Raw genomic sequence first — 266,864 nt, forward strand, 5'->3', positions numbered from 1 at the left:
TTCAGATTCATGCTGATTTCATGTGTCTTAGCCTTTTAAAAACAGCCTCATTAAGCTTTATATAAAAACAACACCAGCAGAATCTCTTGAGTTGATCTCTGTTCTCATGACTTTCATTAATTTACAATTTATTATATTGTCTTCACATACTGGCAGGAAAAAGAATGTAATTTCAAGAATTCTAGCTGATCCAGTGGTATTCTCCAGCTTCCCCAAAGTGCCAATGGGTTCTCATTGTACCACTGGCAGAGAGGCAGTCCGTCAGAAGTGCTGTTTTGCAAAGCTGTGAGGAAGAAGAGGGTGCAAGGAACCTTCCCTTCCTGAGAAATATTCTGCATAATGCTGACTAATTAAAAGGAAGAAAAATCTGGGAAATGGGCACAAGATCCAGCTCCAAGCTTTGGTTGACTTCCATAATTTCTTTGCTCTGTAGGTGTTTCTTTGTGCTGCCTGGCTTTGGCTCCTGATCCTCACCACACCCCTGATTCAGTGACCATGGCACTGCTTACAGTGATGTACATGCCCTGCCTGTGTCCATAATGCCACATGGACTTTATTATATTGAAATGCAGTTATGTTCAATCCCTGCATGGCCTCAGGCTCCAGTCCTTGGTCCCAGACTGCTGCAGGGAGTGCTCTGATCTGAAATATTCCAACATAAGTGCTTTGTTAGCAAAACAGACAGCAGTAAACCTCCACCCAGTCATTGACCAGCCAGGGAACAGCACAGTCAATAGGCTAAGCTGAAAACCATGGACTCTGGAATAATGTGAGGTTTTAGATTTTCTTTCAGGATTATACAGACTGTTCAGTTGAAGGTTGAACTTGAAAGTCATGATTTTGAGTAGGTTATAGTGCAAACATGGATTTAATAAGAATGGCTAAGGGACTTTAAAATTCCTTAGATGTAAGGAATGCTTGTAGACTTGACTAGATGTAAGGTCTGCTTGTGTTTCCTCAACCTCCACATTCCCCACGCATGTGAAGATCACCTCTGCTTTTGTAATGGAGCTCAGTCATCCCCAGAGATTATGTTTAGGCTGTGTAGTTTTTTGGCTGCAATTTCCTTGCTGTCTCTACAAAATTCAGAGCCTTGGTTGTTTGTTTTTCCATGTCAGGTGTCTTCACTCTTCCCCATTTATTTGGTTTTTGCAGAGCTCAGATGCATCAAATTCAAATCAGTCATGTGTAGCATTTTAGTATTATAAAGTTACCTAATTAAGTTAAGAGAGATGCTAGAATCCAAAAATGCATATTTTGGCAAGGGTTAAAACTTAATCTTAAAAGCTACATGCCAATTCAAAGTGTATTTGTGTGCAGATTTATCTGAGAGTGGCTTGGCACTAAAGGATTTTCCATTGGCGCTAAAAGAGCCACTGCATGCCAAGAAAGTAAATATCAAACAGAAATGTGCCAGTATTTCCTGCCAGTCTCACATTTTTGAAACTTTTTCCATCCTCCATGCCATTGATTTTTGATATGCTCCCAGGCTTCCTAGGGAAAGGCTTTTGAGTTTCACCCCAGGATGCTGAAAGTCTTCTAATTTGAATACTAAAAATGTTAAATGAAAAAGGACCCCTCCCTCTTCAGACACCCCCAGGAAAAATCCCAGAATCTTTTCCTGTGAAATGCTGGAAGACTTCAAGGAGTTTTTCAACCATCCAAAATACACAGCAAATAGAATGTGACATTTTATCCAACATGTGCACAAACAAGTTGGTAAAGCCTCTCCGCCTCTTTTTGGGATCTCTCAACCATGCACTTCTGATTGTATTGCATTACTGATTCCTGTGTCTCAGTTTCCCACATTTGGCATTCTAATTTTTTTTTTTTTTTTTTGTTACTCACACCTACTCTTGGAGCTTTCTTGCTGGAACTTCTGCATGCCAAGTTCCACCTTTGAAACTCTGTCCTTTGAAGACTCTTTCACAAGTTGTCCTTACACCATTGACCACTCAGTCCTGGGGCTGGACTGCATTTCTTTGTGCTTGTGTTGCATTCTCAGACCAGGAGTTCTCCCGTTCTGGAAGCAGATGGCATTGATCAACCACCCAATCATTAGATTTGTTGCAGGACACCCTTCAGTCACAATGGGATCATGTTTAACAACATGTCCTGTACCAAAACAGCAGTAATAAAAGTGTCCAGACTTTCCTTGGCCAATTCATTGGATGAAAAGAGGAAATGTCATAACCCACAATTTAACATATTTTATAAAGCCTAGACTATTTTGTTTCTGTTTCTAGTTTGTTTGCTAGCCATAATAATATTTTTCTCACTATTGTTTATAATACTGTATACAAAACTCCTATATTTCTTAGTAACCTACTTGGCTTGCCTAACTGCAGTGTTCAAGCATCTGTCAGGTAGATTTTCTAGATTCTGGACATGGCACAACATGGAAAAATGCAGTGAAAATAAAAAATACTTTTGTCTTATTAATAAGGAACTTTAAAAGGAATATTGCTTGAATTTGATGCTAGTATCAAATGGTTTTGCCTCTTAAAATTTATTTGGTTCATTACAATTTTTTAAGTTCTCTGGTAACCATTACAGCCTAAAGATGGGATGAGTTTCTTGAAGTTGTGTGATGGAGGCCGAAGTAATAACTGCTGTCATCATCCCTGGAGGCCCTTTTCACACGACATTCCTATTGCCACAGGAAACATAATTGGAAATAATTCTCATATGAGGCAGGAAATTATTTTTATTTAGAAGCAACTTACACATTGAGAGAGAGAGAGCAGCATCTCCAGAGATGCTGGAGCTGGGCAATAGGAAATGTTCAGCTTGGAAACCTCAATGAAGCACAGGATTGAATGGAGGCTCTGTGTGTGCACATTTATCTGCACAACCACATGTACACATTTGAATTTACTGAGAGAAAGAAAGAGACAGAAAGGGTGTTGTGCAGTAGAAGCTGAAAAGAATTTTTAAAATTTAGAAACCCAACCGAAACAAATGAAATTATATGCACAAGTCTATGTTGATACTAGGAAAATAGTATATGCACAAACAATACAAATCAGATTGAGGGTTCACTTTGTGTATATGCTTTATAAATTAAAGACAGCATTCTGCTCCCGGGTCTGAACTGTAGATCCTGATTGCACATTCTTTTCTGGAGTGAACTTACACCACACAGGGGAAGAGGGCTGCACAGTGGGCTGGTGGCAGGGAAATGCCCTGCTAAATCCGGGGTGCTGCAGAGTTCTCCTCAGGTCATGGCACTGCATGGCCCAAGGTGGGGCTGGGCATGGTCCATGTGTTCCTGGTGCTGAAAGTGTTTCTCACATCAGGCCTTGCCTCTCAGAGGGTGCATGGCCAGATGCCATGGCTTGGGGCTGTTTGGGAATGCCAAAGTGCATCACTGCGACTCCTAAAGGGCCGCAGTCATTGGCCTCTTTCAGTGACCACTTACTGCTGGAATACTTGAAGGCTCTGCGATCAGCAAAGTCTGTGAAAATATGGCAATAAATGAAATGAAATGAAATGAAATGAAATGAAATGAAATGAAATGAAATGAAATGAAATGAAATGAAGTAAAATAAAATATACCCCAGACTACTATTTTTACAAGCTTCTGGAGTGAGAAATGAGTAAAGTCTTTCTACTAGAACAGTCATATCTTTTTAATCTGTGCCCCTGGAAGAGAACAAATTGAAAGACTGAAAGACTCATTTTACCCTTGTGTTCCTTGTTGACTTTTATTTAAAATTTCACCCCAAATATTATCAGAGTACAAATCAGTGTTGGTGAATTAAGTTTTTTTTCTTAACTGTCCCTGCTGGGGACCTCCATCATTAGAAATCAACATAAAGCTACTTTGGTTCAAATCCTTACTGTAAAAAGTCAAAACTGCTGTAAGCTATGTTTTATATGTAGTGATTCCTTAGCCCAAAATTGGAGCAAAGAGCATCACTGAAAGGCCAGGTCTCAGTGATGAATTTAATGTTTTTAAAAGCTATGTAATATAGAATAACAGCATGGAAAGAACCCTACCAACCATAAAAAAGAAAACAACCTGCATTCACTCACGGAAGGAACTGTGCAGCCAAACCCTTGACACAGACACAAGGCGGTGTCATTGCATCTTGCCTGTGTGAGGAAATTCTGCAGCTGTGCTCTCAGGGAGCCCTTTCTTCTCCTGTGACTTGCTGTGTTTTTGCTATGGGTTATAGACTATAGGTGAGCAAAAAGACGACAGCCAGTCTGAGCTGCATCACCTCAGGGTTTGTAGCAACCTACCCACACTGAAAGTTAATGCTGCTGACAGTGTCCATGAGAAAGCCCTTGGGCAGGTTTCTTTCCTAAAGGTAGATCAGAGGAGAAAATCTGTGAGGAAACAGGCAGCTTAATCCACATATAAGCAATGTGTTCTCTCTTTTCCAATGGGTACAACAAACTGGTCAGACATAGATTAAGCTTCTCCTCAACAGAAGACTATAGTAAAGGAAAGAAGAAATGTATTTTTTTAAAAGAAGTGATATTTGATATAAAAAAAATGCAGGAAAACAATTATGCTGGTTTATATTCTGTTGGAATCATTCACTTGTTGCTACCCAGCTTGTTAGCATAATTGAGCACACTGTAACTTATGGTAGGTCTCTGCTGCCAACCTCTGTTCTGTAATACTTTAGTTTCAAGTTGCTGCCACAACATATTACTCATTAAAACTAGAGCTCTTCCTAATTTTAATGGAGAAAAAGTACCCAAGCTTATGAACTGTATAAGTTTTGACACCTTTGTTCAAAATGGACTGAGACAAAGAGAAGCCATGATGCAAGAGATGGAAAGCAAAACACTGTCTTGCCTCATTAATGGACATGGTCGTTGTGTGAGTGACAACATTTTGGTCCCAGACAGCATTTTGGTTCCAGAAATAGTGAACTCAGGCTTTCATGCTCAAAGAGCCTCAAATAGTCATTAACCACTCTGCTCTTGGGTGTAAAAGATTTTCACATGTAAAAAAGTTTCTGTGATTCAAACAGATATAGGTAGCCCCTGCCATGGTTTTGAATGTTTATATAAGAATCAGATGAGTTAATGCTCTATTTTCAGTCAAATGTTAAGGGGCAGTCTCTGTCTGGGCACTAGATTGTATGTTAGGATGGACTTCTGAATAGCATCATAGAAAGGTATTTTATTCATGCAGGTGCTCAGGAAAAGATATAGTGCATGGCTGGAGCTGAGGAACGTGTCTCCAATGGCGCCTTTGAGCATGGGACCCCTGGCAGCCCTGCTGGCCCCAGCCTTCTAAATCCATCATCCTGTATCAGTTGCTGCTCATTAGCAGATTCTGGACTACTCTGTTCCCAGGGGAAATGGGGGAGACAGTGCACTGTATGGATAGATCCCTAACCACGGGTCCTCAGGGAGAAGCCAGCGGGGTAAGTCCCACGCTCAGCATGCAAGAATTCACAGCTCTGATTATAGACTCTGTCTCTAAGAGAGACTGCTCTGGTTAAACACAGCTTTCCTCTTGGGCCTTGTAAATCTAGAATTGGTGTTTCTGTTAAGAAATATTGAAGTCAGACACCTTCTCACCAGGACTGACTTGCTGGGAAAATTGCAGCTTGAGTTAGAAGGAAAGATCTTTTGTCAAAACCTGGAAGAAAATGAGAGGGAAGCTGGCAGAATGGAGCTGGTAACTAGCAAAAAAAGCTATTAAGTGTCAGAGTTGGAGACCATGGGCAGCTGTTCTCTGCTAACACTTTCTAGCTATGTCCTTGCTATGGAGTTCAAAGGGGTAATTTTAAAAGGTTCCTTAACAGTTTCTAGTTAAATAAAAGCTAAGCTAAGGCACATTGCTTGTCCTTGGTCTCATTAGGTTACCATGCAAGGGTGATGATTTGGGATGTTGGTATCAATTGCCACTGTGCACTCTCATCTCTCTGTCCATGGTGAGTTAATTTCCTAATATCAACCCAGGAGGAAAAAAAAAAGCTCATTTCACCCACTGCTCACTTATATGAGCATGTCAGGAGGCAGGAGCCTTTGCTGTTGGTTTTTCCTGCAGTAGACTTTTGGAGGGCTATGGGGACTCCTGGGCAGCTGAAGCCCTGCTCAGTACAAAGCTCTTCAATAGGACATCAAAATACACTTACCAGTATCATAGAAGAAGAAAAAAATCCACTCACAAATCACTTCAACACAAAGTCTAGCAATCATGGAACTAGTTTATCCCACTAGATTTCCCTCCAATGCCCACAGGTACCTTTATGCTTGATTCCTCTGATAGTTACAGTGGTGGTAAGAAACAGCTGGGAAGATGGTAATACATCAATCTGACTGGTCTTGCTCCAAAATTTTCATGAGGAAGTAGGGAAAGATTCAAGTCTCTACTAATTTGCTTGTATAAGCAATTTTATGGGGGTGCAGCTGCTAAAGTGAGATACTTCACAAGTCTGAAACCTCAGAAGACTTAGAGATCAGACATTTCATTTGGAATCAAGCATCTATGGAGGCAGAAATCCATATTCAAAGGCTTTAAAGCACTTTCTCCATGTTGTAGTAATGAGCAGGAGAGCAAGTGGAGGGAAAATCAATCTGAGACCATGCCTGTGTTAAGCCAGGTATTGATAGGAAACCATATAAATTTCCCCTCATATTTCCATAGCTTAAATACAGCATTATTTGAAAAATTGTGTATTAAATTACACTACCTTGTGTGGTCATATGGATTATTATTATTAATGTGTCTGTTATGGTGTGGGATTGCTTCTGTTTAGTTATATTTGTTTACAGAGTAGGTAAGAAATTTGTCCCAGAATTAGGGTGCCACTGAACAGGATAATGTATCAGCAAGAAAAAAAAACGCTGGCTGGATATAGCTTGTTAGCTGAGACAGCACTTGGCACATTATGAGCTAACACCACTACAGTCATGTTATCTACTCTTACTTTAAGTCAATCAGTGAGGTCAGAACAGTTGAAGTCTGTGGACATGGAATCACAGTTCAATGTGATACAGGAAAAATGGGTTAACAAATGGGAATTCATCTGGGAGCTGCTGTAGCTCAGGGGTGTTCAGACATGTGCTGTACCTTACTATGTACTGTCTACATTTTTTCTTTGACTGTATTGCCTAACACCTTCCTACAGCACATACTGAAATTCAAGACTGTCCAAGGCAAACTCAGAGGAGTTGATACCTAAAAGCAAAGCAGCATAATTCAAAACAAAAAGAAACTACACATCTTTAGCTGAATGGGAAATATGTGGAACAACAGTGGCTTGAACTCTTAGGAAGCAGAAAAAAAGAAGTCTGATTGATCTGGAAAAAAAAAAAAGAAATAAACTATCTGGCACTTCTTTCACATTACACACACAAGTAAGTCAAAAAACTTGAAAAAACTTCAAAATAAGTGAACTTTTATTGTGGAAAATACAGCACCTACTTCGATGTTTCAGGAACTTTGTTTGGTCTTCTCTTTAGTAAAACATTGTTAGCTTTGCCCTGTAGAAAATTAGGAACCCAGTCTGTCTCTGCATAATGTTCTGTTATAGAGGATTGCAGAATGCCAGAGTGCTTCTATTTTAGTACTTAATGCAAAGACTTCTCTCCCCAGCTAGAAAAGACCTTTGATTTTCTAACGAATGATGACCTGCGAAGTAGTGGGTGTGTTAGCAATCACTTGAGTTTTTACAAGTGGAACAATTCTTTTAGCCAAACTGGATGAGGGATGAAGGGGGAGGTGAAAAACCTTCTTAAACTCCTCAATTTATTCCCACCAATGAAAGAGAGGGAAAATCTAATTTCCTAATTTCCCCCACCCCAGCCCCGTGGAAGAAAGACAGAGATAAACAGGAACAGAAAGATCAAAAGTCTTTGATAAAGTATTCAGCAGTGATGGTGACAGTTTTTAGATATTTGGTTATTTGAGTCACACCAGGAAGACATGAGCAGCCAGGTAAGTGACCGCTGGATTTCAGGTACCCTCAAAAGTCATAGCTCATTTTTTATTCTTCATCTCACACTATGGGGCAACCCCTCCTTGGCATTTCCATTCTGGCTTTGCCTTCCACATGTTCTGCCTTACGCAGTGCAGGAAATTCCACACACCAAGAAGTTTTACCATGAAACAGAGTCTCATAAGGACTCTGTCATGAGAGATTTCTGCAGGAGCAACTGTCATTAACAGCAGCCGTGTTGAGGACCCAAGGCAGCCTTTCTGTAGCAAACGAGATTTAAAAAAAAAAAAAAAAATCTACATTTGAAAATGTTGTGCTGTATCTGGAAATAGTGAGATGTGGCTGCTACCAAGGCTGAAAATCCAGACACTGCTGTTAACATACTTGCAAGATTAGAAGTCCAAGAAGAGCACACACAAGATTAGGCAACAGTGAAATATAGATCTATTTTTTACTTTTCAGATAGTAAAAGCAATTGTAAAAATGTTATTTTACAAGGAAAGGATGATCATTAATCACTTTGGCATTATCCAGACAGTAATTATACCCTAGCTATGCAAGGTAATTATAATTACACCAGGGGAAAGGTCTCTGTCAAAGCCATAATAACTGACTCTCTGTTACACAGCTGCCCATCTCCATAAAACATAGTAGAAAGTACAAACACTGTTGTCCAGTTGACTTCTCTCTGTGGGGAAAGGAACAGCAAGAGGCAAGTCCTCACTGAGAAGGGGACAGAAAAAAAAACCCATGCGATGTCTGCCCGGAGCAAAGCAGTCACTTTGACGCCCAGACTGCTGAGTTTTAAAACATAATAGGAAACAACAGATTCTGAGGCTGCAGTCATGGCTCAGGAGCACTTCTCTAGCTCAGATGTTTCCAAGCTTTTTCTCAGACAAAAAGCAGACCCACACACATTTTTAAGGTAGGAAAGCTGAAACTGAAGAACACATTTTTATGAAAAAAGGTGTTACATGTCAAATCCCCAGGCCCTCAGAGCACAGGGTGGCCTGCATCTGTGTTTTAAAATACTTCCCTAGAGTGGCTCTGGTGCAATGTGTCCTCTATGAGATCTGGACTGGTCTTCCAGGAAGCCTGGCTGCAGCACCCCTGTGACACTGCAGAAATTATTGGCACACTCCTGCATGCCACAAACCTCTCTCTGCAAGGTGGCTCATCAGTTTTCTGGTTGCCTAAAAGCAACTCACTAAATCTCACTAAAATCTCACTAAAAGCTGAGATTCTTTTCTGAACTTACAAGGTGAGTCTTGTGCCGCCTTACAGTCACTAAAAAGGACATCACTGGCTAAAGGTAAATAAATACCCTGTATCTTGGAGAAAACACAGTTCTTAGTGGTTTCTCTGGAGTTGACTTTTTCTTCCCCCCTTGGGAACCCTCCTCTGCCTCTTCTTGTGTTGAAGTCTGTTTTGGGGTGTGCCCTAAAACTATGTAATAAAAACGTCTATTATTACTGGCAAATTCCCTGTGAACAATAACAGTGGATGATTTTAGACCTTCACTAGCAATGTCAGCTACTAGAAGAATTCAGTAACTGTTAAACCTTTCAAGCTTCAATATTTGCTGACCTGAATACATTTCTTTCTAGGCAATTAAAATTCTGCTGTAGAAATGCTTTCAAGTACCCCACTTCACTGTGATTTTAATTTGAATGGTCATGTTTGCAAAATACAAATGAAACCAGAAATATAGATATCATATATAATATATAGCCTTTGTAAAGCCATTCAGAAAAAGTACGATACAACAAAGTACGATACAAGTGTCAGGCATTTTTAGTTGAGGAATATTATCAAATCCACAGCTGAGTGAAATCTTCCAGAGAAGCTGCAATTATTTGGATTTGTGATGACACATTGGCTTAGCTTGTTCTGTTGCATCTTGCTATTTGTTTTTCACTTATCTTAAGAATTTTGCTTTACAGCAATACTGGCAGAAGTAAAGAAAAACTTTAAAATTCCTATACGAATGGATGTTTCCAACAAGATCTGCAGCAGACACATTTCTGTGGCCATGATGAAATTTCTCTGCCTTCTTTGCTCTTGTGTATGGGTGTTAACACATCTGATTCAGGAGGGGTAATTTTGCCAAATTACTTGAGCAGTGTTTCTAAAGCTGATGTTATTGAGTATTTTTTCTAAGTTCATAAAACTGAAGAAATATTACAGAAGATTTGCAGTTTCTTTAAACTCATGGTCCTATTGTTCACCAAGATAAACCTAAAAATGCGTTTCTTGACATTACAGAAATCCAAGGACCAGCTCAAAACCTCTAAGTGTATTAATCTTTAAATCACAGCTTAATCTACTTTTTCTTTATGTAAGAATATTTGAGTACTTGAGGCTGACAGTATAACCTAAGTTACCACAGGGAATGAAGAGGGAGTAGCTGGGAGTACAAATTAAGCTAGTTTGGAGACAAACCACAATTTAAGATATATTTGCACCAAGGGTTCTGCATATAGCAGCTGTTGAGCTTGGGAGACATCTGTTTCTCCCCGAGGAAGACCATTTTGCAGGGTTTCCAGAGGCAATGTGGCTCTGCGAGCCCTTGAAGATGGGGGTGGAGAGCTGGGGACAGCAGCACTGACCACCTGCCGGTCCTGTGTGATTTGAACTTGGTCAGTGTCTTAAGCGTTTCTCAGTTCTCCATAATAACAGTAACAGCAGTGACAGAGATTACCCCTTCAGCAATTTCTGGAGAAGGAAAGACATTTCCCTCTTTTGCTTCTGCACAGTGATAATCCTTTTTCATTTCTAATATATTCCTCTTTGTGTACTAAATTGAATAATGAGTGACAAACGGTGGTAGACACATCTACTATGGAGATTAATAATATCATTAATAGTTTTTAGAATGACACCTTTGCATTCAAAACAGTTTATTATGTTAACGTGCCATGTCATGTTCCTTTCACTATTGTGCTCAGCTTTTCTTTCTCTTTATCTCTCAGTGTTTTTCACAATGTCTGAATTGCCCTAAGTAAGGCTTTGATCTTGCAAATATGTGCAGACTATTTACCTAAAACGAGCCATCCTCTTACATCCAATTAGACGATTCCTTGTAGAAATTCTTGCCTAAGTATTTGCTGATCAACGTTTTAAATTTGCATCGGAGGAAGGACAACGTCTCACTATGTGTTTGCAAACCGAGTTGGATCCAGTTTCTGATTCTGTGTTCTAGTGGCATAAACACAAGGTTGAACCCATAATAGTATATACTAACGATAAAGTATTTACCCATCCAATTGGCAGATATTCTAAAGTACAATTTTTAAAATAAAGGTTTTATGTAATTGCAGAACATGCCTGATGTTTGCATGAACAATATTAAGCATTAGCATATATCAAATAAATAGTTACATTGGTCATAAAATCAAAGGTATGGATTCTTCTGAGGGGCCCTACATAGGCTGATTCACTGTGAGTAAGCATCCACAACTGATTTTCACCACAGCTTTCCTTTGCTGGCAAATATACAAGATTTCCTTCTCATTGTTTCAAAGTTCACCACTTCCACTACTTATTGCTCACCCCTGACATACTGTCCCTCAATTCTAGTACACAAGGTCCCTTATCTTTTTTCCCTCTTTCCATTGCAGCTAGTGACACCCCCCAGGGGTAAACCATTACAGGTAGAAGTCTGAGAAATATGTGTATTTGCTGGGTGCCTTTATGTGGGCTAAAAGTGTAGCTGGAATTAAGTGCACCCTTTGATGCTTACCTTTAGTACCCTTACTGGATGTTTCCTGGCACAGCAAAAGCAGCTGATGGGGACACAATTAATTCGTATTTGGAAGACTATAACTAATAACAACAAAACTTTGGTTCACATATCTGTCTTCAATTTGTAACTAAGTGGAAAGCAAGCACTCATGGAAGTGCTTATCAGTACATCTAAATTTACTTAGAAGCAATATTTTCCAGTGTTGCTGTCCTGTGTTGCTGTCCTGTGTTGTGTGAGGGAGGGATAAGAATGATCCTAGACAAAATTTCCTCATCTTTACTTTAAATGGTTGTGACTCACAGGATGAGCACAGGTAATGCTGTTGTGCCTGCTCAGTCAGCTTTGGAAATAACCATTATTATTTATTGAATGATGGACGTGCCCTCCTTCCCCTGTCATGGCTCAGCACTCTGCTGTGCTGGCTGCTACACAAATACCCAACAAAGACTTGTTCCTTGCCTCAGGAGTTTCTTCCACCAATAATAACAAATAGATGTGAGTTATCTCCCTTTCTATTGAAAACAATTTCACCTTCCACCAGCTCTCTCCTGTCACACATGTTTGCTGGGGCCTCCATGGACCTACAAGCACTCGATTTTTGGAAAATACTCTAAGCATGCCCAGTACCTAAATAACGATTTCTTAACAGACAGCTAATTTCAACTGTAGAAAGCCTTTGGAAAATATTCAGCAAGGCTGCAGACCAGGTGCTGTGTGCAGACACCGTTCATCCTTTCTGGGAGCTGTGGGTGTGAGCTGCAGCTCATGGCACTTCCTGAAGAATTTCAAGGGGGAATATAACAAACAGTCCAAGTATTCATACCAAGAGCTTTGTTTTCAGTTTCACTGCAATAACAATTAGCAACTAGTTGGCTTTTGGCCACTGAAAATTATATAGCCAACTGGCAAAAAGTAAAATTTTTTTCCTGGCTTTATGCTTGCAAGCTGGGTGGCATAGGAGGATTTTGGGAGTATATATAACACCAACCTCTGCAGAATAATGCAAGATCTAGTCAAAAGTGCTTTCTTCACACAGCCAAAGGCTAATTGCCAACCAGCTTCATTGACCTTCATCAAAACTGAGCTTTGTTGAACAGTGACATTTGCCACAGTCTTTCTCTTTTTGCATGTTTTTCTCACGTTGTCTTACTTTCTCTCTTGCTGAATATTGGTTTTATTTTGTTTTGTTCCATGTGTATGCACAAAACTCTTCCTGCTCTAAGAAAATTTGCTGTGTGTCCCCAGCACCAGGACACATTTTAACAGCTGTGCAGGATATGTTCTTGATGCCCATGACCGGTGCTGTGGGACATACAGAGGGAATTCCCTGGGCCCTGCAGCTGCCCTGTACTGACTACACAGAGCTGAGAAGTGCTCACAGCTGGGCACTTCCACCCCCAGGACTACAGGTCCTCAGAGAAGATGCTTTGATTGCGGCTGTCTCCTTTTGCAGTTGTACCTGTTTACCCAGATTTCCCCCTCCCCGAGGCGAGGCTGCCTCATTAGCAAGCTGGCAGGTTTCAATCCATCATCCTCAGTTCCAGGCTGAGAGCTGAAAACATGTAACAAGCAAATAGAAGTTTACGACATTATAATTGCAAATATTTCTGCTTTGTTTTCATCTTAAGAAGGAGAATTTTGGAATGAAAGGAGATCAGAGGCTTGCCAATGCGTGAAGTTTTATGGGCTTATGTCCCAAAATTATAGCACCAGTCAGTTAGGAGCTTCATCAGTGCTTTGAATGCTGCTTAAAACCAAAGCAAATTCCAAATAGAAATAATCTGTTTATTTAGTAAATAGCTAGTACTAGAATAGACCATATCAGAATTGCCATAATTAACATCCTTGTAAAATGAAGAAGTGACAGAAATGAAAACTCTATGGAATCTATACTTCAGTAGAAAAGTGAGTATTCACATATGTGCCTAAAAGAACAGTCAAAAATTTGTTAAGTCAAACACTCAAAAATTAAGAATGTCAGGTTGCCCATGACCTTCTAAGTATTCTGTAACTTTTTCTATTCACTTAAATGAAAATATAATAGCTCAGAATAGTTTCAGCAACGCCTGAAGCAGACTGAGTTGCAAGCTACCCTGCATTTGTCACAACCTTCTGTTTTTCCTTTGAACTCCACAGCTCACATATTCAAGGACTGTGTGAGAACTTCAGCTGTCTTTTTTCTTCTCCTATTGAATATGGATAAAATTTTTGCAATTTGAACCCAAAAGTCTTAAAAAAAAATTAAAATGCACAGGTTCATTACTTCAAACCACTTTCTTAATTATAAGCCAGCTATTTGAGGCACACTTGCACCTTTTAAAGATGAATATCACCTTAAGCACTGTGAAAATTAGATAGTAAATCCAGCAGGCACTATGTAGGCACCAGAATAGAAGTGCTGGTTTTTCACACCAGTTTTTCAGTGTGGTGAGAATTTGTAACTTCCATTAACTCGGTAAGCTTATAAAGGAAGCCTGAAGCTATGTTTTTGTTTTAATGGAATACAGGTTGGTATCTTTATGTGGCACGGCATGTTAAATCTATTTAATACCGAGACTTTCTTAACACTGAGATATCAAGACAGTTAACTGGAGAGTGGTAACCTTGTGAAAATACAACAATATTTGCAGCAAGGGCATATACAGTAAGGTCAAGTTGGGAACTCAAATATCCTGAGGCAGTAAACAAGGCTGCTTGATATCAATTCAAGCTAAAACTTCTATGTTTTTGTCACTAGTCCATGAGATGAAACTTTGCAAACTGCCAAGTCAAATATTTTCAAAGAAGCAACAGGTTAAGTTCAGAGGAACCCAAATGATGTTTTAAATGTCTGATAGCTTCAGTAACCTCAGAATAACTTAGCTTGCATTCTGGGATCACTTTTCTGCAAGGGGGCAAAGTTGCAAACAGTATAAATTAAAAGTGGTAAAAATATTTATTGGCAACCTAAGTTTTTAGGAGCACAGTTTTATATGTCTCTGTTTGCATAGCTTCAGCATAAATGGGGCAATATTAATACCACAAGAAGGTCTGTTTGCATGCTGCTCCAAGAATTTTCATGCAGAGGAAAAAATGCTTGCCTTTGCTATTATTCTTTATGACCCGAAATCCTGGTTAGCTTAAAAAAATAAAGATTTTTTGAAGATGTTTATGTGATTTTTTTTTTTTTTGTGATCTTAGAAAGGAAAGATAATTACTTGGAACATCTGCTAAAGCTTCATATTAGGATTCATATTAATCCTACTTTTGTACATAAAGGACATCTTACTTGAACTCATTCTTTTTGTAAGACAGCACTTACCAAGTGTTACTATACTCACAGTGCAGCTGTGGGGCTCCTCTGGGCAGAAGAGGGATGGAGGTGTCTCCTGTTTGGACACAAAACTTGCATTTGTCCTTGACCAGCTAGAAACAGCCTATTCACCTCAGATAGTCCCTGTCTTGCATATTTCTCCCAGATCCATTTTTCCTCGACAGTGTTCACCTCTTCAGCCAAACCCAGCTGGCAGAAAGGGGCACCCACCAGGTCACTGCCACCTTGTACCAAGCTGGCCACAGAGGCTGCTTGCACTGAGCCAGTTTCCAATTCCAACTCTTAAGCAACACGTAAGTTCAGACAAGTGTGAAAGCAGACAGAGATATCTGCAAATTTTGGTGAGAGTTCTTCTTCCTGTGCAGTACCAGTACAAAGAAATGTACAACAAAACAGGGCTGCTGGGTCAGGAAATTAATTTTTTTTGTCCTTCCACATCAGCATCTGTTCAGAATTTGAAAGGATGGAAGAAGACTTTCTAGCACGGTATTATCCACTCCCACAAGAGCTACCCGGTTTCCTGACATAAGGCTGTCACTGCTTAGACAGAAAACAAACATAGTTTGACTTTGCTAAGTGCTGAGAACACGTTTCTCACTGATGCATCCAGGTGAGCCTATTGCAGCACTGACAATGGCACACAGGTCTGCTGCACTGGCTGCTTTCAAACTTTCACCTTGCCCATTTCACTGGCACTAGAAAAAAATCTTTCTTCAGAATACACAATCAGAAAATAAAACTGTTGAGTTAAATAGGGTAAAAGGTTGTGACACACCTGAGAGAGAGAAGGCAGAAAGAACAGCTGATGACAGGAAGAAAAAATTGGGGTGAATGCAGAAAGGAAGAACAGAAGCTGGAGAAGTTCTGGAGCAAAGATGATACAATACCAGTGGCTGAGAAACATAAGCTGGAAAAGTCTTTGGAGCAAATGTCTTTGAGATCAGCCTTGCTTTGAGTTCATTCAGTGTGTACAGTGGGCTGAGAGCCACAGCTAGGTTGTGGTATTGCCACTGGACTCAGAAAAGGAAAATATTAGGAACTGGGGCTGTATTGTCAGAGTAGATCTGCCATGAAGTCCCAGCAACCACAAATCCATCACTCCTTGTCCCCTATATCTCATGGTGAGCCAGGGAAGAAACACAAATGGCCTAGATATTTTCTTGGCTTTTGGAGACCCTGTGTCTGAAATAAGGACAGGGAAAGGGGTGTTAATTAAGAAATTGAAAAAAAAAAATGTGTCTGGAAGATTGTCTGCTTTTTGGACTAGATAAGATGTATAAAAGGCCAAGGTTTCAGAGCAATTTGGCCTGTAGGTGGAGGGCTGATGCTTTGCTTGTTGCCCTCTTTACTATGTTATGGCCAAGAAGTGAGATGATTGATTTTCCTGAGCAGTGGAGACTGTGAAAGACTGGGCTAGTAACGATTAACGACTCATTTACCCACTTTTTGGAGGTTCCAAGGTGCTTAACTGAGGCGAGGTTTGCATCCCTCGAAGGAGGAGGTGACTTTTGGGGGGTGAAATGGCTGGTCTGCATAAGGCAGAGGGGTGAACTAACACTGCCTGAGGCTACAAACCTCTCTGGGCCTTGAGGCCGATAAGGGGCGAGGTGGGAAGGTGCTTTTGTCACGCCAATTGCTCTGCCTTGCACCACTCGCTCGCTGCACACACCCCGGGAAATCTCCCGCTGGAGACTTGGGGCACTGGGAGATGGAGATGGGGCATGAGTGGCTCAGCTGTGCTGCAGTGAGGGGCAGCTGAGAAGGTGCCATAAAGCATCAAAGAGCCCCCAAGCACCCCCTGACTCATTTCTGGAGCCTTCCACCACAGGACTGAAAGCTCCTCCACCAGGGGAGGCACCTGGGGATTCCCAGCCAGCCTGAGACATATTTTAACCCCTCGGATTTTGTGTTTTGGGGGCTTCTTCTTTTAATTCCAACAAATTAAGATGGATCAAGACACTTTGACCAATGGACATCTAAACTGCAACAGTCAAGTCTCATCGAAGATGCACTGGTGGTGATAATGTGTCTTTCTACTCTTATCCTTTCTTTTTCTTTCTTTTCCTTATCTTAAGTAATATTTTAATGCTTTCATATTCCTATATTACTACAGATAATGCTAACTAAAACAGCTACACTCCTGTTTTCCATTGCAACCAAATTGTTCTAAATGAAACCCTAAATATACATATTTACAAAAACCCATCATTGGGTGTTTCTCCTCTCTAATCCACCCCAAGGGATCTATTAACAAGAATTTGGGTTACTCTTGCCTCTGTGGGGGCGGGTGGTCACAAGGACAACACTGTCCAGGGCTGGGCTGATGGATACAGGGCAGTGCCATTATCCTCCCACTGTGGTGGGAGGTGGTAGGAAACTGGAGCCTTTGATGCACAGGATGATGAAAAGCCTTAAAGCTTCCTGTGCCCTGGCTGCCAGGACCTTTGCTGGAGAAAACAGAGCTCAGATGTTCAAGAAATCATTTTGTGTGTCTATCCAGCTGTTTCTGTGTTAGAACAGCCATTTAATTCACTTCAGTTTTAAGGTTTTTAGGAGTGAAATTGCACAGCAAAAAATGGCATGAAAGATTATAGTTCTGACCAGTGAAGTTAACCTGTCATTACTCATACCCAAATAAATCAGATTGTTTTTCTATTGGCCACAAAGAGATGTATCTATGATGCAGTTACTTTAGTTGTCTTAATACGATCTGTGTGGATTTTTCTTAGAATTTAGGCAAAAAAAAAAAAGTCACCCTGTTTTACTTTGGTCAAGATAAATCAATAGCCTTGAAATTTGGAAACAATATATATTCGACCACACAAACTAATAAGGCACCAGTGTTTTAGCAGACATTATAAAACATAAAATTAGATGGAAAATTGCCTTAAGCCCCTGTAAATTAAAATTGCTCTTTTTATAGCAAAAATGAGCCTTATATAGCAACAAACAATTTTGTGATCTTCATTTTACTAGCCAATTTCATATGGCAAAGAGTATTTATTCATCCTGCTCCAGTGACCTAACCAGCAATTTACAACGTGATGCCTTGCATATTTTCACAGCATTGTAAAAAAATGGGGTTCTGTAGATTTATTTGATCCCTGTTGAAAAATTATTTTTTTACCTCCTCCTAACCAGTGTAAACTGGAAATTGTTCTTAATGTAATTCTCTTGCTTACTATGCACTCATTAATCAGGAAACTAATTAGAGCCAGTTTGCTTACTCTAATTTGAAAAAGTGAAAGTAACATATGTTGACAGTTAATTTGGATTTTTTTTTTGTTAACAAGCACACAAGTTTTTATAATGAAATAATATTTGATACTGATACAGAAGAACATGGGCTAATAAATTGCAACAGGCTGGGAAAATGCAGTATGATAATCACTATGGGAATAATAACATAGATCATTTAGTGCTCTAGTTTTTCTGTTGACGATTTTCCATTTTAGCTATTTTTATACGGTATTACAGTGACTTGATTTGGAACTTCTCAAACACACGTCAGTACTAGTTTTCAGCATTTTGCAAGTTTGTACAGGCCCAGTGCAATTTCTGAGACCGATTTACAAGAAAAATATTATGCATCTAGGCTCCATTTCAAAAACTTCTGTTGTCTTGGCTTTTTAAGAATGTCAATATGAATAAAAGGGTGCCAGCGACAGCCTGCTATGGTCTCAGTTAAAAGTTCAGTTGAAGCCCACCCAGGTCATTTGCAGGCTTTGTCCTGAGCTGCTTTGTCACCAGGGCAGGTGACTGCCAGCAGGAGCATGAGAGCACCCCCATCTGAGCCACCTGCGAGCCAGACACTGACCTTGACCCAGCTGTGTGGGAGTTTGGTTTAAGGTCAGACGTCCCAGCATGTGCAATCTTCAGCCTAGTGACAGCAGCATTGGAGAGAAATTGAGAGAAACCAGCCACCCCTCTGGAGGTCTCAAGGAATTATATACTTTATTCACAGCTCCCTGCCAATGCCAGAAAACATAAACCAAGTAGGGGAAAGTATGCTACAATGGCAACTGGCAGAGCTGGAAGAAGCAGAGACACTCTTGAGTGCAGCAGCTTCTCAGCTGCTTGAATAACAGCAATTACCTCTTCCCAAAGGACATTGCTTCTATCCTTAGACCATCAGAGCCACGCCACTGTGCTGACTGTTGGTCCAGCTGGGTATCAAAGCAGGCTGAACACAGGTAGGACCTGTGGTTTGAAGTGCTTCTCCAAGCTGAGCTAGCCTTTGGTCTCCTGCCCACAGCACACTGGATAATGTGCGTGTGCACGGGCTCCTCTCTTGCGCCCCACGCTCGCACTCATGGCTCTGACACGCTGCAGAAGGGATGGGAGCCATGGGCCCCGCTGAAGTACAAATGACCAAAAGCTCTCCACACAAGTATTGTCCAAAGAACAAAGGAGGTTTTTATGAAGAAAGCCATCTCATCTGCAGGAAGAATAAAACCCACAAAATCTTCAAGCACTTGAGACATCCTTACACCAAATGTTGGATGGATGATGCGTTCATGGAAATCTTTGCTGCCTGTGATATTGTTAAAAACGGGACCACACTCTTGGTACTAAAAGTGATTTCAGCATTTATTATAATAAAAAGAAAAGCCTAAAGCAAGGGGGCCTGCAGGCTGAGCAGGAGCGCTGGGCTGGGTCTTCTGAGCAGCGATATCCCCGATGTTCCAGGTGGAGTGGCACAAATTCAGTGAGTCAGATGCCCCTTTTTATCCTGTTTTTTGTCCCTTTGGATTGGTTTCTTTTTGGATCCTTCATTTGCATGAAGGTTTAAGGCTCTTGATTGTCCCATTACAGTTCTGTCCAGGTTGGCTCGTTTCACTTGGGGGTGGTGCACTTAGGTGTAATATGGTACGTTGAGTACCGTATTTCTTATAACTTCCCCTTTTACCATAACCAAAGTAACAGTACATACTTAACAATTATCAACAATTTTACAACAGTTTCCAATCTATTTTTAACAATGTGATGGGTAAGAGGAATAAGGCCATGGAGGAGGGATCCCAGAGGCTCTCACACTGTGGGCATCACACCAAGCAGGCAGGTTGGGGGAAGCAAGAAAGGAGGAAGTACAAGAGCCTCACTTGGGTAAGAGATGAAGCTGTTCCCAAGGCAGTAAGGGAATTGGGGTTCCTCCTTAAGCAAAGCTGCTGTGAGTTGCTGTTCACACCATGCCCTTCCAGCCCTGTCCAGGACACATCTATGGACTTAACCGCTGGGCCTTGGGATGGCTGCTTAGAAATGCATGGCTCCATTTCATTGTATGCTAAAAAAATGGAGCTGTACCTACCTGATCCAATAGGGCCAGGATAACACATGAGGCAGAGGTATAAATGTACTACCAAATTAATAAATTATTCAGCACAGGTACTTTTAAAAGTACATTTTTCAAAAAAATATTTAAAACTGGAAAAATGGAAATGAAACTTGCAGTTAAAATTTGCTTAAAAGGAACAAACATTTGAGTTTATCTTTTTAATCTTTCTTTCAAAACTCTAAAATGCTATCTGGAGAAGGCCTGGGTTTTGCAAAGAAGTGCATCAGGAAAATTTATACTTCCTAGAGAAATAGAGGAAAAAAGAATCTTTGAATCCATAATGAAGACTTAATGAGAAAAATGTGCTGATTTTTTTCCTCTTGGAGTATTTCAGCAACTTTAATTTTGACAAGCGGCCACTAGAGGTCAGTTGTGCTTTTATTTTAACAAAATTATTTCCATGTTCCATTCTGTTTTATTCTATATTGGTGTCTTTTTCTTCTTCTTTTTTTTTTTTTTTTGGTCAAAGTTAAACTCACAAACAAAATAATTACTGGCCTTTGCTTTTGTAAATAAATCCAAAGTCTACCATGTGAAGGAAATGATAGCAGGAGAATGTTGTAGTCAAATTAGTTACTTTTACAGAAGTACTTTTCAACATGATGGTGGAAAATCTTCACAGCTGTATGGTACACTGATGTAACTGTTGATCAACTGGCAGATATTAGCACAGATCCATTCACTTCAAATATATGGCAGTAGCTGAAACTTTAACATGCAACACTAGTTTACTCTCTGCCAAGGATTTTGGTCTCTTTGAAAGTGGCCTGGTTTTGCGACAAATCTTCAAATTTCAGATCTTTATGTTCTTCCTTTAATTTTGTTATTTGATATTTTGAGTGGCCAGGTTTGGGCATTTTAGGGCTTTCAGTTCAAACAAGATAAATTAATCGCCTTGCCTGCATTTCAAAGTCCAAGTGATTTCTCAGCTGTTCCACATGAATCCACAAACTGCCCATGCTTCTTCCCCCTTCCACAAAGTTTCCCTTGCATTCAAAGAGACATGCAAAATTCCTTTCTTACTGTGTGGGAAATCGTGCAGAATTGGGATGCTGGAGTGCTATCTATGTGATTCTCTCCATTATTGCTAGTAACAATTTATCTTTTTAACTGTCCACTATGAAATCTTTTTTGAGTGTGTGCATAGCAGGGAAGCAAGTCAGGAGTTTCTAATGAGCTGGCATATTTTTCAAAGGATGAAAATACTGCTTCCTCTCTAGCTGTGAAATGTGTATTTTTACTTCAGAGCAGCATCAGAATGACCACACACTGCACGATGCAGCACTACTGTAGCTGACAATAGAATTTTGACTAAACTCTGTAAAATAAATTTTTACTATAGTGTATTTTAATCCTGAGCTCTTTAGTCTTAACCACAGCAAGGCAATGACTCAGCAAGGATTTAATGACTGCCCCCCTGGGAAGGGCAAGCAGGCAAGGCTGTTACTGATTCATTTCTCTTGGACATTGCTGTGTAACATCTTGCAGACAAAACTTGGATGAATTACTGTACTTAAGAAGGTTTATGTAATTTATTCATTGCTCAGATGCATTACTCTGAATCTGTTCCCTGGCAGTTTTCCCAGTGAATTGGGCATGGTAGTAATTAGGATAACAACACGTGCTCTCCTGCCTTCTTAGGCCAGAGAATTACCTGCCATTGCTGCCTTAATCCTCTGCTTTCCTACACTGGATGACAGATCCATGTTTCACAATGTACACATGTAATTTAGAGGCCCCAAAGGATAAGTGTTCAGCAGGACAAATATCTGTAACATGCCAGCAAATGGAGCAATGGCACCATATGCACTTTCCATTTTGAATAATTCAGCTGAGGTGAAGGTTTTGATTCCCTCAGGTTGTGCTACTCCGTATGTGGGGCCAGAGTTGATTAATTTGTTCATGAATGGGTCAAATAACAAAATAATTTGTTGATGAAGGGTCAAATGCCTCCTCAGAAAGGTCACTGATGACACAAAGCTCAGAGGAGCTTTGGGCTGATTGCCCTGAGTGCTGTGCAGCCCTTCAGAAGGATCTGGGCAGGTTGGAAAAGTAGGCAGATGTGAACCACCTGAAATCCAACAAAGGCAAGTGCAGGGTCCTCCACCTGGGGAAGAATAACCCCAGGCACAAGCTGGGGGGCAACCTGAGGGAGAGCATCTCTGGCAAGAAGGACCTGGGGAACCTGGTGGACAGCAAGCTGTGCCAGTGTTTTGAGCAAAAGATTCAACTGAATAAGGGCAATTAACAGCACTATTTATTTATTTGTTCATTCATTCATTTATTTATTTACTTATTTACTTATTGTTTCAAAATCCTGAAGGGAGAACATGAAAGTCCTGGGAAAGCAGAAGAAAGCAAATGAATCATTCAGTTTTCTGCCTCCTCTGTGCTTCTTTGTGCAATGCTGCATCCAAAGACAAGACACTAAACTAGATCCAAGCTGTTTTAATGCTTTTATGAAATTATTTTGTGACAAAAATTCAGGCCCAAGACTGGTGGTGTTTCAAGTGTGTGTGTTTTCCACATCCCTGGGATTCATATTGAGTCTTAAGAAGAAATGGGGCTCTGTTCACTCCAGATATACTGTAAGTACTGTGGTAAAATCATATGACATGGAGTGTATTATTGTGGTGTGGTCAGCAGCAGTTTCACCAGATAAAAGCTCAGGGACTAAGTTGTCTCCAGTTAAAGAGTTTCTGATCAAAGGGATCCTGTCATAATCATGCAATGCCACTGCAGAAGGGGTTGGAAAAGTGTGAGTTGGAGGAAGAAGTAAGATATAGGTGGTCTTTTACCAGATAAGTTTGGTAAGACCTACAGTATCATCCATGATGTCAAATGTGTTTTCATCAACTCCTGTCTAAGCTTTTCTGGCAACTTTTTTCAAACTTCAAGGAGCTGAGCTTTCCCAGCCAGAGCTGCTTTCCACTCATACTGTCCCCTTCAATCTTAGCTTTGCTCAGGCCTCCTTTCCCATTTCCATTGGATATGGCTGTGATGTAAGGTGAAAGGGTTGTAATTTTTTTGCCTCCAGAACAATCACTCTGCTGCTCATTATCTCAACAGATGTTCATCCCAGACCTCAAATGTTTTTATTCTGCTTAATCATATCTCATGGCAGATCTAGTATTACAGAGCAGCTCATCAGATTAAGACATACTAAATTTCCGAACTATTTTCCTACCCAAGCATTGAAGCATGCAAATGAAAGCAGCTTCTTTAATTTCCCAGTGAAGCTACCAGGGACAGCTTGGGCTACTCTCAGTTCACATCTCCCCTCTTCTTTTGTCATTCATTAAACTTTTTGTTTCATTTTGTGTTGAAGAGACGGTGGTGGGTGCACTACAGATACCTGGCACTCAGAAAATGGAGGGAGTTTTGTGGAGTAGTTCAGAGGAACTGAGGATATTGAGAGAAAATAGTTGATCAAACAGGATTGGGCTCCACAAATTCAATTGCTTCATGAAACTATTTCCAAGCCATAATTACATCCTCATCATTTACTACTACAGAGCAAGAGAAAGAAGAGCTTGTACAGACTGATGGCTCATGCAGTATATTTAATACCCAAGAAAAAAGCAGAAGTCTGGCAGGTTGTAGAATAATGTCTCACTGGAGATTAGTGGCTGTTACAGTAATACAGATCAGAAGTCTGAAACCATGTTTGAGAAATAACAGTGATCCAAATTTATGACAGATAATTCAATTTAAGAAGTTCTCATCTCTAAGACCTGACTACTAGTCAATTAGTTCAATTAATGTCTGGTGCTTTTCAGATTATGTATGTGGGATGACTTGTCCACAGGCAACACGATTGTTCTTGTCAGTGCAATAAAGATGAGAACCTCAAACTGTATCACTTCCTGATTATAAGCCATTTTTTTCTCCCTCTCTGAACTAGAGCCCAGAGGTGTTGTTCAGACACTCTTGCTGCTGGCAGTGGTTAGGCCCTGCAGTCACAGAGCAGAAACCATCTCCTCTGACACCAATTTTTCTACTCTGAAGGTGACCGTGGACTGGCACAGGTTGCCTAGAGTTGCTGTAGAATTCCTGTCCTTATTCAAAAGCCAGGACCTGGTCCTCAACAATCGATTCTAGGTGGCCCTGCTTGACCAGAGAGCTTGAATGTGGTGATTTCCAGAGGTTCCTTCTAAACTCAGCCACTCTTCTATGCTTATCCTCCAACACAGGTACTCCTTCAGGGAGCAATAACTAAGGAAGAGAGGTCTGTAATTTCTCTTCTACCATATAACCTCTCTTCCTAAGGAAGGTAACTTATCTTTTCAAATAACCCTTTTGTTTCACCTTCCATAATCATATGGGGCTAGACTCACACATTGGTCCCAAAGAAAATAATTCCTTTACAAAGAGTGAAATGTAGAGTATATGAAGTACACTTTAGAATGGGTCTATTTCAAGAAGTACATGCTTTTCATGTGTGCTGGCTATTTAAGGGGAATGAATATTTATAGGTTCACAGATTCTCTTGTCATAACAGAGGTGTTAAGAGTACAAAAGCAGTGGCACCTGGGATGAGATCTGCTAGCCCTTCCTTCCCCCACGACCATCTGCAGTTGTACCACTAGATAGCAGTGTGCAGCAATGAATGCTGGTTCCAAAGGGGCCTTGAAGTACTGGCTAACCAAACACAGCCCTTGTTCCCAAGCTGAGAGCAGACATGAGAAAAATGGCATAAGGAGAAAGCAGAGAAAAGAATTCCCTATTATTTTTAGGCCTCAGACACTTCTCTCCTGTTTCAGTTTTTGGTTCATAAATGTTCCCTTGCACTTGCTGAAAACCAAAATGCTCTCAAAATCAGCCCACAAGATAAAGGTAAAACAAAGTGTCTTTTGTTCTTTGCTTTTTTTTTTGGTATAGAAAAGCTGTTCAGGTACATCAGTACTTGTCCCAAAGGACACATGAGAGTTAACACTGGATGCTGAATCCTACAATAGTTTAGTGAAAGAAGGTGTTGATGCTGGAGATGGCAGAAACTTCAAAGGCTGCTGCTGGTGGTGCTGGCCCCGCAGTCTGTGGCCATTGCCAACATTGCTGCTGTGTCCTGACATCTGCTGTGGCCCTGCTTCACTGTTTCCTCTATGATCTCTTAAAGCTTGGTCCCCAGTGGAGAGAGTAGAGCTGGGTTTTTTTAGATAAATATGGTGACTTGCATCAGATGTGCATCTATCTTAATTTACATGTGACTAATTCATCTCACCTTGGCTAGGGACCAGGTTAGATTGATTGGTGAAATTTATTAGTGTAGTGAAAATTGAGTGAGGATTTGAATTCAAAATGAAGTCAGTCTGGCAAAAGCTGCCAGACAGGGCAGCAGCAAGTAAACAGCAGGACTGGTGAGTTGAAAAGCATGTCTTAAATCTAAGGAGGGAGAGAAAGTGTGGTGCATGTAAGCTGATTATGTCTCTTTGCAGAGGAACAGCTTGCAGGAAATAATTCGGAACTGTACATGTATTTCAAGTGCTCTTCCTGAGGGTAACCTCATACAATACCTGGTATCTACTGCCTTGCTGTCATCTTAAAACCAAAAAAATGTGGTTCACATATTTTCTCTTAAATGCTCTCTTTCTTTTCAGAAATTGTGTATTTCTGCAGAGCTCTCTGCCCTATAGATGATGTGTTTAGAGAGGTGTTGAAATTAGGAAGGACAAAAAAACCCATGTAAGATGTGGGAATAAGTTGACATATGGCACTGCTTTGGATGTGTAGTGACATTGCAATGATGTCCAAATTTCCTGGGAGGTCTTCCTTTCCCCCTACTCCCTCCCCTGTGTGCCTCCCATGTCCTTTCAGACATCCCAGAGACTGCAGCACGTTCCTGTTCCTGTTCCACCCTGTCGTTGTGGCTGATCCTGGCAGCCCATGGAGCGGCAGGGCTGGATGGGACACAGATCCTGCGTTACAGTTTTACATCTTTTGCTTGTCTGTCAGTGTGTCTTGAGGTATTTACCTCTGTAAGGTGCCAGAGTGGATAACCCTGCTTGCTCACAGCACATGCGGGCACTGCTGGAGATTTTCCCTTGCACAGTGATGAGAACGTCCATCATACTGACGCTGGGTGGATACTGTAGTCCTTTGCTAACAAATGCATTACTCTATTTTTTTCATAAGATTTTAGATCATGGTTATGATGCCAAACTGATTTTTGCCTTTTTCCTTTATATATTCTTCATATATATATATATATGTGTGTGTGTGTGTATGTGTGTGTGTGTATTTGTAGCTCTGTAACCCATTATTGCATGACTATATAGATTCATAGCATTTCACCTACTCTCTTGGACAGAAAGACAAAATACATTCCCTAGAGGCTCCAAGCCCCTGGGTTAAGTTTTCTGAGAATGAAGGTTAAAATCAGCTTCTTGAGACAAAGCAAAGTTTAGTTACTATCTAAAGGGGCAGTTTCAGAAAAGGGTCAAACCAGGGGGGATTACCCCCTATGGATATTAATCACCCATGTCTCTGATTGGTGGTCCTTGTCACTTAGGCTAATTTGCTAAACATAAAATGGTGCCCACTTTATATGTGCATCTTCATTGCTTCTTCAGCGTGTATTCCAGAATGTTGTGTACCATAAGGATCCTTATAAAGGTAACTGCATTTTATAACCAAACTGTGTCTGGTTCATGATTTTTAGGACCAGGAAAAAAGGCATCTGTTATAAGAAATATTTCTCTCTTTTATCTCCTCTCTGGAAGAAAAAACTTTGGTGGAAAATATGTGGGGTTTTAGCATTTCTAGCATGTGTTACAGAATATGTAGATCCCACATGGATTATACTGTTAATTTCACTAAGTAGCTGGAAATTTGGAAGTGAGTTTAATAACTTTGTTAATGGAGATTTTGTAGACTTTTTGGAGGAAGGGACCACCAGGCTGCCCCAAGCTGGACTTAGACCCACATCACACAGTTCACACTTTTTATCTCTGTATGAACATGTCCAAGCTGTTGCTAGATGCTGTTTCAAAAGATGACAATCAGTGTCCTGGCCCTGAAGAGATTTTGGCAGTCATCATGTAAGAGTCTTCCTTGTTGCTTGCTGTTTGCAGGGCGAGGAAGAACAACGAAGCTGCTCCCCAGAAGGCACACTAAGGGTGACTGGTGAGGGCTCCAGGTTCCAGCAGGTGCTGCTCAGGAGTGGACAATGTAAAATCCTCCTTGACCAAGGGACACCAAAATTTATGCCTTGCACAAGAGTGCCTCCTTCTATTCCAAGGAGGAGGGTGGTAGGAGCTGGAGGGTGAGGATATTACTCTCCATAGATAGGCCAGGTTTTCTCTCTTTTTGTGACAGATAGAATCCTTCCCACAGTGGGGAAGTCTTGATTAATCCTTCTTTTCTTGCATAGTTCTGAGTTTACCATCACAGGGAAGCAGGTGGAGCTTCCAGTTCCTAAAGATATCATCTCATATTATCTGCAAACTCAAGGAGATACCTTGGTACTGCTTAGCCTTTTACATTTTTACTGGGTACTAAGATCTGGGATCTTGAGCCCATGTCTGTATTGCTTATGGTTTAACCTCTGTATGAGTTGCTGTATGACCATGTTTTCAATCTGGTCATAGTAATTTGACCTATTTCTAGCTAAGCAAGGATGAAGATGGGTCATCTTTCCATATTTTAAGAAGTTGAATTAAGGGGAAAAATATATAGGAACACTCCAAATTCCCACAATGCCCTCAGATCTATGGCTGTTGAACATCCTGCTCTTGCTTTGGCTTGTTGGAGATCCTGGCTAGCATGAGGAAAAGATAGCAGTTGATGACAGGCAAAGCAGAAGTCAGATGAGGTTTGATGTTATGTCTCTGGTGGATTTTTAAAAAACAAGGGTTTAATCTCTGTGCAGCCAGGAAAAATTGAACCCTTATGGAAAAAAGTTCTTGCACTCACACGGAAAAATATCAGGCTGCCTTTCTGTTTTCTGCATTAAAGTATGACTTGTAAAACAGAGTACATCTCACTGGTGGGATTGCTGTGAATTAAAGCGGTTGCTTGTTTCTGAAAAAGGCAGGAGAGGGATTGCAGGTCTGAATGAAGAGGCTTTGAGAAGAAATATTTCTCATGATATTTCTGTGAGATGGATTTCTCTCCCACCCCACAGAGAAAGGACACCTGGGTGCTGCAGGATGCACTAACTGCACTGACTCAGTCACATTAAAAACTGGGGATGGAGGTAGAGTCTCACTCTGTTGTTACTTGTGGTCACCCTCCTGCCTGGGAGGAGGGTGACCTTCTGTTTAGCATGTTCTTAGTAAGAGCAGCTTATTTGTTTCACTTTAAGTTCCTTTTAGCCTCATGTAGCTTATGCCTGTCAGTTACTGTCAATTTGGGACAAATCTGAAGTGCTGTTTCAAAGGTCATTTAATACCAAAGACATAAGATATACTTGTGTTTGGACAGCATAGAACAACTTAGTGAATTCAGGTCGACTCTTCTCAGCAGCATCTGTCTTCTTAGATTGCTGCTGCCCCAATGCATCAAGGAAGAGGAATTTCCTTAATAACTGAAGCAAAACTGTGTCACTGCTTTGTGGAGAACACTCGCTGCTCTCAGCCCCACTATGGGCCGCTGATAGCTCTGGGGACAGGGAAGTGTGTAGTTATATGACATAGAAGCGCCAGAAAAATCCTGCCGTTTTTAATTTATATCTTTCATCTTTTTCCTCCTTCTCATTCCTGAATCATCCCTATGGATGACAAGGGATTTGCTGTAGTACTGATCCTAGAGCCTGACAGAAGTACAAGGTGTTAATGATCCCTGCTACCTCTGGACAGGGCCAGGTTATCCAGCCCCTCCAGCCATGTCCTGGGGGTGCAGGCAGTCCCATCAACACTGCCCAGCAGGGGAAGAAGGAGGGAATTCCCTGCTTCCATAACTTTTTAGTAATGGAGTTCAATTCTACTGTGCTTGTATAGACAGTTGTGATGTTTAAACTGAGCTCTGAATATTTGAACAAAAGTATAAAGTGAAAGCCCCTTGGGCCAGACCTTTTCTTCTATAGTCAAAGGAATGGACTTTGTCTCCAGCTGCTTTCATAAGTCCTGACATCTGGCACATAAGATAAGACCTGATTCCTAAGATGGGAACGGTTTGTATTATCAAATGCAATGCCATTAATGCCAAAAGAAATAAAGAATGATAGATACTGGCCCTAAGACAACAAAAGGCATTTTACGTCTAAGCATCTGCCACACTAAAATCAACAGACTTGGAAGTGTCAAAGGGAAAAATACCAGACTGTTTGAGCATTAAGTGATTGTTTCTGTGTCTCAAATATCTGGAGATCTCTTCTATTTACAGCATTGTAGATGGCAGTTCCTCTAAAGTGCAGGATGAGAATTACCACCAAATGTAAGAGACTAGATCAGATGGACTAAAAGTTAAATCAGGGTTTTAAATGTTTTGGTTGAGGTTTCCTGGGGTTGCTAATAAACAGTAACTGTAACAGTGACTCTGTTACTTAAGAACTGTACACTGATGTTTAATTTGGGCCTCAAATACGTATCTGCTTTTCTACTGACATATTATCCTCAAACAAATTCATAAACTTTTTTTGATGAGGTGAATTCCACTTTTCATAACTGGCAGTCTGCATGTAGTATACATGGTAGCAAAGCCAATATGCTGGCTGAACTACTATTTTAAGTAGTTCTGTGGGTTTTTTTCTTGCTTGGCGTGATGAATGAGCTATTGAGGAGAAAGGAAGTGACAAACATGGGCAGACAAAACAGAAATTTGTTTGACAGTTTATTAGCTTTCTGTAGTGAGTTCATCACAGTACAAGTGATATGGAAGGGAGGACATCCTTGGGGGAAAATATAGTCTTAGCTATCAGGAATTTAGGTGGGATTCATGCAGATGAGGCATATCTTCTGCCTCAGGGGTTGCACAACTGCAAAAGTATCTAAATTCATACCTTCCTGGCCTGGTTAATTTAGCTACCTTCTGGAAATTCTCTTCCATGGAAAAAAACAGTCTCAAAACAAAACCAAACCCTGTTATGGGATGAGAAGGCCAAGACTAAGAATTCTTCCTAAACAAGAGGTATCAAACACCTACAATGTTGAGCAGTTAATGACTCAGTGACTTAAATTACAGATACTATTTTTTAGGCATTGGGCCCATTTCAAAGAAGAAGAAATGGCGTTCTGAATGCAGAATTACTTCAAAATTTGCCACAAAAATATTGGTTGATTTGTTTCTTAAGGGAGTTTCCAGTTATTATCTAATGCTTTTAAAGTCTTCATGTCAAGAAGTTCTGAAAAGCTGAACTATGTTTGTTTCATGTACCAGAAAGAATAACTCCCACCCTTTTGGAAAATGCTTTCTGTTCCTGCAGAGGCAGGAGGAAGATGAGTGGTCTGGTACTTATCCCTCCATCTCATGGATTTCTCTGTACAACCCTGGTGGGGTCTGTCCTTAGGTCTTGTTTTACTCAGGAGTGCTGGACCCTCAGGATCAGTCTGGGCAGGATGGAGGCATGACAATGGCTTGTCTGTCCGAATGACCTGCTGAGTGGGTGTAGTTTGGACACATAAAGCTGAGACATGAAAGTGCTTGAAGAGCAGGAGATGTGCTGTAAAAGGAAGGTACACGATGGGTCTGTGTGCAGCGCTTTGGCAAACAGCCCGAGGGTGCTCTGCCAGCGTGGGCACAATTGCCCTGGCTGCACTACTCATCCCCATTTGCTCAGCCTCAGTCAAGTCCCAATCTATTTTACCTTTCACTGGGGTTTGCTGCTGCCTCCTAAGTGCAGCTCCACATTTCCTGGGTTGAGGCAGCTTGTTGCAGAGGCAACATCATGATTCCCCAGCAGCTCATCCCAGTCTAAGGTGGACTCTTCTGCTGTGACTGAGTGGACTTACACAGCTGTGTGATTCTGCCTCCTACCCTGCCACCAGGACACAGGCAATTGTGGGGTAAGGCAGTGCAGTAAAAGAGTTGTCTGAAAATCGACATCTTTTGCAAAGGATGGGGTGGGTATGTGGGTGTGTCCTAGAGGAAAGCAGGAGTGTAACAGCCCTGCTAGATCTGCTGAGATGGTTTTGAAACCTCTCATTTGTCTGAAATGGATGGAAAACATGGCTGCAGGGTATTTCTGCCTGCTCTGGCACAGATGCAGGAGGAGTTGTGTACACCAATGTCTGACAACGGGGGGTGAAGAAAGTAAGGATCATGTCTGTAGGACAGATATGTAAGGTGAGACAGATGACTTAGCTTAAAGATTGCTTTTTCAATGCTTAATTTACTGCATCAGTCTCTAAAGCATACGATAAAGAGGGGGAAATGACCTAGGGAGCCTTGCAGCTAGCTGCTAGCCAGGAGAGTAGCCCCCGAATTAATAAAATATGTTTCACCTTCTTGTTAAACACTGACCAGATGGTTCTAAGTGCTGGTCTATAAATCCTTTCCCACAACAAAATCCATTGCAAGTGGAAATACATGTTTATAATACATGGAAATACATGAAAGGGGAGAATTTACAAGTGTGTGGTGCTCAGCTCCTGAACTGATGGGAAACATAGGAGGCAGGGGATTAACACGTGGCTGTGTCAGCACCCACAGTGCTGCTGTCAATGAACCATGGGTGAAATGGTGTGCTCCACCTAGTACCAGCAAGTAACCAGCCACTACTCATATTCACCTCATATTCACTTTGTTTTTAATTGCCCAGCATCTGTGCTGTCACCTTATCCCCATGGCCTGACAAGGAGTTAAATTAGTACACATTGTAAAATGAGGCAAGGCATCACGTCTGAAGTTAATATAGCATTCTTGCTTTAAGGTCCCAGAGCGGACTCATGTTTCTGTGGGGAATGTACTCCATAAAGGCTTCTGAAAAGCTTTTCTTAGCTGTGAGGCTGTGAATCAGTCTGTGCTTCCTCTGTGTAAGGAAGCAGCTTCTCTCGGGTTGTTACCTTGCACTTCTGCAGAGGATTTTAGGAGTGTGATTTGCCACACTTCACAAAGTGGGGCAGTGTGGACTCGAACAGTACTTTCCTCTATCCCATCTAGGAAATCCTCATTCCTGAATTGCTTTATCAAACAGATCAGATACCTCAGCTTTCCAAAACTGAAAAGCCAGCTGCCCACGTGAGCACCAAGGAGATATTAAATCCTGCCACAAAGCTGAGAGTCTTGCACCTGAAATGAGGTATCCATCCTTTGTGACTGCATTTAATCTCCTTTTGTCCCCCACAGAAGGAAGAATAAAGAAATTTTCATCTGCTAAAGCTGTAATGAGCAGATATATTGAGAAAAGAGGACAATATTAGAGTCACCACATAAACACTCCCATTGCCTGCCCTAATATTCTTGCTGGGGCAAAACAGTCAAGATCCTTGAGGGAGGGAAAGGAAACAGCAGAAAGCCAAAAATAGATGCTTCACTTGTGTATGGCTGCCTGTGCTGCCGCAAGATGGAACAGGTCACTGGGTTTGAAGGAAAATGAAAGGCTGGAGCTTTTAAAAATATCAAGTTTTCAATGGTGTATGCTACTGGCTGAAGATCTGAAATCCTAATTCCAAGGGAGCAGGAATAAGTGACCTCTTTTACTTCACTAAGGCTATCACTCCAACATTCTACTATCACCCCAACATTCACAAATATTGGAGAACTGCACTCTTTCCATACATTTCAAATAGAACGGCTGAGGGTTTTTCCTTGATGCTAAAGGTCTGCATAACACTGATTTCTCTTGAATTCTGATACTGAAATCAGCCAGAAAGAAACTTTCTAACACAATTTTGAGTATTAGAAAGTAGGAATTGTTTATTGCAGCATGCTTGTCACTCAGAGGATCCTTCCTCTAATCGAGAGCCCCAAGCATCAGGTAAATAGAGTTTTGATCATACACACTGATTACATGTTAATTGTCTATGCCCACTTACTTGATGGTTATGTATTACTTTATTTTACACAGTTTATTACTTTATTTTTACACAGTACCCCTTATTGGAAGTCCTTATTTCATTCTTTGGGGTCTGTCTTCAAAGTCTGGTGTTCTTTTTAGATGGCTGTTCCTCGACCTCAACTTTTGAGTAAGCACAATAGGGTTGTTTTGCATAACTTCTGCTTTGTCAGCCTGGCAGAGCTGAACTGGCATCCTGCTTGCGTTTTGCATGACTCCTCTTTGCCTAAGTTACATCCCTTATCTACTGCTCCAAGGCTGTGCTGTTCAGCTCTACTGTCCTTATCACAGAAAATTGCTGTTCTGTTCTACTGTCCTTATCATCCTGCTCCAAACAAAGAAGTTCAGGGAAAGCTCAAATCCTTGCAATTTCAAAGAACTTTCCTCATCGATTCAAAAGTTAAGCTGTAAGAGGTGTGGGGCAAGCACTGAGAACAGAGAACTCTGAGCATCTTCAAAGATCAATTCAATAATATGTATTCATCAAATTGAAAAAATAAACACTCTTATGACTGAGAATGGAGTAGAATTTGCCTTTCATTTTTTTTTTAATAATCTGGAGCTATTTTATGAATTGTATAGTGCAGAAAGAACTGGGTGTTCTTTGCAAGAGCTGGGTAAAACCTCAAAACCAGACTGGCTTGTGAATACAGCTAAAACAACTATTTCAGGTTTAATAGGATTCATTGCATGTTTCCACATTTCTTTCTGGCCTGAATCCATTTTGAGAAAATGCAGTCTGAACCTAGTGATAACAGAAGGAAATAAATCTATTTTAATTAAAAATAGAATCACAATCCCCTAAAGCAAGATAATAAGCTATTCTCTTGCACTGAAAATAAGCTGACCAGATTTCTGAATGATAAATCTAGGGTATTGTGAAGCAGGTGCTATGATGTCTTATCAGAAATTGGAGAAAGAATGTTACGCTGACGAGAGAAAAATAATTTTTATGGTTTTACATACAAGTAAGCACTAACTGAACACAGCATGGCTGTATGGTAAATGATTACATGTTCCTCTGATTGTAAAATCTAGGGGGAATAATAAGAAATTTCAATTTCCACAGAAGTCTATCTGAACAGCAATAGAAGCATAGCTTATTTAGAGATCTACTATTATTAATGTGCTTGATATAATATGCCAAATAAAAATCACCATGAAAGCCACCCATGGTGTTAAGTAATTTGGTGTGGTGGCAGTGTTGACAATGTATCCCAAGACAGAATCCCTCCACTCTTAAAACTCCATTAACCAGGAAGGGATATGGCTATTGCCAAGAGTGACTGTGTCCAAATCTGATTTATTCATATGGGTATTTTGTAAATTATCCTACTTTTAGCTCAAATGTCTTTGTGTCTGCACAGGATATTTCTGTGGGGAATAATATTTTCAGAAAACTGTGGTGTGTGCTGATTTTGGCTGGGATAGATTTAATTTTCTTCACAGCAGCTAGCGTGTGGCTGTGTTTTGGATTTGTGATGGAACACAAATGTGTTGTCCTGTGTTGGTAACACAGGGGTGTTCTAGCTACTGCTGGGCAGTGCTTACACAGAGCCAAAGCCTTTCCCACCCCACCGGTGAGGAGGCTGGGGGTGCACAGGGGGCTGGGAGGGGACACAGCCAGGACAGCTGACCCCAACTGACTGCATGGATATTCCAGACCATTTAGTTATCAATAAACTGTGGGATGAAGTGGGAAGGGGAAATGTTCAGGGTGGTGACTTTTGTCTTCCTAAGTCATTGTTACGTGTGATGCAGCCCTACTTTCCTGGGCATGGCTGAACACCTGCCTGCCCTTGGGATCAGAGAATGAACTCATTGTTTTGCTTTGCTTGCATGCAAAACTTTTGCTTTCCTATTAAACTGCTTTTAGGTCAACCCACCAGTTTTCTCACTTTTACTCAGTTGGTTCTCTCCTCCATCCTAGTGGTGGGAAGTGAGCGAGTGGCTGTGTGTGCTTTTGTTGCTGGTTGGGGTTAAATCATGACAATGTATATGAAAAATGACAGGGAAATCTTACCAGCTCGCATTTTGAATAGGCATGTATGCGTAGGGAGAACTGTTCAACAACCTTCCTGCCTACCTATTGCTGCTGTTGCCACAACAGAACAAAGCCACCACGTGGTTTTGCCCTTTCCACCCTCAAACTCTGCCAACTTGTATTACAGCCAGAGCTGCTCCTTGGCTGTCTTCAGCAGCTGGTGGAAGTGGGAGTTCAGCTGTGTCAGGGTTGTTTGTGCTTGCTCTGGATCCAGTGGGCATTTGCACATGTACAGAAGTATGACTGGTGGGAAATCCCAATAAAATCAGTTGGATGCACATGGTTAAAATCCATCACAAGCACAAATTCTCTTCCTTGGGACGGATAAATGGCTGATAAATGAAATGCATCAGTTCCATTACTACTAAATATCAGCATACAGAAGTTCTCCTTCTGGCATTTGTGGAGAGCTGGATAGTGCCTCTGTATTTATTATCATTGTTCCTTGAACATGATTTCTCCTGCAGCAGCCTGCATGAGTTGTGCTCTGCAGGGTGACGGTGCAAAGAGGAGAAGCATAGGGGGGTGGGATGGGGAGGTACAGGACAGTTTGCACAGGATGCTCTTCCCTCCCTTCTTGGAAGGAGAGATAAAATAGCTTCAGGCCCTACAAGACCTGAGTGACAGCTGAGCATCCCAAACACTTATAAATATGTGTGTCCTGCCTCTCCTCTCTGCAGGGGTAGTGGGAAATTTTGGTTCTCTCTATCAGTAGCATCCTTTGGCAGAAAAGGGATGACTAGAAAGTCAGGGAACAGATGGAGGATTTCTCCCCACCATCCCTGATGGCTGTGAACTAGCAGGAGTTTGTGGCTGGATCTAATATTAGCTCCAAGCAAGCCTGGAAGGGAAATACTGTTGAGAGTTGTATTTTTTATATGAATGGGTTTTTTAAAGATTTCATTCATAAAACATGAGGCAAAAGACAATGCTTTATGGGACCATGGAACTGGAGTCATCACATTCTAAGTGATTAAAGAACAGAAATTTTTGTATCTCTTACTGTAAAGCATGTGGTTTTGCCTACATCCAAGCGAGGTGCTTGAGGTAAGGAAGAAGTATTTTAAGAGTCTTCACAACAACAGGGAGCAAAGATGGTATAGTGTGTGAAGAGGCAGGGCGAGGGAATAGGGTGGCATTTGGAGGCAGGAGGACAGTTTTGCCCAGTTCAAGCAAAGGCTATTCAGAATCTGGCTGATGTCCACAAGAGTTTCTCCACAGTTCTTGCTGGCCTGAGTCAGTGTCAGGCACAGGAGGAGGGCAATGCTGATCCATATGTGCCCATAAATGCCAGTAAGAGCACCTTCTGCTTTCTCTACAAACCAGGCAAAGAAGATTTGCAGAGCCATTCCATGAAAGCCTGTCAGTTTTCTGAGTTTAAGCCTGTCTTGCTGGACAGATGATTGTTGGAATTGGTTTCTATCCCTCCTAATTTTTCTTTTTAGAAAAGCCTTCCCTCTTGTCAATCTCAAGTTTTATCTCTATCATCCATTGTTTAGCATCCATTGTCTAACACAACCTGTACTTCTTTGCTTTGTCCAGTGTCCCAGATTGAGAAGCAGGATGTTTTCTATTGCCATCTGTGTAGCAGTTGTCTTCTGGGCAGTTCTCCTTATCTCCTGTTAGTGGGCCCATCAATGTGTTGCCACAGGACTCAGAGATAACTCCCTCCAGGAGCCATTTCTGTTTAACAGGTGATCGAGGACCCACCCGTGACTCAGAATGACCCATTGTGCATCAGCCCATTGTGAGATGCTCCGCCCAGGGGGGAGGAGCTAAGCATTCCCACTCAGATATATTCTGAGATTTTTCACAGGCAGGCAGCCTTCCCACAGGTTTCCAAGAGGACACAGCTGGGGTTTCCACTGGATGACTACACCTTTTTTACAGGACCACTGGTCTAACAGAAACCACATTTGCCACTCCAAGAGGACTGCAGCCACTCCAATTTGGACTGCTACCAACACACTGGCCAAAGGGGTGTCAGATTGTATTCTGACTTTGTCAGTGGTCTTCCTTTTGTATTATTGCATGTATTTTGGTTCTTTTCCCTTTTCCCAATAAATTGTATTTCTGACTTGGAATCTCTCACTGTTTTTGCTTTCAAACCAGAACATCCAGCATTTGTCACTCTGAGCTATCCATAAATTACACGTATTTTCCTTTTTCTGTCAGATCAGTGTGTGTAAAAAAGTTTCACAAATGCAGCAAGTGAAGTCCTTAACCAGTGTCTGATTTCACAATATCAGTAATTGGAATAGGATAGTTTCAAGTCACATATTTGCATAAGAAAAAAAGGAAGCTTTAAGTGGCAGAACTACAGTTATTCAATAATCACTCTCTTTCCTAGAGTAGGATTCTCTATCTTGTCACTAATGTGCTGCCTCCAAAGCAGAATAAATTTCATCTTTATCTCAAGCCAAAACCAGTTAGTGGAGGCAAGAGTAATAGTTTAACAGAGGACTTGTGTGGTTCACAGGATTCTGTGAACTGTTCTCACTTCAGTTGTTGCAACTTAAATTTTGCAAAGTTTATCCTTAATAATTAGGTTTGAACAGAACTTCAAGTTACTTAGTGTTACATGGATCAATTTGCTTGATTATAGGTCAAAGATTTTTTTTTCTTTTTTTTTGGTTGGAGTTTGCTTGCTTAGTTTTGCTTCATTTTGCTTTGTTTTGTTTTGTTTTAATGGAACTTCTAATTCTCTCCATCTAAGTCATGATATTGCCAGGCTCATTTAGACTTTGACCTGGTCTTACTGTGGAGCTTTGAACATTGAATACCAGACTCAAAGCAAACAGGAACACTCCAGGTTTTGTGGGTATAAACATGATGACCACAGAATGACAGCTCTGAAACAAACTAAACAAGGTGGGGTTGCCCCCCGGCTGTGACTTCTTTGTTTGGCCTGTGCAGGTCTTGCCTCCTGTGACACTGAATAAAGTGCATTTGTTTTCTGTTTTCTCTGCTGTGATCAGGCTTTATTTTCCTCTGTGGTCTCTACCACAGAAGAAAACCTCTGTGAGATCCTGGCTTATTGAGGTGATTGGATGTTGTGTTTGTGGTTAAAGTAAAAAACAGTATATTTTGCAGGAAAAAAAAATGTACATATATGTAAGTATGTACATGTGTTCCTTACAAAAGTAGGGCATTTATCAGCATCAATTAACTGAAACAAGTATTGGAGTGGGAGAAAGTTGAAGAGGGAGCAAAAGCTGTTGCCCTTGTTCTGTAACAGCATTGAATTACCCTGCTCTTCTGGATGTGACCATACAAAGCTAGAATTTCTACTTTTCAGAAATCAAAGCTGTCTCAGAAATCTCTAAAATTGAAGCAAATACATCTGTTAGCTTTTTTCTATGTATGTTGTTTAGACCACAAGTAAATTTGATAGGCATTGTGGGACTCATCTTTGTTGGTGATTGCAGAAACTGTTTTATTTACTAATAGTTGTGCAAATGCCTTATTTCTTGTCTACACTTTTTTCCTCAATGGCAGGACACATAATAGTCTCTAAATATTTTTAAGATTTATCCAGTCTTTCACAGTGGGTATCAATTTTATTCACACTTTCCTGACAGCTTCCAATACTATGACACAATTATTGAGATGCTTGTACCCAATCTTATTCAAGGTATTTGTGTGTTTAACCTTTGGAAAGTTTAGTGTTGGGGTACTGGGTAACTTTTCTCTTCAGAATAATCTCTTGAATTCAAAGGGATTACTAAAATGATGTTTTTCATGCCCACATATCTGCAAAGAATGCACAATTCCTCCAATTTATTGGTCTACAAGGTACTTCTAGAATTCATAAATGTTGACTTATTAATAGCTCCCTGGATGATCTCAACATTTATGCACTTGGAGAAAAGAGACTTTGATTTCCCTAGATACAAAAAGATTCATATCATTCAGGAGAACATCTTATGTAATCTTGCTGCTGTTATTCTCTTACTGGAACAGCATAAACCATTAGTTTTAATAAGGGGATTAAGTAAAATAGGCCCACCTTACTTTGGTACATTGCCGAGAACACATTTTCCTACAAAACTCTTCTGTAATATCCAGTTAGAAGCTCATTCTATGCTGTGTTGTAAAATACATTCCAAATCAGCACAACATTTAAATATAGATTTAATGAATAGCTATCTATCTAATTTGTTGAGCTGAGCCCACAGTCATTAAATAAGGTAGTAACAGGTGATAACTGGTGACAAGTTTTTTTGGTGGGCCATCCAGCCCTTGTGTTCACTGTGGAACCACATCAATGCACTGTTCCCTTTATTGAGGGAAAGATACAATGTGAGCTTTAGGGCCATCAGAATCATCCTATGCTGTTAAGAGGTGGTGATGGTTCTGCCTTTGATATCTTAAGTCTCTTCTTTGTTGGACTTGATTAGGAATTTAATTAAAAAAGGAGAGAAAAGGAAATAGAGTGTCTTCCCTAGAGGAATATTTCTAACACTGAGTATACAGTCACAGAACAGAAGAGAAAGGGAAGTGATAGAGCATGGGAAGGCAGCAACTCATGGAATGAGCCCTGTCAAGTGCTACTCACCTCTGTGCTCTTGAAGAGTAATTGTGGGCTTTTTCAGTTTGTTTTTCTGTTCTCAAGGAAGATGTCTCTCCTCCAAATAAAGACAACATTCAGGTCTCCCCACCCTCCTCTCTTCTATGACAGAAGCAACTGTTTCTGCTATTCCAAGCTGGACTAAACAGAAAGCTATTTGCAAGTGTAAAAATTAGGAAAGAGCTCTTGTAAATGGAAAATCCCACATGAGCTGTTTAAATAGATTGGACTACTGCAACTGTTCTTCTGACCAAGTCTATATTTAGTCCTTCTGTCAGAGAAACAAATAGTTTGGAGGAAAAGGTTTTAAGAAGAAAAACTGCACTGGTGGAGTCTGTTATATAAACTATATAATGGAGTCCTTTCTTTGCTGAGAACCGAATAAACCTTTCAGATGGCTTTGGTAAAGCTGCACGAACCTTAGAGATTCTCATCAGGAGCATGTGCCTGCAAAAACACCTGGATGTCATTGCAGAATCACAGAAAAGTTTGGATTTGGAGAAAGTCTAATTCACCTCACTTGCTCAAAGCAGAATCAGCTAGAAAAGGTTTCTGAGGACCCTGCCCAGTTACACTTCAAATATCCACAAAGATGGAAACTCTTCAATCTCTCTGGTCAGTCTGTCCCAGTGTCTGACCACCCTCACAGTAGGAGTGAGTAGGAGAAGCAGAGGGGAAGGATCACTTCGATCAAGCTGTTGGCAGCACTCTTTCCATTGCAGCCACAGTTGGGAATTGTTGGTGTGTGTTTAATCTGGTGTCCACCAGCATTTCCAGGTCCTTTTCTACAAAGCTTCTTTCTGGACTCTTGGTCTATACTCTTGTGCCTGCAGTTGCTCCTCTCCAGGTGTGGACCTTGTACAACAGACCAAAACTCTTGGCCCCAGCGTCAACTCTTGAGGTATGTCACTAGTGGCCAGCCTCTAACTGGACTTAATTCTGCTAGTAATAGCCCTTTGAACCTGGCAATTTATCCAGTTTTCAATCCATCTTGTTTATTTTTCTAGGCTGTGTGCCAGTTTGTCTTTGATATTATGGGAAAGCCTTTTTGATTTTGAGGTAAACAGAATCCTCTGTTTTCCTCTCACCCACTGTTCTCATCAGCTGGTTGTAGAAGTCCATCAGGCTGGTTAAACTTGATTTTCCCCTTCATGAATCCCAACCAAGCATAGCACCTACTTTCCTATTATATGTTTGGAAATAGTTTTCAGGAGCACTTTCTCAGGGATGGAGGTTACGTCAACCAACCTACAATTTCACAAATTCTTTTTACCTACTCAAAGATAGTAATAACTTTTGCTTTCTTCTGGTCCTTGGAAACCTCCCACAAACACCACAACTTTTCAAAGATAATGGACAGTGGCCTTGCAATGACACTAGCCCTCAGCACTCACAAGTGAAACCCATCATGCTGCACAGACTTAAGTAAGTCCAGATCATCTAAATATTCCTCACATAACTCTTGTCCCCTCAGAGTAACTTTTCTTTGCTCCAGATGTTCCTACTGGTCTCTGAGGCCTGAGATTTCTGAAGTCTGATCTTACCAGTAAGATGAAAAAAGCAGTGAGTACCTTTGCCTCCAGCTTTGCCTCCTGCCCTTCCAGCAGTGACTCCATGCTGCTGTAGAAGGAAGGTTCATGGACCTGTAGAACCCCTTACAATCCCTTGCCAGATTCAGGACGAACTTTGTCTTGCCTAACCCTGTCTCAGATTGCTCAGACAGTGCCTGTATATTCCTCCTGGGTCTTCTGACCCCAGTGTCGCTTCATGTGAGCTTTATTTTTATATTTGAGTATTGACAGGATCTCCTTGATCACCTATGCAGGCCTTTAGGTGCTCTTGCTTTAGCATGGCTGAAGATACCCTCTTTGAAAAGTGTGGAGCACAGGGAATGTAATTTTAAGGGGAATAGATTTACAGTCTGCAACTTTCATTATATAATAGGATACTAGTAAATCACATTTTTGGGAGTTTATTTATGGGAATTGACTGAAAGGATAAGTGAACTCAGTTTTTATGAGATGCACTGTTTTCTGCACATTTGGGACAAATTTATCTCTTGGAGTTCATGTGTCTTCCAGCAAAGAGAAATGAAATATGGCAATAAACTTTCCATACTCCAGACTTACAAAGTTGATCTTTGTGCTTTCTTGTATTGCAGCAATCTTCCTCCAATTTATCCAAAGCTATCTTCAGCATCAAGTAGCATCAGAATCTGTCTGGCTATTGTTAATAATAAACCCTGAGTCAGCTGAGAGGCAGATTTCAAAATCAATGCTGCTAAGTGGAATGAAGAAGACAAAAACAGTCCATGCAGCAGCTATCTGACTTTGCAATATGACTTGGTGAATTGAGTCATAAATTAACAGATGAAAAGCAAAAATGGTGAAACGCCAAAATCCTGATTGTAAAACCTGTTTGAACCAACCAGCGTACTGTCTTTTAAGGGGGAGCTTAAGCTTAGGAAAAAAATAGAGCTGAAAGGTGTGAGTTATTACTGCCAACTTCACTGTTGTCACTGCAAATGTGCTGTTAAAACTTATGTAGCATTCAGTTTCAAAATTTGATAGGAGTGTTTCTGCTGTGTTTTTTTCTTTTGAGTCCAGCTCAATGACTCAGATGGTGAGACACAGCATCCATTTTCCAGATTGAACAGGCAATGAACAAGGGTTGCTTACAACTTAACAGATCAACTTGCTTCAAGTAGCAGTAATAGAAGCTGAAAAGATTTTTTAACAAATCTATGATCAGTGCAGACCTTTTGTGCTCATTGCATAAGTTTTAGCACAGTGCCAAGTCATGCAAGGGTTTGGAGAAAGGACAGGATGTTTATGGGTACATCCCCTCCTGAGGGTCTTCTTTTAGGTCCCATGGCGATTGCAGTATGGCAGAACATCCCTTTAACTACACTGCACATTTGTGTAAGATCCTGGTATTGATTAGTCTGCATAGTTGCATAAAAGGAAATATTGCTGCCTGCTAGAGCTTCCTGTTTACTAGGATCCATTACTTGATCTCTACCCTAAATTTTCAATAACCTGTCATTACAGTCAGTACAAATCACACTTACAATACTAGTGTTAACTTACAGTAACATAGTTGACATCTCTTATATGTGTTGATTTCTTTCCCTCATTTTTTAATTAGATTTGTCAGTCCTGATCCTGGCTGGACTCGTGACTTTCATCAGCTGTACAGTGGCATTGTATGAAATTGCATTTGATTGCCCAGGTAAAAGAGAGTAGAAGTGTGGGGCCTATCTTGATGTCTGACTCCTCTAAACATGCCATGTGTATGGAGACACATCATATGGTCACAGTGGTGGGGGCTGCAGAACTGGCTTTTGAAGACATTAATAATGAATTACTGTGCTTTTAGTGATCCAGCTTAAACAGTTTGTTATTGTTCTTCAGGATTTCAACATTTTTTAAGGAATCCATGGCTGTTCTGAAGTTATTGTTTGCTGCTGAATTCTGGATTTTGTTCTTTCCAAAAACCAATTTGTAAAGTATATTTTGGTGTGACCACCATGTCTTTGTTTTTGAATATCATGAGTCCCATGCAAGTCACTGTGAGAGTATTGCAGAGAATAAATAGGCTGACCTTTCTTTGGCTTGAAAATACTTTTAACATGGAGGAGATTTTTTTTCACACTGGTTCTGGCACATATAATAATACATTTTAAATTTGGACTACAAACCCAGCTTTAGTCAAAAGCTTGCCAAGAGCAATAAAATAGCAATTTATTTGATTGCCATGTAAAATGCTGGTTGTGAGCAGTGTAAGGATGTGTAAGGATGTATAAGGATGTGTAAGGATGTGCTGGAGTTACTGCTCAGAGTGCTGGAGGAGAAATCTCAAAAGGCATCTTTTTTATTTTTGTCACTGTCATCAGTTTGCTGTCTGATTCTAGGCTAGCTGTTTGTGCTACAGTGTTCATATACACATCCTCAAAACCACATTTAAATAACAAAATAAGCAGTCTGTTTAGACACCTCAACTTAATAATCTCTTTCTGAGTTGTCAGAGGTATTATGAAGTGTAATTAATGTAGATAAAACACTTCATGATCTTTTCTTCACCTGTCTACACCTCCATCCTGATTTTTATGCCATGCTGATAAAAATTCTAAGTTGAAAGTAATTACTGTATGAATGAAGAGATGACTGAGAAAGCCTAATAGTATAATTATCCTTATCAATAGATTTTTTTGAAAGCAACTTTTTGTTGTCCTCCTTTGAAGACAGTGATGATTAGAAATTATTTATTTGCATAAGTTCTCTTCTGCATAAGTCTGCTTTATGAGGACATAAGTGATAAAATGCTATTACAGAAGACTGGAGCAAGACTGATGAATTTGCCCTGATTGAAGAAAACAGTTTTGTGGAAATTTAAGTATCTTTCTTTGAATAAACCAAGGAGGCAGGATATTCTTACCTAGTTTTTCTTCATTCCCATCCCCATTGTCTGCTCTCTGTCCAGCCAAAATGACCAAATGACCTTCAGGATCAACTGAAAATTTTTGACTCTGTAAGCCATGGCAAAATGACAAGGTTTATGTCAAGTTTATCTCAGGCAGTTGGATAAGCCCATTTGTTCTCACAAGTGCTGAGCAGCAGGTTGGGGTGTTGGAGAGGAGGAAGATGTGGCTCTGACCTTCTGTGTGCTCTTTGTGGCCACAGTGGAAGTTTGCCCAGGCGTCCTTCTCCTGCAAACAGTGACATCATTCTTTCTTTCTCTTGTATCACTTCATGGCATTTTTTACCTTTAATGCAGAGGATTTCAGGGACGATGTATGCTCCAAGTAATTTGGCCACAGACTTTCTCCTAGTATCTGTACAAGCTTGGCCAAGCTCAGAACACAGAGCTGGGTGCTCTAGGGCTAGGACAGACTCCTAGGACTTCTTCATCATGACACACTCAGATACTTAATGCAAACAAGACAGTAGTGTTTGAAGGGAATAAAAGAAGGAAGTGAAGAAAGGTATGGCTTTACCAGCTCTGACCTGCACCAGCTGGATGTGGGTCAGGCTCAGGCTGTACAATCTGGTGAGAGTAAAGGCTGAACAAAAGGTACTCATGACATGTTTTTAGTCAAGGACTAAGTTTGCAGGTCTTCTAAAAAAACTTAAAAATCAATTATGGCTCATTATTAAAATTTCAGAGGACACTAAGACAAGCAGTATACTTCACAGCAATTAAGAGACAGACTGTTCTGCTTTGGGACATCAAATGCAAAAAATTCCTGGATGTATGGCTAGTGACCTATTCACTGGAAGAGGGAGGCTATAGAACAGCCTGAGTGTGTTTCTCTTCTTCCTTGACCTGACGTCTGTGTCCTGATCAAGGAAAAATTTTTGATAAACAACATGCTTTCCAAGCCGACATCTCCTGACTGTCTAGCTGTCATAAGAAGACAGGAACAGCCAAGCACTTATGGACCTCAGAGAACTCACAGTGGGAAAAAAAAATTTAATTCTGAAACTGCAGAAAAAGATCCCTCTGTATTAAACAATGAAAAAGAAACAAACGAAAAAAGGTTGTGATGTTCAAATAACTTTTTTTTTCCTTTCTAAGTCATTAGTGTTCTGTCTGACCTTGGTTTGCTAAAAATTATGTTCTTGCTTCCCTTTTTCTCTCAGTAGGAGCAACACCTTTCTAACTCATTTATCTGGTACTTATCCAATGAGAAAGTCATCAGGAGGCTGGGAAGATCTGGGGTCTCTTCCCTTCTACTACTTCAGGGTTTGTGTTTGAACTCAATAATAATATGAAATGCATTAACAATTTGAAAAGCACAGCTCTTCCCAGGAGAACTGAAACACTGTGCTCCAAAATCAGTTATTTATTTGCCCAGTGTTAGGAACATTCCAGGTATTGAAGCATGTTTGGCTATACTTGGGAATTGTTATAACAGTTCTGGTCACAGTTTTGACCTGGGGCAGATGTCATTATTCCAAACAAGTTTTGGATGTGTTCTAGGGATAGCATGAAGCAGGGACCATTGCCAAGGAGTGACTTGACTGCAGCCACTCTGATTAGGAAGGCAAGTGTTTACTAATTAGGACAGGACAGCAAAAGGAGCAGCTATTGTATTTCATTACCCATTGCTTTTGTTTGTCTGTTTTCCCCCAAACATTTTTTTTTTTATGGAGCAGTGAGGACAACTTGTACTCTTTCTATATTTGTTTTAAAATTTAAATTAAAAAAGTGAAACATTGTCTCCAAATACTTGGAGATAATTTTTCCTTTGTAATATACTGTTTTCATGGCAATACCAATAAATCTTTCTTCCTACACTACTTGACATTGATAAAACCCCAGCTGGATGTCTATATTTAATGTCAGGCACTGTGCTTCAAAGAAGAGGGGAAACAAGTGAATAGAGATAAAAGAAAGGCAACAAGAAGTATTTCCTAGACCTCTGATCAATGAAGAAAGATTGAAAGAATTTGATTTGTAGAATAGGGAGAGAGAGACTGAAGTCTTTCAACTAGCATCTGTTGCAAAGACAAGAAGTAACAATCCAATCCCCATTTCTGTGATGAATAAGTCTGAAAGCAAAGGGTTTAAACTTTGAGAGGGTAAATTGGGTTCCTGGTAAAACTTTGTAAGAAAAGGGGCATCTGGAATGGATTGATTTGAACTTCTGTGGGCTTTCTAGATCAACAGTATTATAAAGTCTTTCAGGCCAACTGCTACCAGAAAAGACCTGTGATAGCCAGGCTAGTCTTGGGCTTAAGGGATGCAGTAGGAGATTTTGAGCTTCTTTCTTGTTCTATGACTTTGGTTTTTTCTTCTGTAAGATTTAAATATTAATGAAGTAATGTCAATATAGTCCAATCTATTGCAAAACATCTTTGGAGAAATTTTTCTTTCCCCCACATCTGTTTGGCTTCAAAATCCTCTTATCTGTCTGAGCACATCCTCTTTACAGATCTGCAAATATGACACAAGATTTCAGGGTATCTATCTATATAGTTATTTGTATTAGAAAAATAAATATTTTTATTTGTTTTCTGTTTATTGCTATATTATTCACCTCAGGATATACATTTACCCTATGCTGAGGTAACTTAGACTATGAAATATCCCTTGATAATAAGATCATGACCCTTCTTTGGACACTGCCTCTGAATTTTGACTTAGTTACCAAGAGCTCCCTTGCAGACAGGTTTGTTTACTCTGGATGGCACAGGGTTCCTGCCCATAGCAAAAGAAAATTGTGAATGCAAAAGATTACACAAATAAAGTTGCTGGAGCTTGTCCATTGTAATTTTCACTTGCACTGCCATACCCTCCAAAAATCAGAAGATTTTAATGTAGATAAAAGTACTGGTCCGAGTAGAGAAGTTAAATGTTTGTAAGGTAACATTATTTACCCAATTTTAGCATTGTAGCAAATTTTTGGAAAATCTAGGTCAGAATCTTATTAAGGTAACCTGCAAACACCACAAGCATTGGAAATTATGCAATGGACAAATGGGCACTTCCAAATGTGATGTTTGGACAAAGCAATGCTCTGCTCAAAGTGTACAGCCTAAAAGATCAGATTCCTTCTCAATGCTGCATTAATGCTTTCCCTTTTCATAACAAAAATCCCAAACAAACAAAACCACCATAATATTTGTACCACTTTAGTTACTAGCAAATCACATCCTACCCAGTGGAACCTCGTCACCCTGAATGACCTAATTATTTGTTTGAAGTCTGCCATCCTTCCTGATTTCACAAAACCCAGTGTATGAGGAATTAAGTGATCAGAGTCCCTTCTTACGGAAAGCCAATTTGACTGGAAAAGAAAGAGAAGGGAATGAGCTGGTTCCAGTAAAATTGATCTATGAATTTTTGGCAAGATTGGAAATTGATATTTTTAATAGCTTTACAAACACAGCACCCAAGATCTTGGGATTCCAGATAAGATAGGGGAGAGTTTAGCAGTCCTAGGGCAGATCTTCAGTGAGGTTTCTTGCAGAGCCAGAGAAGTCTCCAAAAGAAAACCTATTCCTAGGATTGACTGCTCCTTCCAACAAACCTCCTTCAACAGGCAAGAAAATGGAACAGATGCTTTGTCTTTCTACAATTCTTCCCTAAACACTGTACAAACTGAGTGCAGTTTCTTAATGATGTGCTTATAGTAATATTCTGCAATAACTAGGCAAGATGCCAGTTGGCACATTACAACAAATATGTCCTTTTTAATCCCTTCACAGTCTCCCTTGTTGGCCAGAGCCCTAATGAGTCTGGACTGCTGTGTTGCAGGAACAAATGCTCAGCTGCATGAATGGCTCCACTGCTCCTTATATACCTGGTGACTTAAAAAGTTGGTAAACTTAATGTTGTACTGAAAGGGAAAGGTGGATGTTTTCTTGCCAAATTACAAGTGGATTATATCTCTTTATCAAAGGATTTTTTTTTGCCTCTGGACTGTGAAAACCTGGAAAAAATTGTTCATAAAAACATTTCATCTAATCACAAATCTTATTAAGACAGTCTGAATGACAGGAGGTTGCTGTGATCTGAAAGAGCATAGCTTTGCTCTCAGCACACTTTCCATTCAAAATGTCATATGAGACATAGAGAGAGTCACAGGATAAGCCATAAGGAATATACTTGTAAAAACCCACCAACGACCAGAAAAACCTGATTCTGGGAATAAAATATACAACACCTGCAAATGGGGATAGGCTTTTAAAGTCCATTCAAGTATGCACAATCCTCAAAGCACCAACTTGCATTTTGCAGCTTCTGCAGAACTAGGATGTACCAGTGCAGAACAGAGCTGTTGGTAAGCAGCCATGCTGAGTGTACTGCAAAGCGTGGCCCTGTCAGTCATGAAAAAGCTAAAGTTACGAACAAAAACATTGCAAATAAAACAACACTTTCTATTCTGTTTCCAATTCCAAAGACTTCTTGCACGATATTTAGTACTAAATAAATCAGGTTGTATTTTCTTCACAGAAGTAACCAGCTTGAAAGAGGTGAAAATATATTTGGAAGATGGTTGAAAGAATAGGAACATCACAGGAGAAATCTGGAGTTAGGATCACACTTTTCATCAAAATGTCTAGGGAAGGCTTATTAGCCTCAATAAAGAAAAGTAGGAGTTTTGAGAATTCCATGAGAAAATCTTCATCAAATACTCAATTTCAGAGAGTGTGTGTCCCTGGGGAGGAAAGCAGCAGGGGCAAAAGTGCCACAGTTACCAGCACGTTTACCCAAGGTCTGGCTCTAGGCACTGTGTTATGGGCTTCTGCAGGAGAGGAAACGCATCTTGCTCTGCAGTTGGCTTGCCAAGTGCCAATACAAGCTTTACAACAGGCCAGTCTTTAAAACCTGTGATATCTGGAGGTGGAAAAACCACCCAAAAATGAACAGCTTCTGCTGCCAGTTTCCAAGCATGTATACTGTCCAGTCCCTGGGTTGGCTTTGTAAGGACCATGGCCTGTGGTGTCTGTATCACACTTTCTTGCAGGGTTCATCCATGGCTGGCTTTGTATAAAGATATGAAAAACAGAGGCTGTGATGTGGTTTTGGTACTTTTATGGAAGTGGATGGAACTTGATGTTATCCCAGTGCTGCTTGCTTCCCCAGGAGGGGTCTCAGTCCCTGGTTAGAGGGGGCAAAAATTTGAACGTGGAGTCTGACAGCAAATTGTCCAACTCTACCTGTGTTTCTCCTTGATCCAGGGACCTGCCAGTGCTTACACACCTTCTGTGGGTACCAGGCTGCCTGCCAGCATGCTAAGAGGTGCCTGTATTGCAGAATATGGCTGTTATGGAAGGAGTTTTCCTTGGGCATGTCCAGGTGATGCAGAAAAATAGGTATTGGTATCTCTAGAGTGTATTGGGTCTTGTACAGAAGCTGTTGGCTTGGAAAGAAGGGTTCTGAAAGGCAAACTAAGCAATGATTTTCCTGATAGTAGGACCATCTGAGCTGTTGCACCTTTTTGAGTTCAGCCTGGTACAAGATTAGATTGCTGAATTTCTACTGTCTCTACCAGATGCTTGTAGAAATACTTGAGTGAAACCACTGCAGGCAGAATGGCTCATCTGAAGGAGTGTTAGGGTTAGCATATGAGGACTTAATCTTCAAGAGGGAATTACAAAGTCTGATAGGCACTTTCCTTGAATGTACACTTAGAATTGAAACAAACTGGAAAGAAAAGCACTCGTTTATTTCTTTCCCCTGGGGTCAGATTTTCCACCCTTATTCTGTTCAAAGGCACAGTCAAATTTTCTATTCCTAAAATCAGACTAGGAGTTTCAACAAAACAAAGTGATTCCATAATGAAGAAGAAATGCTTTCCTGCCCATCCCCAACACTCTTTTTGTTTTGAATTAATCTTATTATTCACTTATTTACATAACAGTTGTCAAACATGTTGATTTGTACCATGAGGATTGTCGTGTAAACACCCAGTTATGGAAGATGGGGCTTTTATAAAACATGGTGAGATCACTGACCAAGCCACCAGCGTTGGCAGTGCTGTAGGTGAACGGTCAACAAATTCTGTTCTGGAGAGAGAGGAATTACTTGCCCTGGGGGAAGGAAGGGATTCTCTTAGGTAACAGCAGCTACTTCCAAGATTATGGGGAAGATACTTTCTATTCTTGGCACCAAAGGTTGTGAAGGTCTCATACGCTGCACATTCTGAAGACACCCATGACTTTGGAATTACTGTCTGGAAGTTTTATTAATCCCACTGGCTCAACTATATGGGCTATGTCTCAAAAAACTGTCTGAAATTTTAATAGACTTTCTGAGCCTCTGGCTCAGAATTTATCACGCAACCCAGAAATACTATTAAAAACAAATCATTAATTTCATCAAACAAGTTGTTTGTAGTATAGAAAAATTCCACTAGTAGAAACTTACACACTGTCAAAGCATGCAGACACAACACAGTGTGCATTGCTATGGAAACAAAGGTTATGCTGGGAAAAACAACTTGCAAGTGACTGTGAAAAGTAAGTTTATAAGTGTGACACCTTTCAGCTTGATCTTGAAAGACATATTGCAACACAAGCATCTTGGATTAGAAGATTGTTTTTATTTAGTTTTCCACAGAGACATGTTTCTTTCACCTCTCTTCTCACAAATCTGACATCAAAAACTATCAAGATATATATATGTATGAGCTGCACAGGCAGAAAAATCTGTCAGTACAGCATCACTATTCTTCTATCAAACATTCTAAGAAAAACAAATTTGGTCCCTTCCATGCCCATCTAATACAAGAAAAACAGCTAAGTCAAGAGAGAATATATATATGAGTCTAGTTATTCATAAAAGAGTAAAAATAAAAAAAAATCTAGTTTCTGATGTTTAAACAAAACATACTTTATACATTTGGCTAAGCTGAAATATTGTACCTTGCCAAATGAAAAACTGCTCCCTAATGGTAGGTTCCCTAGCAGCTCAGTAGGTATGCAAGGCATGCAATTCATTTCCTGCCAAGGCAGAGAAAAATGGGTAGGTCTGAGATTATATTGCTAGTGTGCCTGAAAAATATCTTAGTTTATAGACTGCATATACATATTTTGACTTTTGGTCTCCTTGAAACTTTCCCAGGTATAACTTTTGGGTTAACTGTCTTTTAGCTCTCAGTGATGGAGTGTTCAATGGGAGGTGAAATAGGAATTTCCAGAGCATTACAGTCATCAGTGAGGAACACCAGGTCCTGGAGAAACAAACAACAAACAAAAAAAAAAAAAAAAAAAAAAAAAAAAAAAAAAAAAAAAAAAAAAAAAGGTAAGGTTTATAAGGAGGAAGACAGAAGATAGCACAGTGAGAAGCTTGGGCCTGATCCAGTTTTGGTGGTCAGTGGAGACAGGCAGGGCTAAAAGCAGGGACTCTGTCCCTCTTGATGCATCTTGACCTACCCTTCTGCAGTAGGAGATCAAGATGGTGTACAGGCTCCGGGCTTTTTCCTTCAGCTCGTTCACTTCAGCCACTCTGTCACAGCCAGGGTAGGCCACAAAGTCACGGAGTTTTGCCAGCACACAGTAATTCTGCAAAGCATGCAAAAGAGGTCTGTGTAACCCTGCACAAGTACAGATTTATGTTCCTCATCCACCACTTCAAAATTCTTACTGCTTTGTGGGAACCTTGAATTCCTCCCACTGTGTACATGTAATCTATGCAACCTTTAGTCAGGCAAATTAATCATCAGTATTTTATAACAAAGATGTTTGGTCCAAATAAGTCCTTGAAAAATTGCATATATACAGTCTTAGTCTGCCAGCTAATTTCTCACATGCTTTCGGAGGCAGCAGCACCAATACAATCAAATCTGCTCCCATAGTAGGTGAAGTATTCTACAGAGTAGGTGCACTGTCTCACTTTTTAGAGAGCACTTGATTTAGCAGATGAAGAGATTATCAAGATCTCACAGACTTGATTCCTCTATTCCTGTACAATAGGATAAACCGCGACCAGTCCTGATTTTTTCGAAGTAATTTTTACCTCAGACTTTGTTTTATCAAAATAAAACACAGGCATCTCCTTGTGAAGCAGGTAAATAAATATCCCAACTTTTGCTTTAAAGTCAGCGAAACTGAGGCACTGGAATCATATTTCTTCGTCTTTGTCATGATGTGAAACACTGGCAGCTCTGGAATTGGTATCTAGAATGTCCTGAATTACAAGACTTGGTGTAGCTGCTTATGGAAAAATGTGTCAGAAATTTGTTTTGTCTGGTATTTTCTATTTTTTATCTACTCTGTTGAACACTGGAAAAAGAAGCAAAACATATCAAATACCCCACTGCAGAACACTAGGACACTAACTGTGTGTGCAGGTTTTTTTTTCTTAGCTGGGAGACAGCTATTGCTTTTTTTTTTCAGGAGCACACTTCCATATCCTCAGGCACATTTTTTCTTTCTGTATTCAATAAGTAGCTCTTTAAAAGACAAAAAGCCAGCAAGGTATTCCTGCATTGCTTTTTATTAAAACTAAATGCCAAAAACCACTCAGGATATAAAATGAAGTAGATTTATTAAGTGAAGAAAGTTAATTCTACATTTCTTCTTCTACACTATTATTCAACGTTTTGTTGTACTTATTTAACTTCTGAAAAGGCTCTGTCACAGTAAATTAATTGTGTGCATATGGTACTAACTTAAAAACATTGATTTCCTAATTTTAATTTTTTTAATGAAGTAAAATCTCAGAGAGTCCATTGGGATTTTAATAAGGTTCAAATGGACTTATTTTTTTGTCACTCATCTATCTAGTTAATTACATTTTTAAAAATCCTTTTAAATCACTCCTCTGGGGTATAATATTGAGTTATTCTCACTTTTCATTGACTACTTTTACTGCACAACAGTAAGAAAGAAGTGTGCAAACTTACGTGTATGTCCAAGTACAGCCTGGGCAGTGTCTCCACGCACGAGTCCTGCGGGAAGGAGGAAAGACTCATTGCAATTTTGTTTTGAGAGAAATCTGTGTCAGAAGTGGCAACCTGCAGTGTTTGTGCAGGAGCAGTTTTTAGGTGGACTCACCACAGTCTTGGAGGTCTGCAACTCCTTAAAGGACTCAGTGATTTCCCTGCTCAGAGACAACACCCTCGAGTAGCAAGTTGGAGGGGCTGCGCTGGCTAGCAGGGCAGCAGAGAGCACAGCAATCAGGAGCAGCAGCATCTTCATTGTGGGGACTTTGTCCAAAAGAGGAGGAAGGGAGAGAAAAAATCACTCCCACTGGTTAGGTAGGTACTGCTGAGCATCAACGAGTAAGCTGGACAAATCAGGTCTCAGTTAAATAGTCTCCTGCATGAACAGGAGGAAAAGTCTGGGGGTGGTCCGAGCAGCAGCTTACTGCCGTCTTAAATTTCCTGCCAGCCTATGAGGCAGAGCTGCAAGCACTTTCCTGCCCAGAGCAGGGAAAGAGGGAATGAGGGTAGCAAAAACAAACACCACTGGCTCTTTTCATTCCAGAAAGAAAACAAGCTAGTGAGCATCTCAAACAAGAGAAATAGGTGTAAGAAAAAGCACAGGGCTCTCAAAGTGTCATAGGCCCTAATCCTCTATGTGCTTTGGCACACGCGTCTCTTCTCTGAGCTGTGGGACTACATAAGCTGCAGATAGAAATCCTTCCAAATAGCAAACTTCCCCATTGCAAGAAGGACATGGACCTGTTGCAGTGAATCCAGAGGAAGCCATCACATTGATTAAAGGGGTGGAGCAGCTCTCCTATGAGGAAAGGCTAACAGAATTGGGATTGTTCTGCCTGGAGAAGAGAAGATGTCAGGGTGACCTAATTACAGCCTTCCAGGACTTGAAGGAAGCCTACAAGAAAGATAGAAAGGAACTTTTTACAAGGGCAGGTAGTGACATGACAAGGGGGAATGGCTTCAAACTGAAAAAGAGTAGGTTTAGACTAGATATTAAGAAGAAATTTTTTCCTGTGAGGTTGGTGAGGCACTGGAACAGGTTGCCTCTAGAATTTGTGGATGCCCCGTCTGGAAGTGTTGAAGGCTGGGTTGGATTGCATTCTGAGCAAGCAACCTGGTCTAGTGGAAGGTGTCCCCATCCATGACAGTGTGGTTGGAACGAGATGATTTTTAAAGTTGCTTCCAAAACAAGCCATCCTATGATTCTATTATTCACAATTTGTCAATCAAAACAGTAGTGCTTGTGATGGCTGCTGGGGAAGACCCATGTATTTACATATTCATAGTCTCAAGCAAAGTGAATACATCTCTATATGGCTGTGATAAAAGTATAAAAGTTATTTTGCTTTCTGGGTTGAATTTATGAGGCTTTGCCCTTTTATTAGATTCCAGACGGAGCTGAGAAATCCAGATGCTGGAATATAGGCCTGAAGCTGAACATATGTTATTTTATATGTTAATTGTCCTGTAAAATGGAGGTACCCTTGAATGAAGAACTGGTTATTTTGAAAGTTATGCCACCCACAAAATTTTAATAAGGTATTAACTAAAACAAAAAAGTATCTGATGAAGTACTACAGTCCCCTGGCATTGGAGTACACCAGGAAGATTCCTCTGAAGATGGGAAAATGAGTTTTGGAGAAAAAGACATACTCTGTATGTTGCAGAGAACTCTGAGTTAAATGCACCAAAACACCTGGGGGAAACAGGAGAACAGGGCTGTATACTACTGTCTCATTATGCACTTCTTTGCCTTCATAAAGAAAAGTTGGTTTAGTAACAGCTTGTGCTCCTGAATGTTAAAGTGGTACATCCTTGGAGAGGAAAGAAAAGTTGGGAGTCCTGGTTGTGGGAATTTTAGGACTGCTGGATCCTATTTTTGGGAAGAGTTGCCTGGACAAGTCATTGCAGAGGCCAGAGGGAGACAGGAAGCCTTTTGAGAGGGCTCCAAGCAGCCAGATCATAGATCTAAACACAGCTACCTGGTGCACATCTAAGGAAAGGATCCCACTGACTGTGAGTCTTGCTGTAAAGAAACAGACTCTTAATCACCATCTCATTGCTATAAAGAATATTATCCTTCTATCACATTCATTTTTGGCAAGCTGCTAAAATGTAGTTGCTCTGCCAGAACAGCATAAATGGTCTCCCAGTACTACAAGTCAGCAACCCAGCTGCTGCCAAGGATAACTTAGGAAAGAAAAGGCTGGATCCAGGCTTCACCAAAACACTTAATCAAATTTTAAAAACAAAAAAAACCCCAACCAACCAACCAAAAAAAAAAAAACCAAACAAACAAACAAAAAACAAAAACAAAAAAAAAACACCCCAAAAAACTAAACAAAAAAAAAAAAAACCACCAAAAAAAACCCACAAACCTCCCCCCCAAAACCCAACCAAACCAAAAACACCAACAAAACAAAACAAACAAGTAAACAAACAAAAAGCCAAACCAACCAGCCAACAAAAAACAACAACAACAAAAAAAAAAAAAACCACAACAAACCCCACCCCAAATAGCTGTTTTGTGAAGGGGAAAAGTTGCTGAGATAATTTGCTGTGAGGTTTTTGCTCAGCTACCGTCAGAAAGAGTAGAGGGGGTTTTTTTTCTGAAAAAACATGAAGTACTGGAGTTTAATTTCCTCACCCACATCTTTTCCCTGGGCCAGATTTACTTGCATAGTTAACTCTGACCGAAATGAGTATTTTCCAATATCCAGTATCTCATCAGCACTACTGTCTATCTCAGCATGCAGAATCTGCAATTCAGTTAAACAAAGACAAATACTTTCTTCTCAGTTATTTCTATTTGTAGCTAATCAGCAAGATTATCCTTCATCTCTGAGTACATTCAATTTATGGTCCAGGTATGAGTAAATAATTTCTTTTTTCTCTAAGAAGCTCAGTGGTAAACTTGCAAGTGACACCAGGCACTGGGAGTCCTTTCAGTCTGAGGCACCTGGCTCAACTCTGAACCAGATGCACAGCTACCAAAGCCCTTGAAACTCCAGAATCTTTTCAGTGTTTTTATCCAGTCACTCATACAAAGCCACTTATTAATTCTGGTGCATTCCCTGCCTTGGGCAGAGAAGGTCTTTAACAGGGAAACACAAGCTGTTCTTCACAAAGGCTAATAGTCTCTTGGAGGCAATATTCAAAATGGACATGGAAATAGAATTTAGAGCTACAGGAGGGGAAGAGAGAAAGGATCAAAATGTATTATAGTCAAAATTTGCCTAAGGATTGCCTCTATGGAGAAGCAGCTATTTACAGCCCTTCCAGTCTGTGGCACAATGCTCAGGCTGGCATTAGGAGGGAGCACAGCAGGAGTCAGTCAGTGTCCCCATATTTGTTATAACCATCACTCTGTGGATATCTCCAGCATACACATCTTTATCATGCTCTTCCTTTCAGTGAGCATGGGGCTTCAAGGGCTCGGGACCACTCTCAGAATTTTGCATTAACTCTTGAGGCTGATGATGTCACTATCTCTCTGAGTGCTCTTCACAGTGCATTTATTTACTCTTATAAAGACTCCATAGCAAAAGCAGACACATGGGCAGAGAAGGAACTTAGAAGCCTGCAATGACATAACTGTAATTTTTATTAAAAATGATATATTTTTATTAAAAGAAAAATTTGACTATGTTGTCTTTTTTGCTTCCAATTTACTGAAAACTCAAACAATAATATTTTTCTAAAAGTCTAGGGACTCACTATGCAGCCAGAAATTCCTCCCATGTTTGAACAGTCTACCGGGGTGTCCACCAACTTTTGATAAAAGCCCTTACAAGCTGCTGATTTCTTAATACCAAAATCCACCTGCTTAATGAAAATGTTGATTTTAAAATAGTTAGGGGCTGTCATGAGACACCTCATGAAAGGAATTTCTGATTATATTGAAAAATAGGAAAGGTAAAACATAAAAACAGTAAAACAGAGAAAGTCCTGTGTATTTAAGCAAGGCCTCAAAGCCTAAAGTGACTCAGCTGTTTGCTGTGGTGAAGGTACCACTTCTTGCTCCAGAGCAACTGCTCTGCAAGCTTCCAGCTCAAGATAAGACTTTTTGGAAATTCTGGCCTCTTGGTTACCTCATCTGTTTGTCATGTTTTTCCTTGCTGTGCAGCAGTACACTTGGCTGAGTCTTTCTATAAACATCAGCTGAAATTCGGAGCAGAGTTTATGCAGCCTCACACATTACCCTGGGTCTGGGGGTGCTGGTGCACAATGCTGACAGTTTCCTGGCACAGAGGGAAGCCTGATGTGGCAGGACTGTGTGCCTGCATTTGAAGCTGGGGTTAATCTCATGTGTTTTGTTTCATTTTCTCTTGATAGCAGTAAGATTATGCTGGTGATCTGAGTGGTTTGGCCAAACTATGAGCAATGGACAAGGCAGGCAGGATCTCAAAGCTGTCTCTGGGCTGGTGCTGCAAATCTGTTTCCCCATGATAATTAAGGCAAAAGTCCTTTTGCTTACTTAGTGGTGCAGGCTTCATTTTTCTTTCCTGTTGTTGTTATTTTTAAAAATTTACATATATATTGAGGAAACTAATGCTACTGCTCAATAGCCTGTTCTTACATAAAATAGTTATAGAAGCAGGTAAAGCCATCTGGGTCAGAAAAAGAAATTAGATGTTCTGAAATCTGTTGGTCTTGCTAGCACGAATCTGGCACTGGGTACTTTCCCTGAAGAAAAACATATGGAAATGGGGAGTCCTGTGGTCCAGGACAGAGAAAGGACAGCCCAGCAGAGCTGGGGAACAGGAATAATTTCCCTGTGCTGCCTCAGACCAGTTACCAAATCATTTGCACTGTCTATGCTGACCAGCCCCCTCTGCAGGCAGTGTCCAACCTGCCTTTGGAGCAGAGCAGGGGCTCAGGCAGCAGCAGCAGTGTCCTGCACCCAGAGGGCACACGGTGCTCTGGATGATGGCAGAGCCCAGGACAGTGCAGAGATGTCCACACGAGTGTCTGTCACTGCAGTGCAGGCATAGCCTGGCTTGTCTCTGTCTTGGCTGCTGTCTCCATAATGGGGATAATGGTATTTCCCACAGACACTGTGGGAACTCGGCCATCAGCACCAGGGAGACGGGAGATTATGCGGTTTAGCCTTGTCAGGGATACTCTTTTCAGTGACTGCAAGGCGTATTGATTCAAGTAATGCAGGATTTAGAGGCTTAAGCCTTCACTGCCTTGCTAAGAAAAAGTCAATTTTAGCTTGGAGTAACTTGCAGACTTCTTCAGTGAAATGACAGTGGTGCTTTCAGCCTGGCTTCCTCCTGGCCATGGGCACAGGCAGAGCTGCCTTGTCCCAGTAACACACAAGTGCCTTGTCTGGACACTGCCTGGGCTTTGAGACCACTCCTGTGTGTGAGTTCTCCCAAGGTAATACCATTCTTTATTAACACTGCAGTCAGGGTTACAATAGCAGAGTTTCAAGGAGGGAGCCTTGCTCATGTTTACAGCAGTATTTCAAGTTATTCACGCTTTCCTGCTGTGCCTTGCCTTCCATCCTCCCCTCTCTCTCTCTCTCTCTCTCTCTCTCTCTCTCTCTCTCATGCAAATGTGGCAGATAGCTCCAGGTCTTATCATTGCTGGTCAGCTTCCCACAGTCCCTGATTGCCCTCATGATGAAAAATTATGTCAGCCACCAAGGAGTGTACTGGAGGTGATATAAATAAATGTATTCATCTACCAAATCTGTCCCTGATACAAGCCCCCTGGGGAATTCAAATGTTGAAAAATGCAGGGTCTAAGTTCTCTGCTGTCCCTCCAAGGAGCTCTTGTCTACACTGTGGTTAACATGCAAGGAGATGTGGGAGTCTATTTCTTAGGACTGTTATTCCAGCACCTTTCAGAACAATTATGTCACTGAGAAAAAAATTGACGAGACTGAAAGTGCAGCTCTGTATAACAATCCAAACCAAGCCAAACAAGAATCCAAAGAGACTTTGCTGAACTACTGCCTACACAAGAACTTTTTACTAGCTGCTTAGCATGCTACCAGGCACAGTTTTCTACTTATTCTTGCCTAGAAAACTGCAAATGTCATAGCTTGTGTTGTGTGTATTTCTGGATACAAACAATAGTGCTTCCAGCAATTGCAAGGTAACATAACTTCTCATCACATCTGGCTGAGAAGGTAAGGTACAAGTCCACACAATACATCATGTCTTCCTAGTTCTGCTTTCTTCCTGTACACAGCTTTTTGAGTTTTATTAACTTAGCATAGTGGAAGAAATCCTGCCATCTCTGAAATCAGTAACACAAGTCACAGACTCCTGTGGATCCACATTCTCACTTTAGATTAAAACTTGTGCTCAGTTCACTGGCCTTAGTAGCACAAAAGCCCTGAAGCCAAAGTAAGAGTAAATCAGTCACATTATTTCTTGTTTCTGACAGAGTATTACCTTTGGAGTCCTGTGAGTTCGTGACACAACACAGATTCAGAGCTTTGTCAGTCCCTTGAAGCCAAATGATGTGACAAATACCTTGTACAGCTAAAATACTCTTCTAAGGAGTACAACTGTATAAAATAGAGGGGGATAGCTGAGGATCTACTCTACTTGCTAATATCCAGAAGTGATGAAAATGAAAGTAGGTTCATTTTATTTAAAAAAAATCCATAGACTTAGTAATTGTATTTTTGTTCTATCAGCTTGCCTTGAAACAAAGAAAAAATAAATACCAGAAAATGTCAGAAACTGGTGTTAACAACAGACTGTGTTTCAGATGTAATTGCCACCTAAACCTGAACAACTTTTCTGTTTTAAATTCTTTTGATAAAAATAAAACAGAAAAAGGATCTCCTTCTGCTTCTGAATCACATATTACATGTGTTCCCAGATGACTAAGTGTCCCTACAAATGTGGTTTTGGTTTGTTTTTGTTTAAGTCAGATGACTAAGGAAAGAATGAGTTGAAGATACACGGAGTGTAGCTGCATGCATACATGGTATGGTCAATAGCTCCCCATGAGAATAAGACTGTAGCTTGTGGTGGGTCTTGCCTACACCTGGAGATGGCCCTGTCATTCTCACAGGTAGTTTTGAGAACATTTGCAAGGAAGAGGTGCTGGACAGGCCCCTCCTGCCTGCAGGGCTGTTCTCAGGCAGCTTCCCAGAGAGGGGCCAGCACTGGGCTAACCCAGCACTGGGATAAGCAGTGGCATGGGGAGCCCAGGGCAGCAGGTGCCAGGCCAGGGATGTGTGTTCATGGTCACCACCTGGGTGACGGCAGAGCCAAGGCTGCCTTGAGGACCTTCCTCAGCAGAAGAGTGTCTGCTTACTCTCACAGTTTTATAAAGTTTCGGTTTATAGTTATTCCCAAAAGAAACAAGAAACAGTGACACAAAAGTGAGACAACATTACAGCTGGGTAATGTAGTGAGGAAAGCACTGAAGGATGGCACAAAGAAAAATATTTTGAGTGAAGAATCACTCTAGTTGGAGTGTTATATCTTTCATGTGTAGAACCAGCCGAGGTCTTAAACATCTATACTTTTAATTTTGGACCATTACTCTAATTTCCATTGGAAGGCTAATCAAATTAACATTTATTTCTCTTCTTTCTATTTGGCTGCAGCTTTTCTTGTTTTGTTTTGTTTTGTTTGTTTGTATGATGTTTTCGAAGGGTTGTGGCTGGGGAAGAGAGAACTTGGCTTGATTTAAGATGTAAATGCAATTCTATCAATCTTCCCCTCTGCTAATGGTCTGCCTGGGCATTTTAAGGGCATATAGTGAAAAGGAAACTGTGACTGCTAAAGAAAAGCTACCCCCTGCTGTTCCTGTTCATATTTATTTCACAATCAGCCCATTGAAATGGTGTGATTCACACTCTGATGCTGTCTTGTCTAGCTGGCAAAGTCACTAGAGAATTTAAAGAAGTTTCCCAAGCTGAAAATTAGGCAAACTGCATTTGGGCAAAAAGCAATCTTATCAGCAATGAGAGTTAGTTATAACACTGCAGTGATCTCTCTTGTTGAGAGCTGAGGCTACCCTTGCAAATGAGAAGCTCTCTTGAAATGAGCAGCTGTCTTCAAAAATCTGAGAACTGTTCCTTTTGAAATGTAAAGTGTCCTTCTGATATACATATATATAGAATATACAAGAGTGAAGTCAGCTAAAGTCTGCAGGGACAATTTAAATATTCTTTGTTTCTCAGATAAATAGCCCAAAAAGGGTAAAAGCATGTGTGAGTGCACAAGAGGGAAAGAGGATTCCCAATTCCCCAGTAATCTTGAGGAAATACTAAAGGAAAACCATGTCTGTTTATCTTAAATTATGCAGACTTAATGTACTCATCACCTTGTAACCAAGCAGCTTGTGTGAAATAATGACTTTCTGGTAGCACAAAGACACCCAGCTGAAGTTTTAAAGTTACTATATTAATCACAATCTATTTTTGTTGCAAGTATTACCACATACCATTCCACTTTCCTAATGTAAAGATTTAGGAGTCTGTATTAACATAAATGATCAGAAATAAAAAGCAGATAGCTAGAGACTGGATTAATGGAAAGAATCAAATCCAATAACACTATGTGTTTGTCTATGAGATATCACATAACATTTCTACTGTAGTGCAAGAACTCATTATATATTGACTGTGGAGGATGAAAAAAAAGAAAGGTGCTAAGTTAATTACTACATACTTGCTCATTAATCATGGGATAAATATTAGCCACTAGTTAGAATTGCCATGAAATAGGTGAATTTAATCTAAGGATGTGTCAGAGGAGTTACAGCCAGCAGGGACAAGGAGATATTGGTGCATTTATTGGAGATAAATGCAGGGATCTGCTCATCTGGCATATTGGCCACTTTTGGCCACCCACAGCTGTGGAGTATGAATTCAGACTGCATGAGGTGCAGAAAGAAACAATGAGAATACTCAGTGTATGGGGAAGTTAGGACAACATGTCCATATTTCCCTCCTTCCTCTCTTTCCTTGTCACCGCAGTTCTTTTCCACAAGCTGGGTCCTTGCCCTGCTCTCCTGCCAAAGCCAGCTCTCAGCTGTGCTGCTCAGGACACTCCAGACCCATCGCAGCCTGCCTTGCTCACAATCCACTTTGCCCTGGCTGCTGCTGGGAAATTCTGTAGTAGGGGATAGAAAGGGAGGTGCTCCTGTAGCCCACTATGCACATACATCCCAGTCTCTCAAGATCAGGCACACTGAGACTGTAGAGCCCAGGCAAAGTAGGAACTCTGTTTCTGTGCCCAACCCTTTGTGTCGGGCTCTGCCTTGGTGGCTGATCAGTAGCGATCACTTTGTCTGAGGTGAGAATTGAAGCTGCAGAGGCACAGGACAATGGTCCATGGCTTTCTTGGAAAGAGCTCACAGCTGCCTGAAATAGAGACTGGAGGCCTTGGAGTCCAGCCCAGAGAAGGACGTGACAATGCACTGGCCAGAGAAGGACAGTTGTCCCACCTGGTCTGAATGGAGCATTTAAGCTGCTGTGCCAGCAGCACTGTGCAGCTACACAGTGCTCTCAGAAAGGCTGGTTTTGCTCCTGGGGAACATGAAAAGCACATGTACAGGCAGCAAAGCAGCTGCTACACACAGAACATCAACCTGTTTTATTCATTAAATATATGCTAACAGAAAAGATTGGCATCAACTTTGTTCACATCAAAAAGATACAGTTCCAATTCTTCCTACTGCATAATTTAGGTACATGAGCTTCTGTAATAATGCGCCGGGCAGAGAATGATGGCATTGTCCACACCATTGTCTCTCTGACACAAAGAGAAATGAAGCAAATGGAGTCAAAGAACCCAAACACATTCAGGAAAGTATCAAAGTGATCAAAGCAGACTCTTTGATTCTGCTTTACACATACTTTTCAAAGAAGTGTTACATTTCCAAACACACTCTGTCCATTCTTGATGCCAATAAACCAGTTCTGTTTAGCTTTATGCTTTGATAGGAGTAGGAACAAAAAAAAATTCTTTAGTGAGTCTCATTTTCTAAGCCTTTCTGTCAAATTTTGAACTTGCTAGGAAAAGGCTAAATGTATTTGTTGTTCTTTGAGGAAGCTGAACCTTCATTGAGGGAGACCTGATGTCAGGCCTGAGTAGCCCTATAGGCAAATCAGCATTTGCAAGCTCAAGGAAAAACTCTGAGCAGATTTTTTGTTCATCTGTATTTAATACACCTCTTTGTTAGCAGACCAAGCCTCAGGGAAAAAAAGAAAAGCAACTTACAAGGCATCTAAGAGCATTTTGGAAAAGGTGTCTTACCATAGTCCTTTTATAGCTGGAAAATATTGATTATTTTAATGTATCTTTCTCCCATTATTTTCCCAAAGACAAAGGTACCTGATCTAAATGCACTGAAGGAAAATATTATTTTTTTATATTATCATTTGACCATTAATGATGTCAAGCATGACGTTTTCACATACCCTGGCAGGATGTACTCCATTTTTGTCTTTGTAAAATCAAATTTTCTCTCTCTGCTGCAGTGATCGTGAAGCCCAAGCTGCCCCCAGGGAGGTATTTTGTTTAGCTGTGTGGACACATTCCTCCAGGAAATATTGAAGCCAAACCACACACACACACACACACACTCACACACACACACTCACACACACACACTCACACAGACCCTCTATTAGAAGAATTCAAGGCTTGAGGAGAAAACAAACCAGTACTGGGTCTGGAATTGGAACTTCAGTGCATGTTGAATTGTGTTTTCACATTCTTTATTTTTACCAGTTGGGCTGTGGACCAATATAGGCATTTTCTGAACACAGGGAGCACTGTCCAAGGACAGCCCTATAGCCTCTGGCCGTGTCAGAGTGGGAAAAAACACCAACATGGAAAAAATGTTTGCATATCCAGCACTTACTTGTTTCTGCCATGTATGAGACAGACATGGAGAGTGGCAATAGTTGTCATGACTCAGAGTTTGCTGCACAGTATGTGGTTCTGGAGGAGAATCATTCAAGTCACGAGGTAAGAGAAGATATATAGGTAATGATTACTCTTTCATGCAATTTTTTCACTCACTCAAGGCAGAGCTATGAGAAAAATCAAGTTCTGTTTTATTCTTGGGCGGAGCCAGATGAGGGCATCCACTTCGGCAGTTGGTGCCAGGAACAGGGGAACTGATACAGTGACTTGATTAAAACTATCAGAGTCTGACCCTCGCTTAGGACTTGGCTTCAGCCCTGAAACAGAGCTGCTATTAGGCCAAAGCCTCTCTGAAATTGCATTATATTCTGCTTTATTTTTTTTGTTTATTTAACACATTCCTCTCTCTCTCTCTCTCTCTGTTTATCAAACTTTTATTTATCAAGATTTTTATTTATTTAACTTTTTTTTTTTTGTAGGCCTGGATCACAAGAACTAAAGACACCAGGGATTTGTGGGCTGCTTGCCCATGGTTCAGATGACCAAACATGAGGACAAACCATGAAATATACTTGTCCTGCCAGACCCAATGACAGGCGTCCCTCCTCTGCTGCCCAAGCAAAGATCCTGAGGACCACAGCCCCTCACGGCAGTGAGCTCAAGGAATCCCTTTCTTGGGGCTCCCTCCATTACCAGCTTCCCCAAGTGGAGCAGGGGAAGAGCCAGAAGGTGGATGTTCCTGTCTTTGGTGAGCAAAGGCCAAGGGGTGCCACTGTTTGATGCTGCAGTGACACAGAAAAATTACTCCACTCATGGTGAAAACATCACAAACTCAGGAATGGATGTTGCAGCTTGTTTTACTAAAAATCACTGCTAGGTAGGGATAAAGATTTTGTAAGTGTTTTGGGTAGTGCTGAACACACCATCATTTATTAGCAAATGAGTTTATTAGAATTCTATTAGTAATTAGAAAGCAGATACTTGAAAACTAGGATATGACTAAAGTAAATGAGGGTGTTTCTTTCCCCTTCGGATTATTTTGGTGCTTAAGCTAACATTAAACAGTAGATGTGACAACTATATTCTTAGAAGAAATACAAAATTATTTTGGGTTAGACTGATGATGTTGAGAGATTCTTGCTACAGAATTGGTGTATAAATTACTTGAATTCCCACTGCAATCCCTGAAAAACCTTCAGCTGTGTTAGAGACCAGCATCAGATGCTGACCTTTTTTTACAAAGAGAGCACTGATTAAAAGGTGATGGTGTTCTTCTTGAGGTAAAACTCAAGGTTCACAGCCTGCTGGTGAATTCAGTAAGGGCACCCTTTGACTTGAAACTGTGTGCTTGTGTGTGCATAAAAAACACCCAGAAAAAGTTGTGGAGAAATACTTGGGTACAACTACCTACTCAAGCAGGGTATGTTTGGGTGGTCTCTGTGCTGGAGTTTTTAATGCATAATGCAGAATCTTCTTTAATAAATCATGTGGCCATTGGTCCTTCTGAAGCATAAATGCCTTAGGAACCATAATGATTTCTCACTTTTTTTTTTTTTGTTGCTGCATGCTGTTTTAATTCCTTTTGTCTTTTGGCTCACAACCTCCAGTGAGGGCATGAAATCTACTGTTAGTGTAACTAGAGGATATCTGAAGCACAGAATAAGAAGACACTATATGGCATTATCTACTACACTGCTGAGGGTTGGAGACTAATTTCCAGATGACATATGTTGTTAGCACTACTGTATGGATTACAGCTTAGGGGGCAAAGCCATAGATCAAGACTCCCACTGAGCTAGAAGCTGTGTAAACATGTGGTGAAAAGATGATCTCCGGGTCACAGAACTTTGCTGTAACCTCTGCACACTTCTCTGTTTAACCTACTGCCGTTTTTCTCCACAGGTTGTTTCCTTACAGGCCATTAATAATGATGTATTTTCTTGTCTGGCAATTGCATGCCTGCTTAGCATTTGTTTCATGAAATCAATACATGAAAAATGTCTTTGTTAATATGGTGGATTTCTCACTGTTGTGTCTACTGGCATCAGTGAATCATTCCTTCTTGAGATAGCACACTGAGAAGGTACTACAATTTCTCTCCCTTCCAAGAGCACATACGTACATCTGAAAAAGTCTGTAACTGATTTGGGGGTTTTATGTACATGGGATTTTCAGATTGGCCAGCTCTTCCTCCAACAGTTCTCACTAGAAGAAGAAATGTTGCTTTTGGAGTTTATTTCATCTGGCAATATTTAGGATGAATAGCACATTGACTGTCTCAATCTTTGTAAACAGTTTCTTCTGTTTGGGTTTAAATCCCAAAAGCAAACTCTTCTTTGGACTAACACATCCTGAGGTCATGGAGAAGTGGGAGAGCACAGAATGAACCATGGACAAGCAGACATGGTGGTAAATGACCAGCAAGTTCTGCACTGAATAAAGCAAGCAAACAAACACAAGTTATGTGTTCAAGCAAGCATGAGCTGTATGTTCAGCGCTGCCTAAAGAGAATTTCTGGTCTTCTAATTTCTGGCAAGAAAGTAGATATTTGCACAAAATACAGGAAGAAAACACCCATTCAGATGTGTTTCAAGCATACACAATGCCACTGGCTTGGAATGTATCTATTCACTAGCTGAATGTACCACCCCTCTTTAGGTACAGGTAGCATGTAAATCAAAACCAAAAATAAATTCACTGATTGTTTCAGCATATTTCACTCTGATTTTTACAATTTTGCCTCCTTTTCTTTCCTAAAAGTGGCTTTTAATAATTGGGTTACTGAGTGCTTCAGTAACTACACACACCTAGAGTCCACACACTAGAATGGATATTGCTGGAGACTCATTTTTCCCTTGGTCAGTGCAGAATAGGAGGTGTATTCTGACTCCTCTAAACAGTCCTGTAGTATTCTTCTTAAGAAAATGGGATGCTTTCTGGTCTATTGATTTTCAGTGATCAACTGAAACCAAATTGCTTTAAAACCAGCAAGAGCACATATTTGCTCCCAAATTACTGCCATGCCCATGGGCCATAGTAGATCAGCATGAGCTGGGATGTTTGGCCCCTCACACTCTTGCCCTTTCTTGTGAGATGACTCACAGGAAACTGCCTGGATTTCTGGAAAAGCCTCATTAGTGAGCACACTCTCAAATACTTTCTCCTGGAACAAGTTCCAGCGCCCTGTGTGAGAAAAGGTCACTTTTGGGCTCATAGCAGGAACAGTTAATATCAACAAACTTTACCACCAGCATAATTTTATATCAACATTTTCCTTTCTGTGTTTTTTATCCCCCTCCAAGGGCTGTTGGTCGGTCTATTGAAGACTCCTGTAATTTTAGCAGTAAGGCACAGCAGGCTCCTTTCAATCAACAGCAGCAGTGTCACAGCAAGAAACAGTAACACAATTTCCCTCCAAGCAAGCACACTCTGACTTCATTCAGGCACACAAATGTGCTCTAAATCACAAATTGCCATCTCCCAGCCCAGCAAGACAAAGGCTACAAATAGAGTTGAAACAAAACAGATAAGCAAGATAAAACATTTTCCTTCTGCAGAAAAAGAACCCAAATACTTGTGCTTTGCCTACCTGCAGGATCTTCTGTTCCGTCCCATGGTCTTGCTGCAGTTTCTCCTCTCCAGGCTGAGAGGTAAAGCCCTTTGCAGGGTAAACATTACACTTCTTTGACTTGAAAACTTCTCGTGCTTTGGAGTCCTACTTTTGGGAACTACGATACCAAATAAAACAATTTTCACAAGCTGCCTTCAGGGATGCCAATCAGATTTGGGCTTCAGAGTAATGGAAGCAGGAGCCATGTTTTCTTCCGCTTTAATTTCCAGTTCACCATTTGCATCACTACTTTAGGCTCCTTTTCTATCTTGGAGATGCAATGGGGCTTTCCTTATGGAAAATGCACACAAAGGCAGAAGAATGGACGGGGCAGGTGGCAGTCGCTGCTGAGCATCGACGTTTGTAACTCTCTACTCATGAATATTTGTTCAGAAGCAGAAGAGACAAACACCTTTATATGCTCATAAGAAATGATCCTCCTGGAAGCTAGATCCATTTTTAAGGTTCTAACAGGAATGATAATTCTCTATAAATGTCATGATTCCCACAAATGTACTCTAAAGCTATATTTAAACATCCTTAAAGGGAGGGAAAATCATAAAACTCATATAAAAATCACATATTACATTGTGTCACCAACAGTAGAAAATTTTATGTATTTGTTACTGTACTACTTACTCTCTCCATTCCCTTTCATGAAAGAGTCCAGGAAGATAAAAAAGAATTCAGGAAAGATATAAAATAAACAGGCTTGAAGGGTGAAGAGTGCTGAAGGTTACAGTAGGTCTGAAAAGCCTTAAAATCTAGACCAAATTGTCATAAGTCTCATTTCTGTATCAGGACAGGAGAAATTGGATCCCCATTCAGCATTGGTTGTCTTTTTTTCTCTTCTTTCCTAAGTGATTGTGTCCAGAAAAGTCAGAAAAATATCAGACATATAAAATGACCCTGTAATAGATCTATACTTATTGAAAAGTTTAATTACTTTTTAATTATAAAATTATTTTTGAAGGTATAAAAAAGGCTAACATTAAGATGTTTTAAAAGCATAATTTTACTGTAAATTTAAGCTTTGACAGAAGTTTCTTTCCTGAATTTAACTATGCCATCAGACAGATTTTTTCAGAGAAAAACAGTGTTGTAATATCTGAATAAAATAGACATGCAGAATAATAAGGAACTTCTTTACACTATAAGGACTCACAACTGCATCAAATCAATGGCATCTACAGAGCTGCATATACTTGGAATCTTAGAAGACCCCAGAGAGCATGAGCAGAGCAAATTTTCCCCTTCTGCTCTGACTAATCCATGTAGAAAGAACTCCTTCCCCTTCCTAACCAAGCATGACTGAACCAAACTGGGTGTCCAATTGCACTTTAAGAAGAAAAAAATTGCTGTTGTGAATGTGTGTTATCCTGCAGGATTTCCCCCAGGAGCCAAACTCCTTTCTCACAGCTGACTGGCTCCCAGGGACAGCTGATGCATCTGGCTGTAGTCTGCTCATCACCTGCACCCATGCACAGTACTGAGGACTTTAAATAGGCTGCCTCTCCTGCTACTTTTACACATTTTTGTGTTTGGATCATTGTTTGAATGTAAAGTGAGATCAGCTGGAGTGTAACATGGAACTAAATGCTGTTGTGACTGTACATAACAAGAGAGTTTTATTCACCTCTCCTTTTCCATAAGATGCATTTTCACATTATTTTATTTTTTTAGAGAAGGAATGAAGAAAGAAAGAACAGGTAAACTCTGCTATTGGCCTGGTGATGTGTTGCTTCATGTTCATGATAATGACAGAAACATTGCTGGTGGGGGTTGGGAAGGGAGGAGGGAGGCAAAAAAATCATGAAACAGGCTGTAACATTTAGAGGCCAGGAAATGTCTTCTCTATCTATATTAGCAGTCAGTTCAGTGCTGTTGGACCAGATCTGGAGTGGGAAAGAGTTGGTGCTGAGGCTGTAATAGCCACACTGTGTGTGTGTTTTGGGGGTTCACTTGGATGACTTCTCTTCTGGTGCCGTGGGCTGAATGCCCAGTACCATCAGGCTGCACGGGGTGCACTCCTGCAAGGCACCACCCTTTGCTGGTGCCCAGCAAAGGAATCCAGACTTGGACTGACTCAGCTGCGAGGTTTGCTTGAAAAGTGCATTCCTGTGTCAAACCAATCCAGTAATGTCAATGTAGCCAGTGCTGGGGGACAAAAATGCATGTGGTCACAGTCCTAGGGACATGTTTGTCCAGGACATCTGCAGTAGTTTCATTTGAGGGAAACCCTAGGGCTGAGAAGAAAAACATACCTCCATTAAAGCTTTATTAGTCTTATTTTTTCATTGAACTGATGCATGACTAGGGGATAAAGGAGCTTAGTGGCTTCATGGAAGTATATTTTAGAGAAATTGGAGATGACTTTGGCTCTGTAAGACGGTTCTGACAGATAGCTGGGCTCTTGTGTTAATTGGATATGATTCCAGTAAATGTAATAGCAATGAGCAGTAAAATGCTTTCCCATGCTTATGCATGACCAAAGGTACATGACAAGGTGTCAGATACATAATTCCTGCTAATTTTCATTAGGTGCAATTACATACCTCTAACTTTCCAAACCTATGTAGTTCTCAAGCACCACTGAGCCTCATTTGCACAGCACACTTAAGCCTATCCCTCCTACTTGTCTCTTCCACCATCCTATTGCACAGATTACAGGCTCGTATGCGTATACTGAAAGTACCTGCAGCAAATCTCTTTATGAGACAAGGGCAAAGAGAGATGTGATTAAATCTGAAGCAGAGCAAAGCAAACAAAACAGAGGAAAATATAGATATCTTTCTAAGGACTGCTGTGATGTTCTTCAGCTTTTTGTCCTGAAAATTATCAGCAAGTATTTATTTTCTACCCTCTAAGCAATTAAGGTAGTGCAAAATAATAAAATTACTGATTTCAAGAACACTTATTTTTTTTCAGCAGACACGTGACAGCCTTTACATTTTGTTCACTTGCTCTGTAAATTAGAATGTGAATTTTTCCCCCTCTGCTGCAAACTTGGACAACTAATGAGTGTATCTATCTAGGCTTTACTCCGTCCGACACATTTTAGCAAATGGAATGGGTTATTCAGCAAGTAATGTTTTCCTTTATTTTATACATCCAATTATTGTTGATAACAGTTCATCCAGGTGGCACTTTTGTGAACAATTGGCTTTTTTTTCTTTGTGAACAATTTTCTTTTCTTTCTCAGCTACCTGTGTTCAAAACCATCATGGTTCCTCAACTTGCATGGTTTTATCTTGTGAATTCAGCAGGGGACTTCAGTTTTCAAATAACAATCTTATATTTTCTTATCTCTGAGATGAGAATACACGTCTTGAGCAGCTTTGGATTTTTATGTCCAAATTAAAAAAAAAAAGCAACACAAAACCAAAATGAGAAGGTGTAGATACACTCCTGAGAAGAAACAAGAGAGGTGTAAGTCATCCTGGCACACCTATTTAAGTGTTTTGCCTTAATAGGCCAAATGTAATAGCTCTAAAAGAGCAGCCTCTTAACTATTCTTCTAAGTAGGGCTCTTCATCACTTGAGCTACTTTATGAGTTCTTGAAAGACACACTGCAGGCTAGGAAAGATTGGGAAGTCTATAATTTTACATCAATCAATGCCGCTGATAAATTACTAGTCACAAGAAAGGACATGACAAAACACAATAGGACACGTTATTAATGGAGAATCCCTAGTGCTCCCAATACAGCTACATTACATGAAGAGAGGAAGGAAAAAATCGTTAAGCAATAAAGCTTATTAAACAGCTAAGATTGAAGGGAACATAAGCCACACAGGGCTGGTACAGGCTGTGAAGGAGAACAACTGAGCTATTACAGGGCAGGGTAATGGCAGCACTGCTGAGCAGCAGAGCAGGCTGCCCTGGGAAGCACAGATCCAGTATGACCTCCTTTGGAATATCTAGCTGTAGGGAGGGGCAGGAGGTATGTTAGGTGCTGGAACCAGTTTGTCTATCTAAAGGAAGGAAAGGAACTCCAGATGTTTTAATTTGCCCCTTCCTTAGGCTGCAAGAAGTCTACTTTGAAGAATATACTTTATACATGAAAACACCTTGTGAAACAACAAAGAAGAGTGTAGTGTCACAGACCATGAGCAGCAGGACTGGAACATGGGGATCCCAAGTCACAGTTTCATGCCCAAGCTGAATATGCTCAAAGTGCATGGTGTTGCAGTAAGCTGATCAGAACAATGTCCCGTGGTATCCCAAGTCTTTTGTCCTATACCTGTTTGGACAACCTCAGAAGGCACAGAAGAATTCCTTTTTAACATCCCAAACACAAAACCAAAGGCAATGACCAAAACCTGTACCGGCCAAAGGTATTTTGTCCATGCTTCCTGTTCATGTTTCTGCATGTAGTAAAGACCAATCTCTTGACTTTTTGTTATACTTTTTTTGGCCCTACATCACTTTGTTCCACCACAGCTGTTTCAGACCAGAGTATTGCCAGGGATCTTAAGAGGACAGCTACACATAATTCTGCAGAGAGATGACAACAAGTTTCTCACATTCCAGCAGTACCACTGGGGTTTGCTTTCTCACATCCTGGACTTCAAAGCTTCAGTCATATCAAGGAAAGTACTTAGGAAAATCTTTCACAAGTTTTCCATGCTATTTCTGTGCTGAGGGAAATAAATAGTGCATACCATATCAAATTCCACAGAAAATAGGTAAAAGCTGCAAAGGAACAAAATGGTCTCTATTTTAAAGTGATTTCTGCTATATACTGCAGTGAAAATTGCTTAGGATTTGTCAATCTGAGATTCAGTGTAACAGTGTCAAATCACAAGATGGGCATAATGGACCTGATCAGGCAGTGACTGAAGCCAATTGCAAAAACACAACTCAATAGTAATATGTCCAAACTGGGGCCAGCAATCCTGGACCTGTAATTACTTTTGATCTTAGATTCCAGCAACCATTTTCTTTTCACTCCTTGAATAGGCATAGGAAGCAGACTACATTTCTATAGACAATCAGCTTCAGATGAACTCCAGTGGGCTGGGGACTCTTAAAAGAGAGCCAGTGCTGGAATGGTGTTTGCTGTGCAAGTAGGTAATTTAATCTCATTTGATTACTTGGCAAGCATCCCAGTATTGTACAGATAAAGTATATGGGATAAGTAAGACTAGATCTTAACTAGAAGCCCAGCCCTAAACCTACTGTTATTAGGACCCCAGTGCATTTGATGTAGTACAGAACTGACCTCCCCCCTTTATCTGTTTAGGGTCTGTACAAACAAATGTTTCCAGTTTTGCTCTAATATATAACTTACTCAGGTGTCCTTGTTCTTCTTGCCCTTTATGTCCTTTTAAAGGTGGTAAAAGTTTTTTATGATTTCCTGATATTAACTGTGACCAACCACTTTCTTTTTCTCCTGAAAGAAGGCTGAAGATACAGCAGGTCTGAGTAAACGGTCACTGTTGTGGTGTTGTGTTGTTGTTGTGTTGTGTTCACACAGATGCAATGCAAATGAAGGATCTGGCTGGCAGCCTTTTATAAATAACCCTTAGTGAAATCTGTCAGCCTTCCTGTAAAATGGATGGTGGGAAAAGCAACACTCACATTCTAACCATGAGATTTGATTGTGCATGACTTGTCCATGAATTTATTCCATACTCCATTATCTTGGCTATAGATGCTTGCATGCTCACACAAACACATGCCTGGTGACCCATACTGGGATTTGTCCAAAACTCTGTTATGCTTTAAACTGGTGTCTTGGGGAATAGAGATGGGACTGCTGGGGAAGGACCATTTGGGAGCGTAGGCTGTGAAGCCAAACTAAGCTGCTGTCTTCCTGCATTGTCTTAACCTTGGAAAAGTAAAGGAAACTTTGGTCTGTGCTTGGACCCTTTGTTGGAAACTTTGATCTATGCTTGAACTTTTACTCTCACATGGATATAGCAGATAATGCCAATAAGACTCACTGCTTTTCACAGTAAATCTCAATAAAACTCCAGGGTTTTAACACCATTTTGACAGAGTCTTAGGAGAAAGAGTTTTCTCAAAGATCATCTGGAGTGAAATAGGAGTCAGTCAATTTGCACAGTCTCTGGCCTTTCTTGGGAACAGCAAGCACTTATGCCTGAAGAGGGAATAGAAGACTGTCAGATTGTATTTCAGGTCCTTGTCTCTTGCTTGGTTCTTTAGCAAATACTCCCAATGCATAAGTTCTCTGAAACAAATATAAATATGAGCAGAGGCTATGTTCTGAGAGCAAACTACGGAAAGACAAATTTTTTCTTCAGATTTCAGCATGTTCTGCCTTTTGTCACATCCTACTGATCTGAAAGGAGTCAGAGGAGATTATATGTGGTTTGGAAACAGGGTTTGAGCAGATTTACCACTGCTTCACCTGACATAGTGAACAGCCAAAGTGAGCTTATTGCAGTTCTGGGCAAGTTAAAGAATAGAATAGAATAGAATAGAATAGAATAGAATAGAATAGAATAGAATAGAATAGAATAGAATAGAATAGAACAAGTGGTGACCCTACTGGTTTCCAAGGAGGGGACTTTTTTAACCCATCATCTTTCCTTTTAAAATAGTCAAAATCATAAAGACAAAATATGCTATTTTAATATCTTCTTTGTTAACTCCAGGATAGTATTCAAACACAAAAATGTCAGTGTAAACAGTCTGCAATTTAAAAATATTAGCATATCAACAAGGTATGCTGTGAAATCAAGAACTGTAAGTCTCACCCCGTAAGTCTCATCAGAAGCATTTTAATACAAAAGCTGTAATCATGGAAATACTGCCTTTAAACCACTGAATTCCCCGAGAGAAGTTTTATAATGCAAAGGAGTGTAATCATATTTGATTTTCTTTATTGCTAATGCTGCATGGAGATCTGAAAAAAAAATCACTATTAATCTAAGCCAGACAACATAGGCCTTAAATGAAAATGTAAAACAATATCTCAAAATTATGTTCATGCTGATTGCAGGAGGAAGGGGGAAAGAAAAGAGGGGGAAGAAAAGAGCTCTATTTGACTGTCCTTTTTCCTTACTGTGTTTTCTGCATAGGCTATGCAGCAGTTACCTGCTAAAAATAAAATGTGTTTTTAAGTTTAGAACTTCGTTTATCTCAAGCAAAACCTGACTGTCTTTTCAGAGAAAAGATAAGCATGAGAAGTTTGGTTTGATTTTGGTCTTGCAAGACTTAGAAACTGCTTGTAGCTTAGAAATCTCTGTCCCAGAAGAGTAAACATTTAATTGTTCTGAGAATTCTCAGGCTTCAGAGAGCTGTACTGATATGCATGATGTTATGATAAAGAATTTCAGACTTATTTCTGGTTTACAAAAGCAATTGGAAAAACATATGAGTAATTGTTCTTGAAGAATTGTTGCTAAATTTGAAGTAGATGCAATGGAATTCAGATTGTTCTGAGTATTTTTAAGAAAAAAGATGCTGGATTTATGCATGTCTTCAGAGTTTAGCATGCATTCAGTATTGCAAAGGACAAAGGGGAACCCAGGACCACATGAACAAACAGCCCATGTGTCCAAGGCTTGATATCACTCATGTCAAAGGTACTGGAAAACTGCCACTGGTTTCCTTGAGTCTTGGCTGGGCTCTGAGCACACATCTAAGCTTAACTGGACACCATTATATAAAGAACTTCTGATTTAGTTGCAGAAACACTGATCCTCCCAGGAAGATGATGAGTATCAAACAAACACATCTTAGCTCAGAGCACAGACACTGATGCAAAGAACACATTACAATGCTTTCAGAACTGCAAACCCAACAATTCTTGTCAGACCATCTTTTTTTTTTGGTCTGTTTCTATAGAAAATGACTGTGAAGGATAATGTCTGGCACTACTCAAGTACAAGAGTTATAGAGGAATATAATGTTATCAATTAGTAAAAAATAATGTCTCATCAATACTTTATTACTAAATGTTAATTTTTCACATTTCACATTAAAATAGTATGCCATTTGTCTTAACCTCCTAGCTATGCTGAGCTTCAAACATAAACCTGAATTTTGCACAAATCAAGGGAAAATTTATTGCAAAGCTGCCAAAAAGGAGTCAAAACGACACACCAGTCTATTTGGAGTAACTAATTAATGGATCGATACAACTCATTCTTCTGTAAATGTTAGAACTCTTTTGGTTCATGATTGGCCTTGTCATATGAAATCAAGAAAGTACTCTCAGAAAACTTGTTAGACTTCTGGTCTATGTGAAGGAAGTCAGGCACAAAAAATAAATGGAACAACTCTTGGAGGCAGTATTAAGTTGTTTTCAACAAATTTGTATTTTCTGCATGCAATGGGATACCAAACTGTTCCTGCTCATCTCTCATATCTATATTCTATGGATGGGTTTCTCATGTGTAAAATGATCAGCCTGGGGGCTTACTGGCAAACTAGTTCCTCACATTACTTGGAAGGCCACTTTGAAACACTTCCAGGTGAATTGAAGCAGTTAGAGTGACTGGATGTAAGCCCTTACCTCAGGCAGAAGATAACTCTTATCAGCTGAAACCTAAGTGCAGTCCTCCTTGCTCCTGCTAAAGAAAATGGATTAACATCAAGCAGCATGTTGGTTAGTTAACCCAAAAGAGAGCTGAAGCTCTGTGATATCTAAGTATTATTTCTGTCTTCTGGCTGAAAGAACACAAACTCAGTAACATTACATTATTTCTGCTTCTGACTGGGTGACTAAATCTTTGAATGGGTGAGTAATAAACAAAAGAATAACAAAGAGTAAGTCATGCTTTCCAGACTCCATTTTAGAAAAATAATCATGGGTCAAAGTTTTGAAAGCTTCCCTATTTTGCAATTTTTTTCATATGGAAATAATGGTAACCCAAATAATTTAAGTAAAGAACATCAGCAGGTGATACAATCTGTCCATGTCTACTTATGGAAAAAATATCACCATGTCTGAATTTATCAATTTTCTGGGTTTGTAGAGGCAGTAAGCTCTAAGTTCTCAATCACACAGTGCAGGATCTTACCCACTTCATTTAAGTCTAATCAGCCTTTCCCAGAGAGGTTACAGCAGCATTATATAGGGTTCAAAGACAGGTCATGAGAGTAACTAAGACAGGTAAAAATCATATGCAAAGAGACAAAGTTTTTCTGCTTTGTAGTATTTGCTCTTGGGCTTTTCTAAACAGCTATACTGAAAGAAGGGTGGTAAATATTACAGGAGAATTGCGGCGGGGGTTTTCGCTCTCCCCAGCTGCACGCAGCTCTTGGGAGCCCGGCTGTGGCGTAGCTTCCACGTGCTGCCGGGGTTTGCTGACGCGGGTTCCCGGACACGGCTCCGTGTCTCGGGCGCGTGGGCCGGCCAGTCTCTGTTACCGTGCGCTAGGGACCCGGCAAAGAGGTAAGGAATTTGTCCATTTACTCCGTGCTTGGCAGGAACGGTTTATTGGTCACGTGGCGCGGATCGATGGAAAGACGCGACCGCTCCCGGCACTCGCATGGGAGCAAATGGCGTCTGACTGCCGGCGGGATAGGGCTTTATAGAGGGGCGGGGCGAGAGGATCCACGGCCTGCCGGCCAATAGGGGTGGCTGCCGTGGCGGTGACGTCAGCAACCGCGACCAACCAGAGAACCCCGCAGGGGCGGGCACCGAGCCAGAGCGGGCTGAGCGGGACCGTGTGGCTCGGGGCGGCCAGCACGGGGTTTCCCGGGGCCGGACGGCAGGGTGGCTACAGGAGCGGCACAGGGGTAAGAGCCGGCAGCGGGCAGCGTGGGGCCAGAAACCGCGGGGGGGAACAACGCGGGGGAAACGCGGGATTACAGAACTTGACTTATTTTAACATAAATTAAAAACCCTCATCTAAACCCAAACTCCGGGATGCAACAGAGAATGGTAAGACTTTCTGCCTCTATATATGGAAACATATATACCCTAGTTTCTGGCTTCTATTCCTTCTCCCTCTTCTCCCCATGTAACAGTGAAGAAGCCAAAATTGCAACTTCCATTTGATTTTTTTTTTTTTTGTCTGCAAGTTTCCCCTGGAGGAACTGCAAAGGCTTTGACCTGGATACAGTATTAATATAGATATTTAATTTTTTTACCTTTTTCCCTTTGGAAGAAGTGCCAAACACAATTGTTTCTACTTCACCTCAAAGGTTGCTAACGGTAGAATTTTTGTAAGGGAGTGATACAGCTATTTCTGTCTATAAATATCAACAGCAAGCCTAGAAAGCTCTCATTGTTTGCTACATGGCAGGTGATCCGTGTAATCCCTTACCAGTGCTGGCAGTTTTCCCTAATGCACTTTTAGAGGGGAGTGATTTCCAGACACACACGTGTATGCATGTACATGGACACACATTTACCCTGTCCATCTTCACACACACACACGTGTATACATGTACACATATTTATTTACCTGTGTCCATCTCTGTACACACACTCACACACACGTGTATGCCTGTACACGCACACATCTACCTGTCCATCTCCACACTCACACACTCACACTCACACTCACACTCACATTTCCCTGTCCATCTCCACACTCGCACCCCCCCAGCCCTGCCGGAGCCGCCCCGGCGGCGGGGCTGCCCCGTGCGGGCGGCAGGTGGCGCTGCGGGGCCGGGCTGCCCGCGCCGCGCCGCCCGCTCCTGCCGAGCTCCCGGGGCCGCCCCGCCCGGGGAGCGGGAGGGAGCGGGAGGGAACGGCTCCCTTTGATTCTTTTTGCCACTTTGTAAACTCAGCGAACTTCGGTCAGCCGGCCGCGTCCCTCCGGGCTGCCGGCGATGAACGCCCTCTCCCAGTCGGGAGACAAAACAAAAAGCATCTGGACCCAGGGCAGGGTTCACCCTCCCGCCTCTCCCGCGCCTCGGGAGCGATGGGCGCCCGGTGCTGCCAGCGCGGCCGGGCGGCAGGAGCGGCTCTGCACCCGCTCCCCATCAGACATCGCCGCCGGGGGGGCGGGCAGGGCAGGGCAGGGCGCGGGCCGGCCTCGCTGCCGGGGCAGGAGCGGGGACTCCGCGCTCCCCAGTGGAGGTCTGGGAGGAGGGAAAGCGGAGGAGGGAGGATCCGCGAGGATCCAGGTAGATCCAGCTTTTACCGCTTACCAAAAGCCACCGGCAGCAGGACCTCCGCCTCCTCCATCCCTCCCCCCTCCATCCCTCCCTCCCCCTCTAACTCCCTCCCTCCCTCCCCTGCCCCTCCGCGATGAGAGAAGGGCCAAGTCGGTGCGCGCCAGCCAGCAGCGCTCTCTGCCAGGGGCAGACGGATCGCTTTCATGTCGCAGGGTGACTGCTAGCCCTGCGGAGGCTCCCCCGGCCGGGCCGGGCCGGGCAGGCGGCGGGCGGGCAGCTGCCCCGTTGCCGCGGTGCCGCCGGCGCGCCCCGCGGGATGCTGGCGGCGGGGGATGCGGAGCCGGCCGCGGACTAACATGGGGGGCGGCCACTCCCACAGGGCGCCCGTCTTCGACGAGAACGAGGACGGTGAGTGCGGAGCTGTCCGCGGTACCGAACCGCGCCCCGCCCGCGCTGCGCCGGGGCCGCGGCACCTCCGGCCGGGCGGGGTCCGGCCCCGCTCCGTGCGGAGCCGCGGGCGCGGATCCTCCCGCGGGCTGCCAGCTGCGGGTGCGCTGCCCGGGAAGCAGCGGGAGAGCCCGCCTTTGTCCAGCCATCCTCACCGAGAGAGTGGGTGGCTGATTTTAGGCACAGGCTCAAGTCTAGCACATCGTCAGCTGGGCTTTAAGCACATGGCAGGTAACTTCAAACCTGCCTTTATGAATGGGCATGGTTTTTGGGATGGATGCCCACGCTTTTAGTTTTGTTTATAGTCGTCTCTTTGCCCGCCTGCCTGTTTTAAATGGTGATGTCTCTCTTACTCTATACTTATTCCATCACCTTTACTTTCTGAAACTTTTCTTTAGCATGTTCTATTACTCTGAGTTTCTACTCCCTATCTAGATAATATGTCATAAGAAAGCGTATCTTGAAAAGTTGGTGGAAGGCAATGGAAAAGTTTGCCTAAAATGTGGTGTTTCTTTGCTCTTTATGCATTTCAATGTAACTTTCCAATGTAGACTGTATATAATTAGAATTATGTGAATGCATTTCAATTAAAATAATTTTGGGTCTTGAAGCAGAGAGAAAACAGCACTCTTAGAGAACAGATATTTGTATATTAACGTAGAAATGTTTTTAATGTCACTTATGGCATAGATGTTGCTGCCTATCTAGACAATGGGTGCTTAATTTTGAGGAACTTTCCCAGAAGTTACCAATATATTTTATTAGGAAGTGATTGTGCCTTAATATACTCACATTGTTTTGGCTTCCTGGGTTTCCTAACAAGTCAAAAACATGTATGTTCTGCCCGATATGTTCAGGGCACATGGAGATATTTGTATTGTTTTGCTAGTAGGGAGGAAACGTCTAAATGCATGTAAAATGCTTGAAAGGGTAAGTACATCTTGCATTTAAGATGAGATTACCATTTCCTATTCCTTGGCAAAGCATGATGAGGTGTGGTTTACAACATTCCATTATTTGTGTGGGGAATGGGACAGATTGTTTACCAGTTGTGTGTTGTGGAGCCATAGCTGCCATTTTCTGGTACTGATAGAAAATTTCAGACCTTTACCATCGGTCATGCTGTGTAAACATACAAGTGAAAAAGAGCCCCCCTCACCTTCCTCCAGGTAAGGTCTCAACCATGCACAACTGGAATTGTAAACCTTGAGGTAACTCACTGAGAAATACTCTAGAGTGAAAGCATGCTGTTAATCTTGTCCAGACACCCTAAGGTAAAAAGATACCCATCCTCCTGCCTTTGAAGGCTTCTAATTGGGCTCTCTTGAGTTAGTAGTTTCCATGAGTTATTACCACCTTTATTTTTTTTTCCCATGGTACAAAACTGTGGTCAGTTTTTGAACAAGATGAACAAAGTTCAATAGTAAATTATTGCAGAAATGCCTTCATGGCACTTAGTTCTCTTTCTATCCAGAACACATTTCTGCAATGCAACCATTATTAACAGCAAATAAAAAAAAAGCACATGAAGTATTTATGGATTTAAATTAGGTCATTATTTATTCTTTGCATGTTTGTTTTTTTTTTTTCCTGAGGTGTTTTTCCCCATTACAAATGTTGCTAACATAATCTTTTATTCCTGTCAAGATATTTTGCTTGGCACAACTATCTAGTTCAGAAGAGTCCATTGCTTTTGAAACAATACTCAATTTCCAATAGTACTTATAAAATATTATTCAGGATGGCATTTTCCCAAGTACCTAAACAATATGGGGAAATATCTCCTCTTTGAAAATGTATCTAACAGAATTTAATACACAATGAAGCTGTTTTTTCATATTCCCACTAGTAGCTATAAAAGTCACCATTTCCCACAATATTGGACTCAATATGTAATTAAAAAAAAAAGAAGCCAGTGAAAAAGTATAACAAGAGAAAGTGGATTTGTTTTTTGAGATGGTATAATTGCTCAAGAATAGCAATCAATTCATAGAGAACTGGAATAGGTAAGTTGTGTATGAAGATGTAGGAATATTAGGAATTAATCTATTTAGTGTATTGTGTATAATGTCGCAGCTGCCTCTTAAAATTATAAAAATGAGCAGAAAAAAAAGTATTGCCCTTTTATATCCATGCATATTTATAATGGATGTAGAATAAAACATGAATTTTGGAAGTAAAGGTTTAAAGCCATTTTTCATCACTCTGGAAATCATAGAAAAAAGTTGCTCAGTGTATTAGTTAATAAATAAATATATGGAAATAGTGTATGAAGAGCACCCAGGTGCTGTCTGACAAGCCTACAGGGTGTCTGATCCAGAGTTACAACTCCTGCTTTCTGATGAGAAGAGGTGTTGATCCATTGAGTAGATCTAAAAACTGTGAGCTGTATGTAGACTCCCCTCCATGCTCAGGATAATAGAAAGAATATTCTAGAGAACCAGAAGCCTGAACTACATGCTGTTAGTTCCCAGTTATTACAGCCAGTACAACACATCATTATCATACATTAATCTTTTTAAAGGCAGTAATGCTTACCACTTTTACCAGCTACATTAGTTCTCTGTGTTCCATTTTTATTAGAAGGATCTTCCAGAACTTCACTCTTTGAATGGCCAGAAACATCTGTTTTTGTGACTAGGTTTCTCAACCTACTTACAAGATTTGTGTTTAATTCAAGTTTTTGTTAGTTTAAAATGCTCTCCCCCTCCAGGATTATTCTGGAGCTCTGATAGACAGCAAAAATGTCCCCTCTCACTCTTTGATTTGTATGGAAACATTTTCTATTTTTCTATTATTCCTACTGCTTTCTCATTTCCTGTGCCCTGCATCTGTCTGCATTTGAACCTGTCTTGATTTCACACAGATAACCCAAATTAAACACAGAATTGTAGGTGAGTTTTCCCCAGGACCATGTGTTGGAAAGAATACATCCCCTTCTCTACTGGAAATAAGTTCTAGTACAGCCTATAATTACATATGCCCTTTTCATGGACATATCCTTTTGGATAGTTCTGTCACCCTGTGGTCAGTGCCCTGCTCAGTAATTTCCACTGATGAACTCCAATCCACATTAGAAATTTTTGATGTTCCTATGTACAGGGCCTTTTGCAGGACTGAATTTTGGTCCACTTCTTTTAGTCATAGTCTCAAAGATGATCACTGACTTCTTTCCTTGCAACACTGATTCTTCTTTATACAATGTTTTAAATTATGGCCGCTCTGATCATACCAGTTATCAAGACCAGTGAACACTTTGTGTAAGTATTCAGCTGGATCATATCCAGACTTAATCTTCTTTGCTTTTAACCCCTGCCAGCCTCGCATTTCCCATTTCTAAATAATACTTTTTCCTGTGTTACTGCCATGGTTTAACCCCAAGCAGCAACTCACTCAGCCCCACACAGCCACTTGCTTGCTCCCCCCAGAAGGGATGTGGGAGAGAATCAGAAGAATAAAAGTTATGTGGGTTGAGGTAAAGACAGTTTAATGGGGAAAGCAAAAGCTGTGCACACAAACAGTGCAAAACATGGAATTTATTTACTGCTTCCCAGGGGCAGGCAGTGTTCAGCCATAGCCAGGAGAGTAGGACCCATCATATGTGATGGTGACATGGTGACAAATGCTATCACACTGAATGTTTCCCCCTTCCTTCTTCACCTAGTTTTATATACTGAGCACGAAGCCATAGGGTGTGAGATATGGTGTGCAATGTCCCTGGGTCAGTTGGGGTCAGCTGTCCTGGCTGTGTCCCCTCCCAGCTCCTCACTGTGGGGTGGGATGATGGACAGAAAAGACCTTGGCTCTGTGGAAGTGCTGCTCAGCAATAGCTAAAATATCCCTGAGCTACCAGCACTGTTTCCAGCACAAATCCAGCACAGCCCCACACTAGCTGCTCTGAAGAAATTTAGCTCAATTCCAGCCAAAACCAGCATAGCTGCCCACTTTGCCTTTTGTCAGTTTATCCTCACCTTATTCAGCTTTGCTATATACTTTCTTACATTTCATTCCACTTAAACTGAGAAAAATTAAATTTAAGCCAGCTCTATCATCTACAAAATAAGTTTGTCATCAAGGAAAAATGTCTGTTTACTCATGTGCAAAAAACTTCTGGTAAAACCATGATGTACTTATCTCATTTTCTCTTCTTAGTCTAGGTTAAGGCACAACAACAGCTAGGAATAATCCAGGGAACAGAGACCTTTGTTTGCCTAGACCTTGTACTCTGGCTAAAGATATAGAAAAATATGTCTCATTTCTTAATTTTTGTTGCTGTATAGGCTGGATAGAGAACTATGTCTGGTATTGTACAGCATCACTACCCCTTACCAAAGCTAGACCCTTATATGGTGTGGAACTATAACATTTTTCAGACATTTAAAAGGTGTTTTAAGTAAGGTACTACACAAATTGTGTAGTCAATTCAGGTAAAATGAAAACAGTTCTATTTTGGTTAATACTACTGAAGCAAAGGAACCTGACACTCTTCACCTTGAATATTTCCTATTCTCATAACATCTACCCTCTCCTGAATATGTATATCCAGTGGTGCTACTATCAGGAGAGCAAAGAAGTACATTTTTCCTCATGTTCAACTCTTCAGAAACAGCAACATGTTCACAAGAATGGCAATAGAAGTGTAAGGCTAATATTCACCATTGGTAAATTCTCCTTGCAAATTCTCAGTAAATATCACAAGTAATGAATATATTTGCAATAACCTAGTGACTGTAAAGAGTGTCTTTCGTGCTGGATTTGCTTGACTGTGTTCGGTTAAAATTTCAATCATGTTCAAAATGTGAAAATGAAATAGTTGAAAAGAGTAATTTAGAAAAGAGCTGACTCAGGAGAGATATTGCTGCTGTCAAACAGGAATAACGTATTTGCCTACATTGTGGTGGAAGATACAGAGGAAAGGATAAGAAACAAAGTGTTAGAAGTTAGAAGCTGGTCCTGCCAAGTGATATGGCAGTTGTATTTGCTTATTTGGGGCTTAAAAAGTCAGCTTTGCTACAGTTACTTTTAGAAATAAGTATACTGAACTTCTAAAGAGCTTGTTTTTGTTTTTGGCGTACATGACTTTACATTTAAGGTGAATATGTATTTCCAGAGAACCTTCCACTGAGCATCTTGAAGCTGCAGAGCTCGAAAACCCTCTGTGGAGGTCATTGTGACAGGCTGTGCCTCAGTAGTGTAGTCTTGTCTGTGGAGAATGAGGCATAGCAACACGCCTTGGCTTATTCTTCATAGCCAGAACCTGATTCACTGTAGTCCTTATTTATCTACTGCAAGGAAGTGCTGAAGTCCCATTTCCTTGCCTGAGCCGCAAGGCTTTATTCTGCTGCAGTGTCATAACTGCAGAGCTCAATGGAAATCTTATGTACTAGAGAATATAGCATCCATCCTCTGGAGTTAAACTTCCAATTTGAAGTTGTAATTTGAAATTGATTTCTGACTCTCCTCTGTAGAAAAGCCTTCAGCTTAAATGAAGGATTTAAAACTGTTGGCGAGTGTCAGAAAACATCATTATTAAATGGCCAGCTGCTGAAAAGACTTGTACTAAAAGCCTAAAACCCAGATAAAGAGCCTAAGAAAAATGCCTGAAATTGGTATGGATTCAGGTAGCTAAATTCTGAACATAATGGCTGTTTATGTATAAGTGCAGTGAAAGCTGAAGAACTGTAAGGTGACATAGGGAAAAATGACAGAGTTTTGCTTGGAACCAATTTAAAGCAATGGTTAAATGTCAAAGTGAGATTGAGAACAGAGTATGCAGTGTCCAGTTATAGTCAGTGATCTGATGGTGCTCATCATCCTGCTGCCACACAGCTGTAATGGGCAATGTCTGATGCAGTCACAGAGATGCTGCATGCCACTTGGATCACGAGGATAATAACACACTCTTTTCAAATGACTTGTTTCATAAGATACAGCCCTAAAGAACAGTTAAAGGGTTGGAACCTAAATACCTTCTGTTAGAGTGAGTAGCAAATATCATGTGGGATCAATATTTCTGCTGGATTTTTAGTTTGTTCATGAAAGTTCTGTGGTGTGTTATATTGCATTTTATTTTTTTCCTTGCAAAGATGAATATTTCAGTTCCCTTTAGAACTGAATTGGATAAGAATACCAAAATGTGATTTAAAAACTGCTCAAAGGCAGTTCTGCTGAAAACCACAGCTGTCAAAGGCATTATTTTATGCTGAATATCAATATTTTAGATAGATTAGATACAGACCACTGGCTTTTTTTATACTTTGTCTTATGACCATGTTGAATTTTATACAATTTTGCATTAGTGAATAATTTTACATTTAGTGAACTTTAGACAGGAAGTCATCATTGTGTGAGTGCAAAACGCTTCAGAAACCCTAATACCAGTGTCTGTACAATCACAGAGCAAAATAGATCAGTGTTGAGCTTACACTTACAGCACGATATGAGACAGTGGGAGAATATAGACAGAAAGGAGAGCACAGAACAATACAATAATTTCAGGCAGCCACAGAGGTACCAAATGCCAAAGTGCTGTTGACAGTTTCCATGGTCTGTGTCCAAGGAGATTCAGAAGGAATATTGTGATATTGCAACCACCATCAGCCCTTATCTTCCTGACTCGGGCTTTGGGACAATGCACACAAATAATATGGACCTGTTCAGACACTAAATGATAATTGCAGGTGAAGTTTAATACCATATCAGCTTTCCCTTTTTTTACAGGGAACTCTAAAGGAGATGAATCTGGCACTTTCATCTTAGCTTCTTGCTATCTCAAAGGAGCTGCATCTCTGTTCCACCATTTGAATATCCTAAAAATGTTGTGCAAGATCAGATTTACCTCACACTGTCAGGATTAAAACAAAGATCCTTTCCAGAGATGGCTAAAGTATTTGTCACTTGTGCTTAACTTTACATTATCCAGATTCAACAAAATCTCTGCCAGCAATATCTTAGAGATGGTCCAGATAAATTTTCAAGATTCTTCCTAACAATATTTACTACAATTCCAAGATTTAATTATTTGATGGAAGCATCCTTGTCAGGACCTCCATCTTAAACAAAGGCACCATGGAAGTCATTGCTGCTGCTTTTGTAGACTTCCAAAATTTGCAGAAGTGGTTGGCATGACACCTAACTCTAAGAGTGTGAAGGAATTTCTTGTTGGCTTGTTATCGAGGAGGTGCTCAGGAGAGGTAACATTTTCCCCATGGTGCAATGTGTTATGTAGTGTGCCTGGATATCAAGACAGGCTTTCTGTGAATAAGTATAAATAATTCAAAGTTAACCAAGCATTGAGCAAGGTAAGCTTATAGACTCCTATTCAAGATCAAGGAAACTTTTGATTGTGAAATAAACTCAGAAAACAAGATTATTGTCTCAATCTCAACACCATTGCTTTTACAATTCCTCCTTCACAAATTCAGACATTATCTTCCATCCCTGCCCGCAGCTGTTGCTTGAAGTGAAAAGGCTTTGCTCTTTCAAGTGTGCTGCTGTTGTTTTCTGTGCCAAAGAGCAGGCTTTCAGAGAGCTGGGCTCGGAAGGACTGGAAAAGCTGAATGGTGGAAAGGGTGGCAATTTGAGAACTAAATGTTTGGTTTTATCCCAGGACAAATGGTTTTCAAATGTACAGAGATATTAAACCGACTCTACTGCTCAATATTGGCTTCACTTCCAGTAGAGTTCAAACGATCTGACAGCTTCCCATAGAACAAGGGGGAACAGATCTACCTCACCCCACCTGGCTGCAGTGTGACAGACACTGAGTCGTGGACAGCACTTGGCATGAAAGAGTTCCTTGATGTGGATGTGTGAATGCGGGTTACAAGGCCAGCAGTAGCTACTAGGGAGCTTTTTATGAACCTTGGGTACCATACTGTCCAATGGATAAAGTTCAGCCTGGAATCAAATGTTGTACCTGACTGAATTAGAAAATGGCCAAGAAAATCTTTGGGAAATAAACATGGTAAGGAATTATGGTCTTGTTCATAGATCCTCAGAGAACTGAGGATCTCACCTGAGCTGTCTTTGTACAGTATTTTCTGAATGTGGTCATAAAACCAAAGAAGGCAGGGTTTTGTTGGCCAAGCACAAGACTCACTCTTTTCTACATTTCTCATTTAAAAAAAAAGCTTGAGAAGGCAGAAGGTGAAATCATCCTGAAGCAAAACCTGGTGGGCAGTGACACCTGTGACTAAGCACTGAAGGGTGGGATAGAGGAAAGAATGTCAAGTTATTTTGGTGGTTTCACAACATTTTGACTTAGCCAGAGTGAGCTAATGCTGAGATGATGGGAAAGGTGTGGAAGAGAAAAAGTTGCTACTGAGATCAATCAATACAGAGGAAAAATTCTTAGACAATATTAAATTAAAAAGGAAAACTTCTAGTTCAGTCTGGTAGAGGTGCTCCACAGCATCCTATCAGGGTAAAACATATGAGGGGAAGGAACAAAATGTACAGGACACCCACCAAACTCAGCAGGAAAAGCCTGGACTCTTTGGAGGGGGAAAAGCAGCACTAGTAGGCAGTGTGCACATCAGAGGGTGTAATCACTCTTGACCACAGTTCCACTTAGTTTCATGAACTAGTTAAATTGATTACCTTGAATGACATGACTTATGGCCTAATGTAGGCCTACGCTGAACTGTTGCCTAATTTACTGTTGTACTTTTGAACACTGTGTGTGTATATGTAAGCTTCCCTGCAACAGGAAAAAGTAAAAGATTATTATTATGCAAACTTGAAAAGCTGAAGAGATCAATAAAAGTTGTTTTCTTAACTAAATCATACTCTGAGTTTCCTTGGACTCAATCAAAATCAGGCATGAATAGCAAATACGGAGTCTTCGAAAAAAAGAACAGGCAAATGTCTTGTTTTTTTCCCCCTATGGTTAAAGAAGAACAAAGTTAGTTTACTTTCTAGGGTTCAGTGTCTAATACATAAATGTTTTGAAGAATAACACTGGTTTTTATTTGGCTGGACTTGATCCCAGAAAACTAATTTCTTTATCAGAAATGTATGTTCAAACCACACTGTATCTGCGGATGAGCACTGATGGGGCCCAAGATGCTTCCACCTTATCAGTACAAGAAGATGTTGAGCATAAATATGTTCATCAGGACCTAGAACCGATTCTCTTAATATAGTATTTGATGGAACATCCTTGTATTTAATTTTAAGGTCTTTGAAATTAACATTATACTGTTTAAATTCTACATTACATGTATACAGTACAGTTTTATAGTTAGGCCACTATTTATATACTACACTATAGCACTATACCTTTATAAACACACACTTCTGGAGGAAAGAGGAAAGAAAGAAGGCATCTGTTCACTGGTGAGTACTACCAGGCTTTTCCTTTCAGATTTCTCACTTACTGAAATCTGACAAATAGAATGAAAACATCACATGTGACGTGTATTCAGCTTTTCCTCAAGAAAACCTGAATGTTATACATTGGTCTGTTCCCTCAGGCAGTCAGCATTCACCTCAAATACCCATCAGCAAGGGTATGAGTAGGGTTGTACTTCTGTATCACAGAAATGAGGCCTTCCTTCCTTTGATTCCTAAATAAATTATTTTCCACTTCAATAATTTGAAGACTTATTTACATGCAGCTGTCTCTCACATTCTCAGTTTGACCTTATCTTTAACTCCTTAACTTCCACTTTGATGCTCACCAACACATGTATTTTAATTAGGAAATGAAACAGTATGAATGGAAAGGCTAGGATTTGCGAGGTCACTGGACAAGTCTGGTTTTAATCACTGGAAATTCGAACTCTGCAAAAAGGTGTTTGTAAAAATCTTCTTAGTTCACCACCTCTCTTCTAAAGACTATCAGCTTTCTGTATTTTCCAACCTGACAAGGAAAGCTTACTGGAGATTGAACCCTTATGGACATGGTTTAGTGGTGGACTTCGCAGTGTTAGGTTTATGATTGGGCTTAAAGGTCTTAAAGCCCTTTTCCAACATAAAATAAATTGTATGATTCTTTGATTTCAGTTTATTTTACTGGTAGTCAGTATATCAAGGTTCTTCGCCCAGTATTGCATATGATTTATTTCTGCTACAACTAATGGAAGATTCTTTATAATCAGTTTTTTTCCTACACCCTTTTTCTATGATTGCTGTTACAGGTCTTGACACAAAAGTATCAAACTCTGTAATGTTTTTGTTCTTATAAATGTTGTATTGTATTTTCTGATATGGGTATTAAGTACAATGTAGACATCTAAGTTTCATTCATCCTGTAATTAAGACACAGATATTTTCCTTTTAAATTGAAGGATGCTTCTTAGAATGCTTTACTAGGGTTGGTTGCAGCTTATTTAAACAGGTTTTTGAGGCTCTAATGATAACTGAACATGGTGGATGAATCTGAAATTTATTTTCCAAATTTTATATTCCCATAAATATTTTCTTTATAATATCACAATATAATATGAAATTTTCTGTTTTATACTTCATTAAGCTTTTTCTATTTTGGTCTATTTTGAAAAAAGCTGGTTTAGATATATTCATGAAATCTACCCTACAGTTTGTTTATCTGACTCAACATATGAATTAAATCAGTACTTTTAACTTCTATCTGGTAGTATTTTATTGATCTTGTGTTTATTCTCACTTTCTTTCTCATTTTCTTTCTTTTTTTCTTTTTCTTTAAGATATAAATATCAATTCCAGTTCTTTGAAATTTGGAAACATTTAGATAAATTCTACACCTGATGTACTTTTCTGCCCTGTCATTTTTTTGCTTGGTATGATCCTGAATAAAATAGAGCACTGACTTCATAATTATATTATTAACACTGTTCAGTGTAAGAAGGACTGTTGTATTTAGTAAGATAAATATACTACAAGGCAATCTGCTGCAGTGGACAAAAAATACTTTCCTTCTTTTTCCTATTTTTGCTGTGATAAGAGAACACCTTCTGTTCCTTATTTAAGATATAAAAATGCAAACTGAGTTAATTCTTCCAGTAATTATTATTTCCTTTTGAGATTGTTCCATCTCCCTGGCTGAGCAATGAGAACTGTTCTTAGCTACCTTGTTAAAACAAAGATGCAATATAATCACAAAACCACTGTAAGCCTCCTGAGTGTCCTTCACACCTTTCTGAAACTATCTTCCACTTCCTTCTGGCCTGCTTTCACATTATGTTATGAAGATTGATTTTGTGCCTTTTGGGGTAAGGTTTAGATAAATCTTTTTCCAAGCTGTAAAGCCTGCAAATGCTTTTGGGGCAATACCACATCTTAAGGACTGTGAACTGCTACACCGAGCTTGAAGTCAAACAACAAGAGATCATCAAAAGATCACTTTGAGAAGCAGGAAAAGTCATTCTCTTAAGCCCAGATCATATTTGACTCTTTTAGCATACAGAAATACAATCTTATGTGTGGGGAATTGCTGTAAAACCAAGTTAACTTTTATTGAGATTTGTTTGGACATAACATGAGGAACAGATTAGCCAGAACTTTTATGCAGATTCATGAAATTCTTCTCTGCCCAGCCTTTTCATTGATTTTTCAGTAACTGCATGCCAATTATGCTCTTATTGCCACATCTTTTCCTGCCCAGTGACATATCTTTGAGATCTCTTGCTCAAGTTTTTAAGCTAAGTTATTAAACTAGAGGTTTTTTAATGGTGCAAATAATAATAGCAGACGAAAAGTACTTTAGAAAGAGAAATATACTTTTAGTGTGAAATTCTCCATAAAAATCTCAGTATTGAAAGACTTTCTGGAAGGATTTATTAATCTTTATTGAACAAAATTGTCAGCACTAAGTGCTGTGCGATTTTGCTGGGAAGGAGTCATAGTGTAGTTAACACTTGCTGTCAATCCAAATATTCAGTAGGGCAATAATTTTTCTTTTTCTTTTGGATTTAGTGAGCTCTCTCTTGATAACAGGGGAAGAGAGCAGCTAGAGTAAAGTTGCCTGGGCAGCTTCAAAATAGCAAAAAAAATTATTTACAATCACCCAGTCTATCTTGTCCTTTTTTTCCTTTATTTTTTTAAGTATAGTTTGGGAAAAAGACTGGGCATCAGGTTCACAGGTGTTGGCTGTGGCTGTGGGAAGCAGGACATCTAAGTGGAGCTTGTCTGGTGGCTAGGCAAATTCCAGCTGTTGCTGGGATAGCATCTGCTCTCTGAATGGCTTTCACAAGGCTTTTCTGACAGTGAGGAGAGGTTATGTCTGCTGTTTAGAAAAGATTGAGTAGTGTGTGGCAGTGAGGAGACACCATGTTTTCAGTGGTTTCAAGCACTTAGGCTGAGTGCTGCCTTGACTTCAGGTCGTTGATGCTCCCAAGCCAGGAGCCATCAGTCTGTCTCAGTGGTGTCGGGTGAAGCACAGTCATGGATTTTAAAATGCCTTAACAGAAGGTGCCCCTTTCACTGTTGTAGCTGTCCATTACAGAGAAAAGATTGTGGCATTCAGGTTTCTCACTTGGGAGATGCAGAGAATTTTAAATGCTTCTCTGGACATACAAATACTTGAGAGTAACTACAGACTGCTGTCAGCCCTCTAACCTTCCTCTGCTAGGCAGCTCATATACATCTTGTGATCCACAGACATATGTGGACCGATGACATCCTGAATTTTTGAATGACAGGATGTCCTGAATATTGCAAAAGGTCTTCCTGAAGCATTATATTCCAATTTGGAAAAGAAGAATGCACCCTAGCAGATCACCCAAGAAAGATTGCTGGCAACTGTTGTATACAACATGTTTCTTCTAGTCTTTAGTGATATGAAGTTGATTTCCAATCCTTTTCACAACTTGTACATTAAAAAAAAAAAAAAAAAGCCACAATATTTTTTTGCTATATTGAAAGCTTTCCATTCTGTACTGTGAAGAAGCCAAGGTTGTTTAATATTATTTTTATAGATAGCCAGAACAAGCTCTGATACACTGATTTGCCATTTTATTCTAGTTAAGAAAGTATAATATAAATACACATATATTTTTAGAGACTCTCTCTCCCTCTTTTTCTCTCTATATACACAGATTTTTTTTTTATATACTTTACTCTCATCAAAACAAATCCAGTGTATGCAGTAGGGAACTCTAGAACTGAGTCACCAATATTCATTATTTTCATCTAACATCTATAATTAAACTTATTTGAGGTTCTATTTCTGTGATTATAGAGAACTGGTATAGCACATTTAGTGCCACTGAATGTTTCAGGCACTAACAAGCCTTCTGCTACATTGAGCAATTTTATCCTCTGCAGCTCACTATTTGTTTGTGCTTTGCACCTAATAACTTTTGTGGTTAAAATTAGAACTTGTGTTCTTTACGTTAATATCTATCAGCTCCCAACCCTGCTCACCAAGTGAATATTTTTATTTTTTTCCTGTTGTGTGATGATATGAGGTAAATCTAAGTTGTTGCTTTGAGTCTACTGACCTTCTGCTGTTAATGCCAACACCCAGCCATAATCTGGGAATTGTGGCTGGTCAGAAGTCCTCGTCCTCTCCTCAGTCACCTCTGTACCAGCTGACCTGATGAGGTGGATTTGGTTCGTTTCATAAGTGTATCTGTGTTTGCTTTGCTTGAAGTCTTTAATATTTCACTTCAGTTGTGGTTTTAATCTCAGATGGCAACAAAGCACCACAACCTCCTTGCTCACTCTGCCCCCCTTCCCAGCTGGATAGAGAGGAGAATCAGAATAAGGTAAAACATGTGGGTTGAGATAAGAATATAATTGAAATAAAGTAAATAATAATAATAATAATAATAATAATAATAATAATAATAATAATAATAATAATAATAATATAAAAAAACACTCTAATAGATACAAAGAAGAAAATTAACTTTATTCCAGCTGAAACAAGGACAACTCCTAATCTTAGCAGTGGGTAGATAAGATGCTTTCTTTATTCATATTTACTGTTTTCTGCAGTGAACAGTCCTATCAGTTTTGGTGTAATTGCTTGTGGAGTGTAAATAAGCATACTTATAAATAACTTGTAAATAAGTGTACAAGGATTTCCCAGAGGTAAGAAGCACAATGATGAGAGAATAAATCATCAGCACCAAGTAAAAAAAACTTCTATAGTTAGATGATCATTTTATGTACAGCAGTCAGCCCATTTTTTCAGTCTCCTTAGAAAAACTACCCATTCCATCATCAAATATTTATCTGTAAACACTGAGATGAAGAAATATGCCTTGCGTTGAAATTATGGAAGTTTTTTATAAATTAAATATAGCTGTTATAATCAGTTTTTTCCTCTACCCTTTCTATACCACTGTGAATAGAAACAACCACAAAAAGTGATGTATGCAAAGGTGTTAATGATAATTAATAGGTCAGGATATCACTTCATCTGAAGTTGGAAAAAACTGATCATGTTTGATCTACAATAGCTAAGTCTAGAGCATGTAGGTAAAAAAAAACCCCAACATTTTGAGACCTGCTTTCCTCCAAAATGGCAGAGAAAATGGAGTGATTCTTGTGCAAGTAGATAATTCACACAGTGAAACATTTTGAACCCTAGCTGGAATCAAAAAGAAGCCTCTTCCTGGTGCCAGATAATTCTAAAAATCAGAACTGTCAAGATGAGTTTAGGTCAGTGCCTTTACAACCTCAGAGGCTGGGATTTGAGGTTCCATCTCTAAAATGGATTTTGTTATTTTTCCAAGAAATACAGCTTAGCTTAAAACATTTCCAAGGCCTACGAATAGAATGCAGCTCGAGCACTGAAGTACAGAGTGAAAGTCATTTAACTGCAGAGGGTGGATAACTATGGGTAGGCTAACAGATAGAATTAATGGAGGAGGTCAGCCCTCTTAAAAGTATGTTGTGTCCTTTATTTAAACAGTCAATAGAAATCTGGCCAGTTTAAGAGATATCTAGTGTCTGTTGGACTCTGAGGTGCTACTTTGTGGTCAGGCAGTAATGGAATACTTGAAATTTTCTTTAGTTCTCCTGTACTGGAGATCTGGCCCTTAAATGTACTCACTAGGTGTGCTGTGTATTTAATGAAATCCTGCATTTTTCCATGATGAGGAGCAGCTTTTCCAGTTTAGATGGGGATTTCTGTTTAGAATCCCCATTCTATCCACAGCTACTGCTGTGCAACCCCAGTGCCTGCAGCTGGATCCCACAGCCAGGCTCAGGCTGTGCCTGGGATGTGCCACTCTGCAGCTGGAGCTGGCAGGGACACTCCAGGCATACTTCTGCTGCTAGTTAGAACTGGTAGCATTTGTTTGAAGCCCATGGTGATGGTTTGGTTTTAAAATCACTAAATGGGAGGTAATCCCAATTGAAATGGGAATAATTCTGATCTTTAGTGTGCTTACTCATCCCAAGTATTTAATTTGTAGTTGTAGTTAAGAATGGAAGAGATAATTCTTCAAGATTCAGTTCTGAAGAGAGATTCCTCACATCTTGGGTTCTGAATTCATAAGAAAAAGAGAACAACTCATACTGTCTCCACGTGTTTGCGTAAAATCTTCTTCACGTGGGTTCCCAACCTCCCATTAACATAGCACCAGGACTCATTTTGATCTGCAAGAACAATGCTTTCAGAGCCACTGCCCTGAGGAGCCGAGAGCAAAGAGGATTATTCGCTTCCTCTGGCATGTTTGGAATTACAGAGACCTTTGCATGGATAAGACTGATGGATGTCTCACTGAGGATTTTGTTGTTAACTTAATTTAAAGAATTTTCCTTCACCTGGGGATCACTCTGATAAATTTTATTGCAGGAGAAAACAGTTTGGTACACTGATATTTGACATTTTATTCCCATAGCAACTTCCCTCAGAGAGCCTTCCAGTTCAGTTATTAATGAGGTTATTTTCATAGAAACTCTGAGGGAGGTGAATATTCCCACTTTCCAGCTGAAAAAGATGCTTCATAGTCTATTATGTGAATCCTGATCTCACAGGGAAGTCTATTACAGTAAAGTGAAATTTAGATTTTCTATATTGTAGCAATACATTTTCTCAAGGAGTATCTTTTCTGCTGCTTATCCCTGTCAACCTATTTCTCCTTGCAATGATTTCAGAGATTGTTTTTGTCAGCTCATCCATAAGAGAACAACATGGTCAGTCAGAATCTCTCTTTTCTCAACAAAGGCTGCTACGTTTTTTCACTTAACAGAAGTCTTACATTTTATGCTGGAGCAGGTCCTGAAACTTTTCTCTTTAGTTTCAATGTCAATGTCTTTTGAAAGAGCTATGAAAAATATGGAGACTCTCAGAGGCTTCCCTTCTATTCCCTGGCTGTGATAAGGGCCAGTACATAAATCCAGCTGTTCCTTGATGACTTCTGATGTTCCCAGTGGTGCTACTAAGTTAACAGCTTTTCTGAACCAATCCTCTGTCCTGTCACAAAACAGGGCTGTTTTCATGGCAACAAAAGGGGATCTTTAATTGACATTTCCACTGATCTTAAAAATAATTCACTGACTTGTGGTTTTATAATAATAAAATTTTGTAAATTGCTGGTTATAATAGGATACATGGATGAGAAGTTCCAATTACTTTCCACTGAGCCAAATGAGTCAATGAAAAGAAACCTTTTTTGCTGGAAAATAGGTTACCTGAATGCTATTTGCTAACAGAACATAGAAGCAGCCAAAAGAGCTCTGTTATGATAAACTAACCCCTGGCTATATTGGAGATTTGACACTGCCTGAGCAAATCCTGCTCATTTCTGTGTGACAGTGAGGTCAGGGCTATGGACTCAACACAGTTTCACTGTTAGCCAATGCATCAAACCTTATTATAACCTAATAATTCCAGTTATTCATGTCACTTAGCTTCAGTACCAGTCTAAATAGAGAGAGAATCATGTTCTTTCATAGAATCATAGAATAGTGAGGCCATTTTCACATGGCCAGCCTCATGTGACCAGTCACACTGAATCCTGTGCCCAAGAAAAGAACATATCTACCACTCTGTGTGCTGCTTTCAACTACTAGCAAATCTTTTCTGACTTCAGGATTGTGTTAACCAGGCTCTGGTCATTTCCAGACATCAATATCAGTTATTGATGAGGATTGTTACCATATTTCAGTCCATCCAGAGGAACATCTGGCCTCTCATGACATTTTTCATAGCACTGAGTTATACACCAATATATAAAATCCTTGATCAGCTGCTACAGGCTTTTCACAACAATCTATTGCTATTTGCTCTTTGTTGGAAAAGAGTCATCGATTTAACACTCCAAATTCCTTTTGCTTTTCTGTTAAATCTAATAGTAAAAGCCTACGTATTTGAAGCCCAATTGTTTTGGGTTTTTGTAGCTCAATTGTTGGATGTTTAATGAGACATCATAAAAAAAAGATAATGAGATGTTGAAAAGGTCTGCTTTAAAATGATGCTGCTGAAGGATTACACTAAACTGACCCACACAATCAAGACCATCTGAGCTGACAGCCTATCATAAACATTCAAATTCTCATTCTCAGTCCATGGTATCACATTGTCAGACTCATCAGATCAGTCACCCTCCACCTCCACGGGCATGGAAGTAGTATTAAAAGAGTGTTATTTGTGGTTGCCCTGCAAAGGGTCAGCTCTGCACAGATCTCTCTTCTTAGTCACAGTCTGAATCTTTCCTACTTTGTGCCTTCACTATGTGCTAGTTCTACCCCTTTCTGAACTTGCCTTTCAATTGATGATATCCTGGGACAGGAGTTATTATAAATTTAATTGACTTTTTGCAGTGTTATCCTCCATTCATGCATGCCACTGTTGTATTTTGTCTCTTTTTCCTTTTAGGTTGTCTCAGCTGCTGCTGTTTTAAATCTTAAGTGTTTGTCAAGGGAGCTTCACGTTGGTAATTGCCTGTACCATTAGTCATCATCAGGATTTCAGAAGATCTTGTATTATCCCAAAAAAAAAGGACAACTAAGACATATAATTATCTGTGCTAATTTTTTTTTTTGCAGCTGACATCATCCGTGGTGACGTTAGATAGATAATCATTCTGTCCTGTTTTGTACTGCACTGCCAATGAGGACATGCTATGAATTTGGTCTTGATCCTTACTAGACTGTCCAGATGACTTTTTGCAATGATTACACATATTTCATGTTCCTTATGTCTTCTGCCAAGCTCTGATAGCAATATTAGACCTTCTTTTTTGTTGTTGTTTATTTATAAGAAACAAGTAAAAATTCATTAATTTTAATGATTAACTTTGCCTTCAAATAATAGTAATTGAACTTTATATTAGCTTAAATTTTTCTGACATAGGATATTTACTGTTATTCTTACCTATTTTCAGAAAGTTAATTGGTTGCCTTCCTGGAATTGCCATCAAAGTCAAAAGACATGCTTAGCAGATAGTTTTAAATTTGTCTTTATTGCCTGCGCTCACTTACATGTGAGGGAGAATGCAAATATTGGTGTCAGTGTATTTTAACATGGCAGGGATCAGAGTTTGATCTCTACTTTGTCATAAAGCAATTCCTGTTAAAGTAAAATACACAAATTCTGTACTAATAAGCACTTCCCTGTGGAGGTGACCATCTCATTTCACCACCCGTGCAACCAGACTTCTAACCAAAGCAGCATCACAGGTGTATCATAGGGTATCACAATCAGCTTTATCTGGTCTAAACACCCATACAGCCATCGAAAGGGATGTTCTTGTACTCACCTCTGTTCCTGCTCTCTGCAGTGTGCCAGACATGGTGTCTCTCTGATTACCTCATTTTCTTGTCAGTTTTTCAAAGAACAAGTTTTTTCCTGGATGACCACGTGCTGTCTTCATAACATCACATGAAAATGTTCATAAAGGGCTAAAATAGAGTCAGTGAGGTGGACTGTGAGAAATATTTGATGTGGTGTAGGGCCCAAAGCATGTATTTCTGATGTTTGTAAATAGAAATATTTTCTACTTCCTCTCATTATTAGGCTGTATGAAAATAGAAATCTTTCCTGTGAAAAGCCAAAAGCAAATTGAAGAGGAGACTTTCTTGAAATGTTCTAATTTCAGAAAAAAATATCAAAAATACACTCACTCTAAATGGACACAGACAGCAATAATAGTGAAACAGAACTCGTCATGAATCAATACTCAGAAATTTTTCATTTCAGCTGAGATCAGTGAAGACCTTTTGATTTTGTAGTTGCTTTTCTTCCTTCTCCAATAAAGAAGATGAAAAATGGAAACAAGGCACAAAGCAAAATGATGAGAAAGACTCCAAAACTAGGTAACTTTCTGTTTGCTTTCATTGGAGCTGAAATCACATCCTTACTCATGAGAACTGAACTTTCATATTGCTTTGTATCCTTCAGACTGAGATTATTTATTGATAAGAATAGTTTTTTCTCTCACCTCCTCCTGGATTTGCTCACACAAACCATCATAGGCAAGAACTGGCTTTTCAGTTACTCTATTTTTCCCCCCAGCCACCTGAGAGTACTGCTGTATGCCCCTGAAACAGAGTAACCTGTCTGAAGATGGAGGCAGCACACTAAAATCTCCAGTGAGGAATTGTTATGGTAAAAATTTGGACTACTTTTAAAGAGGCATAAAGATAAAAAAAAACCCGTTATTTTTTAATATAATGCTCCCAAGAGACACTGTGGGAGAGAGATGCAGCCACAAGAGCTTTTCTGCTCAGTACAACTAATCTTTGCCAGTAAACCCCTATTTGTGCTCAGTCCTTCAGAAAGAATAGCTAATTTCATCCTATCTGTGCTAAAATTCTTGTGGAGCAAAGCAGCAGCTAAACATCCCCACACCTTCCAAAGAACAAGAAACTTTTGTTTTTCCACAGGATAATGATAACAGCAACCCCTGGAATCACTGGTGCTTCTGGTGAAGCCTTTACTGGGCTACCACAGGGCAGCTTCTCAGTAGACTTTAGGCAAAACCTGATTATTGTGTTCTTCTGTCAGATGTCTTTTCTTGATTTTTGCTTTGGTGATAGACCTCCAGTTTCCCAGGCGAGGTCTGGAGATTGTGGGATGGCACCCAGGAGTTTCAGTTTAAACTTCCTTCAGAGAAAAGCTGTAACAATTTGCAGTTTGTTCTACTCACCCAAGGAGCAAACTTTGTTTTACAGGCTTCACGTAGCTGCCTGATACATTTTTCAAAATAGATGCATTTAATGGCAGTATCATTTTAATTTGGCTTATTGGCTTATTTAATAAGCAGCTCTGGAAAGAAATTTTCATTTGATGCTGTGTTCAAATAGATTCTTGTTTACCAAGGAGTCACAGTTTCCTTGTGAATGCAAAATCTCATCTTATCTTTTTTTTTTTTTTTTGCAGCTTTTATAGAATAGCATTAGAAATACAATTATGTTCTTTTACAGAATTAAAAAGGAAGAAGAGTTTTGAGAAACAGCCCTTAGATCTTTTTTACTTAGCAGCTTGGTTACTTTCAAATGCTAATTTTCTTTAGAATTTCAATCTTACTTCTGGTTGTGGCAACACATGCCTGTTCTGTAAAAGTGTAAATTATTAGCTGATTCACCAAATTCTTCTAGTCTGTTTTTATAGCATTTTGAAAAATGGTAGGCTGTTTTAGTTCTTTCCAGTATTCATTTTAACTAACACATTCAGAAAATTCCCCAGCCATTTAGGGAAAACCCCACTCATTTTAATGATGTGATGTGAGGTGGATTTCACTAATTACAGTGTAGGACCCCATGATGCTGGCACTGCTTTGGATGAACAAACCATGCATGGTCTAAATATTCTGTGAATGTCATCAAATGTGTAGCTAAATTGTATGTGAAGTACTGCCTTGTAGGAGGATTGACATAAGGAAATCAGAATGTCTGAAATGCATCACAGCAGATGTTCTTTAGCCCACTCTTTTATCTATGGTATCAGCTATCTATTTATTATATTTATTTATAGCTATTTATTTATATCAGCTATTTATTTATAAGAGAGGTATAAATAAAATTACATGGCTGGTTTTCCAACACCCTGGTACTGAGATTTTCTCCCCATTTTAATAAGGGAAAAGACTGCTTCCCCTATGTCTTGTTTGAAATGTTACATAGATGGAAGATAACAAGAACTCTGTCACCCTGTTTTTTTTTTTTTTTCTTTTGAAACTGACTTTTCCTCTGAAAACAATTTTAATGGATAATTGAACTTGTTGCCAAATTAAAATGCTGTTATTTTCCTAGACAAAAATTAAGCCTTATACTTGGGAAAAAAAGCTGGTTTTGAAAGTTTGAATGGAATTCAGACTTTTCAGATTTCCTTCTGGCGCAGTTCAAAGCTGGATTACATTTCTGTGGTGTGACACTTCTTCAAAGGTACTGGAATCTGATCCTTGTATCCCCTTGTGTAGACCCAGACCTTGTACCTGTTTACAAGTCCCACAGCCCAGCACGGGAGGGCCACCAGCTGAGGGGGAGCAAAGCACAGGCCATGCAGGTGCTGTGAGGACACCTCTGAAAGGGAAATGCAGTCCAGCCAAAGATCCCAGCAAAATACAGAAATGAACTGTTGAGAAAAAGCCACTTTGGATCAGTCAAGAGCTCTGAAATGAAAGTCTTTTGACAGCACAGAAATGTTTCACTTTGACTGAAGAAAGTGAAGTATGCAAACATGATCAGACTAAAATGCATTGTAAAGTTCAAAACAAAATTAGCTGAATTTTAAATAAAATTTGTTTTGCATACAAAGATCGTATATTGTATTTCCAATTGCAAATAAAATCTGAATAATTACAAAAACATATTAATAGAATTAGTTTATATTGAGACTAAAACACTCATTAATCATGAAGAATTGAGACATTGTAGTGCAATTTAAATACAAAGGCCCTAAATATGATCAGAAACATCATGCTTCATCATTAGTGAGATAAAACCACTCTGAAACTTCTTTTTGGTTATGTATCTCTATCTAACTAGTAAGTTTCCCAGTCAAATAATGTATAGCAATGTTCCATTTTACTCAGAAACCTGTGGAGCTGGGTAGAATTATGCTCTTCATTCACTTCAAAGGCATGCCTGGCTCTATCATTTTGTCAGCAGAAATTAATTTCTTCCTTAATTTAAGCAGAGTCTTTCTTCACTAATGCACTTACCATGAACAGAGAATGATGGAATGTGACTCCTTATGACTACTCAAACCATTTAATGACCCTTAATTTAATTTTTAGGCACTGTTCATGTTTGTCCTATCTGTGTCCATTCAAGCAGGAGATTTTATTATTAGTATTGAATATATATGACTGTGTATACTTGGTTACTCATCCTATTTGTTTTGTGTGGAAGGACAGCAACAATTTTAACAAGATCTGATATCTACTAAGATCTACTGAGGTTCTGTCAGCACAGCCTGTGACTCTCCCTGGAAAAGGCTGGAGCATCTGAAAAGTAGACAGACATAGAAAGAAAACTGCAGAGCTAGTTTGAAATCCAAATAGCAGTGCTATCCAATGAGTCTCAGGTCAAACCATACAGGCCAAATCTAGAAGGAAATTTGGCTTAGTTATTATTCTGTTTTCCTGATTCACAGAAACAGGAAGCATTAAACCACCCCAAAACAGACCTGCAAGACAGGAGCCAGACTTAAATAAAAATCTATTTTCTTGGCTAATGGCCACATCTTATATCCTTGTTTCTGTTTTCTCTTCAGATCAGTGAGAATGAATCTCAATGTGTTGAAAAGCTCATTGTGTTAAAAATATGGCTTTGCTGTACACCTCCTAATGCCTTAGTGCTCATGTCCTGGTTTTGGCTACTCCCAGGCAGTCCAAATAAATCAGTGGGACTCATCCAGGAAAGGAGAGTCCGAATTTAACTTATCAAGTTCTTCCAGAAAAGCCTCTACTTTATTTTTCATTCTACAAAGCACATGAATGCCTGTGCTTTGGCCACATTCAATTAGATATTTTCTCTAGGAGAAACAAAGTTCTTTCAGGTAATGGTTATTGAGTGTATTTGGACTAATCACACACACATACAATTAATATTCCTCAGCTGCAGTGAGAAAACAGATGTCAGCTCTACCTAGAATCCACCCAATATTCATATTGCCTCTTTAGTAATTTACACTTGAAAAAATGTTGTGCAACATAAGAATATTTTGAACAGTAAAACTGCAAGTGAAAGGGTAAAAATATTATATTCCTTTGTAAGATCATAAATCAAACACATAATACTTAATGGTGTGTTGCTGGTGTAACTTCTTTGGGTTTTTTTGGTTCAAATAAACATAGTATTTGTGAATAATGCAGCAGAGGTGAATGCATATACTTCATTGTTTTGACATATATCATTGTGTATATAGTGCTGATTAAAAAAAGAATAGGCATTTCCACTAAAACTATGCAGTGTTCTTGCAGTGTGGTTGTAAAAACACAAGTCTGTGGACGTGAATATTTTCTCCAAAGTATACTTTATCCTCAGGGAGCAGTGGAGAATGAAATAAGTATTTTATCTTTCACTAGAAAGTTTGACACCAAATATCTGTTCCATCAGGGCTTGTGCAGTTTGGAAGACATGCATGACAAGGTGTGGTGTGAAGTGGAAGCTGTGTTCTGTTCTCAGCTCTGCCTCAACCTGATGTGTGGGGGTTGAATCAATCTACTGATTTCTGTACCTCTGCTTCCACAGTGGTGTAGACTCCTCACACTTTAAAAATGGCTTTCACTCTTCATGGTGTTTTTATAAAGCACTATTACCTAAATTGGCTTTTACTACTCTCCCAATTACTTGTGTGTCTGAGCTCTAAGGTTCTTCCTATACCTAATTTTACAGCTGCCTGGAGATGTAATGCTTCATTTCTCTACAGATAATGGCAGACGATATTGGAGCACTCACCTAAGGTCACATGAGAAGACTGTGGCAGTAGAGATGCTCCTGTGTATAACTCAGTCACCAACAACAGCATCATCCTTCTAGATGCTACTGGAGTTTTTGAGTACACTAATATATTTGACCAACTATCTAAAATGGTTAGGAACACATTTTTTTTGCTCATCCTGGCAAGCAGGATGAAAACTTTAATTCAGTTGTGAATCCCGTTGCCATCATCTGGCTCTTACTTGTTCAAGATCAAGCTACTGGAAAATGCTCTACATGGGGCTAATTTGAAAATATCTAATATTCTAATCCAAGTAAGCGTACTTGCACTAAAAGCTCTTAATAAAGAGTTGAATCTGTGCAATGAAAGGTTTATTTGAGTATGACTAAACGGAAAGAAACAAAATAAAGTATTGATATGTATATATACAGCACATTGCTGAAATTAACAGGCATCCATTGCTCTAATACTGTTACATGAAATAGGTGTCATAAATGCTGATCTATTTTGTCTCTTAGTTAGCAAAATATCTGATTTATTCCATATTCCTTCTTAGTTTTGAATTAATGGCGACGTTTTAAGGGATGAAGGTAGGAGACAAGGGAGGGGAAATTATAATACTTGATTTTTCCAAACTGATGGAAATCAAAGAAACTGGAAATAAACTTTCTCATAGTGTTGTTAATAAGTTTCATTCTGTGGTTTTACTTGCATGAAAAATTACCTGAAGACAATACAAAGAAATTTTATTTTCTGAAAATAGTTCATATTCTTATACTCAAATTCCAAGACAATGTGTAAGACCTCCAAAGTATGATGTGGTAATAAAATGAAAGAAGTGCTCAAAGAGTTAGAAAATATTTTTTCTCTGTAAAAAAAAGTATTCTCTTGAGAACTGAAGTATTTTCTCTTGAGTAAAGAAAGCTATTTTCAAAAGAATAATAGTTGTATTACTGACACTGAAGAAAATATCCTTCTGCCAGCCATACCATTTTCTCAGTGGGGTTTTGCACTAGAAAAACATCATTAGCTACAACACCAGGCACCACAAGAACAAGACATGCCATGTTTTGGAGGACAAGAATCTAATAGTCCTGATGTTCTCCCTTGCACAGAAGAAATGGCAGTGTTTGAACTTGATGATATTTTCAACATTGGAAAATGACAGAGGTCATGATGAGCTGTAATTCTTCTTAGAGTAAATGGTGATATTTTGGCATTGGATTTTCACCAGAAAAGACCAAAAAAAGCACTTACAGAATGTGAAAAAAAAAAATTTGAGATGAACAAAATTAGCTCAAAATTTTGAGAGTGTGAGATTAAAAACATCTGAGGAAAACACCTGGGGTGTATGGCTAATGTAGTTCCAAGGTGGCAGTGAACTTAGCTCAACCCTCCACTGTTATCAGGGAGGTGCTGCTTTGTTCTAGATGGGACTGTTGCTTGAAGCACCTTAGTTTTACTCAGTGAATTTGGTATTAGTCTCAGCTGCAAGGTAGCCCACTTTTTATTCTGTCCTGATATCCCAAAGGAGGAACTTCCTCAGTTTGTGAATCTGCAATGTTGGGAGTATGTTTGAATGATCAAAAGAGGCTGAATTGTCTCACTTTAGTGAATTATCCCTTTCCAGAGAACCACAGTGGCTGCAAGCCTTGCTCATTTTAGATACAGACTCTGGCATGTTTGCATATTTCCTCAGCCATTTAAAATTGGCTTTATTTTCTCTTGCAAAAAATGCATTACAATCATTGTACCTTAATTTAAATAAGACATATGGGACTGTTAGCTATAGAAAAAAAAAAGTTTTTTTTCTTAATAAAGATATGAAAATGCAACATCTCACTTCCTATTCAAGTTAAACATAGAAATTAAGAAAATTTGATCAATTGTTGTGGCTATGATTTTTAACCATTTATTTAGTTTACTAGTGATCCATCTTCAACTCCATGGTCTAGTGCCTCATTTAATAATTTTATTCTTACGGAAGTCCAAGTACAGAGAAATAGAAGTTATATGGACAATAAAAATGCCCTTAACATAGCTACAAATAAATGCTTAATCTTAGTTTTACAAAAACAAAATCATTCTTCAAACAGATGTATTTCAAAACATGTCAGATTTCAGAATATAATACAGTTGAGTATTACTGAAATGTGACTTGACTCAAATTGAGATAATTACAGACTGTTTCAACAATTTCTCACTTGTTTTGGCAACTGGACTCAGCTGAATGACTGCAAGGTAGAGAACATATTCAAAATAAACTTTTCTTAAGGAACGTGCATGTTAAATCTTTAGCAAAATAAGCAGAAACATGAGAAAGTTTGCAAACAGAGAAGTGACACAAAAACCAACAGCATGCTGTGATTCAGCGTGCTGAATTTTTGGATTATTTTTTACTATCAAAGAAATTAATGAGATTGACACGTTGTTTAGGATATTTTTTATACTGTGTTGAATTCCTACCTAAATTAAGGGTCATCTTAGACAGCCCAGTCATGCACTTGGGAGGGATGACTGGTGGGAACAAGATTTAGGTGGATGTAAGTTTATGTGGAAGGGAGTTTTGCTAAACTGACTATCTTGTTCATCAGACCAGTACTGGCCAGCAAGAACTACAAGAACTACTACTGGTAAGATCTCTCAGCAGAGAGCCCAGCTGCCGGTTGCTGACAGACAATCCTGCTCCTCAGACATCTGGGCATCTTACAGGATTCAGCTCAAAATTTTTTCCCAATTTTCAGTTTCCAAGCAGGTTATAAATCCTTTCCGAGGTTATGCATTTTTCTTTCAGTATCCAAATTCTAAAGCTGCTATATTCACCATCTTTGTTTCCTGTAGAACAGAGTCTGCTGCTCTCAGCTCTGTCAGCTCTGGGCTTGATTTGTCTCCAGCAATTACCAGGAAGGTGGTTGCTATGCTGCACTAATGAAAGGAGCAACCATGTTTCCTTGAAGGCAGTATAAGCAAGCATAAATAAACAAACTCTTTGTGGTGTTAATAGTGTAAATGAGATATTATTGCAACAGAGAAAGTAAGGTATTAACCCTTGTTAGAGACATGATAGCTATCAACCTTTCAACTTGCTATGCAAAGCTTAGCTTGAGATGGATAACTTTTTGGGCAAGTATTTAAAGTATTGTGAGTTTTATAGAATTTTCTCCTTCATCTTGATGTGAGTCACATTTTTGTTGTATTTGTTCTTGTTACCACATTTTTGGGTGGACATGGCCCAGGTTGCCCAGAGAGGCTGCGGCTGCCCCATCCCTGGAGCGCTCAAGGCCAGGTTGGATGGGGCTTTGAGAAACTGGTCTAGGGAAAAGTGCCCCTGCCCATGGCAGGGGGGGTGGAACAAGATAATCTTTAAGGTCCCTTCCAACCAAACCATTGTATGACTCTATGATTTTTCTAGTGATGGTCTGTCTCCACAATTTTGCTTGTTACTCTTACATCAATGACAGGTGGATAGATGAAAGTCCATGACCAAAGCCAGGAACATAAGAAAGTTTAATTAAAAAAAAAATCCTGTTATGTTACACAGAATTTTGTCATCTCTGGTTCACTGCATTTAACTCTAAGTGTGATTTTTTCTGAGAAGTGACTGGAAAAACTGTATCACACATTGTCCTGTTTGTATTTCAGTGACTTTGCATCAATTTTGTTCAGGATGTTGGAATTTTTTTAAAACCACCAGGTATACCAATGAAGATTTGGTCACGCTGTGTTTAAACTCATGTAACACCAATAAAAATGGCGTTTCTGAGAAATGAAATCTCATTCACCCTCCCAGCAAAGCACTTCAGTGTCTAGAGCAGGCTGTGCTGTCAAATTTTCCGGAAGTGCAAGTAAATCCATTCTACTGCCAACCTAAAATACAATCTCTCAAAACAAACTTATGCTAAAACTATGAAATAGTCTTGCAATATTAGCATTATGTATTGCATTAAGGTGGAAAAGTTTGGAAAGGCTGATCATACTACCTCATCATGGGACAAGCTTCCATCACTGTAACAAAATATGGGAATTATCCTGAAGAGTGACTACTAATCAAATGTTATATACATATCTGTAGGTAGAGGGTGTTACTTGAATTATTCTGCGTCCTTTTAATAGATTTCAATATTTCTGGAAAATGCTGAGCAGCTTTTGCTAATGGTTGCATAATGCTAACTTTTGTCTTGTTACTTGGTTAGGGCAGAGATATATTTCTTTTTGGAGATACTGGGCACTGAACACATTGGTCCAAGATGAATTGATGAACAAAATGAATGCAGGATATTTTAAAGCAAACTTATTCTTTGCTAGCTATTAAGTATATTTGGTGTTTTAAGAGGAAAAATGGAATACCGCATTGTAAAAAGACATTAGTTGGACACACTGTAATTTCTTTTCTTATCTGATTTCTGATTCTGACTTAGCACACTACAAACTATTTTCCTTTTCTTCTCTCCTTTATTTTGCAGTTAACTTTGACCACTTTCAAATATTGCGGGCTATTGGGAAAGGGAGTTTTGGAAAGGTAAGGATCAACCTATTTTTAGCAGTTAAATGTCTAATAGGGAATACCTTTTTGTTTTTCTGGCTTGATTATGGTAGGTTTTGTAGCCTTTTCCTTCTTAAGGACATCTGGCCACCAGTATGAATTGTCTCTTCATGAAATTATTTCTATTATAATCTATTCACTAAAATTAATTGAGCAAAAGTTATTATAATAATTAATTATCCAAAATGGAGATTAGCAGAATTTAGAAATCTGTCCTGGAAACAAAAAGATAGGAGCAGACTACTTCTTTAGACAGTCCACCAAAGTGATCTTGTTCTTAAATCTCTGAGCTCATTTGTGTCTTTAAAATAATTGCAGTATTTTAAAGGCACTTTGCATAGAATAAATCCTCTTGGGACTGTGTAAACTGACAAACAATATAATTATGATCATTGAGTAAATGTTTGTTCAACAGGATTTTTCTGAAACAGAGAAGATTAATAGTTTGTTTACGCTTGAGTAGACAACCTTTCTTTCCTATTAATAGTGATTATAACAAGGTTTTAAATTTATAATACAAAGCCACATAGCCAAATATAATGCAAATACAAAGCCACAAAGTCAGAGAAAATAATATTTTAAAAATATTAGAAACCATTTCTAACATACAGAAATATATCTGAAGGTGAAATATAACTGATACTTGATCAGTGACTGATGAAACAACTGTCTAGATCTTGATTTCAATGAGTCCTGAGTACATGCCAGCTCAGTGCTGGTGAGGCACTTCTGTAACCATGCATTAAGAACACACAAAGGATTTTGCTGTTTCTTGGCCTCCATGCAGAACAATGACTTTAATTTTAGAGAGGCCAGAAATACTTCTTGCAGAACAGCATGGTCCTCATGGCACAGTCCTTGTTCAATTCAGACAGCAGAAACTGTCTTTGAGATCAATAGGACTATATCCTGCTTGGGCAAAAAGGTACTTAAACACCCCTTAAAATCAGGGCAGCAGAGATCTGTGATTGTTTATTATCACAATACAGAGGTGGAATACCATGTCAAACTAAATAAAGGTCCAAGAATGCAAGTTATGTACAGGAAAAAAAGTTAAAGACATATCCAAATCATGTTGACCCTCACAAAGGAATAGCTACTTAGATCAGAGTTCAACATTTTTGGTTTCAAATTGCCTATTTTTGAATTCACTTGGCAAATTTTTAATATAGAAATAAAACTTGTTTCATCAGAATTTCTAACCTGCCCTCTTCCAATATACTAGTAACTGGAATCTGCTAAGCATAACTAGCATAAAGATCTTCCACAAACAAACAAACAAACAAACAAGCAAGCAAAAAGTTTCCTGGTATTTATGAAGACCAAGGCATAAGCAGAGAGCTGCCTTCACCTACTTGGCAAAGCAAGATCACTGAAGCCAGAAAGGCTCCTTTTAGAGCAGTGCCCTGCGCCTCGCTTGGGTACCACTGATCCCTGCCCTGTCTGTGCCTCTTTGGGAGGGCAGCAGACAACACACCAGGTCTGTGCCAGTGCCTGTCTGCCCAGATAATGCCCCAGGAGGTCTGCATGTGCCCAGGATTGTGGGAACTGCTCCATGAGTGGCTACACACATTCTGCCACAGCTTGCCCGTCACTTGACTTGAGCAAAAGAACAGCCAACTTACACAGAAGCTGTGGCTGTGATGGTCCCAGCAGGCTCAGACCTCACCTCCTTTATCTGTCCCTTAACAAGGTGCAACCTGAGCTCTCAAAGGACACCTTTGAAGTGAGCCTGTTTGTTTCCAGAAAAAAAGAGCATGCTTGTGGTTTCTCTTCTCTCCACTGCTCAAAACTGCTGTGGTGTATCTTTTTCTGAAAAACATGCAACAGTGTCTAGGAGAAAGCACCTGCTCTTAAGGTGTCCCTAAGAAGAACTGGCTACAGAGGCAGCAGCTGAAAGCAAGTGACCACTTCTCAGAAATGACAAGAACTTGAGATACAAAGTATTTGATACCAAATGGCCTAGGAGTTCCTGTGACAGCAAATGTTGTGACTGTGAATTGAAAATGCCAAAGGCGAAGGCAGGGAGCTGATTTCTGAAGCCAGCTGGGGGCACAGATCCCGGTGGAGGAGCTGAGGTGCTGAACATCACCTTGAGCTCTGTGCACGAGAGCGAGCTGAGCAGCACAGGGGCTCTGCAGCAATATCCTGCAGAGGCCTACGGTTGCTGTGGCAACCAAAGTAATTTAAGAAATATTGAGAGAGAGAGAGACAGAGATATTGTACCAAGAGCAATAAAATAAAAAAATAGAGCATGTCTTAAAACATCCTGTTGCTCTCAGAAAACAGAAAAGGCCACAGAGGAGCCATCAAGGAAGCAGGCAGTTTAAGAAAGCGTGGTACTGAACATGGTGTTATACACTGCAAGATGCTGGAGCACAGCAGACCCCGAGCAATAGAGATTAATAGTCTTGCATCCCTTTTCGACATTTTCTGCTGCCAGGTACTTCCAGAAGGACAATAATAGGAAAAGTTGCCAGCAACGAGGCTTCTAAATGAACAATAAAGGCAAGACTGACTCACAGAGACAGACATTTGAAACAGTGACTGATTTACCATGTTGTGCTTTTGGCTATGTTATAATAGGTCATTTTAAAATAGGCTTCTTTCTTTCCCTTGCCCATGGAAGGAAAAACAAGGTGATTTGTCAGAAGCCTGTACTCATCTGGGAAAAAGAAACCTGCTACAGCAAGGACTTTCCTGTTGCATTTGACAACTGCAAAACAAGGATTCAAGTGTAGAGGGAACTGACACTTTAAACATGTTCTCTGAGGATTGTGCAACTCTATTTTCACCAATACAGATTCCCCAAAGCGGGTTCACAAGAACCACACTCGTATAAACCTGTAAAAAAATTAGATATTTCTAGAAATATCATAGAAACATTCACCAGTTTCCGGAGTGCTGTGGAGAAGAGTGGATCAAAATCAACCAAGCCTTCATAAAGTAGGCTTATTTTATTTTCCTGTATGATGTGAAAGGGAGAGGGCTCCTTTGCAAGGGCAGAGACAATAGGAACAGGGACATATGATATGTTAGAAATGCTGTCTCCTGCTTAATCTGGCTATTTCTTCTCAATGTTGTTATATGTAGAGCTATCACTCTTCTCAAACAAAATATTGCAAAAAATTATATATTTGAAGATCATCCAATAAATACAAAACCAGTGAGGATTGAAATACAAGAATTCTCATTGTCCTTTACTGCAACAATAACCACATAATTGCAGGGTTACTGCTGCAAAATAATTTGTATTCAGGTGTAACAACTAGTTCTCAGAGATATTATAGTATCAATTTTTTCTGACTTCTCTATTCATGGGAGTTGTTATATTAAACAATCTAACAGTCTTAAATTGAATTCAAATTATAATTTCAAGGTACAAACTCTCTCCTGTTTGTCTAAGATGCTGAGACACAAGACTTAGTTCTGATTAATTTGGTTGTATAAAACAATGACTTCCTGTGATGAAGTAAAATTGAAATTACAGTGGTGTAAACCAGATGCGAGCCCAGAATCATGTCAGCACTGATTGAGGGTACTTTAGTAAATAGTATGCAAAATATTTCAGAAAAAAACATGCTTCTATCCTAAAAGCAACATAACACACAACTGCAGAATATTAATATTGTTTGACAGTATTATGACCTGTTTTTTAGCTTGAGTTAATATGAAAGGATATTAAGCAGATGCTTTGGCTGCTCCAGATGTCATGCCTCGCTCAGGGGAATCTGGGAATGAATCTCCATATTTAAAGGAAATCCCCTGGCAGCCTAAAGACAAACTTATGATATCCATTCTCCAGCCTCTTTGAGTAAATCTTGCCAGCTCTGCTTGTAGGCTAAGACTATGAGAACTAGTTTTTCAGAGCACGTGGGTAGGACACACAAGGGAGCAGAATTTCAGACAGATGCTCAACAGCAGGTTCATCAATTCCCATCTGGAGCGTATCTGATTTCTCTCTTGTAGCCCTCTGTGTTGGGTGAGTGTTTCTGCCCGTGCAGTGCCAGAGCCCCTCTGCTGGGCTGGGAGTCCTCATGGCAGCCAAAGCTGCCCCACCTCATCTACTGACACCAGATGCAAAATATCACACAGGAGCATGGGTGAGTGAGCAGCCCAGCTTCCAGCTCTCCACCTAACTGTGCCCTCATGCACAGCTTCCTCTGGCTGTGGTCTTTTATCACCTGTTGTCAAACCACATCTAGTAGCGCTCTGAGAGGTCTAAGTACTCCTGTGCTAAATTTAGACCAAAATTGACTCTAAGTGCACCTTGTTCTTTCCACACCATGCACATAGCAGCTATAAGTCTCTTCTAGTGGGAAACAGGAAAAATCTGTGTTTTGCAGCAGGTCTGATATTTCAGCCATCACCATCTTTTGCTCTGGGAAGAACTTTGTTGAAGCTACCCATGGTTGCTCCACCAACACAGCATTATGCATCTTCCTTCATCAAGCTTCTCTGTTTTTTGCATGTGAAATCAGAGGAAAGTAGTTTAGAAGTGGGCCACAGAACATGTTGCTCTTGAAAAATGAAGCTTAGCCCTGCAGCCATAATCTATTAGCTTCCTCCCCAGATTCTGAGGGAAAGTGGCCCCAAGTCACTCTCTGGTCAAATTTCTTCTAACCTGATAGGTTTTAAGGCAGCTCACTGTTACCTTCTACCAGAAATAACAAAAGACACCACCCTGTGATAACAACTAAGATATGTTAAAAAAACCCTTTAGAAAGAGAATATTTTCACAAGAGATTTTTAAAAATAGCACTATACCATTCCAGTGAAAATTAATGGGGTTCATAATGCCTGCCTTCAAACATGTACAACACGGATGCCTATATCCAAACTGGTAATCTGCAACCTCTTTGGGGAACATTAGAGGGAAACCATTCCAGGGACAGAGATAGTGCCCTGTACCTCTTTAGATCCATATCTTATGAAGATGGCTGCTGTCCTTCTGTACTGACTATGAAGCTGGATAGTTGTTGAGTTCAGAACACATATTTGCTCTGAGTCATCTCACTGTCTGGCCTTTGGTAAATTATATTCGCAGAAAAAATGGAAAGACTGTGAGTGTGACGGGCCTCTATACTGATACATGTAAATAAGGCAATTCTGCACAGACTTTCATCATAATGAGTCATCACAGAATTTTCTTATTGAGGTTCCAGAGCACCTGTTTATCCCTATTTTAAAATTGCTCCTTTGGAACAAAAAACGCCCCAACTTAAACATTTCCCATGAAGATTGCACATGAGAAGGGCTTTTCCCTTCTTTCTTGCTTTAGTGGAAAGTGTCAATCCACTGATGTCCTGCTCATAAGAGCTGACAGCCAGCAGGTAGAAGTGCCAGGGAAGATCTCCAAATACGATCCAGTGCTGACATAGCAATGTCAGGCATTTTTTTACAGTAACATCAACATGGATGCAGGTTGTGTTTCCTGATTTTTAGTACGAAGTAGCTTCATTATATTCATTAAAATCCTATTGATTTTGTAACCATGTTAAAGGATTTGCGTAGGTACACATTGCTAGAAAATGTTTACTATCATTCTGCTGTGAAGCTAGTTGTGCGTTAGGCAAGCTTCTACCAACAACAGAAGGTCTGTTTCAGCTGTGCTGAACACCCTTTTCTTTACTGCCAGGTAAGAGAGCTGCATGCCTTCTGGAGTCCCAGCAGTGTTTCAAAACTGGTTTGCATGACATATTTTGGTGCTGCATATGATCTTGGTTTGCCACATTGGTCAAACCTGTAATTCTCAAACCCATTCTCTCAGCAGTCTCTCTAGTCAACCCTTCAATAGGGAGGCTTTTAATGTAATGGACTAGGAGACTTCTGCAAACACCTACCTCTTGGCCAAGTTGTACATGAAAATTATGATGTAAACTGATGTACGTGGCTGAATTTCTGGACTTAGGCTCTGAGCTAAAATCCCCAAATGTTGCACTTTATAATATGACTTGCTAAATTGGAATCTCCACATATTCTAAGACAGGATGCCAGAATTTGCCCTTGAAAATTCTGCTTATGTTTTTGAAGGACCTGTGGGAGCTTGAATAATTCATTTTCATCCCTACTTTTCCTACTCAGTTTCCCACTCAATCCCACTTGCTACTTTTTCTTCCTCCAAAAGGCCAAATGCAATTCCATATTGCTCCACAGCCAGGGTTCTTTCCATATAAATGCGAATCTTTAGTTATCTTAAGAGCATCAACAGTTTTCAGATCTTTCATAACAATCCAAGGTGAAAAATAAAACAAAATTTCAGCACTCACCATTGTGCAACATTGATGGGCTCAAAACAAAATGTGTGTAGGTGTGTATGTATTTAAATATACAAATAAAAAAATAATGCCCACACCAAGTGAATCCAGAATACCTTTGAACTTAGACACTGCAGACCTGGGATCTGAAACATCTAAACCAGATGTTTCCAGTACATTCAGAACAATTGTGTATTTCTCTGTTGCCAAAAATTGTACTTAACCTGATGCTTGGTTGTGGTGCTTGTACCAGTCTCCAGCTCCATTCTCAAGGTAAAATGCCATGACAAAAGGAAATCCAGAATTCCTATGGAAGTTCTCTTGACTGATTTTCTTCATGCATTTACATTTTTTGGCTTTTGTTAAAAAAGAAAAAAAAAAAGTAAAAGCATAGACATTTGCTGCCAGAGACTAAATCATTGTAATGGTCTCTTGTGAATTCAAAAATATTATGATGAATACCTGTATGAGAATTCTTTTTCTTTCAACAGTAATTAAGGGAGCATAATTCTGATATTTAGATGAAATATTGAGCTTTGGGAACACAGGCAAGGTTTATGATGCAGTAATGAAGATGTGAGTATTGACTTGTGGGAATGAGGACAATGACTGAGCATTTTCCTAGGCAGGAGGCAGTAATTTCTCTGAATAATTAAACAGACTGTGATTTCAGCCATTGCAGCATATTACTCTCAGCTTTCCCATGTATGTTCTGAAAGTTATGATATTTTTCTGGGTCTCCATTTCCTCTTATGCAGGGCTGGGTTGGGTTTTTGTTAATTTTTAATTACAATCAATTACAAAGAATCCTGCAGAGGTGAAGTGAACTTAGTGAATGTATTACTCAGTTGTAATATCCAGATCTGAATTATTGAAATATCATTAAAGACTCCTTTTTTCCAAAGTCACAATTGAATTCACTTTCTCAAGGTGTCAAAATTTTTCTTTTACTTTGCTGCCAATTAGGTGTGCATTGTACAGAAGAGAGACACAAAGAAAATGTATGCCATGAAGTATATGAATAAACAGAAATGCATTGAGAGAGATGAAGTTCGCAATGTTTTCCGGGAGCTGCAGATAATGCAAGGCCTGGAACATCCCTTCCTAGTCAATCTGTGGTAAGAAAATCATTAAAATGCTTTCATGGATCTCTCATTTTCTCCTTGTTGCTGAATCAGTTCAGAATATGGAAGGCTGGAAAGCTGAAAAGAACAAAATATTTTTGATGACCTCCTTTGTTAAAGGCTTCACAGGGAGTTTTATTTTTCATTAATATTTTTAAGGTGTCTTTTTAAATTGGAATATTTAAACATCATATTAATCTGTTCATTTCTGCTTTGGTTTCCCTCCAAATTGTTACAACACTGTGTTGAAATGTGTTGTCCTGTCCTGTTTGTTTTTGACAATATGCGGACTAAACCTCTCTAATAAAGCTGTAGAATATCAAAACCAGCCATTAATTTTTTTTTTTTTTTTTTTTTTTTTTTTTTTTTAGTTGATTCAGAGAAAATTCAAAACTCAATTACTTTCTAAAAATTACTGTCAGAGGACAGCAAAAAAGTGCCTTTTTGTCACCTGGAATTTCCCTTATCTTCTCCATGCTAGACACTGAATCTTTTGGTCACACATGATTGTGAGGAAATGCTGGTCAAGCAATGACTAGCTTCAACTACACCAGCAGCTTAAAATATTTGCTGGCTCTTATGTAGTGTGATAATACTTGCTGGCTTTTGTAGTGATAGTAGTAATGGGATGCAGAGTTTTCCTCCTTATCTAATGACCTGTATAATTCAGAAAATGAAAAGGTGGAGGGGACATAAACCATTACAATATGAAAATTATTCAGTCTCTGAATAGCTTGACGGGTTGCAGATGGTTACCATGCACATTGATCTTGTGTTTTGTGAGTTTTAGCTGCCTTACTTGAAGTCACTGCCCAACCTACAATGTTCTGCCCATCCCTTGGCTCACTCCTGGTGCCAGGTTAGCACCTTTCACAAATTAAAAGCCAAATTGTGTTCTGTCTAGAGTGAACTTTAGTATAATTGCACTCTGATAGAAAGCATTTGAACTCAAAATTTATTCCAAATTAGCTCCAAAAGGATCTAATTATATGCATATATATGTGCTCTTCACTTGATATGAATGATCTGAGCCAATCTAATACCCTGTTGAAGGCTTTAAAAAACTACATCATTGTGATTGCAATACAAAACTTTCCCAGTATATTTTCCAAGGTTCCAGCAAGCTGTAGTCTTGGGATTTTTTTACCAAAGATATGGTATGTATATCTGTGCTTAGGAGCCTGTGGAGTTCTCTGATATGTATTTGTCTACCTTTTTTGAAATCCCATGAACTTTTGTTCTTTATCAGGAGGTGTGGAAGTTTCCACTGTGTAACTAGACACTGCACAGAAACAGTCATAGGTTAATGTGATCTGAGAGATAAACATAGCAGTGCTGAAAGACTGAAGATCAAATATTTATTGTGAAACAAAAAGAATGCTAGATTGCCATTACTGAGTTATACTCAAATGATAAATATTCTTTCTCATTTTCTTTTTCCATGCCAAAGATTAAAGTTGAAACAAGCAATACCTTAAAATGCACTGGGCATGATGATGCCTTTTATCCTGCCTACACCTCTAAGATATCACAGGATATCAAGACTCAAATGTTATACTATATGTGTGTATGAGAAATGCAGAAAATGAAAGAGGAATGTAGTACTTGAGTTACAAAACATTTCAGGCAAATAGGACACTATTCAAGATGCTTCAGTGCACTAACAATGTTTTGTATTTGATGTCTCTAGCAATGGTTATAGTTGACCAATCTATGTACAAGTACTGATCTCTTTACTCTCCTGACCGGCGACAGGACTCAAGGAAATGGCATGAAGTCGAGGCAGGGGAGGTTTAGGTTGGATATCAGGGAAAGGTTCTTCACCCAGAGAGTGGTTGGGCACTGGAACAGCTCTCCAGGGAAGGGATCACAGCACCAGCCTGACAGAGCTCAGGAAGCATTTGGACAATGCTCTCAGGCACATGGTGTGACTCCTGGGGATGTCCAGTGTAAGGCCAGGAGTTGGACTCAATGATCCCTGTGGGTCCCTTCCAACTCAGGGTGTTCGATGGTTCTGTGATTTTGTATGAAGCTCTACTGACATTCAGGGACTCAAAATAATACAATTAGAATTGTAGAAACTTTTCAGAAAAATACTTTCATTGACCCTTATTATTTTCACCTGAAGTGCTCACCTCAAACACTGCACATTCAAATGTCTGGTGATTCAAAGATCTGTCTCCAGAGTGAGCTGCTGAACTGCTGGAGAACCTGTATTTCACCCTGGGACAGCAAAGGGAAATCTTGAGCTTGAACCTTCCCAAAAGTAATCTAGTCTACCTTGAATAACTCTTTCCTTGTATCAGGCTTAAAATATGTTTCTATAAAAAATTAGCCTTGAACAATCCCAAGTTAATTTAAATTAACTTGTGATGTATTTCTGGAGTGTCTACACTTGCAGGCTGCAGTAGAATTTTCCAGACCTCTGACTTCTGTGTCCCAAATTTCAAGATATTCTACACATTATCTTCAAATAATGACTTTTGTTATTGAACTGCAACAAGGACAAAGCACAAAAACCATAAATGGTCCATGAATAATGGTCACATCTGTTCAAGCCATATGAAGCTTTTACATATATTAATTGTATTTCATTTATTTAATATCTGAAACTACATTTTTATTTCTACCATGGGAAAAGGACCAATGCAAGTATGAATGTAATAGCCCTTAAATATGTTGTTCCCAGGAATAATTTCTTAGAATAACATTTTCATTGTTTGGTGGTGAACTAGAACTCTGTTTAATGTATTTCTACTTGCAGTTTAGATGCAATGATGATTTTCATCAAATACATTTTACATTGTAGTTATATTAGATGATTGGCATGAATCCATGAGTTTTCCTCCTATGAGTCAATTCCTGACACAGTAATGGAAGGAAACAGTTGAATCTGCATTTCTTCCATAGTAATTGCACTAGATTAGTTTCACTTTTCAGAGTTGGATTTTGCTGTTTGTATTGTTGATTGAACTGTAAATGTACAAAGGGGCTGTATCAGGAACTAATAGGCTGGTATTTTTTCAGAAACTGGAATATTAATCTCACAAGGAACAGTTATGTCATGGTGTATGGGAATTAGACAACTTCAATTTCTTTAAATGCCAAAGTTCTTTTGGCCTAGTCTCTCTTTCCAGGCTCTATCACACTCTCTTATGGTTCATATCAGTTTTTGGAAATCTAAGGTAAGATTTTGGTGACTAAAATCCTGAAATTAAAATATTTTTATTTTTCATAAAGTATCAATTTCTGTAAGAATGATTTCAGTGTTGTATTTTTTTTTTCATTGTGATGAATTGAAATTAAATCCCCGTATCTTTCAAATCAAAATGTCAAATACTAAATCACCATTGAAAAGTATATTTGAAGGAAATTCCATGATAAGATTTTCACGAGTTTGTGGTACTGTCCCTGATGTGAACAGCTGATTTTCAAAAGTTTATCATCTGGATTTCGAAATAATATTAAAATAGTAATAAATCTCCTCACAACTCCTTGAACATATTAATCTTTCTTTGAGAAATTACATCACCAAAAATAAAAGCTGGCAGTTTAAGAAACAAACATGAATACTGGAAAATCCTTTAGTTTTTCATGATAACTGAAGAAAGTAATGAGATATGTGTATACAATCCTTCATCAGTTAAATTCTTGTGGAGAGAAAAAGAGGAGGAAAGAGGTAAATGTTCTGTGGTGGGGGGTTCTGCCAGATCTATCAGTAACCACAGCTTACACAAGAATACAGAGAACCTTATATAAAACAAGGGTAGCATCTCAACTCTGAAAGATCTCTATTAAGCCTTTTGAAGCTCATGCATCTTCTCTGGGCTTTAATAAATATAACTTTACAATCTCAACCTATAAATCACATTATTTGAAGTATGAACTGTCTTTCATAACATCTGACACAGAAGGAATCGTTCTTCTGTAAATGCTCATAAAGCTTGGAAGATAACAATGTTTTTCAAGAAGGGTTTGGGGCTGATTTATAACCTTCATTTTAGAAATGAAATTGAATAAATGCTTAAAGCCACTTTTATCACCATTAGGGGCATTTCTGATAATAGAGATTTCTTCTTAAAATAAAATGCAGTCCTGTTTTTTATCACACCTTTTTATGTGCCATGGGTATTTCAAGCTTAGATGAATGGGCTGTAGAAATGTCAGCTGCCAACTTGGTCCCACCTCGAGTCTGTTCCATTCTAATATTCAGCATTTTATCCATGTTCATCCTTTCCCAGATATCTGAGTGTCCCCTGGGCAAGATGAGTGGTGTTTCTGAAAGTATTAATGTTTTAAAAACATTTCTTACAACATGCATTAGGACTGAGCCAAGAGTCAGTGCAGGTAGATTTGGTATTATGTGACTTGTCCTCAGTCATGAAGAGATGTTTGAAGCATCCACTGGCTGCTCTGAAAACAACGTGGCTTACCACAAAAGACAGATTTTTTTTCCCTCAAAAAAAATCATGTATCAAAGTGGTTTCTATGCTGATGAGGAACTGAAAAAAATGAAAAAAAAATTGGACCATTTCTCAAAAGTTTTGAAACATTGGTCTTATTTTTAGTAGCCTTGCAAAAATTTTTTAACTTGCCAGGACATTTTCTAAAGCAACAGAGGGAGAAGGATAGGATTTTCTTTTTTCAGCTTATAGGTAATTTTCCTAGTATAGACAAAAAAATATGTTTGATTTATTTAACAAGCCATGAAGAAGTGTTAGCTGCATTCTCTGAGTGGCTATATACTGTGTATTTTTCTTTTCACTCTCAGTCTATGGAAGCTGCATGTATTCCATGGCAGACCCACACCAGTACATTACTGTTGCCAGCTACAATAAGACTAAGTTTCAAATCCAGTGAAAAACTGAAGAACACACATTGCAGCAAAAATGTTCATGCATTTCTGAGTTCATCTAATATCCCAACACATCTTCAAAAGAAAGAGAAGGTAAATAAAGAGGAAAAAAAATGGATTCTGGAGGCAAGAAGTTATTTGTTCAGTCTCAAGTGTTGGACGGGTTGCTCAATGTACACACATATACAGATACATAACTGGAAATTAACACTTCCCTGTGAAAGGTGCTCTTTCTAGAGTATTTTGGGAGCAATACTACCTTGGACTGCCCCATAGCATGGCTTTGCTCCTCAGGTTGGTATCAAAATCTTCATAAATCTACAAACTTAGGGAAGCAAGCAAACCTGACCAAGTGTTTTACTGCTGGGTGGAGCTGAAAACAACCAACCAAGGAACACCAATTACCTATCAGAGACCAAAGCAAGGAGAGGAGGTGGTTTAGGACCATCTCAGGTGAGCTTGTTTAGTGGCTGTGGTCTTGTGGCTGCTTAACTTGCCTTGATATAGGTGTCCTAATGTGGAATGAAAAGACTTTATGGGGGATTCAAAATTTTTTTTCTGACGTGTTATGACTCGTTTTCTGACTTCATGAGACACCACAATAAAGGCTGAGTAAAGTTCATGATCTAATTGAATAACTGCATTCTGGTTTTGGAAGGGAACAGTGCGGTTCAGTGTTGTTTCCTGCTAGGACCCGGGCTGGGTGTTTGCAGTTGGCCTGAGAGCCCCGTGAGCAGTAAGAAGTTCTGATGAAAAGGAAAGGTAAACTGATGTACTCATGTCTGTCTTCATAGTATGTGATGGATTCCAAAAAGGTCATGAAAAAATCCTGACACACATTCAGTTTTCCTGGAGAGTAATGAAGGTGCTTAATGATCTTTTCTCTCTGGTTATACCCAGCTGCTCCAAGTCTGGTTTATGGGGAGCAAGACTTTGGTGTCATCCTCATTGGCTGTGTCTATACCAGTAACTTTAAATCCTTTCTGGGCTCTCAAACCCAATATTTCATATTGCAAAATGTTTCTAGGCCCACTCCCAGCCTTGCTGTGAGCTGGGGCATGAGCAGCATCCCAGAGGAGCCCAGGTGCAGCCAGACTGTTCCCAGCAGATAGGCAGCCTGCACACTGGTGGCAGCCTGCACACCCTGTCCCTGGGTTTGGGAGCTGGCCAGGAACAGACTTTTCTGTGCCATTTGGTCTCAATGCATTTGGAGAACAGTCACTGATGTGCTTATTGATTCAACATGTGTTTCTTACTTTTGTGGATTTAGCTGAGGTCATGAATGCCAGGCCATGTAATCCTGGTCCATTCCAGATATCTGACAGTGTCCAAGTTTCTTTTCCAGCCAAGAAGAGATTGTAAATCAAGGGAGGAAGATATATTTAGTACCTTGCACAGATCTTGGATGGGTGAATTTTTTTTGCTATAGATGAAGCAAAGGGTGAGTGGTTTTCTCAAATAGCTAGATTAATTCATCACTGCATTAATGTAAATCTGAAATAGGTGAAGATATTGAAAAAGACTGAAAAAATTTTCTGTTCTCTAGAGACTTAGATGAGATAATGATGGAGGAAAAAGGGCAGAGAAAGGTGATGAGACAGCAGGAAGGGTAAGATAATTGGAAGAAAGGAGTATAGAATAGATTTGACTTGAGTTGTAAATGTTCAGGATATTATTTCTAGCTGTGGAAAATTCATTGGACTCAGCACTGCCAGCTGGTGACCTCTGGGTGTTTGTGCTAAATGAATCTTAGCTGTAATATCATCACCAACTGATGAATGCGTGATCCAGCAGTTATTTATTTTTTGTGCTGATTTTAATAACCTAAGATAACAATTGACAGTATTGGGACACTGTCTGGATAAATTTTATGCTGAGACTAATTGTTTCCTGGGAGAAATTGCTGTCACCTTGAAATATATATCTTTGGGCTCAACTTTAATACATTCCTCTTAAAAAGAATTGGCCTTTGGCATAGTTTAAGTTTTGATCTTTTTTGCATTAGAAACTGATGTACAAGATATTTCACCTCCTGTGTGTCTCTCTGCATCCTGAGACCCTCCTCAGGAGCGTATCTTCTGCATCATTTTTACTGAGACACATGCTTTATTTGCTGACCCCAATAAACTTTTCTCACAGAAAGCTTTCACTGCAAGAGGAATCTTACTATAAATATTGATAAATACCAAACTGCTGGGAAAAACAATCCCTTCTGTTCTAAAAATTTTCATTTCCAGCCATGTTCCTCTTATGAATTTGCAATTCTTCCTTTGTTTGACCTTTGCAGTGGGGTAGTTGCTACCCAAAGCAGACCCTCTTGAGCTTGGAGGGAGTCTTGGCCACACTTGTGGTGTAGACAGCTGCAGAAATCCTGTGCACATTTATGGCAGGAATGAGTGTTACTCCTTTTGGGCAGATGCAGAGCTCCAGTGCTGTGGCAGGGGTGAGGGGTATTCTCAAGAGAGCATGACAGCAGGGTTTTGGTGCTCTCAATCTAATGCAATGTGAAAAAAAAAAAAAAGAAGAAAAACACTAAGATATTGCTTCAGACTCCTCAATTGCCACTTTTGGCAAATTTTTTTTCTTTTTTTTTTTTTTTTCTTTATTTTTTACATTCTCTGCTTTAAAGGTTATGAATGCCAAACACAATAGCTAGAGTGTGCCATTAGACTGATAATCAAGATCCTGTAGGTAAAGTGGTTTTTTTGATAGAGTAATGAGTACATCTTGTAAATCTACTGTTTTCAGTCAGGATCTCTTACCTATGCTGTGGAAACTGGGACTGCAATTAGCCTTTAGTAAAGGCTCTGTTAAATGTAGATTGCACAAGATGCAGCTCAGTGCTGTGTTAGCAAAGCCCAGCCACAGTGGAATGGCCATCAGAGGGCAAAACTGTCTTGGATGCACCTGTAAAGCCATCCAAAGTAGGTGATTGTTGCAGAATAAAAATAAGTCCTTGACACTTCTACTGCAAAACTTTGGTACTGAACAGATCCTACAGATACATAACTAGTCTGAAAATGTTACAGCTGTAACATTTATAGAAACTTGTCCTGGTTTGCTTTTGAATATACTTGTGGGTTTAGTGATGATGCTTTTTTATTCAAACCAGACAAAACACATAGGGGAATTCCTTTTCATTTATAACAGGCTGAAGTAAAAGTCAGAGAAGTGATGCTAAAAACAAAACCAAAGCCCCCATGGAACTAGCAAGAGATATCAAAATAGTGATAATTGAATATCTATGTGCTTTGGGTGATATGTTATCTCTCCAAGTCATATTTTTCAAGTTGCCATGTATTAAAAGTTGGGGACGATTTTTGCCAACTGTTCAAAAGGACAGAACAGAAGCCAAAAGCCTGCATATCAGGGTAAAAGAGATGTAAATAAATGATTAAATAATAATAATAAAAATCCTGAGTGCAAGGCAATTTAAAATGTCCATTGTTAGAGTTGTATCAGAGTGAATTTAAAATGGAAAATAGTGCAATTAAACCAAAGCAGGAAATTCTGTAATGCATTAGTTTTGCCTGCTTAGGAGAATCTTTCCTTTAACTCATTAAAATTTATAAAAGCTTTTTATTAATTTAAAAGTCATCTACAGATTTTTACAGCATAAGTGAGCTTTTATTTCCATTTTATTGAACAAAAATTATATTTATTGTACTTGTAAAGTGCAGTGAGAACCTGATACTAAGATTTCAGAAAATTATTAATGGCATCCTGTTTCAAGATTAATGACAGTTGTGCAGTGTAAAGTTCTAATGAGAAGAGGATCACTCTCAAGTTTCATAAGTACATGACACATAAGGGAGGATTTAAGGTTCCTTTTCTGTGGTGATGTACATTTTACAAATTAACATCCAGAACAAAGAAAGGTTGTGAAGATGGCTATTGGCTATTTAAATTCCTCTGCAAAATGGATATGGCCAGTAGGAAAATTACTTCTGCCCATCAAATTCTCTCTAACTACATAATCCAGAATTTATCCAGGGTGCAGAGAACAAATTCATCCTTGCAAAAGCTGAGGTGGTGGGATTGAACCTTGTTGACAAATGAGTAAGTGAAATAGACCTAACAGAGAAAATTATTCTTCTTGACCATAGCTTTCACAGCCTCATTAAGAGATGGACTGGGAGACGGGCAAGAGAAAATGCAGGTGCAAACAAAAATGGTAATGAGCCTGGTGAGAATGTGAACTGTGGCCTGAAAGGAGAAGGCATTCTTCTCTTTCAGGGGTACAAAATCTAATCTAATTAGAAATTGTAACCAGTATCAGTGCATAAATCAGATTCTTCAAGGTCTGGACTTCCTTTACTGATATTTGAAAATAAAGCAGAAGAGAAAATCAGGTATTGTTTCCTGTCTCTCCAATGAAAGTGAGATGAACTATAGTTTTCTGTGCAAGTTGCTCTTTCTGTGGATGTGGAAAACTCTGAAACTTTTTAAAAAAATAACCAAATATTTTGTTCATCTTAAATTACAGCAGTTGAAATTCTCTCTTGAGGAAAATGTCCTTTATTTGAAGAAAATATTCCAAACCTAGATATTCCTTCATAGAGAAAATTTGGTAATTGATAAATGATCAAATGATACGATAAAAAGGAACAGCATGTTCTAAGCCATACCCATTTAAAAGGAATTTTAGGAGTTAAGCTTCATAAGGCACTAAAAAAATGTAGAGATATAATTTAGAAGTGAAGATATTGACATCTAAGAGGAATAAAATATGTTATGCTGGTCACAATTATTATCCTTTTCATTATTGCTCATTGCTTAGTAAATGGTGGCACCTGTACAGTGCTGCATTCCTAAGGGAAGGATAAGCATGGCTTCTTTCTAGTCACTACAACCAGCTCTGTGGAATTGACAGGTAGGACAATTTCCATTTCTTGTACCAGCTTTACTGCATGATCCAGGTTCATGTGGTGAGCACCTGCACATTTTTGCTGGGTCTGGGAAGTCTGATGCATCAATGTCTTCCATTCATCCTCAGCCATGGTGGAGTTACCTGCATTTCTGCAATCTTTAGCAAAGTATGGTTTGGGCCAAACGACCTGCAGTGGTCCTGTCTCTCTAAAAATCAGTGGAATATGGTGTATAACAAAGTCCCTATGAAATAATAATGACAAAACTCTGATTGTGATGCATATTTGGGATCACTAAATTGCAGAGTGGTACTAATGAAACATAGGGTTTTCTAGCATTTGTTCAAGTGGAAAGTGAAATTTTAGTTGCAATGAAAAATTGACACTAACAGCATACGAAGATATAAGAATGATAAGGCAGTCTTTTAAAAAGCAGTGACACATTGAAAATATCACTGTGAGTATCTGGGATCACAGAGCACAGGGTGTCTTTGGGACTGGCCTCATGCCATGAGGTGACTGCCTCGTGCATGTGTGCCACCAAGAAATGAACAGCTCTTCCTCCACACAACAAGTAAAAATCTCTTTGACCATTTTTCACCTCAGCAGCCTGAGGCAGCTAAAGAGCACAACAGGATTCATTTACACTAATAGGGAAAAAAATAATACTCTTATGACTCTTTGACAAAGTTCAGTGCTAAAGAGAAATTTGCGCTTTTCTGCTGGCACTGCATTTTCAGCAAGCTTGTATTAAAAAACTCCACAGAGTCTGTCTGTGTTCCTGATCAATCATGATAGGCTTTTTCATGCTCAGCAAGGTCTGTCACTCACTTGTGACATACAGAGAAATGCTTGCTCAGATGTATCCCTGGGTTTCCTCTGTGGCTGGAGGAACCACATATTTTTTAATACCTCTCTCCTTCTGTTTTCCTTTCTGTAGATAATGCAAGAAAATCTTATGACCTTTTCAATACGGTTTGATATGCCAGCTTCAGGATGCCCCATCAATAAATAGAGAGTTGCCTGTGGTTCTTTCTTTAGCTGTCTATTTAGTACAACTGATGCCATGTGCACAGTATCTGCATAACTAGTGGCAATAGTTGATACTCCCAATTCAGAAGAAATTTATCTTTAATTATTATCACAACCTTTGACAAGTATAGCCTGCTTTAATGACATACTATATTCATTTTTCTGTATCTGTTCTAATGAACAGTTTCATTTTTTTTCTTTTATCTCGCTTACTTGGGAGACAGCTGAAAATTTTTTATGTCACCAAGGCTCTTGTGCTCTCCTGCTATGTCTGTGCTCTTTCCCAGGGACAAGAGAAAAAGAAGACCCTCCAGATTGTTGTCCAGCTTCTGTCTAAGTAGGAAATCCTGGCTGAACCATGCCTCTACAGCCTTGCAAGCATGACTTAGTCATAAGCTATAGACCACAAGAAGCTAAGGATGCTGTCAGTAGCTTCGGAGTGGTGGGACTCAGACACAATGAGGCTGGGGAGCAGCGCTGAGCACAGAAGGGGGCAGGAGCCATGGCTGAGGCTCGCAGCCAGGCTGACAGCATGAGGCAGCTGGAACCAGGGTCCTGTCACTGCCACAGTTTGGTGCACATCAGCAGAAATCAATATGCTCAAACAATTTTTTCCCTGCTTAATCAGTTGTGTGTGAAGTGATTCAGTTTAACATCGGGAAGAGTCTTTATTTTATTCGTACCTAACTCTGAGAAGAAGAGGATGTAAAGTTATAATGAAATTAAATGATAGTGTCCAACAAGCATCTCCTTCCCTGAGAAATGGTGGGTTTTGTTGCAGTCTAGAATTGTGGTAAAGAAAAATCTCTAATTATCCATTGTTTAACCTGTGGAAAAAAGTATTCTTAATCTCCTATCTAACCTACTTGCAGAACTTCATTATGTAATAAATAAAAAGTTCCAATTAAGCTTACAGGACTTTCATCCATGCTATCCTCTTCAAGAATCCCTGAGAATACTGAATTTGTAACATGGAGCTGCAGCAGGGTATAAAACATCACGTGTACCATTGTGTTTGCAGAGCCTTCTTCTAAGGACAAGACTGGAAAAGCAAGATGTGGTGGTTTGTAACTCTTTAAATACGGAATATTTGGGGAAAAAATCAGATCTGGAAGTAAAGTACAGATATATTACAGTACACAAAAGAATGAAACCTGGCAAGTGACAAAGAGTATAATGAAGAGAGATTCTTCTTTCTCAGTGATTGCCTTAAAACCCTCTTGCCACCATCTTGATGCTGCCTCCTTCTGCCAGCACCCACACCCTGACAACTCTCATGGTAACCTGACAAGCTCTTGCTTCTGACCCAAGGTGATCCTTTATCTTACAGAGAAAATGTCAGGTTGCAGGGTCTAAATGCAGGAACATTTCAGAATGGTGCTTCCTCTTCTAAGTTTACCCTCAAAATGTATCTGGGGAAAGAGTGGTGGGAGAGACTCTCTTTTATCTATCTTGTACATCTGACTTTAATATCTCTTTTGAAATATTTTTATTGCAAAACCTTTGTTTTGGCAGAAATCTATGCATTTGAAAATCATGTTGTATATGCTGCCATAATGTTACCAAGTGTTGCCCAATACATTTTCTGAACAGAAGAATGATGAGACATTAATTAGGTTCCATTGTTTCTTTGCCTTTAATGCATGTTTCCATGACAGCAGAGAGAGAAAAATCAGCCAAAGCCAGTAGTTAAAACTGACAATTTGCATTCTGGTCAGTAGTCTTAAAAATGTGATGTACATTTAAATGATTAGATTGTCTGAGTGTTTGGTCACATATTATACTGCTGTGTCTTTATTTACAGCAGTCTTCTGTAAAAATGTAAACTATTATGAGATGCTGATCTGCAATTTTGACTCTCTGCTATTTGCACAATAGTCTATTCAAATACAATAAGGGGTTTTATCCTAACTAATGCAGTAATAAGGAGTAATAAAACAGGGTAGGAGTTGTTATGCTGTTACACAGTTATATGAAAATCATGTGTACAGATGCCTTAAAATAGTTTTAACAGAAAATGGTGTACTAACTAAAATCTATCTTTTTTTCTTCTTCTAAATGTATGTCTTCTACTAGAAAAAAAAATCCAAACTCCAGAATCATCTTGATTCTCCAGTGTTGGCATTGATTCTACTGAAAACTGTAGTCTGTTGCATTTGCTTACTGTTTCAATCTAGAGACAAAGCTGAGAAGAGTTTAGGCACACACAACAATCTAATTTGCACACATTGACATAGGTATTTTTAAGAGAAAATTTGTATCTTGCTGTAAAAAGTGCTTAGGAAAAAAATTCTGGAAATATATGATTTCTATTCATATTCTTAACGATCAATATTAGCCTGTAGCACAGGTATTTAAGATAGCTGCAGGTTTCCCCTTGGAGAACTGCAGAGTGGAACTATGAAGTCATTGTAAATTTTCTTAAGTGCTGATAGACAAGAAATTTGATTTCAATACTCTTACTGTCAAATGGATCTGATATGGGTCTACATAATAAATCAGTCTACTCCAAAACATTCAGCTGACTTTGTGTGAACAGTGTTTCCCACCTTAAAATGCTCCTTCTCTTGCGTGTGATGGAAAGCACTGACATATTTTGTTGAAATACGCACATACAATAATTCCTTCTATTTTCAGCTGTCTGGAGCATCAGGGTCTGAGTATAGCTCCAAAAGTTGCATCTGTGTTTCATTGACACAAGCCAGAGACATTTCAACTTTTTCTATGAGAAATTTCAAGCATCAGAACCTTCTAAATACAAAAGTTGGGGTCAGATCCTGTGGGGCAGTTGTCACATTTTATGACAAGGTGAGTAAAGTGCCCAATTCAACTATTCAACACGTTCAGTTGACATCATCTTGTTAGCAGCTGGGGAGAGCTGGTTGAAGAGGATGTGACTTCATCAGGCCCTGGTCTTGGTGGTATATAAATGATCAGATAATGAAAATTGTGCGCTCCACCCCCTACCCAAACACCCTCAGCCTCACCCTGGGTCCTTCCAGATGTCATCTTACAGATGCCTCTGAAAGCCCAAGCCTTCAGAGACATCTGTAAGATGTGCAAAGTGCAAAGTAAAAGTACAAAGACTGCTCTTTTTATAGAATCCAAGATACATTCCTACCCTGCTTCTCCAAAGGGGTAATGTGCTAGGCATAAGAAATCAGATTTTGTACCTTGTATCACTTTCTGTGAATAAGGAAGTATTGCATCACAGATGGTAGAAAACTGCACAATTTAAAATATCAAATAGCTCAAAGATGGACAGTCTGGAGGGGGCTTCAGTAGTGGAAGGAGGAGTTGCTTGTTTAATCTGGATTTTTTAAAGGAAAAGAAATATTGGAAAAAATTGCAATGGAAGAGAGGACAAGCTATGCCAAGGATTTTTGAGACAAATGGTCTTCACAAAAGGTTAATCAGGATGGACATTATAAAGTTTCATTGAGTAAGTAACAGTGGTCTGGAGAAAGTGGTTTCTGCTGTTACTTGTCTAAGGAGCAATGATTGATATAAATTCTGCCTTTGACAATTACAAGGTCTGCTTTGTATGAGAAAGGTTTGCTTTGGCACACCTGTTAATTCTGGTAATGTTTTAGAAATGCAAAGCTTGGCTGCTGGAGAAAACAATTCATTTCTAAAGCCTGAGGATGGCTGGTAGCTCTGTAAAAAGAAAACTCTGAAAGTGGTTTGATGTGTAAAGATGTGATGAGAGTGAAATGGATCACAAATGAAACCCCAAACAGGACCTCCTGATACAGGATGTATTGGGGAATTAGATCATTACAAAAATGATCTAATTGAATGGGAATTGAGTTGAATGGGAATCTGATTACAGTGGTGACAGCCTGCCTTCAAAGAGAAGGAATTACAGGGGAGGGTTTGAGACTGGTTCAGTGCTTGTGGGGATACTCAAAACCCTCCCCTTTGGCTGTTTATTTTGGAATAAATCTGTCTCTCCCTCTATGTGCTGCTGATATAATCTGAGTACAGATAAATTGAAAGTACACATAATTACAATGAGAATGGTAATGGGAGTTTCTGGAAAATGTAAATATATTGGGTTGACCCTGGCTGCACTGCAACTCTGTCACTGCCCTCCTCAGCTGGATGGGGGAGAGAAAATAGAATAGAAGGCTCATGAGTCAAGATAAGGATAGGGGAGATCATTCACTGGTGACCATCACAGGCAAAACAGACTCGACCTGGAGAAATTAGCTTAATTCTCACAGAAGCCACACCTGCAGCCCACCTGCTACCAAAACCTTGCCATGCTAACCTACTGGAATAAACCTTGGAGATGAAGGATGGATTAAAGTTTGGCCTGCAAGGGGATATGAAAAGAGTATTTGGAATCCTCTTTTGCTGTACTCATGAGACTGATCTGTAGAGGATGTGGTAGTGTGGCTCACCTATGAAATCCCCACAGAGAGCACAAGCCTCAGAGGTAGAAAAAAAATGGAATGGGGCCTTTGTAAAGAAGTAAATACAATTCTAGAAACTTTTAAGCTGGATGAGGCATAGCAGAGCAGTGTTGCAGGGGCTCAGACAAATGGAAATGCTCACAATTTAACCAGAAGCATATTTACTATGAGTAATTATGCTGCAGAAGGAAATAAGTGCTCCCAAACAGCTGGGAAGCAGCAGATACTTAAACCCTTTGCCCTTGAAAGAGCCCGAGAGCTCTTTCTTGCTTGAGGACAGGAACATTCATAATTCTCATAAATGGTATCTTCCCCTGCAGTAATGCTCTTTTGGCCTCTGACACAAACCGGTCTAAATATCTCTTAAACACTGTTTTGTCTCGACTCCTTTCTTGACTGCTGGAGAGAAGGGAGGAAAAAAGACAAAGTAAAATGCTGTGTGATGTGTGCCTGTGCCTGCCACTTCAGTAGCTCCTAGTGCTTGAAGAGGCTGTTGGCAAGGAGAGCTTCTGTAGCACCACCCTCTGTGGTGGGGCAGGCAGGAGGCAGGGCTGAGAGAAGAGCTTTTCTGGAGGAACAAAGAAGCCTATTGCCTTTGGTTGTATAATTGAGGGAGCAGGGTGGAGCTGAAATCTAAGTCTGGAGAGAAAACTAAGGATCCTGTGCCAAAAACTGGCTACAGGATGAAATATTTTATTTTTTAAAGCAGCTTTTATTTATATCTTTCCTTTGTTGTCCAAGGTATGTTGACAGTCCTGACTTTTATTTCCCATGTGAGATCTACTTATCACAGCATGTCACTAACTCACAGAAGAGCAGCATCTTACATAGCTGGAGTTGAGGTCGGTTTGGGTAAAATATAGGGAGGACTCCTTTTGTAGGTGGGGTCTTACTTGTTTTGTTTTTTTTTTTATTATTATTATAAGGTAGTTTGTTTGCTTGTTTGTCTTTTAAGGGTATTGTTGTAAAGCAAAAGACGCTGTAAATCTTCCTTCTGCTTTTATGAATTCTTAGCCTAATAAATGTTTTATATTCTGCATTTTGGAAGACAATATTTTTTATCGAGATTGCCAATGTGAATATTTTTCTATACTTAATAAATTTTGTTTTTCATGGCCTTGAGAAAAGTAGTAAGAGCTCTTTTTTGTCTTGATTTTGTAACTGTCTTACCATCTAAGTTGCAGCAAGTTGTTTTTCAGACGAGCTTTTTCTAAACTAAGGTGTCAACTAAGTTAACTTCTTTTGCCTAAAAAATTGCAAAGGGAAAAAAATGTCCAGTGTTTGAAACTATTGTAACACCATAGTTTTAGTACAGACCCCAAAGATTCAAGGTTTTGGTTTCCTGTAGCTGAGGTAGTCTTCTAGAACCTGTTGACTCTTTAGTTCAGATCTATTTCAATGGAGAATGAACTGTGATAACCCAAGCTGGGATGTATTGGTCTTATTACACAAAATTAAAATGCTCATGAAGTGGTAAATTAATTTACCCATAGCACAGGATTACATGTTAGTTCTTCTTGGAGAAAAATTGTTGCAACCAACCATCAATAGCAGAGTGGTGGCTAAAAGGTCTGACTGTTTTATTAATTTGTTTCAGGTTGTGTCTGTATCAGCAAGGAGCACACTGCTTGCCCTCTAGGAATGGATTTCTGGAGTGAAGCAGTGGTTGCTGATGTTTGAAGACCCATGCTATACTCATTTCAGGGTGCTTTGCCTCAGTCTGAGTTTGGGGACTGGGGCCATGGTGTTGTACACTGGGACTCTCTCAAACTCCCTGTCACTGTTTTTTTTCTTATAATGGCACAAGCAGCCCTGGTGCCCTTGTTGTGTGCAGGCTAGCCAAGCCCTGCACATCCAGCATATTAGTTAATATCTTGGGGTATGTAAATGATTATGTACCATGTTATTTCCAGGGCTGTAAAGTTAGAACCTTCAAGGGGAATGTGAAGAGATAAAGCTATGGGGGCACTCCACAAACTCTATGTTGAAGAATCTGGCAGAGGCACATGGGATGCTTTCCCCTCAGGCAGAGCCCTGCCCCAGTGCCTTTGGGACATACAAGTAGGGCAGGAAGGATGTTTGCAAATGAAAGGTCCTTCCTCAGTATCACAATAATTTGACCACCTAAGGCACCTAAGGCACAATTATTATTTTGGAATTGCTATTCAAGGACCAGGTTCAGAGCAGTGAAAATCTTTAACCCTCATTAAGCAGTAAGAACCCTTTCATTTTGTAGATAACTCTCTCTGGCATTTTGGACATCCACTACTGATTTAAATGTCACTGTGTTCAGCAAAGTCTCCTGCTAATTGCTGGTCTTAAATATCCATATTATAGTGCTTCCAAAACTGTAAAGTTATTTGATCAATATTTTATGGTGGTGGCTTCTTTAGAGGCAGAACCATTGATTTTACTAGTTTAAATCAAAGATAGTGGACTGTAATAATTCAACAGCAGTAATTACTCTATAGTAATTAGATTTAGGTGTGCAGTGATAAGCAATAATGGTAGAAATACAAAAATGATAACTGGAGGCTTTATAATTAAAATTGCTAATGTTGAGTCATAAACAGCTGTGAAAGGGAGGAAATGAAAGATGCATTTTTGTGGCATTTTTAACAGCCAGATCTGCTTCTGCTTAAGCAGGAAGCAGCCAGGTTACTGGAACAAAGTTAGTTTCAGAGGAATAAATAGCTGAGAAGGAGCTGGTACCTGTCCATCCTTCAGCATGTCTCTCTGGTGAAGCTGTCTAAACCCTCTTTTCAGATGAAGTTCTCAACCATATAAGAAAAAATGATACATATGTAATGCCAAAATTATTTGCCCCTGGTGTAGATAAAAGATCAGGAGCTAGCTGTGGAGAGAGGAATCATTATCTACCCTTCATCTTCCTCTGCCTTTGAATTTCTTAAGTGTCAGGAGTCTGCAGCTGAGTGCTGTCACACACACTGTCAGTGCATTTGCCTTTCCCCTACGTATGTGCTCTTTGCTGGGAACACTACACTTCTCCTAAACCTTCTGAAGAGTATTGCAAGGAAAACATACCCCAGGAGTTATTTCACCTCAGTTTCTATAACACTGAAAGACATATATATATATGGAATAAAGATAAAAATTTCTTCCACTTCAGGGAGAGGCTCTTGAGATCCAGTGAAGTTACCACTAACAGTTTAAAAATTGTAATTTTTGTCTTCCACTTAAAATTATGAACAGCCCAGAATTAATTTAAATATGACAGACTTTTTCTTTTTTTTGTAGAAGTCTCTGCTGTTTCAAGCTTTATATAAATTCCCATAGAGAATGAGTGTGAAATTATTTCATTCATTTGTGACAGCATTTTTATTGCAATTAGCAACATTCATCACTCCATAAGGGAAAGGCTTACAGCAGGTTAAAGGCAAGAAATTTCCAGACATAGCGATTATATATTTTGGGGTTTGGTTTTGTTCTAGATATATGGATGAGAAGATTTGCATTAACTCTGAATTATATCACCAGTTTTATACCAGTGTAATTTTCTGAGTTAATAAGGCTAGTGTAATTTTGCTCTTAGCCCAGAATATTCATTCTAATCTCTCTTTCCTTGAGATGAATATCTGAAAGTACAGCTTCCAACAGAGACAGTGTTTCTATTGTTTAAAACCTGTTCTTACAGTTTTCTTCCTCCTTTACATCTCTTGGATGCTGATCACTAAGCAATTAAAATTTCTTGCTGTGGAAGCAAATGTTTGACTCAGAATGACATAAGTTCCTGACACCACAGAGCTCTTCTCCATTTTCAATAGGTTCTGAGACTTTTGGCTGGGGATTTATGAAATTGAAAGCTGTGGAAGGCACAAATTTCTCTTATGTGCCAGTATCTGGACTAGTTATCAGAGGAGCCTCAGCTTATCCAAATGTAATTGGTTCATTTTCTAGACCTGACAATGTTCTGCCTTCTTGTTACCCATTTTCTTTCCTCTCCCTGTCATATTAATGTACATCTATTTGTGTTATTAATGTAATACTTTCCAGAATAAAGGAAATATAATCTCCCTTTCCCAAAGCTGCAAATGTCTTACCACTCATACATCATCCTGTTATGCATATTTCCTATGATATAGGTGACTGAAATTGTTGTATGTAGTCAATAATCAGCTAGCTCTGTTGCTAGCAAAGAACTTGCCAAATGTTGGTACCAGAAAGACAGTTAAATATCTGAGAAATCATTATATCTATTTTTAAGGATCCATCCCGGGTCTTACGCTGGTTTCAGCCTGGTGTTATTGTGGTTGACTCACAGGTACTGTGTACATGCATGGACTGTTGTTTTGACTGTCCTTGCCTTGCAGCCAGCACACAGCCTCTGACAGCTGCACAACTCTGCCTTCCTCTGCCCTCTTCCTCTGCCTCTAGCCACATAACTCTGCCTTCCTCTGCCCTCTTCCTCTGCCTCTAGCCACATAACTCTGCCTTCCTCTGCCCTCATCCTCTGCCTCTAGCCACATAACTGCCTTCCTCTGCCCCTTTCCAGCTGATTTTCAGCCTCAGAGCTTGTCTGTAGGAAAACCCAATGCTTCAGCAAAGGTCAGTACCAGAAGCCCAGTTTCACAGATATTATTTCTTTTTTAATTTGATCAGTTTTATTTTGGCTAAAACTTTCTGAAGACTTTTTTTTTCTCATTTAGAATAGTGCTGTGGCTGTCTCAGCAATGATTAAATGATCATAACAGATACAAACAGGAGGAGTTTATTTTCTCATGAGTGTAAGAGAAATGTGCCCTATAAGAGGAACATGCAAGGATTCACTGCTACTTAAATGGAAAATGACATCTGAAAAACTTGGTTGAATAAAATAAACAATTAATTGACCAAATTAACTTTGATATTTAGTAATATTGCACTGTAAGCATGAAGGCTTTAAGGCTGTAAAAATGTTTCTGGGAATAAAATTTGGTCTATTGATTTATGCTGTCCATAACCCAGATTATGATAAATGCAACTAATTGAGGTGTCTAAATTGTTTGCTTCTAGCAGACTCTATGCAGACTTGGATTTTAAAACTGGTACATCTTTGTCAGTATATATATGCCATTCATTAGCCAGATGCTCTCTCAAATTTTCAGATCAGTGACTAGCTGGCACTGAATCTTTTTATGAGAAAAATGCATTGACAACACTTCCAACAACAAAGTGTTAGGTCAAAGTTAATTTGAATGTCCTGCATTGAGATATCATTCTTTCCTTGCATTAACACTGCACAAAGAACACAGTGCTGCATTAGGGCAGCTTAATAACACTGAGTCAGCTCCAAAGTGTCAATGGTGCTCTCTTATGACATATTAATTTCTTTTTCCTGAGGGCTACAGCAGTAGCCCTCTTCATTGTCCTCTAGTAAGACCATACTGATTTTGGGACACTTCTAATTCTTGTATGCTCAAATCCCTGATTTTTGAAGACTTTGTCATGTGACTGTTTTATTATCTTTGTATTTTTTCATTAATTTTGATATTTATTTAGCAAATATTTCTGTAGGTCTCTTGAACTCCAGTAGAAGATGGAAAACAGTATCGGTTTACTAAATAGTCATTGTTATTCTTATATAATGAAATATATTATAGTATAACATATAACAGTCTATATCACACAGTTCTCGATAATAACATCTAATATTCTGAAATCTTTTATATTCAGTGAAGAACATGTTTATATATTGAAAAATTGTTTAATATATAATATCACAATAAATACCTGAGTAGAACTGGATGAGTCAAGTTAATTTTTGAATGACTGACAAATATCCATGAGGCTGGCAAAGTCACAATGGCCAAATGTGTTAATCCTTTCCAAATGCATGTTCTGGAGTAACTGCTCTAAAAACTTTTTGGGGTCAAGTTGTTTGCATTCATGGTATTTTGGTTGTGTGATCTATCCCTGAGCCAGAATCTCTTTATCATTCAGTCAAGTATTGACCATGTGGTGCATGGGTCCTTCCTCTGAGAAAGGGAGTCATTCTTCAAGTCAGCTCATTTTCTGATTCCTTTCAGAAAAGGGTCACTGTTCTGTAGAAATATTTTAGCTTTAAGAAACTGTAAATCAAAGGTTTTTTCCTAGTGCAACAGATCTTTTTTTAGTAAAAGAACAGTATTTATGTCTCACTGTGAAACAAATTACTGATATGGATCCTCTTATTTTATTTTGCCATGAGAAACTGTTTGTTAAACCTTCTTTCAAAAAACCTCTCAGGCCAACAGTAGAACATAAAATATCGCCAAACACCTAGACCCCCTCTACCCTTCTATGAAAAGAAAGCATAGGTAGAATATGAAAAGAAATATGGTAGAATAAAAAGCAGAGCATTAGCAATGCTCATGGTTGCCATTTCATATAAAAATATATTCTCTTTTTACTAGACAGAATTTTATGTTCCTCAGTCTTTTACTGGAAAACTTAAATATATTTCTTGAGGATAGATATATTTCTTTGTCAAAAGAAAAAAATATCAGTAAGAAACAATGAAAATTAAATATGGATGTTTCGTCAGATTTTTGCTAGTTTACAATATATACAGGTTGTAAAGAAATCAAATAATTTTAATATATTGTGCTACCAGTCAAAATGATTAATATTAGTTTCTTTTCAAAATATCTCACAGAATTCAGAATCCCAAATCCCAAATAAAAAAAAACTTTAGCAACTTAAGATTGCATATTAAATGGAAAACCCATTTAATAGAAGTAATACTACTCACTTGTTCTGCAGCCCATGCTTTCTTCCAAAAAACTCCTCAGCTTGTGTCAAAGGCCATTTTGATGCAAGACATGGTTCTAAGTTAGCTTGAAAGGGTAAGGTAATCAGGGCTTTGCTAGGAGCTTGTTGTTTGTTTTCTTGCCATTCAAATACAAACGTAAAGGAAACAGAGCAAAAGTGACTTCATATGAATTTTAATTATAATCTTAGCTCAGTACTGTGACACATTTGCTTTTAATAAATGAAAATCTAATGACCCATATGATGAATAAATTAAATGGTTTTACTCACTTTGCACATGTTTCCTTACAAAAGTAATCAGAAATGGAGGAGATTGTTTAGTGTCTTGTTGAAACAGATGTTTGTATCAGTCTCCCAAATGTAATATTTGCTGTCAAAGCCTCGGCACAAAACGTGTGTGTGTTTGGCTATCAGTGGAAGTTGTCATAACTAAGGAGACCCTTAATTAATGTTCTGTCACATCTCAGGCAATGTTTGGCTGGAAATGAGTTATTGCTATGCAAGGTACAAAGGTGTTTCAGTAAAATTTTTCCAGAAAAACTGAGAATGTCATATCCTCTCTGGGGAGGTGAGTGCCCCACAGAACACCACTCTCCCTTAGAAGCCAGTGGCTGGGTAGTAGTTTGAAAGATGTCCTTGTCTATTGTTGACATTTCCTTTGTTTAGCAAATACTTTTGTAAGAGTTGAGAGATTTCACTCTGATGTTGAGGGCAAAAACCAGGTGGATATGTTAGTAACTCCTACTGTTACTGTTATTTCAATCTTTTCACCTAATTTCTTTTTTTCTCAAGATGTTTGTCCTTGTTTGTCACTGATATTCTAAGAGAAGGATTTTTAAGAAACAAAACAACATAGATGGTTTTAATCAAGCAAGTACCATAAATTTCTTGCAAGAGCTTAACTTTTAATCATTTTAAGTCTGTTTGTACACACATGACAACTTTCTGCCTTCTTTTGTGAATACCAGCTAATGTGTGAACTCAATTAGTTTAAATGCCTTTAAACTAATTTATATAGTCAAATACTGATTATTACTCTCAGTAAATGAAAGCTTGAATAAATGTTTCTGATTTGTGCTGTGCAGTGGGCGAGTGGAAACAACCCACTGGTTATTTCTAAATCCAAGATACATTCACAGTCCACAAAGAAAATAGGACATGCATAATGAATTATGGCAACTATAATGGCAGAAGTAAGAAGCTGGGCATCTAGGATATTCTGTTTTCCCCTTGTGCAGCTCTTTAAATTGCAAAGAAGTTGGGAAGTGATTGATCAAAATCAGAATTAATTGAATTCTGAGATTTAATCCCCAAGACATTGTGATAATTTATCTGTATAGAAAACCTATCCATTTTTATTGACTGGGGACTTTAGGATGTAAGGAAATACTTTGTCTTGGAGACAAATTGAAATGTTTTAGTGTTTTGCTCACAAAATTTAAAAATACTCTGACAAACATTATGCAGCAAGCAGGACTTGAATCTAGCCTGCAAATGTGAAAAACTAGAATTTCCATTCTGCTTTAAATGCATATCACAGCACAGCAATAGAAAGCAATCACTGCCGGCTCTGCCTTGTTCGATACTTGCAAATATTACAGAAGGGAACAACAATAGAAAAGTAGCAAATTTGTCTGTGCCCTGGGCAGCTGGGTGTAAGACACTGTGCTGGTTTTGGTTGTAGTAGGGTTGGTTAATTGCCCACACAGTGCAGGACTGTGCTGGGATTTGTGCTGGAAACAGGTGACCCAGGAATTTAGTTGTTGCTGGGCAGTGCTTACACCCTTCTGCTCCTCACCCAGCTCACCAGTGAGGAGGCTGGGGGTGCACAAGGGGTTGGGAGGGGACAGAGCCAGGGCAGCTGACCCCAGCTGACCACAGGGATGTTCCAGATCATGGCCTCATGAACGAAGTCATGCTCAGCACATACAGCTGGGGGAAGGAGAAGGAAGAGGATAACATTTGGAGTGATGGTGTTTGCCTTCCTAAGTCACTGTTACGTGTGATGGAGCCCTGCTGTCCTGGGGGAGGCTGAACGCCAGCCTGCCTATGGTGAATAAATTCCTTGCTTTGCTTTGCTTTGCTTGGGCATGTGCCTTTTCCTTTCGCTATTAAACTCACTTATCTCAACCCACTTTTTCCATTCTGGTTCTCTCCCCATCCTGCTGTGGGGGCAGTGAGTGGCTGAGCTGCCAGCTGGAGTTAACCACGACAGGTACAGTGCAGTACACATCTTCCACTGATACAGAAGAATTAATTCAGCAAAGCTTTTCAGCCAGGAAGCCCTAGATTTTTCTCCCCATTAAATAATTTAGGGAACTTAAGAGTTTCTGGTAAATTTCCAGCACCTCTGACTGGGTCTCAATCCGTGTCTCTGAGTCTGATGTGGTTCTATTGTTTCAGTATCGCTGCTCTTCTACAGAAGAGTCCTGCTTAGTGATCACCAGCATTGCTTACCAATTACTCTGAAAACACAACACTCCATCCAATCTACAGCAAAAAATTGCAATGAACAAGGACAAAATGTATTTGGAAGTTATTTATTGATGACAAAAGGTCAAAATTAATTAAAAGGGCTACTCAAATGTCACCATCCCTGCTAGCAGAACACCCATAAGCATATTAATGTGTGTTAAAGTCATGAAAGTAACAGTCAAATGACACGATGTCTTGTCTTATCTAGATTTTCCTACTGAAATAACATCAGCAAATGGGTTTGTTAAAATCAGATCTGTAAGATGCAGATAAGTAGGAATTTAAAATTATTCCCATTTTATAGGAAGTCTATTGCAAAATCTTACTGTTGCTGGTGCAATTTCACTTCTCTGAAGGTGAAATATCACTGTTTCTGTCATGGGTTGCAAAGTGTAGTAGTCCAGAAGAGCTCTGTGCTTCCAGGTCTCACCAAGAGTAAGGCTGAGCATGTGTTCCCACCAGGCACATATGTAAACAAACAAGATTGACAGAGGCGGAACACACAGCACTCCCAAGCACCACCAGTGGCCTTATCTAGGATGACAGTCTCCTACTGGGAAGTAGTATGCATGTGTATGTACAGGGTGGATCCCTTTGGAAGTGGGACTCAAGACTTGGGTGGTCCATCAAGTAGTTGTATCTCCTGTGCTGTAGCTCTGGGAGAAGCCAGGTGAAGGAACAGTTCAGGTCTCCCTCGGTCCGTTGTTCCACTGGGCTCCTCTGGCTCCATATGTGTGGAGATCACTCTGGCCACAGAATTTCATGGTTTCATCAGTTGGATGAACTTGTAAGCAAAGGTTTGGGTTTTCTACTGAATATTAGTTCAAGTCTAAATAAATAGAGCTTGAATTGTGCTTCAAATGTGGGCCATCAGTGGCGTTTCAGTCCCAGGATCACTTTAAAAGTGTGCCATTTTGTACTGACTACATTCAGAATGGCTGGGTATAGAGGGCATGCCAGGATCATCCAGCATGCCAGGGGATTGATGGAAAATCATTAGTACATGGGTAGAATGTGGATGAATCTTACCGCTCTATAAGGCACAAGAACAGAAAAGGTCTTTTGGCATGGTAGCAGAGATTTCTATTTTCTGGCTGATTTCTATTCTACAGGAAGAGTCAACACCTGCTCTCCTGACCATCAATGCAAAACACATGCTGTCTACCCAATGTACACAGCTGCCTTCATTTTGAAATTAAATGCTCCTTTTACTCAATGGACCAGAACCTCATAAATTGCCCTTTCTCTGTATGTCATATCTCACAGGAAGGTCAAATATCACAGTGACAACATGAACAGACAGTGCATGAGGAGCTGGTTTTGGCTTGCTTTTTTTGTTCGTTTGTAGGTTTTGTTTTTATAAGGGTGTTTTTTTTTTTTGTTTGTTTGGTTGGTTTTGGGGTGTTTTGTGGGGAGGGATTGTCCTCTTTTAAGCACTAAATCTACTATGATGACCTTTTTTCAAGAGGGGAATCTTCATCTCTCTTCTTTAAGATAATTTATGAGTTTAGCGCATTAAGCATGTCTGAAAGTAGTGGGGAAAAAAAAAATAAAGCCAGAAGCAATTTTCCTGACTTGAGGTAATACTGTGTGTACTTGCGGTGTCTGTCATCTCAGGCTTCACTGCTTGTGATGTGGGATGTAAGCATGGTTTGCTGAAGATCAGCTCACATGTATTCTGTGTCTACCAGTGGTATCTCCAGCTGCTATCTTATTTATAAACTGAGAGATCTGAAGTTCATTTAAATTCATACAAAATGACTGGTTTTGGTGCTGTTCCTGCAAAAGTGTTATCCTTGTGCTTTGGCCTTTGCTTGGGAACATCTTCCAATTGTTAGGAAATTGTTGACTTGTTTCGTGCATCACTATCTGCCTAGTTTTGACAAATAACTGAAGAATTCCCTGCTGAGAGATTTTTCTCCCTCACTGCTCTCTCTTTATGTATTTTCATGTGTTTTTCTCTTCAAAGTACTCTTCTAACATATAAATTAATCTTGCTTGCTAGATTTTGTTTTCCAGTCTTCCATAAAAATTGAAAAGCATGCAAATTAACTTCTCTTCTCTCGTGTATGTTGATTTTGTTGCAGATTATTAGCTACTACTTTGCCTTTCTCTTGGTGCAAAGATAATACAGCCATTTGTAATTCAAAAGCCAGATTTGAGCTTGAATCACGTTCTGCCTCCTGCTACAATTCTATTTCATTCCATTAAGTGAATAGACAAGTAGAAAGTTCAGAACTAATAGTGCAACTGCTACTCTGAAATTAGGATATACCCCAGAGTTTTATACTTTTCTTTGATTCATGTGTGTTTGTCCTCCAAATGGAGACTTAGATGTTCAGATCAAAGTCAGAATATCCAGTACTTCATAATGTATTTTCCTCGTCAAGTGGAAACCAAGTTTCAGGGGTCATGACAAGCAAATTAGACATCTTGACTGCAAAAACCACATCTATAAAAGCAGCAACCACTTCAATCAAATATAGTTCAGGAATGTTTCTGGTGGTCTTTAAGTAAAACAATAGAGCCAAGGGACTTTTATTGAGTAAACTATATTTTGGACAAAATACATTTTCACCAGGGAGAACAAACAGTTGAGTGACATGTGTCATTCAGAAGCATTTCTGAACTACCCAAGTGCTTATAGGAGAAGAAATGAAATGTGGGAAAAGGAAGAATGAACCCTGATAAAGTATTCATTAAATATAAAAGAAGTTTATTTTTTTCATGTGTTGTTTTTATTTATTTATGAGATCCTGCAGTTGAGGAACTGTGGAAAATTGACTCAGGTCTGAAGCACATCACTTAATGAGTGACTATCATGTAGTGATGAAGAGCTCAAATATATTAATTAAAGGCTTCAAAAAAAAGGAACAAAAAGAGAAGTCTGAAAATGTTTCTTTGTTTTTAAGATTACGATTTTTTTTTTTCAAATATAATGGCTCAAAAGCATAAGAATGTCCCTGGTTTTATCAATATTGTCAGTATTCCCTTCTGCCCAAATCGTACTGTGTCCTCTGTGGGATTAACAGAGAAAAAATATTGCTGATCAATGAATGTAATTAACCGTAGAATTTTTTCCTACTAAATTTTATTCCAATAGTTAAATTCTTTGAGCAGTTTCAAACAGCTTGGTTCTGACACAGAACAAGTGTGAGTTAAGAGTGAATGTGGTACCATCAATTATCCCTTCTAAAATGTGAAAATGGGACCTTGCAATCATTTATGCTGCAGGAAAGCTCACCTAATTGATTCCTCATTATCAAAATACTTACTTTTGTGTTTGGTGGCCAGAAAATATTAGGCATTTTTGTATAAATGGGTGATTTAGATCACTTGAATATTTTAGTTAATGATCTACATGTGGAGTGATGTTTTGTTTCTTTGACACACTCTCACACACCTTACCCAAAAGTTCTACATTTTGTAAAATATTTACATTAAACTTCCAGATACTCTCTCTAAATTGCGTGAAACATGATGTATATGTCATCATCATGATGGGTATTCATCTTAATTGCTTTTTTTGTACTGGCTTGGAATAATTTTCCTGAGTAAACTTCTATTTTGACAACACTTACTCTGTTTCTCATGATATAAAGTCACTTACACGTCAGTTGAGTAGTAAGAAGTAGCACAAAGTGTTTGTTCAGCTAAAGGCATGTGCCGAGGTTAATCAGTCATGATTCAAAATGAACATCCCAACAACTGCAGAGAATTGCATTTGCAGAGGCAATAGCCCAGGAACCACTCTGTCAAAACAACATTCACATTTCTATAAGCCGTATCTGGTAATTATTGACTCCACTGATTAAAATCCAACAACTCATTGAAAACAGCAGCACCTTATTTGCATTATTAAATCTAACAAATCTCCATTAGACTTTTAAACTCATTTGTTGGCCATATCACCTCTTTCACTAGTGAATTACAAATGTCCTGACTCTTGTATCTCATCAGTCTTTTAGAAATTTGCTGATAATATAAACACTAAAAACCACAGCATTACAGCATAGAATCAGATCATCTTTCTGCAATAATTGCTAAAATCTGAAGTTTTGGTCATGAAATTTCCCTCTTTTTCTTTTGAATCGCCTGAAATATCAATAAAGAAATTTTCTACCAGATTATTTAAAGAAGAACTGTGATATACTAATGAGCTGCTGCTTAATTAAAACCAACCATTAGAAAGAAAGGCAATTACAGTCACCAGGTATTTAAAATAATTGGAAGATACATACCAAGACACTGAACATAGTTTCATTGCATTTGATGTTAGAGCTGACCTGATCTCTTCTGGCAGTGTTCCCACAGATAGGAATTGAGAAATCCTTTCAATATTGGATTCCACTAATGAGATGAACAGTTCTCAGCAGCTTTAGGTTATCTTATTATTTCAAATGTATTAGGAGAATGGAGACACGAGTGTTGCCTACATAATTCACAGGGATGCTGTGAAACCCATTAAAAGTCACTAATCAGTATTGTACTTGAGCCCTATTAATTCTTTAATTCATATCAACGTGATATTCCTTCTCTTTAAAGGCTTTGAAGATTTCTCCATTTCCTGCATAAAGATGACTGCTGGGAGGAGACTCGCTTCATACATTTAATTTAAAAAATCTCAGTGTAATTTTGCTGTATCTCATGACTCCTGAGGTACAGGAGCTAAACCCTGGACACAGAAATAGAGGGATAAGCAAGGAGTGGATTTACACAGCAGCTTTTCTGCTGATAGCAACATGTTCTGCCCTTCAAAAAACCCTGATGATACTGTATGAATAAACTGCTCATAAAACTGACACAGGCTGCCTCTGTGGGTAGTGTGGGATGTGGAGAGTGGAAAGAGGAGATAGAGCAGGTTGCCTCTGTGCCTCATCCTAAGGGCATACTGTGGTTAGCTGACCTTGAACAGGGGAACTTGAAGAGCAAGGGAAAAGAAGGGTATTACTTAAGATGAAAAATTAGTTTTTGGAACCATGCAGATAAGTGTGGGGAAGAGCTGGTAAGAGATGAGAACACTCTTGACAAGAAATGGGTCTGCTCTGGGAGAGGTGACAATTATGATGATTTAATAGACAAGATTAATGCTAATGAGTTGTGAACACTTCACAAAAGTTTTCTTTTAATAAGGGATTGATTCTCTGAGCTGGCACAGTCCCTGAAACTGGGCATTCTCATTTGGAACAGGAGAGGTTGGAAAATGAGGTGGGAAACTGAAATTGCTTGAATTCATGTCTTTTAAAGTTTGGAACTAATGTAAAAGTGACTGGTGTACTGATGCACTAAAAGCAGTTTATTGTGAACTTAATATGGCATTTTGAAAATGGTATTTCTTACTAACTTGACTTCAGGAAATAAACTTTCAGTTAAATTATCTCTCTTTCATCTGCTTCTAATTATTCTTCATTTTGGCACTTGTAGGATCATAATTGGCATGATTGTGAAAAAAGGAAGAAATGGAAGGTCCTAGAGAGTTTTACCATTCAGACTTCCCCAAAATTAAAAAAATTCAGGGTTTGACCCACTATGTTGAAATGCAGAAGCCAAGAGGGCAAAAATGAAACAAAACCAATCAATGTCTTTTTGTGAATTACTGGTCAAATACACACAAATTTCTGTTAGTAAGCAAATGAATAAATACCAAGTGTTCTGCAGTTATATATAAGAAAAGTTATAAAAAGCTGAATCGGATATTCACTAATTGTTTAAAAGAATTTGGGTATTTTTTTTGTTACACAGTGCAATTAAATGCCAAAAAACAAGGCAAATCCACCTGTTAGAGGTGAAATTATTAGCCATCTAAAACACCTTTTAGTTGCCTCCCATATCTTAACTATTGATAGCTATAAAAATGCAATTTGCTTTAGGTGGGAAGAAGGTGCATATTTCAGAATATTTGAAAAAATCAAATGTCTATGTCAGCAGATCTGATAAATGTATGAACAACATCAATGCTACAAAAGTTTTACTACAGAGAATTTAGTTATAACCCTGATGTGGAAAATGGCTGGGGACTTGGAGAAAGTACTGAATGACTTTCCCAGCTGTTAAACTGTTTTTTTCTGGAAATATTTAGTTCAAGGTGTCTACTGGCATTTTTGTGTGCTCTCTGATGAAACCCTGGTGCTTCAGAGGACTTCCTTCCTGCCATTTAAATATTAATTTTCATACACAATTTATGACATTGTCATGGAGACCAAACTTCAATTCTGCTGGTACCTTGATGGCCTCATGCTGCCATCAGCTGATTTTACAATTTTCACCCTACTGACATTCCACTAAATGCTGATGTTCTTCTGTTCCCTTTCCAGTTCCCACTAGATCATCCTTCTGAGAATTGTCACCAGTTCTGTGCATCAGCAGTGCCAATAACAAAAGCAGCAAGTTATAATGGTAGCAAAGGAACAAACAAATATCCTCCCTTATAGATATCTAGATAGGTCTTTTAAATGAGCACTTTTTTACTTCTGTAGTAGTTGCTTTCTTTGCTTTTATCCAATTCTTTGGAATTTTGTGTGGTGGGTGTGAATGCATACTTTTGTTATTAATTATTTTTCTGTCATATTGTGAGAGAGGATTTGAGGCTGTGAGATAAGGTGATTTACAGTCCGGCATATGGGAAAATAATTGTATTAGCCCTTTTTTATTGTTAATATTCTCTTGATGATTCATTTGAGGTGAATTTTTATCTCATATTCTGCTCTTACCTTTTTGAGCACAGACCATCATCACATCCACCTCACTGTAAGCGTTATGTTACAGATGAGACCACTTTTGAGCTTTTCTGATTAAGTAGTGTTTTTCTTTCCTTATTTCATAAGTAAGAAAGTGCCAGTCACTTCTATGCAAAAACTAGTGGGCTTCTTTTTGAATGACCTGCCTCCCACAGGTGAGAAGGTTTGCTTAAAGGTTCTGGTTTGGACCTGCTTTTCTATATGAACTATATGCACTTAATGAGTGAACTTAATCACTGCTCAGTGATTAAGTCAGAGGTGCTTCACTGGAAAGCAATTTGGATGGATGTGATTTGGTGCAGAGCCAAAATGGAAGGGAGATACTTTAGTACAATATAAATCTCTATAAGCAGTGACCTGGGGTGGAGATCTAGGAACCCATGTGCTTGAGGACAGCAGGGAAACAAAGGGAGAATGTGATCTAGAGTTCACAGGCTGGATGTGAAAGAACAGCTGGGCAGAGTCACAGCCCAGAGTCCCCTCCTCCCTGCTGGCAAGTGGAATCCTTTCTCAGGAGTGAAACAGGGATAACCAGGTCTTTTCTAATGTCAGTGGTCCATGGGGCATTTGTTCTCTCCCTTCAATGTAATAAGCTGCTGTGTAAAGAGAAAGAAATTTCATACTGGTTTTCTCGTAAGTATCCATTTGAAACAGACTGTTTCATCTCTGCCCAGTGCTGTCTGATTATTCCTGCACTGGGAAGTCAGAGTCAAAAACCTCTGACCTGGGAATCTGGCCAGGCACAACGAAGAGCTGTGCACCTGTTAAAATGGAATGCTGTTGACAAAATGCAGGGCAGTGACAGAAGGCAGTGTGTGCCTTGCCCATTGTAAAAAACCTTCCTTTCTTTTCATTTCTGTTTTGTAGAGCAACCAGTCCTACATCTTGCAATACAACTTTCTTTCCTAAGGCAGAACCACAAACCAGAGCAGTGGGGTAACAGCCTCAGTAGGATGTGCAGGGTGCTCTGCACTCATAATTTCCTCCTAAGGACAAGTTTGTGAGGATGCTGAATATTGTCATCATTAGAAAAGAGAGGAGAGATGACAGACAGATTTATCACACCAGTGTAGTGCTCAGGGGTGTGTACAGGTGATTCCGTATTTGCACACAGATGAACTGATAGATACAAAGAATTTCCTGCTTTTTTCCTGCCTATTTAAAGATGTGGCCTAAGAATTACAGAAGAATGTGAGACTGAGGAAAAAAAAGGTCGCTGCTAGTTTTGGTTTTAAGCTGTTACCCAACTTCATTCTCAGAATTTCAGCTTTCTCGACTGCATTACTGTGTCTGTACTCAAGACTGTAGTTAATACATGAATTCACAAAGGAAACATCCTTTTTCTGCAGCTATTTGCTCCCTCTGTCAGAGGATAAATTTACATCTTCAGTCTACATATTTGAATGCTAAAAGTGTGCTCCCCACTTTCTGCTATTGTGTGTAAATTGCCATCAGCCTCTGCTAGAAGCTTGGTGAATGTGTTCAACAAAGTGGTGTTTCTTGCTTTGTCTCAGTCCCAAATGCAAACGTTTTTTTGTCTCATAGAGCTTATTAAAGGAATATATTGTTTCCATTGTCCCATTCAATTTAGCTACAGCTGCCAGCCTTAGCACTGAGAGTCAGATCCACTTCAATTATTGCTTCAAATTAAGACAAATACAACTTGAGGAGACAGCTTATAATAATTTTCTCTTCGTGTGCAGTAAGATAAATTTGCTGTTTGTTTGAACCTGGCTGAGAGTTTTACAGAAAAATGAGCAGAACCTCAATTAAAGCAAATCAAATGTTCTGAAGACAGGTCAATTAAGAAAAAAATTTGTTGGAAACTTGCCCCCTTCTTGTCTTGCCTGGAGGACTGTGAGACAGCCAGACTCTTGACTCTTTTGCTAGTGGGTTGTGAAGAAGAAAGAGCTCCCAGGTTGGATTTCTGCCTTCTTCTCCCATGTGCAGGGTGCTGGATTTCCTGAGCCAGAAGATCTACACGCACCTCAGTGTCTGGACTGCCCTGTTCTGAAGCTGTCATGTCACCAGGCTGGTGCCTTTCCCAGCTTCTGTAGTGCTTGGGCACATGTTAAAAAGAAGAATAAAAATCTGATATTTCCATGGATGTTTATAAGCATCAGTGAAACTAATTTTGAAGACAGTTGCTTAAATTTCTTTTCCCTTCCTATTTTCATTATAAGGAAACAGGTTAAGAGAGATTCAAGGTAAGATCAGGACATAGTTGTGCAGAGGCAGGACAGGTCAGGAAAGGAAGCAACAGTCCAACCTGTCTGGAGACCCTGGAAAAAGCAGCTGCCCAGCCATTTGCTCATCAATACAGAGAATGGGCTGTAGCTCTTCAGCTGTAGATTTGGCCATCCACAACCACTGCATCCATTTTATTCCTTGTCTCATCTTCTCAACCAATAGCACAACCTGTCTCTGGCAGGTGGCCTGCGGCAGTACAGAATATGCAGTCAGGGCAGTCTTCCTGACAGACACTAGTAAATCCATTTAAATCTGCTGTATTTAATTAATAACTGCTGCATTTTGTATTCTTAACACAGAAATAGTGGTTGAAGAAGCCCTATATGTGGAAGCTGGGAAATAATGCCTGTGAGGCAGCTTTTAGTATTACTCCTTCATGTCTGCTTCTGTTTGCATCTGGATAAAAAGATGCCTGATGACAAAGGCCCTCTGTACAGCCCTGGATTTAGTTCATGATCCCTCCTTAGTGCAATGGTGCTTTTGAAGGTGATGTTCTTTGCACTCCTTGGGGTCTCTCCCTTGGTCTGAGAGTTTGACATGCTCCTCCTCTCTGCACCTCTTCTAACCTAAGCAATATTACCACAAACAACATGACTCTGACATGTTAAATTTAAAAAAAGAGGAAACACTGAAGGCTCGACAGACAATTTTGCAGAATAATTTGAAAGTCTGGGGTGAGATAGAATGGTTGTAGTTGACATCTGAAGTTGCTTCTTTGTGGTTGCTCTGAATCAACTTGATAAACTCAACTATAAATTAGAAAGGCAAGAGTTATCTCAGTTTTATAGCAAATCTTAACATTTATTGTGACTATAATTGGAATTGAACAAACAAGATGCTGAATCTAAGGGTGGCAGTAAGGTTTGATTATTCATACTCTGAAATAAACTTCTGCCATGACAAAAACATTGCTCTTTGGCAGCAGTTACAATGAATAAAGAAAGTGAATCATTAAGATCCATTCCCAGAAAAATTAAACAAAGATAATACAGGCAGAACTACAGTTTGGGTTCGGGGTTTTTTTTCACTAGATGAGATCATAAATTCCCATTCAGCACATCCTCTCTGAAAAATATATTTATACTCAGAGATTTGCCTAATTCATGGATAAAATAAAGCAGTAAAAGGGTTTCCTTCTTTTTTTTTCTTTAGAGCTACAGTTCTAACCATGCTCTAAGAACTGTATTAACTTCTCTACCTGCTGAGAGCATCAAAGAATGCTCCTAACAGTACTCTTAGTGCTGCACATTTCAGAAAATAAAAAGACCTGAAAGGTCTACCAAGGGAAGCTGTTCCACTTCACATGCTAGGAAAAGGAGGGGACATGAAGATGTGGCACATACACAAAATACAAATGGAAGCCTCATTGCCTCCTATGGCAGTAAGCATGGCATGAGCCTGGCACAAGAGCTGCCATGAGACAGAACACTAACAATTATGGGCATTGATTATCTGAGTGCTCATACTCAAATTAATGAGCACAAAGTGCTGCTGGCTGAGAAATAACTACAGAGATGTCCTGGTCTGAATCCTCACACTGCTGTGAGCAGTGCAGGTTACTTTGGGACCAGCTGTGTGGATCACTGCAGTATCTGGAGAAATTCAATTGCTTATCATTCTGTTGGGAGTAAGATGTGTTAAACAAAGATTTTTGAGCAGCTGTTCTTCCTTTGAGCTTCACTGATATGCTGGGGTTAATGTAGTGAGAGAATATATAAAAAAATTTAAAAAGCACAGAAGAATTGCCTATGTTTATTTAATTTACTTTTTCCTATAACTGTGTTAAAGAATCTCCTTCTTAATTCATTAACCCTAACCTGAAGGGCTCCTTACTCTTTCCACGTCTCTTTGCACTAAATCTTGTTCCTATTAAAGAACAAGGTGCCCTTTACATTAAATTGAACTTTAACAAAAAGCTTCTTCAGATGAGGTTGACCAACATAGATAGAAAATTAGGGAAATTTTCATTATTTGCCTTTTTTCCTGGCTTGTGCATCATAACATGTATTTGCAAGTTAATGACTTTCCTGTCTTTTTAAAACAAATAGATGAAGGTTTATCTTCCTGGAGTTGAATGTAAAATCAATTAAGTGATCAGAAGCAAGGTATGCACCACAGTTATGGAAGGAATTCAGAATTTTTTAAGACCAGCATAAGTCAGAAAATCTGTCTTATATTTTTCTCTGCTGATCAAAGAAAAAACGCTCTCTGACAGCCACAATTATCAACCTTTCTGTACCAGTGAAAATGTACATGAGACATTGTACATGTTAGGGACTGACCATGTTAGGGACTTCCCAAAACAGAAAAGAGAAGCTCTAGAGAACTTGAATTCTCCCCAGCTCACTTCAAACATCAGCCTCATCGCCTTGGTCTGCCTCTGCAATCAGTGGGAAAACGAGAAATTTCAGAGGGCAGTTACTACAGCTGTGAACAGGACCATAGGTGTCCTGCTTACTGCACAGTGACCATAAAGAAACTACTTTTCTAACCCAAAGTACATTAATCATGTACCCAAAGGTAGTCTGGACAAAAATGAATCTAACTCTGGACTTTTGTCTCAGTCTGGACAAAATTTGATCTAAGAAACTCAATTCTAGTAAGTTGTTGAGTGCCTGCCCATTTGGATTTTTAAGGTTTCTCCTAGATTGAGTGTATGGATGAGAAGCAACAGTAAAAAGAAAAGGTTATTTCATGTATGCTCATGATGCTTGAAGAATCACTTACATCACACTGTTATTTTACATTCCTTCCAGAAGAATTGGGATTTGCATGGAAATTGAATTTTAAAGGAAATTTTTATAGGAAAGAAATTATCTTTCAAGTTAAACTGAAAACAGCTTTCTGTCCTTGTTTAAAATGACAGAGAAACAATAAGCCTAATTTGTTTCCCACTACATTCTTCACATTACTATTCAGATTTTTGCTTCATCTTTTGGGTTTGAAAAGCTCGCAAAATAACTTGTGTGCCAATTAAGAGGGTAAGTCTGAAATGAGCTAGTAAAGATTTGACAGAGTGAGACATGTTTTAGTCCATCTTGTTTAATTTAACATTTTAGAAATGCCGACAATTAAGAAATAAGTTACATCATACTAAGAGGAATGTCTGAAAATGTTAGTAGGCATCTACATGTGACTGAAAGCATCATACATCAGCACCACAGTTTTAAATTAACTATTTTATTAACAGAAAATAACAGAAGCTGCTTGAGTGAAACCTTTTGAGTAGCTGGCTTTATTCACCAGGATTATACTGGAGTGGAGGAGATTCTCTGGAACCTGGTTGAAGACTGTATATTTCTAACAAAACCAAAATAAGATGAACATTTATTTCAGTAGCAGTGAGAAATTTTCCTTTATGGTGAAGTCAGGAAGAGGGAAGGGATAATAGAAAATTTGTTCAATTCTAGTGAGTAAACTAACCACGGAAGGTGTATGGATGCAAGGAAAGACTATCTTTTCTAATCTGCCTTTTCTAGGTTCCATACCAGGAAAATTATGGGGTTTGTGTAGCTCAGAGGAAAATCTCGTTCATGCCTAAATAAATGAAAAGGAAAAGCACTATTTTAAGCCCCTCAACCCATGGAGGGTACCAAACACACAGAGATAGGCATACACAATCAGTGCAGTGTCTAAGGTTACACACAGCAAAAAAACATACCTATTCTTAACTTCAGTATGTAATTTGTTGTTCAGTCAATAAATCGTGCTGAAGATTAAATTTGTTATGATTGAAGTTTAATGATAAGCACTGCAATTTTGATTTTTTTTTGCTTCATAAAACTGAAGAAAAAGACAAAATTGTCTGTAAAATATTACAGTGTTTGAAGTTAAAAATAGAGAGTTTGAAATAATTTGTTGTAATCTATCACAAGTTTGATTCCTGAACCTTGGGTTTCAAGAAAGCGTAAGTCCAGACCTGTAATAGTTTTCTTTCATTAGCTTCTGTTGTCCCAGCACAATTTTATTGTTCTGTGTTTTAATTATTTGGGTTATTTGATGAGGAGAAATCCTTGTTTAGTAGTTAGCTAATAGCATTGGTAGCTACTTTTTAAAAAAACTTCCACTAAATGAAGAACTGTGAACCTCAAATAATGAGGTTGTGAGAAAGAGGGAAGATAAATGGGAAATTCTCCACTGTCTCCAGAGATCAACCTCTGCTCAAATTCTGTTCTTCAACACTCCGTTAATTGTATGCAGTTTAGAAAGCCAGTTAGCTGCTGAAATGTAAAGGTTGCAGAATCACAGAACTGTTTCGTTTGGGAGTGACATCTTAGGTTCACCTGATGCAAACCCTCAGCTCAAGCAGAGTCACCTGAGACAAGTTTCCCAGCTGGGATTTTAGCATCTCCTCAAAGGAAGACTCCACAGCCTCTCTGAGTAACCTGTCCAACAAATGTTTGATAAACCTCCCAGAAGAAGTATTTTCTTGTGTTCACATGGGATTCATGTGTTTTAATTTGTGCTTATTACCTCTTGTCCTGTCACAGAGCACCACAGAGAAGAGTCTGTCTCCCTCTTAATTTCTGCCCATCAGCTATTTGTACACATTGATGAAATCCCACCTAAACCTTCTCTTCTCCAGGGTGAAAAGTCTCTGCTCTCCCAACCTTTCCTCATATGAAAAATGCTCCAGTCCTTAATTCATCTTTGTGGCCCTGCACTTTACTCTTCACAGACTGGGGAGCCAAGAATGGGATGCAGTATTCCAGGTCAGCCTTGGCTTTCCTAACCCTGTCTCTGAAAGATCAGATAACAACTCTTATGTTCCTCCTGGATCACCCACCCCTACTTCCACCTCTTGTACACTTATTTTTACTCTCTTGAGTTCAGTTAGGATGTCCTTGCTCATCCATGCTGGCTTCCTTGTGCTTGATTTTCTACTTATCAGGATGGACCATGTCAAGCATTGGAACATGCTTTCCCAGAAAGTGGCAGAGTAGCCATCCCTGGAGATGTTCAAAAGATATGTAGATGTGGGTCTTAAGAACATGGTTTACTGGTAGACTTGGCAGTCCTGAGTTAATGGTGGGACTTGATCTTTCAGGTCTTTTCCAATCTAAAGGATTCTGTTATTCCATAATTTATGAATATATCAAGCTTTGTAAGTTACAGACTGAGATCTTGACCTGCATCTCAAATGGAGTACAAGTTTTCAGTCCATTATTCCCCACAAGCTTTTTTCTCACCCACAAATTTCTCAAGTACCTATTTTCCTAGGTGAGCTGTTTCCTGTATTGGTAGTGGGACCCTTGTTTGTGTGAGCAGTTTCCCTGAGTTCGTCACACAAGCTGTCTGTTGCCTGCTTTAATTGGAAGTGTTTGAGACAAGCCAGGGACAAGAGAGACTCGTTGGCACTATCGACATAATTGCTACTGCTGTAGTGCCACGTGCATATGAAGTGCTATAAATTGGCAGAGATAATAACACGAAGTGATAATGAAGAACTTGGTGAACATTCGCCAAGTCACAGCACATCTCCAACACAGCTGAATGGAGTTTAGAGGCTGCATTCAGATGAGAGTATCAACAAATCCCAAGTGCCTTCTATATATGTTCTAGTTCATGCAAACAAAATAGAGCTCTCATGTATAATTTTATTTAAAGACTTTATTTAAAGTCTATTTTAAAGACTATAAATTAGAACAGAAGATAGTGGAGACTTTTCTTTATTCCACTCAACAAAAGATATATGAAAGATAAAACACTTGGAAAATAATTGATGAAGAGTGAAGCTGACTTTGGTCTCAGAGAGTAAAACTGAGTGAGGCTGGTGAAAGCTGCCATGCTTTTCATGATAGCAGAACAATTAAAATGAGCTTTGAGGATATTGCATCCAAGTCTGCTAAAAATCCCAAACAAATAGACTGAGAAATGAGACTATTTTGCATTCATTTGCAAGTCTTACTTTATCATTGCTCTAATAATATTTGAGAAAACACAGACTTTATCATGAGACTGTGCCATTAAGTCTACAAGTATATGAGCAAATGAGCCAGAAAAGTAATTAATTTTCTCCTGATAAACAAATTATGAGAAAACACTTTTAGAGATCAGCCTTTTGCAAAAACAGAGCTCTTAATATGTGGGAATAAAAATGTTTCCAGAATCACAGTAATTGATAGCAGTGGTTTTTTTTTCCTCCATTTGATTGTTCATAGTGTACCAAAAATTCATCCTATTTGTCTGAAATTTTCTAGGCCTTAAGTGTTCATGAAAGTTTCAACTAATGTCGCTTATTTTCTCAAAATTTACCTACTGCAGTGGTCTTCCTTGGAATAATTCATCCAGCCCTTTTCTACAAATCTGAGGAAGTATTATTGTTCTTGGGTTACAGAGCAGAGCAGGGGCATGACACTGCTGAGCTGAGGGAGGGAATTAATTTCAGCCATTACCCAAAGGTGTGGTGGTGATGACATGAAGATGGAGAAAAACTCATGTACACTGAAGGATGAGTGACACAAGTGACACAGGTCAGCAAGGGGAATCCTAACTGGACATAAGCAAATTGTCTCTTCAAGATGAAATGAGTGGCTGGAACATGCTTCCCTGAGAGGCTGTGGAATTCTCATCCTTGGAGATTTTCAAAACTGCCCTGGATAAGGTCCCAGGAAACCTGACCTAGTTTGAAGTTAGCCCTGCTTTGAGGAGGTTGGAATTTGGAATTCCTGAGACCTGAAGAGCTATTCCATCCAAAATTATTCTGTATGTCTATTTTAATGTTCAGTGAACAGTACTTAATCACAGTGTAAAAGATCTCACATGACTGTGGGTCATATGCAAACCCTGGATATAAGCTCTGTACTTCCCTCCAAAAAGGAACAGAAAACAGTAAGAACTCTTTCTCATTTAGTAGATGACATACAATTAATCATATGGTTTCTCTCATGGTTTCTCTACAATATCACCATGATGAAAGACAAACAAAATACCATATTTTCATAGAATGGTTAGTGTTGGGAGGGACTTTAATGCTCATCTACTTCCAATGGGCAAGGACACCTCCCACTAGACCAGGCTGCTCAAAGCCTCATCCAACCTGGCTTTGAACACTTCCATGAATGGGCCATCCTCAGCTTCTGTGGGCAACATGTTCCAGTGCCTCTGAGTAAAGAATTTCTTCCTAACATCAAATCTAAACCTGCCCTTTTTTATAGTCTATAGTTATTACCATAACCCACATCTCAAATGACCTCTTACTCTCCTATCATTTGGAAAATCAGAGGCAGAAATAAAGAAGGTTCTTTTAGGGGGGCAAAACTTTGGTTGGTTAGAACCAGGTGAAAGAGTGAAAGAAAATGTCCTCTAAAACAAACCATCTCAAATGATCAGGAAAGATCACAAAGAACTTAAACACTTTAAAAAAGCATTGATCAATAACTGCAGTTTGTGCATGAAAAAATAGGATAATAAGGTTTATTTCATAATCTGAAAGCAAAGTGCATAGTAGAAGAGCAAGCAACAGATATTCTGCATTTTGCTTTTTCATGTTTAGCTCATTACCGCTCACTTCCTGCCCATGGCGTGGTCGTGTAACTTGTGTATCTCAACTGAGCCAAATGCTGACAATGCATATGGGAATGACCATAAAATCACAGAGTGACCTCAAACTTCATCTAGTTCCAGCTGCCCTTGACAGGGATGCCTTTCACTAAACTAGGTTGCGCAGAACCTCACCAGACCTGTCCTTGAACTCTTTCTGGGTAGGGGCATCCACAACTTTTCTGGGAAATTTGTTTCAGGACCTCTTTACTTTACCTTCGCAGTAAAGAATTTCTTCCTAATATCTAATCTAAACTTGTCCTCAGTTTAAAGCCATTCCTTGTCTTGTCCCTACATGCTTTATTTCTTGTAGGCTCCCTTCAGGTATTGGAAGGCCCCGGTTAGGTCACCCCAAAGCCTTTTCTTTTCCAGGCTGAACAATCCCAATCCTCTCGGCATTTCCTTGCAGAAGAGGGGCTCTGTCCCTCTGATCATCTTGGTGGCCTCCTCTGGACTTGCTCCAGCAGGTCCATGTCCTTCCTGTGCTGGAGGCCCCAGAGCTGGATGCAGCCCTGCAGGTGGGGTCTCAGCAGAGCAGAGCAGAGGGGCAGAATCCCCTCCCTGCCCTGCTGCCCACACTGCTTTGGATGCAGCCCAGGACACATTTGGCTTTCGGGGCTGCAAGTGCACATTACTAGCTCATGTTCAGATGATGATCAGCTCTTTCCCAGATCAAAGGGGATTTGTGGTATTCACAAACTCCTCGAGGGAGAAAATTTTCTTCTATGTGAGGATAAATACTAAACTGTCTCTAATCAATAATCCTTGCCTGTATGGGAGCTAATGGTAAATATTTACTATGCTAATAAGTCTCTTACTATCTTTGTTGAAACAAATTCTAGTAATCTTTCAACTTTATTTCAGGCTACTTTTATTTAGGCATTTTTCTCACGGGTTTTATTTGGTCACTTCTGTACTAAAAAGAATTTGAGAAGGTATAAGCATGAAAAACCTAATTCCTTATAGAAGAAATTCCCTGTTCTCAAAAGTTTTCTTAGAGAATATTGAAAAATATTTTCATATCTTTATAAAGAAATATAGGTAGAATAAAGGAAGCAATTGTCCTTTGTTTTTAATAACATTTGTAGAAATGACTCTTGTCTTTTTGAGTTTGGAAACAGGCATATTTCCTTTTCTTTCCAACAATGAACTTCTATTAAAGACTTTGCAAGCACAAATCTCAAATTCCAATAACTAATGTTTATCCATTTTCCAAAATAACAAAGAAATCTATAGAAATGTAAACAAAACAAACATTATGAAGGAACATTTCCAACATGCTTTCAAAATACTTGCATATTTGTTAATAAATCTTGAGGCTTTGTCTCTTGAGGCAGAACATACAAACTTCAACAAAAACATTAATTTGGTTAGCTTGGACACTTCATGTTATGAAAAATGTAATTCAAAGGTAAGTATTTGCTATTTGCAGTCACAGTGGGTGTAACAGTTTTCAGCACACCTTCTCAGTATGGGGAAATTTGTAATGATGAAAGTTGCTATTTTTGGCACCTATATTATATCCTATATTTATACCACCTTATATTATGTCTATATTTTATTCCACTATACCCATACAAAAGAGCTCTGGACTGTTATTTTTCTTAGATGCACTGTCAGCATTTGGCTCAGTCGAGATACACGTTACACGACCACGCCATGGGCAGGCAGCGAGCGGCAATGAGCTAAACATGAAAAAACAAAATGCAAAATTTCTCTAACTGTTCTTTGGCAAATGTCAAGTTATTCAGGCCTTTAAGTGACCTGTTCTTTTTCAGTGCAGGAAATCTTGGTTAAACCTGTTGCTGCTTTACAGTGGGTGAGGAGTATTCTATAATATAGTTACACAAATTGGACTAGTAAGAAAAAAAAGCAAGGTAACCATAACAAGAAATGGCATCTATATCTACACTGGGAAAATCTACAGTTACTAGTGGGGGGTTTATGTCATTGAAAAAATTACCATGTCCCTTTAATGTTACCACAGGAAAACTGGAAAATGATTCTTCTTAAATTTTGTAGTTAGGAGACACCAAGGATCAATCATTTGTCATATGAACTGTGCAATCTTGCTTTAACTGATTACCTCAAGATTATGAAGTTAGGTTTAGTCTTAATGATGAAATTTTTCTAATCTGTTTCTAACCTTTCATTTAAATCATATGTAAAATATCCATCACTATGTCATTTTCCCCAGGTAGTTCATATGAAACAAGATATATGAATACTGGGTGCTTCAACTGGAAGGATTTAAATGAAAAATTACCCCAGTTAACTAAAAAGAAGGAATTAAAGCGGGGGGGAATGATCTTAATAATTCATCTGTAATTGCTTTTGTGAAGACAGAGTTACAAATAATAAATAAAAATATTATATAAATACAAAAATTAGATATTATTAAAACAAATATACAGATGTAAATGTGGAAACAGATATAACGTATTCTAAAAGTACTTTGTTTAAATGTGTTTCCATTAAGGACTATGTTCAATAACATTTTATCTTCCAGTCTGAAGATAATCAATTCAATTCCCTATTTGCTATGGGCTTTGTTATTTTATCTTAATTTGGACAAAGATGATTATAATACATTCAAACTTTTCTTTGGCCAAGTGAAAACAGAGGCTGGGTCTGTATTTAGAACAGTTTTCCTATAACTGGAGAATGACACTACTTAAGAAACAAACAAGAACTATTACTTCAAGTCATTTGCTCTTTCATTTCAAGGAGGATTAAAATGTTGTTTTTAGGGTAACTAATAATGTATTATCGGTATTCAATATCAATTGATTAATATTCAACATAAGTTACAATGTGTCAATTCATTTTTCAGCTACCTGGTTAACATAAAAATCCCAAACAAAGGATTATTTCAAAAACCAATTAAACCTTTTCTATGTTATTTCCCTTTGAGCAGATAAAAAGCTTACAAAAATAAAATTACAGTGTTTGCTTGAAAACTAATCTCCACTGGTCTGACTTGCCAGCAGCCCCTCCCGAGCCAGCAGCAACTTTTTCAAAGATTCCTTTCTCCCATGGCCAATATTTGACTTGTCTATTTCAATTCTTAGACCAATATATCAAAAGCTCTTTTTTCTTAAAACACTGCAATAGAAAAAAAGATAAAGGTAATATTTCATTTTTTATGTAAAGACAGAATACTGGATTTGTGTGAGGGAGAGAGGCATAGGACTAGATTGCTTGTGACCATGACAAACCAAACTTGTCTAAGCTGGTACACAAAGTTCTGTTAGTCCTTAAAGGAGGGTAGGAGGAAAACAATACCATTTGTTACCCAGCTGCACAGCAGGAACTGGAGAAACTCCTGCTCTGCATTCAGTAGCTTAGAAATTGGTAGCTGCAAGATCTGCTTAGTGGAGTGCCTGTCCAATGTCAGCTCCAGAGACCTTCTCCTGTTTGCCATGCCCAAGCTGTCCTCTAGGTCAAAGACACATAGTTTCACTAGGATGAATTTCTTTCTCTGCAGAAAATGTCTTGGAGTGGTCTTAATCACACTGTGGTCTGATCCAGAGAGAGAACCAAACCCATGAAGGTTTGACCCAACTGGATCAACTGTGTGGGGAAGACACCATTACCCATGAGAATGGGTGTAAGAGTAGCATAATGAGGTGAGTCAGGTGTGATAGAATTTAGAGGGGGTGAAAAATCTGCAGATATACTGAACATGTCCATGCACATGTTCCTTCAGACTGTGCCTATACAGCTTTTGTCTTAACTAAAGCAGTAGACACAACACTTCTGGCAGGGTTAGCAGAGTTACCAGAGACACATATCAGTACAAAAGAAAAGTAATAACTCTGAGTGCAAGAGCAGAATATCAGAGAGGATATAGGGAGCTTCACAACCACCATGTCTTGGTGTACATCATTCAACATCTAAATAAAACTGACTTGTGTTCACTCCACAGGTCATGAAAGATCACAGAATCATAGAATAAAAGGGTAGAAGCATCTCAAGGATCATCTGCTCCAACCTTTCTTAGGAAATCATGATCTAGTCAAGATGGCCCAGACAAATCTGAGAAGTGTCCTATGTGGGAAGGCTGCCTAGTGCAAACATTAGCCTTACTTCTGAATGTCTCCCAGTTTAGTTTTGGTGTTGTTGGGGGTATTTTTGGTTTTGTTGAGGGTTTTGTTTAGTTGAGTTTTGTGTTTGGGTTCAAAGTATTTCGTTCTAGAGGTACAGCCACTTCTGGAAGGCTGTAGTGTTCTGCCTTGTGGCTCTGTCCTTAGGGATTGCAGTTCATGTGTTTACCTGAGAGGCAAGGCTTAGTAGCAGGAGATTGATTCACTAGCAGATCTGACAGCCCCTGGACAAAACCCATCTGTTGTCATCCCAGCCTGGATTCCCAGAGATGCTTTGAGAGTCCCAAGGCAGTGAATGGGTGCAGGTTGGTTGAACCCTGAGTAGGAAAGCTTTGTTTGATCTCTCTTTCAAATCATTAATAATTACAAATGCACAAGAGCTTGCCTGGCAGGTGACAAAGGACCACCATTCCCCACCCCCAAGCACAGAAAACCAGAGTTCATCAGGCTAAAAACATGTTTGAAGTGAAAATCATGTTCCACCAAGAGTTAGCATTTATCTGGATGTGAACAAGGTTGCACATTCCATGGATGGTTCTCATGGGTCTTTTGTTTAGACTGAACATTCGCCTTGAAACATACTCATAATTAAAAAAAAGGGAATAAAAATTGGATTTAAAAGCAAGTTCACAGCAGTTACTCTTTACCCTGCTTTCACATTCTGCCCAAAAAAATAAATAAGGACATTTACATCTCAAAACTAGAGGTGCATTAGTATCATTTCTACTGACATGTCATCATATGACCTTAGACACCAAGAGTGCTCTATAGTCCCAGACAAGACACAATATTTCGCTTACCATTTAAGTAGAGTTTTCAATCTGCAATTTTGTTTCAAAAATTATTTTAATAATATAAAAAAGAAAGAAATAAAATCTGCACCTTACTCAAGTGGTAACTGAAGGGAAAAATGAACACTTTTCAGAGGTTGGCGAGGCACTGGAACAGGTTGCCCAGAGCAACTGTGGCTGCCCTGTCCTTGGAAGTGTTCAAGGCCAGGTTGGATAGGGTTTTGAGCAACCTGGTCTAATGTGTGCAAGGTGTCCCTACACATGGCAGGAGGGTTGGAAGTAGATGATTTTTAAGACCCCTTCCAACCAAAACCATTCTATGATGATGATTTTACCACCGTTCAATGCTGCAATTTCTTCACCTAAAATAACAGTGTCAAAAAAGAAAAAAAAATCTTAAATGTAACTACACATTTAAGCTTTGTTTCTGCAATTGCTCCAGGCTCAGTAATGCACAATACTTGGAGAAATTTGAATATATTTGAAGCCTTCTGTTTTGTTATCCTGTTTATATGTTTGTGTGTTACAAAATTCTGCCTCTCTAGGGGTAAGCAGACACCATGTGCCACCTACTTTGCCATTTTGCTTCAGAGGTTTGACTTATTGAGAAGTAAGCTTAATGCAAATAAAATGACTTTCCCCTCCTGGCATTTGGCAGTCACACAGAAATGCAACAGAGGAGCAGAGTATGAGAGAAAGTCACTTCTCAGAACTGTGTTCAGAAAGAATAAGAAGCATTCAATTCAAAATGAACCATCTGTGACAACCCCTAAGCAGTGCCTCATTTTAGTAAGTGCAAGCCTGGGAATGAAAGTGAAACTGTACGTAACTGTCAATTAAAATAATCTAATATAGACTTTGCTGCCTCTGGGGAGAGGGTGTGCACAGATTTTCTGGAAGCCCTCTCTTTTTCATTTTCTTGGCATAAATTTTATAGCTCAGGAGAACAGAATTACATCTGTAGCCAACATATATTACACACCTTATGGGAGGAAAGGTGCTGGAAGAGGCATTATCATTGTGGATCACCTCTCAGTAGTCCATGTATATCTGGTATAAGATAATATAACTTCACATCAAAATTAATTCTAAAACAATTTCTAAGAAAAGAGTGATTTCACATCAGAAATAAAAGTATTTACCATTCCCCATTTGGGAAAACTGTATCTTATACAATTGCATTTAGAAACAAAATCCAGAGAGTTTCTGTTGGTTCACTCAGACCACAAAAAAACAGAGCAATGGCAGCATAGCCAAGGTAAGTAAAAACACATGGAAATTCCTGCTTGCACAAACACTATATATGTATATATATATACTGTACATTGACTGGCTACACCTTTGGATTTACAGGATTTAAATCACATCAAAATTTGGTCCTCAGAGTGCTCAGCAGGCAGTTCTGGGAAAGGGTCCAGAAGAATTCAGTCAGTAACCATGAAAACTCTGTAATTTTATAAGGTATAGGTTGCTGACTGAAAAAAATATGTATTGTTGGGCAGTAAAATTGCAGTTTTAGTCCCTATTGAATTTGGACCTACGCTGCAAGCTGTAAAAAATACTCAGCTAATAGAACATTGTGTATATTTATTGAATCCTGAAAATACCCCTGAGACAGCAGCTCTCAATGCTGCCAGGATACTTTCCATAAGCACTGAACTAGAGTTATATGTGTGTAAATACCAAGTGTGCTTCAAAGCCTTCCATTTTATCGGTACTACTTTATAAGCTGTTTTGTCATCTGAATGAGTATATGGTTATTTAAGAATGTAAAATCTTAAAGGCATTTTAAATTCTGTTTTATCAACATTCAGGTGTTAGTACTATTATTATATTTTCCTTTTTTTCAATTACTAAACTGTTCTTATCTTAACCCACAAGTTTTTACTTTTTTCTGATTCTCCTCCCCAACTCACTGGGGGAAAGAGGAGTGAGAGAGCATCTGCATGGCACTTAGCTGTTGCTGGGGTTAAAGCATGACACTTAAACATTCAGAGTCCCACCACAATCGAAGCTTGTTTGGAGGACTGGACCTCAGCAGTGAGAATGCCTTCCTGTGCATGCCTTTTGAGCAAATCAGGGACTTACCAGGATCTCCTTAATGAGAGCCACCCCAAGGCACGGCTGTGACTGCATCATCTGCCCTGATATCTCAGCTGTACCTCTTTCTTCCAGGTATTCCTTTCAAGATGAAGAAGACATGTTCATGGTGGTTGATCTCTTACTTGGAGGTGACCTGCGTTACCATTTGCAGCAGAACGTGCACTTCAGTGAGGGAACTGTTAAACTGTACATTTGTGAGCTGGCACTTTCCTTGGATTATTTGCAGAGATACCACATCATTCACAGGTGAGTGAATTTCATTTGAGGAGTGAGCTGCTTGCTTTTGGCAGGGCAGAGGAACCTTATAATATATCTGATTTTATAGTTCTGTTTATTCAAAACCCCTGTAAAATTCCCATTGCTATTCGAGGGTGGAATTTGGGTCGGAAAAGTTTTCTTTTTAAGTGCCTTCTTTCAGTCCACAGCCATTCAGTAGCGTTGTATCCTTCTCATACTGCCCTTTTCTCCTTCTGATTTCATACTATGTACATTTTTCACTATGGTCTTCAAACACTAAATACAACCCATAATAGCCTCTTGATTGCTTTTAATTTATTTTTAATTCTCCAGTGCCCCAGTGTTGCTGAACACAAAAATGTTGTAATTCCATACCAGAGCTTCCCCAACAACATCAGGGAACATTTATGGAAATGTTGTAATCCAGTACAAGAACTTCCCACAACAAGGTCAGGGAACAGTTATAGAACCTAACGCTGAGAATAATTTGTTTACTGGCAGCATCTGCATGAAGGTCAGGAGGAAGAGAGGTGGGGAAGTAGGAATAATAGTGCAAATCAATTGGAACAATGATAGATGATGCATCCTTTTTGTACCTTTTATATTACAGCAATCTGCTAGGTTTTCTGCCATACAGAAGCAAAGATAGTATTCATTTTCAAAAATGTGTCAGGAATCAGGGTCTGTTTTCCTTAAACATTTTAGCATTTAACTGAAGCAGCAGGGATAACTTCTATTTTTATGTCAACACAGTAACTATGAAATTCTAAAATTATGGGCTTGAACTATCTTTTACTCTTTTTTTTAGGCTAAATTCATGGTTATCTTTTCTGATTTAGAGTGGTATGAATGCAAAAATACAGTTTTGTGTATGCAAAATCTGGATGTGACTTTCAGAGAACAAACTAAACTAAGCTGTGCCATTGATCTCCCAAAGTCCAGTACAAACAAATTCCTTCAAATATGTTAATGAGAGTTTGCACCTCATCCACTTGCCGGAGCTACCTCATGATTTTGCAATAAAGAGACAATAAAAAGTATTGTCTGACTTTCAGAGGAGGAATGGTCAGCATGAAATCTATCTGAGTAGAGATGCATTTCGTGTTACTGAAACTGTGCAAGACAAAATTCCAGTAAACATTGCAACATTTGCTTTGCTTGCAGTTAGAACTCCAAATATAATAAAACATGCAAATATTGCAAGAAAATTATTTAGTACGCTGTTACTATTTTAGTATATTTCCTTGCATTTTGCTTAAATTTAATTTTTTCAGTATTTGAAAAATGGAGCTCAGAATTATACCTGACCTTTGTTTCTAATGCCTTAAGGAATGTTCTTGGTGGAAAACAAACTGATGAGATCTTTTATGCAAATAGGCTGACGAAATATTAATGAGATAATCCAGTTCGCAATCAAAACTTGTATTTTGCTAGAAGTCTGTAGCTTAAAAATGTATCACAGAAAAGTCTGAGAAAGGTGACAGATATCTTGAAAGAATTAAGGACTGGATTGAAGTCATTGTGGCTGTTTATGGCTTTTTGTGACAATGCCAGCCATGTCTATCAACCTGGGCTTGACACTTTGATCTCTTTTGTATTACTTAGTCAAATGAACACTTGACTTTTTTTTTTTTTTTTGAGTCATAGTCATTCAACACTTGCTGATTTGCACTGAGGTGGGGGAAGGCATGGCTAACCAGAGCTGGTTGTTGGCTCCATTTGGGAACAAGTTCTGGGTGTGGATTTTAATTTAACTCTGCACCAAAAGTTTCGACAGAAAGAGATTGGAAAAAATAGTGCTTTCTCAGCCTGTGGTGAATGTCACTGACTGGTTAGCTAGGATTGTTGTCTAGGGATCTGGTTCAGGACTCTGCTGTGTTATGGAAGAGATGTTTATTTTGAAGCTGGCAGTCCTGAGATCTGAGTGTGTCTGTCCCACTTCACTGCTCACTGCCCAAATGACACAACTGCGGCATGAGAAGTCTTTTGCCTCTCATCTTCTCACAAGTTACAGCAAAATCCCAAATGATCCACACACCCAAGAGCATGTTATTTAGCCAGGTGAGACCCAGAACATTCTGCCTTCTGTCTCACCAACACCTGGAACAGCAGTCTGTGGGATGGGTCTTCAGCTGCCTTAAATCTCTGTACCGTGTCTGGCATCAAGAGCACAGTGCTGACTTAATTTGTTGCAGGAGCAGAGCCAGCAGTGATGCACAGTAAGGACACATCTAGTCATTCCTTTATCATTGCAAACACACCATCTCATTTGGAGATGAAATCAGTGATCTGCTAGGTGTTTATACCTTGTGGTAGCAGGCCTCAGCAATATCATTGTTACCAAGTGCTTCCAGTCAGCATTCACATGCTTACCTATAAAACTGTATTAGATCTTTCATTTTAAAATGAATGTGTTGGCAGCAAAGAGGAAAAAAAAATGTTAGTAAGTCAGAGAATCATTGAGAGAGCCTCTGAGAGACAGCATCTCCTCAGTGTTGGCCTGGCTACAAAGAAAGAATAGTCGAACGATTTATCAGACTGAGTATGGGTTTTCAAACTGCAGTATCATAAAGAACTGAACATATGGGGTGTGAATCAGGAGTTTCATTCCTCCTAATATACCGTTGTGTATGCAATGTGTTCAGGTTTCCATTACTATTGCATCCAGCAAGATGACAGAATGGGTTTTTCTAGGTTAACCTGCAGCCCAGGAGTTTGCTAGAAAAGGAGATGGTGCTGAAGGGACAGGAATTCCCAGGCACATATGAATGGATGCAGAAGTGCAGAGATCAGTACTCTGCCCATTCCACGTGGACATGTCTTGCAATGCCTTTGTGTTTGTTGATGTAGTCAGTGGCATGTAATTGAATGTGGCAATCATTTCAGCAATAGGACTATTGTTACTGCAGGGACAAATTTAGCCATAAATAGAGTAAAACCCACTACTGTTCTGGTGTATTTATGAAACTTGCAATTTTTATTAATACATCCATGTGTATAAAATTCATATTTGTCATGCATAATTCTGTGATAGTGGGTTTATTTATTATGGTGCAATAATGAATGCTTCTCTGTGTCTTGCAGCTCTATTGTAAATGTTTGCATTTGCATGGATGTTCATCCAGAATTATAAAAACTTTAAAAAGAAAATATCTAAGTTTCAAGCAATTATTTGAAGGCTATTCTGAGTAAATCTTTCACTTATACAACAGCTAACTTAATATTGAGATTGCTAGTCACAAGTAAGAGTTACACCAAAACCCCTTAGTTTCTCACAGCCTTGCTGTAATTATATTTTATCCACATTTCTCACATGAAAAAAATTATTCTTTTAAAGCTGGATGAGTGGCATTTCTTATAGACCCTTGGATCCCAGTACAACCAGAAAGGTTTCTTACAGTATACATAATCTCAAACATTCTCAAATTTTGGATCAAATCCGGAATTCTGCCTTTTCAAGATGGTATGACTAAACGCTTTGCTTCCAGAACTGGTTGTATAATGCCCGTGAATAATGTATTGGACAAAAGTTTTCTCATCAAAGGCTGAATAAACTTATTTCAGCCATGAGTAACTCAATCTCCTCCTTTCACAAATGTTACTGTTCATACATTTCAATAAAACCACCTGCCTCCTGACCAAAGTAGGCTGCCTTTTTCCATTCAGTGAGTTCTTCCGGCAGTAGCTCCAATGTTATCCCTTCCAGGATGCTCTTGCAGCTACAGCCTGGGCTCAGAGCAGCACTGGCCCTGCAATGCTCTGGCTGCTGCCCTGCTAACACGCTTATGCTGAAAAAAAAAAAATCACATTTTCTCTTTCTAAGGGGCAAGTGGTAACTGCATTGCCCTCACAACTTTTCATCATATCTAGCTCCATTGGTTTTCATCTGTGTAGAGAGGAGGCTGGATGTGGCAGATGTCTGGAATGGAAATTGCAGTAACCTTCCAGCACAATTTTAGGATACTGGACTAGCTGTTTGATCAGTGTGCCCAGGACACTTTTATTTTAGTGGGGTTTACTTAATGCAAAACTGTTTGTGTGTGTATGTGTACATATATAAGTGTACATAAAATTTTTTTTTTGAGCACAATATGACTGGAATCAGCCTGGCTTGGCAGGTCTGTGTTGTGTGATCACCAGTCTGTTTTCCATTCCTTCAAGTTCTGTTTCCAATGGAGAATAGCACCAGGAGTTATTCCAGCTCTGAGTAACTCAATAGCAGTGCAGGGTGGGCCAAAGCTAATGGAAAATGGTGGCAAATTGAGCATTGCATTTTCCTCTGCCAGATGTTCCACTGCAGGGTGAGGTTGTTTTGCTGCTACCAGCTAGACAAGAGTTACTCTGTGCTCAGAACTGGACCTGTTTGTTCATTATCATTGAGTCTGCCAAGTTGTTGGACAGTCTGGTGAAATAAGATACTACATCAAAATGATTAGACATGTTTTAAAATGGGCCTTCCCTGTCTCACTTGTGACAGCATACAGCAAAAGAACAAACTCTACTTAAAAGGGTGCCCTTCATAATATTTTCCATTTAGTGTGTAAGCAGTAAATAGTTTTGAAAATTACTTGGAGATGGAAAATTTGCCCTAGATTTTCACAGGTGTCACAGGCAGGATAGTGCCTACCTGAGATTTAGCTGGATATACTAAATGAAACACAGTTCTTTACAAATTTCTGCTCATACTAATAGTCTTTTACTTTCTGGCAAGTGTGTGTAGATGAAGAAAAAATGTAGTAGGGTCTGAAGCAGATGAACTAGGGAAAATGTAACCATCATACAGCTACAATTCATAAGCAGTATCAAAGATCATAGCAGATCAAGAGGCTCATCCACTGAATTTCCTTAGTTTGTGTTCCCATGTCTCTTCCATGGCATTGTATTATGTTCTTTAAACAAGTGCTAGCCCACATTATTCCGAGGAAAAATTACAGGAACTGAGCAATGAGCTACGTAAGAGAAGTAAATCAGAAAACATATCAAAACCAGTCAAAAAAGAAGCACCATGCAAACCATAAAGCTCTGAACACCTGCTGAATGCTTATGAGCCAGCAAAGATGAAAGAAGAAAGTGATTCATAAATTCTAGGCACAAAGGGTATTTAAATTTCAGTCATGCACTTAACAAAGAATTAGATACCACAAGACACAAATACACAGAGAACAAGCCTTTCAACTTCTGAACGGAGTTCTCTCTCTACAAGAACAAATTAATTTTACTTCTGTTTAGCTACAGAAAAAGTTATTTGAAATACCAGATAAGATACTGCTAATAAATGAAGCTGGTATGGAAATATACTGAGAATTTATATACAGAGTATATAAACTACAAATAAAGTAAAACAGACTGTATTGGGAAAGAGACACAGGGAACACTCCAAGGTGCATGATGTCCCATCAGGTGCTCCAGTTCCTGCCACTGGTACAGATACAATCTTTTATTGTGGGCCTGATGTGCTCTCTCTTCCTCACTGAGGTGAAATACCAGAAGGTGCCCATCACACCCTCACTCCTTCAATTCCCAATGGCTGGGACAGCCTCACTGACGTCAGCAGGGAATTGCTTTTTCCTTACAGTTTTCAAGTGAGTAGATGAAGTCACCTCTTGTCCCTTTCTTTCATCTTCTCTCTCTTGTTATTGAAACATTGTAGGAATGAGCTTATATGAAATCTTTTGTTTAGCCAAGGAAAACTCATCTCAGAAGCCCTAGATAATTTAGAATTTACATGTCTGGTCAATAGTGGGAGATGGACCATGTGACCTATAGACAGCTTGGCTGACCGTCTTGCATTAGGTAACAAAACTAGTGGCTAAAGATAACCTAAATCAAGGCCATCTTAAATGTGTGTTTGTGACATACACAGCACAATAGTTACTTTTCTTATTGATTGTGTCTCTGTCTAAAATCAGACACTCATGCAAGGGTAGATATGATCTAGACATGTAGAAGGCCACAATGCCCTAGTGATGGCATTGTGATTTTAGAGATTTTTCATGGTTCTTCTGTTGGTTGCAGCTAAATGACAATGAAGTGGGAGAGGATTCAGGAAAACCTTTAAACCAGTGTAAAAAAAAATATGATTTAGATAATATTGTTTGAAATTCTTTCTAGAAGAATTAATAAGTCCTTCTTCTAAATTTGTCATACACTCCTTTGTGTCTAGATCATATCTACACTTGTCTAGGTCTCTGTTTTTAGACAGAGAAGCAAACAATAAGAAAACCAGCTATTGTGCTGTGTACACCACAGACACCAGAAAACTCTGGTTGCACTCCTGTGTAAATCAGCTGCCATCACCTGTTCGTGTTCCTGCTTTTCCCTTCTTGGTTTTCTTCAATAATCCCTTTACATAACCTTTTAGGAAAAGCAGGTTTTAGGGGTCATGACATGTATTAAAATGCTACATATCCCTCATCTCCATAATTTAGCATCCTATTGATGGGTAATAAAACTTAGTGCTTTGTTTCCTTCCTTTCTTCCTTCCTTCCCCCACATCTCAGTATTGAAATTTCAATCATGAATCATTTTTAGACATTCAGACACTGAAGCAGAAGATGCTGAAAAACTAAAGCAGAGCTTTATATTCAAGGTTATCTCAGGTCTCCACCCACAAAGCTGATCTGATTCATGCCAGTTTTCTGCTTTAGCATATTGCTAGTTTCTTTGTGACCAGTTATAAGAGATACCTTTATTTCACAGAAATCCATTTAAAAATTGTTGGTGTTGCTTTAAAGCATCAAGTGATTTTAGTATGGGTGTCTGCTCCCAGCTGATTTATGCCAGCAAAGACCATATTAATAGCATGTTGGTACTGTTATGCTAAATATAATAACCAAGAGTATTAATAACTACATGCAAATAATTTTTACTAAGTAGTTAAAATGATTACACACTCTTTCTACGGAGGCATAACAGTATCCCCTGTCTCATATGGCACTGCCTGACTTACCCTGGTTTTTGGCCTTCCACCTCCTGCCCCAACCCCTCCATGCATCTGAAAGTGGATGAAAGGCTGATCCAGAGAGATCAAATGAGCAATGATGTGAAGTCCCAACTAGCAGAGAAGAGAACAAGACCTAACCATATGCAATACAACATTAATCCCTTTTTCTCCAAAGCTTTAATGTTAGTGTTATAAGTATTCTGATACCTTTGTATCTTGGACATTTCACGCCACTGTGACTCTGAGCAGACTGAGTCTCCACTGAAATGGCAGATTTGCAGGCAGTGTGCTTGAATCTTTTTTGTTTGCAGTCAGTGAAGAAATTTTAAATCTTTGATTAAAGTGTGTAGATGGAAAAGGGAATATGGAAAAAGACTGTAAATTTCATACTAAGCAAAGTATGAACCAAGAGCAACATATGGACAATGGTTTCTTTCTCCTGTTTCTGCTTCAGCGGTGGCAATTCAGTTTGGATGAGCAACACATACATAAAGTATGCTATCATTGCCCTGGAGATTTCATTACAATGTAAGTTTTTCTAATGTATGGCAAAATAAAAAAAAACTTAAGAAAAAAGTGCACTTTTACTTGATTTCTTCATGCCTGCAGCAGTCTGTATCTCAGGTGTTGAGTGAACTGTTCATGGTATGGCAGAAGAGATTTCATTAATAGATATTGCAAGTTGAGCTTCCTTCATGCCTTGGAAATGCATTCAGAAGCTTTCAGCACAGCTCTGATACTTCAGGTGAGATGTGGTCTCCTTTGTACAACTTTTGACTTCACAGATATACTGAGAGATGAGAAAGAGTGAGAGTTGTAATTGTGATCACCTGACAGTTTCTTCTTCAAAAATAAATTATCTTGTGAGCATGGACTGCAATTAAGATAAAAATTGCCATCAGTTTTGTTATGCTGAAATTGCCTTTTCAACTTTTTCCCCTTGCATTTCTTCTCTCTACCCCTCCTTGGATGCTCCTCACAACACTTCCTCAAGGTTATTTTCAAACATTCCTATATTCTCTGTAAAATCCTGTCCCAACTCCCCTGGATGGATTTTAGAGAAGAGAAAGCACAGCAGCTCAAAGCTTTGATGTTGTATGACAGACAGTGCTACTGATGAGCCTCTGCTTCTCCCAGCATGTGCATACACAGCTTACATTTATCCCAGGGGAATTTCCTGGGATAATGCAGTGTGGATAATTGTGCTTTCCTGCAGTGGAGGAGAAAAGGTAAACCTGCAATTCAGCAGCTATGCTCTTGCATATGAAGAAATACTGTCAGTGGGGAAAGACATTAAAATACTATGCCAAACTGGGACCTTGCAAGGTGGGAACAGCACTTGGTAGGCAGTGCACATTCAAGAAACCAAAATTTATTAAATTGGGTTCAGATTAATTGGGTCATTCTTTATAGTGAGGATCAAAATCATCTCTACAATCTGACTAATAATAATGAGAAATAGCCTATATCCAGTGGCTACCCATTTTAATTCAGACATTTAGCTCTTCATTTTGTTATAAATGTGAAACTTTTGTAGTGTTCTGAATGCAGAGGAGTTCCTTTCTAACCCAAGATAAACACAATACAAAACTGGAGCATCTCTCTTTTTTGGCCTTTCAGAGTGACTATTCTGTGTCTAATCACATTATAGTCTCAAATTTTATTTCAGTGATAATCTTAGTGTACATGTCACATTTTTTTAGGTTTGGGGTTTTAATTATGGACACAGATACATTAGAAGATAAATGTGAAGGTTTTATGATAAAACTGTGTGCCCTCTTTCTATACTCAGATACTGTCTTTGCTATCAGGCTGAGTCTAGATTGCAAATATTTTGGGTAACTACTCTTTGGACAGACAGTAGGGAAAAAAAGAGACTTTCATGGTAAGATAGATGGATTTGAGGGCACCAAAACAAGGACATCATCTACCTGCATCAAGTGGGGCAGGGGTGTCCAGAGGGGAACTAGGATGGCTGAGGAAAAGCCCAGGGAGTGCAGAGTGTGGTGTAGAAGTGGGCAAGGGAAAACTGCTATAGAAAGAGTCAGACCCTCAAAGCCAAAGTTAGGAGTAAGCAGAGAGAGTGAACAGAGGGGTGCAGTAACAGAGGAAATATAGAGGGGCTTCATGGCAGTATGGGAATTCCCAGTCAGTGGGATAAGATTTACTGAAGGCTCAGTGTTTTGGAGTATGTCTTTCTTTGTCATTGTAGGATCAAACAGCTTTATTGACTAGCTGTGAAAACCTCTGCTCAGAGCTCTGCAGATAAAAGTTAATACACGGACATAAGATCCAGCTCTCTGTGTATTTCTAGAAAAGCTGATGATGTGGGGAAATGCAGTTTTATATTTCCTATGTTTCTCCCCCAAGTTGCTACAATAATTAAGATATGCTCTTCATTAAAGTCAGACTACTCAATGTGTGTCAGAGGTCTATTTTGAATGAAATCCAATAAAAAATAATGGATGTATTTTCAATAATCAGTAACAATTACTAATACAGTCACTTAACAAGACTTGCTGAGTGGAAAAGCTATTGCCAGGATGCTGCATTTCTCAGCTTTTATGCTAATTAAATGTATTAGTTATCTAGAGTTCTGCCTTTAAAACCCACAGAAAGTCACAGCTTGCCTCTTAATTTGAGATGCTGCAGAATTTTCCCCTGGTGGTGCTCCTTCAACTGTCTTCTGCAAATCTCCTGAGACACAGAAATGCTTTACAGATGCACCCCAACGCAAACACATGCACTTACATATGTAAAGAGAGTTAACACTAATTAAAGTACCAGCTTATTTCCCTGAGTCCCAGAGTAACTCTGCTGCTGAAACTAAGAATTATGAGCATGTGCTTAAGGAAGTACATTTCCAGTATTTCCAGTCTTTTATCCTGACATTATTGTTTAATATTTGCTTTTGGAAGAGACGGTGTCAAAAATGAATAGTATATGAGATGTACAGCTGAGAAATGGAATTATTAAGCCTTAGTTGTCTAGATTCTGGAACCTGTACATCAGACCACTGTAACTCTTCAGTTAATGGGGTTGGTCACTGCCTGTTGTTCCCTCCTATGAAACACTTGTCTCCTTACATGAGACAAGATGTTAGCTCCTCAAGCAGAAATGTGGCTCCAGTTGTACACAAGCAACAAAATATTGTACCACTGTGTGGATTTTCCAGGTTCCCTGCATGCCACAAACAGCTGAGCTTGTGAAGTCCACCTGCCTTGGAGGGAAGCAAGGAATTCCCAAGCTCTTTCCACAGACATCTCCCTCTAAGCTTCATACAAGATAGAAGACAATACAGAGCTTCAGAAGGTTCATGCTGCAAATTAGAAGGATGTTTTTTTTTTTGATTGCAGCAACTAAAAAATTTCTGAAGTGTGCGAGGTGTTTTAAATACTGCACAATTAATCATGTATGAAGGATTGCGTTGTTCATGGTGTGAGATGACGTCAAACAAGACAATGAGAGCCTGGAGTGTGACTCCTGCAAGAGGTTTAAACACCTGCCTGCACTTCTGTGATAACACCTTACCATAATTTGACTTGAGAACACCCCCAGTTGTTTTCATAATTTCACACAGCATGCAAGATTTTTCTTATGTCTTTAAAAACTTAGTCCACAGCTCACCAAGATTTAAATGAGGGAGTCTATACTTTTTCTAGTTGTCTGCCCAAACAAGCCAACCTAGCCAAAAAATCTATAAAGCTAAAAGAATCTATAAAGCTTTCAGTTCATCTAAAAATAGGCAGTCATATGAATGGCTTCTGCACTCCAGTGACTGTGATGTTTATACATCTGATGGCAATAAATGGGTATATAGATGCCTAATTCACAATAGAACCTAATCCAACTGTTTTAACCTGAGATCAGAATCCCAAATCTATTTTCACTTGAATAAATAGCAAGAATAATCCTTATAATCATTTCAGTGCAAGTAGTTACTGTAGCAGCAGTTTCTCTGCACAGAGCCTACATTTACCTCCAACCCAACTGTATTCTTGCCTAGTAATCCAGTTAACCAGGCATTGCAGTCTGTGTGCTCAAACAGTATTGCCAATTCCAAGATTCCTTATCCAGATCCTTCAAGAGAAGTTAGAATACTTGTCTGTTTGATTTCAGGCAACAAGCAATATATTGTTGACACCTCCTAGAGTAGAGAAACATTTTAGAAGGGTGATGTACCGAACTAGGAATTGGGTTTGGGTCAAATGTTGCCTGTCATGTCTCATCTATTCCAAAGAGCAATATGCAGTAATACACATATTTATTGCTCTGTGAGTTTGTTTGCAAATGTTCCTTCTTAAAAGCATACAAAATTATTCTTACAAGTAGCTTGTTACTGATAAGTGAAGCTCAACGTAGAAAAAAGCATAATAGGACATGCTACTGACATTTCAGGTAGGAGCAGGTCGGTTTTTTAATAATTTATGAAAGATAATTTTCTTTTCTAGAATAGACTGCACCTCCCTTCCTGGTCTACTGCAGTAAACTTCTGCATACATTACATTCATAAAATTACTCTGAAGGGGAAGCATATGCAGGACATCAAAGTTCACTTGTCTCTGGAACACATTCAATATCCTCTTAGTGGTATGTTCCGGTTGTGTATATTATGGGATGCCAGGTGGTCAGTTTGAAGAATAAAGGTCCAAATACTCATACCCATGTCATAGGCACAAGCCAGCAGGAGATGCTGTCAGCAGTGAGGGTGATTTGGGGCTTCAGATCAGAGTGAACAACACAGCCCCACATGGCTGTTTCCTGATTGCTGCTCTGCAGCCCTTCTCCCTGCTGCACTGCTGCTGAAACTCAGATCAGCAGAAAATGTGCTTGTTGGGAAGTTTCACTGCTGCACTGAGCCCAGGCACTTGCTGAAAGCCTGGAGCCTTCAGAAGTTGCTGTTTCTTTCCTTGCCCTGCACATGAAGAGCACCATGCTGAGCCACACTTTAGTTGCCAGCCATGTTGACTGTAATTGGCAGCACTATTGTATGGATGAAGGAAACAGCTGTTAAAAAATGTGATAATATTATTGTGGGTACTGTTGTTCTAGCAGGTGGCACATGAACTTTTAGGTATAGAGGTTGGTAGAGGGTTTAAGGTAAATATTATGGATATTATACAGTAATTACACACTTAAGAATAGTGGCTGACAAGCACACCTGTGTGCTTGGTATTTTGTAAATTTTCTTTTTGAATTTGCCTGATAAGCTAAGCAAACTCTTGGGCATGCAATACATCTGAATGGATCTATTCCATATTTCATGCAGACAAAAACAAAGGAGCAGCTATATAAATTTCAGTCATTACAAAACACCACACTTGCGATGCTGGTTTTTTACAACAGATGAAGCCAAATGTGCTTATCAGTAACAATGTTCTCCTGATTTGTCTTTAGGCAGAGGGCAAATGTCATCAATTTCTTCTCTCATTTAGTTTCACACATGGATTTCTGCCTGTGAAAATTGGAAGAGAGCCTATGCCTTCTACTAGAAGGAGACTGATAGCCTTGCAATTGCTGGGAGAGTACACACCAAATACATTCTCCCTTATTTCTAGCCAAAAGATCTCTACACAGGGTCATGGAAGAAAGCATCACCATTGCAATGCATACACTTTCCTGTGTATGCATTCCTGTACCAGATAATTCTTTCCAAATGCCACGCTCCAGTTCATGCCTAATGAGTCATGCCCTTCCCATGGTTATCAGAGGTGTCACCTGCTCTTAAAAGCTGATTCACGCAGAGTGGTTTGACCCTTGTACATGTACACACAGAAGGTCTCAGTAATACTTGACTCTGCAACACAGAAAATATTACCGTCATCAGCTGTGAGATTATCAACAATTACTGCTCTGTGGTGATTTTGCACAACTCCTCCATGTCATCTGAAGAAGCATTTGGCTGAAGAAGCTTTTTATTTGAAATACAGTGGTGTTTGGCATCATCAGTGTTGACAGCTGTCCCAGGTTCCCTTCAGCACTGCGTGGAATTCCAAGACCTGTACCTGTGTAACATTAACTCTAGAAAATAATTCTAGCAAAGGAAGTGTAACATTTGTCATTACTTTAAGTTCTTTAAGCAAAATGAAAACTAAGCATTAGATTGCCTGCAAGTTGCTTGTGCTTATAAATGTTTAGTTGAAAAAGAACCATTGTGTCAGGAAGACAAATCCTGGATGATATAGCCTGAGTTTTATTATAGAAAAGCTCAGTTTATAAGGCTGCAGTGGTACTTTCCAATCCCATTCTCTGAGATATCATATATTGCAGCACACAGGAGACAAAGTACAGATTCACAGACTCCTTTGGACAAATCTTTCTAGCTTTTATAACATTTAAGAATTTTTGCCTATTTTTCTTGCTACTGCAGTATATAATTACCTCTGTGGTAAAGCAATTTTGGGTTATTGAATAAGAACTGAATAATAATATAATGAATTGAATAAGAATATAATGAAATAATCTGTGTTTCATATTTTTATTTTCATTTGACATATGTGCAAATTCAGAAGTTGAACATAGCCAAAGAAAACTATTTCCTGGCTATATATACCCAGAAATTTGAAAGGTTAGCTATAGGATTCATTTATTTTAAAAAGGTAATTTTCTTCAACCTGGGATAACAATATATACTACAACTATTTATCTGAGATAAAACTGACAAATACAGTGTTTCCAAAACCCACTGGCCATCCAGACAAATGTAGATATCATTACTGCCACCTATTGCTACAAGGAAAGAATTGAAGATGTTTTCATATTTGTATATTTCCACATGGGGCTAAAATTGGAAAATAACAAGCTTTTTCCAGTTAAGGCATTTGTAAATAAACATGTTTTGATATTTTCTTTGACAGCTTTATTTTCAGAGCTATATAAAATCGGCTAGTACAAGTGTTAAGAAAATCCAACATTGTCATGGACACCTGGTAAAAAATAGTACTAAACTAGAAAGGAACTGCAGGCACCACACAGCTCAGCATCACAGTAACTTGTTTCTATATAACTGGCACTACAATCCCAAGCCTTGAGCCAGGTGTCCAGATATTCTTTAAATGTACATAGGGAGAGGTAGGGCCTCCAGAGGCCTTCAGGGGTGAGAGCTTTTTCACTTGTGAAAATTATTAAAGCACTTAGATGTTTCATACAGACTAGACAGTGGTCTTGCTACACAAGTTGTCCCACAGAAGGAAAAGGCTCCAAAATATGATAATGGACTGGATAATGGGAGTTTGATTAGGAGCTTGCTACCAGACAAGTAGTTGGAAGTAGTTATGGATTTTTTGTTTCTGCATTAAAACCCAGGAAGGGGAATTGCAGAGAAAAACAGAATAATCTAATTAATACCTCATCCTCTCAGCTTATTTTCAGTTTTACTGAATTGTTTAAATTTCAAAACTACAATGATGCAGAGGGTCATATAATGTCACAACATTCATTTGAGCAGGAATAGAAGGCTCTGAAGATCTTTTTATGAAAGGACAGTAAGTGGCAGCAATTAGTGCTGAGATCTAAGTGAGTGATATGTGAACAGGCAATCAGAGGCCGGGAGCTGTCAAAGTCTTTCATTCCCATTCATCTAATCGTAAATAACAGTAAAGAACTCTGAGATTCTTATTATGATCTTTTTTAAAAACCACTGAGTAGTTCTGGAAGCTAGGAAGAATGTTGGTCAGGACCAGAAAAATAAAAAGATAAAGTGATGAGTTGTTGACAATGGGAAGAAAAGATTCATCACACTTCATTAAGGCTATCTCTTGAGCAAGTCCTCCAGGTAGATGCCCTGCACAGTTCAGCCCTGGAAGATACCTCATTTCTGGGCCACCCTCACAGAAGCAAAACATGTTTGGAGAAATTAATCTCTTGGGTGTACAGTAGTTAATATTTATTGACTTTTATCCAAAGCGTCAATAAATTCAGCTAAACAAAACCTCAATATCTATGCAGTCACTTCTTTTGTGAACTGCATGACTTGGGTATTGGTATTATTTGTGAGTGTAAGAAAAAAATAGGAAGGAAATAAGGTCCCTCTCTGTGAGAATCAGAATTTGTTTACATTTCTTTCCATAACTAGGAGAAAACCCTTTATCATACATTATATGGTTCACTTCAGTGCTCTGATCCAGTGGTGTCTCATGTGAACTCAAATAATCCATAGCTGAAACTTGTATTTCCCAACTCAGTGCCCTTTTTATGGCTGTTGAGAACTGCTATGCACCTAGTATTGATCTTAATGCCTGTTTCTATGTAAGGAAAAAGAATTATCATTAGACACACACTGCATGATTAAGAAAAAACCTTTAACTCAGTATTTTAAGGTTTATCCTACAAAACAGTTGGGTTGTTAGCACTAAAGAGAAAAATGTACTAGAAAACCTTGATTAGAGTGGAAACAATGTTGGCTGAAGCCAGTATAATCCTTCCACTGATCTCAAGGGCCTTTGTCTGAATCCTAATCCTTCTTTTGCATCCTTATGAGAATGCAAAATCAGTCTAATTTGATTTCTCTGTGACGTGCTGAAACTATCTTTGAGAAAAAAAAACCCTTAGCATTCTGCAAGGACATGGGCTGCCTTCATTGCCAGCCAATTAATTTTCAGTGATTCACATGTGAATTTTGGTTTACTACACCCAGACTGAGACAAACATGTCTCGTGACTCAAGGAGTTTTGTTATCCAAGGGCTCTAGGCATCACCACTGACCTGGAGGAGGAGGTGGACAGTGTCTGTATTTGCTGTAGAAGTGCTTTCCTTAATAAATTAGATTAATCTTAGCTGGAGTAACTCTAGATGGTAGTTTTGTTATTCACATCAATGGTTAAATCTTTGCTTAAGTTTCAGAAGCATTTTTATGAAATTATGTCTTGTAGTAATTAACCTGAGTTTAATTCTCTGTTGTATAAATAAAATGCTGTTAGTTTAGCTTACTTTGGTTTCATGGAATATGAAACCACATTCATGTTCCAAAAGCAAATAGAGAAGCTTTTTGGCCACTATTGTTTTTCTCATCACATCTTACAGGTCTCTGCTGTTAACTAAACAATCGAATCTATTTGTTCTTTATTCACAAGGAATTTTTTTGTTTAGCCTTAGATATTTTCTTTTTTGACTGTTTTCTTACAGATCCTCAGAAATTATATAAGCAGAAGGACCTACATTAATTTAAATTACTGCATAGCACCTTTTTTCAATAATTTTCTGTAACCTACTTAAAATTAGTTGTTTTCAATGTGAAGTGGTAGCCAATATATATTTTTTCTTGAGAACAGAGGGCAATTAATGGTTGAATTCACCAGACGTACTCCTTTCTTCTGTAGATGGATGTTTCAAGTCCAATCAGTAAAAACAGAGACAAAAAGTTATGAAGTCCTGATTGATCATATCACATGAAACTTTTTTGGAGATTGTACTGAATTTCAAGCTTTAGAGCAAGTGGCATAATCACATGTTTTTCAGTCTTTTTGTTACAATTATTTAATCTAATAAGGGACACAAAAGTGTGACCTCTGGAAGGTTATTTATGGTCATTAATCCAGGTGAGCTATTCAGATTCTCCCCTTTTGATGTATATATATATAATTGCTGTCATTTTATCTGACACTAGCAATGCAGTCATCTAGATGTGGTTATTCCTACTGAGAATTCTCAGAGTCCTCTTCAGGTGATATAATCTTCATTCTTTTACCACTTACATAGCTAATAAATATTGTGTTACACCTTTCCAGTGCTGAACTGCAGGGCATTTCAATTTTAACCTCATTTCAAGATGAAGATAGGCTATTTATTCCTACCATTTCCTTCATGAGCATTCGAGCCCCATGATAGAATTTAAGAGGTGAAAGCTCTCACTAGCTGCCAGCTGCTATGGACTATATCAAAGACTCACTAAATTCCACATATACAGCTCTCTCACCACTTTCTTCATTCCTTCATGAACTTCCTAGCAGTCAAAAGGAGGGGAAGTAAGACAGTCTTTGAACTTGGATACATTATTTTTCATAGACTCAAACTAATTCAGGGTGGAAGGGACTTCCAGACACCTCTGGCATAATGATCTTCTCAAAGCAGGAGCAGCCTTCAGATCAGAACAGGTTATTTGGGATTTATCCAGTCAGGTCTTGAAAACCAACAAGGATGAAGACTGCATGACTTCTCCACCTCTTGATTTAGAAACCTGCTTCTACTTCACTTAATAACATCAGAAAGAAACTAATGCAAAAGGTAATTAAAACTGCAGATTCTTGAACCTAAGTCCTTTATAAGCACTGTGAGCCTTTCCAGGGAGGACACTCTGACTGGCAGTGAACATGAGCTGAGCCACATGCATGGCTTTACTCCATGCAGACAGAACATCTTCAAGCACGTGGGATGCACACACAGCCTAGATATTATAAAAGATACAAGTAGATTATTAGTCGTTCTTTCCTACTTGGGAATTATATGTAGCATCTTCTTGCTCAACTTTCATCCTTCAGGCAGATTTTTAAAATATTTTTAGCTAAGGCAATTGAAGAAATCTAGAAAAGGTTTCACAGGCAATATCAACAAGTGGCAATTAATTTGTGGGGGTTTTAATTTTTTTCTCACTTGTTTGCACCTTTGAGTTTCTTGGGCCAGTTTTTGTGTTAGTTATGCCTTGTCCTGTCACTGAGCAAGAGACTTTGAAGGTTTCTCTACTCTCATTCCTATGTGGCTCTGATATTTCTGCACACAAAAACAACTGGAGTAGTACTGGTGCAAACTGACAAAGCTGTATTTATGAAATCAGTGTCAAGGATGCTTCCATAGCTCTGCTGGTCATTGCTTGATGAATTATTGGAGAGAAGCCCAGGGCATGTCTGAATCCTAACCATGGTATGATCCTTGCAAAAGTCCTTCAATTTCTCCTATGAGCTGGTTCAAAGTACTTGGATTATGAAATTAGTGTTTAAATTAATTCTCTTAATTAGGGATATGTGTAACAGGAAAACCCTGAAGTTAAGGTACTGATTTCACACCCTGATGTTTAAACATCTTGCTAATGGGAAATTTTTTTCAGAAAAAATGATGTATAATCAAAATAGAATTTCACTTACACAGTATGTTTGAATTTAAACTGCTTAACTAAAGAGAATTTGTCTTTTAAATTCACTAAAACAGTGGTTTAGTGAATTTAATTGGAGTATTTATCTAGAGGAACTAAATATAACAGACTCCAGAAGCCCTCAGTTCTAAATACATCCAGTAATGGACCTGGGCCCACCAAGTCTTCCCCTCGACCCCACTGAACCTTCTCTGCCTGGCACCTGGCTGGCAGTGGTCAGTGCAAGGGCAGAGCAGTGCCTGTGCTCCTCTGCAGTTTTTAGAGCTGTCAACAAGCTGCCTCTGGAGAGCAGAGCTTTTCGTGCTCGTGGCACCACGCAGCAGAGAGCTGCTGGAAGGCACACTCTGCACGGTGACCCCGTGCTTGTCCTGCTCACCTGCCATGTGAATCCGCGCACCTCGCACATCTCCAGGCGTGTGAGCCCAGAGCTGCACTGTCTCACTTCATAAACTTGTTTATCTTCGGGCTCAAAATAGCCCACGCCTTTCACTTGCTATAAGAGCAGTTTAAAATATCCTGTTTGAGGTCTGAGGCAGGGCTCTGAGGCCACCAGGTTGCCTCAGGGACTGAGGGGTTGTGCTGCTGCGTGCAAGGCCATGTGCCCTGTGGTGCCTGCCCCCAGCTACATCCTGCCTCTGAGCAAAATCAGCAAAGCCAACAGTGGGGAACATCCCTTAGGTGGGAAAGGCTTTATGCTTTGTGCACATCTGTATCAAGTATCAGCCACTGCCTGAATTAGTCATGGAAGGATAAGCACAGATCTAATTTTACCACTCAGCTTTCTGAACATTACTGACACAAACTGAATGAAGAATATATTTGATGATACATACAGTCGTCAAGTGGATTTGTCAATGTCTTCTCTGGTGGCTATAAAAATGTATAGACTGTTTAATGATGAAATACCATTGCAGATATTCAAATTGTTTGAACTGATCTTGTTTTAAAAAAAGATTAAAAAGGCACTGTCTTGTAATGAGCAATCCCTGGGTGCTGTATTGTTATACACATGGCAGTAGCACATAAAGATGAATTTCTCCTTTTGATCAGTTTTATTCTTGGTAAAGTGCTAATGACTGTATAATTCTGATTCTTCATTTTCTTAAACTGAGGAAAAGAGTTTGGAGCGCTGTTGAATGTATCACAGATTTTAGGAAGCCACAAAGAGACCCAAATGTACTTGTGTATGACCACAAACTTTTTACCCACATGAAAAGTACAGAGTCAGTTTGTGCATGTTAAAATTTGTGAAGGTAAAGTTTAAAATATTTAATTCAGCTGTCAAAAGTATTACTTACTTACTTACTTACTTACTTCCATGGAAAGTTATTGCTGTATTTTCAAGTCATGAATCAACCACAAAGACTGTTCAACAAGAAATCACAATTCCAACTCATCACAAAACTGTTATCAGAAACCAAGGACCATATTGTCACTAGAAAATATAGAAACCATCTGAGCAGTAGCTCTTTCAAAAACTCTATCACTTGAGAGATTAGATATAACATTACATTTAGCATTGCATAGAATCTCCTATTCTAATTTAACCAAATTCAACAAAATACAAAATTCCAAATTTAAACAAAACAGAATGTTTCATAATATAAACAAATGTATTTATTCCTACAGTTTGTCTCACAACTTCACCAATATGAAATCAGAGAAGGAAAGATTATAGTGTGATAAATGATATCCAAGTGATTACAGGGGAAAGGAAAGAGAACTCATAGTCTGGAAGATTTGGGGTGAAATAGGCTCTAGGACAGATGTTCCTTTTATTACACAAATAACTAGAACTGCTGCTGAATCAGACAATTATAGGTAGCCTATAAGCAGAAGACAGTATTTCACACTGAAATATTTGTATAACTTTAAATTTCCATTCCAGATAGTTCTTTATAATGAGATCCTGTTCCTTATACAGACATATATATGGATTCTACATTATTTCCAAATGTGCAGACAATTATTCAAATGAATTTCTTATTCATAATGTGTTTCCTCAGCTTCCACTACACAAATTATAAAAATAATTTTAGAGTACTTCATAATTTCATATGAATCTCAGCAAGGGCTAGAAAGACCAGAATGCTAAGGAAAGTGTAGGTTTCCTTCTTCTGTCAAAGATGTGAAACCTAGGTGATGACTGAGTTCATATCATGCAAACAATATATATATTATAATTGCTTTTGCTATCTTATTCCTGCATAATGTTTACTTTAGAATTCCTTCTCTACTTTAAATTTGGGAAAAAAATATTCTAGTGTAACACATTTTCCCTTTGCAACACTTTACTTTTTTGATTTTTCCATTTATGGACAGGTTTTGAAAAAACTTTCCTAGGAAATGTTCAAATTGGAATAATCAAGCCATCTCTTATCTAAAAGAGATTACAAAGGTGGGAGTGTTTGCAGCTCATTTGCAGACTTTCAAAAGCTTATTTTGCCAATTTGTGGTTCCTTGTCTTTTGAGGTAAGAAAATTCAGTCCAAGGGCCAAAACTGTTGCTCAAGTTGCTCAACTGTTGCTCTGCAATGCCCCAGCAAGAACAGTTTCAAAAGTGCATGAAGTGCAAGCTGCCAGTGGTGAGGCAGTGCCACACAGCGCTGCCACATCAGGCTCGCCCAGCCGCAGGCGAGACAAGCCAGGGCCCGGGCGGCTGGCAAAGCTGAGAGATGAGTTTTCCCTCAACAGGGCCACACCAATGGCAGTGTTTCTGGACCAAGAAAGAGGGTGGGAATTGCCTGACAGTGGTGGGGAAAAGTTGTTTCCATCCCTCCTCACAGCAGCATGATCTTAGGTCAACAGAAAATAATCCTGAAAGTGCAACTCTCTAGGGCTATTCTCTTGTACCAAGAATGACAGAGTTGAGTGGATGCTCCAGCCTGTCATAATCTCCACCTCCCTTTATCCCTGCTCCTTTCCCCAGCATGGTACTTGGTCACAGACAGCCAGCTGGGGATCTGGGAGTGACAGAGCTGCTGGACATACTCAATTAGCACAAGACAGGACTCTGCTGTTATGTGAGTGACCATGCATGGCAGATCAGTGGGGTCTGGCAGACAGGGCAAACAACCTATGCTTCCAATTAAATGATTTCTGTCAAATGTGGAGTCCCTGAAGCAATCAGGCACCTTCTAGATGCCAATCTGCCTTCTCATTTTACTGCTGCTATAAAGAATAAAGCACATAATCTTGAAAACCAGACCCATGTCAATGCTAACCATATGAAAACAAAACTACAATAAATGGAAACCCAGAGTTCCTCTTTAGTATGCTTTCTCAGGGCAGCAAAAATACGTAGATAAAAATAATTTCCTTTATGTGTTATATGGTTTTCACTGGGTTTGTAATGTTTAAGTGATTTAGTCTTCATACCCAAATGGGAAAAACTTTTAAATTGAAGATTTCCTTTGGGTATAAAATGTAATGTTTTCCTTTCCTTATTTTCCAGAGACATCAAACCTGACAACATACTACTGGATGAACATGGTAAGTTTCTCTCAGAATCTCTAATTCCTGAGATCTCAGTGGCATACTCATGACATGCTTGGTAAATCAACCTCCAATGTTGAATTCCCACCTATATCTGGGCTTTCTCAGAAAACCTTGTGGATTTTGTGGTTTTTCCTCCTATTGCCAAAGAAATGTGCAGATCAGAAATTTTCAAGGTCTGAATGCAAAGGAATTTAATATGAATTGAGATCAGCAGGGACACTTGGTAAAAAAAAATTAGTATTTTATTAACAGGATTCCGTGAATCACCATAACCCCTTTTTAGATGCCTACCAATGGAACAGTACCAAGCAATTTACTTTCTCTTTTAGAACTTTTGAAGGGTCAAGAAATTCCACATAACAAATTATTTCTCATGTAGATATCTAAAATATTTAGATAGGGATTTTGGAAATTTGACTCCAAAGTTTGCCTCCATACATGTAGCTCTGGCTTAAATAGCATAAAAAGGAGTAGACAGTAATAAACAGCTCTGAACTTTAACTACTAATTCCATGTTCTTAATGATAAAAGACATGGTATGAAAGAAAAGCAGCTGATTTATTTAAAGTTAAATTTTAAACATATACTCTCTCCAAGAAGTATTTAGTTAAAATGCCATATATCTTCTTGCAACTGTTTATAGGGAAAACACAAGAAATGTAGGTAAAGAGGGTATTAACCTTGTATTATTTTGAACAGAAATACATAGAGGAAAACGCCTAGCTAGAAAAAGGAGATGTGTGCTTGCTACTGTAGGAAAGTCTTGTGCTTTGTTTACTTCTGAAATTGATAAAAAGCAGAAAATCTCTGAGAAACTATAATATTGAAATTATGCCAATGATGGCATTATGTTTCAAAATCCATTGTAGAGCTGCTGGGTATACAAGTAAAAGTTGATTAAAGAGGCAGCATTCTGCATAGATTATGTTTGCTCCTGGGAACATGAGAGCTAATAAAGCTAAGTGATATTGGAGTTTTAAACCATCTAGAACTTCAGCAATTTAATGCTTCAGACTCATGTGTTAATGTTCCCAAGACTCTAGTATCAGCAAACAAGCATGAAATAGAAATATCTTGCCTTTAAGTCCTGGTGAATTAAAGATGTCAACAGCAACACAAAATGAGTATGAGTATTTTAAATCTCTGATTGACAGCCTTCCAAGCACAGTCGCCTTTATCTCTCCCTGCCCCTCATCAAGGTCAATTAGTGCACAAAACCAGCCTCTTGTGGCTAAAAAACAGGCTCTCTTGTGAGACCTTTCCTATAGAGACTCAGGCATCACAAAGAAGAACCTACAGCAGAGTGAGCACTACAATGCCAAATGAAGGGGATTTTTTGTGATTATAAGCTATTCAGCAACGGTTACCTATAAGCAGCTTGGAAATTTTGGGATGGATGGCCTCTCTTTTACATAGCAGCAGAGTACTGCTCCCTCATAGCACACCTGCAGACAAGGGGTGAAAAAACAGACCTCTCCAGACAAGCACACAAATCTTGGTTAGAAGTTATCAATTCATGGGTTCAAACAGGTTCAAAGACCTGTCACGTGGTTGGGGGAAGGAATTCCTGAAGCCTGTAAAGGGTCTATACACTTCAACTCACTAAAAGTGATGATACCAGTAGGACAAGTGTCTGTCCCATGCTAATTGCCTCAGGCTTACCTTACAGAAGTGAAGTTCTTTTGCAAGAAGAAAGCTATTCTCAAAGTCCATAACAGCTCTGATTAAGCTGCAACATAGTAACATCATTTTAACAAAATCATCAGACTTCACTCAATGGAAAAATATGCTGAATATATGCACCACAAATATATTTGGCTGCAGAGTAAGCATAAAAAATTCACCTAATATGAGCTTAACCAGGTGTACAGGAAGGAATTTTATATTAGGCTGTGGCCTCTAAGATGGCACAGCAGTTTCCTCTATGCTTGACTTTACGCCAGGTCTTTCGTACAGTTCATTAAACAAATTATGCTTACAAAAAGCATCATGTAATTGGATATGCACAACATTTCTGACTGAGACTTTGTCTCAGTGACTTAGGTTACTTTGGCCTCACTGAAGAAACCTATTCTGGCTGAGTCAAAATTTAGTGTTACACCATTCACATTGCCTTACATCTTCAAGCAGTTAAATTTACTAACTTTCATAATATATACCAAGAATATGTATTATAGATATTTGTGCTCAGTAAAACTAATTTCACTGTAATTTATCTGTGTGGCTTAGGGAACATACCTCAGGAATACAGAAGATTTTTCTTAAAAGTGATCAATCTAATTTACAAATTAAAAAAAAAGCCAACAAAAGAACCCCCCCCCAAAAAAAAAAAAAAAAACACAAAAACATATACAACATCATTCTGGTAGAGGAAGTCTGAATTTTTCCATATGCTTTTCATCAAAGCCACATCTCAGCATGGTTGATCACATTTTCTGATGCATCAGTGGAGATAAATGTTTGATGATCCTGAAAAGCATAATGGTACATGAGAATGGGATAGCCAGCCATTTAAAATGGTGTTCAGCCCCTGTCAGAGGATGATTGCATGGTCTCCTGGAGAGAATACACATCCCATCTCTGAAGAGAGAAAGTAGGGACGGTTTCCGGATTCATTCTCTGAACCAGAATCCAACTCTCTAAGGAAATTAATTCAATCAATAAAGCTCCTTTTTTTTAATGTTTCTGTCTCAGTTTTCCCAGAAAGCTCTTCCTCTTATGACTAACACTAATCTCTAAATTTAGTAGTAGTTCTCTGTTCTGCTAACATATATTGGAAATAGAATTATTCCAGTGACAGCTGAAGGGACTACCTCCTGTTTCAGGGGAGCTATTACAATTGTATTGTAAAGAAAAAAGCATTTTAGAATTCTCTCAATGACAGAATTCTGGTTCCTCTTCTATTCCTTTCATTTTAACGGTTTAGAACAATGTAACTGAAGTGACAGCATTTAGATCTGGAATCTACTAAGTATGGTCCATGTTTTGTCTAAATATCAAAGAAATTAAAGATATCTTTAAAAGTTTGCATGATCTATTAACTATGATGTCAAAGGGACATAGAATTTCTTAAATTCTATGCAGTAAAACAAGCAGTAGTAAACCAAATTATAAATTGACTTTTTAAAGAGATGATAACATTATTTCTATAGCTATTTGGTAGCACTATTGAAATTAATATTGCTGGTGGTTCTGCAGAAATTACAAGCTCTACTTTTGCATCCAGGCTTAGCCTTTTACTAAGTGACCACACCATCAATACAATCTGTTTACAAAAAGCCTGCAAGAGTTTGAATACTTCTCAGGCAAGTTTTCCACAACATGGTTTCATGCAGCAAGATCTGTGCTTGGTTTACTGAGGAAAGACTCCCTGAGTCCTTCAGACTCAGATCCAAGACCTTGGCTGAGGACTACCCTGGACCGAGTCCCACGGGGTGACCCTCAGTTGGCTGGTCAATGGATGCCTGGATAGAGCAATTAAAATCCCCACCAGGAAGACAGAAGGACTCTTGAGCTGCTGGAATCTGAGTGGGTTTATTGAGGATTGATCGAAGAAGTAGGGAGGCAGAAATAGGAGCAGGGAGACAACCACACTCAGGGGAGGCAGACTCTGAAAAACCCTGGGGCAGGAGGGGCCAGAGTATGTAACTGGGGAGGGAAGGAGTAACTAGGGTACAAATGATCCAATGGGAAGGGAGTGTAAGGGATGGGGTAACATAAACTGGGCCAATGAAGGAAAAAGAAAGGAGTGGTTTACAGAGGGAAACATTAGAAGCAACAAGAACGGGGAACTTTCCAGAACTTGGGGAGATGACAACTACAAACTGACAGGTGATGGGCATGTGCTCATTTGCACTGGGGGGCAGAGGACTCTGGGGAAATGCCTTATGCTAAATGACTGTAGTTTCCCATGGCATTCCCACACTGTCCTCCCCATGGGCACATCCCACATCTCCCCCTTCTCTGTTTATTAAATAAATGTCCCCTAAGGTTTTCACAAGGGTCTTTTTGAAGAGAGTTAGAGCAACAGAAACAATAAAAATTATAAGTAGAATCCAGAGCAGTCCTCTTAGGATGGAGGCCACCCAGCTAGGAACGCCCCATTGTGTAAGTATCTTATTTACTGTGTCCACAGCCTGGTTTTCAGTCTTAAGGTCTTTGTGACTTGGCCAGAATTTTGTTGCAATTGTTGACAAGAGGAAACATTATTTGTGGAACGTGCTTTTTGCCACTTTGCCATCCGATGATTCAGTGCTGCCTATCACCCACAATTTTTTGTGGTAGGATATTAAAGCATCTTTGCTTATTCCATTTAGAATGTGAAGAAATTCTTATTAATGAGCTTGTTTGCTGCCTCCTTGAAGCTGCAGCTGATCTTGGCCTCTACAACCTCTTGGAGCAACAAATTGTAGAAGTTTACCATCCTTCAAGAAAGAAAAGTGTTTTCTTTAATATGTTTTAAAATGTTTTTCTTTCAAGAAAAAAAAGAACAAATCCAAACATCTAGAATTCCACAATGATGAATAATAATTTACAATCACCAGATTCAATATATTCAAAAACTCCTTCAGCACCCTCCTGTCAGCAGAAGACCCAAACCTTTTTTAATGTCTCCCTGCTGGCGAGATGTTTTGTCCCTCTCTCTCTTGCTATAGATAGAGTTACAGATATCCAGGCTTTCAGTTTCAGGGCAGAAGAACAACCACAGTGGATCAACCACCCATCCAATTGAGTTTCCTGTCTCCAGGAGTTTCCAAAAAGTGAATGACAGAGCAGAATATAAAAAAAAAGACTAGTTTTTGGGGGGACTTTCCCCATGTACTCACCCAACCTCCAGCTTCTTGTGACTGAAGCATTTCCTGGCTCATGGTTTTTGCAGTTTAACAGCTTCCAGTGACCATTTCCGAGATCTTTTCTGGTGCTTTCTTGAGTGAACAGAATTTATACCATCCTTAACATCTTGTGTTAGGATCCTTAACTTAAATATAGATTATGTGAAGACTCACTACCTAGTTGTTAATTTTGAAGGTCCAATTTGCTAATTTCACTGAATGATTGCTATTTCTAATCTTGAAAGCGTCTCCTTATGGCTCTCCACACTGAAATCACAGATTTAGTATTTCACTATTAGACTTAACAGGGCTATTTGCATGTTATTATGCTTTGGGAGTTTCTTAGATGGATTGTGGCATCTGATTGCAATAATTTTACTCAATAAAATAATTTCACTTATGAATGAACTAAATTAATTGAAGCTGGAATTAATTTATTATGTATTATTATATTGGTTTGTGATCATTAAAGTTTTCCTTAAAACTCTATTACCTTGAATACATTTCAAAGTAATTTGGAAATTCTCAGCAGAATTCCAAATACTCTCGTATTTGGAAACTCTCAGCAGAATTGAAAGATGTAGCCAATGAGCATTAAAACCAAAAATGGGATGAAACAAACCTACTCAAAAATAAATTACTGGAATCTCAATATTAACTTCTGAATACCAGAACTGCCAATATTATTGCTGCATACTGATGTCTGTGAGACAATTTGCAGGGAATCTATCTTGTTTAACCCTCCAATATTGATTAATAAGACAAAAGGTTCCAGCATAATTCATCCACCTGAAGCTGTCTAGATTTTGAAAGTGTATCTGAAACTTTTACATGCCTACATGGCCATTCAACAGCCTAACTTTGAAGTGCAGAGCTTTGCTGAACCTATCTACAGCCATGCAATTTCTACCAATCTCCCTAATGATAAATGTCAGACTGCCAAGTCATGCCAAGTTCAGGTGGGTACAAGCTCAGGCTCTCATACATAGTGCAGATGAACCCAGAGAGGCTTTTTAAATTTTTCATAGGGTTTGACTTTCTGAGACCAAAATAGATTTGACTGTACTTCAAAATGTTGCTGTTCTGAGATTTACAATCAGCTCTGGTGCTGCTGAGTTGATGGCATTAACTCCAGTATAATATTTCTTCTCTCGGACATCACATTCACCCCTTTGGTTTCAGACTCTGAGAAATTCAATGAAGTTTGAAGTCATGTACACTTTCCTCTGCTGAATGTTAGTCAGCCAGCCCCAGCCAACTTTCAGGACTTGTTCTAATTGTCATTATGATTTGCTCAAAAATTAAATCCAAACACAGATAATTTGCTGTTTACCTCAGATACTGCAATTTCAGGCCATGTTGAAAAGTGAGACAGAGAAGTCACATCGCATAAAGCTTTCCAAAGTCATAGAATGTTCTGTAGGTAGTTAGAGTCTTAACTGGAAGCTGATTGAAGGAATGCAATTTTGAAACAATTTCCACTGAGATACTTTCTTCTTCAAATGTATGTGTTGGTGTATGTGAAATCTGCAGTTTGAGATGGTTTGAAAAAGTCACTCTGCAGAGAGTCAAAGGAACGTGGTCATTTGCTTTTTCTTCCCTTCTCTCTACCATCATCTTATTATATATGGGGTCATGCAGCTCCAAGGATTAAGAAACAAGCTCTTTCCCCGGACTAACTTGAATTTAGTTAGGTCTGCTGAATCTGTTGTGTACTGCTCTGCTTCATTGTTCATGAGAGCTAAATCCAAGTGACACTGACATTCTGTTTAGTTCAATTTTATACCAAGATACAGACTTGGTTTGGACATTTAATACAATGTTCACAATCATACCCAGAAAGGGAGATCAACTACAAGGTGTGAAGCACAGATGGGAAAAATTCCCACAAACAGAAATTTTGCAAACAGTAAGAAGCAGGTGGAATCCCAGCATATTCACTGCAGCAATAGCAACCTTCCCTTTTCCTATGTGCAAGGGTGACAGTAAAAACTTGTCTTAGGGGCTGATTAGAAAGACTCCTATAGAGAACTGGGGTCTAATTGTCTCTTGAAATATTTACACCAGGAATGAAAAACTTAAAAAAACCCAAAGCAAAGTATAACAAAACAAAATGGAAAAACAAACTGAAAAACTCCCCCCCAAAACCAAACCCCCCGAGTCCTTAGGGTTACAAGAGTTGAAATCATCCAGTGGTGTGCACAGGCAGGCAGAGCTCCACCTCAGCATCCCTCCAGCCCCCCTTACTGACCACAGGCACATGGGGTTCACCCTTGCTCTGCCTCTGTCTCACACAAAGCCCCTCTCCATGCCCTCAGCTCCCACCAGGCATCTCCCCTGCAGAACACCTTCCTTTCATTGGCTCACACATTTTCTCTGCCATGTGTAGAGGGCTTCCTGGCCTGGGCATCTTAGGAAAAAAGTGTCAATAAAATGCAGGCAGGTTTTTTAAAAAAATGCAGAAAAGTAGGCAAACCATTTCATTGAAAACTTATGCTGTGTCTCTCATTTGGAGAAACAGCTTTAAGTTTAGCAGTGGGAAGTACCTTCTTCCTTTCCCCCTTCAAAATCAGCTCAGATCTCACCAAATTAGGGTCCTCTGAGAATTTCAGTTCACACATGCATAGCTGCACAATTAGAGGTTGGCTGATACATTTCCTGTGGTCTTTGAGCAGGATCTAGGTTAGATTGTTGGAGCAGCATGACGTTTTGTTGAGACTGCTCTTCCTCCATCAGGCACCACGATAAAATCCATCAGTCATTTGTTACACTCTTTTCATCTTTGGCAGCAAACATGATTAAAAACCTCCCTCACTTAACAATTGCATCATGCCCAAAGCCTGATCCATTCTGTGGATTGAATGAGACTGAGACCTTGATAAAAAAAAAACCCACACAAATTTGTCACTCAGAAGTCTATCTCAACACATGATATATTAATCCTGATCTGAGTGCAGAGCTAAGATGGGGAAGGGAGGTTCTACCCTTGTCCTCCATGGCACTGCCAGATGCAATCACAGTGAGGATAACATCTGCATCACTCCGCAACACTAGTCCTTGAGCAAAGATGCAAAACCTGAAAGAAGACTTGTCAAATTAAAGCATTACATATTTTCAAGCTGGATTTCTATTCCATTTACCTGCCTATAACAAACCAGGATTAACAACTATTACTTCACAGTGGTGGAGCAATTGAACCTATGCTTATCATAAATTATCCCAGGAAAACAGTAATAGAAAGTTTGGGCCATTCAGCCTCACTAGTGCAGTTTAAATTGTGTCTGGCTGGTCAGGCAGCACATTCTCAGGCTGACTTCTGCCACTTACTGTTCCTCTTGCCACCTGTCACCTTGCCACCAAATGAGTGATGATTTGGGATCTGCTCCTGTTACATACACATCTTCTGATACTATGGATCTAATGTTTTAGTTATTGTGTGATAAAAGTACCATTTCTCTTCTCCCCTCCCTCATTGAGAAGACTCAGAAAAAGTCAGGCTGAAGGTAACCTGTAGTGGATGCAATTGTAGACAGTGTCACAAGTACCTGAGATGTGAGGGGTGACTGTAGCTGGAGATGAGGCAAATTTCACACACAGCTTCACATTCTGCTTCTGCATGTTACTTACTGTTCTGAGAAGACAGAGAGAATAACAGAATAACAGAATGGTTCTGGTTGGAAGGGACCTTCAAGATCACCTTGTTCCAACCCTTCTGCGGTGGGCAGGAACACCTTCAATCAGACCAAGTGAGGGGGCTCAGAGCCCCACCCAACCTGGCCTTGAACACTGCCAGGGATGACCCATAAACAACCCTCCTGGGCAACCTGTGCCAGCATCTCAGCACACTCCAGGTGAGGTCTCCCAAGGGCAGAGTAGAGAGGACTCACCACCTCCCTCAGCCTGCTGGCTGTGCCTCTTTTGGTGCAGTCCAGGATAGGGTCAGCCTTCCAGGTGGCAAATGCACATTGCTTTGGCATGTCCAGCTTTTCATCCACAAGAACCCCCAAGTTCTTCCCCTCAGGGCTGCCCTCAGTGAGTTATCTCCCAGTGTGTGCAAATGTCTGAGACTGCCCACATCCAGGTGCAGTACCTTACACTTGGACTTGCTAAACTTCATGAGGTTCTTGTGGGCCCACTTCTTATCTTTGTTCATGGCATAAGATTCATGCATGATCATCAAAAGCAGTTCAGGAGTGCAGACAAGTAGTGGGTGCAACCACACAAGAAAAGTATTCTATCACTGTGCTTCCAAATTGGTTTTTCTAGTTAAGAGTGACATTTATGTTTCTATTAATGTTACATATATTTCCAATTGTGTTTCTTTACATTATCACTTAAACGTTAGCTAAAGTGAGGAATATTTCTATGATGTGCTATTTTAACTTCTGTTTTTACTTTGTGTAATTGCAGGACACGTTCATATCACTGACTTTAATGTAGCAACCATAGTGAAAGGCTCAGAAAAAGCTTCTTCTATGGCTGGCACAAAACCCTATATGGGTAAGTCTTCAATACATTTAAAAATGTAAGAAAAGTTACATATTAAGGCTGACTAATGGTATAGCAAAAGGATTTTAGGTTTAAAAGCATAAAGTAGATGTTATCAACTTCTTTTTTTTTGATAGTATATATGTGTGTCAGCAGTGAAAATCTTCAGAGATGGAGGATGTTGTTTGGATGTTCTTTTATACAGGAGCTTGATCTCTACACTCTTCTAGTCAGGTTCTGTTTGGTTTTGTGAATTCAAATTCAGGAGAAATTCAACTGTGTCACTTTATGTAAATTCCCGCATCTTGAGACAAGAATATATGATATATTTGCACCACAAGAATATATGATATATCTGCTTAGGTGAAATGAGCAGCACAGCACAGAAATGGGATACATTAATGGAGCATTAGGAGGTCAAGGGAAAGATGGGAGACAGGGAAAAGATTTCACATTTTCACACTAATGGATCTGGTCTAAATTCATGTCAGCTGATGTAGTTGTTCCACTCCTGAAGCCTCCTCCCCAGTCATCAGATCTCCACCATATCCATCAACCTCACAAGAGGAAACAGTACCCAAAAATTTCTCTCCTTTCCTTTATGAGGCTATTACACCATCCACCAGCTTACTTTCTCTTCATTGTGCCTTCCTTACCTCTCGGAAATGCAGATGCTGCAAAAGCCCCAGTTGCAGTCTTTACCATTCAGAAAGAGTCAGAAGAGTCACCCTTGCATTTATTTGGAGCTGTAAGAAGACAGCAAAGCTTTTAGATCTGTAAAAATCCTCTGTTTCAGGTGAAAAGTGATGGGTAAGGATTCTCTGTCACAGAGTTTGGATACCAAAGCTTCAACAAACCAAATATTAAGTGTGTGACAGATACAGCAAGACATTCATTGGTGCTGTTTTCCTTTTTTAGTTTATACCTTTTATTTTGTGAGGAAGTCTAACTTCCATGAAATTCTACAAGGACTTTTCAGTTGCAGTGACTTCTAATAGTAAGGCTGTATCAAAGGCTTTCCATGTGGCTTCTCCTGAGAAGTTTGGATTATGAGACAAATAGAAAAAAAAAACCAGAACTTGGGAGATTGTCTCTATGGTTGCTGGCAAGATTCTATTATCAAGAATTCAAACCACAATTTAACCTTGGCGTAACAAGACAAAGTAACCTTCAAGCATGGTATCTGCTGAGTATCAGAACCAAGGAAACTTAGCAGCTTCTGTAAGACATGCCTTATGCTCTGCTGATTTCCACAATGATGACAGCATGAGATGTGGTGAATGCTATTTCTCCCTCTTGAAGTTTTACAAAGTCTTACTTTCATGTGGATCTTGTTATGTTTAATCAGATATGAGGGGACTCTCCAACCTTTCCCTTAGCAGAGGCACTTATAGGATTTCTCACTTCCTGCTATGGCAAATTTAAGGAAATAAACAGAAAAAAAAATTATCTCTAAAGCCTCCATTCCTCTTTGAAATCTGATGGAAAGAGGCTGAAAAATTGCTAGGGAGTTATTTGTTCACATGCAGCATGACCAAATAAAAATGGTTGCTAGGAAAAAAAAAGAGTGAATTAATATTGTGTGGTAGAAATGCCCTAGCTGTTCTGATTAAGATGACTATCTTGTAGTGCTAAGCATGATGTGAGTCAGCTCCTGCAGCCTTTGCTTAATCCCACTTCACATTAGCCTTTTAGCCCCAAACTCTTTGCTTAATCCCACTTCTCATTAGCCCCAAATATTTCAGCCTGAAATATTCCCTCCTTATCTCCCTACTTATTAAATGTTTATGCAAAATGCACTGTACCTGAACCTGATTGTTTCTTTAGAAACCCTGTCAATTTCCATGTCCTCCCCTTCCCAGCCAATTCATTCAGACAAGTGAAATACCCACCACACGCAGGAACAAAGACAGGGACAGCAGTATATGTGAAAAGAACAAGGCCAACAGGCTGGCAGGGCAGGACACTTCCAGCTGCTTCTGCAGCTTTTCCCCTCAAAGCCAGCAACCTGAAAAGCTGAAATGAGATCAACTTCTTAGAATTTGGGGGTCCTCTGAGTTTGTCTTGTGCTTTCAGATGGTTGGGACTGTGGAAGGCAATGTCTGCCTGTGATTTGGGAAACCTGTGTGTCACCTGTGCCTGATTTTACCTTCACAAATTCACTGCTCAAACCTTTTACAAATCCTGTGACTGAGGGTGCTGTCAAGGTTTTGTTGTAGGAATAGCTCTTTGTAAACTCCTCTGGTTTCAGGCTGTCATCCTGCCCTGGCAAGCAATGCAAAATGTCCTTTGAGACCAGGCTGGCTTTTGGCAGGCACAGCTGCTGCCAGCAAACAGCCACAAGCACTTAGAGGATCCCCTCCATTGTGCATGGGCTGGTCTGTTCAGCTGTGACTCTTTCTGCCTGCAGAAGGATTTTACTTTGGCCTCTTGTGAGAAGGGAAGTGTGTGCTTGCCTGACTGGAAGTACCTCTGTAAGGCCTTGCTACTTTCAACACTGTTCCATCTTTGTGAGTGGAAAAAAAAACCCCAAAAAACCAAATAAAAGGGAATTACTTTAATTTCTCCCTTTTGAACAAGGCTGCAAGAAATATCTGTGTGTCTCAAATATGCTCTGTGCTGGGCACCCATCTGCAGTCATGGCCCTCTACCCTGCAATAGAGTGCTCAGCTACAAACCCAAAAGTTAAACCGTAAAACACATTTAGGAAACATGACAGGTGTCACTTTTCTTTTATTCCTCCCTTTGGCAAATTTATGTGTGTTAGAGTCCTATAGCATATGCTTTTTCCTTACTGAAATATTTTGGAATGATCAATTTCTATAGATCTGTGTATTATTTCTGAGTTTTGCAAAACTTTTACATTCACAGTTTATATTTTTTAGGGGGGGAGTTAAGGTTTGGGGTTCTTTTAATGTGTTTTTTTTGTGTGGCTTTGTTGCTGTTGTTGTTTATTTTTGTTTTGGTTTTTGGGAGCTTTTGGTTTTAGTGGTAGGATGGTTTGGGGGGACTAGGTAGAGCCTTTGTTTTTTTTCTCATCCAGAGACTGAAGATATTCAAATGATGCACTGTGACTTTACCTCAAATCAAACCAATAAAATACATTTTATTACACAAATACACTTGCCAAAAATCCAAAGTCAATAAAATCAGTCATAAATTATGTGAAAGGTTTCAGCTACCCCATTCCTATCTCACAGGCTTGTTATCTCAGGTTTTCACAGCTCCTTTCACAGGCTGCTGTCATGGTGAAGAATGACTGTATGCCTGAGATTACCAAAGTATTGTGGATTTACACTGGTCCACTGAACTTCTAAAATGTATGAGTCATCCATATTTATTAATTAATACTCTGTAGGTGTACAATTGAATTCAGAGGAAAGACAGTGGATGTCCTGGTATAAACCTTTCACACAGAAAAAAATATCCCATAGAGCTAAATTTGTTTCTCAGATGCTTAAAATATAGCAGGTAAAATTTTGAGTTGAGTTTTCAAAAGTCATCATTCTTTGGTCTTTCTTGCACTCATATTAAACAGTGCTCTGAAATTAAATATTGTTTTGCAGCTCATTGTATTTTGAATGCAGTTAAGGCAGTGTTTAGGTTTTTAAAAATCCTACCTTGATCCTACAGGGGGTTTGACTGCCTGTCTGCAGAGTTTCTCTGGTCATATCATTACCTGACCTTTTGGTCCCAGGGAAATCTCATGATGTCAGCATGGCAAGGGAGCTTTCTCTTTGTTCTGATGAGCAAGAACTAAGAGTGGCTGCGTGAGACTTTGAGGTGCTGAAATAAATATTCCCCACACTGATGGGATTTTCAGCTCGTGCTAGGAGCTACGTGGCTGAGGGGATTAAACACTGAGCTGTGAGCAGGCATTTGGGGTTTGGTTCCACTGTGACACTAATGAGTAGGAACATAAGCAGCTGAGGAACCCCAGCAGATCAGGAAAGAAGTTATTACGTCCAGCTGCTCTTCACCTCTTTGTGCTCTCTGACCTGCTACCATCCTTTAAGATATTCCAGCAGAACTACTAATACTATCATTTCTTTGACTATTTCAGTTAATAAACACTCCACTCTGAGTTCAAGAGGTAGTTTTGGATGGGCTTTTTATGTTAATTTATTTATTTATTTATTGCCTGCCTAAAAGGGCCCGGTGTGTTGTGGAGCTCTGCGGGCAGATCCAAGGGGAGCAGAGGTGCAGCAGAGGTGGCAAACAGCACCAGCAGGGCCCTTCTGCCCCCTGGATAACTCCTGGTTTTTGATCAGGTCAACTCCTCAGGTTTTTGCATGCATAAACTGGTGCAAAGACTTTTTTTAACCTGGTGGGGGTATGTGATACAGGGGCATGGAACAGTTCCTCTGGTGTGTCAGGTACAGTCTGTCCTGAAAATCCCATTACACAGACCCACTAATTTCAGTAGTGGGCAGAACAGCTGCTGTCTGTACACTGGAACAATCTTCCAAACACCAAATGGATATTTTTGAACACAATCCCTTCTAAAAATTGCTAGAAAAACTGGCCCTGCAGCCACTGTGAGCTTTTGTGTGGAGTAACGAAGGCGCTTGTGTACAATTTCATGTTCAATAATGGGAGACCATGACATGCTCGTTGCTGCTGGGCTTTCTTTCAGCAGGGGTAGCAACTCGAGGTTGTTTCTCTGAGGCTAATGCAGATGTTCAGCCACTAAGGGCTTCTCTGTGCAAGGTCAAGAAGTGACTTCTGTTCAGTGGTTGAGTAAAGCAGAGGGTTATATGAGGATAGCCTGCTGAATAAGGGCAAGAGAGGTTATATAGCCATATGGAAAACTAATAAGGCATTCTAAATGCCATGTCTGTTTTCAGGTAATGGTATCTAAATTATTTACTTTGATTGAATAATTGCATTAAATATGAGTATTAAAACTATTGAGGTGTATAATGTGAATAATGGTGCAAAATCAGTTACATGGCTATAACAAGTGTAAACCTCACACTAGAAAATTGCCATCCCAGCATGCCCGGGCTTTAAGCAGCATTTTGTCTTATAAAATAGAAGTTAGCAGCTGGCTAGTCTAAAGCTCTGAGTCAGAAGGGTGACCATTATAATTTAGACCTTTTTAGCACATAAGAAAGTAAGCATTAGGAGCTAAATTGATAGTTTACCAAATCCACATTTCTATTCAGGGAGAGGGAAGTTGTTTTCTTCCATTTTGCTCTTGAAACAGCTTCTACTCTGGATAGAAGATCACTGGTTATTATTGTAGTTTGATTTCTGTTTTTTTATTAAAACCATAATCCAGAAAAATTACTGACCCCTGAATTTACTTCTCAGGGGAAAAGTGAAAATTACATTATCATCACAGTGCTGAGAAAGCAATTAATATTTCCCTGAAACATCTCAGTTCAAGGTTCTTGGAATATTATTCCAAAAATCAGGTTCATTTTTTATTCAGCTCAATCTATCATGCCTTAAGCCTGATTCAGCAAGGTGAAACTATAAATGTGTTCTACATATCATCATTCACACGTTTAAAATTTGCAAACATCTAACCTTTTAACAGCTTGTCCTGTGCTAGTCAATCAAATTCTTGCGTATGCTGTGTGTATTGTATTGTATATATGTATATACATCAATTTATACACACAATTTTTTTCCACAAGATCAGGGTCTAAGATATGGAAGGAGAGTGATACCTGGCAGTGTGATATTATGCTGAATCTCAGTTAATGACTCTGGAATGTATTTTCTGACCTGAAATCTCAGGCATTGCAGTAAGACCCACACCACTCAAGTATGTTTTGCTGCAACGACTACAGCAGAGTGTGTTCCTTTGCAACCCCTCCAGTAAACCACAAACCTCTGATTCCCCTCACTGACATGTAGGGTCTCTGCTGAGATGCAAATAGACATCAGAGAGCTGTAGTCGACAACTGGATGAGCAGTGTCAGGGATTTCATTCTTAAGAAATATTTTGGACATATCCACCCAAACTGGATCAATTTTAAAAAGAGAGAGACAAAACCACTAGGTTTTGTTTGTTTCTGTCTTTGTTTCATTTTCAGTTTCTCATATTAATAACACTGGCACAGGGCAGTGATGGAACTGATAACCAGATGTCATTGGCAATATTTAGCTTTTCATTGACAGCCAGCTCCTTACAGTAATTCATCTTGCAAAGCTGACTTGCAAGTTATTGCTTAAATAGATTGATTTGTTAGTTTGTAGATGCCTCATCAGAAAAAGCAGCAGCTTTTCTTTTTGCCAACCACACCAAGAGATAGACCTCAAATTGATCATTTTATCATGGACAGCATTTTCAAACTCATCTTTGAGCACCAAATTAAAAATAGCCTGAATTTAAGAGACCCAGAGCACTTACAATTTATGAAGTTGTGATATTAATGAATACTCAGCAGATTTTCAGAAACCCTACTTAAAACATTTTATTCTTTGTACAAAATGGTCTTTTACAATATGAAAAAAAGAGTGAAGATTTGGTTTAACATTATTTGCATTTACATTGATATTCTCTTGTATTTCAAGCTAATTAATCATATAGTTATATACTAATATCTTTCCACAAATAAAGGTAGATAATTACCAACCAGCTACATAAAATTTCCTTTTTTATCACTTTATTTTTGTTACAGATCTCTTGGAAAATATGTATATAATATGAGATGCATCATCTACATAATTCACATTACAGATCATATGACTGGTATGAAAATTCTAGTGGATAGTTATATACACAAATGGATTTTTCAGAAATTACTCCCTTTTGCACAAACCTATGGAACAGGAGTAAGGATATCCCAGTATGCCATTGCTTCTGAGATGGATGCAGATCCACTGGATTTGCTTTCACATTCAATTTGTTCATCGGTTGTCCTCTAGTATTGTTTCATTTTAGAGAGAAATAACCATTTATTTACTTCCTACAGTCTGCAGTAGTATGACATTATTAAAAAGATACAAAAAGATGCAAAAGCATCAAAACATACTCTGAAGAGGATTTCTTTTAATTTATTAGTTGGAAAAAAGTATTGACTGGAAATTTTTATTGGGGACAACCAAGAAATGCACTGAAGCACACAATACAGTACAAATGTGGATTCATTTATATGACTTTTCAAGAAAGCAAAGCATGTAAACAACAAAATAATGAAAGTATATTATTAAGAGAAAACTATAGATACAGCAAAGAAACAATAGAAGGATTTCAGCTTGGCTAGTTGCCAAAGTTAGTATGTGCGATTACTCATTATATAAGACAAAGAGACATTCCTGATTTTATTTGCTGTGTTAAAACTAGTACAGATGTCCCATCTTGGAATGGCATTGATGATATTTAAAGGGAGTTTCTTTGTCATTTTCAAAAAGTGCATGAAAGGTGTCAGATCACACTTTGCAAAGCATGAAAAGCAATAACCCAAACAAAAAGACTGCATTGCTTCTGAGTTCCTGACTTTTAAAGTTCCTGGTACTTTGGGCGACAGGTTTTCCAGGTGTCTGAGCACCTGAGCAGTGGTGAAGAGCCAATGCAGTTCATGATGACTTCCCAGAGGAAGAATCTGTAAAGATGCCATTGAGACTTTCTGGCCCCTGTCATCCCAGAGGATGTCATCCCACCCAGATGTCCTGTGAGGAGCTGTCTGCTTGAGCTTCATTAGGATCCCAGGATTGTGAGGTGACTCGTGATAGCAGGGCCCCCAGGAGCCTCTACTGCAACTCTGCTCAAAGCAGGGCGAGCAGTGAGGCTGCACCAGATTCCTGCTGCTGAGTCTCTCTTCAGGCAGCTCTAGGAATGTGCAGTTCACCACCATATCAAAAAAATTGAGTCGGGGATTCTGTGAGGACCTGTGGGATCTACCAACTGCAACACTTCTCTACTATTCTTTGAATTCATTCTTGCTGCTAGACTTGCTATTACTTGATTTATCTTCACTGTTTAAAAGTTGAGCTTCTGCCATGCAAATGTCAACTGCCTTTCCCCTAAGTGTGTGTGATTGTAATTACAGCTCTTGGCCAAAACAAACTGCAGGATCAAACCCAATATTAAACCCATTTATTTTCCTGAAAAGCCTTTGTTCAGGAGAAACTTCTAAAAGAAAAAGATATGAAACTCTTGTTCTTGCAAGTACTCTCATTCTTGTTCACACAAACTCTTGAAGGCAGAATACTTCAACCTATGTAGACGCATAGGGGTAAAAGATGAAGTATTCTTCTCATCCTAAATCTGTTATGGTGAGAGAGGATATGTTCACAACAGGTGTACACAGCAGAGCTGTTGCTCTTGCTCTAAGCTGGCAAACTCAAATCTGATCATCCTTTGGAAGAATCTACCCAGAGCAGGCTGCAGGATGGCTGTCCAAGCTGACCCTGGGGTCAAGTTCAACATTTAAAAGACTACAGATATTTAAGTAACAGTGTTAAAGAAAATCAATGCAGAATTTAATCTTTCCTTTCAGAGTTTTTATTTGCTTTTATCCTAACCAATTTGCACTCTGAATTGGTTCTCCAGGCATAGTTATTTCTTGCAGCAAAACCTAATATTATGTCCTGTATTTCATAGCTCTAGTTCTTCAGAGCTTGGTTAATTCCATGACTTGGAGGGTCTGCTGTCTTTGTGTAAGATCATGGTCTGTTTCTGAATGATCAGACAAACTCCAGAAGTCTGCACACAGCCTGGAACCCTCTGTTTGCACCTAATGTCTTAGCTCAAAAAGACTTTTAGACACATTAAGCACAAGCTTAGTGTGAAATGGGTATTCAACAGCCTTGTCAAACTAGAGAAAGGTCTTTTGACTTCAACATGGTTGAGATTTCACCCTGAGAAAAAACCTGTATATAGGATACTGCAAATCATATGGCACCCTCTGTCAGTTCCCCCCTCATGAGAAGAGGGTGCTTACAGCTGCTTCACTGGAGCTGATGGAATGCAGAGAGGCATTCCATCTGGGCTGAAAATAATGCTGTTAAAATGGGCAAAAAGGGGCTATCTGCTTTAAAAATCGGGACCTTAACTGCTCATATTCTGACCTCAGAATGCCATCGGCTTAAGGTGAGAAAACAGCTTCAAAACTCCAGGGCAAAATAAAGCATTTTCTGCTGATCTGCTTAATGTAGGATGAGTTGACCTTGAGGATTTTAGAACAATAAAATGAAATAAAATTCAATAGGTCAGTCACTAAATTAGCAAAACAGCTGCACCATTCTGGCAATGTCATAGGTTGCATTAATAAAGTACTTTCAACTTGATCTTACAGAAATCAGATAGCAATCTGTCTCATTATTAAAATGTTAAAGCTATAAAAGAAATAGTGAAACCAGCATTATACCTGCATAGTTCAGTAAAAATGCCAAAAGGCTATTTTCTGTAATGAGATATTGCACATCATCTAGGCACGGTGGGCAAAAACCATAACGAATGGGGCTAAGTCAAGCAAACCTTCACTACAACGTTCCTGTGGTGATATTCAAAATGTAAGTTTGGTGCCTGGTGTGAATTTAAGTGCATTGATACACTAAAGTAATAAAAAGAATCCTGCTTATGCTCTCACCACCTATCTGAAAGACTGCACACCTGTAAGATGTGCCTGCACACCAGCAGCACGAAAATAAGAGTTAAAATAGACATGAAGATACAGCATGCCAAGGGAAGGTATGTCATCTGGAGGTGAGAAAGTGCTAACTCAGTGTAATTACTCTTATGGTATTGTTGATTTATGTCATACTGGATCACAGCACAAGTTTTCCTCTGCCAGAGATCCACTGGTCATCTATTCTCTAAACACATGTATTCCAGAAAAAATGTTTATTTAGGCACCTGTAGATCTCATACCAAACATGTTTAGACATGGTCCTGCTGGTCAAAGAGTATAAGACCACTTTCATACATTCACTGCTTTTTGTTCTACAGATTAGAGTTTTGCCATAACTAATGAATGGATGTTGAAATCTTCTATTATATTTGGCTCTTGAAGACTTCCTGAAGTCAGGTCTGGAGTTGTAAATTATTAGGTTGCCAGGACTGCAAAAACTCCTCTAAAAGGAGTGTCTTTCCATTTATTAAAGGTGCTTCTCTAAACGCCATAAATAGTCGAATCCACAAGTGCCAGTCAGAAGTGTGATCAGACTGCATCATTCACTGCAGTGTGCACATCACTGACTGAGGCCATGGTAATAAGGGAGTAATGTGGTACATTAGACTCGGTATCATGGCCAGAAGAGGCTCACATGGTAATTGTAATCTAGCATGATGTTATGGCTGAGGACAGTGCTGTTTAGAAAATCTCCAGTGAAAATGTTGTTTTAACAAAGTGTACTGAGATTCTGCTGTTAAGTCATTAGAAAAGCATGACCAAGTTTTCATTTAGTTTCATTTCATTTCATTTCATTTCATTTCATTTCATTTCATTTCATTTCATAGCCACTCTTATTTATATCTGGTTTTCTGAAGAAATTACATTATTTAATACATGTTTTTTCATGAAATTAGACAAAGTGGAACCTTGTTTTGAAAATATATTTTCTTTTCATCCACAGAAGTTACTTTTATGGAAGTCATTACTTCACTGACAGAGTGTTTTCTTCCAGTCGTGACAGTTTCTCACGTCGTAAAATCAGTGTCAGGATTTCTATTAAAGTACCATTTTCCTATGTTGCTTATCTTTATAACCTGTCTGATTAGTTCTATCCAAATGTAGAATAAGGATGAGATTTACCATATTCAACACCTTCATCAATCACGAAGAATCACCTCACTTGCAGATATTTTTCCCATAAAATGTTTACATTGCCTTAAATGTTCTAAGTCACACTTCAGACCAAGAATTCCCCTCCTATTACTAATTTTTATTCACATAACTTAAAACCTAAATGAAGGAAGCAAGAATTAACATATTAAATTACTGAGTTTTGAAATATCCTGACCGGCAAAGGTTGCTTGTTATCAGTAAAACAAGTCACTGAAAGTACACCCTGAAAATGCTGTGCTTCTAAATCTATTTAATTCCAGTTTGTTGCGTTCTTGTTCATTTTTCAGCTGTGAAATAATACCCATTGTCTAACCTTAATGAAATGCTTTTTTGTTCAATTTGATTTACTATTTTAGCTCCTGAAGTGTTCCAGGCTTTTATGGACGGAGGTCCAGGATACTCGTACCAAGTAGACTGGTGGTCACTAGGAATTACAGCATATGAATTACTGAGGGGTTGGGTAAGAATGATGGAGTTTGTTGTTGCCTAACAAAAATCTCAAGTTTGCAGTGCCCCTGAGTGCACTTTTCAGTATAAAATTTGAGTATAAGGCCCAGGTCAGGAATGCTGTCCTGGTTCTTTCCCAGCAGAAAACACTCTTGGGAAAGTTTCACCCCATATTCAAATACATTGTGAAAACTTGCCTCCGTTTGGCTAAGGAAAGGCCTAATATTTAACAGCTTCTTTATAATGCTGAATTGCAAACAATGGTATTTTTTTTCAAATAGACATTGAGTTACTTCACACTCTATTTTCTCTTTGATTCTCTTGGCTAATACCATAAGAGATCTAATGTAATATCCTAAGATGCTTGGCCCAATGACAGAAAATGCTTATCTGCCAGTGCATTTGTTTCTTATCTAATCAATTATGTGAATAAGCTTAATGAAAAATCTTCCTGAGCATGGTCGAATACCACAGAAGATAATGGAAAATTCCTTTCCATTTTGGTTCAAAGGATTTCAGTCAGTCACTTAAATATTTACTATTCCCCACAGAAAACAGTAATTTAGATACCATTTCAGGATGGTGATGTAGCTAAAGCAGCTGTTTGGGTTTTTTTAAATTATTTTTCATGCCTGTTTTGGAAAGTGGATTTTATTGCATTGCAGTATATTTTTTTATATTATGACACTAATATAGTTTGGCTACCTTGTCTTGCCAGACAATCCATCCCACAAAGATCTCACAATTTCACAATTTTATTAGGATAATAGATAAATAAAAATAAAAATAAAAAATAATTATTATTCTTACTTTTAAATGGAAAATTGAATTTCAGAGTGTCTGCATATTGTTAGTTCAGAAGCTACATTTTCAAAGGCCTAAAATTTGGCCAATCTATTTTGTATTTCTATAGAAATAACAAAAGTCATACTCCTGAGACAAAGATCTCTCCCATGCAAAGACTGTTTCCTCTCTCAAAGTAGAGGAGTATTAAACAACTTTCCTAACAAAAACAACAAACTAACAATTATTATCATTTTTTCTCTACCATAATTCTCAAGCCTTAGGGAGTTTTTAGACTGACATTCTTCCTGGAATGGAGGAATTAAAGTCTGGCAGTGATAAGCATAATACATCCTCACTCCTAGTCACAGATGGTAGTTCTAGCTGCACTTACAGTAAATTAAGAGAACATCCTGATGGTTGTATATCAACCCTTTCACCAGTGAGTGTCTCCAAGAAAGGAGAGCAAGGAATGATAATGAAATGTGAACTCCCAATACTAATCACAAAATATCACTTTGATGTGACAATTCACTTTAAAAATGAAAAATTATATAGGATGATATCCATTTGCCAAGATCTGTACAGTCTTTCCTGAATAAGTCAATCTGGACAAAAACAAAGCAAAGTTGAGACTGAATCAATTTCTTGTTAGGCTTCTTTTTTTTTTTTTTTTTTTTTTTTTTTTTTTTTTTTTTAATAAAAACATTGCCATCTGAACCTGCTCAAGTCACCCAAGCCAGCTGCTTGTTTTCTCCTGAAGAGCAGCTCTTGGCTACTGAGCAAGCCAGAGCTTGGCAGCTCACAGCACCGTATGGACAAGAAAAAGGTGTGTATTTTCTAAATGTTTGTAGTCTAAACAAATGTAGACTACAAATGTTTGTAGTCTAAACACTGACACGTGTGATGACAAGAGAAGTAGCAGTGGCTTGAGGAGATGTGCTTAACCCGAAGCACGTTGCTGTCTCAACAACCGCGAGCTCCGAAGCCCCATCTGCCACGGCAGCAGATGGCCATGGAGGCACAGTTTGCACACAAGGCTGTGAGCTAAGCCTGCAGCCACACAGCTCCTGCTCTTCCAGGTTCCCACAGCTCTGTCCAGCAGAGGAAACAGCCCCACTGCCATCAGGAACATGGGCAGGCTCTCGGAGCAACCCACCCACGCCAGCAGCAGCAGCCCTGGGCAAAGAGGAGGCTGTGGCACAGGGCAGAGCCACAGGACACAGGGCGTTCTGCAGCTGGAGCCTGGTGCATGCTGCTGCATGGGAAAGGCAGGAGGCAAGAAAGGAAGGAGCTTTAGAAATAAGAAACATCACAAATTTGATTTTCCACCTCGGAGCTGTGCACAGCGTATGATGCTGACAGCCTGAATTGCAGAGGTGATAAGTAAAAGAAAAATGAGTAAAAATGAGTTGTTTTTCATTGAGCTGAATTTTTGTTTTTATTTGCCTCTGCTGTTTGGGGTGATCAAGACATTCCAGCCATTCTCAGTTCTGGCTTCCCAGTGCTGGGCAGCCAAAACCATGTTCTGCTTGAAATGAGCCTGTAAATACAGGAGTGTGTTGTGTCCAGTACAGAGCTTCCTGCACCATTTTTTGGTTACCCATAGTACAGCTGACATTTCTCAATAAGTTATAGGTACATTTTTCTCCTTATCCAGCTGCTGGTAAAAAGCTAGCAAGAAAAAAACAAATTCATACAGCTTTGCATCAAACATTGATCTCTTCACAAAGTCCATGAAATTAAACTGTAATTAAACTGTATGATGCAAACCGTGCCATGTGTCAGTCTGTTCCTGAACTATAGGCAACTGCTAAAATGCTGCAATAAATGTATATACCATGAATTCAGTAGAGACAAAGTGAAGGAATGAGTAGTAGGTGGGATTCCCAGATTCTGACTTTCACTGCAATGTGGACAATTAACAACAAATTTTGATTAAAAAATCCTGAATAAAAGCAAAACAGATTTTTTTTCCTTTTTCCACAAGATATAACTGAAGGGATCCTTGAGTGGATTGAATAGCTGAAAAACAGGGGAGATAGAGGTATGAAGGGCCTCAAAAGACCAAACTTAAAATGGCCATTTATAGTTTGAATTAACTAATAAAAATATTTAAAATCTCTTAAAATCCCAAAAACATCAAGATTTTAATATGCCAATAATCTTGAAAATAAGGCAAATTTTAGGGGTTTTCCTGTCAGGAAAAAGGCATGGGCAGAAACATCCTTAACAGAAAACTTTTGATGATTCATAATTCCTTATAGTTGCTAATTTTGGAGTTAATTGCCATTTTCAACAATTGATGTACATTCTGTCTCAATGATCCTATTGATCACATTGTTATATCAAGTTAAGTCAGCAGTATGTTGCTTCTAGGTGACAGAAAGCACATAAAAGTTTCATTTTTAATAACTGTTTTATGGCAACATTACCACATGTAGGGGAAAGCATATGACAGACTATTTCTGATCACAATTTTGAATCCAGTTCGGGTAAATTATGCATTTAAAGCAGACATTTAGGTCCTGTGGAATTCATATGGACATGGTACAGCTAAATGATAACAGGCTAACTGAATGTGAATCAAAGCAAAAAGATTTAGACCCTCCTGAATTTATTTTTCGAACACCCCAGTGCCTTGGAATGCACTTGATTTCATACATGTGAAAGTGAAATATATGCATGAATCTTCCCAGAATAAGAATATGTCATGAGTCTTTATGAAGAATGACTCCAATTCCTTAACAGATTAGATAACTAACACCTAGAAATATTCTTAAATTATAATCTTCTACCAGTACATACTAGCAAAGGGATGATCCATTTCTTAGTCAAGGTAATGAGTGCCTGCCATTTGCTGTTCAGGATATTGGATTAATAGGTAACTCTGTGTTGTTTATGAATTATGGTGCATTAATTTGCACACTGCTGCTAGGTTGGCATTTAGCTGCAGATCTCATATCACATATTTATCACCTGCTGGGTTACAACTTAATTCACTAGCAATCCACTCTCTGCAATTGTTTACAAAAACAGATTAAGTATAATTATAAAAACTTGCTTCAAACGTTCAAGTATGTGAACAGAAAATAGCAAGAGTATAAATTTATATGTAGTACTTTATTTCCAAATTCTGCATGTAATAAAAGATAAACCAGAGAAAACTTAATGAACAAAGCACTGCAAAGACCAGAGCTTTTCTTCATCTATAGAAGAATTTAGGCACTGCAAACACATGGCAGCAGATCCATGTAGTGTGTTAATTTTGGACTCTAAAAAAAGCAAAGGAGAAGGATTGGGATTTGGAGTCTTCTTTTTTACTGTGATTCTGACACGGACTTTTGTAAGCATCTTTTAGTTTCTTTATCTACTACTCAGTAAAATTAGGATGACAAAGCTCCTTTCAGCAGCCTCCTTTCGATTTTGTCAGTTTAGGTTGCAAGAACTGATCACTAGTATTATAAGCAAAAAGCAGTAAACAATCCACATTTCAGACAGAATGCCCCAGGAACAAAATTATTTATTCATCTCATTTGAACTTATACTTCCTTTCATGAGAGAAAAATTAGCAGAGGAAATGCATCTATGAGAAATTACATTCATTACAACCAAAGAAAAGCACACACACAAAGGATTAGACTTAAAATTGTTATACAATGCTTTCGTGGTTTTGATATTTTCAAGACAAACAATACTGAGCTCAGGAAAATGTGACTAGTCTGCACTCTTTTATCCATTCTTTCTGACTTGGTATTGATTTAACTTTATCCCAGAGGCCCTATGAAATTCATTCAGCCACCCCCATTGACGAGATACTCAACATGTTCAAGATCGAAAGAGTTCACTACTCATCCGCATGGTGCAAGGGCATGATAGCACTACTGAAAAAGGTAAGAAAGCACAAATACTTTCTGTCCTCTGTTCTATTCTCTTCCAGAAGCCTCTCCAACACTGGAAAAGGCATCAGACAAACACAGACATTAGGTAGTCAACATTTCAAGGATAAGAGAGCAGAGCTTATTTCTAGGCTGTTCTGAATGTGAATGGTGCAGTATTTTCTCTTCAGAAGGTGCAGTATCCTTAGGCTTAGACTCAGGCTTTTCATGGCTTCAGAGGAGTAAAAATTTAAAATTTCTTTTATTTTAAAGCTGATTCACTAGAGATAGTAAAAGTTTGGGGATCAGTAATTCCTTGTCTGTGCCCTGATCTCATTTCCCCCCAGCTGTGGATATGCAAGTGGGACAGGGAAGGAAGGACCACTCTGCCCTCTGAATTTCTGCTGCAGTTTCCAGACAGGGAGATTAGAAATTAAAATGGCTGTATCTCTTCCTGTCCCATGTTGCTATAGTTGCAACAACAAAAGTTGAGCCACTTTGCTGTAAACATCACTAAGCCACAAGACAGGGCTCTTTCTGAATGCATCAACCCTAAAAATTGTTTTCTTCCTAAAATCCCAGTTTTTGCTTGCTTTAATTGTCTGGCTACACCACAAAGATAATCTCTCTCTTTTAGGTATTTCAGATCATCAATATTGATACTTGAACAGGAAATATTTGTGAATGTCTGAATAGAGTAATAAAAAATATGTCTTTAGCAGCAATTAGCAATGTAGTCTTGAATAGATAGAGCAGTGAGGTGGATAATTTTAATTGCTGCCAGGATGCAGAGTGTGAACTATATCTTCCAAAAAATTAAAGAGAAAATACAAATTGTTGGGTGGCATTGATCTGTGATTTTGAACGGGCTCTTGTGTATTTGTAAGCAGACTTTTGTTGCTAATACATTTATACACTTCATGCCTGCAACAGCCATCTGGTGGCAATTAAACCGTACTCATATCCAATGACTTATTACTTTTAATTATTTTCTAAATTGGGACTTCTAGCATCTGTTAGAAGATCCCCTAGCCATTTTCTTACTTAAAAATATGTATCATACAATTTATGATACATTTACTCTTCTATATGGCATGCAGTCCCTTAGAAAATGCCTTGTGCTTGATCACAGCTTCTCATTAAGGACCCGGAGTGCCGCCTTTCAAGCCTTGCAGACATCCAGAACTCTCCATACCTAGCTGATGTCAACTGGGATGCTGTTCTAGAGAAAGCTGTGACCCCAGGCTTTGTTCCTAATGTAAGTTTATTTTCCAGGTGAATAGTGTTTGTAAATTCTGACTTTAATTATCACTGCTGTTTTGCTTGTTTATGCTTGTATTCATTGCTCTTCAGTGATTTACTTTGGATTCTACTTTCATTTACTCAGTCACAACTAAGGGAAAATTAGTCCCATTTCAATAGATCACAACAAAAACTAATTAACCTTGGTTCACTTTTTGTTCCTTTTCAAATAAAAGAAAACCTTTTCCAGACTTTGCATTTCAGCTGTTGGAGCAAATGATTGTCAGAGTTAACTCTGAGACAAAGAATACCAAGAAGACTGTTGTGGCTGTGAAAGTTAGACATTTGAATAACATTTGGAAACCTTTTTAACATCCCAGTATGCTGTTACTTTTTCACTTAAAAAATAGTGTTCCAAAAGGCTGACCTGTTTCCTTTGTGACAGTTTCTTACAATAAAACATTCCGATTCTGTGAGGGAATCTGGTGGTTTCTTTTTTACTGTGGTCCCATTTTGTTGGTATTTTCTGGATATTTCCTTTCTGCTCATTTTCAAGCTAAATGTACTTGAGGGCCATGAATAAAAAGCAATGACTGTGGTGTTAATATGCTGCTTCACTTTTTTCAGCCATGTTACACTATAATTGCTGTCCAGACAACTTATTTGTAGCACACCAAGGTTTGTTTCTGTGGTTTTTTATTATGCAACTGTAAATAAAGATGAGGAAGGTGTTTTCATCCAGGTGTACATCAGAGTTCATTATAAACATGATGGGGACAGGATCCAGCCCTTCAGAAGCTGAAGGTGAGAGAGCATTGCCTAATGGAGCAAAGGTAGCCAGGTGTGTTGCCAAGACACTGCTCTCTGTGATTGCTGGGCTTCTTGGCACCTGACCAGAGCCTCTCTGGAAGCAACATCCTGCAGGAGAAAATAGCTGTGGGTGGGCAAGCAGAGTCTCCTTCAGGGAACTGGTAGAAAGACCAGGAACACAGCAGGTAACAAGCACAACAGGAGAAGGGAAAGGCAGGCCCCTCTTACAGGCACTTCAGAGCTATGTTCACCTGTGGGGAAATTCCTTCCTTTCACTTTGTAGCTCAATCCTAGTGCAAGAGAAAAGTTGGAGAGGTGAATGCCATATCTACCAGGCTATGACTCTTTCACTCTTACTTGATGTCCATGCAGCTGGAATAATTGCTGTGCCATGCCAGGATCCTCCCCTACACCCTCTCAGGTCTCTGTCCTAAGCAAAGCAATGCAGAACAAAGCTCCTTCTTGGCCTGCTGGACTCCATTCTCCGTGTGATCTACAAGATGAGCGGAGTCTGACTTCCTTCTTTTCCTTTTTTCAAGTTAGAACTGCTCTTTGAGATATCAGAGGTGTGGACTTACTTCTCAGGCAAAACTCAACTGATTATTTACACTTCCTACTCCCAGTTAAAAGTTTAATCCACAACTGTCAGCATGTGGAAAACTTCACAACACAGTATTTCATAAGGGACATCCATTTCCCCATACCCAAAGATACAGCATAGGTGGGGCTCCAAGAATCTCAGACTCATCAAAGACAGCTTTTCTTTTCACATTTGGATTCACTTTATTTGTGTTTTGGCAGCATCTATAAAACTGAAGGGGAAATCTATAATATTGAAGAAAAAAATATTCTACATTTAAAAGGAAATAGGAGTAAATTGTTTCATTTATCTGTCCAGCTTAATCTGAAAGTCCCATTACAAGCTCTACCAGACTCTTCCATGAAGAATCTGATATTGCAGGACTTGTTCCACCCGATCAATCAAGTGTGTCAGGAAAAGCAGTGAGGTGAGAACCAAAGTGTCTTTTCTAGCCCAACATTTCTTTTTATAGAAACTTTGCTGTTTCGTGATACCAAGTTGGGTCACACACTTTCCAGGAACTTTCTCTTTGTAGCACCAGCAAAACTTTCACTGATTATTTGGGGCCACACAACAAAATATTTCTTGTTTTTCAGCCTTTGGCAAGAACTGGGGCCCTGTGACCTGTGTTTTGAAACCAGAGAGTTTTATAAATTTTGACAGCTTGCCTTGACTGTCAGAAGCTCGTCTGCCTTCTACAGCTAGGAGGGCACATGGGAGGTCTATGTCCCATAATTTCTCCCTTATAGTTTGATTTCATAAACATAGTTCTTACTTAACTAGCACATGTATTTCTTTATGGCTTAGTTAGTTTCTTCATTTTCAGCTTGGAGTCATAAATTGTTGTAGGGTTTTTTTAAATATAATTTGCTTTTATTTTTAAAGCTTCAGAATCAAAGTGATATATTTTTTAACTACTCAATAAAATCTAAAAACTATGGATGCTCAAGGAAGGAACTGATTTATGAAACCTTAAGATATTATTTATTTATTAAGAAATATAAATAAGCTGTAAACTGCCAGTAATAAAAATCAAATATGTTCTACTAAAGCTGGCTGGATAATATACAGGAAAAGGCATCAGATATCTAAATATTATGCTCTGACTATACAGAGTTTGCTAAGAATAAAAATCACTATGATGCAGTGATCTCTAAACCAAATGTTTCATTGTAGGACAACACAAATTATACAAGTAGTTTCTGATGTGATTTTGCTGCTTAATGTCTTTGCTAACTATAAATATCTGTCATTTATATATGACTTATTTTAGTACTTCCACCTTGACAGTGACAATGGTGTGATTGAACTCTTAGAAATCCCAGAGGAAAACAGGTTGCTTTTAATATCTTCCACTACACAATTCAAATTGTTTGCAATTTTTTTGTGAAGGACTTTCTGGTATAACAATGAATCTTAAAATTTGATTCAAGCATCAGAAATTAACATAACAATTTGTTTATGAAGAATCCAAAATATTTAAGTAATATGTGTAATGCGTAAGGAAAACCTTAATAAAGTGGATAGAATGGAAAAAGAATAACAGATTGGAATGAAGCACCTGATGGGGAAAAGCCAACAATGATTCACCAAGGACAAATGGGACTTTCCAAACCTTATAATATTAAATGACAAGGTAACCTGCTCAGCTGATATGGGGCAAGTGGTTCTCATTGTTTACCTGGATTTCTCTAAGACTTTTGATACAATTTCCCACTGCCTCCTTTTTGAGAAATTTCAGTGTTATGGTATAGAGAAGTGATCCATGTAATGGGTGGGGAACTGGCTGATGTGATGGGCTGAGCCCAGGGGGAGATGGAAAAATCTCCTCAAACTGGAAGCCTGTCACAAGTGGGGTCCCCAAGGGATCAATACTGGGTCCATACTGGGTATTGGACCAATATATATATATATATACCAATACTGGGTATTACTGCTTAATACCCTAACAAGTGATGTGGATGATGGGATCAAATGTACCCTGAGGAAGTCCACTGATGATACCAAACTGAGTGGGAAAGTGGACACCTTGGGAGAACTACCCTGCAGGAAGACCTTTGTAGGAGTGGGCTAACAAGAACCTTATGAAGTTCAACAAGTGTAAGGTCTTAAAGCTGGGAAAATATAGTCCAGGGGTGTAGCACAGGGTGGGATCTATCCAGCAGAGGAACAGCTCCAGCAGCTCTGGAGGTCCAGGTGGACAGCAAGTTCAGTGTGGGTGACCAGGGTGCTGCCATGGCAAAGAAAGCCAACGGGATGTTGACTTGCATCAACAAGTGCATCACCAACAGAGATAAAGAAGTCATTGCCCTACTCTACTCAGCACTTGCCAGGCCACACCTGAAATACTGTGTTCAGTTTTGGTCCCCACTACACAAAAAAGGCTGGAGAGGGTCCAGAGAAGGGCCACAGAGATGATCAGAGGAGTGGGAAATAGGCCATAAGAGGAAAGGCTGAGAGAATTGGGCTTGTAGAGCCTTGAGAAAAGAAGAATTAGGGGAGACCTTATCACCATGTCCCACTACCTAAAGGTTAGCTACCAAGATGGAAACTCCCTTTTCACAGGAAGTCACATGGAAAAGACAAGGGGTATTGGGTACAAGTAACTCCTGGGAAGATTCCAGCTGGACACAAGAGCAAAATTTTTCACAACAAAAATCAGTCATATCAATAATCTGCCCATGAAAATGGTGGATTCTTTAAAACTTTTAAGATTCAGCTAGACAGACTGCTGGGCCATCTTGTCCAGACTGGGGACTGTGGTTTTGCCCAGAAAAGCTTGATCAGATTATACTTGAGATCCTTTCCAACATGGGATTCTATAATACTGGGAACCCTTTTTTATATAAATGCTGCTAACCTAAACAGGCCTACTCCTTCCTTTGTTCTCATGGACAGCATCTAAATAAATGAATCCACTGCAACACTTCAGCAAATCACATTTCAACAAGGTCCTCGAAGTACTCCCCAGCTCTTCTGCACTATTACTGGTGTCACTGTTAGTCTACAGCACTAGATATTCTACAGATATTCTGATGAAGACCCTGGGCCAGATTAATCTCTCTCACTGGGGTAACATAATTTTGTCACTCTAGGAATATGTCTGTTTATAACTAGGAAGAGGAACTAACTCTTTATAATTGCTTTATAAAATGATTTTTATCTTATCTCCATTATTTAAACTTCAGGCCTAAAAAGACGGTTTTCATTTTACAGATGTGATTGAGGAGCTGGTTCATTTTTACTGCTGTTAATATTTTCCAAGCAAATTTTAAAAAGACAATGATCTTTACAGAGTAACTTTGAATCCTTTTGTACCAGAAAGGAAGACTGAACTGTGATCCCACATTTGAACTTGAAGAAATGATTTTGGAATCCAAGCCTCTCCATAAAAAGAAAAAGCGACTTGCCAAAAACAAATCCAAAGATGGAGCTAAGGAAACCTGCCCACTGGTAAGATGGGAACAGTGACTGCAGTCAGTGGCATTTTGTTTACACTCTAACAGGCAAACTCAGTTAAATTCAGTTTTATTACCTCTGAAAATAGACTCAACCTCTCTGTCTGTCATTTTATACATTGCATAAATCATCTCCAAAGCAAGATGTACAGCAACCATTTATTTCAGTCAAATAGTAACAACATCTTTAAGCTATAATAATTTTTAAGATTATCACAGATGCTCATTTGAAGTATGAAAAAGTGCTGCCAGTTGCAAAAAACACTTCCCACACATGGACAAATAGTTACAAAGAGTATTTATTTGCTACTACTACCAAAAATGAAAAGTATGCAGTGAAAAGGCTTCTTATTTATAAATATGTTAAAGTTGTCTCTTCCACTCTTGACTGTGTGCCATGCAGAAAGATGCATTGTATGAACAGTCAAGAGTACCAAGAAGATTAATAATGATTTCCAGACTTGAATCATCATTCCAGTGAGGTTTTATAAATTATGCTGCTACTTCTAATGATTTTGAAAGTTCATGAAAGCTGTTCTTCCTAGAGCTATCAGATGTAAAAATCCTCAGGAATTCTTTGTGGGGAGCTTCTTTCAAAAGAATGAGATTGATTGTGCTATCATAGCCCAATTTAATGAGTCTTCGAAATGCCTCTTGATAGCATTCATTCATAAGCATTTTGTTCAGTGTTGTTTGTGTTGTTGTGATTTTTGTCTATGATTTCTCATCTTTTTTAATCAACCTATTCATGCTGTTTTTTAAAGAACGTACACCTGCAGCAGTGCTTGGAAACCGTTAGGAAAGAATTCATCATATTCAACAGAGAGAAGTAAGTGCATTTCTTAATGCCTCTTTAGCATTCAGTACTAAAATTAAATTGAGAACTATTTTTTTCTCACAGTGTAAGGGAAGGTGATTAATGATCACAGCAGCAGAGCCTAAAAGACTGGATTTTCATTGATTTCCTCTTATAGTCTCTGGTGTGATGGTTTTGTAGTTCTTGCATCTCTGCAAGCAAGCAGAAGACCTTGTGATGAAAGTATGTTAGAAATATAAGGTAAATGTTACTGGAACTCCCCAGAGAAACTGTCAGTAATTAAGCAGAGGAATACAATAAAAGGTATTGCTTTTTCACAACTCAAATAAAACCAAGGGAAGTAATAACTCATGAAATTTTAATGGTATGAGCAGCACTGTTCCTACTTGGAAAAGCTGTTCATACTTCCCCACTATTAAAAAAAATATATTCCAACATGAACTATTTCAACAAAGCTAAGTATTGCACCTCTACCAAACATGAAGCAAGAACTTCTAATCTAAGGGTCAGTCATGGTTGACAGAAGCACAAGATTGATTGCCAGGGATATCAGTAATCTTCCTGGTTCAATTAATGCACTGCCTTCCTCGTAATTTACTGCCTCTGAGCTGCAGTCATTATGGACCTGTTTGTATTAGCAGATATAAGTCATAACAATGGAGTTGCTTGTGTCTTTGGTCAAATTATTTCACTTTGGTCAAGTGTATTCCATGTTTTTATTTGATCTAATTATATATGCAAGCCTTTCTAATAGAGTTGTGAGATGTTAAAAATTAATTTAAAAGTTGTGACTATTCTACTTAATGCATACAATGCAGGTAATTACTGTCTCTCTAATTAAAACTGAAAAAGGAACTGTCAGCTTAGTACAGTTCACACAATAGCATGAAGGAAATTATGCCATGATCTGCCCTTCTTCCTGTTACAATCTGTGGGATATTTCTGACTGATACGGACTGCTCACAGAAACTACACAGTCTTAGAAAGAAAAGGAAGGTCCAGCAGATTCTTCATGTTATTTTGCATGATCTCAAGCACAAGAAAGCCATTGGTTTCTGTTAAAGCCGTAAAGAAGAGAAGCCAGACCAAGTCAGCCCATAGAAGGTTTTAAGAAGCATCTTGGTGGATTCCCTGAATCAATTGAACTAGTGAATGCTTGAACTTTGTAGTTTAACCCACAAAATTCAAAATTATTAAGATCATAATAACAAGATAAGAAAAAAATTACATTGGTTATTCAATTTAATGAGTTTCCTAGAAGCTGTTCATACAAGTAATTCATTGCCAGATATTAGCCTCCCACCTACCCTAGAGTCATATATGAGGCATATCCAATATGTGGCAATTTTTGGAAGTTAGAACACCAGATTTTGTAAGACACTCAAAATCTCATTGGTGTGTCCACTACCTTGAACAATTTTTCTTGTCATGATTTTGCTGTGTTATTGTTAAATCTTTTTATGCATAGGAATTTTTTTTGTTTCATATTGCACAACTACAGTAACAACACAAGCTATAAAGAACTCTTGAGAGGCTGATGAGAGATCAAGAAGTTTAAATGGAGTACAAGTAAAATGGAAGCAAAAGGTAAACCACATGCACTTCAATCAGAAAAGCATGTGTTTTGGTCATTGCTTGACTCGCTTTGACAAGGTAAAGGAAGAATATTTAGTTTAGACCTATAACAGATCCTGCATTGTCTAAAGCCAGATCACAACCATTTCTCTTTTAAATTGCATCATAGCTTAAGAAAGACATGGAGAGACTTCTGTAATATTTTTCAAGGAAAAAAATGTTAAGGGGGGAAGCAGATGTCAAATGTTTGAAGTGCAAAGTGAATTCAAGTTAATGAGAACAAAATAGGAACAATGGCGGGCACAGATGCCATCATACCAGAAGAAGCTACACAGTATACACCAGAGGAACTCAGGGTGGGTTTCCTTAGACCTGTGCCCTCAGGACTGGATGTACAAGCTGAGGCTGTGCTTACATGGGTTTCCAAAACACATGGCCCATTAAGTTCTTAGGAACAGCTGAAGATGCTGAAAGATGTGAACCATTTGTTCCTACAAATATAATACATATTAAAAAGTGACTATATTATTAGGTGAGGTGTCAATCCCAAACAGGCCTTTAAATCACTCTCAGATTAATGCAGCCAGATGTTTTGATATTCTTCCATGTTCCTCTACATAGTAACTGCTGAAAGTATCTGCGTATTTCCTTAGATCTTCATTATATCCAGCAGCAAAAAATCTGCATTTTATTGTCACTTAAGCCTTCTGCTCAGTTTACTTCGGCATCACAGAACACTACATAAATTCTAATAAATTATGGGAAAAAAATTAGCATGTCGTTCAGGGGAAAAAAATGAGATCCTCAAACTACAAAGATGCAAGGGAAAAATTCAGATGCTTTTAACTGAGCAACATAAAGTCAGGTGTTAATACGTAGCTAATTTTGTGGTGTTAGCCATCGCACTTACACAACATCTTGCAATCCAATACTTGTAAAATATCTGCTATGAAAAGCAAAATCTGATTTTTTTGAATGCCTTGCTGGTAGTTCTGCACTGTGCCTCTTTTCTACTGTGTGTCTTTCATCCTGCAACAGACACTGCAAATCTTGCAATGTGTCAGATTTGCTTTCTTACCAAGAAGCTCAGGAGATTATCAGAAACTCTTAGATTGCAGGCAAGAGGAGCAGGGGGAGGTAGAGAAAGGGCCCACTATGCTAAAAAGAACTTAAACATAGTGAAAGAGACTGAAGTATGTAAAAAGTTTCAGTTAATGAAGATGAAGACAGAATGTGCACATTTTCTTTATTCTATTACTTTCTGTATTTAAGTAATGGAAAATTGGTATTTGTAGGAAAGTTTTAAGCAAGGGTTTCATGGACAAAGACATGAAGTTAGTGATTGTCAGCAGTGGGTAAAAAAGTTAGATTTGTATTCCTTACACAATCCTGATCAGAGGGCATCTTCTGTTGAATATTTCAGTGGATGTGAGCAAATTAAAATGTGTGTGCGTGTGCATGTGTGTGTTTTGATATGACATGGGGGTATGGCATCTGTCCACAGTGACATTATCTTCCAGTACCTTCAAGAGAGGGGCACACACTGCCCCAGTCCAAACTAAAATAACAGAGGAAAATCCTTTTGCAGGATTTGTTTTCTATTGTTAAAAGTGTCAGTGTAGTCTCCTAGTTTTGAACACATAAACTAAATAAAATCTGATATACAAACAGTCCACACACTGATTGGCTTGAAATTATTATCTGAAGTAGTTTTCAGGGATCTGTTTGGCTCCTTTTTGTGGCAAAATAATTAGGTTTTTGTTTTAATTCCATTTCTGTATATCGACTTTTTATATCCAGAAATGCAGCACCAAACGTTTTGCAGTATCTTAATGTGTATTCCCACAGACTTGCCAGCAATTCTTCCAGAATTTGGTATCATTTAGAAGCTGTAGGCTACATTTTCTAGTTTCCTTTATTTAATTTTGTGTGTGTCTGTGGTGGGGGAGATTGTAGAGATAAAGTCACACTGTTTGTTGTAGCTTTATTAAAACGCTGAGCAGAGATTATTTTGCTTTTTTTATGCTGTTATCTCTAAACATATCTTCATATACATCTCTTTATGAATATCTAAAACCTGAAATGATCAGACATTAAGAAAAAAACCCAATATTTGCATGTAATGAAATCATATTTCTTACCATTTATGGTCCTGAGCCTCTTCTTCTCCCTGAAAGATGCCTTTAAGATTGAAGATGTGAGAAATCAGAGAGAAGAAAACACAAGAAATATTTGCTTATCAGGCAGAATAATCCTTCAGTTAAATGCTTCACAAACTTAATCAAAATTATCAGCCTGCTAAAGAAAACAAAATCAAACAGCCACATTTTACTGAGTAGAATATATATAATTCATATATCCAATGTACATGAAAATGGGTTAGAATTCTGCAAAACTATTTTAACAAATGCAATGAACTGATTAGAAAAAATATCCATGTTTTTAATAATTCCAGTAAAACCTTTCAAAACATTACTGGTGATTTTGAATGTGGAGGTTTTTTACTTAATACTAAAATGCTGTAATAGCATTGTTATGATATTCAGTTGTCTTGTCCCCACAATCTGAACAGATTTGTCTCTGTCCTAAGCTACTGATACACCTTATTCCTCTTCTCACTATTTGTTCAATACTAGCGCGTTAAAAAATGTGCCACAAATTGAAACACATTACTCTGTCTTTTCCTGCTATCATTCCTACCATTTGAGCATATCCAGTTCTCTCATAAATGATCCTGAACAGCTTGAGGTGAACAGACAGCTTTCTGTTTCCAGAATAGACAGCAAAACTTGAGGGAGCATATTTTAAGCATATTAAGATGCTTAAAATCCTGTTGTTTGATTTTTTCCATATCATAGATGAAAAGCTTACTTAATATTTTCTGCATTTTTATAAGATCAAATTTATTCTCTCTCTTGTTTTAGTTCTTTTTCTTTCCTTTTAATTGTCTTTTAAGATTCAAATCCAGAGTCCCTGAGTATTCTCTTTCATTTCAGTTTGATTGAAACTGAATATTCATAATGATTTGCAGTGTAATTCATTGAATGTATTTTTCTTAATACATATTTTATGTCAGTGTCTCTGAAGATATTTATCATAATCCTTCTAATATCTGAATGCCTTTTGGATGAGGCTGCAATCCTTTTCTTGCCCCTTCTGCTGACCTTAATTCAGTTCAAATCCATTTCTTTCTGAGCATTTCTAGTGGTTGCACTGCACTTCACTAAACCTTTCTTCTCCCTTTTGTAATGGATCTGTCTGCTTTTGGAGATTGCTCTTGCAATTGGAAAGATGCTTTTCTGAATGTCATGATTGAACCTGGTTTGTGTTTTGGTAGTAATAACTGTTGCTTGCCAACACGAGCCCTTTCACTTCTGCCTCTGATTCCTGCTTGTTATTACTGGTTTAGAATTACCAATCCAAAAGTCACTCTCTTCTTACTGAGCCAAGCTACCTAAAAGTTTGAGCATAGCAGGTCCAAACTGGTAATTTTTCTCTAAGTACACCTTCAAATTAACTTTTTTTGGAGAAAGGAGAGGTCATACAAATGCCATTGTTTCAATAATGTGTTCCCTGCACAGTTTCATGGAGGGAAAAAAAAAAACAAAACTACAAAGGGTAATCAGTATCTCGAGTGTCATTTTAAAAGTCTTGAAGGAAAAATAGTCAAAGTTTTCCCAAACAAGTAATGATATCATTATAATGGCTACACTCCACCATCCAACTTTGGCAATGAAAGTTGCATGGGGGTGCATATGTCAGCCCATTTTCCACATTGAAATGTGGTCCTGGAAGGATCAGGATAACAGATGGAGATCCTCAGCACTAGAGGCCAGAAATTGGTTTCTATTCACAGAAAACTAAACACAAATACAACTCATAAAAACTAATTGGAAGTCAATTCACAGGCAGAGGAAAGAGGAGTCTTCATTTGTACATATCTGACTTTGGAGGGGAAGCACAAGTGTATAATTCTGAGTACCAAAATTATTTTTTAAAAGCAGGCTACATGGGACAAATCATATCTGCGATAAATAAAGGCTGCATAACAGGTCATGACTCTTCCATTGCCATAGGGAATTACCTCCACGAGGTAATTACCTTCATCTCTCTTTACGTCCCACACTAACATAAATTTTCACTTGTTATGAGTCTCCATAAACTGAGTCATGAAGACAGAACTCCTTGTCCTGTTTTAAGAAAGCAATTTGTGTCCAGTTGCTGAAGCAATGGAGAAACAAGCCAGTAATGAGATAACCTTATTCCTGCCAGTCACTCTGATGTCCATGTGTCTGTTGAATACATTCATAGATGAGCTGGAAAGGAAGGTGGATGGTGAGGTCACAAAGTTCACATATGATACCAGAGTAGTCACAACTAAATCTGAGTGAAAAGAGATGCAGTAGATAATGATAGCCATGGTTCTGAGTTGCAGGGTAATAAAATGGCAGCTCAAATTCAGTAGTGATAAATGCAAATACAGTCAGAAGAAGAAATCTCTATTTTACCTTTAGTATAATAGACTCAAAATTAGCTTCACTTTTGAAGGAGGAAGAGTTTGAAAAAACTGTGGATAGCACAATGCTTAGTGGAAGACCAAAAGGCATTGATATGTTCCTGCTAAAAAGAGCTACAGATAAATATATGTTCATATACATACACCTTCACATGCATCTTCCATTCTGTGTACAGCTCTGCTTCCTTATCTCAAAAAGGTTAAAAAGGACTTAGAAAGGTTTCAAGAAAAACAGGATTGGCCAGGGGGGTGACATGGGTCATGTTGAAGGGTTTAATAAACTTGAACTAATTTAAACTCAGAAGAGGCAACTGAAAAGACAGAAACAGGAGAAATAATAACATGTTCTTAAACTCATTGAGAAGATGACTAAGCAATGATTATTCACTCTGTGGTAACCCAAGGTCACAAAGTTATCAGGCAGCAGGTTTATAAGAAAATCAACCATGCTTTTTTGTGAAATGCAGCGTGTTGCTGAGTGGTGATTTGGTTGTTAAACATAGAAAAATATTCAGAAGAGGATTAGAGAAATTCATGGGAAAAAAATCCATCAAGGTCCTTGAGATGTGAGGCTTCTGATGCAGTCATTGGTTCAGGAAATCTGGAAATGTCAGAAGCGAGGGGAATATACCACAGCAGACATTTGTCTCCATTCAGCTTATTCATCAACAGCCCTAGTGTCTGAAATGGGCCACTATGAGAGAGGGGAATCTCTGTTAGGTGGAATTGCTGGGTATGTGCATTTATGGCTTCTCACAGCTCACAAGGTTTCCATTTTCATCTAGTCTTCATGTGGTATTCACATATCCTCTGAACAGAGAGAGACAGCTTTCTCAGGATTTTTCCTGAGAGAAGCTGTGAGAGAAGCAGAGAAAAGAATGATCAAGACAATCCTTATCTCACTTACTGCTGCTGGTTGTTGTGCACATGTGTTATGGAGATTGTTTGTGTTATGGAGATTACACAAGGTGATTGCTTGATTGGATTCTGGTGATGGTGTTTTGGATTGATTGACCAATTAGGTCACAGCTGTGTCGGGACTCGGCAGAGTCACAGGTTTTTTCTTAGTAGCGGTATAGTTCTTATTAGTGTAATATAGTGTAATATAGTATACTAAATTAATTAATTAGCCTTCTGATATCATGGAGTTCTGCACATCATTTTCCCCATTGGGCACAGCATTTTACTATATCTTCACAGTAGCACAAGGGTTGAACAGTAAAATGTACATATATACAAGTGCATATATGCAAGTATCCATGTGTATATATATATCTAACCTTTTGGAAATAGGAAAAAAAATGCATAGGAAAATAAAGACTTAGAAATGCATAGGAAATGCATAGGAAAATAGGAAAAGAAAGACTTAGGTCAGTAAGAGATTTGGGTAAGATTCAGACTGTCCATTGCTGGGTTCCAGGACATATCCTCCATCCTTTGGATTACCTCATTTGGAGGTAATTTTCCTGTGTCTCTCCTGGGGCTCAATAGATGCTCCTGTTGTGGGTGCACCTCATTGACTAACCGAGGTGACATGGTGTTCAGTAGAGTGGCTTCTGGGGATCCCTGTGTTAGGCACCACCTTTCCCACACCTTGTGCAGGGAGGTTTGGTGATTAACTGAAGGCTGCAACATATGCTATGCATTCACAAGTGAACACCTGGTTCAATCTCCTTTTGAGGGGTCCACCCTACAGGGAATGAAGGAGCTGCACAGTTGATCAGACGTCTTGTGGAGCTAAGTATAAGACTGGGGCAGAGAAATCTTGCATAACAAATAGGTGGAGAGGGATGAGCCTGCAGAGAGGTGAATGCAGGCTGTGGCTGTTCCCTGGCAACTCACAGCCTTTAATTCCTGGAAGTTGGTGCTGTGAGAAGGGCAGGGCTGAACCTGCCTACTCCCAGATGCATTTGCCAGCCTGAGAATATTTATTGTCAGGTCAAATTAGGCAGAGCCAGATTGACTTTAGTGATGTGTTGAGTCTGTTCTGGGTGCCAGGTACCCACCAAAGTCACTCAATCATGGCCCTCCTCAGCTGGGCAGGGGAAAGAAAATACAACAAAAGGCTCTTGGGTTGAGGAAAGGACAGGAGAGAGAGACCACTCACTAGTTACTGTCATGGGCAAAACAGGCTCAGCTTGGGGAAGGTTAATTTAATTTATTGCCAATAACTAAAAGACCAGAATAGTAAGAAATAAACCCCAAATCTTAAACCCACCTTCCCTCTACCCCTCCCCTCTTCCTGGGCTCAACTTCACTCCCAAAATCTCTGCCTCCTCTAGGACAGGGGCACATGGGGTAGGGGAATGCAGTGAGTTCACTCCATGCTGTCTCTGCTGCTGCTTCCTCCTCACACTCTTCCCCTGCTCCAATGAGCAGGGTGTGTGAGGTGAGTTACCTCACACAGACTGCATTTCTTCATGAGCTGTTACAGAGTGGTTCCCTTGACCTCCAGGTGATCTGTCCATCTGCAGGTAGCTGACCAAAATGGAGAGCCTACACCCTGCAGGATACACACCAAAGGCAGGCTAATTAATGTCTTTTTTAAAAAAATTATGGTTGACCCACACTGCTGAGAAATATTGTCATTTGTGGACAGGTGTCTATAGTCTTAAAACTGGATTTTGGCTAACTAGAAGGAAATTTTTTTCCCTGTCATCCCAAAAGGTCTGAAACACTCTATGTTATTGGGAAATTTCATAGCTGCTTTTCTGTTCCTGGTAGATGTGGATCTGGAAACACTTTAAACTAGAAATTTTGTTCACATTTTAAAATGTGCCTGAGCAAGACAGACATTGATTAGGATGTACCTGGTCTTGAACAGACAATAGCCCACTTCTAAGAAACACCTATTTTACTCATCTGAACCTGGATTTAATGTTAGTGTTAATCACTTGGTTTAGTCATATTTTCTTAAATGACTGCACATCATTTGAAGTCTTCATTTATTTACTTCATGTCTACTTATTTTCCTTTATCAAATCCCAGGATAAACCTCAGATCTCAAGAGTACAGGTCAACATACTATAGCACCCATACAGTTTTTCACTTGCCTTCTGTATACCAGTATTTCACATGTCACTCACACTGTATGTGCACCTGAGCCCTCTAGGTTTGTTTATTAATTGATGGTTGATAGAAAATTATATTCACAGCCATTTACTGAGTGTAATTACTCAGTAGGAACCATCAACCTGAATCAATTATCCAAACCCTAAGAATATTTCCCTGAGGATTTTTGGAAAGAGTGAGAGTAGATGCCATGAGTGTCAGTGGTAAAAGAAGATATTTGTGCTACATGGGGATACTGCCCCCAGAATTTTATTTTTCACATTCAGCTGTAATAAAGCATAACTTTTCATCTGAAAATCATTCATTTAAATTTAAATGGAGTTAATACATAATTATATGACTAATTACTTGGTCGTCTACTGAGCTATCCAAACACATACATCACAGTGTATTAGGAAAACAGACCTGAGATTTTGGCTGTTTCTATCAAAGCTGTCGGTACCAAGAGAACATGTTTGGAGTCAAAGACAGCCTGAGCAAAATAGTGGTTAGACAGAGAACAACTCCTGCCCACAGGCTGCATACAAGGTTTTTCAGAGATATCTGAAATAAATGAGAATTAGATGACCAAGTATTTTACAAGATATAGACCAAGTCATGCAGAAAAGCCACTCCTGGCAGAGCCAGAGCCTGAATATGCTCCAGGCACATCTGCATGGATGAACAGGCAGTGGCACCCCTGTTCTCATTGGTGGCTTCATTACCCAGCTCTTGGCAGAGTTTATCACCTTGTACTGTGTTACAGACTGATGGTACCATTCAATTTCTGCTCACCTGAACTGTGTGGGTGCAATTTAGCTCTAATCAGAAGTAAATTGGCTCTGCTAAGCAGAGTAGTGAGTTTGTAGAGCCATGAAACAGGAAGGGCCTTGAATCTTCCCTCTCAAAGAGGGAAGCTGTTTTTCTAGAGATGCAACAAGTCTGTATCCCTTTAAATTGAATTATCTAAAATAATTTCTTTAGTTTAAGCTCCTTTAGTACTCAGAGGAGAGATTTGTATCTCCCAAGATTGATCTGTGACACATATGTTAGATAACTTAGACCCAAAGAAATTATTTTAGCTTGGTGACTCTATTTACCCTGTAGAGAGAGCCTGAACTAATCTTTCAGTTGTCTGCAGTTAGCTGGCATAAAATCCATCCCACATTTGTGTATTTAGAGAATTTCTAAACATCAGTTCTGCAGGCACAGGTTCTCTGTGGTCTGACCACCCTCTCTGTGTCAGGTAGTCAAGGGCATCTCATGCAGCACAAAACATCACTTGTGGGGCAGCTGCATTTGACTGTATGTCCACAGCCATGGGTGCAGGAGACAAAAACAGGCAAGCCATAGCTGTAAACATTTTCAAGGAAGTGCCAAAGATTCATGACATCCACTCTTGGCTAGTGGTTAGGTGGACTTACTGCTTGGACCCAGGTTTCCCAAAACACACACCTGCTGTAACACAGACAACGGGGAGGATTGTGTTCCATTTAAAGCTGCTCTGCACACATTGGTTCTCTACACAAACTCCAGATCAAGAGAAAATTATCTAAGTTTACAGACTAATTTTCACTTTGGAGTTGTGTGACTCAGCTCTGATGTTGCTGAGTGATGAGTGTTGTCTCTGCTTCAGCAGCTCCTTGATTCTGCGCTGGTCTGCCCCAAGCTTCCTCTGGCACAGAGCAAGATAGTGCCTTCCTTGTTTACTCAGAAATGCTTAGAAAATTCATACACTTTTCAGTGATTTCTGTATTGCTGAAAAGATTTCTGTGATCACTTTGTGCAGAGGGAGAAGAAAAGAAAGGAAAGAGAAAAGAGAAGAGAAGAGAAGAGAAGAGAGAGAAGAGAAGAGAAGAGAAGAGAAGAGAAGAGAAGAGAAGAGAAGAGAAGAGAAGAGAAGAGAAGAGAAGAGAAGAAGAAGAGAAGAGAAGAGAAGAGAAGAAAAGAGAAGAGAAGAGAGAAAGAAAAGAAAAGAAAGAAAAGAAAAGAAAAGAAAAGAAAAGAAAAGAAAAGAAAAGAAAAGAAAAGAAAAGAAAAGAAAAGAAAAGAAAAGAAAAGAAAAGAAAAGAAAAAGAAAAAGAAGAAAAGGCCCACTATTAACTTGCCCATGCTTTCTGTTCTTCCGCTAGGTGTAAGGCAGGATTTTTAATAAACAAACCAAAAAGGAAATTAGCTATATACAGCTGTCTTTTGAGATAGTTTTAATTAGCTATATAATTATTTAGTTTAATTAATTAGATCCCCATGGTTGGGATTCTTCTGAATCCTTAGAAATTTTTAGCGTTTAACTCTCCTTCCTTCATTTCTACTCCTTTTTTTTTTTTCTTATCCTGCATTTTCCACCTTCACTGCTGCTTTCTACCTATTTTTCAAAGGCAGTATACAGGCAGTCTTCCATACTGCCCAATTGTTAGCATGATCCCTGGCACAATTTTTCCCAGGCCAAAATCACTCTTTGAAGCAAATCCCTTCATGTTTCAGGGGTTATCATAGACCAAAGGCTGCCCAACAAGCAGCTGGAATACAACAGCTCTGGTTTGTAGGTTAGAGATTAGCCAGGAGGATGTGAGGCAGTCTGTGCCACTCACTGAGCTCCCAGGCATGGATCCCTACCTTTGGGAGCACATGGAACCAATGTATAAAATGCAGGAATTACATTCCCATTCTCATAGGCTCATTTTTGATCACTTTTTTTTTAAAAAAAGGCAAATGTAAGAATTTTCAGTGCTTTATGAAAAATCTTATGGCTATTTTGTTTTGAAAAGTAAAAATACTTTTCCCAATATACTTGTTCAGTTAAAAAATAACTTTATCAGGACCCCTTGTTCACTTCTTCCTTCTTTATTTCACCTTTTCACTAAAAGATATAGTTGAATGAAAACTGGCACAAGAGAGCTAGTGAGCAGAATAAAGGAGATATAAGAGAAAGAGTCATTTGCAATTGTAAAATACTGCCAGCTTCTCCCATTTTCATAAAAATAGAACACAGCAAGGACCAATTTATAAGAGAAACCTCAAAACATGCAGGCAGAAAATTATTAAGTGACTGTGTATCAAAGTCCGTTCTTATTCCCGACAGAGGAAAGCAGATGACAAGCCAAGCTGCTTATTGTCCCAGAAGTCACACTCTATTATCAGTATTTCCACAATCGTTGCCTGAAGTTGATATTAAAATGATGGCAGAAAAATAATGGGTGAAGTTTTCAAAGTGGAGTGTGAGATGCATGTGCATACAGCCCATTATTTTTGAAAAGACCTGTGTGCACTGCAGGACCTACATTTTGCTGCCAAAACCTTGCCCTGTTTTTGCAGTATGTCTGCTTTACTGAAGCACATGATCTGCTATAAAGGTTAGACAGGGGTTTTATAAATGATCAGGTTTTCCATGATTCTGGGGAAGTGACTCTTTTTCTGGCTGAAACATGAGAGATTGTGGGTGCTGTGAACATTTTTCCTCAGTGCCAAGCTGAGGGAAGAGTCCTCTTGGGGCTGCTGGGTGAGCTGATGCAGAAAATGAGCTGGTATGACCAACATCGGTAATTTCCACCTGTCAACCACCCACTTCTCACTGAACACTTATTATTTAGGATTGAGATGTAAACCAAAACACATCCCTTCTCATGAGGGTTATACCAACATGTAAAGTTCAAACTACCCAGCAGCTTTGTAGCTATAATTTTTATCACATTCAATGTGCGTCCTTTTGAATCCTCACAGTCCAAATACTTTCGTTCTTTCTAGAACATGTTTCTCTACATAAAACCACTTAAAAATGTGAGTAACATAGAGATATAGTCTGTACTTATCCCACAATAAGGAAATCGTATCGCCACAGTTAGACTCCAAAGTCCCATTAAGTTTTCCTTTTTATACCTTTTGACTGGAAATAAAGGAGATGGATGGGGATATAGTTTGTGGAGTTCTGGACTGCCACAAATGTTACAAACTCTTTGAGCTGAGCATTTAATTTTTCTTTTGTGTGGAACCAAGCATTGAAGCCAGCTTTGATAACCAGCTGCAAACTACTTCCATTTCCTTAGGAAGCAATTTCTGGGCCATTTGGTAAAAGTGCTTAGTTATCAGCCAAACAAATTAGTTGTGTTCAGGGACAGGCAATGGTGGTGTGGGAATAGTTAAAGAGTCGCCAACTTGAGGAAGAAATTGTGTTGACCAGTTGTGGTTTATTCATCCAGGCATTTTTTTGTTTGTGTTTGTATACAAATTTGGATGCATCAATACCACAGGGAATAAAAATTAAAATTAGAAACAAACAGTGGGAAAGGGCAGTGGATACCAAACTGACACCTTGCCTCCCCTCAGTGCCAAGATATCTCTCACTCCATCCTTGGCTATCTTAGCAACTGGCTCCCATCTTGGCTGGACATGCTGGGTGTCTCCAGCTCTGACAGGACCCCTGTGAGACATTGCCACTGTTGGGATCTTCTTACTTTGTGGAGTCCCTCTACAGAATTATACCACCCTGTCAAAATTATTTGGACAGAAGTTTTTTAACATAATAATATCCAGCAATTTTAGTTATATGGCATAACTTCCAGGTTTCTATTTTCTGTGGCTGGGATATAAAAACTAGTGCCTATCTCTGTGCCTTTCCAGCTTCTTTTAAGTCCTTCACAAAATGTCATTGCTAGATCTTTTCTACTGAGAATGAAAAGTTTCTAGTGCTATGTTATTTGTCAACTAATTCTAAAAATATGGGATTTGGACATAAGGACATTTATTGCTTTTTTTACAGTCACCCCTTGTGACTGGTGTATCTGTGGTCCAGTAGACAAAACATATGACATGGTCAAAGACATGTAGATGAAATAGTTCCTTCCTGAGCACAGTCATTCCTCATGACAGATCAGTAATTTTTTTTTTCCTCTGACTCCAACATGTTCAGAATTAGCTTTATAGCAAGGCCATCTGCACAAGCCATCAGCATTACTTCTGTGTAGCTGCTAAATCATAGAACTGAGATGGATTTCTGATTATTTAGCAAAGTGTCCTCCAGGATTCATGAATTTCAAAAAGCCAACATAGACATGCTTCATCTGTTCTGATCTCAGTCCCCATCCCTTGTGAATAATAACTGGGATAAATATTCCACAGGCTTGTCTATTCCTCAGGACTTATCCCAAGGGATGTAAAAGTTTTCATTAATAGGCTTTTGTTTCCTACAATAAGACTAGTTCATATAATTTATTTTATTAAGCTCTTCTTTTCTCCAGACCAAAAGCAAAAGCATCTGTTTTCTCCAGCAAAGTGAAATATCAAGAAACCAAGGTAAAATGCTAAATCTAGAAATAGCAAAGCAAATCTACTGCCCACTCAGACTGTTCAGTTTCCTCCACACTCAGGACACTTGACTTACAACTTTGACAAACTCACTTGCAGATTTTTTATAATAAAAAGAGTTTACTTTAGGATGTGGTGAGTGTGGGATTCTCAGGGGAGGGGCAGCTCTGCCTGGCTTGAGTTCTCTTTTGTCAGTAGAAAGTCTCTTTTGTCCTCTCATGGTTGCAGAGAGCAGGCCCACAGTTTGAAACAACTCCTTGCATTTCTGAGGCTTCAGCTTCACCCTGAGAGCCTGGCAAGACCCCTGAACAGTGCTTCAGCTACACACCGAGCAAACAGCCAGGAGTGACAGGCAGTGTAGCAGCCTCCACGTGGCTCTCAAACACAGCAACTGCATTTTGCAAAGCCTGATACCAGTGCTCTGTACTGCTATGGTGGATTTGGACCTAGTATTTTTCCCTCTCCTCTGAATTCCCTTCCACTGACTGATATCAGATTCAAGATCCAGTATCAGAAATTAATGCTGCAGGAATACTGCTATAATATCTGAGTAGTGAGAAAATAAGAACCTTAAAAACCAATTTATGGTTCACACAGACTCTTTCTCTTTGCCAGAAATACTGACAAAACCAAGATTAGACTGGAGGTTCAGTTTCTGTTGTTGATGCATTCCTGCAGTAGCTGGAACAGCCTCTTTCTTCCTCGCTGCTGGAGAGGAGTCTGTGCAATGCTCAGTGTCACACACTACCAATATTGCATGGATCAATGCTGAAGGGAAGGAAAACTCTTTGTTGGTTTAGCAGAACCACTCTTAGTTCCCAGCATAATTGCCTCTGAGATTACTTATGTATTTATACAGAACTGTCATGGAATAAATTCAACAGACACTGTCTAAACTCATTTTCATCCTCTTTTCCCTGCAGTTTTTTTTTTTTTTTTTGTTCCATATGACTATACCCACTTGAACCACTTGTTCACTTTGTCATCCATAGCTGGACATTTCATTATTTATTCTTAGCCAACAGTGCTCAGCACAGGAACAGGTACCTGCTTCAGATCCACCACAAAGTCTCCATCAGTCCATTCATTCTCCCTGGGCTTTATAAAGTTATCACAGCCTGTAGCTGCATCAGCTTAAAGGCAAGTCATTCACTGGAGAGCAGCTTCCTACAAATGATTTATTGCACTAGTGTCATTTTTGAACAGAATGGCCCAGGCTGCATTTATTTTGCCATGATTACAGGAAACATGTCAAGGTACTCACGTTTTTTAAAAGCTTAGAACATCTGACAGGAAAGTGCTCAGGGTTTGACACCAAGGAATCAAGAATGCACCAGAAAGAGAGAAATTTCACTTCTGTAACTGTCCAATGTTTTAACTGAAGAGACTGTGCACACATATTTCTTTGTGTCTTGACCTGAGTCTGCAGTTTTGAGATAAAGAGAAACACAAACCAATTGCTTTATTTTATTTTATTTTTTCTGAAACTGCAGTGCTTTTGGGAGGAGGGCTTAGTCTTAGCAAATCTGCAATTTTGACAGTTATGTTGAATCTGCAACTTTTCATTGTTTGTCATTGAACTTATCCTACTATGCAGCCTAAAGACAATCTTCAGTATTCTTCTTCATCTAGAGAACAAAGCTGAGCTGCCAGCAATTCCCTGCTGGTCCCAAGTTTTCCACCTGCTTTCATTAAATGTTTGTGGTTTTCATTCTGTCCTGCCATAGTTGTTGCAGTCTTTTTCTGTTCAATATTTTATTTTCTATGCTAGCTTTTACCCAGTCTGTTCTCTTTACTTTTGTATTTTTATATATTCAATAATGCATACAGGCATAATTATACATGCAGTATAATTACATTTTGGTTGATTATACATGCCACCTTCTTTTCTAATTATCACAGACACCAGACTGAAATTCCTTGTTTCATTCAGGCCTCTGAGACACAGAGCAGCACTTAGAGACACAAAGTTCTCAGCTTTCATCATTCTTGACAGCAGCTGCCTTGATATCTGATGAGAGAAGCTGAGACACAGAAATGTGCTGCAATTTGTCCAAAGGGTGACAGAGGTGGAAACAGAATCAGCATCTCCTGGTTCTTAGTCCAGTTTCCCAGCCCATGGGTACACTGGTAAGCAGGTTTTTTTGTGCCCAAAATAAATAAACAAACCTCTAGAGTGAAATCCTTAATTTAATAACAGAATACAGTAATTGATAAATTATTAAAAAGTTAAATAGCAGTTAATTTTTTACCTCATCATCAGGTTAATAACCTATTTCTTACTTTGATAATTTGAAATATGCATAGTTAATCTAGATATAAAAAAGAAAGTGTCTGAAAAGGGAATACAGTGAAGCACTGCTAAAATAATGTATTTCTTTAGCACTTCCAAATCCCCATATTCTGTTTCAGTAGTAGACCTGGGAGTAGGAACAGGATAAAAGAAACTAATGGAAATAAATAAGCATTATTAACCACCTCTGTACAGAGTGAAAAAGTTGAAGCTGGCCAGAGGGATCTTTTGGTCTCAGCATGGGCTTTATGTCTCTCCTTTTTCCACTGTCCTCCTTACATGCATTATGCCTTTGTGCCAGTTCGAGTGGTTCTCAAAATAAAAATTAAAATTTGTATTTTCTTGCTTCATGTTGAGAGAATTCTTATTTTCCTTTTAAACTGAGCAGTGCATTGAACACCTTCTTTTTCAGCATTTTACAAACAAAGGAAATATACAATCCCAGGAAGAAAGCACTTGTGTGTCTTAGACCAAAGAAATGATTCCCCAGATCTCTATAGAGCCAAAGTTTTTCTCACTCCACTGTTCAGCAGTTTGCAAGGTTTGCCACCCACACTTTGCAACATGAGTTTCCAAGCACTGCAGTCTTTTCTCTAGATGCCTACAAATACCTTAGTCTTGTGCCAGTAGCTCAGATCCTGAGGTGTTTCACGTCTCAAGTCAATCTCTGTTGGCCTCCTGCTAGTCTCTTGGGTATTTTTTGAAGATCTTGTTTAAAAAACCCAAACCAACAAGCAAAAAAAACACCCCAAACCAGCAAACAACCAAAGTCATCACATCTACTGTCTTCCATAGTGCCAAGGCAGTTTGAAGAGTAAGTTAGACTCTCCATTCAGCTGTGCAAAAATTGTAATTTTCTTAGAGTCGTTAAAGTGAAAATCCATTGTTTTGATGCTTTGTCAACATTAATTTAAGCAACTGGTTCTAAAGCTGTTTCACTGATGTTTTAACTGGTGACAATGGACAAATTTCTCATAAGGAATCTTCCTCAGCCCATTTATCATGAACATTGGTGAAGATAATTAATTGGCTTTTCAGTTGGCGACTCATATTTTCTGTGCTATCCTCTAATAATTCACTCATACATTGACCTATAGACTCAATGGTATCCATTGAATTTCTGGTGCACTTGAAAAACTTAACCAAAAATGCTTTTGGCAATTTGTTCCTCTAATTTGTTGTTTTCAGTCTGCCTTACAGCTTTTCATTTAATGTATCTGCCCTTTTACACAGTGTTCCCATTTTTTTTTTTTTTTGCTTTAATAGCCTCCCCTATTCATCTGTTTAATGACAGTATTTTCATGTCGCATCTCATTCTCTTATGAGTGTTCAGTATGGTGTCTCCATATTGTTTATGCCACCTGGAAGTATTTAAGACTTTGAAATTGACCCTTTAAAATTTATTTTTGCATGTTTTTCAACTAATGACTATTTTCTAGGTATTCTATATTACTTGCAAAGTTGGGTTTTTTTTGGGAGTATAGCACATATACCTTTTATAATTGCTGTACCAAAGAGCTCTTCCATAGTGTCTCTGGTGCCGAGTCTTGGTGCCTTTTTGGTTCCTTTTGAGGAATATTATTTCCTATTTTGAGAAAAGAAACAGAGAAAAAAAAAATCCTTCAAAACAGTAGCTGTTCATGTTTAAAAAAAAAAAAAAAAAAAAGATTCCCACCACATAGCTTCCCTGTGAATCTTTACGTCTTTCCTGAAAGTATTTACACAGTGTTTGGAGGAAAATACTGAATATGACATGAATCACAGTAAAATCACAGAGATTGCTGTTGAGCAGAAGTGCTGAGAAGTTCTTTGATAACACAGTTGGTGGGGACTGCAGGTGCTTCTAGGGCTGTTACTGTTCTCTAGAAAATTATGTCAAAAGAAGATAACTTTGCAGTCTCCAGTCTTTAAGCATAGGGTTTGTTGCGGATGTTCCTTGAAACCACTCATGAGGCTTTGCTAACATGAAGTAATAAAAAGAGGAATACTGAAAATACTTTCATCTCATGTTTTTTTTTCTCTTTTACTGATGAAGGTTACTGATAATTTTGTAGGACAAACAGAGGGGAGCAGCTGTTGTGTGCCCAGTCAGCAGCTTTCATCAGCCTCCAGCTACCTGGAGGTTTTACCAAGTTGCAGTCTGAGCAGAGGTGCTAAAGCCAGGGAAAGCACTCTCCTCTGCTGGCTCTTTATGGTAGGCTTTAAGGGCAGCAGGATTTCTTCAAGACCTAATTGAACATATTTAGGAGGAAGCAATCATCAGTTTTTAGAGGAAATGGCAGCTATAAAGCTCAAGAGTGAAATGGTGCAGGAATGTTTTATACCCAGGAGGATGTGGCTGTTCACAGGGCAGGCAGCAGCTGTCCTTCCAATACAGCTACCAGCACATGACATCCATGTTTTTAACCCCTGGCAGATTAAGAAGACAGCAGGATCAGAGTGGACAGACTTCCAGCATTGACAGCAGAGCATCCCTTCAGAGCCACGAGAAGCTGCAAGACGGGCGGAACAACAATTTGCTGGGACAGGGCTGCACCAGGGGCTGCAGCAGTTAGTGAGCCCCGGCCCCGCTCCTACACCGGCAGGGCGAGGGAGGCTCCCCCTGCACCCCTGCATCCCGGGATGCCTGACCCCTCCAAAACAGGATCCCTGGCCGAGGACAAACCCACATAGCACACTGGCTGAGATTTTCCACGTACAACTCTGCTCTCCTCTTGACTCTGCCACTGGAAAAATTACCATCAGCAGCAAAATACAGTTTTTTTAAGTAAGTGTGACTTTTGTTTTCAAAATCCTGGAAGAAAACTTGAAACAATTCATTTGGCAGCCTCTCAAAGATTCCCACATTCCTGGATATTTCCGAGAGACAACTGGGGTCAGCTTTATCTTGAAGGCTTTAACATTACTCCCAATCTTTCTGTTAATTAAAATGGTCCAGTTTGAAATTTTGTGAAACTGCTGGACACAGCTGTTTCTAAGCACCTGCTGTTGAGTTTATAACAGATGTACATGATGTAGATACATTAATGTAGTGTCAAATACACCAAACACTGAATAATTTCATTTAAATTCCTGAAACTCATTGAAAAAGTTGCAGTGTGAGTGTATTCACATTGTTCTTTAACATCATGTGTTCTGCTTTGTAGAAGAAGATGTGACTCTGGCCAAGTCAAAGTTTTGCTAGTGACTTTAATGGATGCAGGATGAGAAACACCTTTTTGTTTGTAACAATAGGCTGACTGAGCCAGAGTTGAAAAGCAGCTTAGTAAGGAGAGCTAAAAACATTTAGAAATGTTTTTAGAAAGCTAAAAACTTTTGGAGTTAAAAACATAAGAATTTGCTCAGATCCATAGCTAGATGTTATAAAATGTTAAGAAGTTACATGTGTCTCTGTTTTCGTGGATCTATTCTGGATAGAAATATCTTGAATAGAAAGAAACCTACTTTAGTCAAAATACTGCTGACATGAAATCCTTTTATTTTAAACTGCAGCCAAAATTCCAAACATTTATGATATTTTACAACTTGTACATCCATATTTTGATAATAAATGCATGTTTATTCTGTCCAATTGTGCTTTTGTTTTGAAGGGTTACCACCTGTAAGCAAATTTCATTTCAACTTTTTAAAACAAACAGGTTAGGTTTTTGGAAGTGGAAAATATTTTATTTGAAATAATCTATTTTTATGGCATCATTTCCATTCTATCTGTTAAAAAAAACAAAGTTCTTTGTAATTGAATCTACTGTAAATTTTGTTTCATGTTATATGTAATTTTGGTCACAACTTTTTCGCAAATACAGATTTTTATTACTCCATGAAATGATATGGTGTTCCATATCATCAACAACAGTTTACAAATGTACAAAGGTAAAGATTTTATGTATATCATGAGCATGGTGTTGGTCTTCTTCTTCAATTTGGTCATAGACTGAAATAATCATAACATCAGCAAAGGAGCAAAATTTTTCTGGTCATAAGAAAATGATTTGGCAATGATTTCATTGCCCAGAATAAATTATTTCCCATCTATCCTTTCTTTTTTTTTTTTTTTCTTTTTTTTCCCTTGATATCCATTTCCCTTGGGAAGGAGCAAAGTAGATAAGATTTCAGATTATTTCTGTAAACACCTATTGTTCTGTTCCAATCAAAATGCATGGTGATCTTGGACCTTGATCTGTATCTGAAAGAAAATATTTTATTTATTTGAATAATCCTACAGAAATTAAAGTTACTAGTTAAAAAAAAGTAAAAATAAGTAAATATTTGCAGGATCCATGATGTATCAGATGATATAGACTAGAGCCATGGAGTGTTTATAAGGTGGATCAGAAATTAATTGAGATTTTCCATGTGAAATTTTCCAACTGGAAAAGCATAGGGGGAAAAGGCAATTGTACATATGATTCTTTTTTTGGTGATTACAGTTATTTTGAGCAAGAAGAGTTATTCTGGGTGATTTTCTGCATCAACCACATAGGATGCCACTGTGCTAGCACCTTAACTGAGGCTGGGAAGGCATTTTTGAAGTAAATGTCCTAACCTTACAGCCCTACTGCATTTTGGTACATATTTTAGCACCCAAATCAGATGCTTTTTGGATGATACAAAACCAGAAGACATGTTCCAAGAAAGCCCTTATTCCCATCTTCCCAGCCTTGAGCCTGTAGACCACAGAAACAGATGAGAGAAAATCTGAGATGGAACTTCCCCAAATGTGGCTCATGTAGATGTCAGGTCAGCAGAGCCTCTCCTGTCCAGCTGCACTGCCAGCTAATGCACACACAGCCCCCAAGAAGCCTGGGCTTATAGAATGGCAAGTGATAGAATGAAAGAGCTACATAGTGCAAGGTCATCAGTGACTGCATTAAAAACTGGAGGAGTTTACTGCAGATAGAATTTAATTAGCAGGAAGATTCTACCAAATATTTGCAGCCTGATCTGTCTCTTGCTGGGTGTCTTTGCCAGTGCTTTACTAAGTTGTTTTTGAGAGGAGATTGGTTATTCAATAGATTGCATCTACTTAAATTTATTTGCACAGAGTGTTGTGCATGAATGCGAGCTCACTCAGACACTTTAATTTCACGCTTGTTGCCACACGATCATTTCCCAAACTGTACTGCTTGCAAAAAAATGAAATCATGGCACCAATCAGCTTTATCCATAGTCCATGGCACTTCCACTGACTGCAAGCTGTACCTTATGCTGCATATAATTATCTGTGTCAACTTATTACACAAATCAGTGAATGCCTTCAGTTATACCATGGAGACCCAATACTGAATCAAAGAATCATGGAATGGTTGAGGTTGGAAGAGACATTTAGAGGTCATCCAGTCCAATTCCCCTGCAGTGAGCAGGGACACCTTCAACTAGATCAGGTGCTCAGAGCCCCATCCAGTATGGCCCTGAATGTTTCTAGGGATGGACCCCCATTTCTCTGGAAGACCTACGCTCTTATTTCATCTTTCCTTTCAACCAACATAGCTGTAAGGATCTGTCTTCCCATGGGAAGCTCTGATAATGGTGCAGAAGAAAACAAAGAGAAGTTATTTTTAATAGAATATGATTTGTGGGGACAGAACACATACAACAAGAAAAGTCACAAAGCCTGGGAATATGCCTGAGAAATGCTTGTTTGAGACTTGTCTCTCCTACTTTAGACAAAAGAAAAATTAATTAGCCAGATCCAGGCTCCAAAATAGAGAAGAAAAAGGGGGAAAAATGCTTTTAAGACGTGATGCACTTTCCCTGTCTTGATTGTCTGTTTTAGCAGATGGTTCTCCCTGTAGGTCTGCCTCCATGGAGTAAACATCAGTGCACACAGCTCAGATGTGGACATGCACATTGTGCACTGACATTTAGTCAGATGAATCTGGTTTGTCATGACACAATTTGTTGAGTTGCAGTCTAATCTTTTTGAAAAAATGGGATCATTTCTGATCTATTCAAAGGAGTAAGAGATGTTAAACAGTTTTCATCCTTAAGTGCAGAAGTGGTATTACAGTGAAAAAAAAAATACACAAACATACTTTTGTCTTGAGTTCCAGCAGAAATGAAAACAGGGAATTCCTAACTAAGACATAGAAGGTTTTTACAGTATACTCAGCTAGATGGAGGACAAAAAGAAAGCAGAGCAGTCATAAAACCAGAAGAAACTCCTTGGGACTCATTTATTCTATACAGCTTTATTGTCTTGTGAAAATGGACAGTGATCTTGACTCCCAAAATCTCATCTGGTTTCTCCAAGTCATTTAAAAGATAAAAATGTTTTTCTCTTCTCTTCTCTGCTCCAGGGAAGAGAGAAAGAAGTCTTACACAGCTGGAAAAACAGTTTGCTGCTACTGCAGTTTATTGCAGTGCCTCTTGCTCTGTGGTGTTGCAGTTCTGATCACACAGGCACATCACATTCCCACAGCATCACTCCACTTTAAACTGCCAGATTTACCTTCTGTTCAGTTTGCTCCTTCTATGTTGTGTATTAAATATTGGCACAGTACTGTAAATGTTTAATTACCAACTGTCATAAAGTACAAATGGCTCCTTTCATCTATAGTCTTGACAAAAATTATTAATGTAATATTTCCAGATTTTCCTGTAGATGTGGGGGAATTGGGTGCTTGGTTGTAGGTCTTGGCACATTATTTAAAATGACAGCTAAGTACATTATAGAGGAAATAATAGGCACTGATCCATCCATTCCAGTAATTTAAATGTTTTCTGCTTGTAGGAACATGTGATGCCATTTTCAAACTTATTTCTGACTGTTTAAACTGAACTTAAATAATGCTGTAATGGGGTGTACTGAGAAGCTGAAGTAGGCTGAATTAGACCCAAAGCATTTTTCTGTTTTCCACATGGATTGGTATCCCAATACTTCTGCTGTGAAAAACATGGCTGCCAGCATAGGAGAAACTTAGAGGTTTTGGACAGGAACATTTACAGTTTTGGTGGGAGCTGGAAAGTAAGGAGCTATTCTAAGTGTATTAATAAAAAAGCTACAGGTTTAATAGGCTGTCTCTGGTAGCCTCACTGCTTTAGCACCTGCCCCAAGAGGAGACCTGGAACAAACAATTGCCCTGCAAGTGATCTCCTTTATTTCTATATTTGACCCAGATTCCATACATGAAGAAGTGAATCCATCTATGCAGACTCTGATTAAGAAGCAAAGGAAGGAAAGACTCCCCTGTCAGCAGTGCTGGGCTACTCAGATTCTGCCTTCTAGTGCAGCAAAAGGGACAACAACTTACACCACTTGCTGCAGCTGCTCATCAGTCCTGCTGGGGACAGCAGGAATTACTTTTTCTTACACAGCCTTTGCAGTTCAGTCCCTTAGCACAGGCTACAAACACATCCTGTGCGGCGTGGGTTTTTGCTCTCCCCGGCTGCACGCGGCTCTTGGGAGCCCGGCTGTGGCGTAGCTTCCACGTGCTGCCGGGGTTTGCTGCCGCGGGTTCCCGGACACGGCTCCGTGTCTCGGGCGCGTGGGCCGGCCAGTCTCTGTTACCGTGCGCTAGGGACCCGGCAAAGAGGAAGGAATTTGTCCATTTACTCCGCGCTTGGCAGGAACGGTTTATTGGTCACGTGGTGCGGTTAGATGGAAAGACGCGACCGCTCCCGGCACTCGCATGGGAGCAAATGGCGTCTGACTGCCGGCGGGATAGGGCTTTATGGAGGGGCGGGGCGAGAGGATCCACGGCCTGCCGGCCAATAGGGGCGGCTGCCGTGGCGGTGACGTCAGCAACAGCGACCAACCAGAGAACCCCGCAGGGGCGGGCACCGAGCCAGAGCGGGCTGAGCGGGACCGTGTGGCTCGGGGCGGCCAGCACGGGGTTTCCCGGGGCCGGACGGCAGGGTGGCTACAGGAGCGGCACAGGGGTAAGAGCCGGCAGCGGGCAGCGTGGGGCCAGAAACCGCGGGGGGGGAACAACGCGGGGGAAACGCGGGATTACAGCACTTGACTTATTTTAACATAAATTAAAAACCCTAATCTAAACCCAAACTCCGGGATGCAACATCCTGTGATAAATTTTCTATAAGGGGTAATGTAAAGCTTTTAGAGAGCCTTCTGCTGCCACACAAAAATGTCCATGATAGATTGGTGTGATTTTTAAAGAGGACCTTTGTGGTTCTTCTTCTAGAGAGCACACTACCAGCAAAATGACTGATTTCTTATGCACATTGTGCTTCATCATCTCAACTTTCATCAGAGTAGTTACTTTTGTTTATCTGTATGTTAGTGATTGAATCAGCTATGCTCTGGCCAGCAGGGAAAAATGTTTTGGTATTTTTAGCCTTCATTTAGCAATGCAAATGAGCTTCCTATAATCATGTTTGTGAGAAAACACATGCTACAATCAGGACCTCAATGACTGATATTAGCTATGCTCTATACATCAATGAAATTGGCTCAGAGTCACAAGCTCCCTTTTTTGTTCTTTTTAATTGGAAAGAAGCAACGTATCTAATAAATTAAACCATTTTTTACCAAATTGCCCAACTGTCCTCGTGAGTCCCTCCAAAGAATTGAAATTGTAATATAGGGCAGGGAGCTTTGTTTGTGGGTTTCTTTAAGTCCATTAAAAACAACAAAGCAGGCATAAAAAAAACTACTGTAACTTTCTATATCCATTAAAAGAAACACAACTGAGAACAATCACAAAATGTATGCCCAAGAATACAGAGTTATGTAAAACCAGTGCCCTTTAAATGGAATTAGATTTAGCCACAGACACTTTCTTGGGCAAAACTGTGTTTGAACTAGTGCTCTTGAGAATTTTTTGTTTCTGACTATCCATTGTTTTGATGTGTGCTGTATTACAGCCCTGCAATTTTCCCACAGTGATAATTTTGTACTAGAAAAATCCCTCTTGGAAGAGTACTATACAATTTAATTAGGAATTTTCTACACAGTTTTGTTGTGACTATAATATTCTCCAACCTCTGTGCAAAGGTATTGAGGCAATTTCATTGTGTTTAATTAGTAATGAGAGAATGTTCTATGTCTGCTCTAAGTCCTGAGTCCTATCATAATAAATGCTTTATCCACGCACTAAGATAAGTCAGATACTACTGCAATGAATTTACAATTTGAACTAGCTTTGTAAGATATACCTTGAAGCCAGGGATGAACTGGGAAAAGTGTTCAGGGCAGCAGGCAACAGTGAAATCAGCTTAACAAATGTAACAAGCACCCATATAATGCAGATTTATGGATTATTTTCTACATTCAGTTATGTTCCATACCTCTTTTAAGGCCATAAATTTCCCATTTATATCCAAACCCTCAGGCATTATAATCTTGGAGGGCTGCAGGGACACCAGCAGCTGTAACCTGTGCCTCCTCCTCAGGCCAGCTCAGGGCAGCAGGAGCACACAAGGCTACTTCTGCTGAGCACAAGATCACTGCATCTGCAGAATCCAGCTGAAAGCAGATGTGGAGAGTGAAATGAAGTATGTAAACATGAAGAGAGCTGCCAGCAGAGCTGGCTTGCTGCTTCTGCACCCCCTTGTCAAGACCCCGTGTGGCTCTCCATAAATCCTGCCTTCCCCGAGGTCTGGCAGGGCACTCACTGCTCCAGGTGTGGGCTGCAAACATCTGCATGTGAGCAGTGCAGCACAGAAATCCACCCCTGCTCAGCAGCATTCTGACTGACACAGAACAATTACTGCTCTCCCAAAGCCCAGCCAAACACCACCCCAGACACATCCCCACCTCAGCCATGACCTGTCATCCAAAACACCTGGTCTTCCACCTACTCTGTAACTGCTGGGTCACAAACTCCAGGAGTTAAAGGTCTTGGAAATGCTTAGAGTCTCCTGAAGCCCCACCAAGTCCACCAGAGTGTTTCAAAGTGTTTCCTGTAGCCAGCATTCCTCTTACTTCAGTATTGAGCTCAATGGTACATTGTTCAGAGGTACACATTAATACTGAATAGCCAATAAAATAAGGTAAGGCTGCTTGTCTTGTGTTCCAACATATATTTTAAAGAGATTTCGGAAGTATTTTCCCCATCTTATAGGCACAGCTATTTTAGTAAGTTTCATAGTTTGAGTTTGTTTTTTTGGGTTTTGTTTTTGGTTTTGGTTTTTTGTTTGTTTGGTTTTTTTTTTTTTTTTTTTGGTTGTGTTTGTTTGTCTTTGGTTTTGGGGTTTTTTTTGCAAATGGGAGGCATAACCACACAGTGTGGACAGAGAAATCAAAAATGCATGTAACTGACAGTGTGCACTAACTTGCATTACCTTCTTCTCATTATCTTCTTCAAGATAAAGTATCTGCTAAAGCTTGTAGCAGCAATATTGAATCCTGCAGGTCAAATTGTGGGAACTATATTTAAAAAAATACCATATTCCACTTTTTCTTTTTATTTTGAAGACTAATAGGCCCAGACAATAAGCCTTTTCTGGATCCATCATTCCTTCATATTACCCTCACTGTAACTTGTCTCCTCTATAAAAACAAATATTCCTCTGGCAACACATACCACAAACATATTTTCCCCTCACAGTTTTTTCAGTTTTCCCACACAAATGAAGATTTCTGTGTCTCTCAGACATTGTGCCATCCCTCTCTGGGAAAATCTTCTGTGTGAATTATGCTGGCAGTTTACAATTGCCCTATAAAGTTATTGATATGAGGCTGCATTATCATATTTAAGATGCATGAAGTTGCTAATACTTCACACTGTCATGTTTCATAATACTGTAGGGTCTTGGAGAAAAGGGAGTTAAAGTTTTTTTGTGGTTTTTTTTTTTTTTTTTTTTTTTTTTTTAAAGTGTGGGTATGCACAACATCTAAATTCACAGCAAAGCTCTGGGTATTTTATTGCATAGCTTCAGCATGTTTGTACTGCAGCAATGTGTTTAACTCCTTGGGCCTGCTTCTTCCCACCTTGAGTGTGTCAATACTGATTTTCACCTTCCACTCCAAGAGTGGTGCTGCCACTCTCCTTGGTCAGGCCAAGATTGTTGGTTTACTGAGTCAGTAGCTATAGCAGGGACACAGCCCTGCAGTTCTGGAAGAGCATACATATGTATGAACCAATTACTTGACTGTATTTTTCTCTTTGAAGAAGGAATATTTATTTGTACTAGCTGAGAAGACCACATTAAATCTTTTCCATTTAGTACACTTCAAAAATAATTTGCTCACTTCCTATCAACTTTTTAAATCACTTCATAAATGAATGCCATGAGATTTAAAAGGTGCTGAAAATATGCTTGTGTTTTTCTTGAAGACATTTATTCCAAAATTCTTTCCATTAAAATAAAGCAGCCATCCTTCTGATCTTTATCTGAATATGCTCATTATGTAGTATACACATATTAATCTATAATTAAAAGGAGGTGGCTGTGAGACATAGTTCATTTTCCCCATGTTCATCAACAGCTTTTGGATATATATATATATCCCTTTACAAATGACAAGCCACACCTACAGGAAGACATACATAGGATAACAGTTAAAACATAGAAAACAGATTTTTTCCTGTCCATGGATGGCAGAAGCCTCAATCTTCCAAGCTAAATAATGTGCTGAAGTATAATGAGACATAATGCAGACACATCTACAAGTGTGTTAAAAAAATAAAATCTTGCTTTCTCTCCAGGGATTTGAGAGCTGAAGATTTCCTGCCAGAAAAGTTAGAAATGTATTTGGAGTGGGCTGGAGAGAAGGCAGTGCTTCTAGGAGACAGAAAAGACATACACTGGCCCAATATTTGGAATCTGACAATGTTTTGCTGTTGCATCATGTCTTCCCAAATAAGGGCATTTTTCTTAAAATAAACCAGCAAAACTAGACATAAAAAAAGCATTTAAACAAATTTGTGTTGTTCCAGCCATAGTTTATTGTTACCTGGAGGTACTGTATTAATAGCAAAAGGGTTTTGTTTTTGCAAAACAGCTTGCACATGATGAGCTTTCTCTCATGCTATCAGATAAATTTCTGTCTGATTACGTCAGAATTTAATGAAGTTTTTTTAATCTTCCCTTCTGCACCTCTCCTTTTTTGGCCACTTTCAATGCCCAAGTGTTAAGGACCCTCTTCCTCTCAAGAATTTCCACTCTGAACTGTGCATCTCTGCTTCCCACCATGTCTTATCTTCAAATAAAGTAACTTTTTATTATATTTAATGACAATAATTCTTTGTACTTCAAAGAAAGGTCTTCATTAACCATACTGGTTGCCATTTCTGCTGTGGGGATGTGAGATCATCTTTGGCAGTCCTTCCTAGAAACAGGCTTAGCTGGGTCTTTCTGGATCTTCTGGATGCAGAATTATGAGGTAGCTGTAATGAGAGATTTCAGTGACCAAAATATTCAAGTGCCATAAATTTAGATGCCTGAGGCACAGAGCCCAGGGAAATCCTGGACCATGAGCTTAGAGCCTGCCCTTTTCTTTTAGTTCACAGGGAGACCTCACAGCCCTGCAGGGCTCAAACAGCTGTGTCAGACATACAGAGCTCGCCACCGACATGTCCAAGGCTCTGGGACACGTCTGGAAGTCCTGCCTTTCCTGGGGGAATGAGGTGTTCCTCTATCTCAGTCCTACAGCTGTCCTGGTGATAGTATACTCCTACACCTGCAACTACCGTGACAGCTTAACACTAAGAAAATTCATCCAGCAAATTAAAAATCTTCAGTCTGAAACTTTCTAAAGCCCATGGAACTTAAAATATGTCCTTCCAGGAGAGGAGGCCACATGGTAGAAAAAAAAAATTTTTTTTTGTTTGTTTGCTTTTTTTTTTGTTTGTTTTTTTGTTTTTTTGTTTTTTTTTCCCAGCCTCTGAGGAATCCCAGATTATTTTACAAATCTTCAATTCAGGGGGGAAATGCTACGAAAGAAAACACAATGTCCTTATATAGAGGACTGCAAAAAAGAGCGCAATGAGTGCTGTACACAACACAAAATTAAGGAAAAGTCTCTGTTCAATCATTCTGTTCAAGTATCACATCTATATTACTTGCTCTCAAGGTCAACTACAGGACAAAAAGTTACTGCTTTCTAATCAGTATTCATATGAAAGTGTTCAAACTGTAACTCAGAATCCTGAGAGACTGGAACGCTTCTCAGTTCCATCTCTTTAAAATGAGAATAAATTCAATTTCAGTGGTAGCTTTGATGTATTTCAGGCATTTTTATCCACATCAGTTAGAAGAAAATTATTTGCTTCAACAAATCTTAATGTATGTATGTTTTTGGTTTTGTCTTTTATTAGATGACAAACATTTTCTTAGATGGCAAACATTTTTTTAAATCATTTTATGAAAGCACATTTAAAACATATCCTGAAATGAGGCTTGGTTGAATTTATATTATTCAAAACACATCCACATTGCATGACCCCTTTTGTTGGATGAAGAATATGGCATAGTGGATGGAGTGAGCTTGAAAATAGTTTTTTTAACAAAAAATGCAACTGGCATTGACACTTCATTAACACTCATGCGGAATTTTGTTTTGCAAACAGAACAGAAGTGTGTATCAGAGCGAAGATGGGGTGCATAAGGCCAGGAAAATTCATTTCATTTGCTGCAAAAACAAATTGGCAAGTAAACACCATTCAGCCAGCCCGTGAAGTAGTCCATCCACAAAATTTAGAGGAAAGAGAGGAATTTGCAGTGACTGAAAATAAGGAGCACTATGTCCTTTTCCTTTTATCAAGAAATCATGTTACTGAAAAGGTCTCTCCACTGTAAAGGAAGCAAGGGAAGTCACTAGTGCTATTATAGATCCATTTCCATTGAAAGATCAAAGCAACAACATAAAACAAGTATTAGCTGAAGCATTTTCTTCTACTGTCAAGGTAAATGGTAAAAGCTGCTGAATGGAAATCTATCAAAATGTTTTCTTCTGACACGTTGTTGGTAATTTTCCTGACTGATATTAACCTCATTTAATAGCCATCAGTGTCTGCTACAAAAGTGAAGAGTCCCTTCCCACAGTCCATCTGAAGAAAGATGGCCAGTAATGAAAAATTCAAGTCTTTTACTTTCTGCTAAGCATGAACAGATGTATAGACAAATTAAACATGAACAAATGCATGGAAAAACATCACTTATACTGGAAATAGTTTTGGTCCCTTGCCTACTACTTCATATTGTAACCACTCAGTGATTGATGTTCTATCCAAGTCTGGTATATGACTTGAGTTGATTTATTTTCAAGAGATACAGCTTCCTCCATTCACCCCTTACTGAGAAGGAAGATGGAGAACTGTATTTTGCTATACTTCTCTTTAAGGAATCGGACTTCACTCTAACACCTTTCTCACCTGCTGTCCCCAACCCTGTAAATTGGTGCAAAGAAATCATCACAGCACAATTTGGGCTTTTTTGCAAAGGCCCAGTCCAACACACATGGCACCTGAGCACAGCCCCAAGTTTACACTGTGTAAAGATTTGTGTAAAATCCAGGCCAAGGAAAGGTCTGACCTGCATAGTAGAAACAAATGCTCTTGCTTACTTGCATCGCAGTGCTACAGACCTTGAATGAGAAACATATTCACGGTATCCTGAGGCAATCAGAGCCTGTTGAAGGTACTCACTGCTCAGGTGAAGCTCTCTGAAGTATTCACATACTTCAGAAACATCATGAGTACATATTAGTTTTGAATACAAAAAGTAGAAAAGAAACAAAGCTTGCTCATCTTTGATTCCATTATCTGTCAAGACTGGATGTTCCTAGTTTTCCTTTTATTTGGTTAGGATCATGCATTATTTCAATAGTTACCACCTGGTCTCAAAAAACCCAACAGAAACCATTTGTAAAAACCAGCAATTCCCAGACTGTAAATGCCATGGGACTTTGATACTCTGCAACAGAACAACATTCCACTTCATTAATGTATACTGATGGGAAAGAGAAACTGTAAGCAAAAGCAGAGCCCTGCATCCCTCCCAAGACAGAAGATGAACAACAAAACTACACTTGCAAAATCCCACAGACCTAGTGTGAAGGTCCTGTGTCTTGTGAAAACCAGCAGTTGATAGACAGTGATTTGGAGCCATTTTCTCCTGAGTAATCAGCAGCCACTTCATCACAGGGATAGGCTTTTGCTGGGCCTCTGCTCAGGGAGAAGTGGCTCCAGAGGCAGCTCAGAGAAGGGATCAGGCACCCAGCTTTGATGTTAACAGGAAATGAGCTGTGCTGGTTGATGCCATCAGACCCTAAGTAAAGCAGAAGTACAGGATTTTCCATTCTCATACTCTTATAATCAATGTCTGGATTCAGCAGGAAAGGAAGTGAAAGAAATCCCAATTTTCTAATCTTCCTTCAAGGTGATTTCATAAGGTTTAATGTGTATTGATAGTCTTTAAAGTAATCCATGCTAAGATTAACTTCTTACAGTCCTATATTTTATACAATGTTTATACAGCATCTGTCTTCCTAATTTTGATTCTGTTTCTGAAAAGATATTCCACCTTTTAATCTTGCTTTATTACACAGTTCTATCAAAGGTGAGATATTCACATGGAAAGTCGCCTACAAGGAGGAAACACTCCTGGGCACTGCCAGTGTCCCAGTGGACATTGAAGTGGACAATTGCATGACCAGATAATTTTAATGTCTCAATTGGGATTCAGGAGCAAGCACGGGAGATCCTTGTTTCTGAACACAATATGGTCACTTGTAACAGGAGCCCACCAGCAAGCACACAAATACATGTGTAGTGGTGTGCAGCAGATCCTGCACATAAATGCTTAGAGGCAAAAGTAAGGAACAGCTGAGGGTAGGAATAGAGCCAAGCCTTTTACTTATAGCTTCAGAAATAGATTATTTTACACACAACAGCCCTGTGAAATGACATGTGGGGTGTACTCCCATTTCATCTGCTGGAGATGCTTGTGTATGCCTGAACTTAAGGGATATGTCAAACTTACCAAGTGAATGGTACTTAACAAAAGTAAGATCTGGCTTCTCTTCAGGGTATGGCTTGAAATAATAAAAAAAAAATGAGCTGACACTTAATAAAAACCAAAAAACCATGTAGGGACTGCAGTCCAGGAGGGCAAGGGAAGCAAAGCCCAGAAGAGATCCAGGGCTTCTGAGCTCCTCCTCTGCCAGGTGGGCTGATGCTGGTCCCCATCAGCACACATGCTGCTTGGGTGGGGGAAGAGTCATCCCCCAGCCCCTGCTTCCCTACACAGCAGGGAAAAGGAGGGAATGACTCTGCAAATCCAGGCATCTTGGATCTGATCACTAATGTTTTATTCTGACATTATATATTATATTATTTATTCTGACATTATGCTGTCACTGTAAGATAATATTAATAATACTTTCTTACCTGCATGCCCAATAATTAATTTATTTGATTTCCTGAGTTTCCAAGAATTCATTTTTGTCCTGTGTTCCGTTACACTTGGAAATTCAGCTACAAATGAATTTTTAAGCTCCTTGGAAAAGGAGCTCCTTGGAAAAGGTTAATGACTGAGAAGTAGTTTTCTATTTTTAGTATTTTCCTGGGGTCATCATTTAAGATAGCATAGAATGTTCTGTCAGAATCACACATGCCTGCTAATGTCAGCAAAGGGAACAGATGGAGTATTGAAGTCTCAGATGTGTAGGTTTTTAGGATACAACTATCAAGTCCTTCCACGTACCCTAAAGACTTTCAGACTTGCCTAGATCAGATAGTATTGCTAGTCTTTGGCTTTCTTGTAAAGTGCATAAATGGAAGCTGAAAGCAATGACAAAAATATTTTATTCTCCTGTTCTGTTAATGTCAAGACATTGTGTTTACTATTTTTGATTCTTCCTTTTAAAATCCTACCCATTTCATGTTGCTATTTTTGTTATGTGTCTTCCTTCCAAACAATACAGCTGTGTTGCTGTTCACTTTTTCTCCCAGCTTATTAGGGTCAACAGGAGCCTAATACATCCTACTGGAACTGCTCCTTTTAAATGGAATTAAAATTCAGCTGTCATTGAAGATCTTTTGGTATTTACATCAAACGAAAGTAACATAAAGCTGTAGAGAAAATTGCAATCCATTTGAAATCCATTAAAGCTTTACTACTGATTCCCATGGAACCAGGATTTCACTCTCCCTAGAAACTGTGTTCTGACCTAGTAACCTCCTCCCTGAAGTCTGAGAGCCCTGGGATGGTTACGGTATTCCCTAGGAGAGAGTGATCTGCAGCGCCTGCTAGAGATTGGGAGCAGGTAAGGACAGAAGGCTCACCTGGGGATCTGACACATAAGGAGCCAGAGCCCTTTAGAACTCAGTTTTAGGAGTACAAAGTCCTTTGTTGCTTCAGGTCCAGCTACTGGTGGTCAAAGAGAAACAGGTCACCTACACAGAGAGACTACAGCAGCATTTCCATCTCCTACTGTGAAAATCTGGTTCAAACACCACTTGTGAAATCCAGTTGCATGTAATTTGAAATTGCCCATTTCCTATGAGATAGAGACTTTTTAATTTTATGAACTATAATGTGTCTCCTATAGGAATCTTATCTAGATAAGACATTTTGTTTACATTCCATAAGAGTTATGTGGTAGATGGCAAACATTCAGGTTATATTGAGCATGAAACACAAGCAGAACCAAGAGTCAGTGTCATCACTGGGCTAGTTTGTTCTGGGAGTGGATTCTATCAGAGAATGTCATAATATTTTTTTATTCTGTCTTCTCTAAAGACTTCTTGGAATAGCAGATGTCTAATTATCAAAATTGTTCTTGAAATTTAAATAAATGTGCCATATTCTAATAATATTCATCCTTAGGATTCATTGGAATTAATTCTGTATCAGTATTTTATTTCGTAGCAATACACAGGTTTTTTTCACTATAAATAGAGATGAAAAGGTGGGGGTGAAAACCAGCTACAGAATGTGCAGCAGCCTATGGCAGATATAATGATTCCGAATTAAATCTCTGCATTTTAGTGAAAATTCCAAGTACATTATTGCTCAGAAAATTCATAGGAATATACTGGCAGATTCAGAAATCAAAATTTCTCAGAAAAAAAAAAAAGTTCATTTATACTTAAATAATTTTCATAATTCCTTATTCTTTTTAGTAAAGAAAAAAAATGTGGGTTCTGTCTTTTGGGAATAAGGAAAATCAAACAGGCAATATTAGCCTTTTTTTTTTCTTTTTTTTTTTTTTTCAGAGTTTTTCAAAATTAAAAACAAAAAGTTACTGAAGTAGAAGAATATCCCATAGGATGTAAAGTATGGTTAGAAACTTTTCTAACTAATTTCACTGTATAATCTCAATAGTTACAAAATTCCAACTCTTTTAAAATAATTTTACATATTTAGTGTGCTGAGATTTAACTGTTGCTTAACAATGGTCCACAGGTTCCTTAAGCACCTATACTGAAAAAATCGGCTCATTTTCAGTATTTCACTCCTTCAGGCTCCGTCTCAGCCAGCTGGTGACAGTAATAGCTGGTATTGTGATATAATTTCAAGGGCTGTGTTACACAAAACCCTACAACAAACATGGGGAAGAGGTCTGGTATTGTACTGAGTCATCAGCTAAACAATTTATAGAGTGTGCATGAGAGCAGCCAAACAGTCCTTTGAGTACTTAAGATGCACATTCATTTTTTCAACTGCAAAATACCCCTCCCATTAGAAAGTAGGAAAAGGAAGGTTAGAGATATCTAAAACTTGGTTTTGTATTGTGTTCTGTATCATATAGTCTCCTCTAGAAATGCCACCCAAATCTGCTGCACTGCTGACCTTGCTTAGGTGAATGCAGCCTCAGCCCAAGCTGGCCTGACAGAGAACACAGTTCTTGTTATCAACGTATTTAGTGCTAAGAGGGGAAAATTTAGGATGTCACCATTTTTCTTCAGGGGCATATTCATCTGGAAGTTTGCCACTGTTCTTTTTTGATCCTCCAATTGCTGTTAAATGACCCTTGGTTTTCCCCATATTTTTTCCCCATATTTTATGGGGACCTCAGAATAAAAGAAAGAAAAAAAATAACTTTTAGTTACAGAGCAAATCAGAAAAAAAATCTTGATTGTTCAGCCCAGGAACTTAAGTCTATATGGGATAAACAGAAAAATGAGAGATGCAAGACTTACACCGAGTAGCCTGTGTCAAAGCTAAATGAAATTACCACTTAGACCTAAGTTTGGAATTTGGGACCTGGAAGAAGTGAAGAATGACAGAAATAAAACATATGGACCTGGAGATTCAGTCCTCAGATCAGGGTTTTAAAATAAGCCTAAACAAATTGAATTAGTCACTTAATTAAATTAATTGAAGAACTGAAATTAGTTTCCTGCTGTAATAGATTTTGTAATAGCTTCAGCTGAACAATTTATTTGCTCTGTTTGAGGTTTTTATGCAATTGATTGATTAGTGAACAATTTTTCAGCTTAACAGTAAATATCTGTAGTGGCTTGCATGATTTAATAGCCAAAGAATTCAGAGCTAATTTACTCTGAGACCAAGAAAGACAGAAAAACATTGTGTTTCAGTTGTTGGCAGTTGCTGTGGCTGAGTTACACAAACACAGGGGCCAGCATCTCTCCAGGAACAGTGGTAGCAGTTAGAACACTCATCTGTGCCAGGCCCTTCAGACTGGCTGACAAACAGTGCTTCACAAAGACCAGGACCCAAATTCTCTGAACAAATGCAAAACCTCCCAATGTCATCAGGAAATCTGGAATCAAGGTCTTTGTTTCACTATTACATTTCAGGCAATGTCTGCTGTCCATCACATTTCAGAAGGCAGTAATTCTTGGCAAACAGTGATTTTGTTTCATTAGGACTATTTTTGTTCAGGATTCACTCTGCCTACATTTTAGCACAACAAACTGCCATAAATGTAGTTTGTGTTAAATTAGTTCTGTCCTACTCTTTCAGCCATTTGAAAATACATGGGCTGTGTCATCTAAACCCACAGTGCCATTTAACAGCAATAGCTGCTCTGCTGAGAGTTATGATCTCTCTGTCCATAATTGGTATTATTCCTAGCAAGCTCTGAATATTTCGTATGACTGCTTCAGCAAAATTCACCCAGCAATCCATCATTCTTGCTCATATTCCTCATTGTTTGTGCTTCTCTGAAACTGCATCCAGCTTTTAAAAGAAATTCAGGAATATGTCTATGCTGCTAAAATTTTTATCACCGAATATAAATACAGTAATGGATTATTCAATTGAATCAGGAAGAAAAAAAAAAACGAAAAAATAAGTAAATTCACAGTAATATTGTGGGATATTTCAGGGGAAGTTCATGACACTTTAAAAATGACATCTCATTCAGTGTCCTAGAAAAAATAAATTGATTACCCTGCAAAGAAAATAAGCCACAATAAGAGCTTTGAAAACATATCTTTCTCTGCAAAACCAAAATCATAGAACCACGGAACAGTTTGGGTTGGAAGGGACCTTTTAAGTTCATCTGCCCGAGACCCCTGCAATGAGCAAGGACATCTTTAACTAGATCAAGAGGTTGCTAAAAGCCCCATCCAAAATAAGAGTTAAAATAAGAACAAGAGGATAACTATTCTTAGACATTTCTTGGTCACATATAAACCTCAATTTTACACAGGTTGTTGTCACAGGAACAAATGATTAGAGGATTATTTATCAGTGGAGAAAACCTGTAACAAAGATAGGATATATAAGCAGAGCAAAATACAGCAGCTTACCCTAACTGATCGACTTCAATAAAAGAAAATAACAGTCTGATATTACCAATGCTTTATATCCCCACAGAAAATGGATCACTGCTCCTTCACCCACTGATCTCTCATTTTGGAAACTGCACTTTCTAACTAATAGCAAATATTAAGCAGAACATACATACCAAGTGACAAAATATTTTAATAATACATCATCTTAGAGATGTATGTGTATGAGTGAATTTTGGCAAGTGAGAACACTCCAAAAAACTGCAAAGATATTGAAAAAGAGAGAGAAAAATGGTCCAGAGGTGAAAGTACTAAGCTGTTATTTTGTTCTTGGCCCTGCCATGGACTCCGAGTTTGACCTTTAGCAAACAGGTTTGTCACCAGCTTTCTCAGTGCTAAACCACACCTCGAATGTCTCAGCTGTCCCTCCATACAAGAAGAAGGACCCTTCTCTAGAAAGCAGTTGTGATGATGCATTGTGAGATGTTTAGACACTGTGGTGATAAGCACCATACAAAAACAAACTGTAGCGAGATAAAACTTGTACTGTCAGTCACCAAACAGTGAGGAGGTGTTTTTGAAAGAGATATTTTCATAGTATTTACTCTAAAAATAGGAAATTTTTACTTTTCTCTTCAACTGTACAACAGTGGCACAGTAAGCACAGTAAACACAGACAGCTTAGAAAGCAGACAGGCATGAGTAAATGTGTAAACCCCGAGTGATGTCACACAGTGCTCCAACTCATACTCAGACCTTTCCTCTGGCACCCACATGTGCTGAGGAGGAATGTGGCTCTGAGAGAACAGCTCTGGCCAGAGTAGAAGATAAAGATGGACAGACTGCAGAAAAAACTCATTTTGAAGCAACACGGCACATTTATTTATATCCTATGTAAACCACTGTTTATATAAATCAAACAAATTTTGCTCTACTTAGGAAATACACCTGTGGATCTCATTGCCAAAGGGTGCATTACAACTGGGTACAAATGGGTACAAGGGTGGAGAAATAGATGAAAGAGAAACTCACTGAAAACACAGAAAACATATCACATTGTCAGAGACTTAAACTAGCTACACACTGGGAAAGGGTGTGACCTGATGAATCCATTCTTGGTTTACCTTAGCACCAACACTGGGGACACGACACTGACTTCAAAAGACTTTCAGATGGACCACTTAAAGCCTTTCTTGAGGCATTTCAGAATAAACTTCCAAGGACACACACACTCTTTCTTGTTGCCAAGACCTAAACCCCCCTGGCTCCAAGTAGAGCATCGTGGTGATGACCTTAGGCTCCACCACCAAGGCCAAGAGACCCTCATTCCCATTAAGTGATGTTCTGCTATTTCTCCTCTAATACAGAAGCCCCCATTTATGAAGCTATCCTCTCCATTGAAATAAGGACACATTTTTTAAAGTAATAAATAGGAAACAGCCTGTATTTTAGAACAGGTATGATTAGCCGGTGATGAAAATATTCATGTCACAGACAAAAATGCTGCCAGGTCACACCAGAACAAATGCACATATCACATAACCCCTCTTGAGTTGTATTTCTCCAGGTATCAGATTTACCTCAGGAGAGAGGATAACAAATATAGAAGCTAAATCCACTGATGGTATGGACTAAACAAACAACACTGCCATCAACTCACAAATGGAGGAATAGTAGAGAACTACAAATAAAAAGATGTACAGCTATCAGAAACACAAGCTCTTGCAGTTGGCGGTAGTCACTCACATTTTGGTGTAGCTCAACACATCCTGTAGAAAACAATAGCACCTTTTAATTCCACTGCAGCTCATTAATGCTAATTTGAGCCCTGGCCTGATGGTGTGTTTGGAAATTTATCCATCTTACACTATGACTTCAGTTGTAATGTTTCAAAATGCTGTTAAAATTAATCAATTATTAAAATAACCTAATTTGTCCCCTGATTTGCAAATATTGCCAAGTTCAGCATCTCTCCTGTTGCTCTGCACATGCATATTCTGAGTTTACAAAAAACTTGAGAAGTGTTATAAAAAGGCCTGCAGACCTTTCTTTCACATTGCATTTATTCTGCATCTTCTCAAGGCAAAACCAAGCACACATTCCCTACCAGCTGGGGTGCACTGTGTTAATTTTGATAGAGCAAATAGATCCAGACAGACAAAGATGTAAACATGCACAAGTACTAACCAAGGTTCAGAGAAAATAATGCAGATACCTTGATATGAGCACCATAGCAACAGCCTCCAGTAAATCTTTTTAAACCCCTCTTAAAGATACAAAGGGGGAGAAGAAAACTCTTAAAGTGTTTGAAAAGTGAAAGCCACAGTGAAATTAAATTTAACAATGCCATTTACCACATTCCTTTCACCTGTACGAAGGAACAATAAAAATACATTTATTTGTCACTCTTTTTAAGGACATTAAAGCATTTAGCAGCCTCTTCTGCAAAAAGAGAGGAATTAGAATTGTCACTGCTCTCTGAGACTGTTTTTGTTTCCCAAAGGACAAAATGGGAGCAGACAAAAAAAACTAACAGAGAAGTTCAGTTCTTGTCCAGACCTGATAAATCTCAGACTAGGGGAGCACTGAAGAGAGACCTGCTTTTGCTGCCTCTCTGGCTGTACAGCTGCTAAAGATACCTGGTCTTTTTATTTTTTTGTTTTTATTTTCCTCATTTTATTCCCCTTCCTTTCCCTTCCTTTCCCTTCCTTTCCCTTCCTTTCCTTCCTTCCTTCCTTCCTCCCTCCCTCCCTTCCTTCCTTCCTTTCTTTCTTTCTTTCTTTCCTTTTTCTTTCTTTCTTTCTTTCTTTCTTTCTTTCTTCTTTCTTTCTTTCTTTCTTCTTTCTTTCTTTCTTTCTTTCTTTCTTTCTTTCTTTCTTTCTTTCTTCTTTCTTTCTTTCTTCTTTCTTTCTTTCTTTCTTTCTTTCTTTCTTTCTTTCTTTCTTTCTTTCTTTCTTTCTTTCTTTCTTTCTTTCTTTCTTTCTTTCTTTCTTTCTTTCTTCTTTCTTTCTTTCTTTCTTTCTTTCTTTCTTTCTTTCTTTCTTTCTTTCTTTCTTTCTTCTTTCTTTCTTTCTTTCTTTCTTTCTTTCTTTCTTTCTTTCTTTCTTTCTTTCTTTTCTCTCTCTCTTTCTCTCTCTCTTTCTCTCTTCTGTTTCTTTCTCTTTCCTTCCTTTTCTCTTTTTTTCCCATCCTCTTACCCAAAAGAAATCAAAAGGAGATTGATGCTGCAAGCAGGGAAGAGTACAGGGAAGGGACAGGACATGAAAGAGGGATGATCCAGGTAAGCAGAGTTCCAGGGCTGGGGCCAGGGTGCAGATGATGGCACACAAAACCTCAAACACACCCTGCCTGCTTCAGTCACCACTGAGGAGCAAAATGATGGTGTGGAGATGTAGCACAGCGATGATCACCAAATCTGTCCCAGAGATGGGTTTGCTCTTGTCAGTCCACCTCTCTTCTTCACACCACCTGAAAGATCATGGACCAAGGGAAGGAACTGAGACAGGGAACAATATGTTTTTTCAATTTTTCTGTCAGTTGAGCATGAATAAAAACTTGATTTTTTTTTCAGGTTGTCTTCCAGGTAACTTTTGATCATAGCTGGAGCAGTAGACTTTTGGTTTTTTTCTGACAAGTTCACAAGTTTATACTGTTTGCAGAAACATTTATAGAAAAATGACTCACATTTTGGCCAGCTTGGGTTTTAAGCCTCTCTAAGCCTTCTCTTCCCAGAAACACCTTTTGTCTCACTTTGGTGATATGCACAGCCCAGCAGTGAAATGCAATGCAAATGCTAAAGTGTGGGAACCCTTAAAATTAGAGGGTTTTGAGAAAGCTGTAAAAGGTAGGCTTTAGAGACAGAGATTGCTTTTTCCCTTTACCAAGTCAGTGAGCCCTGCACAGAGCACAGGACAATGAATACAGCCCTGAGCAACAGCCCCAGGGTTGCAAGCAGATCTATTTTTAATAAAAACACTTGAAGTTTGAGCAAATGCTACTTTTGTGATCTTTCTGGAAACTAATCAAAATTTGATTCAAGAAAAGGCAACCAGAATAGCTATTTTCCCACTATCAACTACAACCAACAATTATGTTCAGAGAAGACATGAAGTGACTAATCCAAACCTATGTAAGCAGTAACTCTGAACCCATCCCCTACTCCTGCCTCAGTGATTACTTCTGCTAGGCCAGAACATTCATTGGTATTCAGGAGCTGCTGTGTGAAACAGAGATTCAGGAGGGCTGTATCCACACACATATTTTTCAAGATGTTATAGTCTCTGCATGCTGATTGGAACCCTTCCTGATGAGTATATCCAAGCTCCTGAATTTTAGATCTGACATTATATTCCATTAACCTCATGGCAACGTGAACAGGTTTCTATTCACTGAAAAGAAACTGGCTTCTCATCCCTCTCTCTTTCTCCCACACATTTGACTGAAATAGTAGTGGTAGAATTGGCAGGATAGCCCTTAACTCCACACTAACTACTTCACAATCATATTCTTTTTTTAACTGATTACTTTCACAATAGAACTGAAAATAAAGCACTTCTGAAATGAAAATTATTCTCAAGAAATAACTGAAAGCCTCAGTAATAAAGGCATTCTTTTTAATGACAACTCTGTATTATCTGAAGACTTTCAGTCCCTCATTCAAATTGTTGCAAGCTCAAGAAATACATACTGCTGCCTTTTCCCCTCAATTGCTCTCCCAGTCCTTCCTGTTTAGGGCACTTGTGAAATAGCATCAGCTGTTCTTCACCCCTTGCTGGGAAGCAATAGCATCATCTACTCCTAACTAATGTTCATGGGATAAATGCCACATGGCATCATCTCAACTCTCTTTTTCCTTAAATCTAGTTATTCTGTGCTTCATTTCCCCCCTTGGGAAATGATAGTAATGGTATTTCCTTACAATTCTTAATCAAAACAAATGCTGGAGGAATGGAAATACTGAGAAGTTCATATTGCTAAAACACAAACGGTTGTTTTATAAAAGAATAACAGTCACTGGAAGCAAGTAAAAGGAAGAGATGGAAATTATGCTTTGATGTACTTGTCCACAGTGTGCAGCACTAGGCTGGTAGTAGCCATTCCACCTGCAATTCTGTACGCCCTGCAAGGCTGCTCAGTGTTACCAGACAGGTTGAACACAAAGTAGTTAGAATTATGCATTTTAGCTGTGGTGGGAATCAAATGGAATGAAAATTCCCTAGTCCCTGGGAGGGTATGCAAGGATGAATAGATCAGACAAGGATTTCAGATTTAAGGATTTGTTTCCAGTTAAAATGCAGAAAGTATGCACAGATGTATTTATTTCTTGCATTTATATGTTTAGGCTAAAGCAGAAAGAGAAATTTTTAAAAAACTCAACAATGTAGCAGAAATGTATGAATCAACAAAAGACCTTCCAGGGGTACCAATTAGGAGACATCTATTAACATTGGTGGATCTGTGCTCAAGATCTGGCTCCAAGTCTTTCACAGATGTGTAATATAACAACAGTGTTTCACCAAGCACATCCACATTCTTAGCTTGCTGTTTTTTTAATTCAAACATCAGGAAGAACAAAGGAAAAAAAAAAACCCCAAACCATAAAATTTCCTGCTGGGTCTGACAGAAAGATATGATCAACACTTAATTTCTGTAATGCAATTGCATGGCACATGAGTAACTATTTGCATTTCAGCTCACAGCAGCAGCAGTGCCTGCACACATGGCATCATCCTCAACCAGAGGGAGCAGATTTCTTGTGTCTTTTCAGCAATAGAGCCATGCACTCACCCCCAGGCAAGTCTATCTTCAAGATAGCCTTGCAGGCTCTGTAGATATTAACTATCATGAGTCTACAGATTTGTTGGTATTAATTTTGATTAACACAATCTCTAGCAATAAAACCAAGATTCTCTCACAGCACAGTGAGTTACAGCTGAGCATCACAGCATCCTGAGCATATTGGCTTCATAATATCATTCAGTCTCCTATAAAGTGTCTGTACCTGACTACCCCAGGGCTCAGCCCCAGTCCTCATTCACAGAAGCTGGAAAAGGAGGAAGAACTGTTGGGCATGAAAACTGGCAGCAATAAGTTAAATGATTTCACAAAAAATATATATTTCCCAGTGTGACAATGGCAAAATTCAACTGTTTGCCAGAAATCTTTCATTCACTCAAAAATCTTGTAATGATGGTTATAAAGTGATAGGGTAAAGTTTGCTTAACATCATCAGGTAAAGAGCACAGGAGTTACTCAGCTTCCCTTGAGACTGACTGCGCCAAGGGTCCAGAACAATCCAATGCAACACCCAGATGACTGTGCTGCCTCATTTTCTCCACCTACTGAAATTAGGGCACTTGAATTACTGGATTTTCAGACTTCAGGCAACTACACTAAGGATTTTGAGGATCTAAACAGCATAAAGGCTACCTCTCTGGCAATAACATAACTCAGCCTGGTGGGGAGGAATACCTCTGCTTTCAAGCTTACAGTGAGTGCCTCCATTCATACAGGCAGGAGAGGGCTGTCAAGTTGCATCTTCACAGGATTTCACATGATAGGACTGTTTTATATATCTGACTGTTTCTGGAGGATGAAACATTAAAATAGCTTGTTTAAAAACACTCACCTTGTAAAGCCCTGTTGACTCATTGGGAAGGCATTAGAAAGAAAAAGCCCAACTCTTAACTAAGAAAGTACATGTACCTCTATGATTTCTCCAGCAAGTGTGCTCTGTGTCAGCCAGTCAGCCACCCCCTGGCCAGCCCAGCCCCTCAAGTGATCATACACAAAATGCTGCTCTGGTAGCAGCACACAGCTGGAGAGCCTCCACTGAGCCAGCCTCACCTAATTTCTAAATGACAAACATGTTTCAGGATCAATCAGACACTTAGCTATGTAGTTCCACTGAGACTGGACTACTTTGGGACCATTGGCACATAACTGCTAATTAACATTTAGGTAACTGTGGAAAATAACAGTTCAAGGCTTCTGAAATGTAGGTGTCTTCAGAGAAGAACTCATTGAAGATCATATTTTGGATGTTGGATCCCTAATTACATATCCTATTATTAGTACCAACACAAGGTCGCATGATTGTGGATTTATCCATGAAGAACTGGTTTAAAACTAACAACTCTTTTATCCAAGCATTTTATAATATGTTTTGCCTCTTTAAATAAAAGCAGGGAAAATGAAAAAAAAAAATCAGTTATTTAAAGTAATTGAGTAAAAGAGGAAAAAGGAAAGTAGAAACAAACCAGCCTAAATGTCTTTATTTCATTTTGTTTAATGTGTGCTAAACAAGTTTTGTTTTTAAATGAAAAACATTTCTTTGTTATAAACATTGACCAGTTCTAATACTATATTTGTTTGAAATTGTTCCCACATCAACTGCCAAGAGCTGAAAAAAAGTTGTTTGAAAAACAACTTAATACCAGTAAAGCTCCTCTGCTTTGCCCAAATATATTTGTTAGTCTAATAAAACATAGTTGTTCTCCCTCCTAACCATGATGTCTGGAACTTAGTATCTTTTCTGCAAAATGGTTCTGAGATGCACAATGAAAATGCACCTCTGCCTTGCAGAAGCCATACACAGCAAAAACGTCCAAGAGAAGGAGAAACCATCCTAGGCTAGTGCCTGTACCTGTCTCTCAGTTTTGAGGAAAGCCACAACATTTAGCTTCAATTAGACACCATGACATTTAGATGGTCAAAATATAGCAAAACAAATTGCAGCACGTCCCCGGTGCCCAGAGTGTGCTCTGACAGCCAGAACATGCTAGCAGGATTTTGTGCCACACTGAATTACTCTCTAGAGGTATATGACACTGAATCACTGTCTGCAGGGGTTGTATTAACCAAACCCTGACATCCTTATTTATGTAAATAGGATCACATTTAAGGAACTATTCATCTGCGTAAAAATTGGAGGAGCCAGGAAGATGCCCAGTCATTTCTGTAGGGTTTTTTTCCTCCCTAAAATGTATAGGGTTTTTCATATCATAATTTTCTTCTTATGTGTCCTTGGCAAATATTACTTCCAAAAGAAGTGCTCTCTTCATACACTTCAATTAGGAAGAAAACCTCCCAAACACAGACACAATGGCAGCAATACAGTTACTCTCAGAACAAAGTAATTTCATAACCTCATTGTATTCCTTCCACAGTCTGGGCTTCGTATAAGAAATTAACTTTACTCTTAACAGCAACATACAAGATGCATTCAAAGATCTTTGCCAGCACATGCACCATTAGTGCTACAGTTTACTGCTTTGCATCAAAAACACAGAGGAAATCTGCTGACTCCACAGCTTTTCTGTCTGCTTTGGAGAAGATACCTCACAAATCCCCTTCTACCACTGCACTGCTATTTTGGAGTGAATTTCCATGAAGGACCATGTTGCATATTCAACAGCTGGCTGCAAACTGCCTTATTCCACTGCTGGTAGGATTTTGTTCTATTTACAAATGAAATGAAGTGCATCAGGGCCTCAGCTCCCAGATCTTTATTCATCCACCACTGGGATTCACACAAGCCTCTTGTTTAACCCTCTCATGACAGAAAACTAAAACCGAATTAAAGGAATTGACAAAAGACCCCAGAGCTTTTCTTAGGTTATTGGATCCCTGTGACAAATTGTCACATCTCCAGTCAAAAAGTCAGAGACTCTGGAGGGCAAGGTAGGAGCTGATCTGTAGGGAATCACTTTGTCCTGGGTGCTTTCTGAGCAGAGAGGATACACAATGATTGTTTGGGTTTGCAGACACCGAAGATAAAACCCAATGCTATAATCAGCTTCTTAGCACTGACACAGCTGGGACTATGCTCAGAGATTGCAAAGTAAGCCTACATTTATATATTGTCTCATAGATTTCATTAAAAAAAAAAAAAAAAAACAAAAAAAAAAACAAAACAACCCCAAAACAAAAAAAAAAAAAAACAAAAAAAAAAACAAAACAAACAAACAAAAAAAACCCACCAAACAGTTCCCCAAGGATTACTTTCTTCAACTGGGAACACACAGAGTTTCTAGAAAGCTACAGAATTCACTAGCTGCTGCACAAAGCCATTCTCCTCACACAAGGGAAAACCACATAATTCCAGCTCTGTCTGAAACTCAGACATGGGACTGAAACTAGTCCATGGAACCCAGCACTTCATTTTTTCCACTATCTATGTAACCAGGAACATATTCTACAAAAAGTGCTATGTCCCTTCAAAAAGACACTCATGTCAAGAGCATGCTGGTTTGCTACATAAATAAGGTGAAAAGTTAGTAAACAGAATTGTGAATCTAACATAACAATCAAATTGGTTAGATGTCACTTTTCCTATTCTCTCCTAGGAAAATATAGTTGCATTATTCTAGAACTCGTTCAAAGGCTTACGTCTCTTTATAAAGCCACACAGGTCATACTGATAGACTCTGTAGCTTGTTTTTTTAAACATGGCATACTACATTTGTTTTTGAAAATTGTGTGCAGAAAAGCAATTTACAGTACCCCAGACTTGGCCACCAGCATCTCATGTGGTGACAAAGCTACTCAGTGTTTATTAAATCACTATTTAACCATACAACTAAAGAGAAAAAAAAAAAAAAAAAAAAAAAAAAAGTGGGGATTCATGTAGGTTTGAATCATCAGGGAACATCATGATCTCTAACGTATTCATTCCCCTAGAAAAAAAGGGAGGTTTAGGAAAGGATAAAGCAAGGATCAAAATGGTAATTTTAGAGTGAAGAATTACTAGCTATCAACAGCAAATTATAAAAATCTGTTGGCAGATATGACAAGATTTAATTAGTAGTGATGGTCAAGCCATAAGCAGAACAACAGTATATTGGAAAAATATGATAAACAATTATACATTTATCCCATTTAGTACAGACATGGCACATTTACCCACTCAAGGTATTTTATAATGGCCTTCCAATTTATACTCCTGAAAAAAATATTTTATTTTTCTGGAACACTGCATAGGGATATCTTTGCTGACTTGGGTAACTATAAAACCATTCACATATTGCAATCAATTGTCATTCTCAACCACACAGTATCAAGGACCAAATTCCATCCGCAATGCTAAAATCTACCAACTTCTGTCCCCAGATTCTGAGTGCTACTATGGCTTGGAATTATATGTGCCACTTCCAGGTTTTAATTTATTTTCTTATTCAGACATCTTTTTTTTTCAAACAAAAGTGGTTGAAAATACACGGCCTCTTTTGTGAGAGAACTTCTGTGGCATAATTGAAAAATATGCTTCAACGAAGTTGACTTTTTCAAAATTCAGTTCCCTGCAAATGTCTGTCTCCTGCTCTCCAGAGGAATCTCTGAACCTTGGAGAAAACAAATTGTTTTTGGTCAGTGTGACAGCGGAGGTGAGAAAAGTACCTAGTGGTTTTAGGTAACAAGACTGCTCCAATACAGAGGTGGACATTACCAGTTCTCATTAAACATATTAATGAGATAGGTCACAGTTTGTCTGCAACACAAAGGCAAACAGTGAGCCCACTGTATAGTCTTTCACAAGGGTGGAGTCTGACTGACTTTCCCTGCCTTGCTCCCTGTGAATAACAAGAAAACAGGTAGGAAGACAGTACTAAGACTGAGCTGGTGGCCTTTGCCAGTCATTGCTACAAGAGATCTTGGAGAAACAGAATGTGGAAAAGGCCAGGTCCTACCTGGAGCACTCAGCTAGGAGGATAATGTTCATCACTTGCACAGTATTGCTTATTCATAGGAACTTACACAGCTCTCAACAGCCTGTGACAGTACAGCTTTACAACTCAGCAAGGAAAACCAGCTTTATGCTGCTACACCTAAGGCTGCACCAGCTACATAAGCACAGCACAGGGCAACAGATGAGTGAACTTGGCATTTGATGCTTTGCAAATCCCACTGTCAGTCTCTTGGGAAGCTGGAGCTGTTGACGAAAGGCAGTGTAATTATTGGCACTGATGTACAAAGGTAACAGCATAAAAACTTAACATTCCCCAGAAGAAATGAAGGTGTTAAAATAGCAGCTGGGTAAATACCAGATAATGAAAGAAAGACGCATGACTTCCCCAGGTTCAAATAAGGCAGACAAGTATTTTGCAGATCTGACCTTATTAAAGAGACATTATCAGTTTAAAAATTCATCTAAACATGAAACAGTTACAGTAATCAGTGAAGATAAAAGTTACTTATTAAACTTAAAAATTATTTCCACCAAATTGTCAATCCTTTTACTTCCTTTTTATTATTTTTCTGCAGTGAAGTGCCAGGTCTATATAGGTATTCTCACTTTTGTTTACAACAGATTGACTTTGACACGGAGAGTCTGTTCCAGAACATCCAGTTATTCACTCTTGGTATGAATTATTCTTCATTAGGCATGTGTATTCTACTTCATAATAAATTAATACACAATAACAAGGTTAAAGAAATTAAATATAAATTTATGGTAAGAAATCTCAACCCTCTTGTTCCACAGAAGCATTTTCACCTCAATGACTGCAGGACATTTTTAGCACATCTTTCCTGAAATATTTTTCATCATGTGGGATCCTTTTTATTAAAAAAAACACCAACCTTCAAAATGTAATCTTTTAAATAAAAACTTGACAGAGCAGGGAACATGTATTCCATGCTAATCCAGTATCCAGGTATCCCACGCCAAAAATACAGTAAGGTCAGCAGAAAGGTGGGTTGTTGATAACGCTGAAGAGCCTGTGCATAAGTAAGACTCTTGAAAATCCTGAACCCTGGGCACAAGGGCTGTTAGCTGCAAGCTAACATTATTGAAGCACATGTTGAAAAAATCATAACAAAGCTACAGTTTATTAGTCTAGCACGGAGAATAATTTCTTCAATAACATTTACTATTGCCAGTAAGCTGTTATTTACCGTATGGATTAAATCATTGTCCAAGGACAGTTACTTTTGCTTGTTTTTTGTATGTTTGGGCTCATTGTCCAATGGCTTCATGTTGAGGGAAGACGACAGTGCAATGGAGATGGGAGTATACAGGGAACTGTCAAGGGCAACAAGAGAAGCAATGAACTTCCAGGGGAACACAGTTGATTTGGACAATGTTTCAAATACTGAAGAAGTTTGCCTTATAACTTCTTGTACTTATGACTATGAAACCAAATGGGATGAATTTGAATGGCTTGTCCAGCACACACATTCTTTGGGAGACTTCAGCTGTGAAATAAGGATGGTCATACCTGTGGCACACACACAAAACTGCACAATCAACAGCTGGCCCTCTGTCCTCATGAGTGACTCAAAGCTGAATGTAAGTCAACTCTTTACTAAAGTGGGCTATTTCCCAGTTCATGCTTGTTTCACAAGGCACAAGAGATGTTAAGATCTGGATGTTTCTTTGAAAATGTATTGCATGACACGAGAGTGACTCATAGCAGGGAGTGACTTTCCCTGCTAGAATAGTTACAGTTACTTAACTGCTTCAAATTTGTAATGAGGTGTGAGAGAGTTATAAATCAGCTTTCTATTGCTAGACACAGAGATTATCTATTAAGGATAATAAACTGATATTGTAATCAATATTCAGATGTTGCATTTTATTATTGTAACCTAGTAGAGCTATTGGCCTCCATGTCGTATCTGTGATGAGCTACTGTCATTTCCCTCTTATATTTTAACAGTGAAGAGTCTGGGCTTGCAAAGACATCCTGGAAAGGATTGACATTCAAGAAGGTACTTCAGCTTTCAAGTGCTCCTCACAGCCATGAGCTGTCCAAGTTTTCCAATTGCTTTCATGCCTAGGGGCAATTGCTTTCTTGCCTCTTTCTGAAACACCTGAGGTTCCTCTTGTACAGCTCTGGCCCACTTCCAAGGCA

General features: G+C 39.0%; 2 protein-coding genes across 4 annotated transcripts; one reads left to right on the top strand and one right to left on the bottom strand.

The window, feature by feature from the left end:
• Positions 1–50,941: 50,941 nt before the first annotated feature.
• CYTL1 (cytokine like 1) lies at positions 50,942–53,608 on the bottom strand. Its single transcript, XM_053941213.1, has 4 exons — positions 53,360–53,608; positions 53,209–53,253; positions 51,737–51,865; positions 50,942–51,534 (listed from the first exon to the last, which is right to left on the bottom strand). The coding sequence occupies exons 1-4, from the start codon at positions 53,501–53,503 to the stop codon at positions 51,451–51,453; spliced, it is 402 nt and encodes a 133-aa protein (XP_053797188.1). The 5' UTR covers positions 53,504–53,608; the 3' UTR covers positions 50,942–51,450.
• Positions 53,609–77,305: 23,697 nt separating this feature from the next.
• On the top strand, positions 77,306–237,436 carry STK32B (serine/threonine kinase 32B). Of its 3 annotated transcripts, none has more exons than XM_053941695.1 (12): positions 77,306–77,431; positions 107,441–107,496; positions 114,744–114,895; positions 162,901–163,074; positions 184,545–184,582; positions 193,831–193,920; positions 205,010–205,113; positions 209,660–209,776; positions 210,894–211,019; positions 215,715–215,846; positions 216,616–216,680; positions 235,821–237,436. In XM_053941695.1, exons 3-12 carry the CDS (start codon positions 114,777–114,779, stop codon positions 235,957–235,959), a joined length of 1,104 nt encoding a protein of 367 aa, XP_053797670.1. In that variant the 5' UTR covers positions 77,306–77,431; positions 107,441–107,496; positions 114,744–114,776; the 3' UTR covers positions 235,960–237,436. The 3 variants fall into 3 exon arrangements, with proteins under 3 accessions (XP_053797670.1, XP_053797669.1, XP_053797668.1); XM_053941694.1 differs by having other exon boundaries at positions 77,349–77,576; XM_053941693.1 differs by lacking the exon at positions 77,306–77,431 and adding an exon at positions 79,093–79,168.
• The last annotated feature ends 29,428 nt before the right edge of the window (positions 237,437–266,864 follow it).

This window comes from Vidua chalybeata, chromosome 4 (genome assembly GCF_026979565.1).
Source record: "Vidua chalybeata isolate OUT-0048 chromosome 4, bVidCha1 merged haplotype, whole genome shotgun sequence".
Lineage (NCBI taxonomy): Eukaryota > Metazoa > Chordata > Aves > Passeriformes > Viduidae > Vidua > Vidua chalybeata.

Coding starts and splice junctions, on each gene's coding strand:
- CYTL1 (XM_053941213.1), bottom strand. CDS start 53,503: ATGAAGATGCTGCTGCTCCTGATTGCTGTGCTCTCTGCTGCCCTGCTA. Junction 51,866..53,208: donor GGCTGTACTTGGACATACAC/GTAAGTTTGCAC, acceptor CATGCTTTGCAG/AATTACTGTGTGCTGGCAAA. Junction 51,535..51,736: donor TGATCTCCTACTGCAGAAGG/GTAGGTCAAGAT, acceptor TTGTTTCTCCAG/GACCTGGTGTTCCTCACTGA.
- STK32B (XM_053941693.1), top strand. CDS start 79,093: ATGCGGAGCCGGCCGCGGACTAACATGGGGGGCGGCCACTCCCACAGG. Junction 209,777..210,893: donor TGATAGCACTACTGAAAAAG/GTAAGAAAGCAC, acceptor GCTTGATCACAG/CTTCTCATTAAGGACCCGGA. Junction 215,847..216,615: donor CTAAGGAAACCTGCCCACTG/GTAAGATGGGAA, acceptor TGTTTTTTAAAG/AACGTACACCTGCAGCAGTG.